Below are 219847 nucleotides of genomic sequence, written 5' to 3'. Positions count from 1 at the left end.
AAGCTGGCGTCGACCCCCAGCTGTGCCGATCTAACAGCCTTTCAGGTATCGCTGCACATCACCGTGTGTCTGATGAACCTCAACTCCTGTTTGGATCCTTTCATCTACTTCTTTGCCTGTAAAGGCTACAAGAGGAAACTGCGCAAGCTGCTGAAGCTCCAGGTGAGCATGTCCTTCTCCAGCGCGGCGAGGACATCACCTGAGGGCTCCTCTAAGGATGTTATTGACGGCAACAAGATCCAGCTCAACAGTTCTACTGCAGGTACAATCACTGAGAGACTCACAGACAGGAGATATTACCGGGATGAGTAAATGAGAAAACTGAGGCGCCAAGACTTACACCAAGATGAGAGGACCTTTGACATGTGGGCCTTTTTTAATGAACACCAGTCACACAGTGTCTCAAACAAATTGGTCTGGACATTAAAATGGACTCAACTGTATCATCAGGGATTCTAGAAGCTACTCACCATCTGGATCCATTGAAAAACAGCTATTTTGAATGCAAAGATTTGTTTACAGAAGTTTTTTAAAAGAACGAATGTTTGCGTATTTTCTTATTAGAGTTGGTGAATTTCTCAGGAAAGCAGAGAATACTGCAGCTAAGGAAAGAAAGGAGGATACTCTTTCCAGAAAGCCAGCTTGCCTCCTGTAGACTGAGCATTGATCAGAAAGAGCATGAAGCAGAGCATGTTCGAAGTGGACTGTTTCGTTAACATACCCACATTCAACTTTCTACAGACTGGAAAAAGTAGTGAAAGCTCAGCTCATGTACAGAATGTTAAGTGTGAAGAGTAAACTCACCTGAAGAAACTTTTTGAAAGCAGCAACATAATATCTGCAACTAGACAACGACCTCCAGTCCTCAGTTACTTGTAAGGCAGAAGTTTCATTCCAAAATGAAGTCAGACTCAGGTTTTCGCCTCAAGTGTCAGCTCAGCACACAGCTGTATTATCTCAGGAAACTGTCTACCAACGGAATTAACCTTAATTGGTTGGAAGAGAACCACATTTGTTTGTTTCAACATTGATTTCCTCATGTTAAAAGTGGGTGTGGCCCATGATGTCATTTAATTTAAAGGGGCCATGTTGAGTTTTTTTTTATAAACATACAGCAGTTGTGTTTACATTCAGTGTTATTCATTGTAATGCAATCTGGATATTTTTGAGGTCTTATAAATGGGATAAGTGCATTTCATTCCTCATTAAACATTTGCAAAGCCAGTTCTAATTACTTTGGATTCAGCATTATTTACATCCATGTCTGCCAGCTCACAGACATCGTCTTCCTTGCCTTTGCTGGTGCGATGCTGCATATATTGGCGTCTTATCGCCTGTTGTTGACCGGTGGAATTGTGTGACATCATTTGTAGGACTGTGTGTGCACAAGATAAACAAGACAGAGACCCGCTCAGAGACCCAGAGGAAATAAGGAGCAACAGAATAAATCAGCAGGAGTTCTTTTGCTGCGATTCTCAGAGGTTTCTCAACTCTACGAACAGATATAATACAGACAAGAATTTGATCACTGAGACCTTTCGCGGTGGCATGATACATGAGCAGTCGCAATTATTGTGTAACAGCATCCAGCGGTGTCAGGGGGAAAAGCAGCCGGTCAACAACCCAAGTTAAGGGGGCAGACGTTCAAGTGGGGTGGGTGGGAGCGGTGGTGGATGGGTCCAACAACCAGCAACATTCACTCGTGACACTGGTGTTTGCTTCCTGTGTGATTGTAAAGCCAGACCCTGCTATATTTTACAAAACCCAAACATGTGCTTTTGTGCCTTAACCCAACCACGTGCTTGCGTTAGCTAAATGTGACTATGTACATTTGTTGTTGAAGGAAAAAAACGTCACTTTGCAGTGTTGCACCGACAAAGTGCTTTTATTTTGAAACAAACTGTAAATTTCCTGTGAAATCATAAGTGTATTTTGAAAACAGACAATGCATGTAAATGGACCTGCTGAGAACCACACATCCAAACAATTGGACACTACGCTTCCTTGGGAGTGTACGTGTCATTTGCTGAGAGCTAGCTATTTAGGACTACGCCATTTCCTGGAATAAAAGCCTTCATTACAAAACTTGTATCGCTGATGCTTGAAATGTTTCAGTTTGACCAGACTCAGAATTATGTCTGTCGAATTGCAGTTGCACTTGTATAGCGCCTTTCTAGCCACCCAACCACTCAAACCACTTTTTACACTACGAGTCCTATTCATTCATACGCTGGTGGCCGAGGCTACCATACAAGGTGCCACCTGCTACTCAGTTTTTAACATACTCACACATCAATGGAACAGCCATTAGGAGCAATTTGGGGTTCAGTATCTTGCTCAAGGATACTTCGACATGTAGGCTGAGGGAGCTGGGGATCGAACCGTTGATCTTTTGACTGGTGGACAACCCGCTCTAATTCTGAGCTATGCAACAGGCTGAGGTAAACATGGAATCCCAGATTGTCAACAACCAACTCACTTAGGGTACTTTGCACCTCATATCTGGACGTGAAAAGTCCATGACCAAACATCAAAATGTGACAAGGTCAGAGTGAAAATGTGTTGCTGAGAATTTCTGAAATTGTAAGGCATCAAGTTTTCTTTTGGCTCTTTCTCGTATCTCAAGAGCTGACTACTTTAGACAAATAAAGATTACTGCAATGAGATAGGCAATGAGAGAGGCAAAAGAGCACTTTAGGATCGGGCTGAGACAAGAGGAAGGCTATTTCTCAGGACCTGAATTTAACAGGTATAAGAAAATGGTCAAAATCTCATTTTGATGTCATACTGAGCTCAGTTATGACTAGGAGAAATAGGCTGGACAAAGAGCAGATTTTTTTTTTGAATTTTCCCTTCCTCTGGGGAGATTTAGCAATATTTTCACTTCACCTTAAAAAGCTCCTGCTGCACTTTGTTTAAAGGTTACTCAATTGTCAAATGTCATCATTGTTCAATCCGATGCATCTTCTTGGAATGTTACTTGTATGGGAGACATTTTATTTAAACACCATCCATGCTCAAACCTGCTTGCAGTGATCATTTACTGTCTCAACCATTTCTACAATTCTCTGAGACGGTCATGTAATGAGATCAGGTGGGTCAATCCTGGTTTAGTCACATAGGGAGTTCCACAGGGATTTATACTGGGGCCCGTGCTGCTCTTCATTATCATTTTATCTCAGTTCTACTGTCATCAATGTAGGCAGCACCAAAAAAGTATAAAAATGACTTTTTTGTAACATGACAACTGTGGTTAAAATGCAATAGGTTATAAATGATATTTATATCCTAAATAAATATACAATATTGATCCAAAGATAACATACAAAAGCTATGAAAATGCAGTGCAGACAAAACCCTAATCTGAGATGTTTCTGCCAACATTTTACAAAATAAATTGCTTATTTCTCTCTCCAATGTTTGTATAACGATGCAGCTACAGTATGGTTAAGGTGTGGTTAAAGTTAAGGGCTAGATTATGGTTATGGCAAGCAACTATGGTAGAAGTCAGGCAAATACTGCAGGCAATTTGGGGTAAGCAAAAGCATGTGGTTATGGTTTTTAAAAACACAACTGCTTGGTCTTGAGCAGAATGAAAACTGATCCTAAACTGGTGTTTCCACCACCTCCGCAACACTACTTTACTCTTAGGTACATAGAGGCCACAGCCTCTGCACGTTCCCTGAACTTTGGTGGCAGATGTAAATCATGCACTGCAGAAGCATCCAATAAATATGAATATGAACAGAATTCTTGGGGAAAACCAGGCTGGTATGGCACAATGTGCTGTCAAATGCAATAACCGGTAAAGTCAGTAACTCATAGACCTACACAGAGCAGGTGTGAGTGTGTGTACCTACAATCTGCAGTCTGATTGGCTATAGAAAGAAACTTTTTTTCATTTTATTGTCTGTTTTTCAATGTGGGTGGTGCATATGGTATTTCCATAAGATAAACCTTTATTCATGCCTTGAATGGAATTTGGTAAGTGTGCAGTTAATGCTCTTTTTGATGTTAAATTAGTACTTTAGAGTAGGTTGGCTCTCAGTTCTGTATTTTGAGGAAGTCATTTATAGACATTAAGCAGCCTTTTCTTTTAGGCTCCTTGGTTTATTTATCGTTTGTCTCTGAGGTTGCTGAGCACAGCTACTCACCACTACATTCATTATGGTGAGGTTGGTTGGTGTGTCTAAGACACAAAATAACAACAGGGCAGTTATTTAATGTTGTTATTTACAAACCAAGCTGTTACTTGGTTACATCTTTACCGCATTATGGAAAGAACAAAACTGAGCAAAACTGAAACAATATGCATCTCAACCTTTCTTTATGTGTGATCACACTCGTACATCTGGAAGGTCTCAGCAACAGATGGCACGGAAACAAGACACAGGTGAAGATAGAGCCAAGTAACAAAAACCACCGGAGAAAAGTTCATCAGAGTTCAGTTCATCATGTTGATGGCAAAGCTCATCAACCAGCTTAACCACTACCAAGGCTACAACGAAACCGCAGAGTTTGCACTGCACAGAATAAAGCTGAGTACACCCTGCTTGTAACAGTATAAATACTAGTACAGGTGTAACAGGGTAGTGTTAAGTATCATAATTACACAAAATCTGGTTCAGTTGTTATTACCTGACACTCTTAGGCCCCATAGTCAATATGTGGAACGTTTGATAACTAGTTTTTGTATCCCTACGTCCACCTTTGGGGGCACCCCACCTCTAAAAGGATGTCTCCCGCCTTGCCTCTCCCCTTTTGCTGTTGTGCTCCATGGGAGAGGTAAGCGACATTGCTCTTGTGTTTGCATGGTTGTGTTTGATGGAGGATTTTGTTTTTGCCACTTGCTGTCGGGAATAGATAGAAGATACCAACGGTCTGGGCCTCCTCATATCAACACAACGCAGACAGCACTAAAGTCTACCGGTCACATAGGAACAAGAACTGGAACTGGAACTGGAACTGGAGTCGGTTACAGTTTTTCTCAATTGTACAGTTTTTCTCAATTGTTCGGACACATTTGTCCATTCAGAAGTTTTCGAAACAGTTCACACACACAGGCCTAAACTGAAAATCTCTGGCCATAATGACACTCACTCTCACACTCACAAAATATTTCCATCACGTAACACATCTTGTGGTTACATGAATATGTTCTTTCAATCAATCATGACACAATGAAAGACAAACTACAAAATAAAATTATGAATATGAGCCAGTCCTGTCCAACCTTATTTTCTGCAATATGCCTCTGCCATTTGTTGACTCGTTGCATGGTTACAGCATGTGTCGCAAAAAGCAAGCGAACATATACACAGCATTGTCTTCTCCAAAGATGATTTTAGCAAGAGATAATAAACCCTGCTGCAGTCTGCGCCCACACTTTTCACACGTTCCGACATTCCCTGTTGAAATACTGTAAAAAGACATTTTATAACAAAGTTTTCATTGTTTATGTCATTCTTGTGTGCAGTTTTTTTGTGACCTTCAAGATGTAACGCGTACAGTAAGCACTTAGAGTATGACCTGTATTGCACTAGAAGATGGTGCAGCTTTTGTGCTGCAATCTTTATTTACAAAAGAACCAGTAAAGAATGCAACCTAAACTCAGAAATATATATATATTTTTGTTGTGCTCAATCAGATTTTTCCATGTCAATATTTTTGGCTGGAGCACTACAGCCATATAGGTTTTGAACCAATCTTATTCCAAACTCAGAAATGCTAAATAATGGCCTCTTCCTCTCCTTACATGCATTTTCCCTCTTTGATTCATGCTTGCAAACAGCAACAGAGAGGTGACATCTTTCATAGACGGATACACACTGATTGCTGATTGAAGAATTGTGCAAAGTTTCTCACAGGCGCATCACAGATTCATAATTCTGCACGTAATTTCTATAAGCTGTAAACAGATGTTTCCTTTAGTTTGACACAGTAAGCCAAGAGTTTAAAATCTTTCTATGAGATCTGTGATATCTGTTTTGTAAAAGGGTGTGCAAATGTGTGAAACCAATGAAAAGGTGTCAACACATTTGTAAGAGAAGACATCTGCTGCGCTGAGGACGTGATGATGGTGATCAGGTGGATCCCTGTTTCATAAAGTGTGTTTTAGCAATTGTAAAAAACTTTATGATTTGATAGGAACTGTCTTGATAATCAATCAAGTGAAGTTATTTATGGAAACAATACCAAATATAGCTCCCAATTATGAGCATTTGCTGCTTTTCGTTCTCTTATGGGATAGAAAATTTAAATATCTTCGGGTTTTGCTCTGTTGGACAAAATAAGACATGTCAAAACCTCTTTGGTAATTAGTTATGGTGATCAATTTTTGGTATTTTATGATATTTTAAAAAACAAACTGTTCAGTGATGATCAAAAACATAATCAGCAGATTAAACGACACTGAGGTTATTCGTTAGTTGAAGCACTTACAGAAAAGTCACAGTGATTTCTCTGGAACACCAAGAGGTGCTAAAGTACTATTTTTCTGTACTGTAGGTCTGGTCCATTACATCAGAAATATTTCCACATACATGCACACACACACACACACACACACACACACACACACACACACACTTTTAAACCTTTGAACCCTTTCTGTTTCTCTTTCAAATTAACGCAGTAAACACTACAGAGTATTAATAGATTTTTATTTGCATCTCGACGCCTTCGTATGATTTATTCAACCTTTTTTTTATTTTATTGTATTAAAATCGTTCCCTTGCTGATAGTCTAGCCACTTGTATTGCAACGAACACTGTATTTCACACATATAATTGCCATCTGCTTCATCGCTCCCCTTTCTTCTATCACCTGATTTCTTTTGGGGATTAAAGGGAAGTAATTGTTTTAAAGGGACGAGCTGGAGGCATCTGAGAATTTAACACAACCTATCTATTTATCTGAAACATGGCTATAAAATGAGTTCATATTTCTGCAGTTTAGATTGGGGTAACTTTTTCTGCATTTCTTTTTACTTAAAGTCCCTCACCATTAAAACAAGGTGTTTTGCTCATTGTGACTTCAGTCTGACCTTCACTGTGCAGAATGATGAATGTGCAGAGTTTGACACTCAAGGGCTGTTTATGCATTCAGGAGATGAAGTTTCTCCGCTGACTTTAAAACTGAGTTTAAGATGCATACGTGCAAGCGGTTTTGTGACATCACAACTAGAAGTCCAACTTTTTCAAATTAACAATATTTTATAGATTCCAGATTTTTCAACAAGGGAGAAGGACCCAGCCAACATGTGTATGTGGGGCCCATTTGGGTTGTAAATGGGCGTTAAAATGAGCCATATACAGGATTGTCCACAGGTTCCATATTTGCCACACGCCAATTGCCCACACAGGTGGGTTTACCCAGATAAGATGCTCATTTTTGGTCTATACCCACTTGGTACCTAGGTAGTCCTACCATAACCTATGTGGGGCCCACTTGGGTAAACCCACCCATGTGGGCAACTGGAATGTGGCCACTATGGAACCTGTGGGCAATCACATATAGGGCCCATTTTCAAGCCCATGAACAACCCACATGGGCCCCACTTACAAATGTTGTGTGGGGAGTGGATGTAAATCTAATTTTCAACACTTTAACTGAACCATTTTTGGTGGAAAAAGTCATAGCACACAGGTGCTGAAAAGGGGACGCAAACAGAACAACCCATTAAAATATCACTGTGATACAATTCTATGCTTTTTTGTTGTATCTGAAAACACTTCAATTCACTTTCTGCTTTTATTGCTACTGTTAAAATATAACCTAATACATCATAGCCTACTCTAAATTGCACAAATGCTAATTATGTTACAGACTTATCGAGGTCAGCAAAAATGATCGAGGTCATGACCATATATTGTATGATATTGGCCTTGTGTTTACTTGCCTGTTTGTTTATATTACCATCAACATTTTAACCAACATGATGGCGCAATAAACAGCAGGGTTTGGCTGTATATTACCTGTTAAGGAATTACTCTCTACACCCATGTGCCAAATATTTAATAAGTATTTAAGTGCAATTTTTAACAGAGGCTGAGAGTCCATTTTATTTATTATTTTGTTTGTGTGGCTTTGTTTAATTCCTTCAATATTTTAATTATTAATTTTTTTATTTTTATTTTTTATCTTTATTTTGAACATAAATAAAATAGAACAAAATGTAGGTGATCAATAAGGTAATCAGTCATACAAAAAAAACAAAACAAACAATCATAGTAACAGAGGTAAATATTTAGCGTTTGAAAAGGAGTAGGTAGAAGTTATCACTTATCTTGACCTACCCCTTATTTCAAGTAATGTTGCTACAATTAAATATAGATTCGGAGATGCACATTAGCATGCATACATACATAATCAAAGAAATACAATCACAAATGCAAGTTGGAATACTTCTGGTTCTGACTATATGTAAGTGTTAAAAGTTAATTGCTCTTTGAGAGGGTGTTTTTACGTTATTATGCTATTATATTATAATTCTATCAGTGGCATAAAATGGTCTTAAATTGACAATAACATCCTTTATTGCCATTATTTCTGAGACAATATAATGTCCATTAACAGTAGTTATCAAAACAGACCTAACTTGCACAAATAAGAATTTCTATTTCAAGACAAATCAATTATTAGACACTGTCTGCTTCCCAAACCTCTGACAATTTTGTAGTGATGATTTCTGGCCTCTAGAGGACAGTGTGAAACAGGGGAAAGAGGTGATGGTAAGGGAAGTTAAATGAGCTTCTCACAGGCACAGAGTAACAGATCTAAATATTAACAGACACAACAAGAGTATCAATTCATCTTTCTTTGTTTGATGTTAAACACAAGTGGCAGAAAATTAAATTAAGTGATTAACAAGTGTACAAAAAGACAGAAGATAAATATATGTGTGAGCATAAATGCACTTATGTGGTTATGTATTTACATATTATGCAGGTAAATAATAAAAGACCAAGGGTTTATTGTGGAGTGGAGGACTTGCGGAGGCACGACAAGTATCAAAGAGAGAAAAACATCACACAGACTGTTGTCATAACAACATATTGCAATGAACACAAAGTACCATATGGTATGAGATTTTTAAGACACATCGAGAGGACAAGCCGATAGATAATTATATCCCGGGAATAAGAATTAGACTGAATGTGCAGCTCCCATATAAACACTGTGATAAAAATAAGCCAAAGAAGTTCAGCATCATCAAAACAATACACAAGACAAATATATAACCTTTTATGGAGGGCGAATACAGCAGCAGACGAAACGCTGTAGATCGTGGGAATGTGCAATTTACTCTATTTCATAAGATCTATAATGGGAATGGAAAGTACCAGTTAGAAGATTAGGGGAAGAAGTTTTGATTGCACAATGTTCTTTGAGCTAAATGTCCTAATTCATAGTTGTTACCAGCTCACACACACATTAATCACACGCATTAATCTGTATTCAATCCGGGTCCAGACTGACCTTGAGCTTTTCACCTGAGGTATGCGCTTTGCATCCATTAAGTCGACGTGGTGTAAAACCATCTCACAGCATCAGCGTGAAGTGTCTATTACCACCGTCTTATTTCCTGTTTATATGGCAACTGCCTCAACATCCTGTTTTTAATTACTTCTCTCCAGCAGCAGATGCTTCTCACAGCAACCTGCTGTGGATTACTCCCCTGAGAACTAATGTGCTGTGACAGACCCCACTTTTCCAATCAATAACTCGCCCTAAATCTGCCATCTCTCTGCCTGCCAAACACACTCCCACTTCTAATGGCACATCATTTTCTTTAAGGGGGTGTAATTGCAGACTGTGGAAAGCTGTAGCCCTTTGTGTTTCCAACTACGCAGATACTGTAAAGGAATCTAAAGTACAGAAACTACAGCTCACGGCCGAGACAGGAAGCCATGGGGGCTTTACACCGAGCGCAGTCTCGCCACCATTTCCATCACATTACCCTTTGAGAAAGCATTCACTTCCCTGTTTTGGCTGAGTGCTCAGATAAATCGCTGTGCCGCTTCATAAACCTGTTGGCGCGAGCTTGTCAAGATGTTTGTCTGATTTTTTTGTGGTAAGTGCAGTCTTTTATTGTTCAGGCAAAGCTACCTGAACTGTTTGACCTTTAAGATGGATGGGGGAAAGTAAATTTGGCAGACATGTGCTATAGTCACTTGCTGTGTGTGTGTGTGTTGGTGCTAAGCTCTGGGACAAACTTAACCAATCTGTTTTATTGTGCAGCTTTAAATGAAGGCTTTCTGATTATAAATGATCACCCACATTTGAATACACACAATAGAAAGTGCAGTGTAGTACTGCATAATGGAAAAAAAAAATAATACGTACATGTGAAAACAGAAGTCACATGATTTCTTATCAAGACAGCATCAGTCTCTCAGGGATAAAATTTCCCTTCACAGCCTTCACCACAGGTTACACTTCTCTCTACAGTGTAATGTCAACACATATTTACTTGCTTTTGACTTGCTCGGTTATGTCCGTCTTATTTAATGACACATCTCGACAGAAGTGGCCTGTTTGTCTTCCTCTGTCTTTCACAATGCAGCTGCACAGCTTTTAAAAATAAACATTCAAATTATCAAGCAGCAGCTTCTGCAAACTGTAAAACACAGATATGTATAGAAGCAGCCTCTGGCTTATTCACCCCCAGTGGGTCGTCTATAAACCTTAACGCTTTACACATTTTATTTCCTGGCAACAACTGAACTTTTCACTGTGCTTTGGCTGAAAGGAAAATCACACTTTGAGGAATGTTCATCATGTTTTTGTTTTGTTTAATTGTTTCTTAGATGTCAAACTCTGTGGACTAATGAGGGCTAGCGTCTACATAATGTTCAAAAGTAAGTAGAATTACCTGGTCTTCCTCAGAACATTTGAAAGCTAACATTATTCTAGTCAAAACTGCATCAGTAAACTTATATGTGCCTTTTCTGTGCTATTTATGTAGCTGATAGTAAATTACAGAACTATTGATTTTGAATTAAAGGAGCTGTATGCTACATTCAGAGGATTAAAGGTCCAGTGTGTAGGATGTATGCTGCGTTCACATGCAATCAGGAAGATGGTAGACAGCAAAACGGATATTATTTTAGTGGATGAGAGCTGCTCAGTAAAATTAGGTGAGGCTGGTGGATGATACCGGCAATGGTAGATGGTGACGCTGTTCAAAATTTAAACATTTTAACGGAAATTACAACCAGATGTGATGTAGCTCCCTTATACAAAAAAAATACATAAAACAACAAACACAAAATAATTTTATTGAATATATTTTATTCCATTCTTTATAAACAACACGGCATCAACATCACAACATATCGTCATGTGTGTTTCATGTTACCATTTTTTCCTCTGCCATTCAGACAATGTTTTCCATCTGCCTGATTCCATTTGAACGTAGCATTAGTGGCAAATAACAACCTGGTCTCACTCCGAAGTTGTCAAAATCCGACGCCTGGGCAGTGACTTGTTGCGTCAGACACCGACGAAAAAGCCGTCCTTTAATGTAGGCTTGATATGGACTGGTTGCCGTTATAGTTTAATGGTGCTCAGTGGTGTCAGGGGAAACGTGGCAGGACAAGAATGAAAGTTAAGGTGGCAAAAGTCCAAGTAGGGCGAGCAGGACGGATGTTGGATGGGTCAAACAAACACGGACTTTCACCTGGGAGAGTGGTGTTTGTGTCCCGTAAGATTCTAAAGCCAAACCCTGTTCTTTTTTCCTAAACCCAGACATGTAAGTTTGTTGTTGGAGGAAAAAAATATTACTTCGCATTGTTGCACTGACTTAGTTTATTTTGAAAGATAACGTATCTAAGCGGTAAATTTCCTGTGAAAACTGAAGAGTATTTTGAAAGAAGACAATGCATGCAACAGGCAGAACTTGACATGGCGTCCAAGGACGTCCCAGAACGGTCAACAGCCAACGCACCCAGGGTACCTTTCATGTTGTATCTGGACGTGGAAAGTCCGTGACCAAATGTGTGACAAGTGAGAATATGTTGCATCTAGCGGTGAGGTTGAAACACTAAAACAAACAACCCTATCTGGAGCCAGTGTTTGATTTGTCTGCTCTGGGCTACTGTAGAAACAACAGGGCAGATTTTGTGGAAGAGTAACCGCTCCATATGTTGATACAAATAGCTCATTCTAAGGTAATGAAAACACAAAAGTTCCTACTTCCTGGCTATTATAAGCTAATGAAAATATAGTTAAGAATATTTCACACCATTTCTGCCACACACTGGACCTTTAATAGCAGCAAACGACTATTTACTATGTAAAGATATAAAGGAGTGATGGTGTCCTGACAGGAGAATGAACTCCAGGCTCAGTTGGTCAGCGCTTGCATGTCAGTGCATGTGACCCCCTGTGTGTGTATCCCACTGGCGGCTAATCGCCACCAGTCTGCACTGCACTCATAGAGTGGTTACCACTGTTAATGGCGTCATGACCCATGACGAAGCATAATGCCCACCCTCTGGTTCCCCCTGAGGTTAACACTTTTAGTTCTCTCAACATTGTAGCTGTTGTTGCTCCAAGTTAGCACCGTTAGTTGCTAGCTACTGGTTCAGCCAGGGTCCTGAGCTACACAGATAGTCGTGTAGCAGGTGTCATACATTCAGGCAAAAGTGAAGCTCATAATAATTACAAACATCGCCCACGTCAACCAACACCTGACTGCCTCCACAGTGAGGGGTAACCAACAGGAAACAATGGTGGTTATCATGTGCAGACAATCTCTGACTCATAGATATGCTTTGGATATCATACGCAGCTCCTTTAATCAAATTCATACCACATATGGCCAAAATATTTCTTTTTTCTCATCAAGTTCTTGGTAGCAGCACATGACCTTTCAACATAAATGAATTAACAGGACTTCACCTCCAATCATGAAAACAAATGGGCTATAAAGAGTAAAAAAATGATGATAAAGGAATTGTTTAATGGAAATAAACACTGATATCTTGCTGTATTGTGTAAGTTTCAGAATGGAGCTGGATCTAAACTCTTCCAACATGTCTGTGGAGTCCTTAAAACCCGAGCAGGGGCCTGTGGAGTACCGCATTTCAGGCCTGATCTTTTACTGCTTCATCTTTGTCATAGGAGTGATAGTCAATCTCACTGCCTTATGGGTGTTTTCTCTCACCACCAAGAAGAGGAACTCCGTCACCGTCTACATGATAAACGTGGCGGTGGTGGACCTCACCTTCATCCTGCTGCTCCCCTTCAGAATGGTCTACCACCACCAGGACTATTGGCCCTTTGGGGACATTTTCTGCCGAATCAGCGCAGCTCTCACCATCTTCTACCCCTGCATGGCCCTGTGGCTTTTCGCTCTGATCAGCGCCGACCGCTACATGGCCATCGTCCAGCCAAAGCACGCCAAAGAGCTGAGGAATGTCCCAAAGGCTGTGGTGGCCAGTTTGGGGGTGTGGCTCATGACTCTGGGCAGCACTGTGCCGCTGCTCTTCTCCGAGGACGACCCCGATCGCATCTCCAACTTCACCACCTGCATTAAGATGCAAGACATCATCCACATGCGGCACGACAACCTCGTCAACTTTGTGCGCCTCATCTTCTTCTTCCTGGTTCCCATTTGTATAATGATAGGCTGCTATGTCGTCATTGTGGATAATCTGATACACGGGCGCACCTCGAAACTCAAACCTAAAGTGAAGCAGAAGTCCATCCGGATTATAATCACGCTGATTATCCAAGTGTTAGTGTGTTTCGTGCCTTTCCATGTGTGTTTGGTGCTTCGTCTGGTGGGGACAGGCAGAGACGGGGGGTTCAGCACATGGGCTGTCTTCACCACGTTTTTGATGAACCTGAGCACAGTGCTAGACATCATTCTGTACTACATCGTCTCCAAGCAGTTCCAGGACAGGGTGATCAGCGTGATTCTGTACAGGAACTATCTGCGAAGTGTGAGACGGAAGAGCAGGCACACGCACACCGGTAGCATCCGATCAATGAGCAACCTGACCAGCGCGATGATATGAAACAACCGTCAAACTTTCACGTCAAAAAACGGCAGACTCGTATGTAGAGTGCACACTTCGGCACAATGTAACACTGAATGCTTCAGTGTGTACATGGTTCATTATCAAAAGGATCAAAACTTGCAATTAATTTCCAAGGTGTAATTTACACTCACAGTATGGGAGTGCTGCTGTTGTGGCAAAAACATCTGTGTTCAGAGCTGATTGACTCACCCATGAGACTTGAGATGTTTTCTGTGCATCTTTGCTCTGGCAGACAAAGCACGACTATCTGTGGCTCAGGTGTAATACAGTCAGGCGAAAATAAAGCTCGTGATCATTAAAAACATAGCCCACAGTATTGCAGAGTCTGCTTTGTTATTATGCATAAACACTGAAACTCTTCTCAGCAATGTCAACCAATTTCTATAAAGGAGCCGACTGCCTCCACGACGGGGGGAAACCAACAGGAAACTATGGTGGGTTCTTAAAGGTTGCTGCTTTTGTTTGGTTGCATCTTAGTGGAACTTCGCCTCTGCAGCACCTCAGTCCAGCATCATGGGCTTAAAAATAACCATCAATGCTGTGTGATGTCATGCATGCAAATAAATTAGGTTTGCTTAACTGGTGTCAGTTCAGAGTGTCATTTTTGTGGTGTTTAAACTCAACCACTTGATACAAGACGTTATTTTAACACACACCACAGTGAAAGTTGCTGTTAACTTATTGACCAGGTGATGGCAGCATGGCACAGCTAGACCTCACCTACCTGCCAGATCCAGACAAACAGTGCTTTCTTGACTTTTAAAGTAGATAATGCAACATTTGTTATTCTCTGCTGTACAATTCTGTGTACTTATATCTTTTGTCTCTGCTCATTATCACGTTTAAACTGTCTTTACAAAAACAAACATTTCAGCTTTTATCCTGTGAAACAACTGCTCCACCTCATCACAGAGGAGCTGTTAACTACAGCTTCCTCAACCAGGAGTCAGACTGAAAGTGTGTTTATGGTGCAATGCGAATCATATTGATTAGATGTTAAATGATTCAGCCACTTGAAGTGCATTTACAGTAACATCCTCAAGAGATGTCAGCGAGGCTATTTACTAGATTTAAAGCAACCTTAACCTTAAAAGAGAAAATCTTTTCTGCACAGGGAGACTTTAATGTCAGGACTCAAAGTACAAGCACAACGATGAAAGATCTTGTAATTTATCCACAATTTATTCCTTGCAAAAAAGCCAGACAGGTGATGAGTTAGAAGGTACTGAATGTGTGACAGCTCTATCTCTATGAAGAGACTGTTTAATTTAAATGAAGGGAAAAAACTAAGGTTTGAATGTGACGCTTTTGATAGGTGTCCCACACAAACGTCACCCCAGCTAAGAATTGATTTGGTGTTGCCAATTGTTGAAATAATTGAGTTAGGATGTCTGTCGCACCTACACACTGGTCTTAACTGGATTAGACAGTGAGTCAGTGTGGCTGAGTAACTATGTAGTGTCTCATACAATTAGACAGTCAAGGCGCCCTGTGGTGTAACCACATGGACCCTGGTAATTTGTGGAGTGCTTATTGTATGGATGATCAATTGCAGACAGAACTACATATATTGCAATGCTTTGCAATTCTTTAATTCGGGTTGTATTAATGTTTTCTCACATTTTCACACTGAGATAAGACACAGTAATGTGGTGGTACAAGGATAAACTGCACTGCGAGGCTATTTGGTTCTTGGTTGGTTTGTACAGGGCTGGGTCAAGGGGTGTCCAGACTGTGAGATATAGATGGTCTAGATTTACACTGTGTTTAATAAGAGGAGGCAGACTACAAGATTTCCATCTCACATGGAATTCTGGGAACTGCAGTTCATCACATGATGATAGGTTTATTGGCTGCTGGACTACAAGTGGATTTATAACCAAGAGGTCAAAGGTCAAATGAAACATCAGAGGGTCGTCTATCTGTCCCACCTGTTAGACATCAAAGAAAAACCAGCCACGCTGCTCACAGCAACTGGCATTTAAAACAATTAAGTTTCCTGTCAAGTCCCTGTGATGAATTATCCGGAAGCTTTACCCGCTGTAATTCTAAATCTTCCCAACAAGTGCCTTTGTTGTAGAGAAATTAATGAAAACAAGATTGTCTTTCATAGGAGCTGATCTAACAGCGCGACAGCCAGCTGCTCTTCTTTGGGAATAAAAACAGTCAGCATTAAACACAGCTCGCACAAAATACTTTTTTTTTTTCTACCACTCGTGTGGAAAACAAATCAGGCGGCGAGCGCAGTGGCCATCTGTTTTGTTATTTGATATGTGTGAATACATGTTGTAATGACTTTGTTTGTGAATCACTCTGCGCGGCAGAACACACGAGAGCTCTCGAAGTGCTGGAGTGTTCAAAGCTAATCATATAATTGGACACAATAGTCGATGACAAATGGAGACGCTTGGAGCCAGCCAGCTGGGGAAGTGAATATGTAATCATTGTAAAATCATATCATTTTTGCATATTTGAAGACAGCTTAATAGAGTTTGCGTGTCAGCACACTATCAAATGATGATCAGAGACAGTGTTGCTGTATTTGTTTTTCTAAATACTGCTTTGTTGGACTAGTAATCTTTATCGTGATTAAAAGTGTTTCTCAAGAGTTTTTGTCTTACATGTTTATTTTACATGCTGTTTTGAATGTTGGAACAGATTTGGGAAGAATGACCCCTCTGAACTAGAAAAAAAGCCTACAGCAACCATAGCCAACCAGGGACACTTGTACCCCAGGGTATTCTGCAGTTGCCAGGAGCTATATATAAATAAAGATTATTAATTGCTCCATTATTTTGAAAAAATAGAAACTACAGTTGAAAACAATTACATGTTGCCACTGACAGACACCTGGTAATGGCTGAATTGTATATAAAGTGTTAAATAAATTGTTAAATACATACCTAAAAGTAATGGAAAAAGGGTTGAAAAGGTTAGATAAAAGTAGGACAGATAAATGGTGAAATTAGCTAAAAGTAATGTACTGAGTCAGCTGTAACACCTGAACAGTAAGCTACATGCCATTGACAGTAACTAAAAAACTAGTTAGCAGGCATGCAGATTCTAAACAGCTAGCCAAAATAAATACATTGTTGAAATAGATAGCTAAAAGTAACGAATAAATGTAGATAAGTAGATAAGCAGTGGAAATAGGCAAGTTGGATAAGTGGCTAAATGGTGAAAAGGCTAATAGTTAGCTAAATCCAATAGATTAGCTAGCTAAAGGTAGTGGATAAACAGTGGAAATCGATAAAAGTCATGAATAAATGGGTTAAATAGCTAGCTAAAAGTAGTACAGTGGAAATAAGCAAGTTGAATAAAATAAATGGTAAAAAGGCTAATACTTAGCTAAAACTAATGGATTAGCTAGCAGAAGGTAGTGGATAAACAGGGGAAATAGATAAAAAATATTTCATAAATGATGAAAAGGCTAATGGTTAGCTAAAAGTAATGAATAAATAGTTTAAATAGTTAGCTACAAGTAGATTTTGGAAATCGGCAAGTTAGTATTTTCAGCTAAATGGTGAAAAGGCTAATGCACGAGATATGAGTTGTTGCAGGAAGTTACTGCCAGAGTGACCTTACAGTTGGTTAAAATAAGGTAAAAATTCAGCCATGACTACTTCAAACAGAGTAACTCCTTGCGTTTGTAAGATCACTCCAGCGGCAACTCCCTGCAACAACTCAAATCTCGCGAGAGGTGAGATTTCAGAGGCAGACTTTCACTCTCTGAGTAAGTGCTTTGACTTGCCACAACAAACATGTCCGAATTTTTACCCGATTTTGACCAACTAAATCTGGATGAGCCATTTGAATTTGATGACCGCCCGTATTTATTTGAACATGGATGTACACGGACGCAGAGCTCATTGAAACTGAAGAGCGGACAAGGAGAGAGAGGGAGCAGCAACAGGCAGAGAAACATGTCTGAATCCAGCTAAAGGTAAACACAGACCTTCATTTCTCCTTTCCGTTATTATTGGAAATATACTCCTTGAACTGTGTGTTAACACGTGATGTGGTAGCTGGGCATTCATCCACAGTGGGACTCTGATTAAGGAGTTAACACGAAGGCAGAGAGCGGTTTGTTAACTTTATGCAGGCACTTCAGAGAATGGTACATGGACATATGCGTATGTGTGGTCTCTGAAAATACAAACAGAAATACATATATATAAAACCATGTATGGTTTCATAAATGCCTGTAATTTACTCAACTTAACTAAATAATAACTTAATGTACTCCACAGGCACATTAATCATACATTCATCACATTTTTTCCCATTTAGACACAGCACTACCGTATTAATGTGTAACAGTCACATAAGTTAGCTGCATTTCACTTCTGACAACACTTCAAGGCAGTAGGTTAGCTTAACAGGCCCTAACAAGCAGAAACGTTAGCTTACTAAACACAAAGAAATTATCTCCAGCCATGTCAATATTCCTAACATAAAACAACAAGAAGGACACGTAAACACGTAAAGCATAAACTGAAAGGAAATAACTTATAAGAGGTGCTTACATCCGTCACGAACGCACACCATATGTCCTCAGGTCCTCACTCCTTCCTCTGCCTGCAGCAACTGGTGAAAACCGAACAGAGCATGTGGCACTGAGCTAACTATGCAGGCAACAGCTCCTCCTACTGGCCACACAGAGGGCAGCAACTAACACTCCTGAGGGATTCTGCACAGTTATGTCGTCGGATAATTATACTTACAGTCCGAGCCTATCTGTGTGAGAGATATTTTGATGTTGTTTGACGCTGTCTGAGTGCCCTATTGTGTAATATAGCGCGTGCTCAGCCAGAGGTTCGTACTGGAGAAATGTCAAATATTTAACGTCCTATCACTCATTTAGACAAAAGTAGCTCGGAAAATAGGGCCCAGGTTGAAAAAAACATTAGTTACCCTTTAAACTGTTAGCCGAAAGTAGAGGATACAGTGGAAATAGTTACATAAATGTATTAGACAAATGGTGAGAAGGGTAATGGTTAGCTAAGAGTGATGAATAAATGGTTAAAAGAGTTAGCTAAAGTAGCCGATAAACAGTAGAAACAGGCAAGTTGGATAAAAGTATCGGCTAAATGGTGAAAAGGCTAATACGTAGCTAACACTAATGGATTAGCTAGCTGAAGGTAATGGACAGACAGTGGAAATAGTTAGATAAAATTATTAGATAAATGAAGACTGGTTAGCTAAGAGTAATGAATAAATGGTTGTAATAGTCAGCTAAAAGTAGATAAACAGTGGAAATAGGCAAGTTGGATAAAACTATCGGCTAAATGGTAAAAAGGCTAATAGTTTGCTAAAACTAAAGGATTAGTTAGCTGAAGATAATGACTAAATGACTCAAATTGGCAAAAGGAACAGTTAAACTGTGGAAAGGGATAGCTGAAAGTAATGGATAATGGATAAAATAGTTAGCCAAAAGTAGTGGATACAAAGTGGAAATAGATAAAAGTACTCAATAAATGGAGAAAAGGGTACTGGTTAGCTAAGAGTGATGAATAAATGGTTAAAAGAGTTAGCTAAAAGTAGCAGATAAACAGTAACAGGCAAGTTGGATAAAAGTATCGGCTAAATGGTGAAAAGGCTAATATGTAGCTAACACTAATGGATTAGTTAGCTAAAGATAATGACTAAATGGCTTAAATAGGCAAAAGGAAAGGATAAACTGTTGAAGCAGATATCTCAAAGTAATACATTAAGGTTAGCTGAAAGTAGTAAGTGGAAATAGTTAGATAAAAGAATTAGATAAATGGCAAAATTGGTCATGGTTAGCTAACAGTAATAAATAAATGATTCAAATAGGCAAAATGAAAGGATAGCCTGTTGAAATACAAAGCTTAAAGTAATGGATAAATACACATTGGAAATAGAAAAAATATTTAATAAATGATGGAAATGCTAATGATTAGCTGGTTAGCTAAAAGTAGACAGTGGAAATGTCCAGTTTATGCCACTCCTTTACCCTTTTCCCACCACAATTTGGATGTGCGAGCAGTTTGTTTAAATGCAGAAACCCCCCCTAAAAATAGGCCATAGACTGTTTTCCCATAGCCAGTAAATCAGAGTCACTTTGAGTTGAGGCCTGTGGGGGCACATCAGTCAAAGAAGGCTGGGAATCTATAAAAATTTCAATGGTGGTTAAAGCTGTTGTAATATTTTTATGTAACATAAGAAGTTGTTTTTTTTTACCACTTAAATGTGTTGTTCTTTTTGAAACAACAGCAGAAACAGAATATCTATGTCGCAGTTTTGGTTTTGAAGCGCTGCTCCGTACACTTTTACTATACCATTAGTCTTCATATTGTTCCCATTAGAGAGCATGAGGACATGAAAGAGAGCCCATAATGTTATATAGATACTGTACACATCCAGCCTCGCCTGGGCCTCCTCGTCTACTGTACGGCATTAGCAACGAGCAGCTGCCTGCATTTACATCATTTAGCATTTCTCTCAGGGCACTTTAATACACTGAACCTCTCCCCTGGTAAACTTTACAATAGGATGTTGAAGGATACTTCTGGACTGCCATAGGAAATGAGAGGCACATGTGCGTGGATGTAGCGGTGCAACAGTGGGTTCCCCCCTGTGATGTCGAGCTTAAGGGCTGCACAATAAGACTAATGGATTCCTTTTGCGGACAAAACTGGGTTAAGCACATGAGCTATTGTTCTTATCGGTGTACAATGATATCTTATGTGCAGTAGGAACTGTGTGAGGTATTTCTTTTGTACACAGGATAGCTTTGCAGGGGTAATCTTTTCCTTTGGCAATTGCAATCTACTCCTGCATTGTCTTTAGTCTCCATTAAAAGGAGATAATCTACTGCAAGAGTTTCAAATGCTGCTAAACTGACTCCAATTGACCCCGCAGTTAGCAGAGAAAAGGAGAAGAAGATGAAATGTATGGCCTTGATTACAGCTGTGTGTCTATTTTAGCAGATTGTTCTGTTGCTGATTCACACACACAGACAGCCACCATTAGCATGTATAAATAATGTAAGGCCCTCATCTCTCACTGTGTTTTTTTTTTCCCCCTTTCCAACTCTCTACTCAGCTAAGTGCCTGCATGGAAACCTTGGCCTCTTCCTTGTCAGGTTCTCCATAGATTAGTATAAGATTTATTTTAAGTCTGTAAAGCAGCATGTTCTTGACAAGTGTTCCGCTCAATGCATGTGGGAATGTTTTTAATTGTATCATGTGAAGTGGAATAGGAGCTCCAGTGGGGACTGTGTCAGGTTGTGTTAATATTTAATCCGGTCTCACTTCAGTTTCCACATGATCCACGGTATCGCAAGAGCAGAATGAGAAAGCAACATTACAAGACGGATAAAGAGACATGAGTAAAGACATTGTAGCTCCAGGACGCTGTCTCGCTCAGGATGTGAAAAGCTTGTGAAGACACTGTTACGAGACTCCACTCGTGTCTCTCCTCTCAGCCGAGGCCTGGGCCATTGTGCACGGTGCCCTGAACAGTGAGTGATATTATGGCAGCTAATGCTAATGCACTCATTTCAGCTGATGTGCATCTAAAGAGAGCTGACTGACAAATTTAATGTAAAAGCAGGTAGAGAGGAAGAGTTGTGTGTGTATGCATGGAGGGGGGTGGAGGAGGACACAGCGTTAGCCTGTGATGTGTGTTTGTCTGTGAGGGGAAGGAGGGAGAGAAGGAGGGATGGAGGGGAGAGCCGGAGAGGCCTTTCACTTCCTCTGTGTGCACATCACGTCTCCTCTCCCTGAGCTCAATTACAGGATTGATACTCAGAGAGGAAACTTCATCATGTCATACAGATGTCTTCACTGGGAGAAAGAGGGAGACGGTGCATGTTGTCATTTAACGTGACATGGTCTGCGCTCATTCAAAACAAACAAAATGAGAAACAGTTGGACTATAGATTTCATTATGGGGCTAATAATAAATACGGAGCACCAGTAAAGAGTGGGAACTCACGGGAGGAGGCACGGCAAATACTTACTGACGGAAGAGTGAACCGAAGGCGGCCATGCCTGTTGGAAGGAGAATTTAACAATTGTGCTGAGTGAATTAATCTAAAACAATAACTTGTAAACAATAATACTCTTTCAGCGAGCCATTCAGCTCCATCATAGTAAACATCTTTTATAACCCAGACAGCTCTATAAAGTGCTTTAGGCATCATTGGGCACAACCGTCATTAGTCAGTGCCTGTGTGTAAATCTGAATAAAACCACTGTGTTGGTGATGCTGCGCAGACACGAGCCCATATCTATTTTACAGTGTTTCATTTCAAACGTGACACAAGCGGAGAACACACTCCACAACAATGGCCGTGTTTTGCTTTAATTTGATTAGGTTTTGTCTCAGCAAATGCCAAGTCCTGTTTTGCCTCAAGAACATATCTCTTAATCACGTTCCATCCAGGCTGTGTCTTTCATCTAAATCTCACAGCCGTGGCTCACACCCAACTTTATTTCGCTGAAAGGTAGAAAAAAAAAAGCACACACACACGCACACACACACACATCCAACAAGGGGGAATACAATGACAAAAGCCTAGCTCTCATCTCTGTCACATAAAGTGATGTTTTGTGTTTAGCTGTGTGCGACTGAGGTGTGCGTGAGTGTGTGTGCGTGTGTGTCTGTCTGCAGGGCTCAGATCCATGTTGTTTGGTTTGTTTCTCCATTAAGAGAGCTGTAAAGGAGAGGGAACAGATGGCTGCTGGCCCGCTCTGTCCTGCATCCTCTCACAACTGCCACACTTCCTGTGCGTCCATTAATCTTCTCTCACTACTCCTGCAGCACAACTTTATTAAAACAACTCAGGAGAGAGCGAACAACAAGCCCGCGCAGCTGTCAGGAGCAAAAGACAGAACCATTCGTCCACAGAAGAACGGCCTCGGATTTCTAGACGCATCTGTAAAGCAGCTCGAGTAGAATCTGGTTGGCTTTGAAGCGGGCTCTGCAAAGCGCTCGCTGTAGTAGAGAGACACAATAAATGCTCATTAGAACGCAGCTGGAGCTGCTGTTGTTGCCGAGTTCATAGGCATAGTTTGTCAAACTTAAACATGTGAGGCCTTCGCTCCCTGACTTGGACTGAGTACAGTTTTCCTCCTGTTCTGAGAGGCATGTGGGAAATGCTGTGTAACAGTAACGTTTGGACTGAGTGATGAACAGAACAGGACTTAGCACATCCAGAGCCCGAGGCAGCCTGACCTGACTGTATGTATAACAAACAGGAATAAGAGCTCTTCAGATATCAACACAAAGAAACAATTAGCCAACAAATAATAATAAATAACAAACAATTAAATAATATTGAATGTGCAAATTTGCAAATTTCGTTTATTTCTTTTTCCTTTTTCCACCTTATCCATCAGTGCTCCTGCACGTTATGACTGTAATAATCACTCACTGATGAACACATTAAGGGGAACTGCATTGCCAGGACAAGAGGTGGCCTACTGTACACTAGAGGTCAACCCAGGGGATTTTTAAAGGCTGATATAATAAAGACAGTTTGTAAAAATTAAAAGCCAACAGCCAATAATCAGTCAATATCAATATCAGTGTCAGAAATGAACTAAGCATCTAAGTCAAAGTAGTAACTGACTAAATAAATCTGGAACTGAACATTAAAATAACTGTAAAATCATCCAGATGGGACTGATTTTATTTGTCAACCTGAGATTCTCAGGTACACAATGACATTACCTTAACTTTATATTGTGCCTCCATGCAAAATGATGATCAGACACAGGCAATATTTTTGTCACTTGTATTTAAAATACAGTATGCAAACCAATTACTTTAGAGTATTTTGTAAATAGCAAGAAAATTAAAGTATTTTTAGTATTTTTTTTTTTTTATAATTCTGCAATGATTCCTAAAACATTAAAAACAAGATTAGGTCAAAACCTAGTCGGCCTATATGGCTGGACTGTGTGTGAAACACTAGAGGGCTTTTATTTTGAAATAAGGGCTTTTAATTTACAACAAGAAATGGCGGCCTTTTGATCCAGCGCCAATAGCCGTACATCCTAGGACTTGCTGTGGCTCTCCAGGCAAAAACTTCAGGTAGATACATGTTAAAATGAAGAACAATGCGCTGCATTTTCTGGAGCTGTACTCACTGATGAATCTCCTTTTTGCTTCATTGAACACATCCCTCTCCTCCTCAGCTCTGGTCTGTGGCTATGGCTACATGCACACCAATATTCCTCTATTATTCTAAATATGACAATATTCTGAATTTGATGTGGGTCATGTAAACAGGGTATGCGGTTTAAATATTCCAAATTAGGCCTTTTTCTAATATAGCATTTTCCAATAAGACATGTGGGATATGCTGGTATCAGCTGGGTTTTAATAGCATTATCTGGACATTTTACAGCCAATTCAGAACATGCGCCTCAACTGAGCTTTTTACCGCAATTCAGTTCAGTTCAGTTCAGTTCATTTCGATTCAAGCTTTATTGGCATGACATTTCTTATCTATTGCCAAAGCACAATTACATCAGTTACGCAGTTTACAACAAACGGTTACTTGCCTCTTTACAACTGTCTCTATGTGTTGTCATGGATACATTGTACACAAACCAACTAACTAGCAGTTTGCAGAGCTGGTGTAGAAATGCAGAAAAGCCCACATTTCTGGTCGTAAGAAGAAACAAACCAGCTTTTAATCATTAAAAAAAGACCTGGATATCAGCAGGTTTTTGGATATGCGCAAATATCGGAACACCAGCCTGTTCAAGAGGGTTGGTGAAGGAATGAAAGCACAGTCTGACAAATCCGTCACCAGTTGGAAACCGCAAAGAAACAAAATGAGAAGAAGCTCCAGCTGTTCCACTTTTCTATATTTTGACCTGATAAACGAGCTGTTACAAGATGGCTGCATGTGAACGTGAATATTAGTGGAGTATTCATTTTCATTAGCCATGTAAACAGCTTAGTTGGAATATTGTCTTTTCCAGAATAAGGGCAAAAACCGGACTATTTTGTGTATGTAAATGTACTCAGTGATGTAAGTTCAATCCCGGCATTACTGGTGGAAGCTGTGCAGCCACTGGCCACTATCAGCGGCAAGCTCTGCCTATAATGATTTGGAAAACATCCAATTGGCGCTGACGAATCGGCCAAACCGTCCCCTACCGCACACTACTACAGACCGACCGTTAGCATTAGATCTGTGGAGCATTTTTTGAAGATCCACCAATGAAAACCCCATACACAAAATCTACAAGCAGTGTGACAGATAAGGAAACTCCTAATATTAAGACTCTGAACTTCATAATAAATGTTTGTTTCCAAATATTAATAAAATAATCATCTTAGGGTAGGCTGAGTCCTGAGCAGCAGCCTGAGTTCGTTTCTGATCCGTGGCCCTTTGCTGCAGGTTGTCCCCCCTCTGTCTTCAATCTACAGCTATATATATATATATGTTACCCTGGCCAATTAGTGCTGACCTATAAGAGGGAAATCAGAATAAGTTTTCCACCCAATAGTCTACCACATAATGTGAGAGATAAATACCTGATGCTATAATCACACAAGACCTAAATGTGTTGTCCTGTCTGATTGTTCTCACAGGAGGAAATATATTGCTATTTAGGCAGCCTGTGCAAATTTACATGTAGCGTGCTGTCATGACAAACATTCTGGGAACGTAGCTCTATTTGGCCCCGCGCTCTGTGTCCGTAGCAGTCAGCGGGTAAATTGAAAAATCAATTCCAATTTAAATTATTGGAATAAAGAACTCCAGGAGCTGGAGATAAAAAAAAAGAAGACTGAAAAAAAACCTCTTCTTCTAGATCCCCTTTAATTGGAAAGTCATTTCTTCAGGGTATTCTAATGGTTCTGAGGGAAGATTGCAAAATAAAGTTGATGAGCTGGGGGGGAGGTTAATAGCGCTCGCTTGTGTTTGTGTGTGTTCGACTGACCCTGTGTGTTTTCTTTGCTCTGCCACACAGTGTTCAGTCTTCCCCTCCCTTATGACAGAGGCACCAAATGAAGACTAATCCAGTGGGCTCACACACACTCAGACACACACTCCCTCACGCCTGTGGTCACTCGTCTCATCCATCTGCTATCTGGGGGAGTGTCGGGGGCTCTTGGGTCAAACTAAATTAACCATCCCTCGCTCACAATTGTAAAAATGTAATTGACTTAATATAACCAACCCTGGTGATTTGGATACTCCTGTGCTGTGAGTAATTCTGTGAAAGCTTACAGACGCCACTTCAGATTTGAAGTCTAATATTGTATTGATGTATTTGGACATAAAGTGGCTTGGTGGTTGCAGCTAATTTAAAAAATGACAGCAAGACTGCTGTAAGAGCAACATGAATTATTGATATTGTAATAGTTATTTTTGTTTGGGATTTATTTATGAATGAATTCCCTTTATTGATGTGATGACTTACACGATTCAAATGGTAATTTTACACATTGAATGGTTTGAAATCATTTTACTTCTGTTTCTTAAGTAGCTATAATCACTTCCTCAGTTGTACTGCTTTGTAGCATCTTTCCGCTGTTAAATGTCGCACAACTGTACTGTTTTAGTTCATTCTCCACTCTTATTAGTGTTAATTTTGGCAACAACTGGCAGCTTTTCAGCAAAAAAAGGTTGAAAAACCAACTGAACACGACCTACCCAGCACCAAACAACAGTTGAAGTCGGCAACTAGCTGGTAAATGCTATGTTTAGCAGCTAGTTGCTAAACAGCTAGCTGCTAAACGTAGCATTAGCTAAACAGCCAGATGTTTCAGTAGTTGACTAAAAACAGAGCTATAAGAGGATGATTGTTGGATTTTTAATTCATCAGGTGGCCAGAAACACATATTCAATTTCATACTAACGTTTTTTTTGTTGGGCTGCCCCCTAATAGTCAACCAAACGTTAGTCAACCAGAAATGTCATTAGTCGACAAGATTTCATTGGTCGCTTAGTCGCAGAAAAAAACAAACAAACGTGAAACTCTATTAGGAGCTGTGCCTTGTCAAAATAAATCAAAACCTATATGACTGGACCATGTGGGAATTTAATTTGAAAGGACAGACACAGGAAGTGTCCACGCTCAGCAATCAGACAGGGGTCAGGTTAATTTCCAGGGCTGGTACCTGCGGTTATTCCACAGGCTAGTTAATAACATGTCGGGCAGGAAATCCAAAGTGTGGGATCATTTTGAGAAGGTGAAGGACGAACCCAAGGTGATATGTAAACTCATCTTCATTGGTCGACTACAAACATGACGTATCATCTGAAACATGGAAGTAGCTACATGCCCATTAGCCCACAGCGTCATTAACAGACGGCTCGCTCAGTGTGTGACGTGCACTTGTAGATAAAATATAGGCCTATATTAATGAAGGTTCATTAGTACGGTTTTGTATTTCTCTGTAATGTAGCACAGTGTTAACAATGTTACTGATACTATTCTTTCTCACACCTTCAACTCAAACCACCAAAATATATCATTTAATATTTAAATTAATATCATAAACATGCAGGCAACTAGTCGACTAATGGCCCTAAATGACGACTACTGGTTGACTTGGGAAATTCTTAGTCGAGGGAGCCCTAATTTCTTGTGTCTGTTGGGTGTGTAGTAATCAACTGCTTGCATACCATATGTCAGCTTGTATTAGTTGTTAGGTTTGCATCCAAATGTAGCACAAATTTAAAATCAAATTATCTGAAAATTTGCAAAAGAAAACGCGTTTTTATGCACTTTTCCATCCATTATCATTATGCTATTGGAAGTTGGTTCATTGAGACATGTAAATCAGGTGCCTTTATACAACTGCAGAAGAGAGCAAGGAGATGATGGAATCAAAAGAGCACCAGTCAACCTTCAAGAAGAAAAACAATGTTAACGGCGAGCACAGTGGACAAAGTGAATAGAGCTTTTTGAACTCTCTATTTTTTCTCCTTTTTTGTCTTGGAAAAGTTCTGATAACAGCCGTGTGTGCAGACATAAGCATGTTAAAAGCCTTCCTGAGACATGAGAGTGAGTGATAGTACGTCATGTTGGTACATTATCATTTATCCGCTGAATCTGCTTCCGTTGCACTTAGTCCCAATTATGTTCTATGCACACACTAACTTTTCCACCTCCCCCAAGCATTATTTTTTTCCCAGGTTTTTTTTTTTTTTTTTCAAATTTTTGGTGTTTTCAGGGTTTTTAAATTGAAAATGTGCATCAAAGGTGGACGAGGTGGATGGAAACCTGCACACTATGCCTGTAGCTGTGAGTGACTGACCAGCATGGAGGAGCAACACGTCTCAAAAAAGGCAGAAGTAATGTATTTGTCTTAAAGTCTCTGGCAGTCATTAAACAAGCTGGACCGGAGTAGCTGCTCCTGTGCTTTAGTTTACCCACAAACTGATAATAGCTGGACTGAACAAGCTAGCTAGCCAGGGTTACAATACTTAGCATAATTAAATTAAATCATTACAAAATAATCCATAAATTCTCCGATGCTAAACATCTTTGGGCAAAGACCCAAATCACCTCCATCACTCCTGCTGTTAAACCATCATCACGTCAGTATATCACAAGCGTAAGCCTTTAAATTGGCACGTCACAAGCCAACATCTTGTCTCATATCAATGGGGCATTATACCTCATCGCATCTTGTCTAAATCAATCTACCTTTCTTTGGGCCCCTCTCATGCCAACCTGGTCCAAGACCTTTCGGGGCCGCCTTGTTGACATTAAAGAAGCACCGTGCGGAGACATTTCCATTCAAGAAACTTGTTGACATAGTTATCAGACATCAAAGAGCCTTGTGTCATTTTGAAAAGGCCTTATGAGAGTAATGGAGATGTTAAAGGGCGTGTTGGCCCCACACATCACAAAAGGATGAGAGGATATGAACACGCTTTGACTGAAAGACTGAAAGGAGAGAGAGAGAGAGAGCATGATGATAAAAAAAAACCTGAAATACATTCTCCAGAGAGAGAGAGGGAAGCGCTCGGCTCCATTTCCGCCTAAGAAGCGCGGAGTTAAAAGGTGGACCCTGTACAAATGAAACTCAATTTCACGCCACATTATCCCTCCCTGTTCTCTTTCCTGGCTTTCATTTTCATTAAGACCAGAGACAATCATAAATTAATAATTACTGCCGAATGTCTAAGCGCAGGACGCAGTCCTAGCCCTCCCCTCGCCTCTGTGGTCTTCCATGTTCACGCTTGCAAAATGTTAATTTAGGTAATGTGGCCTGGCCCTTGTCAGATAAAACTGTTTTGTAGTTTCACTAATACATAATGGTCTATCTGATTAGGTGACATTAGTCCTATCTTTCAGACGATCAGCCTGCACCTTCCTAATGTCTCTCCACAGACTCAGGGCACCACTCAGTTATCGAGAGACATGCAATATTACTGCTTTCACTAAATGGCCATCTCCTGGTCCTGATGATGAGCAAGGAATTAGCTCAGTCGAGGTTAACAACGCAGTTGACACTATGCTGAAGTATAAATAGAACTTCATTTCTCTCTTGTGAAACTTCTTCTTCAAAAAAAAAATCTGTCAGCGGTGTCAGGATGAACACGTTTCCTCAGCTGGTCAAGCAAGCACAAAACAACAATGTGCAATGTGGTGTTAGGCAAACCAACAGTGAAATAAGAGGCAGGATCATGCGGAATAATCACGTCTGGATGATGTCTTCATGAGCACATCTCCGCGTCAAGCCAAGTAAATAAAGCACACGGCTTTGAATGTACAATCAGCGCTGTGCTTTCCACACTACAGTGAAGTTAAATGCAACAACACAGCTATAATGCACATTTGGTATTTAAAGTCTTCGTGCCTCATGGTCATATTTGTACTGAATTGAATTTATTACAAAATGTGCAGTGATATGAAACATGTAGCTGCAGGGCCTCTTCTCTCAGATGCCGGTGCAAGAAAAAAAAGGCATCAGATAGAGAAATAAACAGAATATCTGAGTAATAGCTGCGAACAGCCCACGTCTCACGAGCTCATTGGAGGCGAATGGAGTGAATCTCTCACTGCGGCAAAAAGGAAGGAACGATTGAGTCATTAAGTGGATAAAGTGGACGCAATGTCAGAGTTTCTTTCACTCCAGAGTGAGCTAAAGTTCGGAGAGGAGCTGCGACAGCCAGCGTGAGGCCAAACTCAACGAGGAAGCACGGCTCCGTGATTGATTGCCCATTGTGTGTCATGTTGTTCTTTCAAGGTTGATTGAAACTTTAACCTCATTTTTAATAAAAAAAAAGAAGAAAAGCTTGAAATATTTCAGGCCTTGAATTTTTACAATGCAGCATTGAATTATGCAGCAATCAGTCAATTATTCATCTCTGTGGCTGTGTTACGGCCATGCTTTAAAAAGCATGCAAAATGGGAATGGGCCGAGCATGCTGTGTCAACACATTTCACTCAGAATTGCTTACTAGAGAAATTTCTCTCAATGTCGATTTGGTATTTTTTCTTATGCCTTTTAAGAGCCGTACCTGTTACAGTTGTTCTGAAATGATCCCTGTGGATAACTATTGTGTCTCCAGAGCAAAACAAATAATGTCACTCAACAACAGTCGACACAGATTATAATTAAAAAACACAACACAAAGAGAAAAAAAAGGCATGAAGTGCCAGAAAAAACGACAATGTCACGTTTAAAAAAAACAGAATAATCTGACAAATGCGTTAACAGAACAGCTTCATAATTTCTTAACTACTCCCTTGAAGCTTATTTAAAGTGAATATGATGATGCATGACCCTACAGCGTGTACGACTGCTCAAAGGAGCGCCGTTTGTTTGATGGTGATATACTGTGAATCAGTGTCATACACTTCAAAGTACATATGAAATAATTTATTTACAGGGAGCGTGGTCACACCCTCATTTACATAGTTTATCTGGGATTAGCCTACGCATTTTCTTTTTGCTTTTAAAAACACTCACACATGCAGGTCATAGGGCACACACACACACACACACACACACACTCAGGTTACACAAGATACTCTCATACTGGGATTACTCATACATTATTTTCTCTCCTATACAAAGTGAAAAACAATATGCTGATTTATTTTGCTACAGTTTTGAGGCCATACGTAACACATAAAAATGAGTTATATGAATGAGGGCTGATTGAATAATATTTATAAGTACACTATTTGCTACAGGGGTTTCTACAGGTATCAGACACTTAAATTTAAAGCCTTTTTTAAGACCTTTTTGGATCGTTTTTGACCAAATTTAACACAAATTTTTGTACTCATAATCTTTTATCTTATTCAAGCATTGCAGGTGAGTATAAATGTAGGTAGTTTATACGCCTTGCTGAACAGAGGTAGGTTTTTATGTAGGAATATGACTATTAGAGTGAGTTAATTCACATTTTGCCAACAGGTAAGTGCAAATCTAGGTGCAAATGTAAAGTAAAGCGGTAGATTTAAAGATCTGTAACACCAGAAATGTGGACGTTCACATAGAAGAGATAGAAGATAGATAGAAGAGGAAATTAAAAGGTGGATAAATTAAATTATATAACACATTTGTGGCAATAAAGGTGATACTTTGCCAATTTTCAGCCAGCTATCATGAAATCAGGGGCTGTTGCTTTAACCACAGATTCTACTAACACATTTTTGTCAAGGAAACTTTAAATATCATTATCAAGTTGAAGTCTGGTTACATAAATGTAGCCTACAGTAACCATGGAACCAAAAGGGGCTTTGAGAGGCAGCTGTCCAACAGAGCCAGATCAGTTTGGAGACCAATAACAAAAAAAACAAAAGTGTACATTTCGATGAAAAACATCAGTCAGCATCACATGCGTACGTTCATGTTTTTTCTTTTTATGGAAGCATTTTCAGTCAAAGTGAAACAAATCTGTGGTGTGTTTTTGTTGCATAACAGGAACCTGCTGGAAAACAGTTTCTAATTGAGTCAGGCCAGTTTTAACTTACACACAATGTTACTTTTAATTCCTTTCCTGTATAAATGCAATGAAATTTAAATGATATAAACATAGATATGATGAATACTGGTGGGACTTGCCATGATCGCCCTGTTAACCTCTACAGAAGTGGCACTAAAGTCTGACTCCAATGCAAAATTTGAAGGCTGTCGCTGACGTAATGACTCTTTCTTTTATAGTTTCCTTGATTTTTGTGTACCCGCCATCACGGACACAAAGGAAACCGTAAGAGAGACCAACTCCTCTCTTTTTTCCTCAAACTCAGATTTAACTGTAAAATTAGGTGGTGCTGATCAAATATAAACCAGTATTCTGTCACTGTATTGGTTTTTTGCTTTGATTTCAGTGCACAGTTTGGCTGTAATATGAGAATTTGTGAAGACAAAGTGGGCGCCATACTGTTTCCTGTGTTGTAAAATGGAGGGTGACAATACTGAGAACAACAATAAAATTAAGTGCTGATAAAAGTGAACCAGGATTATGTTGCTGTGTTGCCTAGACTGCGTTTAAAAAGTTTAAGAAACATATTTTACTTAGCTTGCAAGGTCCTTTGTTACCAGCAGGACACCATATTGTTTCCCATCACCCACCAGTACGGTACAGTGCATTCTGGTAGTTGTAGGTTTTCTACCTCTTGAGCAAAAGCAAATCCCACAGCCCTTTTTCCTGTTTTCTCTGGTTATGTTGCGCCAACCTCAAAAGTATTTGTCTATCTACTGCATAGACAGCCAAGTTTTATGAATTGACCATCTTTCCAGCAGTGAAATACACCTTTAAATTCAAGGTTAAGACACTTTAATGACTTTTAAGGCCTAATATTTACAAAATTAAAGACATTTTCTAAGATTTTTTCTGGACCTGCAGACACCTTGTTGTATCAGATCATGTTGAAGCTGTTGTGTTCGCCTGTGTGTGACAGAGGTGTGTGTTCGGGCAACACAGTTTACTCACATGGTTTATCATCAACATGTTAACTTTATTTGAATTTGAAGTACAATGAAGAGATGATTCGAGAAGCTATATAAGTTATCAGTGACAACAGACCTAGACACTCCATTGAGAACAAAAAGAACAACACATTGTGAACATGGGACACTCTTCTTCCTCCTCCTCCTCTGCCTCCATCTCCTGATTGTAACACATAAGGTCTAAACTGTTTTGCAGTTAAAGGACTGACATCAGCTTATGTCTAGAGAATATACACAGGTGTTTCAGCACCGAAATTCAAAAGTCTTTAGGGAAAGAAACAGGAAAATTATAACTTATGTTTTTTTTGTTTTTTTTTTTTACTCATCAGGATATCATGAAACACTCTAAAAAAGGAAAGAAAAGTGTGTTCGTGTACGTTCAACAGGGGTTTGAGCGACGTGTTTAAATGGCATTCAGTCTGGAAAAAGTCGCGCCGTGAGCGTTTTCTCAAGCTGACACATGATCTCGGATAATCTTCTTTTTTTTTAAAAAAGCATTGAGAGGTGCTGATTTTTCGAGTGTGTCTCATGACAAAAAAATGTACAGTAAATTCCAAGAAATATTACCTCTGTTACAAAGATTACAGTACTATTGACAGCAAAAGTCTTCATTTTTGAAAGTGAAATGTTTGATAATTATGTTTTCAAAATCATCCGGGCTTGAGTGAGTCAACCCTAGTATTTGTTCAGCACAATATAGGATTTATTAAATATCATAATTCCAGGACAAACATTTACATGCCTGCATGCTTTCTCACCAAAATGGCAGCTATAGGAAAGAATGATGGCTCAGAAATAGAACAAAACAAAACTGTAGGTTTATATAAATGGTGGTATTGTTTGCCTAATAGCTCTACTGCATACACAATACCTCTTAACGTTATATACACATACCTTATCAATCCACTCGGGCTCGATAGAGTTGAGTTTGCCTATCAGTATCATCAGATCTCGTATGTACAACAATGGTAAAAAGGAAACTTGATTGTATTGTCATCTAATTTAGAAAACATGAAAATCAAACATCAGTCGTCTCTTTTGATGAACACATGGATCGATTCACATTTGTTTGTTTTTTCCCATTTTTTGTATTCATCTCCACGTGTCGTTTTTAGCTTCTCAAAATTTTTGAAATACAAAACAAAACTTCAGTCGAATTTCTTTTTCGAAGCTTTCTCGCTGGCTGAGATACAGTATAAAAATCTTCAGTGCTGTGAATTTACGAGTTATTACCAACAGTGTACCACGGGTACATTTTTACTGTGCTCAATATATATGTTTATCCTTCACATCAGCCGACCCCCGCTACGTCAAAAAAACCTGCCCTACCGCACTAGTTAACGTCGGCCTCAGTGAGAAAAAGGTCTTCTTATTCTACATTCAGACACAACCTCCTCCAGCATTTGGGTGAACACAGCATTTCCATTGAACTCCTACAAGCAGCTTGACTTCTTTCCTAAATCAGCCTGGATAAGGGCTCTTGAGAATCTTCATGGGTTTTCTTTTCTCTCTCGCTCGCTCTCATTTTTTTTTTTCTCTTTTTTTCTGAAATTTTTATTTCCTCCAGCTCCTCACGGCCTTATCAGTACATCACTGTGGTTTTCAGGAACAGTCTTCCATCTGCAACAGAGGACACACAGGAGCCAAGGATTAGCCAACAGCTAACATCCTGCTGACGCAAATGCACTATTCAGGATGTGATTGTTGATGAAACATTACTTCAAAATGTTGCCCTCTGGTCGTTCGGTTTCAGCAGTGTTAGTATGGATTCAGAAACCGATTCAGGGATGAGATTAAGTTAGCAGGCGTGACCAATAAGATTAAATATCATGTATAGTCATTTGCTTGCTATAAATTTAAGGAATTAGAATGTGTGGTGGTGTCAGGGAAAACAAAATAAGGATTAACAGAAACAGCTTTACCTTTGTGTTAAAGATCATATAGTGAGGAATATAATGACACTCTTACATGCATATTTTATTATCAACAAAGCAGCCACTGTAAAAGCAGCTATGATAACCACACTCCAGGCATCAGGATTGTGCCACATGTGTTTAAGACATCTCTACTGATACGCTTGTTTGAACATAATACTGCACTCATGATGTAAAGCGCTCTCTAAGTGACATTTCCTGCATGGAAATAGTGTTTATTGAAAACGGCAGACATTCCTCCGCCGCGTTATCTCAAGACACCTCCAACCTAACGAGCTTTGTCCATTTCTCCCAGCGAAACACACACTCCTGTCTGAGTGTTCGCCTGAGCGAGCAGTGCTGCTCCGACGCTGAGCTGGTAAAAGCATCTGTTAGGCGCAGCTCAGGAGCATGTTTGACGTTTATTACCTTCACATTTCCTCCGCCGGAGAAACGCTACAGTAATGCCTTTTAAGAAGCACACCTCTCTATGGCAGCGCGCCTAAATAATTCAATGTTAAAGAGAGACGCGCACAAAGACATTTAGCGGCGCGAGTTGTTGGACATGACACAAGCCGTGCAGGACATCAGAGACAACGCTTGACTCCTAGTCTACTGAGATGGGGAGAACACAGTTGGTTGCAGTGTCTGAAAGCAGCAGGTTAATTTCTATAATTCAGAAGATACTTTTTTTAATCTTATTTTACCTTTAACGGTTTAAATCTGTACTCAATATTTTATCAATTAGTCCTTTTCTCCCTATTAGCCTGTGTTTTATGTATTGTCGTGCATGGAGGAGGGGAGACAACAAAGGCTTGTTGTGTGTGTGTGTACAGTATGTGTGTGTTGGGGAGGAGGGTGGGTGGGGGGGGTGTACAAACACACAGGCTAATTACCCAGCACTGCCGTAGGTCTCAGAGGCATTGCACTATGGCTGCCTCTATTCAAGCAACAACCACCGAGTCCTGTGTAAAAGTCATTACAGCATGAATGCAGCGCTACGAAGAACAGACAGCCGAGGAGGGGGCCGGAGAGTGCCAGGAGTGTGGGCCGGGATACACAACTTGGTACACACACACACACACACACACATGTGCACGCATTTTTTTTGCAACGAGAGCAGATGAGAGATCACACACTCACCTCGCAGTCTGTCTACCTGTCTGCCCAGTTTGGAGCAGTTTGTAGGGGGTGTTAATGAAAACGATTTGATTATTTGACGGATGATTTAAGGTGCCGTCGAGAGGAGGGCTGGATGCTCCCGCGTTTTACTTCTAATAGATCAAATTATCATAAAAGACAGGGAATGGGTGAGGACGTCTGATAAGCAAATCTCACCGATTCAAATCCATTTTCAAATCATTAGTGCAAATGTTGAAACATCTGCTTTACACACACGCGCGAGCAGGAGAACCCGGTGACGTCTTGACACGTTGTTTTATGAACGACCGCCTCATTAAAATATGTTAAAACTTTAGTATTTTTATATTCAAATCAAGATGAAAAGTTCATTAAAGAGAATAAATATTTCATTAGATGCTAAATAAAACAAAGGGAATTTTTGGCTTCTCTCAGCATAAAATTCCTTTGAAAGATTAATTAATACATGTAAATTATGCAAATTATGCCCATGCAAATATTTTATGAAGACAATTAAGGGATCCATTAATTACAGTCTTTTTTGCTTCAGTGACATTCATTCATTTAATTTTAATTTCACTTTAACTGTTTTGATGTTTAATCTTGCAACAAAGAACTTTATCTCGGCGCACAGGGTCGTGTAAACTTGCCGAACACATTGAGTGGGAAGCGGCAGGGAACCGGAGGAGATACTGGGGGAAGATATTCGCATGTGCACCGTTGCCAGGCAGTACTGGGCGAGGTACAGTCCCAGTAGCTCGGGAGCCTGTGAAAAGAGCCACGTTCCCTCTTGGACCCGATTCAAAACACTGTAAAAGCAATTAATAAACACAGACTGTGTTAATATCGCAGAATTAGAGAAGTGTGACAAAAGACAAATAGAAATAATTAGTTCTCTAAAATTATGCCCTCATTATTTTTTTTTCTCCTCCCCTCTCTCTCCCTCTCTCTTTCTCTCTCCTTCCCTCTCACCATTCGCCTCCCTGAGTTTGGAGTTGAGAATATACCCACACACATTTCTCTCGGCTTTCATGCGAGTGATAGGCTTGTTTTTTCCCCCTTCTGCTTGTGTAATTTATCAACATCATTTTTTGCCATTTGAGGTTAATTATACAGCGAGGCTCGCAGAGTGGAGCAGAGGAGACATGGGTGGCAGACAAATGCTTCTCTAATTGAACAAAAAACACGAAATGCAGCCTGTTATTCAGTTTCCTCCTTCATCCCACTCTTCAAGGCGATGATCAGAGTGATTGAGAGACGGCAGGAGTGATACGGCGACATGTTCCTGATGGGGATTTTAAAAAAACCAACTATACATTTAAACAGGACAATGGCTGCTGTCAGTGTAAACGTGAAGCTTGAACACATTTAATTTGGTACAATTACACTACAAAAGGGCCAGCTCTTCATGTAAGAGTAAAGAAATTAAAGTGGCTAAATATACTAATTTGGTATGAAATAGGGGGCTATAATTACACCCTATCTGGAAGTTATCTTTGTATTTAAGTGATGACATATGGATTTCCTTTTTTGGGACATCAAACTGCTTCAGATCCCTGCAGTGACTGAATGACATTTAATTACGAAGGAGTCATCATTTCTTTTTTTTTTGCCCTTTCACAAAAATATCAAGTGGACTAAATCAAACATTAAAGAGTTAAAGGGGGCGCCAACTTATTCTCCCGTACAGAGATGAATATTTTCCACTTTTCGCAGCAAATTACATGGAGCATTTTTTCCCGGATAAATTGGGACCTCTCCCACTGATAAGGGCGGGTTGTGAGTAGACGCAGCTGAGGCGCATTAAAGGAAGACGTTTCGAGTAATAATGAGGATATTCAACCTCTGCAAGGTGTCTTGTATCTGGGTAAACACAGATAGCAGACAGTCTACAGAGGTTATCGCTGGAGCGCCCTTCCCCAAACACATACTGCACCCCCAAGGCTAACAAACAAACAAACCATTAAAAATGTACAAGGCTTATTCATAAAATGGATTGATTTGCCTCGTTTATTACTATCAAAGGGGGGATTCCACTGCTTTTTGTGGTTTTATGACTCATTAATGCTTCCTGAGCTGTAAACAAACCACTTCTTTCTCTGCGACATTCCGGCTTTCGCTATTTTATCTACTGTTTTGTGCGTCGTTCCAGCGAAAGATCTGTTTCGGGGAAAAAAGCAGCAAAGCCACTAAAAGTCAAGTAAAAGAACAATATTATTTCAACGGAAAACCAATGATCTTGACCTAGTGCTGTGGCCCAGATGGTGAGCTGTATGCCTGAACAGCAGGCACAGAAACACTAATGTTCATAAACTGAAGCAGTGTGTGTGTGTGCATGTGTGTGAGGCAGAGAGGAAGCGAGGGGGGGAGGTAGATGGTGGGGGCAGAGAGAAAGAGAGCAAGAGTGAGAGCCAGAGAAAGAGAGAGAGATTTATTGTCTCATCTGAGCCCCTGTACCTTGTATTGTCCTTTCAGCATCTGTTCTTCCACTGCTGCGGTCACTCTCCATCTCAGGGGTCAGAGAGTCTGAGAGAAGAGAGGGATCACCGCCGTTAAACATCCCTGACATCCACCTATCACAATGCCAGCTCCACAGCATCGTTCATTCAAAAACAAGAGGCTAAGCCTTCAAGCTATATCTCCGCCCGCATGGAGATGAATGTGTGTGTAGTATGAATTGTGCTCTCTGTGTGATCATTATTACAAGTGGAGGAAAAAGATACTCCAATCCTTGATTTAACACTTTAGAATAATTATCCATTAAAACTGTGACCCTGCATTCAAACGTTTGCAGATATAAAAGCACAGATGTGTTGGTAGTAAAACGTGCACAAGTGTCAAAGGTAAAATTCTTCTCATGCTTAATATTAATTGTCATATTTTGGTTTTGTATCTGCTCCAATAACCTGGCACTGTGTACTGCTGGTGGCCAACGGACTGGTGATGAAACAATCGCTACAAACGACTCACTGACGTATTAAAATGAGATTTTCTGACACACTGGCTGGTTTAAACTCTGACAGTTAATCATGTTTTATGAGCTCACCGTGTTGTGCATGCAGAACCTAAACTCTGCAAACACACTCTTAACTTTTGTCAGATAAAAGGATGAACGATAACTGTAGTTAAGTTAGTGCTTGAGCATGTGTGGTTAGTTACTCTACACCTCTACCAATCATTTAAATGTCCTGTAAATATGCATGACATGACACAGCTTAATTTGATAATCGATTTTTCAAGCAAACATTCCAATCACTCCTGTATTATATCACTGTAAACTGAGCATTTTTGGTGGTTGGACAGTCAACGCATGTGTCACTTTTGGCTTTAAGGAACTGTAATGAACATTATTTTACATTATTAGATACGTATGTCACAAACTCAACAAATAATCAACAACATCATCAACTGATTAATACACAATAAAAATAATCTTTAGTTGCAGCCCTAGAGCTCCAGGTTTAAAACTTCATAGGACGCATAGACGTACATTTGGGGGGGACGCAGGGGACACGTCTCTCTCATTATTTAGAACGTGCATTTGTCCACCAAAACAAAAACATACAAGAAGCAGCAGACTTATTTTGACGAAACTAAAGATATTTACACCTACACTATACTTAAGTCATGATGCAATATTATTGCGATTTTAAATGGTTTTATTTATGAAAAATTTCGCTATTTATTACCATTTTTTAACTGCGAATTATGTCTCGAAAGGAAAAAATCAACATCTGTTTTTATTTAAATTTTCAGTCTTTTATCTCACTTAAATCTTTTTATTCTAATGGACAGAATAACCAAGTGATATTATTATTCTAGTAGGCTACCAAACATTTAATTTGTATTTGCTATACAGTCCCTCCAGAAAATCGCAATCTTGTAATCGCAATAATTGACGCATATTCAATGGAAGTCTGCAATATTGGCGGGGGTTTGCAATTTTTCAAAAGTCTCGCGATTTTTCTGTGTTTTTCCGCATTTCCTGGCTGATCGGAAGTCGCCGCGCATGCAATGTCATTTGAGACGTCATCAGACGGGTCATCAAATGTGCTAATGCCATAGCAGTATGGAATTTGCACTGTTTAAATGCATACAATATGTGTTGAATGTATTAAAATGTTTTGTTTACAGAAGATGTAGCTTGCATGTTGTTTTACAGTCACATTGTCTGGTTTGAGAGCTACAATATTCACTCAGGATTTTTTTGCAACATTATTGGAGTCCATGTTTTGAAACTAATTCAATAAAACTAAAGAAGAGAACTATAAAAAACATCTGTAGCTATTTTTGTAATATTCAGTATGATTATTATAGCAAGTGATTACAAGACTTATTTTTTTGGAGGTAGTAGTTAAAAAAAAAACAAAAAAAAAAAACACATTTTTTTTTCTCATTTTGTCATTTGCCGCGCTTTTTGTCACTTGCTGCAATTTCCCGTAAAAATCAAATAAAAAAGCCGCAATTTTTAACAAAATTGTCCGCAAATTCAAGGTTTACAGATACAATGAAGATACAATGTTCATATTTTGAGCAAAACAGCATTAATCCATTTAATTGTTGCTATAATAGGATAATCGTTTATTTTATTGGTATTGTCATAAAATAATTTAAGGATCAAGTTGTCTTAGAAGTCTCAGTATTTGATTCATTTAACTTTTATCTCCAGAAAATCACACTTTGAATCAACACATTTACCCCACTGTAAACCACATCACATGTCTGAAAGTGTTGGAAGTGAAATGCGTCTCACTGTGGAGCGTCTGACCGTTGAGTGAACGCATGCTGTCAGAGGGCGAGGGCTGCTTCAGAGTCTGCTCAGCCTGCTCTCTCCTCTTGGATTCGTACTCCAGAGCTTCCTGGAGTTTCCTCTTGGCCTTCTTCTCCTTCTTCAGACGCTTCTGAATGATTGCTGAGATAGGGAAAAGACCACAGCGACAATAAATGAGCTATGGGGCAAATTAGCCGAGCCTTATTTTAGACGGAAATCTGATTATTGTAGCTGCTGCATTCTAGCAGGAGAAGATAATAACCTCATTTTTAAAATCTAGCACACTATAATAGAAAAAGGGGAAATCAATTAAACCTAAATATTTTATAATATATAAAGATCTTCCTTAATAAAAGACAATACTGACTGCGGCTTAACAAACTGCTGGAGGGAATTAAAGCAAATTGAAAAATTTATTGGGATATTTTTCATGAATTTCTCTCATTAAACATAAACGACACAGTTAGCATATGAAGCTGATGCATTTAACATGAGACTGGGAGTGAATTTCTCTAAGTTAATGTGTATTGCCAATTATGTCAACTGACTAAGAGCGGGGAGAACCGGCGCTAAGCAGATCACTGTGTGTATAACCCAAGAAACGCAGCCGCGCATGTCAGTGTTGGAATAAGAAACATTAAACATACATGCGGAGCTGTGTATGTGCGTTCAGGAGCTATCACGTCCACAGGAGCACGGGCCTGTGAAGTTTGAACTGCTGTTAAAATACACAGGTTTACGCATGCCCACACACACACACTCGCACACACGCGGCTGACAGCGAGGATTCAGTGCCAGGTAGTCGTCAGGCAGTACCTCTGTTCTTCTGCTCCATTGCGAGCTGCTTCTCCAGGGTCTCCCTTAGCTCCCTCTCTCTGAACAGCTCCATCTTCAACTCCGTCTTCTCCAGCTGCACCTGCTTCTCCTGAGCCCGCGCGTTGTCAATAGCCACTTTGAGCAGGCCCTGCGCACACACACACACACACACACACACACACACACACACACACCCGTATATATATATATATATTTATATACACAGAGAGATATAGAGGAAAAGAGGCAGAGTGGGGAGCAGGCAAAGAGAGAGTGATGTGGGCTATTTAAGAGCTTCAAGATGAAGTGACAGCAAACCACACTGAAAGTGTGTCACAGCACTTCTTTGTACTGCCCACAGTAGTGAAGCAGAACACGGGGCCAGAAGCTGACTGCTGCTACATGATTCCTTTCAGGCGTCTCACCACCTTTGCTGCTCCTTTTATCTGTGGAGATGTCATTATCTTTTAGCTGCTCCACAGCTCCCACAAGATCGAGGAACATGGACGTGGATCCAGCAGAGTTTTTTTTAATAACCAGTTTTTAAAAAAAATAATGAATGATGATAGCTGATGTGAGAGAGCTTGGTGCGTCTGACCCCTTTTGGTCAAAGCTGTGAAATACAAGTGACACTACACTTGAGAGCTATCTGAGCCGAAACCTGAGAGAAGAGCACTTGATTGAGAGAGCTGAAGGAGAAAATAAAGAAAGTTAAAGTTAACGCAGGTCAGAATTGTCATGCTAAAGGTTAAAGGGACACACATTTCATATTTTTCCACCTGTCTGTAGTGCTTTTTTTTTAAATCAATACAGATAGTTTTGGTGTGAGTTGCCAAGTGTTGGCGTTATCAACCATAGAGATGTCAGCCTCCTCTTGAATATAATTGAACTAGATGGCACTCAGCTTGTAGGGTTCAAAGCGCCAAAAAAAAAAAAAAACACAAAACAAACAAACAAACAAAATGTCTCTTTCTAGAAATCATGACGTGGTTATTCACGATAATCCATAAACGTTGTTGTGAGCAGTTTCATGTAGGAACTATTTTCTCTCTACCAAACTACACCTGCCATACGTATCACTGCGCAGAAGGAAGTGTGCATCTACTCATGGATGAGAAGCTTGCAAAAGAGCAAGATGAAAACATTAATGGCGTTCTCCCTGGCTGAGCTATAATGGCTCTGGCACACAAACGGAAGTGAGGTAAGTAAACAAACAACTAAAGTCAAGAGAGCGTGAGAGTGAAATGACCTTGTTATATTAGGTAAGATTATGTTTTTAGTCATTAAGATTTTTTAGCAGAAACGATTTGTGATTGTTTGTGTTATTGTTCGTTAGCACACCATAAATAACATTTGTTCTTTTAACGTCAGGTTGTGTGGTTAATGTGCTACATGCAAATTAACGTCTTTTGATTCCGTCCTGCTGGTCTTCCAGTTTCCCCACTGACTGACAAACACAGACTACCGCCACCTGCTGGTATAGAGAGCTTTTTCCTCTATGGCAGATTTAAGTTGGCTGTTGGCTGTCGTCGTTCAGGTGTGTTGAGGTGCAACACACAGTGCATTTTGACCGAGACACAGTCAACATGATGTCTGCCTTTTGTTGTGGCTCGTTCTTTGATATCAGTTAGGTATGTCTGGGCTTTACGCCTCGTTTCCACTTGAGTGTGTGACTGGCGTCCATAGGTCTGTAAATACACGGCTTGTGCCTCTAGTATCTGACGCAAGGAAGTGTATTTCTTTACAGATGGATACAAACCTGAGGGAAACTACCTAGCTGCAGGGGAGAGGCTAATTTTTTAGCCTCCAGTAGTTTGGAATATATCTGCTTGGAACATTACCTAGACAAAAACAGGACCTGCCAGGTATGTGGCATGTTTCGTGAAATATTTAATTAAAAAGACGTATGAATGGCTGAACGAGTCATAATTACAGTCTGACCATATATAATATATAACTATATTTTAACAGAATAACATTACTCAGATTCACAGTGTGTTTAAAATAGATAAACAAGTTCTTTTTAATCAGACAAACTCACCTGACAATCAACACAGACAACGGAATTGAAGGAAACAGCCTGTTAGCTAGTTAGCAACCTGTTAGCTAAGCTAGCACACTGTCATACGGTCTCTCTGGAATCTACCACAAAAGCTCAATTTTTTAATGTACTGGCAGCAAATTCCGGACCAAATTATTTGGGCGATCAGGGAAATTCCCACAGGAATCAATGGACTTCAAGTTGCCTGGTACACATACACAAGTGGAAACAAGGTGTTATCGTTAGCTAGCTCAGTGGTGCTAGGTGAGTTAGCAGTAGATGCACGCTTCCTTCTGAGCTGTGATACGGCTAGCGGGTGTTGTTCGGAAAAAAAATAGCTCCTACATGAAACTGCTCACAAAAAGGTCTGTGGATTATCTTGAGTAACCGGGTCATGATTTCTGGAAAGAGACATCGCTGTTGAGTTTTTCAAATGTTTTTTCTGGCGCTTTAAGCATTACACCCGATATCTCCAACACTCACCAGAATAATCTAGACTGATAAACAGCACTACAGGTAAGAGGAAAATATGTACTTGCCCTTTAAAATAGAGCTCAGCTCCTGGTCAGCGCTTCAGTCTGCTAAGTACGGCGTCAAATGTTTATAGGCAGGGTCAGCATCTTCACTCTACAGACTGACTCTTTATTATTTTATGCTTCTTTTGATACTTCTCTTCCCATCTAACTACACGGCTGACAATCATAACTGGATTAGAATTGATAAACAGAATTAGTCTCTGTAGCAGACTTCCAAGCTCCTCACACAGCACAGCAGGAATGAATAATATGAATGACAAGTATCTCATCATGTATCAATTACATCACTGCCATTCCAAATATACTCCTGACAGTCCTGAATTGAAAGATACTGCGTTCTCGCGTGGAGGCTGTACACAACCGTGGCCATTTTCATCACAATTATTCCCCATCCACATGCAATTATATCAAATGCACTGGGCTATATCTTACTAATTGTTGATTCTTCTGACCCCAATTTATTCTAAGTTGCTTTATCTTAATTTTCTGCTTGGTTTCATTTTGTTGATTTGTATATAAATATTCAAGGCGAAGATCATTATCAAAGATGACTTAGTATAGTGTTGGGAGCTCGTGACGGGTTTACTTGTGGCTTTCTAATTACCACACGGAGCCAAAGGAGAAGCAGGACTCTGATGCCAACAGTACAAGTGCAATGAGAAGGGCAGCAGTGTACACACATCATTACACTCAGACAGAAGGCAAATACATTCATCTTTCTGACTGAGGGTGTTTGAGCTGTAGCCTAAATGGCACTCTGAGTAGACGCTATTGTTAAGGTATGCAGATTTACAGTTGAGTGTATGCGTAGTCCTGACGTTCAGGTTAAGTATATTCGAAGGAGGATGTGGATGACGTCCACTTTTTGACTAAAAATGAGCTCTTGTAGACAGTCGCCATTATGACAATGACTTTTACCACATAATTTCACACAGAAAACCTTAAATTGTTAAAAGTTATAGTGGTGTTAAATTTAATTGCCAAACTGAGTCATTAAGCTAAAAGAGATCTGGCAAAAAAACATTAAATATTGGCTGTTAAAACACCTTAATTTTCTACAGCAGTGGTTCCCAACTGTTGGGTCTCGGGTCCATTCTGAATGAACCGCAAGTGACTTGCAAACATGTCAAATTTGTAAAAAACTCTATATTCTTAAGTACAGTGATTTTCCGCCACAGAGCGCTTATTTTAAATGGCCGTTTCCTGCTATTGAGTGAGTGACTAACGGACAGCTAATTGACAGAGACGGCAAACTAACTCGACGACATGGCCAAACACAAGTGTGGCGTTGAATCTATTAATCTGTGTGGACCTTGAACTAATGACTGAGGAGAAATCTGGACCCTGTGGCTGGACCAGTTGGGAACCACTGCTCTATACCTGACCAAATCAAATAAACGCTGCCTTGCTGGCTTTTTCTGGAACTTCCAAATCTCATGGTCTTTTCCAGTTGATTGAGTTTGACCTCAAGTTAAATTATCCAAGGTAAAGAATGGGTAATGTTTTGGGAAAGATTGCGGCAATAGTTGCATTAATGGAAAGTTTGCCATTGTGGTAAAAAAAAAAAAGCAATGTTGCCTCTTGGAAAGAGATGGGAGAAGTTAAATAAGCGCAAATATGCTACCTGACCTCAATATTCTCACTTAACGTTACAAGAAAGTCATATTACTTCCTGCCAATTGTAAACGTGTTTTAAGCAGTTGAAAACAAAAATCCAAAGCTGTCATTTGTCTTTCACTTGAGTGTATCAGTGATATATTCTTAAAGCAAGTACATATAGAATTTAATAATGTTCCAAATGTGCGCCCTCAAGTGGTAGTTTAAATCAAGACACTGTGGCAGACACACAGTGCTGGGATTGTGTTCTTGTTCTGTACATAGACTGAATAAAAATAATAAATGTAGCCGTTGCGGTGACGTCATCCATTGGTTTGTGGATTCCCATTTTGAAGCCTTGAGTTTGGCATTTTGGAGTTTTAGAGACAGAAGTGACCATATTTGGTATAATATTTAATATGAGGTGAAATATTTATATTGTGATACTTGCGATATTTCGACTTGTTGCCAATCCATGGCAACAACAAACATGGCTGAAAGCGAAATTATTAGCAACTCTGTAGTGGTTCCAAAAAGATTAGCAGCTTGGGTAGTGTAAGACAAACTGTGGCGTCATTGGGCCTGTGCGTCCTGAATGTTTTATGTACAGTCCTGTACTTCTCAGAGTATTATTTTTACTAATATATCTATATCTATATATCTATATATATATCGTCAAGAATATTGTTACTACAAAAATACTCTTAAACATTGTAGTATTGTTTTAGGGCCATATTGCCCATCCCTAGGTAGAGCAGAGGAGGAGTAAGCGGTGGATCTGACTCAAAAATTGTGGTGACTTCACAGACAGCCTGTCACTCAAAGCAGCCCCACCCTTTATTATGCATAAATTTGAACCTAAATAAAATGTAAACGGTGAGTTTTATAAAAATACAACCCTCACACAGTTGTGATGAAGGGGAAAATTAGCTATAGAGACCAAAAACGTTTTTTGAACTATGCTGTAAACATGTTTCTGCTGTGCTTGTGTATTTCAACATGGGTGTCTTTTGTAGCCAGCCTCAAGTGGCCATTAGAGGAACTGCAGTTTTTGGCACTTCTGTGTTGGCTTCATTTTCAACCCCAGAGGTTTGCCGCTTGGTCCAACAGCAAACACTTGGCATCTGAATAATTTAAAATATTCTAAAACACATAAACATTTCACACAGCTTCAAACAACCAGAGTTTGTAAATTTTTCCAGGCTTCCTTGAGACTGACAAGACGTAGACCTGGATAAATGAGGTTAAAGGTGCAGTGAAGAGATCCTTTACTGCTCCTGAAAGTGTGTTTTAAACAAGTTGTATCTAACTCTTGTGTTGTTATGAGGGCACAACTCTGTCAGTGGACAATACCTGTATGTTGGTGAGGAGAGTCTCTATTGACGACAACCCATCTGGGAAGAGGAATGGTGAGGGGAAGCCAGGAGGCAGGGCCTGTCCAGCCAATGACAACCTCTCATAGCTGTCTCTTGCTGTTGGGGTGCACATGGAGTTGTCCTCTGCAAAGAAAAATAATAACATTGAACAGTGATTAATCATTCATAGAATACTATTTATGAAACCTGAAAACTAAGTATGTGAGTAGTTTTTGCCGATGCTGACACATATTGACCCTGATTTAATTTGACCAGTAGCAACGACTGGGTGTGTATTGATCCTAAGCAGCTAATCCCAGCTCTCCCCTCCCCTCAGAAATATAGTGGACTCACTGGTCCCTTGGAGATTCCTTTGTATTGCTTCTTCTCAAGGCCTGAGTGCGGGGTTAAACAATATCTACCAGGACATAAATCCAGCTTCCCCCATTTAAGAGATGTCATGTGGACTCCAAAATCAGAAGCAGGCCCATGGTTCGACCCCAGAGGCTCGGGCTTCCTTTGTGTATGCACGCACGGGTGCCTGTCAAACCTAAGATGACATCATCCTCCATTCATCACCGGCAGAGGGGTAGGGCCCTGCCATCTGCTGTCCAGCCTCTCCACCAGGCCTCAGAGGAGGGAAGAGGAGCAGAGGAGGGAGGGAGAGAAAGCAGGAGGCAAAGCGGCGGACACAGATACAGCCTGGTCAAACTAAAACAGTATGTCTGACACTGCCGTTTGTTGCCCCATCAGATCTGACACATGTTTTTGTCCGGCGAGCTTTTATCAAGCCAACAATTTGTACGTGCTACTGTCTTGCAGGGACCCAGTTTATTAAACACATCCAGCCTAAAAAAGGTCTCCGCAGGAAGTCTACACCATCAGCTGTTTAATTGTTAATTTAATGAAAAAGTTTTATTTGTAATGTGGAACCCTGGCTGTGTTGTGCACAGCACCTCTCTGCTCTCATCCAGTATTCATATCTGTTTATGTGGCAGGCTGAATCTTGTACAAACAGCGAGTGGAGCTGAACAGCCCTGCCTCTCCCTCCCATCAATATTCACCAACGCTAGCCAAGTGCTGGGAACAGCTGGTCTTACATTAATTAGTTTAAAGTATTTATTTCACCCATCCTCAGAGCAGATTGAGCAAAAACATTGGAGATTATTTCAAGCATCTGCAAATGCCCTGGAAACATCTCTGCGCCAAAAGTCGAGTGTTAGGATTCACAGTTTAGGTTTGTAATTTGAGGAACGTTTTTTTTTTTTTTTTTTTTTGAGAGGGGAAGACGGTGAAATATGCACCGCTGGTCCGTGGAGAGAGTAAACAACCTTTCTCCTTTTTCAGATGGAGTTCACTCCTGTTGATTAATTAGAATGGATGGTTGCCTAATGGATTAAAATTTGTTTATAATTTGACTTCATAAAAATAATGAATTGCCTACTTTTAAGAAGCCACTCCTGTGGTAATTTGTTTTGTTTGGTGCAGTCCTGTCTGCATTTTGAGGTGGGCGTCTGGGTGGAAATATAAAATGCACTCTCCTTATACAGTGGCACAACATGAAAGTCCCATTTTATCTCAATAAAATAGCTAATCAAAGATCAAAAGCATTACAGTTGGCTCCAGCTCAGGTTGATATAGATGTATTGCATGCATTATATGCATGCATCACCCACCTCCAATAAAATCACCATAACAACTAGAGACGTTAGTAGACCTCGGGGAAAGGTCTGCTGTTGTAGCTTTGTAATTGATTTGTACTGTAGGCACTTTGTCCCTTATTTAGTGTTGGCATTAATCATAAATCATTGCTTTAACAAACTCCGGCTTCCCACTCAGCAGGCCTCCCCTCCAACACAATGTTGGATCACACAGAATATTTGATGGCTTTGTTGCAGGGGAAACAACCTGTCATGCTCTGGGAAAAGCAAACAGCGTGTTTTGTTCGACAGACTCCAACTACAGTACAGCACCCCTTGTCAGATAACATTTCCACTAGGAGCTATGCATAAATACGGGCATTAAAAAAAAAAGGAAATGGGAAGCTAATAAGTGGCTAATTTAATCAATATAATCAAAACTAGCTTAATGAAACTCAAATGTAAATTCCAGTGGAACACGATCTAGATCTGTGGCTTCTGAGCTTCTAATGTTATTGCCCCCAAACCCCCCCTCTCCCTCTTTTTCTCTGTGCCTGGCTGCAAATGCTGGCATGTGTTTGCATGTTTATTTCTCACCATTGCTCCAGAATCATTGACTTCAACTTAATTACAGCGACAGGCGTTGGAGTGATGGGGGCCGGTGGAATGGAGTACTCTGTTTCCAGGTGATATTTCTCCACTAGCAAGGCTGCCAACAGCAGCTGTGACAGCCTCTTGTGCTTACCGTACGGTAAAGGTACAGTTAAGGCCCCCCGACTATGAAATACTGTGTGGAAAAACACTCGCAGGTCACCCCTGTCACAAATAACATTTCATGCACAACTGTTTCGGCGGATAATAGGAGCCACAAATAAAAATGGGACGCTGTAAATACAATGCATTCTGAATGAAATGCCATAATTTAAAACAACGCCCCCCCCCCCCCCCCCCCCTCCGTCCTCCTCCTCCTCCACCCTGCTCTCAATAGCTGCAGAGGGAGTCCTTGACAGTGTGCTAGCAATGATGAATCACCTATCCAGTTAATTTTCTCACTCCTCATGTGTTGTGCTGCTAAAACAGGGGCCCAGGAATTGACTTGACAAACTATGAATGTAAAAAATATCACTTGGAGGGATCTGGGCTTATCTCCAATTTACATGTTATTAGATTTGTGTTGCAAGCGGCACTTGGACCTAGCAAAGCTGAGGCAAAAAAGATGGGGCACATGATAACCAGAGATAAAACATGTCTAAAACCCACTTGAAAGCCTTTGAAATATTTGATGGAAAGTCACAGGGAGTGGAGAGAAGCAGAGGAAACTGGCCTGATTTAAAATGTGACAGACACACATTGCAATCTGTGGTAAATCTAGAAGAAACCTTGGGAAATTTAGCTGCAATCTCTGGATAAATAGCTGTAATTGACCTTGGGAGTTGAAAATGTGCCATATGTTTCTGGTTCCTGTGTTTGAAACTGGGTCCCTCAGGACATTTCAGCTGAGTCCTCACACGAAGGCAGTGCGAGCTGGAGAGGGGAGGAAGATACAGAAAGACACACAAAGAGAGGGAGAGAAAGAGGACGAGAGGGATGCCAGGAAGGAGAGATAGATGGCTGAAGACAGAAGATGGATGGATGGATAGATAGGTGAGGCAGAGTCTGAGGAAGAGGAGGCTGGAATAGAATGGGTGTGCAGAGAATGAGAGACTGACAGAGAGGAAGAGAGATAGGGGAGAGAAGGGGGGAAAGAGAGAGGGAGAGCAGAGGTACATTTGGCCGGCCAGTCAGTGTGATATATTGACAGGTGAAGCCTTTGTCCTTGCAAACCTGTGTTCCTCCCAGCAGGAGAACTGAATGCTAAACCTGGAGGTTGTCAGCGCAGCCAACACAAAGCAAGCCACTGCTTTTCACTGCACAATTACATTTGATTTGACCTGCCAGGGCTGCGGAGAAACCAGCCTCCTTCAAATGGAGTAGTTATGACCTCTCGGACAGCCATTAGCAGCTAACACAGCATTATTCCACCTGCACTTAAAGCGCTGGATTTGGAAAATCTTGTCAAGGGAAATATCTGTCTTCTGGTACAAATGCAGTGATGCAGAGCTGAGCAAAAAAAAAAAAAAAAAGTAGTTGCATGCAATTTGAGCACTTTAAAAAAACATGAGCCCAGCTTATCTTGCAAATGATGTCGGCACTCTGGAGGGTCTTTCAGGCAAAATAAATTCAGCTTTAACTGTGTGATAGTTTTAAACAAGAGCTCTCAGAGTATGTCACAGGCTTATTTTGATAAATGTAGATATTATTTTGCGTCTCTTGTTTGTAAATTGCAACATCTGCACACTTGTGAAAGCAGGTTTCCAAGTGTTAACAAAGGTTGACAATGTTCTCAGTGGGGAAGGGCATTTGAAGTAATTTTCGTATTTGCATTAAATTATTATCAATTACTTACAACCCTCCCCACAAAAAAATAGAACAAGCGAAAATGCAGGTAGGGGTTAGCTCTCTGCGCTGCACAGACTGTAGAAATAAGCCATGCAGGTTTAAAGGTATACCATGCAGGATTTTTGGTTACTGTTTTCTAGCCAAAGTGAAAGTAAAAGCCAACCTCAGATTCCCTCTTGCTTGGCATTTCGCCTCGCTATATTTGTGTCTTTTTCTGCACTGTGTCTCCAGGATGACTGCTGTTTATGGTCTGGCACCTGGTAGCTACAGTTTTATAAAGTCCCAACCTCACCTGAGCGCTGTGGCGTAACACACCCATAAACATCCTGAGCACAGAAAATAAGAAGAGAATAAGGAAATACAGGCAGAGGGAAGAGCCTCTGCAGAAAAATAAACTGCCACAAACTTCTAGTGGGTCATAAGTAATGATTTAGAGGGATTACTTGTGTTTGAGCCTGTCTTGTATTTTAGGAAAATCTTGCATTGTATTCCTTTAATGTTGTATAGTTTTAGTGCGTTCCTATCCCCAAGACGTCAAATACTGCTGCTTTGTCATGCCCCTCAGTGTGATATTGATGCTGAAGGTGCCCTTTAGCTTCTTTATGAGACGCAAAAAGCTGTCACCTAACGCTAATGTGGCAATGGTTAACGCTGAGAGCAACTATCGTTGTCCACGTAGGGTGGGTGGTCAAACAAAACCGGACTTTCACTCAGGAGACCACAGTTCGTGACCAGTGTGAAACCAAATGTCAATGTTGTTTTAACGTAACATTAAAAACACGATCTTTTTAAAAACACCCAACCAAGTAGTTTTGTTGTCTAATCAAAAAGACACATCACGTTAACGCATTAACCACGTGGTACAGTTTGTTTCAGCTCTGTGGCCTTCGCATCATTATAAGACGCTGAGGGGGCGTGACAATTCATCTGTATTTGATGGCTAGGAATGAGAGCGTGTTGATAGCTTGTGCTGCACATTCACTTTGTTTATTTTGTCAAAATACTTCCAACTGTCACTCTTGTGCCTGGTCACCATTCTGCCTGTAACATTAGATTGACTGATGTCAGACTGGAAAAGCTTAATGTTATCTGCAAGGTATTCTAAGATTGCAGCTAAATCACTTAACCATGTCCAAAAAATGTAATCTTTTAATAAAGATAAAAAAGTCATTTTATATATATATATATATATATATATATTATACATATATGTTTTCCCATTACAAAGCCAGGAAAGAAATGTGGTTACACTGGACGCTGAACGAATACTGAAGTCCAAATCTAGGGCTGCAATTAGTGATTATTTTCATTATCAATTAATCTGATGATTAATTTCATGAGTAGTTGATTAATCGTTTGGTCTATAAAAATGTGTTTCCTAGTGCCCAAAGCAACATCTTCAACAGTCCAAAACCAAAAGACTCTTCAATTACTGTAATAAGTGACAGAAAAAGCAGCTAATCTCTCATTTAAGAAGCTAGAACCAGCAATTCTTGGACATTTTTGCTTAAAAAATAACTGAAACGATTAATCGATTATCAAAATAGTTGGCCATTAACATTCTTTAAAACAACGAACTGATTAATTGACTAATCATCGCAGCCCATCTCTAGTATTCACAGCATCTGTATAGAAAAACCATACATGACAGCATATACTCTACTGGAGTGTAGGCACACTTACAGGACACACTGTGAGAGTGTGTGTGTGTGTGTGATGAATCCATACAATACAAATTCCTTTAGAATGACTATCACCTGCATATGTTCTGCATGTGTGTGTAATGTCCTGTGTACACTGCGAAGAAAGAGAAAACACACGTACGCAGATGTATGCAAACAAAAACTCCTCAAACACGCACACACACACACGCTTTCATTACACACATGCACAGCACACACACTAATGTGCCCTCATCACATTTAAGCTAATTTCCTTTTCATCACGGAGAGAGGAAAATGAGTGTTTGCCCCATCCCTGCTGGGGGACAAAGTCAAGAGCCCCGGTCGGTTTGGGCTAGATTAACAGGTAACATTTGGCTCCCACTCTCTTATCACAGCATGAAAATCAAACCGCGTGTTTTCCTCTATCGCTCTCTCTTTCTCCCCTCCCTAATGTTCCCTTCACTTAGAGATGAAATCGCTTGCTGCACAAACCCATTTGGAGAGAGGAGAGAAGGTGAGCGGGATAATCAGGCTGGCCACTGGGCCGTGTTTCCTAAATGCTCTCCAAAACATTACTGTGCACAGGCATAAAATTAGCGCCGGGACCTTAAAATGTTGACATTTAGCATGACTTTTTGGAGAGTGACACCCTCATATTTTCTTGTAGGATATCATTAAATTTCAACTGCCCTATGGCTGTGCCTTTCCATTAATAACCAATTCAGTGTGTCACTTCTCCCTCTCTCCCACTCCCTCTCTTGCCACCTTTTTAAAGTAATGAGTCCATTGCTTTGCCTTAATAAATTGAATCGTATTCTCAAGGCCACATGAAGATAGAGCCACAGATGGACAGGCTGCACGGAGGAAATAACCATAAATCCTTTACTGTCAGAGAGGCGGTCTGAGGTGACAAAAGAAGACAATCGCAATGCTCAATTGGGATCACATCGAGATCACAAAAGACACAGTTAAAGGTTGATTCTCTCTGTTAAAACCGCCTTTTCCTGGTGTGGATAAAGAGAGTTTTTTCTATCGCTTTCACTGCTGAGAAAACAGCAGCTAATGATTAAATGTACCAATCCAATCATGCACGATTAGAAACTGACAGATGACTGTCTTTAATACTCTGCAATGTACGTTACATATAACACAAGCACAGCAGAGAAAATTATGAACTACAAATTGTGTTTTTGGAGCATAGATTAGAATATTACGGCGCAAACAATTAACATCGATTTCATCATTTGTTTAACTGTTAGCTGGAAAAAAAGAGGGAGGGAGAAAGAGAGAGAAGGGGAAAGGAATGGAAACAGAGAGCAAGAGGCAAGGGAGCAGAATCCGTGTTGACTTCCATTCAGGAGGAAGATATCTTGTCTTTTTATGCGGCCCATGTCATATTTATTGCATAAAGGTCAGAGTGTTCATTTGTTCAAAGTCAGCGTTTTCCCTCTCTCCTCTCCTCCATGTAATAAATGCAGGGGCTATGTCATTATCGGACCTCTGAGGATTACAGGCTTGGCTGACTGTGATGACTGCATAAAAGCATACAGGACTTTTGTTTCTGCCAGCGCACACCTTCAAATGAGCTCTTAAAGCGAACAGTAGTGGAGACAAAATGGCATTTTGTAGAGAGACGATCACAGTTAGAATGGTCGAAACCGAACGGGGTGAGGTGATTAAAGGTGAGAGATCGCGCCGCTAAATCCGTGACCTTAGTTTTTTAAGTCGAGCTGGGAGGGGTGAGGAAAAAATAAACTTGGGGGCTCAGAAAAGAAAATGACAGCCGGGCAGACTTGAATAGATTTCTGTAATTCACCTATTGACTATGAGCCCGAACTGTCAAGAAGATAATACTGGCAGAAGGACATTACAGTGAGGCACTTTGAAGGTGTTTGGATTGTCTTTGCATATTGACCTCCGTTGACCGGGTCCGTTTATTGACAGAAGAATCCCAGAGATTAAATTGGCCTCAACTATTGATTGGGTATTTTGCCTGAATCATTCCCATTTCAGAGGGGGATAATTTGTACTGTACACCCCACTAATCTCTCTGACCCACTAATCATCAAGCCATTTATTTCACACTCTTTGTTTAGTTCTCCTTTGTTTAGCATTTATTAATTCATTAGAGCAACTTCTCATGCAGCTTAACTTAGACAGTGACTGGGGAGTCCTGTTTCTACCCGATAGCAATGTGCATTCCAGTAAAAATATGCCACCGAATATGCACCCAACATCACAATACACATGCCAATTACATATTGATAATTAAGCATTCAAACAAACAAACAGAGAGGAAATCCCCCGTAATCACCAGGTTTTAATGGAACAAGTATTAGCTTGGTGTGGTTGGCCAGATAGCCTGCTGCTAGATCAGAGTGTCGCTGGGTTTGGGAGAGGAGGAGGGGGGGGTAAAGGGAGACACATTGGTGTCATTGCCTGGCATTGCAATCCTACAGGGAGAGGCTATGCCATTCTGTTGCTGCTGAACGAGCGTCGACGAAAGGCTGGCGCTAATCCAGACTGGATATACTGAGCTGCTTTTAAATGAAGATGAAAGAACAAAAGAGGAAATGGGAAATGTAAACTTTAAAAGGCCTGGCTTAGGAGCACTTGCTCTATGGCTGCCTGGTGGAGAAGCTCAAAAATGGATGCAAATCCATTAGTAGTCCCGGTTTCACAGTTATAAAAATACTTAAGGGGTTTTAATAGGAGCGACGTGTTAAACGTGTGGAAATCTGTTTTGATAACATTATTCATAACACTGGCTTTGCGCTGTGTGAATTAATAACACTTCATTTACAGACGGAAGAAAGCTGGCATGGTATTTCCAGTTAAAGAGATTAATTTTTAAACACCTAATTGACAGGCTGGGGTTAGGCAGGATAAGCAACAGACTATAAGGCTGCAGCTGCAAAGTCAAGGTGACTGGAATACTCAGAGAAAGGCTTTCAAAAAGCAGAATAGAGAGCAGAGAGGGAGGGAGTGAAGAGAATTAGTCCTCAAGCACTTTTCCCTCCGCCCCCTATTCTTCCTCTCTTTATTAGGAATGATTTACTTTCTCAGTGAAAGGATATAAAAGCTCAAGTATAGCGGCGTAATTATCGCAGAGTGAAAATTTAAAGGTTTGACTCACAATGTCCTCAAGTCAGCGAGCAGACTGCCAGACGATAAGAGTGACTGTGTTCAACACTCGGCATCCAATTGGTTGTGTTTTATGGGCTTTGCCAAGGAAGAGCACACAAACAGCACTCGGCTCTGCAAGTCTGTAAACATGATGGACTGTGGCAAACTACTAGGGCTGGTGTTTACCTTGGCAGAGCCTGGCCCTGGCATGTCGGCAGCATCACTTAATTACTGTTTACATGTAAATATTAAATTATACAAACAACCCCACAGAATGTCTCCAAAAGTACAGAAATACATATTCAGGGTCAACCTTATCTGTCTGCAACAGTTGCCACTGCTAAGATACGAATTGTTTTGAATCGCAAATTTTTTCCGGCATTGTACATAATCTTCATAATTGTTTAATGCTGTTGTCCAAGGGCATTCGGGTAAATATGTTCCCATAATCTGCATAATAGCAGATGCTCAGATATGTAAAACGCACCTTGTGTTCTCAGAGGGGGGAAAAAAGAAGGTTATTGTTCAAAACAGTTTTATCAGGAGTAAGGACTGTGATCATTAATGTCTCCAGTCAAGACCGAGAGATGATTGCTTTGATTGCAGACCTGTTTTCCTGACAGTCCGGAGCGGCATATATAGTAGAGCACTGGTGCCTACTGTGCATCTCTGGTATGGCTGAGTAAAGCACTTGTTCATTTGCAGTGAAGGGTAACATGAAACAGGCCTCAGCCTTCTGATGGACAGGGAGATTTCACCTTCGCCAGTGAATGATAATGCATTATTAAATTTGCCTCTCTGCTCACTAGATACACTTAGCTGACCACAGCATATTTATCTCCCCATCCGAGGCTCACGTCTTGGCAGGAGAAAGCATTCTGTCACTTTTGAGGCATTTCAAAGATTAAAAAGAACCTCTCTCTTTTCAACGTCCCTAAAAGCATCCCCCCTTTTCAGTGAAATGTGATTAGCAGGAGATGGTGTCACGCAATGGAACATTCATGAGGGGGAGAACAAATATCCAAATGAACTCCCATGTCCTCGAGGAATAGCCCCTCTCTGCACCATCAGCAATCTCTCTCACATGGGCTGGGGAAATTTGATTGATCCTCTATTGAATTATTTTTTTGCACTCTTTCATTTCAACGGGACGCACTGACAAGTTGTTTGATCATAAAGCATTATTGTCTGCCAAGTCACATTTCAGGGTTGTGATGGCTAATGATCTTGCCTCCTGACTTAGGGAAAGTCAGGTAGTCAGCATGTGTTTGAAGCTCGCAACGCCAAGGACATCGGGAGGACTGAACAAAACACTATGCATTAAAGTCAGAAAGATGAAGAGAAGGAGCTTACACTGAACATATCGAACTTTTAATGATACTGTACGGAGATACCATCAATGTCAGTGAAATATTTACGCCGCAGAAAGAGCGCGCAGCTGATGCCGAAAACTTTTGCCTGACCCAAAGTCCCCTAACTTCCTCTTTATCATTGCAAATGCTTATGCAAAGGAGGAGCAGAACAAAGACTACAAAGGCTGGAAATCACTTTTTTGCCTTTTTCATCTTTTTCAAAATATATCCCCTTCTCTGCATGAGCCCATCAGTGTCCACAGGTCCTTGCCCAAAGCAGCTGAATGTAATAGACTGTGACACTGGTACCTGCTCCGCTTCATCATTCAAACTGTAAACTGGGACTGCAGACGGTGCACAGTGCACCAGCCACTGGACATCAAGGCAGCATCCTGACAAAGGAAAGGCGTGGCAAGTCAGCTTTGTCCACTGTGGTCACAGCGGTGCCTAAGGCATGATTGCTCAGTTCTCTAGTAGTAGGACTTCTACATGTAATGTGATGTGACATATACCCATTTTACTAACTTCACATCTGCTTACTTCCTGTCATACAGTAACGTTACCTTTGCCTCTGATCTTAGTGATTAAAGTGCTAATTTAGTTATTTCACTTTTCACAGTTAGTGTTGTACATATTATTGATAGAGTTAACTGTTCCTTTTTTATATGGTGTTTATTAACACTTTAATTGCGAGGTTAGCCTGACAGCTAGCCTAGCTCGCTACAAATTTATAAGGGCAGTCAGCTCTACAGAGCTTTACTGCTCGCTTTTGCAAGAGGGTGTTTGTCAGCCACTTTAATATTTTTGGAAGCTCTTCAAAGAAGAGTCATAACGATGTTATGTTAGCTAAGCTCTGTAAATCAGGCTGATGTTGGTGCTACACTGAGTGACTTGTTAACGCCACTAGCGAATGGTTATCTAAGACACTGAGGTGATTATGAATCTGATCAAAAACACTATATACAAAAATGAAAGGTAAATACTAACAAAACAATATGTACAGAGCTGACTGTTAAAAGTTAAGTAAAATTAAGTTAGTCGTAGTAACAGCCTACTGTAGAGTTGACAGAAAGCAAAGAGACAAAACGTTTCACAGTTAGCTTTATAACTAACACACTGTTAATAGCTTTTACTAGGGATGCACCGATTTATCAGCTGCACACTGGTATTGGTTGATATTCGCTTTGGTGACTGCCATCAGCCTATCGTCAAACAAGATGACATTCACCAATTGAGGTGGCTGATCTGTGGCTTTTCTGTTGTGTCACATCAAATTTGCACAGGCTAAAAAGCAGAGCTCAAGACTAATGGAGTTCTGGGGCGTCGGTAGAGTAGTGGATAGTGCCGGCGCCCCATGTACAGAGGCACTGCCTCATTGCAGCGGCCACGGGTTCGATTCCAGCCTGCGGCCCTTTGCTGCATGTCACTCCCCACTCTCTCTCTCTCTCTTCCCATTTCAAACTCTGTCCTTTACATTAAAGGCAAAAAAGCCCATAAAAATAATCTTCTAAATCTAAAAAAAAAAAAAAGAAAGACTAATGGGAGTTCTGTTGTCCTGGGGAGAAAATCACGTCACGAAAGGACGCAGTAAAGTCACCATCCATGCATCAAGGAATGCACTCTATTGTTTGCCTTGATAATGCTACATTATAAACAACAAATCAGTGTTAATGTCGGCAGTAGGAGAGCTACTAACGTTAGCTGTTAGCAGCCAGTGGCCTTAACTAACTACTGAAGGAGGTTGGATTGCAGTAAATTATGATATGTTCAAACTCTATTCAGTAAAAAATACAATTGGGCAAAGGTAAACTATAACAATCTCATGATGTGTTTAAATGTAATCTTGTAAAATGTAGATTTTGGTGAGAAACTTGAATAAATTCATTGTTTTTGAAGAAGAAATTTGTTAATGTTTTTACAGTAATATAAAATGGGTATTGGAGAGGGGATTATGATTTGTTATATATGCAGTAAAAATGCTTTTGAATCAGTTATTTTTACTATTTTCAAAGATTTTTTTCATGCTACAGTTCATACGAAAGGTTGTTTCATAAATTTGTATGACTGAATTTGTGCTTTTTCAACCGTAGTTAATGAAGGACTGATTGACTTTAAAACAGCAACAACAACAACAAACCTATCTGCATCTCTATTGGCTATTGGCCATATTGTTATTATAAACATGGGTATCAGTATCTGTGTTGTCCCAGAATTTTACAATCTGTGCATCCCCCGTATTTACCATTTGTTTTGTTACATAGTGTTTTTGATCATTCTCACAATCACCTCAGTGTCTTAGAGGACAACCATTGGCTAACTTAAGTCATGAAGTGTAGCACCAATGTGTAGCACCTGATTTTTGGAGCTTAGCTATAGGTAAGGTCGCTACGGCTCTTTGTTACAATTGATGCTTGGAAGAGCTGCCAAAAAATTAAAGTAACTGACATACATCGTCTTGCAAAAGTGAGTCATAAACATAAAGATGCTTTTCTTCATTGTAGCAGCCAGATAGGCCACTTAAAGACTGAGGTGATGACCAAAATGATCAAAAACACTATATACAAACACAAACAGCAAATACTGTCAACAATATGTACAAAGCAAACTGTGAAAGATGAAGAAGTGTTAACTAACATAAGGAGGAAAAAGCATTTTGATCACTAAGTTGGAGGTGGAGTGCTGACAGCAAGATGTGAAGTCAGTAAAACATCACACTACATTGTGCAGAGTTGAGAGCAGGTACAAAAGGATGCACCACTAGGTGAGATAACACACCACAAGCATCCATTTGTGCTTGGGAGGACATTATGAGTGCATCTCCTGTTGTGTCAACAAGGATATATAACGTTTACCAGGGAAGCGCCAATATCATATTACCAGTGAATCACCCGCTTTTAAAATATGGTTTACAGAATCAGTTTACACACTGTAGCTGCCTCCGACTCTGCTGTCAGGCGTTTTAGCTCTGCGTAAAAGAGATGTGGCATGTTTAACTGCAGTGGGAGGGCTGAGGTAAAGTGGTGAAATTTGTTGTTGGCAAAATGCTTAAACTGCCACATGGTATTTACAGAAAACTCTTATACTTTCGACGTACATACATATGGCTTGTGTTTCAAACACCTTCTCCCCGAGGAAATAAAATGATGTCAAGTGTTTGATGTCCAAAGTGAGTTTACAGCCAAAGGCTTCCGTACCTTTCAAATTTCCCCTTGTTTGTCAGCTACCTGCTGTTTCACGAGACAGAGGCTTGTCGGAAGCTATCGCCACAGACTTTCTGTTTGAAGCAATTCAATTAGTCACATGTGAGATAACACTTAGCTTTCTACTCGCCTTTTTTCCTCACACAACATCTAATCTGCTCTTTTTTTTTTCTCGGGCAAAATTTGGACAAAAAATAATCAAGTTCAAACAACAGCCACCCAAAAAAAACTACCATCTGGTTGCTCTGCACTGGGTGACACAACTTTGGAAATGGTCTTTTTTAGACAACAACAAACAGCCTTTGTCCTTCATCAGCAGAGATGACATGAAAAAGATGAGACATGTTCATAGGATATGAGTGATGTGACATTATAGTGGCTGTCTCTGAGGTGTCTGGCTATTTAAATAGCTTCCATATGAGCCGGGGCACTGCATCCTTCCTCTGCGCCCACTGTGCTCTCTTCTAAGAGTGCATTGCAAGAGATTAATTTAATGCTCTGCCAGGATCATAAAGATCAAACAAGTGGAGAGATATCATTAAACCATTGGAATGTTATCTCATTTATCTAAACAAACTGATGCGATGAACAAGCCTAATTAAAAAGCTCACTATAAACAAAGCTTCGGATGGCGAGGCCTCACCCCTCTTTAACAATGGAACACATTTATTTTATTAATCTAATGCATCATGTATCATATCATTACAGTTCAATATATCTATCATTAATTTTATTCCCTTCACTTAAAGCTTTTATTGGAATTACTTTGGTTATTAGTTGGTTCTAATGTATTGGTTACCTCTGAATCTGGCTGCTACAATCTCTCTTATCTCGCTGCATAAACCTGTGCATGTTATTCAAATTGCCTCATTTATTATGATAGCTTCCTCATGTAAATTGTGCTGACTGCTCGCCCTTGCACAGTCCTCATTAGACTAATGAAAACCTTCAAACGAAAAAACTAAACAACCTGCCAAATAAAGGTCTGGGGTTATTATGAAAATTACAACTGTGGGAGCCGGGAGAAGCTCTCTTCATTAATTCATGCTCAGCAAATTGGTAACTAATTTAGTTGCACTCCTCTGCATTAATGGGTTATTTTATAAAAATGTTTTCCACAGCCCGAGACCTCTGGTGCACACACTGGAGAGCTCAGAATCCTAATCAAGTCCAGTGACATATTAGGAATTGACAATCTCAAAGATAATGCAGCGCGTGTTTGCGACTAGATGTGTGTGGGTCAACTAGCTAGAATTGGTGTGGATTGCCGGGTCATTTGCTTTCTCCTCTAATATTGCGGAGAAATTACAGTCCATTTGTGTTGATTATCTGAGTATGGAGGAGGCACTTCAGTTAAGAAGTAAGATTTCTGCTACTGAGGAAACATTCCGTTGATTTAGTGTGTGGATACTTGGTTAAATCGCCTTCTATCTCTGTTTGCGTTGCTCTGTTTGCCTGCCTCTCTTTTCTCGTCACACACACACACACACACACACACACACATGCAGACAGTTAGACAGTTTGTGACCCATAAATTCAGCTCATGATCCTGCTAATTATTACTATTCACTGCTTCACACCCTGTGAGTGAAGGTCTAACACTGATCTTCACGTCAGCCCAGCCAACAGGGAACATACAGCCCAATGATTTCCATAGTGGTTTTAATATCATTATCAGCCTCACCCCACCCTGTCTCACCCAGTACAGCACAGCACACCACACCACACCCCGCCTCTGCTCCGCTCAAAACCAACAGAGAATACTAAAATCTATTATTTGCTTCATTTTGTATTTAATCCGCCACGCTCAGTAGATTTCTATCTTTTTTCTTTGCTTTTCCTTTTTTTTTTGTCTTTACAAGTGCAGCGAAATTGTAACGTAATAATACCAGCAATTAATAATAAAAACATTTACTCTGCACAAAGTGACTGAGGGTCAGAATTTTGAATATTTTTCCCAGAGTTCACAGCTAATGGGGATGATAGGAAAAGCACATGTCAGCAAGTCTTCTGCTTTATAAAAATGGCTCATTATATATATGTATATATAGATATATGTATGTATATATACACACACACAATATTATTTTTTACCACATATCTCGACATCGTTATTGCGACAACACTGTAGGGTTGACTTTAAGTGCTCTCACAAAATATTTACACATTGATATTTTTGATAAATATTCATCAGTAATGGGGATTAAGTGGGTAAAGGTGATTAATAAAGCAGCTAGAGAAGTCTGGTGAGTTCAGAAAATTACATCACTTTATTGCAATGTCGCCTTTAAAACCAGGAAAAGACAACACATACATACATCAGGGTGTCCACAGATATGACCAAGTTAAATTTAAGACTATGGACATATCTCCATGACTGGATATTCACAGAACCAAACATGAAAACAGCAGGAGTAACAACCTTACTATCACAACTAATTAAAATAAATAAATAAACTGCTGCGTGTTATTAATCGAGTGTAACCAAGTCCAGTTCAGAGGGGTCCACTGTGTCCAAGACAGGCTGCCATAGTTTGATAAATCCCTCCATATTGTCATGAAGGGTGTAAGTTCTTCAAATTTAAGACTTTTAAAGAGCTTTAATACCACCTTATATGAAATTTAAGACCAAACCTTTACACATATATATATATGTGTGTCTGTGTGTGTGTAAAAGCACTGATGTCAGTTCAAAATGAGCAGCAAAGAAAAATGACAACAGTTGGGTGAGTTTAAGTTTAACGTGTTTGATGTAAAAAGAAAACAAAATCTCATCACTGTCATAGATGATATTTTTATAGCAATTTTAGGTCTGTCCAATAATTGTAGACAGTAATTGGCTCTGTCAGGCTGGAGAAATTTTCGCGGTGATGTGACCGAAAATATTTGTCGAAACTGAATTTAAAACATTGTAAGAGTTTTTAAAGGCTTATATTAAGAAAACTTAATTTAAGACACGCTAAGGAGCTGTAGCTGTAGACACAGCTGATTTAAAAAATCAGAAAATCATCACAATGCAAAATCTGTGAAAATCTAATTATACGAAACCTATTTCATTAGTTGCATTGTTTCACATCTTTCTAATTATTAGTTTTTTTCTGTTAAAAGAATAATATTCTGGGCTAATCTCAACTCCACTGTAACTGAACAGTGTCCTACTACAGTGAAGGAAAAAAATCAGAGCAAGAAATGGCTTAAAAAATTATCCGAGCCTTTTAAAACATGCAGGTATTATTGCAGAATATTACTAAAAACAATCCACTTCATCTACAGGTTATATCTAAAAGAGATTGCTCTTAAACATAATCACAGCATGTGTCATACGAGGGCTGACATGTGCTGTAAATGTAAAGCATCTGCAGCGACATCCAACCAGGAACAGTGATTCAAAATATGTGCAGCATTTCATCCAAACATTCACACAAATCCACTCATATTCACACTTGTACAGGTTACCTCTTCTTAAGTGCATATTTGATTTGTAGTCTCAGTCTTAAAGGGTTTGACTGGCTACATCAGGGGTTATTGTCACAGTGACACCATCTATAACTGAGATAAACTGAAAGCAGGAAGAATAAAAAGGTCGACTACAAATCCTGCCAAAGGCTCAAAACATTTCTCAAATTGTATTATCAATATTTACAGCCTTCGAAGATCTCCAAGTTCTATAAATGTCAAGTGTTTTCAATGAAAATACACACACAAGGTTTTCTTTTAGATTATATTTTCAGTTAAAAAATGAGTGTTATCTTCCACTCCAATTGCTGCACAAAAGTTGATTACACTTGAAGGCACCCTGACCAACACTAGTGTCACAAAGCTGCTCTGCCTTTGGTGACACATTAACCAAATGTCTCCACTGTTAGCTCAGTGGGTCCTCCTGCCTCCACTGATTCTGTGTTATTAACTTTTCTGCAGATTTACAAAACCTGCTCCGCTCTACTTAAAACGTCAAGCCTTTGTGTTTGTTACCAGACGTGATTCTCAGGATTACAACTTATATTATCGGCTGCTAGAGCAGAGCCGGTCCAGTAGAGCACAAATGTAGTATTCAGTCAGTTGTTGCTCATAACATCTGTCATTTTCATACATTGTGAACATTGAATGGAAGGAAAAGCTAATTATATGCCCTTAACTTAAATGTGTAGAGTGTGTTTTAAGAAGAAATAAAATCACAGTTTTGCAGCGTGCATAGTGGAGATCCTTCACAGCATTTGGTGTATCATGAAACCGTACTCACCTTTGTCAGTGTGCATCCTCTTTACTTCATGGCTCATGTCGTGGGCCAGGTCTCCCTCTTTAGGCCCAGGCGGGATGTTGGGGGACAGACCTAGCAGAGCGTGGTTCATGGACAGGCCATTGTGGTGTATCGCTGGAGAGAGGATGAGAAAACATGAGTGGCGTTAGGGACATTACCGGGAAGACGTATTCCTACTCCGTCTTTGTGAAATTTAGACAACACAGCGACAATCTGCACGGCACATTCGCATGTTTTCTTCACCATTTCTCTGTGTGACAAACGTACGTATCCTGTCTGAGGAGCTTTCTGTGTGGGCTGGGGAGCTGGACACACTGCTGCTGCGGTGGGACGATGGGTGACTGCCCGGCCTCCTGTGGTCTTCTAAGGAAGGAGCAGGGGAGGGACTGTCCGGCACACGTTCCTGAAACCCCAGCAGCGCCAGAAACACACAAACCAAAAATAAATATCCTATGCAGACTGAAACATTGCAGCACAGGAAGGAGGAAGTTGCTGTGTTATAACATCACTGCTTTCTGTTTTAAAATTTACCTTTATAACAGAGGTGACCATTCTGGAGGGCAGGCTCTGGCCCTGTGCTGCGGCGGCCATGTTTGCAATGGTGCTGAGGTGGTTCATCTGGCTCATCGCCATGGTGACAGAGGCTGGGGGCAGGCTGACTGGGATCAGGGGGTGTGGCATCATCATGAAGGGGAGTTCCAGGCCTGAGACACATGAAGAGGTCGTTGGTTACCCAATGATGCGTATTATGAGTGGGATATTCACAGGGGAAACTTCTGAGGCTCTGGCCCGAAAACTCAAAACCTGCTGCTGTTAATTCACCAATCAGTAATTCCCACCACTGAGATACCCTTTGAAAATGGTGTCCAATAACACTAAAGCTTTACACCGCCGTCCATTAGGACAAAAAAAACTGGAATGATTCAAATTAATCGCTTCTCGGGTATCTTTCCATGTTAACATAATACACATAAATGTTTTACAACATACGTTAATAATAGATACTACTGCAATAATAATAAAGAAAACGGCGATGATAACTATATACACAGTCATTCAAAGACCAAAGTTTACACAGCAATAAATATGCATCAATTATTCTATGATGAATAAAAAGGGCACATTATGTAAATTGTCTCAATATTTACATATAAAAAAATATCTCTGTAAAAACAAAGGCAATCTTGAAAGCCATTACCCAAATGACTAGTTAAATGTGCTAATGACAAACAAGTACCGTCAGACCACAGTATGGCAATGACTTTAGGCTAATTATAGCAGCCTATATTCCAGACCGGAGAGAAGAAGAAGAGCAGAGCGAGACTATAATACAATAATGGGATTCTCCATTTCTTTCTTTTTTATATGCACACAAATTATTCCATTACAACATCAGAGATGTCTTACAAATGTTTTAAATTATTCAATTGCTGTCTGGCAATGGACGCCTAATTGGGAAAATTGAAGACATTAGCAGTCCGAAAATGTAAAGAACATCTTATAAAGATACCATAGGGGGTTAGTAGTTAGTCAAACTGTGGCCCTGCACTGTGCTTCTGAATGGCTTAATGAAAACAAGCCAACTTTCAAAGGACATGAGCGCAGACAGAAGGTCAAAGCTAGGTGTCTGTACCCCCCCCCCCCCTCAACCACGGCTACCCCCTCCTTCCTCCCCCTCTGCTCTATGGGGACTTTGAACTGGCAGGATCAAAAGTGACTGGGAACAGTTTGGTCTCATTCCTCCACCACTCAGATGCTTTTCCTCAAATGCTTTAAAGAAAACCTCATAGACACTATTGGATCTGATTGAGCCTCTCTGTTGATTTTTCACTCCTTTTTTTCTCTTTTTCTTGGCAGCCCTGTTCAAGGTAAAAAAAAAAAAGAAACGCTGTGTGAAAGAAAGAGAGAGGAGAGAAAAAAAAGATACTGCGCTACAGAAAGCTGATCCACAAAACAACTTCACTCTTCTTTTTCTGACAAAACATCAGTAGCCAAAGGGCAAGGAGATCTGCATGGCGACGCCTCTAAAGAGAAGGACACTGGTTGAAAAATGAAAGGACATGAGAAGTACTCCTCTCTGTCATTCCCCTCCTTCTAAAAGAAGCATTGATTTCCATAAGAAAGATGGCATGCAGTTTCTCAGTGGCGAGTATTCCCAAACAATATAAAGCAGCGGAGATTAAAGAAAGGCGGAAGCCAAGCAGCACCTTGTATCAGCGCCTCTGCTGTAGCTCAGACTGAATCAATTACCACTCAGCAGGCTAAGCTCAATTAAAAAACACCACAGAGGGCCTGATTGCGGGGGTACTTACTGTAGGACAACATGGGGAGGTTTAGGCTACCTATCAGCCTTTCAAGGCCACTCAAGGGCCAGAGTGAAGAGACTTATTCTGCCTTTGAGGTGGATACATTACACCCATTCAATCAAACGCAGCTATGCATAAAGGTGCATGGACTTGAGTGGCCAAATTTCCACAATCATCAAAAATGTTGGATTTTTACTTCAGTTATATCTCGTATTTGATGGTGTATGAACTTCGGTGATGTCTCCCCACCTGACAGACAGCCTGGTGGGGAAACACTGGACCTCTGTTCGCTCTAAGTGGTATTAGTCTCGCTTTCAGTGCCTGTCCAGCCCCTTTCATGTCACCCCGTCCCAAAGCGGTGTTTCTCCCATAAAGGCCCATTCAGGCTACTGTAGGGGAATGTGCCACAGACCAACAAGGGTTCACCAAATCCCTTTATTTGCCGCTGAAAGGAGCCAGGTGAGGAGGATATTGGTTTATTCAAGGAATCTGGCATTTTTGCAAGACAGTTAAGTGTTTTTTGGTTTCATTCATATGCAATCCCGTCCCATTTGCTCTGTTTACTCTCGCTGAATAACGGCAGCACACATGCCTGACTAATTCTTAACTTGGTGATGATAATGCACAAGGATTTTTTTTATGTGTTTCTTTCCCAAAAACAGAATCAACAAACATTAGTCAGACTCATTAATCACCAAGATATTGTGTAGATATTCCAGTGGGCAAAGCGTTAGAAACATATTTGTCAGTTTGTGTTTATCTCTGATACAGAAGTTCAGACCTGATGAGAGGTGAATTCCCACAAGCGCCCCCCCCTCTCCCTCCTGAAGGGCATAAACAATGCATTTGGAGTAATTTACCTGAAGTAAGCCTGAGGGACCCGCAAAGGTGAACTCCTATTTACCATCATTAAAACTACAAATCACTTAATACCAATATAAACAGCTCAGCTATTATGTCGTGCAGTGCTCGGGAGTTCACGCATGGATAAGCAAAGATCTGAATCGCGGAGGATGAATTGAATGAATTAAAACAGCCCTCGGTAACAGCATGATTAAAAAGCTGTTACATCAGAACCAAACCGCACGGCTGACGGTAAGGTCCGACACTTAAAAGCATCGCGCAGAGGAAAAAAAAAAAGAAAAGATTGAATGTTGAATGCTTTAAAATGATTAAAAAGAGAGCAGTAATTTATTTTGATGACAGAAATGATAACCTGCGGTGATTTGTGCAGCAGTTAATCTTCATCTAAACAGGACTTCAGCCTTTCTGGACATCTAACCCTACGGAGGAAAATAAGAAAAAAGGGAACTAAGCCATTGTCATTGAAAATGGTACGGAGGTAGCAGCCAGCCCCTTACCCTTAACTCTGTTGTGGACAGATTTCCCCTGACAAAAATTAAACTAGCTCCTACTTGGCACTTTATTATCTCTTCAACTGAATGATTTATTGTTTGTGGAGCGAAAGAACGAAAGAGAGGGGGAAGATTACATTTCCAGCCAAAGCTCAGGCCTGATCTCGTTTTTTACTCCCTCTGTCCAGGAAAAAAGCTCCCGACAAACAATAATGTCAGCTGTAATTGATCGGAGGTCGCCGGCTGGGCCTGCAGTAAAAGCGCACTATTTAAGCGACAATCGGCCCCGCGCTCTTCAGACGCTGGCTAATGAAGCTGTCTGTCTGGGCTATTTACCTTCTCTTAAATGGAAGGGGAGAGATGTACTGTAAGAGACAGGGCTGGAGAGGATCTGCCTCTCGCTCCCGTGAAATAGGACCTGCACATGCCTCAGGAATGTATAATTGGTTGGCGCAGCCAAAGCTGGGGATCCGGTGCTAATTAAATGACTTGTTTAAAGCCTATCTGTCTTTGTTTGGGAGGCTCTGGGCTTCAGAACAATGCATTGTAAATGCTGTTGTCAAACAAACATTCCTGGTTATCCTTTGATTTGAATTGAACAAGACAAAGGGCTGATTTGCTCAGCGCTAAGCCTTTGGTTTTCATGGCGTTGAGATATTTTTTCCCTCTTCTGATCTGTCAAACTGAACAGGACCATTCCAGTCAAGCAACTAAATGAACTGACTGACTGCACAATGCATATGCAGTCCGCCCGCTGCAAAACAATCTCAGTTTTCCTCCTAATTGCGCTTGTAAAATGCCCCCATGTCGTGTATGTATTTCTCCAACAAAGGTGAGACGGCGGTGCACACACATGGAGGGTCTTTGTTGTGGTCGTATCAAGGATTTGCACACCAGTCCCAAAAGGAAATGAATGGCTCATGAAAAAGTGTCTGTCATGCGGCAAGACATTTAGAGGTCTCTCCATAGCACTAATCAGCTATTCATCTTTACTATAACTATTAATCTCCTCCAAAATCAGAAAGCCCTGCCACGTGAGATGGAGGGAGCCTTATAGCCATTAGATCAAACATAAGACACAGCCTCCATAAATATGTTGTCTGGCATCGCGGTGCCACTTTACACAACGCGAGCGCATACATATGCACAGGAACTGCTCCCACATTCACACACACAGGCGCACACACACATGCAAACAAGAAAAAAACAGACACACACAGATGGCAGGTTCAGTCAAGGCTGGTGAGTCCTGTTTCTCATTAAAATGGGGGGAGAGAGGAAGGTATTGAGCTTTGATGTAGCCACCCACAGCCCCTTGGTGTCATTGAATGAAACTTTGAAGCCTTTTGTGTTTACGCAGTTAATGTTGATAATAAAGCAAACATCTTGCCTTTGTTAAATACCTGCTGTACACTCACGTATGCGAACACACACACGCACACACACAAATGGACACATAAAAAGAATAAATCTCGCGGTAACAAGGAGGTAAACATGAAAACATACAGACAACTATGTATAGGTACGTGGAGCCAGCCAAACATTAAAACACATGCAAACAATATCCTTTACATTCCAAGAGCCATGATGATTGGACACATTTCAAGCTAATTCACATCAACAAACAAAATGTGTTTCGCATGCCAGGATAAAGAGATACACTTTCCAATGATTCAGGTGGGCGAAGATTTCCTGCCAAGATGCCTAATGTAATGTAATGTAAGAGAAACCATGATAAGAAAACATTTCTGGTTTGATGAGGTAACATAATTGCTTTCCTACCCAAACCACCCGAGTATAACATGTGGTAGAAATTATCAAGGAGACAGACAGAGGTGTTTGTCCTTTAAGTGTATAAAATCTAAAGCAGGCAACTTTTATAGGATAATTCAAATCCTCGCCTCTAATGGCACGCATTCCTTATGAAAATTGAAAAATCAATCATCTCTGTGACAGATCTGTTGTAAAAAAAAAAAAAAAAAAAGTTCTTCCCATCTTTGAGGAGAAATGCTGCACACGTCTCGCCGCCGCCCCCACCCTCACTCGCCCCTGTTTTAGCTGTCTATTTGTCTCTTTGCTGAAAATGTTAACGAACAGGGCAATAATCAAGCCATATGCTTGCATGTGGCAAATCTCATTACAGTAAATGACCTTTACCAACCAATGCCAACATCCTTGTGCTTGATAACACAGAGCGTATAAAGTGGGGGAGACAATGGTGGGTTTAGTTAACACAATCATGCACATGGCTGGGGGTGGCCAGGACGGCCAGGCCTTCAGGACACATTAGCAAACACTGTTCGCTTCTCTAATTTGGGTCGGAACCAAGCTCACTTTACATTTGTCACACATCACTCTTGATAAATACGCAACATCGGCACGAGAGCACCCAACATCTGATCGCTGACAATAAGCCGTGGCACAGAAAGTGCTGCGAGCAGGAGAGGAGAGCAGAAGGAGAGGAGAGCAGAAGGAGAGGAGAGATATTACTAGCAGCTGTTACTACTGCGGGTGCAATATATTCAAGCCCAATCAATAAAGCTCCTACAGACAGTGACACCCAAGCAGACAGAGGAATCATTTTCATCTGATACTTAGCAAAGGCTCCCCTTTTAAAAAGATTGCTTTCAGTCAATGACAACCAGTTGTCATTTGACTAAGGCTCCTGAAATGAAATATATTGACGAGTGTTATCAATCACGGCCCACTCTGCCGTCATATCACTTTGGGGTGGACGGGGAAGGGGGGGGATCAGTTTGCATGTGGTCATCAGATCATCCGTTTTAATTACAAAATTAGCATCACTACCTCCTGCGCTCTCACTTCCTCCATTACAATCACCTCCTGAGAGAAAATCAGTAATGCAGTGTATAGTTTACAGTAGTGCTAATGAGTTCAAGGTGAACTGACTGTAACGTGAATTTAATATGACTGCTGTAGGCATGCTGCAAAGCAAAAGAGATTTAGTAGTCGATACCAATACCAGTGAAATGCCATGATTCTTGATTCCCAATTCAGTATGAAAAAACAACAACAATATAACCTATGTGTTTTACATATACATATAAACTGAATTAAAGTAAAATTTAGTTAGAATTTATGATGATCCATCTCAAACCTTAAAGTGGTAGTACTATGTGGGCTCATGGTTTTGATATATTAATATATCGCCTGTGGTGTGATAACATTTGCCATTTGCTCCGCCCCTCCTCCGATGTGATTGATCAGCTAAAAGAGTGCAATCGGCTGTAAAAGTGACAGTGACAGTGGCAAGGGCAGCGTTTTACCCAAAGTTGAACATTTTTCAAATCTCAGTGACAAATAAATAAAAAATAAATAAATAAAAGAACGTGCCAAATGTGCAGCGCTCAGCACAGAATAGACGTTCAGCGCCTTGTCATGCAACTGGCATTCGTAATATAAAGTAAACATGCAGTGCTGCCACGGCAAAGCATTTAAAAATTTGCAGATCCCACAAGAAAAAACAAAACAACAAAACCAAAATGCTTTTCTTTTCAACGAGTTAAGGTGGAGTTGCGCTGGAAATGTACTTGTTGTTCCTCTTCTTACTTGGACATTTAAAGGTTCAGGGGATATGCTGGCGTGGAATATAATATAATACGTATGTTTTCTTTCATGTGTAATTGCCTGAAAATAAAAATTGTTGTTGTCATTATCATGGAATGAGCCGCTTATATCTACATATGGAGCGGGTCCCTGTTCATGGAGATCACCATGTCGCACCACCATGCTTCTACAGTAACCCAGAATGGACAAACCAAACACTGACTCTAGATAGAGCCATTTGCATTTCCGTGTCTGACACTGTAGCTAACAGCCCTCAGCGACGAAAGCCTTGGAAAAACTGGTCCGTTCATTTTAAAGACCATTCAGCTCCTGGTAAAAATCCCCCGAACATCTGGATTTTTAGTTATCAGAGAAAAACGATGAGCACACAATAGCAGAGATTGGGCTAGCTAACAATGTTGGAAAAACACTGAATTGTAATGTGAAACTGTTTTATTCAGCATTTTTAGAGGTTTTAATCACCTGGTCCGTTTGTTTGGGAGAGGAGGAGACCTCTGTGGATAATTGGACTCCCAGGAAAAACCTCCTGAACGTCTGAATCAGAAATAAAGTGAGCACATGTCAAGTTATCAGAGAAAATAGATGAGTACACACACAGTAGCAGGTGCTGGGCTAGCGGCCTGTCTACGACATGCCAAACAACATTGGAGAAACACTGATTTGTAACGTGAAGGTGCTTTGTTCAGTGTTTTTACTGGTTTTAATCACTGAGTCTGTTTGTTTTTGAGAGAAGGAGACCTCTGTGGATAATTCGGCTCCCGATAAAAACATCCTAAACATCTAAATTATAAGTTATCAGAGGGAAAAGGTGAGCACACATTAGCAGGTGCTGGGCTAGCAGCCTATCTGCCAAACAGCATTGGACAAACACTAATTTGTAACATGAAACTGCTTTATCCAGTGTTTTCACTGGTTTAAATCACCGAGTCAGTTTGTTTTGGAGAGGAAGAGACCTCTGCGGAATATTCGGCTCCCGATAAAAACATCCTAAACATCTAAATCTTAAGTTATCAGAGGGAAAAGGTGAGCACACATTAGCAGGTGCTGGGCTTGCGACATGCCAAACAGCATTGACGAAACACAGATTTGTAACGTGAAACTGCTTTGTTCAACGTTTCTACTGGTTTTAATCACCTGGTTGGTTTGTTCTGGAGAGGAAGAGACCTCTGTGGATGATTCGGCTCCTGGTAAAAACCTCCTGAACAATGACCACTGAAGGAATTTCAACCAAGAGAACTTCTAGCTTGCTGCAATCTGCAATCCTCACTGCTAGACACCACTGAATCCCCCTAAATCTTACACACTGTTCCTTTAACACTTGTAGGCTCATATGCTGCCCCATCAGGTCTAGAATAATTGCTCTAAAAAAATGTAGCTACGTAGTTTGGATTTAATCACATTTGAGTAAAGAGATTAAACAAAAATAACATCATGTTATTCTAATTATTTAGCTGGAATGAGTATTTTTTTATTTTCTAACTTAGGGATTCTCAACATAGTCTATGAAGAAATACCTCGCTCTGTTTGTTCACACTGTGAAGGACATGCTGAGATTGTGAAATTCCTTAACATTGTTTGAACTTGCTCTACTCTCTCCCTTTTTATCTCGGTCCCAGGGGAGAGGCTGTGTGATGGTGAAGATGTCTGGCCTCAGTATGGCTGATAGCTCTATTTGGATGAGGGTTCCCATATCATAATTGAGAAGAAACACCTTTCGGTTCAGGCAAACCGACAGAGTGCTTTCGTGGAACAGAACCAACTATTTCTATCACACAAATGCTCTTTGATTCTCCCCCTGATTGCAGCGTAGCCAGGCAATGGAACATTTTTACAGGGTGATCACAGTAAAAGAGTCATTTTGTTGTTGTCATCACTGTATTGTCATTACTGTTATTGTGTACACAGTAATATTATTACTCTATGCTAATGTTACCTCCTAGACATAATCATAGTGAAATGAGAGCAAATGACATCCAGGCTCTAATGCCGCACCGTCTTAGCTGTGTTTGTAAAAACCGCTCCACATTCTATGCAATTACACGCAGCGCGCATATTTCACATTACTCCAACCTGCGAAAGCTCATCATCACTGAAAGGTTGAATGTCATTTATTACACGTATCACATTTACACCAAGTGACATTGTCTTTTCAAATTGTGTTGATCTCTTCACTTTCAAAGGTCAGCCCCTTCCCTGGCTAAATTCAACCTGACAGAGAATAGTGAGGAGGGGACAGCCGAACGCATGCATCACCCCCGCATCAAAGCGCTCCAAATTAATCTATCCAATTAATGAAGAATGAGGCCTAATGTTGATGAGGGATGACAACTCGACTGGTCAGTTGTTTTTTATAGCTCTGCTCCTGCTATTGTGAACTAACCGCAAGAGACAATCAAACAAATATTTCCATGACACGAGGTCTGTCTGGCGCGTTGTCTCTCCTTGTGCTGATTCCTCTCTATAAAGCTGCAACTCCGCTGCCACTCAAAGATGATAGAACTTGATATGGATCATTACGGAAATAATGTTTAATCAATCCCCCCTGTTATTGTAATCTATTTCTGCAGTTGTCTGCGTTTGTGTATTTTGCAGCAACATCAGCGCGCCTCACAATTTCCCAATCATGCATATTCAAGTATTACGCTGATGCTTAACAGGCGACGCAACTGGAATTAGAACGAGGACATTAGACTTCATTAAAAAGAGAAATGATTATCAGGTTTATCTTTTGAAATGTCTATTAAAATGTGTGTGTCGTTCTTCACTTATCTGTCACCTGGCTCCCATGAGCCTGGCAGACTAATAGAGAGATGGTGAGGGCCAAAGCCCAAGAGAGAGACAGAGACCCATCAAGCTCTTTACTCAGGCTGGAAGGCTGTCTGTCTGCTCTGCCACTCTCTGTCTAGCTCAGTGTGTCTGATTCAGTTAATACCACTACTCCCCCCTTCTTTCGTTTTCTTTCTTTTTTTTTTTTTTTACCCCTCCAACACCTGCAGCCTAAACAGACCCTTTTTTGTCCGGTGCAGCCTTGATATCAGAATAAAGAAAATCAAAACAAACCACACTGTAATTGCATGATTCTGACAAGACAATAATCTGTCGCGGTGAGAGAGGTGTTATGATATGTTCGTGAAATGAATTCTATTCAGCCTATGGCTACAATCTAGTCTCTCTCAAGAGCTTCGGCTGACAAAGGCTCCCACAAGAGAGCTAGAGAGGAAGATGGATGAAGTTGCCCCTAGACACTCATATCAGGTCAGTATGTGCTTTATCCCCTAATGGTTAAGGTTAGGATTGAGTAGGGGGTGATACTAGATCTGAGCCTGAGGGCCATTGTTCTGTCTAGAGGAGCAGGAAGTAGCCACCATCCTCCATCGTGGCCCACATTTAGCTGCACCGGGCCACCAGCTCTAACGCAAGCTAGCAGGTTGGAGCGCGCAGCTAGCTAGTCGGATGTGTCCTTCCACCCAGAGAGCTTTATTATTAGAAAGGACATAAACAGACTAATTAAATCGCAGCAGTGGAGCTGGGCTGACAGCTGGCGCAGAGAGTGTGACCAAACAGATCCCTATCAAAGTGCAGGAGCAGCGTCTCTATATGTGTCCTGCTTTTGTGTGCATGACTGTCTGTGTCTGCTGACACGCATGCCTGTATGTTCTGTAAGTATACATACGTGTGCCGCTGCTGATTTGACCCATTTTGGGGCTTATTTTATAATTGATGACTATCATTTTTTCCACTGTAATTTCATTCATACACACTGTCATCTTAATGCCTTATTTATCTGCCTAGCGCAGAGCACATTGACTCACTGATATGATCCAAAATGGTACAAATGCTATCCAGCAGAGCAGTAAACACTCCAGTAATTAGTGCATGGTCTCCAGGCTGACTCCACTCAGCTCTGCAGCATGGCCAAGCACGGACCCCATATAGAGAGGAGCCTAGTTATGCATTGATCTTAGAAAATTAAGGCTAACTGCCCCAGATTGCAGCGTCTTGATGTACCTTCTGGATGAGCAATGTACTATACTTGTATTGTTTGTAGAGTAAACAGGATGATTTGGACTCGCTGTGCTTTAAAATGAATACATCTTGAATAATTAATGATGCCCCCTTAAAGCGTTGTTATCTGTGTGACCGCAAACGCAAAACCACTGATGATGAGAAAATATGGTTTTAACAAGTCAATAATGTTGAGTGCAACAAGAACAGCCTAATCAATGAGGCTGCAACGTTTGCAAACAAGGACTTGAATTATAACGCCAATAATTGATCCCTTCCATTTTTTCCTCTCTCCTTCGCGTGATGTCATTGTTTATTGATTGCTTCCTGCCAGTGAGGGATGATGGGAAGTTTCAGAATTTGTTTTTGCTATGACTTTTGCCCCCCTCCCCTTCCCCTCCACCTTTCCCTCCTCCCCAACACTCCCCCCCCCCCCCCCCCCCCCCTCCATTTGAAATTTGCAAGCTGTAGCACCAGCTTAACCAAAAAGGATTAAGTCCCATACCCAACTGAGAACACAGATAATGCTCAGTAATTGGTAAAAAATGAAGATGAATGGGACAGCTAGATAAGGACCAATTAGCTGCTGGGAGTGTACAGCTGTGGTCTCCTCACAGAGCGCTCTCAGGGGCCAAGGCCCCCTCTTTCTCTCTCACGCGAGCATGCACACATGCACACACACCAGCACACATACACACACACACACACACGCAAACATACAAGCGCGAGGGTGGGGCTTGCGGAAATTAGCCTGATGACCCTGGGAAGAGAGAATGATGCTTCCTCATCATCTCACCCAGAACCTCTTCTCTCAACTCTCAGTCAGGCAACACTCCAGGTACCTGTCACCAGCCGTCCAGCTTCAGCCTAGCATGTGGCTCTCCGCTCCCCGTTGGGCGCAGACAGCCTGGACTGAAGCCACAGATGTGAGACAAAGGGCTTTCAGGTTTTGAAGTAGGATGTAACTGCTTATATACGGCTCAGTTGTGGCGTCACAGATTTATTTCAGACTGTACAGTGAAATCTGGAAGTTCGCAGTGGGGTGTTGTGTCTCCTCCTTCCATGTCGGCGCTGTCTGTTATTTGGTCGGCATGTCGTGGCATCATCTGGCTGATGACAATGGAATTCCCATATCTAATTACAAACAGGATTTCAGCTCCATTAGAGTTGTGTGGTGAGGAGTCAGATGAGTGGCAGGGCAGCACCCAGTGGCCAAAGAGAGACAGAGGGCGAATGACGGGGAAGTCGGCGAGACGGAGTACAAAAAAAAAAAAAAAAAAAACAACAACAGAGAAAAGAAGACAAGGGTGAATGCTGCCTTATCTTTTCTCCCCACTCCTTTTCTGCAGGTCTGAGAAACACTTTATTTTTTCTTCCTCTGCTGAAAAAAGCAATTCCTTCTCTTGAAATTGGCAGGTGTTTGTTAGTGGGCAGCTGACAATATTTTCTCTCCCAGTAATGAAGGTTGTGGCTGGGGTCAATGCACTGGGAGGGAATGGCGGGCTGTTTATCCCCCTAAAGGCCCAGCGCCACACGTGTTTTGCTTGGTCTGTGATCTGTAATTGTGGCATTTCCTGAGAGGCGCAGGAACAATCCACATTGTGCTTTGAGAGGGCTCCCCCTGCCCAACTAAAGAGTGTGAGGGAGAATCAAAGACACACACACACACACACACACACACACACACACCTCTCATTCTATCTCTTTACATTTCTATGCCTCTCCATCTCCATGTCTCACTATCATTTTTTTTATCTGTCTCTCAAACGTATCTGTTTCTTCCTCCCCTCCTCTCGCCCAGGATGTTTGGTTATTTTGGCTCAGAGTTGAACTGGCTGTATTTTTTCCTTATAATTAATAACACTGATGCAAACAGGAAGGTCTAATTGTGATGAATATTTAATGCGAGGGAGAAACATTAGCCTGTTCAATTTACATCAACACAAAGACAGCGACGGGCAATCCAACTCTACAAACAGAACAGAGTGTCCTTCACTGGCTGGCTCTGTTGTGCTTTGCTTTAAGCGCTTCACAAAGATCTGCTTCAGACAAACACCGAGATGAGGCACCTGTATTTTAGCCCTGAGGACGGTGGGTTTATGTAGGAGCTCTTTCTGATTAAATGGATCCGTGTCCTTAGTGGTATTATCAGAAGCATGCTCATTATCATATCAATTCCTATCGTGGTTGGTAACATAATTTGTGTAAGTAAACACATCCGTTTGTGTGCGTCTTAGTTTAAGCTGGATGATTATAAAAACTCTGGTCCATTTCCTCAGAGCAGCTGTGGTCTGAGCAGAGAGAAAAAAAAAAAAACAGCATGAAGTCATACCCTAGTCAGCACTGTGAACAACAGTCAGTCCCAACAAAGCTACAGCCAAATACAGTTCCCTTTCTGCCCACTCCGTGCTATATCAGTCAAGTGATTTATATGTTTGGATTGCTATTGGATAAATGGGCCTGTGAGCTGGACATATTAGGCATTCACACTCCAAAATAGTTTGCCAACACAGGCCAGAGCGAGACGTTTTTGGAATGCTAAATAACCCTGTAATCTTGTAAGTCAGCTCTTAACTTGTGAAATTACAAAATGCTTTTATCAAAAATAAACATGTGAGTGGAAGCCTGGGGCTAGATGAAGAAGACAGCATGCTGCTAGCTGTGTTTCATGGCCCCGCGGTGCCGAGCAGGGCCATATTTCTCCGGCGTATTATCAGGATGACTCCTGCTGGCCACCCTGTCACAGGAGAGTGCTTGATATAAACAAGAGATTGCTGCGACACCCAGTAATCAATATTAGGATGGTTTCAGTACCAAACATCATTTGTCTCTGCGACCATTCCTTTGACCAAACGAAGCATTAATTCAAATCATAAATCTGAGCTGATTTAAATCCGAGGAGAGTGAGGGAGAGAGAGAGGCCCCTGTCTGACTGCCTGCCCCTAATGATTTATTTTCTACATTTCTGCGAGCGAGAGATTTGTCCATACTCACTGACAGGTCACCTTCAAACGCCAGTGGCAGACTGTTCATCACCATGCAGACGAGCATCTCATCGCTGCGAGTAAATATTAAAGGAAAAGAATCCAATTGATTGTGGATGGGGCCGAGAGGCGTCACTGCCATATATTTCACTCAGAGAGCTAATGCTGTGGCCCATGCACCCACACCTAGAGCTGCTCCCCCTTGCCAGAATTATGATTCTACCGGGAGCCTGTGTGGCTGGCTGTGGGCTCAAGGTTACAATTTAAATTGTAAAAAGATAAAACAGTTTCTTATTAGCTCCATTGCCATAGCCTTGCTGTTGGTACTCACATTTATCTTTATTTCCGTGACCTCGTAGGCTCGTATTCTTTTTTTTCCCCCTGCACACTCCATTCTCTTGGAGTGATGACCTCACACTTTATGCATTTTGCATTGTTAAATCTGCTTAGAAACACATCCTGTTTTCATCTGGCACACCATAAGCTCCGCGGTGTCAAGTATTACTGATGAAATGTATTCGGGAGTCGAGCCATTTATTACAGTAAGTGAATCAAAACCTCCATTTAGCAACCAAAGCTACAGGGATTACATTTGGTTTATAATTTGGAACGGGCTCATGAATCCGCACTAACATACATTATCATTCTCTTTAATACACTAAGTGGTTCTGTGTGATATTAGGAAAATCCTTCCGCATTTTAGGGCTAATAATTAATTGAAATGGCACATTGTGAAAAACCAGTGCTCTCACAGCAATTCAATTAGACCTTGTTAAAAGCTGATAGCTTTGGGAAACTGTGTTCACACTTTCACTTAGCTATTAGCAATGTTTTTCTTAAATATATCTTTCAACACAAACGTGTAAAACTTCAAGAGAAAACAAGACTTACCTCACCACGGTGGATATTTACAGTGCATACAAACTGAACAAAACAATACTTCACATTTTATTAAGAAAACAGTAGCATGGTGGAGACAGTGATGTAAGTCTGTGGTTTGTATGGGATTATTTATTACCTCTGGCAAAGAGGTTTTTGTTTCTGGTCCTCTATATTAATGTGGATGTTATTAAGTGCAATATCAAAAGCTACTTAATAGATTTCAATTCAGTTTGGTTGAATATCAAGCAGGCCTGCACAGCATTGGAAAAAACTGACATTGCAACATTTATTTTCCTATAATATATGTAAAATACAGGGATTTCCATCAGAATACTGAAGCTCTGTTTGAATAAAAAAATAAAGCTAAAATTCTTGATGTGATTTTGTAGGGGAGTACATCTGCATCAAAAATAAAAATAATCATAATAAAAGTTGAAAATGACTTTCCCTTCTGTTACCTGCTCAATTTCAGGTTGTGGTCGACTACTAGGGGGTTGTGTTTGGTTGTTTATCAGACTTCTTTTGTCGATTAACGTTAGCGTTAACATTACCCTTCCAGCCTCTGGTTTCTTTAGGCTAACTCAGATAGCATTAGCCTCACTCAAAGCTGGTAACTAGCTTTCACAGTCCAACAACCTGGCAGTCAAGAATGATTGAGAGGGGCTGTGTTAATGTTGCATTATACAAGTGGGGCGGCTGTGGCTCAGAAGTTAGAGCGGGTTGTCCGCTAATCGGAAATTCGGCAGTTCTATCCCCCGACCCTCCGATTCACATGTCAAAGTATCCTTCAGGAAGATACTGAACCCCAAAATGCCCCTGATGGCTGTTCCATCGCTGTGTAAGTGTGTTAAAAACTGAGTAGCTGGTAGCCTCGGCCACCAGTGTATGAATGTGTTTGTGAATGGGTGAATGTGACTCGTAGTGTGAAAAGTACATTGAGTGGTCGGAAGAGTAGACAAGTGTTATGCAAGTGCTTATTTATTCAGTACAGCGAACACAAAACGTTGCCCTTTTAACAGTCATTTTACTGGAACATGAACTTATCTAGTCACTTCCTGCACCTTTTTGGAAAATCATGAGTTTCACTGCGTCTGTCGCACTTGCCTGTGCAGTTATGGTATTTTTCTACACACACACACAGGAGAGTCTTACTCTCCATAACAAATGCGGCCAGACTACGTCACATGCACATGTAACCTATCATAAAGAGAAGGCTTAGACGGTTACATTAGTCATGAAAAATTAGACCCATGCAAGATTGTTTTTAGAACAAGCAGCGAAATAGTTGTAGCATGAGGTGTTTTAGTTAATTTGCCTTAACTGACTTTGCATAATATGTAATGCGACCATGGCACATGCACACATTGCAATGTCAATGCTGAAATGATACATCGGGCAGCCCCAATATAAAGAAACATGTGATAAGCTTTTGTTTGCAATCTGGAGAAACAGGGCAATCGACTGCCAATTTATAAAACACTGCCTCATAATTGTTAAACTATGAAATGTAGAAGATTTTTTCTTTCTTCTAGATATAGGCCGCACCCATTTTAGCCTGCATTAATTGCCCCCTTTTTCCCATATTCCCAAAATATGTTTCACCACCCTAACCCCACCAGAGTTGGAACATGAGACATTAGATTGAGCCATGAAAAAAAGTTGTTTATTAGTTGTATGACCCACCCTCCCATTTTCCAATAATTGGTTGCCAATTCCTTGCAAGTGGCCTAATTAACAAAAACTGCCTCATTACCTGGACTACAACTGCAACCAAATTCAGTTGACAGGCACACACATTTACTCCGAGCAATCCTGCAAAATTTTATGGTATCCTGCCCATAGGTGGTGCTTACAAAACTTTGATTGATTTGAATGGTCATAACTTTGAAGTCATGAGTCTGACTGACTTGAAATTCAACTACAAGCTGTTTATTTTCTGACAGGATTTAAGATTTCCCAGCAGTCACTCTGAGTTACTTTAAGTCAATATGTGTATTTTGATGCAGATGCAGATTATTAATATCTAAATATGTTCTATGTATGACGGAAATTGCATACGAATGATTTGCAGTCTTTGAATTCTCTGAGCATATGTCAAAATGGCGATAAGTATGCAAGCCCTAATGTGTGTGTTTGTGTCTGTACAGTCACATAAAATAGTCAGCAGCAAGCACTTGTGTTCCGGTTATATGAGCGCAAATGTGTCTGTGACAGTGTGTGTGAAGGGCATCCTCACCAACGCTGGAGCTGAGGTCTCCATTCTCTCCGTCGGCCCCATGGTGGTTGGCGTTGCCGTGGTAGCCGCTCATCGCCTCCAGCTTGATCTTCTTGACCTTCATGGCCTCTGCGATGGCTGCGTTGGCAGCTGCTGCCGCCGCTGCTGTCAGGCCTGGAGAGAGGAGGCAGAGGAGACAGAGCGCTTACAGACCGCTACATGTCTGCTGGGGCTGAGCCACTGCACCTGCAAAACCTTTCAGAAACCTGCCCTGGTGAATAAAGAAAAAAACAATGAAAGAGGACTTTTGAAATAATAAAACAATGAATAATTTTATACACTATGGGGAATAAGCGCCTATGAGATCACAGCTTGGTTTTTCATCTTCTGACAGGGGATATCTTCACAGCAGGTTATCATGCTGATGGGATGGATCCTCGTGTGTGTGGCAGCATATGATTTTTATGAATGTTTCGGAGGCTCCACTATATTGATGTATTTGTACCTTGATGGGAACAGATGCAGTCAAGATAATAGTGCATGATGCAAGCAGTTTGTGTGTACAACTTGTAATACGCCACGTATGTGTATGTATGATAGAGGAACGGTGATACAGTGTGACATGGGAGAGACAAAGTGAGAACGCAGAGACTTAAGGATCTTCTTATCAGGGGTGTTTCAATGATACCTTCTAATGTATTCAACAGATCTAATCGCGCTGAATAATGCTCAACATCGGTATTCAAATTCTTCACAGCAATATACAGTACTGTCTCATAATAATACGGCTATTCTGAGAGTCAAGGCCAGTCATCAAGCAGAGTGCAAATCTATAAACAATGCACCAAGGATTCAAGTTTTTTTTATTTATTCTAATGCTTGTAAATCGCGTTGAGTCAATTCAATACATGCAGGGCCATGTGTGAAAACTGAGTAAAGGATATGCGCCATAAAACATGTGAAGGTATACAATTCAGTATCACCTCTCACACATTCTCAAAAAAAAAAAAAAAATACTAATGAGGCAACAGACAGAAAGACCCTATTGGGCACCAAAAAATTCCAATGAGAAAAGGAGGATAGATCAGTTTGCTTTGTTCTGAAGTCAATAAAAGAGTATTTTTTAACTGCCCATAAAGTGTGAACAACTGTTTTCAATTTCCAGGAGGAAACTATACACATATAAGAAGTTAATTTCTCTACCCTGACAGTCTCGCCTCTGCAGTCTGTAATACAAGCTGCACAAATGATCATAATGCTTTTGGTAGCCTTAATTTGGGCTTAGCAATATATCGACATTATACCAGCATCGCGATATGAGGCTAGACATCATCTAAGATATAGTATATCATAATATTGTAAGTAGAGGTCAACCGATTTAGCTGTAAAGTTGGAGCCGATAGAATGTTTCACAAAGTAGCGTCATCGGCATAACTTGCCACCGATAGTGGCCGATGGTGCACAATGCCCACCAGTCCCAAGCTCATGAGGGTAGGGATTTGTTTAATGGAGTAAAAAGGAGCTGACCTGTGGGTACAGCTCCACAGAAAGCAGGTCTGCCTGCTGTGTGAGTGTCAAAGTGTACTGTTGTTCAGTTTAACATGGATTTACATAGGTTTTTAAATCAGCCACGACGGCGGGTCCAGCGCTGTAGCTGTTAGTGCCAGTAGCGTCCAAGGCTTCGGCGCTGAGTGTTTTATAAATAGCCTTTGATCTAAATAGGCTGTATATATATTTCAAAAAATAAGAGTAGGCCTAATAATTTAAAAAGGCTATGGATCTAACATGCATCATTTCGTTAATGCATCAAAGCCCTCAAAATTAATGTAATATCACTGATCAAAAACATAAGTTTTGGGTCCAGAGTTTCATTCAAGCAGCGCAGTTTGTGTGTGGGAAGAGCGCAACAGTCACTTTAATGTTGCAGCTGGTAAAGGTGGAGCTCATTTTAAATGCTTTATATACTGCTGGGAATTATACAACATCATTTATTAATTGATTATATTTTGTGTTATTAATCTAAGTCTTCAAAATAACTAAAGCAGATGAATAAATGTACAGTAAAAGTACAGTATTGCCCTCTAAGTGGAGGAGTGGAACAGTAACATAAACACAAAATGGAAATACTTGAGTACAAATACCTCAAAATTCTCTAAATTTTAATGATAGCAGCTAACAACTAATAATATTTTAGCATCACAATTCATTATTTATCAGGAAATTTTAATTTAAACAACAGTTTGTATGGGTTAATTAGGTGCCAGAGTGCATTAAAAAAAAAAAAATCAAAATAGAAAACAAAAATTCCTGGGGTATTCCCCCAGACACCCCACAGAGGTCTGGGCTGGGCCCCCAAATGTTCTCAAATCCTACAAACGCCTCTGGTTAGTGCTGTAACAAAAGTCTGTGAATCTGTGACTGTGTGAATGTAGCTACTTCCTGTTTGATATTAAAAGCCCTGGTTTTAAAATACAGCCCTTTTGTGTTCCATGCACAGTCCAGCCATAATATGGGACATGTTGCCTATGGGACATGTCAAATACTACCTGGCACCAGAGATCGATGAAGAGGCTTCCTAAGTTGTTTAAGTTTTTAAAAGTCTTGGTTTTTTATGTTTTATGTATCACTGACAAAGTATTTTGAGTATCACTCTGAAGTCTCTTGTTTAACATTACAATTGAATTTTTTTTAGCAAATACAAAATGTTCAAAAGTAACTTTGAGTGTATTTCAAACATAAGTAACAGAGATACCAGTCATCTCGGCTCCATACACAAAGTCAAGATAAGGCACTGTGTATCTGAGAATCTCAGATTGAGGTTGAGGGGTTGACAGGTTGAGGAAAAGTAATAGCTCAAAACATGACACAGACTTTTACCAGTTCCAGATATATTCATTAATTACTTGGAGTTATTACTTTTGAGTTTCATGTATAATTTTCTGCAGGGGGATGGTGGGGGTGAAGGATATCGACCGGTTTATTGGCTTTCAACTTTTTCCTGTTACAAACAATCATTATATCGGCCTTTAAAAATCCATTATCAGTCAACCCTTAATCGTAAGTGTTGTCTTCTCCTGGTTTTAAAGGCTGCATTACAGTAAAGTGACGTGATTTTCTGAACCTACCAGACTTCTAGGTGCTCTATTATTTAGTCTTTTATTTATTAAAAATCTCACTGTGTAAATATTTTTGGGAAAGAACCAAAAGTCAACCCTACAATACTGTCACAATATTTCTATGGAATAATATTGTGATATTTGATTTTCTCCTAATTGCCCAGCCCTAGCTTTAATCTCATATACAACAATTACACTACTCTCTTTAGTATGCATATCACTGGAAAAATTCTGACAACATGCCAAATATCTTTGAGAATCCTACATGGATTCTCCTCAGGCCTGAGGCTGCTGTGTCTATGAGCACACTAAATGACTATTGACATCACATTTTAAATTATCATTTCCACTGCCATCTCTAAATATGTACAGGAATAGCAGTATTTGACGTGGTGGACGTCTGCCTCGATCAAAACCGACTTGATATGATTGATATAGTAAGTCAGAGATTATAGACATACATATGCTGAGCACACTGCAGAGATCATAAAGCATTGGTTTGTCATTGTGGTATTTCCAGGGTTCTGGTGTATTGAACGTGACTGAAATCTTTATTCATGAGGCCGGTCTCAAACAGCAGGGACAGATAGTGCTAAAGCTCCTCTAGGCCTGGCGCGTCTCAGGAGAGTCCCGCAACTCCTCTCGCCAGCCCCAGCAACAAAGTCAAAGATGCATGGCGAGAAAAAGATATGTAGCTATTAGTGGAATCACTCATATCCACAATACGGTATATCACCTGCCCTTTTACAGAGCCTGCTTACACTGGATATGCAGGTTTGCCTTATGTTTGACGCAGAACAAGGCAACGTCCGCGTTTATCATCACTAAGCTGTCACGTCTCCGTGATGGGACTCAAGAGCAGCTATTAGCCATGCATCTGAGGGGAGACACAAGTACAAGGAGAGGTAGAAATCGAACATGTGGCTCTAATAGATACATGAGAGCATGCGCACACACAGACACAAACACACACTGACAAACGCACGCACAAGAACATACCGGCCTGGGCACCCTCTCCTCTCATCCCCCAGCTGATAGGCAGATGGCGAGAGTCACTCTGAGCCACTGACATGGAGGTGCATATAATTTAAAGCCTTGTTTGCATCTTAAAATACATCAGTACCATATTGACGTACAGTATACATCATGTCAGCAAGGGCCCTCTCGTTTGCAGTGGGCCCTGGCTGCTGTTCAATATGCATGGGCAGAGCAGAGGAGGAAAAAAAAAAGCCATTGCCTCATAAGAAGGTGATACTTCTCCACATAATGAATGTGGCCTCTGCCCAGTCTGAAGGTCAGCCTTCATTTGTGTATAATGGGCAAGAGTCAACTGTTTTCCAAATGAGACGTATGCAGAACAGACTGCCGAGTAAATATTGAAATCACCTCTGGGCTGTTTGTGTGATAAATTCCCCCCACAAATCAGGTGCCGCTCAAAGGAGTGCCGCAGTGGTGCTTTCTGATGCTCTCTAACTTTTGCTGTGAGAACGCTCGCTGTGGTTTACTGCACTGCAGCCGGCGTGTCCCAGCTATTTCTTTTTTTAAAGTGGACTATATTGTAACAAACAACAAAACAAAAGAGGGAAAAAGAGGGAAATTAATCCATGAAGAAGAAGGTGACAGGTTTTGATCAAATGTGTATTGAGTAAATAAATGCTAAGAAATTGATTTGTACTATCACGAAACAGATGGAGTGATCACTTTCCCGTTTTTCATTTATCATTTCACTTCGACCTCCACCCAGTCTTTGACTAAGTGACACACTCCATGAATTGAAATGTTTGTTCTGATAATTGTTTCATTTCACCGGATCAATTGTCACATCCGCATAACACACACCTCGCACACAGTGGGTGTAATAAGGAAGCCAGGGAGATGTTGGTGCCCAGCAACAAGTCTATTAAGCCACTAGAAGTCTAAACGTCAACAAGACCAATCCCACTCAGTGCTAATCTGCATTCATTACTATGCAAACAAAACAATCCTGCCTCATATATTCTTTCAAAGTCACCTTTAGATTCAGACACTTTTCCTCATATACTGTAGACGCGCGGGCAAGTCAGAATCCTCCTGAGCACAAAACAAACAGCGCATCACGGCCGCATGTAGAGAGCCACACCAGTCAGAGAGGAGAAAAGCGAACATTTCGACAAATAGAGAATAGCATGGCACTGTCACATGGGGAGCACAAAACAGCAAATAACAGAGACAAGGTCTGATGGTAGCCCTTGGAGCAGCTGTCATATTAAATAATAATGAAGGATCTATTAATATGCAAAGGAAGCAGCAGCCGACTGGCTTAACGCTGTCATGCCTCTGCATATTGTCAGGATCTTCATCATTAATTAACATGCTAGCTGCCCCATACCTGCGCCAATGTCAGAACATTCTTACAACAAACACCCCAATGCCTGTGCCCTCCGCAACTAACTCGTATAATTAAATTAAAATCAGATTAACTTCACATCAGTACACAAAAGACTGACTTTTACGACTTTCTCTAGCAGTGATTAAAAAAAGAAAATAACCAGAGCTTATCTGTTGTGTTCCTGTTCTGTCTCTGTTAGGGACTGCACCATGGGCAACAATGAAAACACACTTTATTTATCGGGCAAGCTGGATAAGTAGGGAAGAGACACTCCATGTCAATGAGCATGGCCACCTAATTTTATGCATGGACTGGTGGCAGCGCAGCAATGACAAACTGGGGTTGGGAACAACGCGACTCTTAGGTACACTGCACCACTTGAACTGTGCTATCCACATCATGACAAATTTAGTATCAATTACACAGCGCGCTAACCTTATGACAAGCAGCGGACTGAAAGAGGAGGGGTAGAGACACAAAGAACTGACACTAAATTACCTGGTGCATACTGGATCTATTTTAAAGCAGCTTGAAGTGGCACTGGATTAGATGATCCACTCTAGGAGCTGACGTGCTAATTGTACATCAAAAGAACATAAATATTACAATACGTCTCCACCTACAGTGCTTGTGAGAACAACCGGCTCCCCGAGACACTGAGATCCACACACATACCTGTACAGTGAGCCAGACAGCATTAGGAAATATTGTTTTATCAGTAAAGTACAGGATGCACCCTGGTTAGATGTAGGTGACATTCATTTCTCTAATGGTAAATGCAGTACTCTTGCGTTATTCAAAAGGTTGAAGCCATATCCTGGACATAAATGAATTATATTGAAGCTGCTGCTTAAGTAGTGGCCAGAGTGTGAGTGGAGGCCCTCTCCACTTTAAAGGAGATGTCATCTCAGTGTGGTGTCAGTCCACAGCAAATAATCCGATTTGGGGGCCAATCTGCCTGTAATGCATCAGCAACTGGAAAGGCTCCAGCACAACCACCCCTGGGGGCATGAACGCAGGCATGCACGCATTCAGACACTTGCACATACACACGTGTGCTCTCACACACGTATATGAGGGTATTTCCTTAAATGGAAACCTAAGCATATTAAGATGTCCTTTTCTAAATGGAACTGGTGTCAAGGGCAAAGATACATATGTTAACAATGTGTTTCACATAGGCCTTTCTGGTCCTGTTAGAGTGCAAAGAAGACGTCTTTCCACTGTGTTGAATATGTTCATTGATTTTAATCTAACATGATTTCAGTCTGTGCCTAAAGTCAATGTCTAATATGCTAAAAGAAAATCACTGATTTGCATAAAGAAATCACAGCAAACACAATTCCTGAGACAATATAAAATTGAGAGAAGAGTGCCATATTGGTTCTGTCATGGCATGTTGCCTTCTCAGGCTATGGGCTCTGCCTTACACATGGTGCAAAGCAGCACACAGCGCACTGCAACTGTCATTGCTAGTTTTAGACCAACACAACCTATGTCGTCGAGGTAGCAAATATACTCGTGTACCCATGGAGGGAGTAGGTCTTAAAAAGAGTTGTGTCGGAGCATTGCTTTTCTGAGGCAGCAGAACGCCATTGTGCCGCTGACCAAAAAATCCCGACCTAAAGTCAATAGCGTAGTATTTTCCTGCTATTTAAAGAGTGCATTATTCAGACAGTAAGATGTGCCCACAATGTACAAAATATAGCAATTACTCTCTCTTTTTTTAATGTCTTTATGTGAAGATTCAGGGTGTACGATTTAGGGTAATTTAGTGGGAACTGGCAGTTAGGATTGCAGGATTGTAACCAGCTGAAACGTCTCCTGGTTAGAATTCCTTCAGTGTTTATCGGTCAGGAGGTTTTAATCAGGAGCTGAATTATCCACAGAGGTCTCATCCTCTCCAAAACAAACTGACCAGGTGATTAAAATCAGGAAAAAAATACTTGATAAAGCAGTTTAACTTAACTATAGTGGTCGATGCGAAAATGTGAATGGCCCTATCTAGAATTAGCGTTTGGTTTGTCCATTCTGGGCCTCTGTAGCTCATTCTAGGGTAATGAAAACATAATAATTCTAATTTTGAGGTAGTTAAACACCGAAGAAAATGTACTTATAATGTTATATTACATTTCTGACAATATATCCCTCTACATACACACTGGAGCTTAAAAAAATGCATTCTGTAAAATGTGAACGTAGCAGAGACCAGAGAAGAGCTGCCAACTGCTGTCCAACGACTCCCTACTAACTTAAGAGAGACGCTGTATGCATTTACACATGAGGAACATCATAACTTCATTGATTATTTCAGAAGCTTATAGTTAAGTTCTGTTTCCTCGGTCTAGTTTATAACGACAGTTTTTTGTTTTGCTGTATAAATGTTCATGACATCACAGCTCTTACTGCGTAACTGCTCGCTTCCCATGTTTGCAGAATCCACCATGTAAATAGCAGTGTGCCAGGTTCAGGTGCACCTGGCCTTTAAGGGAAATGGGAGATGACACTGATTGGTTGAATTGTTTTTACGGCCAGAAAACACTTATGATTAATTAAAGGACTAAATACAACCCATTTGTGCCTTGCGCCTTACTTTGCACCCAAGTTTTGTGCTATTAAATAGAAGAAGTGGAGTTGGACTTGCACCATGCGCCTTAGATCATACACTATAGATGGTTTAAAGATGAGATTAAATATTTTAAGCTTCCTGTATCTATCATAATGTGAGACCTCGTGATAGATACAGGAGCTACAGTCAGCCACTCCTCAGTGATAAAGAGATGAGGAGGAAGCAGCAGCACATTTGCAAACATAACACCATGAGAGAAATGACAGGCTACTGTGAGCTAAACATTTCATGGAGGGTTTCGCTCTTCCTCTGCAGCCAAAATTAAACGGTGCAGTGGCTTCCTTCGTGGAGGCTTGGGGTATTGGTGTAGCCTCGGGAAAAGCCGTCGGCCCACATTCTGTCTGTGTGTGCAGGCGCCAACTCATCTGAAAAATGAACTAATATGGCATGACATGATAGTGTAACTATTTAAGACAGTTTCTCAATGTCGTTTTTTTATCATCAATCAGTACATTTGGACATGACAGGGCGATCAATTAGTCGCCTACTTAGACGCTAACTTACGTGTGGTCAATTATACTTCATTACGAATCTGTCAAAATCTGTAACTTCCTTGACGTTTAATGCTTAATACTACAATCTAAACAATAAACGGTTTAATTATAACACAGAAGCTGATGGAAAAGTTCGGCCTTGCCACAGTTGAGAAGCTTAAGGCAGTTACAAGAAGACCGAAAAACCTCAATTATTTTATCTCTGCCCCCTGAATACCCTGACTAAATGTCAAGATCATAGAGTCCCTCTGGGCTTAAAGGGGATGATATCAAAAGGCTTTTCTGTTGCTTTATGTTCCACTAAATAACATGGGTCTTTCTCATCATTGTCCCTCTCTGTGTTCACTTCGGCCTTTAAGTTCGCCTTCTATACCACGCCGCGGATAGCCAGTGACCTCACCCTATTCCCAGAGTTCAAAGCACTAGCCTGTGAGCCTCCATTGTACTGAATCACAAGGATGGCCCGATCTGTGTTTAATATTGAATTTCAAACCCCTCGCAGACGCTGCTTTGCTGCCTCTCGGAAAAAACACTTCCAGACTGTTTTTACAGAGCTGGAAAAAACGTGTTCGGTAGGATAATTACAAGTCTGTGAAATTGTTATACACCGATGATTACCATGGAAAACCAGCTGCTTCTCTGCAAAGTACTATAGTTAATAGCTGGTTAAATGCAGTGTGTACTGTACACTGTGTGAGCATTCAAAGAGCTCCGTTCGACAGTACAATATCATTAAAGACATATCAAGAAGGAGAGCAAAATATGCAAATCAGAGCACTTACAGCCACCAACATCAAAGCAGTCACAATGAAGCCAGCCACAAATAGAACAAAAGCATTGGTTGCAATAAGACTTGGCCCAGGGGTAAGTTAGGGCACAAACGGTTGTTGTTGATTCTTGTGGCGATAAGCTTGCTTTAGCATCATCACTGCCTATGTACATATACCAGTGGAGTGGATTTAATCGCACTAATTAGAATGCACTCAAGGCGAAATGCAACATCTACTGGAATAATCTGAGAGAAAAGATCTCCACTCCAATTTATTCTCCCCCCCTCTTGGTTTCCGGGGGTTGAGCAGAGGATCTGTTTTTGGTAAACGAGTGAGCGGCTGGTGTCTGGTGGTTGGGTGCATGTGTCACTTTGGACTGGTTGCCATTTCGAGGACAAGCTGCGGGGAGGCCACTGGTGGGGAGGTTGTGTGTATGTGTGTGTGACAGAAAGGAGGAGAGAGATAGAAGAGGGACCCAGACGGAGTGAATTAGAGCCTTAGCAACAATGACAGAGCGCCACAGAGTAAACTGTACCTGTGGGTGGGATCATGCCAGGGGACATGAGGCCAGGGACAGAGTGGGGCATGATGTGGGGGTTCTCTGGTGATGTCACACTCTGGGTCCTCTTCGGAGGCCGGCCGGGTCTGGAGCTGAAACACAGGAGGAGGAGGAGGAGGAGGAGAACGCGGGTTAGAGACGAGGAGGAGACTGGTAGGGAGAGGAGGGGGTTGTGTGGGTGGTGCTGGCGGTGGCGGTGGCGGGGGGGGGTGTTAACATTTGGAGCACTCCAGAATGCAATTCCATTCCAAAGAGCTAACATGTACTGTAAATAAATTTCTTTTCAAGGACAGTTGCTTTCTGCAGCTCAACATAATAGACTTCCATAACTAATTAGATTACACGGTGAATTCATTTCCTTTATTGAAGATCAACCACTTTTTGATGCATAATTCATAACCCGTACCTCGTTACCTGTTCCTCCGTATTAATATCCCCACACTATTTGAATTGCCTCGTTTGCATATGCTAAAATCCAGTGCGCGGCCCTCGGCCTGGAAATTACATGTTAACTTGTTATAATTATTGCAGTCAGGCCACTATTGATTTATGAGACTTTTAAAAACCAAATATGTGTAGTTCTGGTAATGAATGATATTTTAAGGTTCTTCAGGAAATTAAAAGGCAATGGCTGCCTTAGGAAATGTTCTGCTTGCTTGATTTAATGCGTGCCTTAGCTGGAAGGTGGTGTGACAGAGTGATTCAGACCTGTTGGACGGTTCTGATGGGGGAGTTTTATTACACCAAACGAGGGGCACAGATCCAGCCGTGATAAATGACTGTGCCACCTTACTGTGCAGGAGAAAAGGCCTTCAAAGCAGATACACCCCTGACTTTCCACACATCTTACTCATTCGCTTATTAATACAGCTTCGAGTTGCAATCAATACCTACTTTGCTGGCTTATAGTTACAAAGAAAAGCCTACGGGGTGAACAAAAAAAAAAAAAAAAAAAAAAAAAAATGCAATGAGCATATAATGAGGGGGCCAAGATCCTATAGAGGTATATTCTTTATGAACAAGGAGCTGGATGTCTCAGCTGAAGATGAATTATGGTGACTTGACACAGGTGACATATTGGCTTCATACATTATTTCACATACAATAGTCCATTTTCAAGCTTTAACGGGATACTAAGTTCTCCCTAATGTGAACTGAGTTTAATCCATCTTTAAAACACCAAAGGGCTTCCGTAGCGTGATGTAACTGCGAGAGGAAATCTGGATAAACAGGATAAATTTGAAAAATAATTACTTTATAAAGAAAGGACAGGACTGAAAGCTCAGACCTGGGATGTGTTGGCTCATTCAAGTTCATTTTTATTTTGTTAAGAGCATTTTAAGTAAGCCTGGGCGATATGGAGAAAGTCATATACCGTGATATTTTTGACAGATACCTCAATATTGATGTCAGAGTGATATTATAGGGTTGACTATTAGTGCTTTCACAGAATATTTACAAAATGGGATTTTTGACAAATGATCATCAGTATTGTGGATATTATGACTAAGTGGGTAAAGGCAAATAACAGAACAGCTAACACAGCCTGGTAAGTTCAGAAAATTGAATAAATGCAGCCTCTAAAACCAGAAAAAGACAATATGAAATCCAAAATCTAGGACAATCTATCTAATCTCATATCACGAGATCTATATTATATCAATATATTGCCCAGCCCCAGTTTGAAGGGGTGTCAAGTTGTTTGTAATGTGTAATTTCTTTAGTCTTAGCTTGAGCAAACTCTCTCTTGAAATATATTTTACGGCTCCGATTAGACAGACTGTACCGAGTTATACCACTAGGGCTGCCACTAACGATTATTTTCATTGTCGACTAATCTGTTGATTATTTCTTCAATTAGTCGACTAATCATTTCATCGAAAAATGTGTTAAAATGTTGAAAAATGTCGGTCCGTCTTGCCCAAACCCCAAAATTACGTCATCTAATGTCTTGTTTCATACTCATGCCGAAGGGTTTTAGTTCACTGTCACGGGAGAGTGTGTAAAGCTGCCAATATCTGAACGTAAGAAGCTGCAGTAAGACTATTTTGGGGTACTTTTATAGTACTTTTCTATGAAAAATGACTGCAATAAGACTTGATAATGACCGATTAGTCGACTACTAAAATAGTCACCGATTATTTTAATAGTCGATTAGTCGACTAATCGTGGCAGCCCTATATACCACACAGCCATTTTTATTGAAGCCCATCCTGAGTAGACAGAGCTTTCTGAAGCTTGCTGAATCTTTTTTTCTTTTTAACTGTTGCCATGCAATCTTCACCTGTCCTTAGCTCAACTGCTATTTTGCTTTGAAGGAAACCCACAGATCTGTATCTTAAATCGGTGGTTCCTAACTGGTGGGTCCTGGTCCAAACGTGGGGTCCATTCTGAATGGACCGCAAGTGACTCGTATCAAGTTTGTAAGAAAAAAAAAAAAAAAAAAAAAACACTATAGTTTGTTTAGAGTGAGTAACCATTGGACAGCTACTGGACAGAGACAGCAAACTAGCTTGACAACATGTCCAAACGCAAGTATGACCCTAATGTAATAAACTCTATGGATCTTAAACTAATGACTGCGGAGGAATCTGGACCCAAACCTGGACCAGTTGGGAACCACTGCCTTAAATTATGCATAAAAAGCGGACAGGTGGGGAGCATTTTAGGACAAATGGAAATCTGTGTGGGTACACGAGACCCTAAGAAAGACGGGAAATGACATGAAGCACCACCAGCTGGTCCAGGAGCTTCACCTGGATGATGGTGGGCAATGATGTTGGGTGCTTTTTCGTTCTAAGTTCTTTAAACTTTAGGCATTCAAGGCGCTGCTGCAAAAACGCTAGACACTCAGCAACGCAAATGCAGTTAGCATGACTTCACTCTTATTGGAAAGCATTGTGCTCTGGGCCTTATAGGTACAAAGTCTATTGATGACATGATACATTACTGGTCACAAGACTTATAAAACTGTATTTCATTACATTATTTGGTCATTTATTACTGTTTTTTTTAACTTTGTCATGATTTGAATCTTTGTCAAATGATTTTCAGATGATTACTTTTTCTTCTAATAACTGAAAATTAAATTAATCAATGTAAGGAACTGATGAGCTGCTGCTATTTTTTTTTAACAACGATGGCTCATTCTGGACTTTATCAGCCGGTACAGTACATAAAGTTGTTTGTGTTACAGTACATTTCACTACATTTCCCAAAGGCGGTATCTACAGAGTGATGCAGTGTTTTAGTTCAGATACCACACAGCCTTAGTAGTTGAATTTATTCAGCCGTGTCTTGTGAGGTTTATTTACCTCAGTCCTGCTAATAGAGTGCACTCGCTCTATCTGTCTGAATGTGCTGACTCTCAAATATACCGGCTCTGGAGGTTTTAAGACTAAAAGCAGACCTTCACCCAACTGTGTCCCTTTGGAAGGAAAACACAAAAGTGATAGGAAGAAGTAGCGAGAGGGAGAGGGAATGACAGAGAAGTGAGAGGAGGGCAGCAAGGAGGAGGAGAGAGGGAGAGAAAGAGAAACGAGAGCCCGCTCAACCTAGGAACGTCTGGAAATGTAATTCCTATTTCTATAGAAGCACCTCTTTGATCTTATGAGAGGGAGAGATCGCACACAGTTTTGCTGTCATCACTTTCACTTGTACTCTGGCTGAATTATTTATGAAAGACCTCAATAGAGGGTATGTGATGGGTAAAAGGCTTTTTACCAACAATACTAAAAGCAAAAAGGCCCCTCAGATGGACAAAAAAATGTCACATCAACCTTAGATCATGTCAAAGGATGTGAACCCGGGTACAAAGACCCAGTTAAGTAAAGGTAATGTTTAGATAGGCGGCGAGAGAATGTGTCTGTGTGTTTAAAGGGATAGCATTTCAGCTACTCTCTCTACACAAATAACACTGGCCGGCCATGAAAGCAATACACCAACTGAAAAGACGCTTTGAACTGAGGAACCTCCGAGCAACAGGAAAGCCTCTCAGAAATTAAGGTTATCGCCTCCTTTTCATAAGTCTGTCTAAATTTACAGAAAAAGGCAAGAACAGAGGAGGTGCAGTGACTTTTCTCCTCCTTTATTCAACGTTATCACTTGTGTTTGGGGTAATGCTCCTTAACAATATGTAATTTAGCTGCTTGAAACACCACGGCTGAGGCATGCATGCTAGCACCGGTGCAGCTCTGCAATGGTCAGAGCCATCCAGGCTAATAAGCCGAGTCCAGAGAGGAACTCAACCTGGCCTAAAACAAAAGAGCCAGGCTATTTATCAAGCAGCAGATGCTGATTCCCTAAATAGCCTGGCACAGAAACTGCTCCAAACTAGGCCATTATTGCAACAAAAAAAAAAGGATAGCACAACTGGATTTATGATTGGAATTCTGGTTCTTCTCATGCATTATCTGCTGCTGTCTTTCCTAATCTTTCATTTTCTCTTTAAATGTTTCAGAAAAATAAAAACCTCCGGGTTTTAAAATGGACTTATTTGGACAATATTATTTCTGCATCGGAGGTCAGTCATGAAAGAATCTTATTCCCTGCTTTATTTATATTTACACTGAAGATATTCGGAGCTCTCGTATCTCTGGCTTCAATTAAGGAAACAAAATAGGCCCCACCAGCTTTTGGGCTGGGGGCCACAAATATGTTACACATCTATTCTCTCTTTTTTGTTTCGCTACCATGGTGAAAAGAAAATAGTGGTGAACTTTCCCTGAACCAGACTTCCTTTAATGGCCCGGCCGTGTGTTGACCCAGCAGAGTCGGCTGGAACCTGATACTATCCAACACACTACGCTGTGCAGGCAATCAGATTACACGGGGCCCAACAATACACTCCGCACGAGTCCAATTTCAGCGCTACAATGCAATAAAAGCACAATAATTAAATTCACGTTCTCACCCCGTTTACAGGAAGCCAACACGAGGTGATAGGTATAATAAGAGCTATAATATCGGATGAGATATCAGGACGGGTTTTTGATCTCATGGCAAAATTCTGACATCTCACTATCAGACTCTTTTCTGTCGACGGAAGCAGTGACTGAGATCTTATTACCCAGAACGCCGTTAATGCAGTGATTATGATCTGTTATAAATCAATTGAGACCACAAATGTAATGTTTAGCCCAAGTGAGCACACTCCCTCAGTGGATTTAGTTACACACAAAAACTCATCTGCTCCTCCCATCTTCGGATATCTTTAGGAATTCAACCTGATTATGTCAATAGTGACTCGGGTTTGCAGAGAAAGAGCATAATATTATTTCCTGCTGGTTATGATTGAGCCATTAACCTTTTATCTCGCTCTTTTGTTTGACGTTTCTAAAAGGTAAGGATGAAGATATTTATTCCATTTCCGCCCAGTCGGCCAAAACAAGCGAGTGAATCATTCCGTCTGGGGCTTGTGTAAACAAAAGGCCTCTCCAGGTCTCTGCCAATCAGGCCTTATAAAATATTAACCCAATGTCATTGCCCTTTTAAAATCTCTCACCTAGAATTCCCTAATTGTTCCTTTTCTTTATCTCTCCAGTGCAGAGAGTAAATAAATTAACAAAATAGCTTTTATCGCCCTGAGTAACCTTTTAACTGAAGGATTATCTGGGGTTTATTTTTCATTTCTCTCACAGCGATAGCAGAGCATGCCCCATTGATTGGTTCGCTGGGGTGGTGACCAGCCATGAAAACAAGGTCTTATTGATAAAACAAAGCAGCTCCTTACCTTTTAAGTGCCAGGTCAGGCAGAAATTCAGAGGCCTCAGACCAGCAGGGGCCTGAATATGCTGAGTGCATACTTTTTTTTTTATTTGGTTCAATCAAACTGTTTAACAATGTGCACGCAACTCCCCCGAGAGGTTAACTATGTTTGTTGAAAGACAGGGATAACATGGCTGCGGTGTATTACTACCAATTTAAAATCCCCACAGATAAGATAACAAGGTTGGCTGAGGCAAAAGAGATGAAATGTTTGACTTTAATTCTAGAAATTAGTTATTTTGGACACAAGCTCTGCTGTTTGAGAAGTTGTCTTAAGGCAATAAAAAGGAAGATTGACATGTATTAGTCTATAAATTCAACTTACAGCGTAGAGTCAAACACTAAACACTGATTTCCACTGTGGGTTGCTGGTGATAACGTATATGTCTAATTAATTATCGTCTGATTTGAATGTGATCTCAGTTTTCCACCTTGATGAGCCGCTTTTAGCCCTGCTATGGAGCGCACAGTGATGTCAGCAAACACTGATAACATCCCTGCCAATGCAAACTAACAGATGAGGAACCGAGAAGTGTTTTTATTAATAATCTACATCAGTGATGCTCAACCTGCAACCCGTAAGCCGAATCTGGCCCGCGGTAGGGTTTCTAATTCATAATGTAAATATACTGACTCACCCTGGGTGTTTTATTTTGAAATTTGGATGTAAATAAGGTGTCAAAGTGCATAAAAAGGCATCAAAATAGATCTTGCAGTGCCAGGGGAGGATCTCTCTAATCATAACCCCTCCAACAGAGGTCAGAGAGGAGCCCCGAATGTCCCCAAATCCTAGTAACACCCCTGCATACACCAACTGCAACTGGAGTGAGGACTGCAAATATTTAAAGGTTCAAAACAGGCATTTCTTTTTATTATATATACTCATAATTATTATTATTTGTTTAAAGACTGGCCCCTAACTTCCTGTTACTTCCTGTTGCAAAAGTTGCCCCTGGGCAAAGCTAGTAGGCCTGATGTATATGGAGGATTTCTTTCTTTAAACTTGTTACAGTATTAAATACTAGGGGTGTAAATCACCAGCTTCATCATGATACGATATTATATTGATCTGTTTGGATGACGATACGATGTTTGCCGATATCACAAAGTCTGTCACGATACGATTTCAATTCGATTCGATTCAGGAGCCTGCGATCGATATGACGCAATATCATATGCCCATCAAACACAATCATTTACATCAACTCACAAAAACAACTAGAATATGATTTGACCATTTTATTTCTGAGCTCTTCCAGGTATCAGGCATTTAAATGAAAAACGGTATTCTTCTGTAACAAAAAATAATAAAAATAGACCTGTTCACTAAAATGGTGACACAGACGTGCTATGTGAATTTCAAAATAAAGGTGTATCTTTAAGATGACGATATGGATCGATGTTTTCATTTTGCATCGATGTAATTGGATCGTTAATCAATGAATCGATGTATCGATGTGGATCGATGTATCGTTACACCCCTATTAAATACTATTAAATATTATTATCGACAACTATTCTATGGTTTATTGATCATTTCTGAGTCATTGCAGAGGAGTCAGACGCACTATTTGAGTCATTTCTCAAGCAAAAATGTCAATTGCCTCTGATGTTGGCATCCTAAATGTCTGAATTTGAAGCTTTTCTTTGTTTTTATATGCATGTAAAATAAAAATCTTTGGGTTTCAGTGTGGATGGACACAACAAGCAATTTAAAGATGGGCTTTATGATGTAAAATTAATAAAATAACAGGCATTTTTCACACATTTCTGACCTTTTATAGACCAGAAAATTGATAAATTATTTTAAAAAAGACTCAGATAAATTGATAATCTCAGTTAAAATCCTAGATAATAGTGTTATATTGAAGAATATCAGCTTTTGACATCACACAGATAATTTAAAGTCCCACAGGCTCGACTGAACAGGTTGAGGAACTCTCTTGTTGCTCAGTCTATCAACCCATTAAATCAGAGTATGGCGTCAAAGTAGCCTCAGTGTACCTGGTTTGAACACTGACTGCAACAGGAATGATTCATTTGTTGCACTGCATCCACTTGTCGTACACTCTTATGTGATTTGAGGCATTTGTTGTATGTTTTTTTGTTTGGTTAAATGTTGTTGACGGTGACGTCCTAGGACGCAAGACAAACATTAGATCTTTTTCCTGATAACAAAGTCAAATCTTCATCTTCGTCATAAAAAAATAATCCTAATCATAACAATCTGACAAACCCAAACCACGGAAAATGACAGGAATACATGTTGCCTTCAACAAAACGGGAGGAGAAAAAAAAAGATGATTTATATTTCCTGCTGACCTTGGCAGTCTATTGGTTGTGATGATCATAATCTCAGAGTCACAGCATGATACATGGGAATGCATTCACCCATCCATCTTTTTCATGCATCCATCTATCCTCACCCTCATCTTGTATCTGTATTTGCATTGAGCCTATTCTTGGATTATCTCAATCAGCTTCCCCTTGCACCTGTCAAACACCGCCTCGCACAGGTAGCCACATTGCGCTTATCTGATCTAGATAGCTGGATTACAGCGAGTTTGTGAGTACGAGGAGAGGAAGAAAAAAAACACACACACTTTTATTTATTAGGGGTAGGAACAGCTGCATCCGCCTGCAAACTGTGAACCTTTGTTACGGAACAATATATCACAGATCAAATGGTGTGAAATCAAAGGCGGGAGAGAGTTAGCATCAATCCCACTAAAACCCCTTTTAAAGTGCTGTCTGTGCTCTGATCCCTGTGTGCACTAATGTGCAGGGTTGAGATCAGTAGTAGTTGGGAGAGTGGGTGCCTTCCTGGTGCCTTTGTCTGGGCTCAGGCCTGATTAGAACCACGCTGGGTGAGACCATCACAGAGTCTGATGCTACGGAGGAACTCGGAGTCGGTCACGCTCCTTCCTCCAGCCTGTGTCATGAAGCCACAGCCAGGCTCGGGGGGGGGGGGCAGTTGGGGAGCACACCCCAGTGTTACAGTAGCTACAAAGAGCTTACTCTTGTAATCACGTTCTATTAGAGCTGTTTGAAGCCTCTCAGCTGTGAAATAGAATCTAAAAAAGATCTGAAAACACGATAAATTGCTGATTATTCCCATGCATCATTAATGTTAAAAGCTGATTTCATAATTGTGCGTCCCATAACTACAGAGTCCAAGATTGTTTAGTATCACATCAACAGACTCTGATAATGAGTAAGCAGACTTCCTACATCACGGGAACTGATGAGGAAAGCCTAATTGGTTGACTTTTCCATGCCTAATGGATGATTCTCTTAATTAAAAAGATACTGTACCAAATGTTAGAAATCAGATAGTGCTTAAAGTAAATGCAGTTAATCAAATGTATGAGAATGAGCAGTTCCAGGAAAGCCTAAATGAGATTGGTAGATATGATTTTGCTCCAATATTTATTAATTGCAAGTGCCTTTGGTTAGCAAAACAGAACAGGTCTTATCTTCAAACTGCGAGGGAAATTTCATCTAACCACTCTCACTGATCTCTCTTTTTCATGAACTGCGATGCATATGAAACAAGTCTTCAAAACAAGGCTTTAAAAACTTACCCAGTCAGGGTGCCTTTGAGGATATTTAATTAAAATCTAATCCTGCATTCATTAAGGCTCACATAAATTAAGCTGTCATTCATAAGATTTATGGATTCTCATTTGCATATTGCATACAATTCATCAATTACTCAAGTATGAAAGGAGCGCATTTCCCTTGGAGCTGCCTGCTAGCCTGCCAACATTTGAAATGAGAGAAAGAGCACGACTGTCAGGCATTCACTGCAAACTTTTCCCCACAATGTCTGTGCACTGATTAATCTCATTTTCTAGGCATCCCTTACAAGATTGTACACAGTCCAGCTGCACTTTTCAATTATTTCTCCTGTCCTCTCAACTAACTTTGAAAGCAGGACGGGCTAAATGTGGACTGGGGGCTACTTTAGTCTTTATGTATATAACATGTCTTTTTGCCAGGGTAATCATAAATTAGAGAGAGGGGTTTTAGAGATCCTAATGGAAAGGAAATGTAGTAATTTTATTGCAAATCCCATCAGGCAAATATTCTGCATGCTATAATAGCATATTTCCTGTCACATTTAGAGAGGAATACATCCAGCAGGCATTCTGACAGAGGGAGAAAGAGCGAGAGAACAGATAGAGGGGGAGGGTGGACGGATGAGAGCGAGAGAGTTGCAGAGAGAAAACAAAAGAGAGGGGGAGAATCTTAGTGCTAAACACATAAAAACTCCCCTTTTGGACGTGAGGCTATGGGAAACACAGTATGGAGTAAGTGCTTAAACCAAGCCGAGCGTGAACGCATCTAAGATAAAAGGTCAGGCAAAAACAAACAGACCACTCGCGAGGACGAATGGAATTAATTGACTCATTAATATGCATGGCTAATAAAGCTCAAAATCCTAAAACAAAAATCATTGTCAACCATTCCCTTTTAATGGCTCTTATTTTCAGCTTGAGAAGAGCTAGTCTACAGGGTGTATCAATCTTAGGAGGGGTGGAGTTCCTCCACCAAACAGGCTTGGGGTAACCTCGGTGTTGTATGCTCATGTCCTCCCCAGCAGACAAAGGCAGAGTTGTTCTGGTGGAGGGATTAATTGAGAATTAATCCCAGTTTCTGGCAGTGGAACAGACCGGCAGTTAGAAGTGAAAGTCATCCTGAAGGGTAGTTAATTGGTTCCCCATAGCAAAAGCTTTGGAGAACAGAAATCAAGCTGCATTTTCATTAATCCTCCCCATTGTTTTGTGAAATTGTTGTGGAGAGTGACTTCAGATAGAGTCAATAGTTAAGGCTTTTAATTTGCTTTTAATTCTGCCAGTGGGGTGACAATTAACAAACCCCAAAGAACAATAGCTGTGAAAATTATGCGTTCGATTGACTCTAAATGACTCTGAAATCAAAAACCGATAAGCAATTAATATACTGTACTCTACAAATGGTAAGTACCTCCAACATGCTTGATGCGCTCCATCTTGCTCTGTCTCTCCCTCCACCGCTCTCTGTATATCACTCTCTCACCACTAAAGCTTTTGAACTTTGGGAATAGCACCACCAGATTGTCGGATGTGATTAATTTCAGGTCTAAATGGACACAACAGACAGAGAGGGTGATGTAATCATAACACGAGGAGACGGGGTGACTAACAGCAGAGATGGAGGAGGAAGAAAAATGCAGAGGGAGAAAGAGAGAGGGAGTTTTAAGGAGAAGAGACGTGGACAGAGAGACAGCAAGCGGTTCAAGCTAAACAGGAAGACCGTGGTGATTAGCATTAATTGCACTGAGGATTGGAATCCTGTGTGAAACATTAAACAAAAATTATCTACTGTTTATTCACTTTTTTTTTTCCTCTTGATTTTCTTTTTTTCAATAATTAATGAAAAGTAAATACTTGGAGGAGTCCAAAAATGATCTGGGGAGGAAAAGAAATGTTTACATAATCAGGAAAAATGTTCCTGTCTCCTCTCCCTCTGCCTCTTTCTGTGTGTATACATGGAAAGGTTAGGGCTCGAGCCTGTTTCTCACTGCTTCTCACTGTTCCCCCATCAGAAGTAACAGTGTCTGTTCCCCTGAGTGTGGACTGCTGTGAGAGTGTTTGCATATTTAGATACAAGCAGCCCTGTTTATGCAGCCCCACTCTCTGCTGCTCAAGTTCACTCCAACGCAAGCCCTGATCAATTTGGCCAGCTGTGCTTTAAATGCTGTTTACAACAATAACATCGTGGCTAACAGAGCACAGCCTAGCGTGCAAGCGCACACACTTCCCAGGGAGAGACGGGGAGAGGAAGAGAGAGAGAGAGGCAGAGAGAACTTCAGAGGGAGCCCCCAGCCTGCACATTCCCAGACGAGCATTTGTACTGAGTTAAAGACGAATCAAAGTCTGACTCCTCTGCAAGACACGGAAGAATTGGATTCCGTCTGTGTACGTCTCTGTGATCCTCCCGGAAGAATCTCTGACTGCGAGCAAAGAGAGGAAATAACAGGAACTCAGACTAGAGTCCCACCCTGAAGTGGGCCAAATTGAAGGTGGCACGTACCAGTTACAGGCTTTATTCCTGATGAGTGACTGGCACTGAGCGCAAAACATAATGTCAGGCTCGCTGAAATCCCCGCATACATAACAATTGCCTCTGACAAGCTGCCGTTGCGTTTCACAAATAACTCTGTTTGGGTGAGATACTATGCTCCTCCAGACTTCAGATTTCTCTTAAAAGCTTCATAAGAGATAGAAAAAAAAAAACTCCATTTAAGCCTGGCAGGAGAGCAAATAGGCCTGCTCAGCAGATAGCAGTGAAGCTGCTGGTGTCCTCTTGCTTGATGATATAATTCTTAATGTACAGCCTGACTAGACATAAATCTTACCCAAGCATCACCTCACCTGAATTCTTTTCTCTCTCCCTCTTTCTCTCTCTCCCTCATGATGAATTGTTTGCTACATCTCGGAGACTAAAACCCTTCAACCTCTTCAAACCCGGGTTTCTAATAACGCGTAGGTGTTGGGGAGAGGTGACAGCATGATGAATATCACAACAGACAGCTCCAATATGGGACAATTTTACCAGATCGATATCTCACTGCAATATCAGAGAAAAGGAGCTGATATTAGTCTACACAGTGTATTACAGATGGGGTACATTTCTTCTCTCTGCACTCCCAGTGAACCTGGGCTATATTTCATCCATGTCAGCGATGGTTTACACACTCACAAACGCTCTGGAAACTAATCATAGCATGGTAGCCACGCCAGATGCATCTGCTTAAAATTATCCATATGTGTGACGCACCCATAACCCCTTGTTCGACGCGGCGACGGACTTGCAAATAAACTGTGAATCACATTAGAGGATGTTACAGACCGTAATTTCTAGTGAGAACAAATGTTTTGTCACGTTCTAATAGAGAGATCACGGGTCTCGTGAGGGAGATGATGCAGCTTTTGGAAGCTAAGCTGCGGCGAAAAGGGCTTCTCACATTGGGAAAAAAAAAATATGACAAGTACATACTGTAGTCGGGCCACAAAGAGAAAGAGTGTCTTTGAGTAAGAAGCTGAAATAAAGGAGAAAATACAGAATATTTGCAGTAGATTTCCCATTGAGTACAATATCAATGTACATTTAAACAACAAATTTACAGCCCTTTAAAATTTTCTTGGACAAAATTCAACACTAATTAGTTCCAAAATTATTAAAGTCATACACACAGGGTGTCTGTAGGTATCAAACACTTAAATTTAATGCTTTTTACGATGATTTTAATCAAATTAAAGGCTTTTTTTTTGATAAATCATTTTTTTCTTGTTCAAACATTGCAGACAAGTGTTAAGGTAAGTTGTATAAATATATATGGTCCTGTGCAGAGGTAGATTTGAGGTAGGAATATGGTTATTAAAGCGAGGTAGGCTAATCTATATTTTGCAAACAGGTACTACAACTTTAAGGTAAAAAGACAGCATGCGCTTCAGAGGTAGGTTTAAAGATTTGTAACATCAGAAATGTGGACTTTCATGTTCAGGTGCTTGACTTATTTTGACAAGAACAAAAAAAAAGGATGAATGAAATTAGATAAAATGTTTGTGGCAATTACGACATCACAAATTCAAATTTAAGACTATTTAATGCTGAATATTTAGAAAATTAAGACATTTAAGGCTTTTTAAGGACCCTGTGTACAAAAAAAAAAAAGTTGGGTTGAAAAAAAATTGTCTATAATTGTCTCACAACATATCTACAATATTTCTTATTTCTGGTTTTTGGTGTGAGTAATAATAATATTAATTCATTTTATTTATAGAGCGCTTTTCAAGGCACTCAAAGACACTTTACATTGGTTAAAAAATCACACAATCATTCACACATTAAAAGCTGTTTTGAAAAGATGTTTTTTGAGTAGAGATCTGAATCAGGAAAGGTCAGTGCAGATTTTGTGCTTCATAACTCTTGGAAATGTTCAAATAAGTCCAAATAAACTGTGTTTTTAATCAGCGGGCACATACAGCACATATCTGCGTGTCATTAGAGGCCTGGGTTTAATTTGCAGTAAATTATGGTTCAGGGGATTCATCACAGTACAAACATTTGTTGAGCCCTAGATGAATAAATCAATCACAAACACTCTCTGACAAATTAACTGACACAGCTCTCTTTGTCAAGCTCCGTGCTAAACGCCGTGGTCAAGTAACGTGTGGCTGAAGAAATAGAATGAGACACCTTTTACTTCCAAGGGAGACAGATGCATATAGGGAGAGAGGGAGAGAGAGGGGAGAGAGGGAAGGAATGACAGAGAGACTGAAGGAGAGAGTGCAGACGTTGCTAACGCTTAATATCTTCCCTCTCCAGGGGGCCGGGGCTGAGGGCCCCTCTGCTGTCAGCTGCAATAGGACCAGCCTTTTTGTGAGTGCCCAAGGTTCCTTAAGGGCAATTAATGGAACACAGTATCCCTTGTGTGGGGAACTTGTCAGTGTTTCATTAGAGACTGATAAACATATAATACACAAGTGTCAAGCAGTGTTTGTGCAGTGTGACGCAGCGGCGGAACAGGATTTTGGGATTGCGATGTAACAGTCATTCTCATGCATACAGTGACAACATTAATGATTCCATATAAAAAAAGGAGGAGTACGGGGGGGACATGTGAAGACCTGTGGAGCACGCTGCTGGCATCACAGAGAGGACGTCTATCACTGGGGGTGCAGCTTGGCAAACACTGAGCTGTATTACATCCTTGAACGGTGATCTAAGTAAAGAAAAGTATTCTTGGGTCGATATCTCGCCAAGCTGGCATATCTCTGTTGTTCTCTCCTAGCAGCCTGGACCCAAAAGTACAAGTAAAAGAAATACATCATATTCAATTAAAGTTCTTTTTTCACCACTACTGAACAAATCAGCCCACAGCTGGGACTCTGGGTCTAGTTCACAAAGTCCTTTTGATCATTTTGTGGCAGTAAGAGAGTTTGGAGTCCCATGGAGTATGGGACCAAGCTGATCTTATTATGATAATTGGGATACATCAACTTCAGATGGCACTAATGGAGTGAGATTTCAGTGATCAAGAGCGCACATTCGACTGTGGAAGCAAGTTCACTTTTTTAGAAGGAGTTATTATGCAATGCACTGGTTGTGTTCCCAGTAGGCAGCTACTAAGACCGCCAGCACAACCAAGAGTATGCTTTTAGCTTCGGGAGCGACGCTACACTCGGTGACGTTTAGGCGCTGAATGAGAAGTGGTGAAGTTACATCTATTTCCCCGTGAGTGAGTAATTGGTTACCATGACCATTAATCAGTTAATCTTCTCTTTTTACCCCCCTCTTCAATGGAGAAATATCAGAGGTTCAATAATTAAAAACGTGTCAGGTGAAAGTCCAACGCGCTTCCTCACACTGTATGTTCTCACATTCCCTGCTTTGTTCATCTTATTAACCTCCTCTCCGCTCGCCGCGCCTTTAAATGAAATCTTTAGCCCCTTACATGTGAAATTAAAACTGCCCTCCCTTGAGCGCTTTTAATTATTCTTCTTCAGGAGAAACTTCCACTTCCACTTTTGTCAGGGCGGCCTTCTTTCTTCCCAGTCGCCCTTTCCTCACTCCCACTCACTGCCCAGGTCTGTCATGCTTCACTCCTCCCTCCAGCCCGTTGCTCCCCCCCGTTTTTTTTTTCTTCTTTTTCTCTTCTTCTGTGGGTCTGTTTAATTCTCACCTTGCTCTGCCCTTGTCATCAAGCCGTTGAAGCACAAAGCCAGGAGCAAGGGAGTGTTTACTCATTTCCCCACTACATTACCCCTCCTATTAATCACTGCATGGAAACTTCTGGACACTGAAACATCTCTGCAGTCGCTGCCCCAGCTGCCCCCTGTGCTAACAGGGCCAACTTTAAATAACTGGCAATCGGAAAATTATCTGGTATTATTTTAAAGTTAGTATCGCGCGCACAGGGTCCACTAAGTTCTGAACAACTTGTTTATCCAAGTAAACTCCCTCAAGCCAAGACTGTCATTGTGTTGAAGGGTTCAACATGTCAGATATTTGAAAATCTTGCTTTTTTAAAATGCCTTAAATTATGTGGAAACCAAACATAATGATGGCTCTTGATAAACAGAAAGTTGGTTGACATTGAAATGCATGATACATTATGTGCACACAGGACGGGCAGAGGTTAGTGTCTCTAATTAATCAAATTTAATTGCATGTAAATTGTATTTTAAATGCAGATGAGGAAAAAATAAAAAGCTGTTCTCGTTTTTTCTGTGAGGAGGAGGAGAACGCACCCTCTTGTTAGTCTCCACTTGTTCTATTTGCTGAGATCAGAGAGGAGAGAAATTAACAGTTTGTAAAGGTAAGCTATGTCTCTGCATGGCTGCTGTCTAATATCAAGGTTTCTATAGAGAAATACTTGATCTATTAGGCGAGGAAATAAAACAAGGCGAGGAAATAAATTAATAAACAGTGAATTCAGAGCCCTTACGTGTCCACGCTGCCCTGTGAACAAGGCAAAGCTGCTGCAAAGGATTCTTATGAAATTCAATTAACACACCAACAGCTTTCCTTTTCTCTCCTGCCCTAATTCCCACATTCCCACTGAAATGACTGCATTCCCAGCGATTATGCTAACCGCTTGGAGTGCACCATAAATTCACAGGTCTGGGAAAGGCTGTAACGAGAGCTCCTTAAATATGGGAAGGAGACGTTTGAGAAGATGGATCGCCGTGGGCTAGCGGTCGACCGGCAGTGGGCAGGGGGGAACTTGTTTGTGAAACACATGCTACTAGCTGCTATACTAGCCCCCTAATGAGGCTATGGACATAAGCAACATTATCATTAATGATTGAACCCCTCCTTTTCCGGCTTTTTCTTTTTCTGCCACAGCCCCCTGTCCTTTCGCAATTACTGTTTTACTGGATAGCCCAAGGCGGCCGGCTGCATGTGTGTCAGCTATATATGGGAGAGAGAAAGAACCCAAAATATTTGAAATTCAAATAAATGGGTAATGTAAATAGTTTTGAGAGAGTTTACCCAGTGAACAATGGCCCCTTATGAGACACAAGTGCAACAGAGGGAGAGAGAACAGGACTGCTGGTGTGGGGATCGCAGCGGTGGGGGTTGGAGGGATGATCCAACACAATGTGGCCCTTCTCCTAAAGCAACTTGTTATCAGGCGCTACGCAGAGCCCCCCATTCAATCTGCATTTAAATACATTTCAGTCCACTCACTCATTTGCATTCATTTCTCCCATTATATTTGAAAATGGCCAAATGTCTAGCCAGCACAATGTGGGAGCCTATCACCGGCCAGGGGAAGCCCACACCTGATGCCAATTTAGCCTGCTTGGATCTATTCATTGCCATGGTCTGATCTGACAACTCCAGCTCTTCCCCATCCAGGAGACTTTTCAATTGGATCTGCTTGTGGTGACAAAATTGTTTTGCTCATTGAGTTTTTTTTTCTTCCTTCTTCTTCTGTCCCCCCCCCCTTCCTCCTCCTCCTCCTTTCCGTCTCGCTCTCCCTCTCTCATCGTCACTCCCTCCGTCTGTGAGTCTGGGTGTCTATTTGGGAGCCATGGGAAAAGGAGAGGCAAATGATTCTCAGTGGCTTCTGATTTCCACTATTTGTTCAGCATTAGGCCCACTTATCTCTGAAAGAAAAAGCAACATGTGGAGAGAAAGTGACAGGCAGAAACTCAGCCTCACTAACAGGCCTATTGTGTGCTGAAGATCTGCATTCAAACATGAGGGGCCCTCTAACTCTTTCTCTCGCTCCCTCGCTCCCTCTCGCGCGCTATAAAACGCACACATACTTGTGCATAGACCTCTGTCGCAGTCAATTACTGCTGCTAATCTGTACTGCAATGGAGAGTAAATATTTCATTACTTTTTCAAATAAACAGTTGGTCTGAGCCCATGAAGTGTCATCTATCCTGTGAAAGGAGCGGTGACGTTCACATTCAATTACACCATAAAACCGCAGAGCTTCTGAAGTGGAGTTTTTTGTGCTGAGAGCACACTACTTAAATCATTAGATTTGGTAGCAACATCTTGAGATGAAAAGCTGAGTGGAGAGCTCACCATTTACACTACAGCACCTTTTCTTTGGCCCAAAAAAATTCTGTGGGCACTGCCCCCCGTTTCCTTGCTTCCCTCAATAACGCTCTCTTTCCTCCCTTTATGCCTTTGCAGAAAAAAGTTCATCAGAGTTCCACGCCGCTCGGCGCAGACACACAACGCTGTTTTCTCCGCGACATACTAACTAAGTAGTGTTGTGTGAGATTAGCAGATGAAATAATGCAAGGAGCGGGGAGGGCAGGAGGGGAGAGGGGTGGGGGGATGGCGGGGGGTTGACAGAGAGATCCCAGAGTCTACTGCTCATTAATCACTGCAGCGTCTTTGACCTTTCATTTGCCAAGGGCGCAAAGAGAGGAGGAGGAGGGTGGCCGCCGCTGCTAACGCTGCCCAGGAAAGAAGGAGGCTACAGAAAAAGGCTGGAGAAGAAGCGAAGAGATGACCAAGAGACAGAGCAGCGGCGGCGGTGGTGGTATTGGAGAGATATGCCGAAGTCCAGAGAAGACGCCACAACACATTCTTAATGAAGAGTGAAATTAATCAGCTTCACGGGCTGTTAGATGAATCAGGCATTTCCCAGCCCCTAGGTGGTATCAGCTGCTCTGCTCCGCTCGCCAGGCCTGATAAAGACCGATAGGCCCCTTGCCCATTTACACATGTTATTAAAAGAATTACAAAGATGTCTGCTCGGCTCCCTCCCTTCACACCAGCCTGGGCTTTGGGAACCGGGTGCTGGAAATGGCAGGGGGGTGTGACATTAGCGTCAGGCATATTTTTAGCGTCTGGATGCTCAGCTCTTCGTTACCAGGTGGGTTGGGATCACTGAAGGCAGCCAGGCAGGAGTGGTGGTGAGAAAAGCTTGACATGCTGCAGCGATCGACGAGAAGTGAGAGTGTATTTTTATGCGGGCGTGTGACAGGGAGCGAAAGAGACGAGAGTTAAGTGACGGCAGGAGAAGTTGTGCAGCTGTAAAAGCTGGAATGTGACCCTGCTTTGCAGACTCGTGTTGATTAATATGTAGAACGATGCCTGTTATACATCATTACATCTCTATTGTCTATTGTAACTTGGAAACACACTCCTGTAATTAGATAATGAAGTCTCAATGTTTCACAATGAGAGCGCTATAAAAAAAATACTCTGGTCTAAATAATTAAGCCGCAAATAAGCACGAGAGAAAATAAACGATAATGTGGGCTAATCAAGTGAAAATAATGACACTTATGGAATCAATACAGGGGAAATGAGCGATACAAGTGTAGTATAGTTTAACATGGAATATGGTGGGCAGTTATTAAAATACATTTAAGCTTATTTTTAACCCTAATTGATGTTCAAGGTTAATCTAATCAGACCAATTGTACCTCTGAAGAGCCTGCTCCAATTTAATTGGCTATTTTTATTGCCTCAGCGAGATTTTAATTGAAACCAAAGGGGATCTAACAACAACTGTGACATGTTGATGTCTGGGGGATAGTTATAAATATGTGACAAAATATGTGCATTATTAATGTGATTTCTTAATGCATTATTGTAATGTGTCCCCAGAAACACAGAGATATTACTTTACGCAACAAGGAGGAGGAATGGGGGGGGGGGGCAGAAATATCATTTCATCCTGAATATGTCAACAAAATAATACAGAGACATTTTCCTCTGACTTCAGGCAAATTTGGAGATTCAAATCATTAACAATGCAAAGAAAAATTTGAATTTGTCAAAAGGAAAGAGCCACAAACACTGTCTACACTACAGTGTACATAAGGGTTGGACAGAGGGCAGCGATGTTATTTATACATCACAAAATTTCAGCTCAGATAAGTTAAAATCACAAACAAACTAAAAAAGGCTAGAAAAATGTTCAACTTTTCCCATGTCCTGCTCCTCTCAGGTAGACGCTACAGAGTCCCACTAGATACAAAAGGAGGCATCGAACAGGTATACAAACTCTTTCATCCCTCTATCAGTGAATCTCCTACACTCAGGATAAAAGGAAGATGTAAAATGAGGGTCAGTGTTCCACTATTTGAATGCACTTGTCTGCACTCTACACACTGTGTATGTATTTTCATGTGGCAGCCTTTATGTCCAAGACAAATTTCCCTAGAGACAAATAATCTTGAATCTTGAGACTGTTGAGAAACGTGGTCTTCCTCGAGTTTGTACAACTGGCCGGCTGATCAAAGTGTTAACTCAGCTTAGGGCTCTGAGATATGGAGAAAATTAAATATCATAATATTTTTGATTAAATACCTTGATATCAATTTTGCAAGGTTGACTACTGGTGCAACACAATGAGATTTTTGATAAATAAGCTTCAGTGATGTAGATGTAATGACTAAGTGGGTAAAGGCAAATGATATAACAGCTAGAACAGTCTGGTGAGTTCAGAAAGTTGCATCACTTTACTGTAATGCAGCCTCTTAAAACAAGAAAAAGACAACGCTTATGTATCCCAAATCATACCCTGATTAAGGCTGCAACTAACGATTTTCATTGTCAACTAATCTGTCGATTATTTCTTCGATTAGTCGACGAATCATTTTATCGAAAAATGTGTTAAAATGTTGAAAAATGTCGCTCTGTCTCTCCAAAACCCCAAAATTATGTCATCTAACGTCTTGTTTCGTACTCACGCCAAAGGGTTTTAGTTCACCGTCATGGGAGAGTGTGTAAAGCTGCCAATATTTGAACGTAAGAAACTGCAATAAGAGTATTTTGGGGTACTTTTCTATGAAAAATGACTCAAACCGATTAGTCGACTACTAAAATAGTCACCGATTATTTTAATAGTCTATTAGTCATCGATTAGTCAACTAATAGTCGCAGCCCTAATCATCATATTGATATAAAAGAACTGGGCAAAACAACATGGCAATAATCATCTTGATAAAACTTTCTACGATAAAAACACAACAAATGTTCGATAAAATCAAACCAGCCATACCCCGGTAGAGAGGGGTGCTAGTGCACCTTAAACACTAGTTGCTGCAGAAGAAGAAGACGATGTGACCAGACACAAAGCACACACTATATAGTTACTAATAAAGTTATTTCTAGTATAACTGATTTGAGCGTGGATAACAGAGAAGCACTACCACACGACAGAATTCGCCACATGACGTTAGCTACAGTAGCTGTATCGTCAACTCATCAAATGCTAATGGTCGTTAGCAAGTTAATGTGACTGATTTGTGGCTATTTCATTAGAATAAAATAACATATCATGAATAAACGCAACTAAACGTAATGTGAATAACACGTAAATAGATTTCCTCCGTGAACACGATCTTTGCCTGAGTCTCCTCAGATACACTTTCATCGGCAACAAATGATCCACGCTACTTCACGCTGTACTCCAAGTCGGTCATTTGTTATTATTTTGCTTTGAGAAATGGCAGAAATTACACATGGAAGAAGTTTTCCTGAGGGGCTTTCTGGCAGAAATCTATTAATTTTAACCCCAATCACGACTTTTCGTTGCTAAACTTAACCAAGAAATCCCTTTGTGAAGGAAAGTCCTCTTGGCAAACTACTCCCAACAGCGCAGAAATTACATACTGTGTGTTTAAAACTTGAGAAGTCAGTTAAAACACTTATAAAATGTTTTAAACAAGTGGTTCCCAACTGGTCCAGCCACGGAGTCCAGATTTCTCTTACATCATTAGTCCAAGGTCCACACAGTTTAACACATTATATACAGCATCATACTTGTGTTTGGCCATGTCTCAAGCTAGTTTGGTGTCTCTGCTAAGTAGCTGTCCATTAGTCACTCACACTACAGCAAGAAACTGCACTTTAAAGTAAAAGCTCTGTGCCGGAAATTCACTGTACTTAAAAATAAAGTGTGTTTTTTACAAAGTCGATATGTTTGTAGGTCACTTGCGGTTCAGAATGGACCCATGACCCACTTTTGGACTGTGACCCAGCAGTTGGGAACCATTGTTTTAAACTGTCTGTTCAAAGGGTTTGTCTATTTTTGATTATAATTGTTTTAATCTACCTCAGATTTGTAAAATGCTCTGCTGTTTGCAAGTGTCTGTCATGTTCTGATAATAAAGAGTTTAAAACACAATTAACCGTATAGTTGTAGCAATAATCTGCCTTTAAACTTGAAAGAAATAATGCTTTGAAATGTGTCATGATAATTATCGATACTGACTGCTATGAACATTTTTACCGGGATAACATTTTTGGCCCCACTGCCCGGCCCTACAGTACAATATCAATACACTGCCCAGCTCTAACTCAGCTGTCAGCACACTCAAAGCTTTTTCAAGGGCTTCAAATTATGTGATTCAAGAATAGTGTTACCATCTACTCTGGAAAAGCGATGAGACCATAAAAAAACTGTCATTGATTCAAAAGAAGAGATTACATTGTGTCTGACACAGGCGTGAACATTAGCATGAGACTCCTGGATCAAATTCTGCACGGCAGCAGTAGCCATTGATGATATCGATCAGAATCACGGCTACTACGACTGAGCTCGGGCCATCAGTTGGCACTTTAGAAACCCCTCTTCACAGGGATTTGTGGAAATTTTTCTCTTATATCTGCATGAGTGTCCCTTCATTTTTTTCCCCCATTTGGCAGAACTGTGATATTAGAGGTAAAAGGCTTATTAATTGCATGCCTGCTTCCTGCTGACAGATCCACTGAGAATTTAGAGGCACGCAGGATTCAGCGCTGGTGGAGTGTTGTTATTTGTCCTCTAAGGGATGACAGTTACTCTTTACTCGTGCTTTAAATATCAGACCTATTTCCAGACCTGAAATGACAGAGGTTAAGATAAGGGGAGATAAAGGGAGAGGCAAATAAGGGAGTGGGAAATGGTGAAAACTTAGCATTGCTCGGTCCTCTGCGGATAAAAAGGGCAGTACAACAGGGCCCATAGTCCAACAGAAAGAGTGGAAAACACCACCTACTCAAGCCTGACATCTGTATAAAAACAAAAATAATCTGCTGTCAGCAGAATGTTCAATGACTCCTATCACCCGGGCGCTGATAAAGACTCTGGCCGCTGTAAGGATTGGGCTGTTATGTGAGGGGCTCAGTGGATCGGAATGCATGCTAATTGCCATCAGAAATATGTGGTGAGCCTTACAATTTCTGGCATTGCTCCGCACCTTGGCGAAGGACATGCCAGAAGGGTTCTAGCAAAACAAAGATTAATGAACAGTGTTGAATCGCTGTAATGCCATGTCAACAGTACCATACATTTCATTACAGAGGTCACCGGTGCTTCTGTGTTAATGCCATGCGAAAAAATTTCCACAGCACCAAGTCTTAGTCCCTCCAACAAGCTGAGAACAGGAGATAAACATTTTACTTGTTGGATGATATTATACTGTTGATGTGATTATACGGAGCCTTTTACAGTGGCCAAATGCACATTCACTCAGCCAAAGGTATTAAAAAAAAAACAAAAAAAAACAGGGGTGTTGAAAATGGAAAAGTTCACAACATCACCGCACTGACAGCAGAAAAATATATTCAACGTGTCAGTGTAATCTAGTGTGTCAGTAAAACCTGATGCTCTAAACAGGAGCAAACTCCCCTTTTAAATAATTGATATTTTCTGATTAAATGTGGCAGTTTGGAGATAATGAATTCTTTATAGTGTGCCTTGAGCAACTCAACAGCTTTGCCCCGCGTGACAGCTTTATGGGGCGTCTTTTTGCCCAAATTTTGAAAGTTTAACCTATGTAGATCAATGTGCTTCCTTAAAAGAGTTTAATAAATTAAAGTGCAGGGGGCTTTTTTTCCTCAGCGAGCAGAAAAAGCTGATGAGACAGGTTTAGTTTAATCTCAGGCAATAGAAGTCATTAACCATTCTCCCAGGAATTAAAATATAGCTTGCCCTTTTCTTCTCTCACTTATCATTAGCATCACTTTAATCTCCCCGCGTTTCACACTGCTATTTTAATCATTACTTACTGCCTTTTGACAACTGAAGAACATGGCTTCTCCCCGCTCAGGCAATATCCTGATTTTAGCTGACAAAATGTAGGACATCATTTAAAAATATCTAAATTTCCTCTTCCTTTTTTATTCTTCTAACTTCCACTCTTCAGACCCCTGAATGTCTGTCTATTTATATCAAAAGAAAGCACAAAAGACGAGGGGAGATTGAGTGGACGACATTGAAAATGTAATTTGACTTAGCTGCAAGGGTAACCAAATGTATAATACAGTTTATTTGTGCCTATCATGTTATTTTAATGGATGGTGAATTGCACATATTGCTCTATGTGGGTCATGTAGGGTGTTGGGGGTATATTTGTCTGCCCTTGAATCAATGAACATTTACAACAGAAAGCACATATCTGCAGAGCGGAATATAAATAAAGTATTATGGCCAGTCTTTCAGTGACAATGACAGATGTAGGGCAAGCAATTTCTTCAACTTTTGTTTCTTTATTGTTGCTGGTAACAGTAGAATTGAACAATGGCAGTGGATCTGGAGCATGATTAATTTGGAAATTATATTAAAAAAAAGAAAAAAAAAGATACAATAGCCTACAGCTGATTGTATTATATTTGAAAATTTGGTATTGTGTGAAATTTGCAGTTTGGGTATTTCATGATCCACATTCAGCACACTAAACAGAATAATACATCAGCGTACTGTTTAAAGGCATTACATGTGACACGGTGCAGACAGCCCACATAATTCCCACGATTCAGTTTGTGCTGTTAATGTGCAAACAGAAAGTTGACACAGCTGCGTGTTTATGCAAATAGATACATTTTTTGCGTCATAACATTTCAATTCACTGATTCAATAATCCATCTAAGCTAGTGTAGTTCTCCCCTAAAATACATGATATTGAACTAATCTGCTTTTCCCTCAGTGACTCAGAACTTCACTGCCTTTTATAAAACTGTGCCAAGATTAAAGGCATTACCAAAGAACAGAAACCTCAAGTCAGTTAGCTTAGTGTTCAATTACTTAATCCTTTAATAGAATTTGAGTTTTGTCCAAAACAACAAAGTACCTCAAATGCACATTATTACCGCTGTCAAAAGCAACAAGCAGATTAAGTATAACTGCTACAGGAAGGTTTAACTCCTACGATTCTGCGCACGTACGTGCCTTTTACAAGTGGGAAAACTAATGTAACGATCATTTAGTGCAACATATGGATGGCATATTGTCCTAATGAGCCACACAAGCAAACGTGGAGCTGGAGACTTTGGAGTAACTTGAAGACTGTATCTAAGAACTCCCCACAACTGAGGAGGAATAAAAGCCGTTGTTTTCTTTTCCTTGTCATTGGGTGCACGTGAACATGAAACCAGCGTTCACCCGCCTTTCCTCTCTTCTAAACCCCCCCCCCCACCCCCCCACCCCCACCCCCGCGTGCCGCCCTCCCCCTCTTTCTCCTGCCTCGATTTAAAAATCAACACTGAACTTGTTCTCTAAACGGTTGGAAGCGGTTTATGAACATTTCAACAATAAAATCCCCTCCTCTTACATCAAAAAGAAGCTCGATTCATTTCTGATCTCTATCCAAGTTCAAAGGCTAAGTTAAAGTGATACTTCAAAGAAGCATGTAATCAAAGACATGCAGCTGTTAAAACAATCTTTTGTTAGTTCATTGTCTTCAAACCAGACTCTTCACAAAATCCCCAAATGAAGGGAAGCAGAATCAAATAAGTTACATTCAATCATTCTGAGTGGGAGGCTTTGGTGTCATGCTAGAATAAATGCAACACTAAAGATTTACTACTATTTACAGCAGCTGAAGCAGTACAATAAGGCTGGTATCCTGCCGCAGGAAAAACTACTATGGTCCTCTTAAATATGCCAAGGGCTCGAGGCACTGTAAAATATGCCCTAGACAAAAGTGAGGCATTTTGACAAATTAAGCACCTAGTTACGAAGGCTACATTGTTATATTTGATGTTGTATCCTTGCCTCTCGACTGCGAGGCTCTGTGTAAGCAGTGTTATGTCCTATCATTCTTCCCTCTGTGGCCTGCTGCACTGTGTCATTTGATTTCCTCCACAAGGGCAAGTTGCGGCTGTATTAACAAGTCCCTATCACTACTTGATGCCATTGAAATTTTAATGTTAGACCATCCAAAAGGAGGTTCATGGAACAGTGGGGAAAAAAAGGGGGAGAAAAAATGAGCTTTGCCAGTCCACTGGCTTGGCTTAATTTTTTAATATGCGTTAGCACCTTGCCTTAATCCGACTCTAATGTACATCGTCAGGGGTTACTGTTGAGATAGAGAAAGGGGCTGTCAATCAAGGCTTGGTCAAATTATACCCAGACTCCATTAGGTTTAAAATAGAGCGATGAGGTCTACCGTGAGTCAATCAAATCATTTAAGGATGGCTGTTACGGTTATTACGTTCTACTTGTTATGGAACCTGCTCTTACCTTTATTGCCATCACTGGCGAGTGAAAGTGAACGATCGCTGAATTGCACCTGTTGTTTTCATGCTAAAACGTTATTTTGAATTTTCCTGGAACCTGGCTCTATATTGGCTCTCATGCAGAGAAACTGAAAGTGAACTTGCAAACCATCTGTCTCTCTTGCAAACATTGAAAGGATATAATGCAAGTATTGTATTACACAATGTGTGCGTCTGTGTGTGTGTTTCATTATAGCTTGCTCAGTTAGTGGCTTATGAAAAAGTAAAAACCAGGTAAAATGAAGTCAGTTGAAAAATTGATAGACGGATGATATGGAAAATCTCTCCATTGATAGGTTTAAAAAATAAGAAGATAAATAATAATAACTAGTTATGTACCAATTTATCGGCAAAACATTGGTATCAACTGATATTATCATTGTTGACTGCCACTGGCCTATCAGCAAACAAGATGATCTATGTTTTTCTGTTGCGTCACATCAGCTTTACGTAGGCAAAAAAGCAGGGCTCAAGAGTAATGGTGCCTCGTTGATGATTGAGAACATGTTTGGGTTGAACAGAGATCTTCTGGAACACCTTCGGGACGAAAGGCCGCAGTAAACCCACTATTCCGGGGGAAGGCCTATCTTTTCCCTGACAATGCTACACTGTAACAACAAATCCGTGTTGAAATGGGCAGGAGGAGAGCAAGTTAATGTTTGCTGTTAGCAGTCAGTGGCTGGAGTTAACAGCTAACGGCTAACAGCTAATAGAGGTTGCATTGAGTTACATTATAATGCCGTAAACAACAGTAAGAAAGACGCCCACATCTTAGTGTCCAGTGGAGTGGGTGCTGGACCAAAGAAACATCTGGCAACGTGGAAAACAAATAGATCTGCACACCAAGCAGCTCCCGTTGGAAGGACATTAATGCAGTGAAATGTTTCGAACCTTTGGCTCTTCCTCAGACTTCTGATAAACAACACAAGTTGCCATCTTAAATACCCATGGCGCCTGGCACTGGCACAAGCGCCATGGGTATTTAAGATGGCAACTTTCTGTTGTTTATCAGAAGTCTGAGGAAGAACTGAGGGGTCAGAACATTACACAGGATTAAAATCCTTCTAACAGGAGCTACTTGGTGTGCAGATATGTTTTCTACTTTATATTATAATGCCCTGATACTCTATTGAGAAAGAAGGAGTATTGGGCGAAGGTAAATTTTGACGTTATCATGATGTGCTCAAACATAAATGTTGTTATTGGCGACAACCTTAGATAAATACAGGTGTTTAAAGGAAGCATTTTTAAGATGTTTTCATCTGAAATAATGTTTTATTTAAGGTGGTATTTAAGGTGTAATAAAGGACTGAATGATATTTTTTATATTGACGATATCTTTGTTTCCCTGGCAAAAATGGGGAATAATTAACAACAAAAACAACACAACAATGAAACATACCGGTGTCAGCTTTTAGCCAAATTGTTCATTTAAACTTCAGTAGTGTCCCAGAATTTCAAAATCTGTGCATCCCTATTGATTACTTTAAAAAATACAAAATAATAAGATATTAGAGGATTGGTTGTAGGTGTGCTTTAAATACTGATAGTATAAAGACTACTAACCTGTACATCAGAGGATCCAAACAGGGACACAGCAGGACGCCACATGGAAAAGAGAAAAAGAGAAACAAGGAGGAGGGAAAAAAAAGTCAGTATAACGATGAAAGAAACCCATTTTTTTCGGTGACTATAACTTATTAACTGTATTTACTAAGTGAAGGAGAGGAACCATAATGTGTTTCATCTCTAGAATAAAGACTTTCACATTGTGCTTTGCTTTTTGGGCAGAACTCCTCAGATGAGTGTAATTGCCAAATAAGACAAAGCAGATGCATCTGTTCTGCGAGGCGTCCACAATTTTTTTTTTTTTTTGGAAGGAAAATCTGTAAGTGAATAACAAGCAGACCAACTGACAATATGCGTAAAATGAGAATACTGTTGTGAAACATTTTCATTGGGACTGTTTGTAAACATGTCATGAGCTGTACAACTGCCAGGCAGCTCTTAACAGCCACATTTCCAACTAACAGAAAAGTAGGGGAAAGACAAATTGCCAAAAATGACATTATCATTTCCGTATATGTCACAAGGCAAGTAGATCTATGTCAACCATTGAAGAGCGAGTGTGTGAACCTGCCTGTGAGTTTGTGTGTGTGTGTGTGTGAGTGCGTGTGTGTGTGTGTATCATTGTGTGTCTGACCTGCTCCATCTGGAGGATTCGAGCACTCGGGGGCTGTCACACAATAGGGAGACGAAAGCCCGCTGAAGGATAACAAATGACTTCATGGCAAAACAGCCATTGAAATTCTTTCAGTATGTGGCATTAAAAACAACTGAACAAATAGAGATAAGAAGGTGGGTAGGATTTGAAATGAGATTTTTTTTCACTCTCCCCTCTCCCTTCCTCTCTCCCTCAGCTTAAAAGCTAAACAAAACAAATGGAGCTTATTACTGCAGATTACCTTACACTGGACAGATTCACCGCATGAGGCCTAGTGTAAACAATGTCTTTCTCTCCGTGTACTAACTATGTGCCATTTATAACAGTGAGCAATCATATCCACAGTGCCCATAGATAAAGCAAAATATATCCTGGCCAGCAGTTTAAAAATATAATTGTTTAAGGGGCTGTTTCCATGTGGGTTACCATAGCAAACACTGATAAACCAATTAGAGTCTGTTATATTACTGCTTATATTACCTCTGCATAAACAGCGGCTGTCACAGGAGACTGACTGGGTGTCATGAGCCAAGGGAAAAGCTGAACCCTCCGTCCCTCTCACAGTGTCGCTCAGGAGGTGTCGGGACATGTTGTTAACATAGACAAGACCCAAACAGTCCTCTCTGTTTCCATTTACAAATTCATTTTATAAAAACATTAACAGTAAATGCACTGTATTGTCCTTCTGACGAGTTCAATCACAACTTTTCTGGCGTCTAACGCCAAGTTTTTATCCAATTTGAGCTTTTAAAGAATTGTCAAGCGTCACACACGTTTTCATTCACTACTGTTACATGAATATTATGAGTTAGATGCATGATAGCATAGCTAGTGGCGCTAATTCTCCAGTCAGGTGCCATTAAGCCATTGCAGAAGAAGAGGGCGGGATGAGATGACGTAATTAAGAGCGCCAGTCAAAATACAACTGGGGCTGGACAGGCTGCTCTCATGCACTCTTCATACATTTTCCTATGAAAAGTAACGCACAAATATTCGTATATAACTCACACAATCACGAGCCATGTATGACCCATGTAAATCGGGATGGTTGTGATCACATGACCAATGCACTGATGATAGTAAATAAGAAAGTAAGCCATGTAAGAAGGTAGGTTGGCGTAGTGGATCAAAAAACACAGGACTTTCACCCTGGAACCGTGTGAAACCAAGTCATTTTAAGGTACATCACCACCATTCTCACCTGAGCCCATCTAACCCTAACGACACAAGAGATAGCCTGGTGGGTCAACGACTCACACGTGACCTCAACAACTCTGTTAGGGTTCACACCCGTACAGAGTTTAAAGCCTGCGGCTCCACACCAGTCTGTTAGAACTGAAGAAACCTCTTGGATAAGAGGTGAAACGTCTTAAAAGAACTCAAGCAAGTCCAGTTGCCTACAATATAGCACTTACGATTACCATGACCTGGATGACTAAGAATCTTCCTCAACATGTTTCTTTTCCTCAAACTAACCTTATGTGATATTGTACGAACAGTTGTTTGTAGATATTTGTAAGATATCATACAGACCATTGTATGCAGAGACATTGGGTAAGGCAATATGGAGAAAATCAAATATCACGATATTTATGACCAAACACTGCAACACCAGTATTGCAATAATTTGGTTGGGTTGACTTTTGATGCCCTTACACAATATTTACACAATGAGACTGTTGATAAATAACCTTCAGTTGTGTGGATATAATGACTTAGTGGGCAAAGGCAAATAACAGAACAACTAGAACAGTTTGGTAAGTTCAGAAAATTACTTCGCTTTACTGTAATGCAGCTTTTAAAACCAGGAAAAGACAGCACTTATGATATTACAATACCCAAAATCTAAGGGTGCTTTCAGACCTAGAGTTGTCTTGCTTTGGTCTGAATCAGGGACTAATTTTGTTACAAAGCTGTATAATTGCCTAGAGTTGGTTCGTGTTCTTACGGCAGCATTTACAAGCGGACCAGATCAAATGCCTTGTGTGAGAAAGCTGCTCGTGTCATGTGACTGCAGTTGGTTCGGACTGAGGTCAGATCAAACCGCACCAGAGTTCGTTTGTAACCGTACTGAGACCACCTCTTTTTTTTTTTTGGGGAGTTTTTCCTTATCTTATCTTTCCTTATCCGCTGTGAGGGTCTTAAGGACAGAGGGATGTCGTATGCTGTAAAGCCCTGTGAGGCAAATTGTGATTTGTGATATTGGGCTTTATAAATAAAATTGAAAAAATTGAACCTCTTCAAGAAGGTCTCGGTCCGGTTGTTTTGGTGCAACTGCTGTGTTCACACCTGCCCAAACGAACCGCACTTAGGGGGCAAACAAACTTGAGTTCAACTGAACTGAACCAAACAGGGCGGGTGTGAAAACACCCTAAGCACTCCATATATTGCTCAGCCCTTCCTCAAATGGACCAAAGCATTTTTTTCATGTATTAATTTGAGGAAGGTTACAGCTCTTCAACATAGATCTGATATTTTTGTCTGACGCAATCTTCTATGTCTACAGTGGAGCGGAAGCCTCAGTAGACATTTAAGTGAAACGTTTCATGTTTGTCATGATTACTTGACTAAGTGTGTTTCCACTGCACATTATCGCATTTTGTTTTTATCAATACACCAACTTCTTCCAATGTTTCCACTTCGTTTTTTTGTTGTTGTTTTTTTTGCAAAAATGTGCATGAGAACAAGCGGATAGAAACATACTTCATGACACATGTAAAGCACCATCATCTTTTCTGGAAATGGACATATCGTTTATTTTACATTTCCCCTATAAAAAAGCTGTTTTCCACAGTGCGTGTAAATGGGCAAAGGAGTGGAGTTTAAAGGCAGCATGATTCACGTGAGGTACAGGGGGCAACAAACACACAGCCATTGCACTGAAACAACCTGCTCAAAATTTATCACGCGACCTAGTCGGCCTAACAATCAGGCGTTAAAGAGAACAAAAGCCCATTCCAAATAAATTCCCACTGTATTTGTGCTGGGATTTGATTTACTGGCCTGTGGGGAGGCACCATTTGGTAGCACAAGAAGAGGCGGGGAGAGGTAGGTGGTGTCTGAGAGGAGAGTGTGTTTGTGTGTGCGCGTTTGTGTGTATGTGTGTGAGGGGGCTGGGCACCAGGGGATGGTGGGTAGGGGGGTGCTCATGTGCCAGAAGTGTTTATTGTGTCATGGTGATTTATTGAGTGAGCTTCATTTCACTGAATGTTCTCAGATATTTATTTCCCTAAAGGCCCCACAAAGATATGAACAGGCCTGCATCCACATATGTCATCATTGCCCATTTTACAGCGTCAGGAGATTTCTCTCAAACTAAGAGGGGGAAGAAAAAGAGAGAGGGAGAGAAACAGCTAGTGGCGATCAGGGCACCTCTCCATCAAAGCCCTGTAAACAATGGTACCTCAGCAACACGGAAATGGCATTTTGGAATATGGCTGATGACTTTTCAGCGTTCATCCCTCCCTCCTCTCCCCACTCTCTCCTGCCAAATACATACTTACAGAGCATACATAATTTAAATCAAGACTTTGAAGGTCCACTCAGCAAGACTGGTTCAATGTTAAAGAACTCCTTTAAGCTTTAAGTTTTCATTGCGTTACAGTTTCTTGCTCCTTAAGCATAACTTTCACTTAAAGACTTGGACGGCTTTAATATCTGCGAAGGATCAAGGACGACACCATCACTTAAGAGAGCTAAACATCTACAGTCCTGTAATTCTTGGACATCATAGATAGAGAAGTCAGAGGCCACAATTTACAGATAGCAATTCCTTAAAGTCTGTGCATTTGGCAAGTGTTACCAAATTTTATTAATAGTGTTGTCGGAAATACTGACTTATCAATTCTGAATATCTGAAACGGTTTCAACACTAATTTTCCGCAGTATGGTGATCAGCTGTGCGTTCTTGCTCTATTATTGTTAATGCTTACTACAGTCACTAACCAAGAAAAGAAAAACTGTCATGTCACCTTTTAATAAAAAATTCAAATTGTATGCCCTCGATGTGAATTTTTTCGGTGGTATGTTAAGTATCGTATGGAAGTTAAAACACAAAAACAGGTCCGCACACCAGAAACTGCTCCGTTTAGAAATTTTGACTGAATCTCTACGAGGGATGCGCACAATTAGACATCTCAACGATTAAACGTCCGCCCATTCACTAGTCAGCACCAGAAATATTAGTCGGTAAAACAAATTAGTGTTTTCTTCCTGTACAAGGCTAACTGTCATGTGGCCATCTGCCACTAGCGGGTGCTATAGACAGCAGTCCCCCTCTCCACAGTAATGCTCGAGTAGACTGGAGTTTTCAAACAGCACAGTGGGAAATCGGAGAGATGTCGTCTCACAAAACCAGCGCGGTTTGGCAGTACTTTGATCTAGAAAATGAATTCAGCAGCAATTTTTCTTTTTTGAGATGTTATTATAGGTTGTTTTGTTAACTTTAAAGTGAATTGGTATCATTTCTGTCGGATAATCTGCAAGGTTCAATGTGCCCCACATTTCAGAGGCGATTTATTTATTTTAGATGTTATTTTAGTGGTTAACTTTTGACTGACAGGCTTCAAAGGGCTCTTAATGCACACAATATTTTTTAGGACAATGTGCTAAATTTTGACTTGTTTCTGAGTGTTTTCCTTTTTTAAGATTAGTCAACTAGTCTTAATTAAAATGTTTGTTTAGTCGACAGGGAAATTAGTCGCCAGGAACATCCCTAATCACCCCATGTGACGTTTCGGGCACAAGCCCTTCATCAGACATGAACAAGATAAGGAGACACAACTGTGTATTTCTGTATTCCTTCTTCTGTCAAGCACCCAGTATTTATCGTTTTTGGATTTCTTGCGTATGGAAGTAGGAAATTTTAGATATTCAATATAAAATGTTACATTTTTAATCAATAGAAACAATTAATATGTTGTTACTCTTAACTATAAAGCATGACGATAGACGTAAAAAAGTTTTTTCCCGAACTTTTCTATGCATAATTCAAATATATACTGCGGATCTAAAAAATAAACGTGTTTTCCAAGCAGATGTGAGATTGATTGAAAGACAAAGATGGAATTAGTAAGTCTCAGGTTTGGCAGTAGGACGCACATATGTTCATTTAAAAGTCTGATGTTAACATGTGATGGCTTGACGAATGAGGGTCAATTCCATCCTCCCATTGGTGTACACACACAGCCGGTTTTCTTTTACCCCATGTTTATAAATGTTGACAGCCGTTTTTTCTTTTTTGTTTTTTTTACTTGAACGCAGTTTTACCTGACTTTTTTTCCTTCCAAGAGGCCAAGGAGTGTTATGGCAAAGTACTATCTGGTTGATTCTTATTCTGTGGGGGTAGAGAGTGGGTGAGGCAGCCAGATGGTAGGAGTCTTTGATTCTCCAGATGGCTGTTCTGTGTGGTGCTCAGTGACACTGGGCAGGCTCATTGACATGCTGCCTCCCTCCCCTCCATCTCTTCGCCTCCTCTTCCTTCACCTCCTCCTCCAACATAGTCACTGTTACGAAGATGGATACCAGCCCCCTGGCCTCTAGCTGCAGATCTTGAGAGGATGGGATGGGACTTTCCACTTAGTCCACCAAAGAAAATGTCAATGTTTGGGATCATATTGATGACACCCATTTGCCACTGTCAAATCTACCTAAATTGTCCATGGGAGGTGACTGCTATTGAAGCCAGAGTGCTTTGAGGGATGAGCGAGCGCTGATCTTGGGTCAGCTGTAGCATGTCTACAAGGTAAGTTTTGTATTAGGGTATAAAGTACAGCTGCCAGATCTGGAAATCTTCAATCTGACATCCTGTCAGAGAACATATGTTCAGTCTCTGTTTATTAAATTCGGAGAGATCTGTTTGGTGTTTATGTGATTATTAATTCAGTTTGTAACAGTGCATAATAAACTGGTTTTATATGAGAATACGACACAGTCTATCACATCATTATTATTAGGTCATTCTGTCAGTGAATATAAATTATTATATCAGCCATTGCTGACATAGAGAAAATTGTCATCTTGACCCTCACCATTACTTTTATGGAAGGAGAAAACACACCTTCGCCATCCCCACAGCTGGAAATGAATCCACATTCATGCACATCTAAATTAGCCCGTTAAGAAAATCTTGGCCTAATTTGAATTGGAACAGTTAAGACCGTGTTTCTGCAGATCAGCCAAGCTCTGGCATTAAACGCTCCCTGCTTTTATTCCCTGACCCCTGGTGCACCTCTCCTTTTGGGGTCATATCATCATTACCATAGTGCAAGCTCAGAGGCTGTGTTTCTGTGTGCCTTAATTAATGTGTGTTTATAGGGGGCCACAGGAGTGAGTGCACTTAATGAAACATTGCTACGGTAGCCTCCGGGGTCCAGAAGAGACAGCTTCTCTATTGTGCTGCTGATTCTTACAGGCTGTAAACACTTAATTGATCTGAGGAGCATATTTCACTGCACATTCTAGGGAAATCCTTTTTGAATTGGGACCATTCATGATTACTTTTTAACGTCTCTTTAAGGGGGTTGGGAGAAAAAAAAAAAATCACTGTCTGGTGTCTGTGTGTTTGTGCAAAGCAAGGGTTAATTACTGATAACTGTGCAAGAAGTGAAAGCAACAAGAAAGGGAAACAGTAAATAAAGATGCAGAAAGAAATCCAGAGAAAGAATGTGCGTGTGTGTGTGTGTGTGTGTGTGTGTGTTTGTGTGGTTATGATAATACCACTGAAAATGATCTCTGATTGTTGTGATGTCACGTCTGGGAGTCTGGATGGAGGGAGGGGGGGGGGGGGGGGCGATGGTGCTATAAAAAGGCCTGGAGGTCCCTCTCCTGTGGTGGATTGCTTTCTTCTAGTAAAGAGTGATCCAGTGTGCGTGTGTGTGTGTGCGCACGTGTGTCTGTGTGTGCACTGGGGCCGATGACAGGGGCCATGGCCTCCACACCCGGGGGACCGCCAATGAGAAAGAAGCATTTCCTCTAACATTCCATGGGTCACAAAAACAATTTGCCCAGAGAAAAGTGGCTAAACAGCCGCAATGCTACTCAGTGGAGCTGTGGGAGAGAGGCTAAAAACTAACTGCCGGGTTTTTCTTTCACTCCTCGGCTTTAATGGGAAGAAACCTGTGTACGTTACCTTACAATTAAGCAGACAAAACATGACAGCATTTAAAAATATTATTCTGCTAGCTCAACACCGCTGTATAATTAATAAGTTTGCCGTGTGTGTTCGGAGACTGTTCTGCATTGGAAGAAACAAATTCATTTTTCACGCTTCAATTGCTTTGTGATTACTGTTAATCGAGAACACAGAATGATTCCCTACTTCATTACCCTGTACACATACCATGTCTGCTGCAAAAATGTAACAACGTGACTAACCCCTCTTAAGTGTCCCCGTCCCAGCAGTTCCTATTCTAAATATGTCCACTTCAGTTGGGCATATCATCTAAATATAAACGGAAGAAGATCAGCAACACACAAACACACACACACACGATCTGCTGTCCTTTAATCACCCCCCCCCCCCGAAGAACTTTCATGATGACATAACATCAGGTCCGAGTAAAACCCGGAGTAGATATGTCAGGCTAAGCCTACCACAAATAAGCTGGTGGAGGCACACAGCCGAAGCACACAGACCACTTTCTCTTTCTTTCTCACACACACATACACACACACACACACACACCCCCACATGGGCTGACTTCTGGGACAGGTACAGAGAACAGAGCGGACATTCCTCAAAATACCCCCGATCTAGGACAAGTGAAAAACAGACAATGACAAGTGGCTGCTGCAGTGTTGCTAAGACAGTAATCTGAGGACAGGCAAAAAAAGAAATAAATAAATAACCTTTGTCAAATGACCGCGAGGCTTGGCCATGATAAACTGCCGTGTTGTGGGACAGCGTGCGTTTAGGGGGGAAAACAGCACAGCTTGGCTTATCCTTTTCACTCATCCAGATAAAAGTTGGCGAGGAGCATGAAGTGCGGTTCTCTCGCCGGCTAAGTATGAAAATGTGTTTAGCGGCAGTCTTAAGAGGAGTTGATTGGGGGTGGAGGATTCTCCCTGAACACAGTGCTATCCCTGGGAGAGTGAGGCCAGGTAGTTAATAGGGGTCAGAGCCAGGGCTGAAGTGTAAATTGGCAGGGGTGCATCAATTAGAGGGTGGCAGAGGCTAGGATAAGGAGAGGAGAGAAGAGCTAGATGGAGCAGGAGACAAGCATATAATCTTTATCACAACTGTGAGATGCTGCAGGAGGTCTGTCCAAAGGAGGAAAAAAAAAAAAAAGAGAGAGAGAAATATTGCACAAATTAATGAGACAAAGCGCTGGCTTTATAATCGTGTCCAGAATGAGATTTGAGGAAGAGTAGCTTGTCAAGTTTAGCATGTCAAAGTGGGTATATTGTGCTTATTGTGTCATTTATCTTCCTCTGAAGGAATACAAATAACGCTTTTTCCACTTCTCAAGTGTCTGTCACTATTTGCATGAAAGGGAGAGAAGCAATCACCCAGCGCACCTGGATACAGAAGAAGTACTTCAACATATGTAGAATAACACAGGCACGCGGGAGAAAATAACTCAAGTGGGCTCTTTTTCTCTTATACAAAGCAAGTGAATGGAACTGTTTGTGTGCATATATATCTGCAAGTGTGTGCCAGGGTGCCCTCTTGTCTGCTAACATGGGTGTCCTTGTGTGCATGTGCAGGAGTTATTCAAAAGGAGCGATATTTGATTATATTGTGTTCACCTATCCAAGTGATCCAAATGATTTGAACATTGAGCATTGGAGCAGACGGGCACTACGGAGCTTACATTTGCAATCTTATACCGTTTAAGTGTATATTGGAAAAAAGACAATCTCGCTTATTGAACACATTCACCCTGGAGGGCAAACTGCTACGGTAATGAACACCACACTCTCAGAGAATTACAGTGTCCTTTATCCTGCTGTAGTGGAGGATGAAAAAGGATCTGGCCGACACGTACACGCAGAGGCGCGCGCGCACATACACACAGGAGCGAGGGAGAGGGAAGAGAAGAAAAGTAGAGGAGAGGGGAAAGAGAGCAAACACGCATTTCAAGACCCCATAAACCTGTAAACAAAATCTGTGGAGCAGATAAATTATAAACGCCACAATGCAATTAAAGCCAAATTCAATTTGAGCACACACTGTCCATCTGTCACGGTGAAACAAAAGCCGAGAACCTCCATTATTACCAAATCCCTGCTCCCGTTAATTTGCTTGCTGGGAGATTTTTAGTTTCTAGGAGCGGGCCGTACTTAAATGCCAGGGTTGCTCACTCAGGGTTATGTCCTCTGAAAACAGCCTCCAGATGCTCCCAATCAGCCTTCATCAAACTGCCACCTCTTTTTCTCCAAAAAGAATATTTTCTTTTTTCCCTCTGATCTTAATGAGGTTTTTTGTTTGACAACAATACAGCAAAACAAGGATACCTCAGGAGAGCGGCGCCATAATCTACATCCCCCTGCATTTGCTAATGGCGCAACAGAAATTAGCGATAAATAAAAAGAAACACAGGAAGAAAATCGAACATCTGAATTTGTATTGGAGCGTGCTTTTTTAAAAAGAAATGCTCTTTTGATCACATCAGCATGTCTTACAGGGGATGACTAAAAGCCCCTCTAACAGGTGAGAAAATAACAGCTGATACAGTCACAGTGTGCATCTAAGATCTTTAGTCAAGCTCTGGTGAATCATTGTGTACGCTTCCGTGGTCCTGGTGAAATAGAAGCGCTCCTCTTCCTAATCCTGTTTGGCCACTTTAGAATGGGAGATAGAGATCTGTGCCCCAGAATCTGAGAGTGGGGTTCAAGGGACTGAGCTTTCGCTGCTTTAAGCCAGCGGGGAGAGAAGGGAAGAAAAAAAAAAAACTATCATCTTCAAAGGTGGAAGAGTGTGTCATATTAAAATCAGAAATGTATCTGGCATCTTTATGCTTCTTAAACTACAATACATCTCGGCTGATTAAAGCACATCAAAGACGGCTCATTCATTCCTCAGAGCAATGAGGGGAGATTTTAATTGCAAAATGTTAAACCTCACAATTAAAGGCTTTGTGCTGCGCAGAACTAACCCAAACACAACCATTAAGGACAGCATACAAATTAGCCTCAACGCGGATGAGACTCAGGGACGAGGATGGCGCTAACAAGTTTGCTGCGCAAATGCTAATCTTCCATCAGAACCATCTCAAGGCACCGTCCACGCTATTAGAGACAGCCAGAGATGGGCTTTTCATGATCTCTCCTTTATGTGTGACACTTTCTGTTGCACACTGAAGGGCGAGCCTTTGCTAACAAGGGCAGAAAATCCGTTTTCTTAGCCAAACAGATCTTGACAGTGTGGACGTAAATATATCCACAAACCAAAAAAACATATATAAGCATCAAAATAATTTGCAGACGTAGATGTACACGTGCAAACACACGCAAAGACACACACACACACCATTGAGGTGTCAGTGTGTCAGAAAGGGCTGTGCCTGCCATGATAAGAGGCTGACAATGATACTGTACAGCTATTAGGCTGGAAATAGCCTGCCAATACAAACAGTTGTCGGGCCAGCCCATTGTCAGGCTCTGGATTTACAGTGAAGCCCAAAGAATTTAGTCAATTGCACTTTTGTAGGTGGTTTCCTGAAACCTATTCACGATATTGTTTTCCTTCAAAATACTGGGCCATTAATAAAGAAAAATAAACACATTGGAAAGGTGTGACAGTAAGTGAACAGATAAAGCGCGCCGTTACCTTGCGCACACACACAATACACACACACACACACACACACACACACACACATGCCTCCTTGTAACAAGCACAGAGCCCCCTTTTACAACCCCTCAGAGTAACAACCGTGTCTAATTAAAATTCACATTTCAACCAAAAAGGGAAAACAAGCCATCTTTGAACAATCCCGTCCGTCCTCGCCCTGGTCATGAATTTCAGATAAACATTGTGATACACCGAGAGTAGTGCCACATTAATTAAAAGCCTTGATAGACGCGGCTTCCATCTAACAGACCTATCAGGAATTAAATTTGTATCAGCGGCAGAAAGAGCAGTTGAGGGGTCCCTCAGGGGGATTAATGAAACAGACTTTCATAGAGGAGTCATCAGAGCCCTGGGCTGAGGGGAGGAGGCAGGGAAGAAAGGGCCAGCAGCAGGATGTCATGTGTGGGACCGTCGCGTCACTGACCTCTCATTTCATACTTTAATAAAGTCGCACCCAGGTGTCCTTGATGCCTTCCAGTCGCCTGGGGCTCTGGGAAAAGCTAAACAGGAGGCAGCCATAACATAATTCTGAATGCTCACCCCTCCCGTTCTGTGTTCCCTCTGTGGTGTTATGTTATACATCCATGGGCATGCACACACAAGCACTCCTGGAAGCGCACACAAACATACAGACTCTTTATATGCTAGATGTTCAGATTTCAGGCCTCTTATCGAGATGAAACTGTGCTTTGGTTGAGAAACACACGGCTATTTCCTCATTGAGCTATTTAACCCCGAGTATTCAACTTGTGAAATACAAAGTAACAGTGTTACATCAATTTCTGCAGAACAAGCCGCAAATTCTGTGGAGCTGCTAGCAGCGGCGTTTGCCATGTCACTTCGGCTTCATGATTTACTATCATGTGCAGTTGGTTACAGGAAATTGGAACGGCGCTGACTTGCTTTTGAATTGTGGTCGAGACAGTTTTCTGTTGAAAACAGAAGCAGATTATCTCGATGAGAAGGCAGCAGATTTAGAGATGTACAGTATGCAATATGTTATCACAACACAGTCAGCCCAGACAGCTGCTATCTGTCATAAACTCTGGCTATTGTTGGCCGCACTACACAGCAACATGTGACCTAATCTAGATGAGCAGCCACTGAGCAAATACAGAGTGGAATGGTGTCATTTTTAATAAAGCTGTTTTATGGACTCCAGTCAACAGAGCCAGAGGAACAGGCTGAAACTTCCTTGTGCAAATGATATGGCAGTAGGAGTTTCATAACTTCCTCTGCTCAGACAAGCCTGTGGCAAGTCTCCTAACAGAGCACAGTGCAGCAGCCGGAGAGAGAGAGAGAGAGAGAGAGAGAGAGAAAAGAAAAAAAATAACCTCAGCCTTATCAAGATTTTACAGAGACATTTCTTTAATTAGTTTTAATATTTCTTGTTTAGATAATGTCAGCCAATTGACAATTGGGTCCCAAACGGAACAGGGGGGGAACTCTGCACTTCTCTGATACAGGGGAAAATGGCTGATTAAAAAGATTGCTTTCTCCATTTGATTTAAATGCATATGCATATTTTGGACAGGAGTCAAATACCCTCGCATGCACAAACTTTTCAGCGCTGATCTTATCGCCCGTGTCTGAATGCTATCACGCAATAGTATTTGTTAAATTCACAAGTAAATTGTCGTGGAGAGAAAGCTATCTCCGAAAACATTAATTGTGCAAACACGCTCGCAACAGCTTTGTGCTTTCCTGGTGTTACGTGCTCTATTTGCTGCCTGGGAGGCGATGTGGACGTGAAGAGTTCTCACTGGTGACGGCGCGGTGATGGAAAAATAATTAGCGTTGCTGAGGAAAAGTTTCCTCTCTCTCGGAGATGGCAGACAAACACGCCGGGCCTCAACCCCAAAACAATGTTGATCAAAGCACGTAAACATCTGGAGCAATGAGACTCTCTGCCTTTGGAACAAAGATATCTATCTATATTTTTCCAAGATCACCGCTAAAGATAACCAGACTGTGCTCGCATGAGGGAGCACTTAGAATACCAAAGGTTTAGAGTGTGATACTGTAGCCTACCTGCATATCCCCACACCTGTCTCACCTCTAATCTTTGTATTTTCACAATCCTCACTCCCACATTAACACATTCTTAGGCTTTTGTACTCATGTCGCCTCTCCCTAACCACCTATCTCTGTTTCCCCCCCTCTCCCTTCTCTCCTGCACACACCTTTTCTCCTCACCGGGCAGCAGGTGTTGAGTGGTTGTGTTTACTCCCCCCGCCTCCTTCCTACCCTTCCCTCTCACTCTCTTTCCCTTTCTCTCTCTGTCTTTCTATGTGTGTGTCTCTCCCTCTCTCTCTGGCAGCTGGTAGGAGGAGGGAGGACGCTATAACAGCTGCACATGAGGGCGGGTGGAAAAAAAAAAAAAAAAAAAGCGCACAAGGCAAACAGCTCCAATCCCCTCAGGGTTGTCAACTCCAATCCCCCCAACCTCTGGCGTTTTTTAACCAGGCAAACAGAGGGAAAACTGTTGCAGTCGGAAGACATCAGGGTCCCCGTTCCATTAGCCCTACCTGGCGATCCCAGCCACCGTGAGCAGAGTTTACGCTCCCACAGGGTCTCTGTGCGGAGCGGTCTAGTAGCCTGCATGAGAAGTGTCCACTTAAATCCACTTACTACCATTTAATAATTTCGAGTTTGAAAAACATGTCACTTCCAAATGGAAATTTTGCTGGAGGTACTTACATCTGTTGGAGGAAAAACACAAAACAACGGACACCATCAGGGTGCTTTTTTTTTTCTCTCCATGCCTCCCTTTTCTTTTTTTCAGCCCTCTCAAAGTCTGAGCCGTGTGTGTGTCGTTTTCACAAACAGCATCAAAATACATGAGATCAGCTCACGGGCTTTGTTTGGCCCTGGCAAGGTTAGGCCAGCCTCATTCCAAATTTCCTGAGGGGGAACAGAGAGAAAAACGATTCCATGCAGATAAATCACTCGCACAGATCAAAAGACAAATCAGTGGCAAAGACAAAAGATGCTGACTTGCAGAGAACAATGGAGACAGGGAGACGTAGGTATCAGAGGAGCCGGCCCTAAGATCCCCGGCTCCGCTCAATCAAACCTGCTAACCAGGGTTTGCATACTAGGTCAAACAAACTCTGCTTCTGCAGGAGAGAAAGTGTATTTAAACTGATGTTGTGCAGCTATTTTTGGGGAGGGACTGCTGCTGCTGAGCTCCCACTGTTTAGGTTTGTAGAAGTACATGTAGGATTGAGTTTCCAGCTTTGCAAACTCATCTTCTAGGTTTGATTTAACAGCCACCCTGAGAGTGGGATATGCCCTGGTTTGAAAAGAAAAATGGGGGGAGAAAGAAAGAGAGGGGGTAAACTATTTGATATAGAGCATGGGCGTCTGTGTGGGTAGCTGTGCACACGCACGTCTGTGTGGTTTGATGTATGCCTTCAGCCTGGCTTTCTATAGTTCTGCATCTAAGACGAGAAGTCCTGTCCCATGCAGCCCTTCACGCATCACAGCCCACAGTCTTCTATTAACTTCTTCAATACGAGCAATAAATAAATATATGGAATCCACAACTCTTTATCATCCACTCATCACTTTAGAGGATCGAGGTGTCAGGGAGAAAAGAGCCCTTTGGGAAGTAACGTGTAGGAGACAAGAACCGGCAGCGCCCCTCACCAATATTACCTTTTGATCAAAATGCTTCACAGATATCAGAGGAAGCAACACATCACTTTTACAGCTCTGTTCTCTGTTTAAAAAACAATTCTCACAAAGAGAAGGGGTCACCGCAAAAGCACCTTGTGATTTGGCTTTTAAAGAATTGTAGAGGACCAAATTATGTTCAAAAACACAGTTCACCATGCACCACTGACAGCCATTATTTGATCCCCCTCCTCTGAGATCCATGTATGATAACACATCAATTTAGATTAAGGTGATATGAAAGAGAAATGTAAAGTAGGTTTCAAGGGGGAGGAGCTGGTGCATTTGAGATGAATAAAATGATATTAAAATTAACATGTTGAGCTTCGGCGCAGTCACAATTGACCTGTGAAGTGTGCTTAACAAGAAAATATTTCAAATTGAAACGCCGGGTCCAGATAGGCTATAATAGCTGCCCATAAAATCTGCTGAACTCCTCAAAAAATGTCGCACATGTCTTGACATCAGGCTTTATTCAAATATCGCGGGGGGATAAGGAGGCCGATAAGGTCAAAGGATTTACCTAATAGATTTGGATGGAGGGTTAGAACCCCATTCAGGTGTCATGAGGGAGTAGAGGGGGGGAGCGTTAAAATATGAGTGCTAAGCTGGGTCGAGCCCTCGATGAAACTAACCCACGTTCCACACTCCACTCGCTATCTCCAGTCCAAACAAGTGAGATTTGATACCGCTGTTCTGGCCTGGAACAGAGGGAAAAAACAAGCCCACTGCCACAACAAAGACAGGAAATTCAGCATAGATTCCTACTTCTCTCTTTTCTCCTGCCTCTCTATACCTAACAATACTGGTAATGGAGAGAGAACAGTGCCCGGGGCTGGCAGAGACACCTGCGACATATTTTCTCCCCCGCGCCACCCCCCCCCCCCCATACCGCCAACACCCCCCTCCCGTCCACCCTCCCGCTCTTCCCACCCCCTCGACATTAAAGTCCTTCACAGAAATCAGAATTTAATAAATCACCCCAGAGCCTGACAGAGTTTATCTCCGGGGGTCGCCTCCACTGTGCAGAGACTCACAGACAGACAAAGCCCGGCCCGATAAGATGTGAAATTAAATACAGTTAGCAGTTTGAGACAAAGGAGGGAGAGTGTCACACCGAGCTTTGTACGGCGTAAACGGCTGGCTGCTAGTCGGGGCACATACGCACACACGTGCACGCACACACACACACACAAGACAGCGGGGTGATTCATTTCAGGTTTCCTCTCACATTTAGCCTCATTTGCATCATCCACTGTCAACATATCGCCTCTCCCAGATATGTTCAAGAGCTTTCATTAGACGTCCAGGGGATGACATCCTTTTTACCCAGATGCACCATTATTAATCACTAGCTCTACTCCTATGTGGACTCATCTCCATCACGGATCAAACGCTATCTGCCTGTGTTTCCTTTCATTCAGCAGACATCCCTGACATCAGCCATCACTACAGCTAAAGGAGACTTATGGGAGTGTGTTGGGGCTCAGACGACCTTATGAATGCGGTACATAAGCATTTAGTACTGAGAGGATATAAATGTGAGGATTTGTTCGACACTGGTAGGATCTGTCAGAGCAAACCTCCGGCAGCCGAGCGCACACACTGTGCAGCACACCAACTTGAGGGCTCTGTAAAACAATTAGGTGCTTAAAAAAAAAAAAAAAAAAAAGAAATATGCAACATGAAATTGCTGCCTGGTGTTATAAAGATGCATGATTGCAATGCTTTCATATGAGTATACAGTTATATTATTTTCAATTAGTTGGGTCTCCAATTCACATCAGGATATGGCCGACCTCAGCTGTTCAAAGCTGATTTTTCCCCTGCTCGGTAGTTAAGAGAAAGCACAGTCAGGTTTCCAGGACGAAGCTGTGCGGGTTGTTTAATAGGCTTAGCCTGGTCGTTGGACCTGACCTTTCCCTTTAACAATACTGAGGCCGACGGGCTCGGGCCTGCTCTGGGAACACAATGACCCATGGGTGAAGCCTAATCTTCTCCAACTCCATTCTCTCCGCTGACCAGACGGCCTTCATCCACAGCCTCTCTGTTGCTCCAAGTGATGTCTTCCTGCTGAGACAACAGTGCCAAGGAACTGTCAACAGGCCTGGCCCAGCAGGGCCCTGACTGGGCCTCTTTTACACCGAGCCCTTCAGGGTCCACAGGCAACGACACTCCATGCTCAGAGTGCGAGTGCCGCTCAGCAGAATGCTGAGAATGACAGGAATGCTGGGTGCCATCATGCATCCTGATAACAGTCTACATCTAAGAGCATGATAGACAGTCTCTGCAGTCAGCCTGTCTATAGATGTGATTGAAGAAATGGGCTGCTGGGTATAGAGAGGCAAGTCCATCCTATGCTGTGGCCCCCATGGGACCTTTATTTTGGAAAAATATGTACAGCAGTTAGTGGCAAAAAACTTTTTGATTCCATTTGAACTGTGTCATGAATTACTCATTTAATGTTCATGAATTTAAAAGACAAATTTGCAGCTCAAGAAAGTCTCAATTTGTCGTAGTACCATTTAGTTTAGTGTGAAACCACTCAGTGAACTACATCACCAACACCAGCTAGCTAACTTTGCTATGTTCCGCGCACAAATGCAACGTTATTTCACCTGATGTGTTTTATCCAACGACTTCTGGTCTTTTTTATCAGCTGGCAAGCTAAAGAACAAGACCTGCTGCTTGTTTGATTTTATCCAGGTACAAAACACAAAGGCATTGTAGCTTCAACGAGAGGATAAGTTACGACGTCACTTATGCGGCTTGTGTTGTCGGTCCAATTACTAATTTCTGCTGTGCCATGCTATTCATCAACCATTGTTTATTCAGGGAAAACTGACTGAGCATTAAATTACATTCAATGGGCTAGAAGGATACTAATATATAATTGCAATAAAGTAATGAAAAAACGTCCATAAAAACAAATAAGTTGCAGCAATGTCTATCAAGAATTATAAACAGCAACAATAAAACAGTAAAAAGATGGAAAAGTTAAATAACTAAAATGGAGTCTGCCATAAAGGACAGATACAAAACAACAACAATAAAACAATAATATGTAGAAAATCATGTCAGCCAATTAACCAACGCAGGAACACTGTAAAACAACCATATCATCTAGCATAGAAATGCTCTAACGACGCATACCTCTCTAATTGTTCCGACAGCCCATAATTCCGAAGCTTCGATAGTCCGAAATAGTCCCAGTGGACCAAAAGCCCATTTGTACACCAGCTCAGTCTCCCAAAAACAAACACCCACTGCTCCAAAGTGACATTTTACCAAAAACACGCTCTTAAAAATAAAAGTATATGGCTAATTAATATACAGAATGATGTCATCTTACCCTCCTACTATGCCAACACCATGACCTGCCCTAGTCTGCCTCTAATTAACTTACTCAGATGTTCTTAACCCAACCTTAGCCAATCTCACTCCACTTGCCTAAACCTAACTAACCCTACCAACACATGTGACGAGCACTAGCCAGTCAGCGGCAGAGGACAGCGGGTCATGCTTTCGCTATCATAAGAAGTTCCAGTAGCTTCTTTCTGCATAACAATTAGCCATGTGCGCGAGTGTCAGAGAAATGGCCCTCTGGGAAAATGGGTATGTGTTTTCAGGACAAGTGGGCTTCCTGTCCAATGGGAATACTGGGCCTACGTTGGAGCAATGAGTAGTCCCCATTTTCACAGTCTTATACTTCAACAATTTTATGACAAACTACGACTTTCTTGACTAGCAAAATATATTTTTTGAATTGACAAACATCATATATGTAATTCATGGCACAATTCAAACAGGATCAAAACTCTCGCCATTGACTACAGTACTTTTTTTTTTTTTCTGAAATAAGGTCTAATAGTGGTACACAGGAAGGGGAGGGACTCTGCCTCGCTTTTGTAAGGCCTGTCATTACAAGGCAGCTTGTTGTTTCAGATGACCTGATCCTGAACCTCACACGTTACATCACACATATAACAAACAAATCTAAAACGTGTCACAGTAGCCATATTGATGAAAAATGTATGTGTAAGCTGAGGCAGTAAGAATCCAGAGTACAGTAAGTACAGCTCAGAAACAGAAGAAATGAGTGATGTTATAGGAAGTGCACTGGACTTGAGATCTCACAGCCTCACATCCATTTCATCTAAAGCTTTACCTTTCTTAGGTTTGTTTTTTTCTCATCATTTGAAGTGAAGAGCTTTCTGGTGGACAGCATCGATTAAAATAAAACCCAGCCTATTCAGCATGCAACAGCAGGAAAAGCAAATGGCACAGCTGTGTGAAAAGTTTCTATTATATGTCAGATAAGGTTAAGTGCAAAACAACTAGTACTGTAAACACACAGACACATTCAAGACCCAAGTCCCAGATGACTATGACTGCCCTCATACAAGGCCCAGTGCTGGGGCAGGAGACTATCAGATAAAGGAAGAAATAACAAAATGCCTCTGAACCCAAATGTATCCGTTGCTGCTTTACTTAAACTTTTTGTTTGATCTGTGCCACTGCTGACAAGGCAGTTCATGCTTTTCTGAATACTTTTTAGTTTTATTTTTCCTATGTTTCGAATGATGAGCTGTGAAAGGTTGTTCTTTCTTCTCCGTGCGAATAAACTATACAAAGAGGTGTTTGATCTCTGAAATCCGATCTGTATTTCTAGCATTGTCTCCAGTTCCTACTGTGGCATCTTAAAGGTCAGGAGTGAAAGGCCATTTGATAACTACAGAAAGACCTTTTGGCTTTATTACACTGCCTTTCATCTCCTTTCCTGCGGAGGTTAAAACAAAGCATTGCATCCTTTGAAAAAGAACGGATAAAATGGATCGCTTTGGAGCCTCAAGCCCCTTTTTTTTGTCACTGTGAGAAGTCTGGCATCCAGTGTACAGGGGAAACTCTTGTGGGATGTGTTTCTGAGAGGCGAGTCTTCTTAGGCGCAATTAGCATATGTCCTCTCAACCTTCTACCAAACCTCTCAATGAGACCCTGAAATCCTATTGAGATATTATTACCACTCAAACAGGGCATTACACAAAACATCTAAAGCACGCACGCACACGCTCGTACAGGTGCACACGCGCAAACACACACAATCACAGTTCAATGACACCCACTTCCCACTGAATATTCCTTTCTTTTTAATGGTAACCTTGGGAGACGGGCTGCACCGGCGCAACACTTAACAGCCACTAGTCTGAGAAAAATGTTTTTGATATGCTTGTGTCATTTAATCATCTACATTCTGCCGAGGCTGTGCAGGACAATTTTGCAGGATATTAACTCCCAACTAAACCCTGGCTTGTATCATTTGTGGGGCCAGTCAAGCAGGAGTCCCAGGAGGAGCAGAGACTTCCTCCTCACAGTCGTAGTAATCTAAGCTTGACTGGGCTGCACACACTCACACACACATGCCCGCGCACGCACAGAAAACACACAGCTAATAGACAGGTAGAATGAACCATAAAGGAATAAAGGAATTGGGAAATGTAAGGCCCTTTACTGACAGTCACAACAGTAAAAGGATGAGTGTATTTGTGATTTGGGCGATCAGGTAACAACAATAATACAGCCAGTAATACAGTACAGTGAGTAGTGGTAGGGAAAGTGTCTGCTGAAGATATATATATATTCACAGACAGCGAAATGACTTCCTTTTCCTTTTATTTCCACACCAAAGTTAGAGATTGAAGAGCATTCGTAAAAACGTCACTTTAACGTGATCCATTTGGACAGCTCACATTGCTTAATGGGGTAGGAAATTCATTTTTTCTGCTGTGGAACAGACATAGTGGATGATGTGATTCTATGCAAAATATATGAAGCCATTACTAGAAAAATGCATGAGTTTCAATAGTTGGAGGGGGGAAAGAAGTATCTCATTGCACGGAGGCCATCCCTATTCTTTACCAAGGAGCGTCACATACACACACACACAATGCAAAAGACAGCAAAGGCAACTGATGAAAACCATTTTTGTTCCATCACAAAGAACTAGGTCACCCTCTCATAATTGTCAATCATGCAATAAATCTCTCTGTGGCACAAATGAATACGGCATTGGAAATGAGACAAAGCTTATTGGCATGCTATGTCAGCTTGACTCAATTCATCCTCCTTTTCACACAAGACCATTCATATGTGAAGTTGCGCGAGGGTGTCTCTCTCTCTTTCACACTCTCCCTCTCTCTCGCACGCTCACACACACACATACTCTCGCTCACTCAACTCGCGCAACTCGCGCACGAGCAAACACACTCACACGCTCCTAATGTGGAAGTTACACAGGGTTAATGTATGTGGACAAACCATTTCAGCCAAGGGCCGCATTATTATCATAACCATGTTTATTTCCATAGAGAACACGTCTCACTGTATTTTCTGCATTACTGTGGAATTACTGGGAACATATACAAGCAGCTGTGAGTGCACATCGCTTATAAGGTATTAGCACATCCATGAACAGAGTTTGACGAATTAGGATCACAGTTAAAGTGATTTCCTCTGCACAAACTTGATTTTTCTGTTTTATTTAACATCTGAGAGCCTATGATTTAGATTTTTTTTTATCTTAAAAGATATGTCTATAAACAACTAGACAAGTATTATATACTTTTTGAGTTGTGACCATAACATTTTTCCAAATGTTTCGAACTATATTCAAACACATTCCATGTCATTTGGTCAGCAATGCCTGTCAGTGAGGTCGTATCCTGTTATGGTTGTCTGCCAAAAGCTGTTTTTATCCAGTTTTAAGCAACATTTTAACAAAACACTTCTTCAATCTTGGTCATTTTTAACTATAGCTATATGAATAATCTTTGTCATCATACGTCTGGATCTTAAGATATCAGAGAAATAAGCTGAGCAAACGTTAGCTGCTCCAGCCACTGCTGTGCCGAACAGTGACTGGAAAACACTGATTTTTAATGTGAAACTGCTTTATTCACTGTTTATACTTGTTTAAATCACCAGGTTCATTTATTTTGGAGAGGAGGAGACTTCTGCGGATAATTCAGCTCCGGGTAAAAACCTCCTGAATGTCCGGATCTTAAGTTATCAGAGAAACAAGCTGAGCAAACTTTAGCAGCAGCTCTGCTCCGGCCACTGCTGTGCCAAACAGAGCCTGGGAAACACTGATTTTTAACATGAAACTGCTTTATCCACTGATTTTACCAGTTTAAATCACAGAGTTTGTTTGTTTTGGAGAGGAGACCTCTGCGGATAATTCGGCTCAATCTAAAACCACCTGAATATCTCAAATCTTAAATTATCAGAGAAACAAGCTGAGCAAATGTTAGAAGCAGCTCTGCTTCAGCCCCTGCCATGCTGAACAGCACCAGAGAATAACCAAATTTTACGTGAAACGGCTTTATTCAGTGGTTTAAATTACTGGGTCTGTTTGTTTTGGAGAGGAAGAGACCTCTGTGGATAATTCGGCTCTCAGTAAAAACCTCCATCTACAAGCTGAGCATATATTAGCAAGTGCTGGGCTAGCAGCTCATCCACGACCAGCCAAACCGCATCAGAAAAACACTGATTTTCAATGTGAACTGCTCTATTCAGTGTTTTCACCAGTTTGATTCACCTGGTCTGTTTGTTTGAGAGATGGAGGCACCTCTGCGGATAATTCGGCTCTGGACAATGAACTCTTAAGGAATCCTAACTGGGAGAAACTGGCTGCAATGATGGCACTGCTCTGTCTTTTTTTATTGTTTTGATCAGAAAAATACATACTGTACATTTAAATTGAGGCAAGCAGAAGTCATGCTGCTGATGTATGAAACTGAACTGACTCCTCACTTTTCTGCTAACCTCCTAGCAAACCAGGTGTACAGTAGTCTGTGTCGTGCTATCTGATTGGCCGGGAGCACTGGCTTGACACAGCACTACAGCTCCATCCACAGAGGTTTGTGTCACGTCTCCGAGGACCCGACTGTCACTCTTTAAGAGGAGGGTAATAATAGCCGGGCGCCACAGCAAGTGGTGGCACAGGCGATTTTAAAGAAACATCAGGGAGACGGTGACATTTGAGTCTACGAGGAGAGAAACCCAAGCGCTGCAACCAATAAAGACTCCCACCAATATTCTCACTAGGCTTAGAGGGAGAGAGACAGAAGCAGAGAGAGGGGGTGAAAGGCAAAGGGAGATGTCAGTGTTAGATGAAAATGTGTTGACCCGGTGATATTGATACCCCGCTCATAACCTCTACAGGTGTGCAATGCCGTCAGGAAGCAGCTCTGGGTGTGGCTTTCTCCATGGATAACAGCCAAATTGCAGACCTTATCGTTTTACAGTACAGAGGAGGAGCTGCCTCGTTCACTTTGAACTGCTGACAGCTCAAATGATTCTGTATTGAAAATAGGGATACAAATAATACATCCATACACAACTGATATAGCCCTCAATATTTAGAACATATGAATCCGGCCCCCCAATGAAAACATAAAAGTAGCAGAGGTCTCTTTCATTTTGACAAAATTAAACACATTTACACAATAAACTGATGCAGAAAAGGCACAAATTGGTGCATAAATATCTACCAGATGCAAAATATTAGGTGTTTGATGCTCAAAATTTCCTGGCAGGGGACTCCCAAAAACCCGCCATTTCATGTGTCCCCTCAAATATTGAAAAAGGCTGTAATTAATATAAAAAAGCTAGATTTGTTTGACATTGGGAACATTACAACTTGTTACTTTTTCCTTGATTTCTTAATTTACGTAATGACAATGACCCTAAGATTAATGAGTGCGTTTTGATGGAGCAGATTTAGCAAGGTTATTGTGGTTTTTTTCATCATTTGAAAGACAGATCTGGAGCAATCTGCTGATCAGTGTCCAACGCCGTTGCCATAGTAGAATCATTTCTTTAGATATGACCTTTAAATGTATTAAGAGAATAGTCTAAATCTGTAATGAGGCGTTTGCGGCACTGTGACATTACAGCACTGATCATACAAATACTTGTAAAAGTGGAAAGAGGCATGTTGCTGGGAAAAGATTAAATATGAATCACTTTGACATCAAAATTACTTATGATGGTTTAGCTTAACTCCAATTTGAATCGTTTATTTACTTTTAAAATTCTTTTTTATAGATGCTTTCAGACCTGAATTGATCAGAGTCTCTGAAGCTCCAAAACCAGACACAAGAGAGCGGTTTAGTGTCTAGCCTGCTGGCTCAACAGCAACTCATTTTATGCACATTGTTAGTTATAATTCAATGCAACAAATTGACTGCATAAAGTGTTTCTGGTGTCTAAGTGAATTCAGACTTCACGTAAATAGCTGTGGGGCCGTTTTTCTTAGTTTTTCATCAGAAGGTATTGACTGAGCAGATGCTTTGAACCGCCATAGAATGTGCTGCTAGTCTCAAGTGTCATTAGCTTCGGGGCTTTTCCAGCTAGCGCCAGGTAAAGATTAGATAACAATCAGCCCTTTAATAGATACTGTTGGAGGCACTGGAGCCGTTCCTGTGCTGTGCTGTTCATCTGAAGCTAACAACAGAAGAAGAGAGAGTGGAAGCCGATGTCATTTCCTCCCTGATTTCTTCTCTGTGATGTACCGCTGAGCCCAGCGAGGAACACGGCTGTTGTTGAATTACATGTAACTGTTCGCTCAAACTAGTGTCAATGTAAGTCTGTTTGTCTGTCTGTCTGTTTGGGCAGGTCTGACTAGATTTTGAAATGTCACATTTTTAGGCAAGTTCAAAAACAAGGCCCTTGAGGGTTAGGGTTAGGGGTTACATAAGGCCGCAAGGTATTTATAAAAGATAAAGAAACACAAGGCTACATCGCAACACACACATAAATATGATTTTAAGAGTAAAACAACATACAAATAAGTTAAAATACAATAAGATGAATCACACTGTAGAATAAAAAATCACGGTGATTGATAGAAATAACTAGTCCCAAGTTTATCTCAATAAAAAGCAGTGAGAAACATCTACATTTTAAGCCATGATTTAACAGAACAACGTGGGAAAAGATCACAAGTTTTCTTCAGACATGTGGCGCATAAAAACTGAACACTGTTCTCTCTGTTTAGTTTTGACTCTGAGAACAGTGAGCCGTCCTGTCCCTGACCATCTGAGAGAGAGGAGCATATCAGAAATTTATTTTGGTACTAAACCATTCAGTGCTTTATAAACCAACAGTAATATTTTAAAATCAACTCTTTGAAAAACAGGGAGTCACTGTAAAGATCTGAGAATTAGACTCATGTGGTTTGTCCTGGTCTAAGTGAGGATTCTGAATCAGCTGCAGCTGTCTGATTGAGTATGTAGAGAGACCTGTAGAGACTGTGTTGGTCAGTGGTCAGGCCTACTGAAGATAAACGCATGGACAACTTTTTTTTAAATACCGCTAAGATACATAAGTCCTTAAATTCTTTATACATTCCTATTAAGGAGAGGTATTTTAAGTAACTTCCTATGTAAGTACTTGCAATAAATCATTATAGAGTACTCAATTACTTGCAAAAAAACCCCACAAAACATAAGAATAGGAAAATAAACTGGCTAACACATGGGGGAAAAAAGTGTGATTTGAAATTTATTTATGGAGCAACCAGGTTTCAGTCATTGTTTACGTAAGAAAAATTATCAAACTTTCTACTCCTATTACATTGGTAAGACACCGCACTTCAGGACTGTCTCCAGAGTGCGGAGCTGCTCTCGTCCCGGTCATTTCAACATCTACCAGGTTAGCACAAGCTAACACAGCAACAGCGGCTAACATCCAACAAACACTGAGCAGTTTAACAGTCCCAGCAAACTCACACTGACACCAAAACGGCTTGACCCTGTCGTTAAACCTGTTACTAACCTTTAGGTAACATTAGCCACATGAAGGGGCCGACTCTCACCAACTGTTTCCCAATGAGGAGCTCACACTCCCACAGCAGTAGTCTCATGATAAACAGACAAAGAGAAGCAGCGAGGCAAGGAGATGATACGCAAAGCAATACACTGCACACAGTTCCACACTAATTTTTTTTCTATTTTAAATGGTAAAACAGTATATGCAAGTCTTGTCCACATGTGGCAAGTTGGTTGACAATTACTCTACTACGTTGAACGTCCAAATCAAATACTCAAGTACTCATGCCAATCCCTAAGTCTTATTAATTATTGATTTGTTGAATGCACTTACTCAGTGCTTGTATCGGACCATAATCACCTGGGGTCTCAGTTACAAAACAATGCATATGATCCATACTAAAAATGTGCTTACGGACAAACGCCAAAAATGACGCGTGCCAAAAAATATTCAACAATTTCTACAATCAGACTTCAGACCACCTCACCATCTGTGTCGCCAATTTCCCATCTACAAAATGTTCGTAAGCATTGGTGAAAGTTTCTCTCATCCAGTCTGTTTTTATAGATCACAACTTTTACGTGGGAAGTGGCGTACGTCCCCTTCAGGTCTCATTTTGTGCGTACGCAATGCTTATACGTAAATGAGACACCTGATGATAATGTCATATAAATCTGTGTATCGTCTGCATAACTATGGTAAGATAGTTTGTTGTTCTACAATCTTCACTAGTGGAAACATGTAGATGTATGGGCTTTATTAAAAAGGAAAATACTCAATCAATTTTATATAATTTCTTGTTTTAATAATAGGACTAGGCAATACATTGATATTATATCGATATCCTGATATGAGAACAGATATCATCTTAGATTTTGGATATCATAATATTAAGTGTTGTCTTTTCTTGGTTTTAAAGGCTGCATTACAGATAATTTTCCAATCTTACCAGACTGATCTGGCTGTTTTATTATTTACCTTTACCCACTTAGTCTTTCCTTATAGTCAACCCTACAATCTTGTCGGAATATTGACATCAAGGTATTTGGTCAAAAACATCCTTACATTTGATTTTCTCCATATCCCCCAGCCCTATTTGGTATTAAAAGGTTTTAATTTTAAGAAGAAAAAGGAGCCTTTGCATGCATCTACTCTGCATTAACCTGCGTTAAAAACGTAATAGCTAACTCCTAACATGGTCATATTAAACTTAACACAAGATGTCATTTTAGTTGAATGATACTGGACAAATATTCTCTTCATATACAAGAAGGAGCATCTGCGCAGGGTGTTCCCTAACTTTCAGTAAAATTAGGAAAAAAGGGTTCTGCTATCATAATATGATGTGCATTACTTCACTGAAATTCCAAAAGTACAAAGGGCTTTTTGTTGGATGACATTCCTTTCTTAATATACTTCAATTATTAGGAGGAGTCCTTTGTATTGAGTAGAGAGCTCCAAAAACATTGACACTGGAGGAATAACATCTGCATGTTTACTCAGGAGAAGATTCATCCCTGATAGCCTCCACGAAAATGAAGGGGGGGAGAAAAAACAAGTGGAGGAAATTTGTGGAATCCCATCTGAGATTGCTTCCCTGATGGATTCCTTTTCCTGTCAGCTCAGACGAGAAATGAAGCCGGGGAAAATTAACTCCTGATACAGCCACGCTGAATTAGACAGAGAGGGGAGAGAAAAAAACCTACACACTTTTTAAGGATTCCAGCCTTGTCATTTTCAATTTTCTGCTCTTTGGACATGCTTGTATTCAGATTCCCCAACATCTATTCGCCATATCAATCCTAATTAGACAATCTGGGCCCACGAAGGATGGTAGCAGAGTTATTTGCATAATTTAATCATAAATACTCAGTGATACATATTTCCAAATGCATTTGTACAATTATCTTTTCATCCTTGGGGCAAAAGTATTAATATGATTAGGCAATAATTCTTTAAAAAAGGGGGAAAATAGGAAACCAGCAAGTGTGCACTCTTTTTTAAACTCCAGCTTTGGGCTATATGAAAAATTAATTAATTTCTGAGGAAAATCAATTTCTCTATGTGACCATATTAGACAGAGCCAGGCAAGGGCCTGCATTCCTTCTCCAATCAGAAAATCTCATCTGCTCCCTCTAACTTCTGTCAGTAGCATTTAACATCCTGGTACGAGCGCCAGTGACTTCCGCCATGCTCCCTAAATGTGCTGTAATGTGAAGGAGCCCGTGAGTAAAGACAAGCAAGGGAGCCCTGGCTGGGGAGAGAGGGGGGAACGGAAATCAGAGTGACCCAAAATCTATTGCTGGCCTGTCAGGCAATCAGTCTCAAGTGTAAAATCATCAGGTAGAATCACTGTTAACAAATCTAGTTTAATATGCTAGATAAGTCATATTGACAGATAGATTTTAAACAGCTTAAGTCTGTTGTCTATAAAAATCAAAGCTAATACCCCTTTATGGTCGGTGAGCATAGTAAAAATAGGTCGTTTTAATATGCTGATTAACGTGGACAGACCTGATGTCGATGTGTGATTTTAAACCATTTCATTCGGTGGAGGAATTAATTGGTAATTCAATTGCTGTTGCCGATCCAGTAAAGGCATGCAAATAAGATAGGAGCTTGGACAACTAATGCATCCAACAGGCAAATTAACAATACAGGCCTCTTTGCCATGCAAATAGCCTCTAAATCCACAAATGACATTAGACAGTGTCAAACAAAGCCTCTTTAACAAGTGAAATCTGTGCTTTCGACAGTCTTGGCTGAGCTTCATTGCAAGCTGTAAAAAAAAAAAAAAAAACAATGTTGAAAAAATAAAATAAAAAATGAAGAAAATTATGTTACTTTTGTTAACTGAACTAGTCTGTGGGTTTTTTCCTTAAAAAAATGTTTTAATTTGCACTTGTTCCAGCTGAATGAATGTCAAGTCAATAAAGCAATTCTGATTTTCAAGGAGACTATTTGTTTGCAAAAAAAAAAAAAAAACACCTTGCCGCCATCTGCCAACTGCACAGTTGACTTGAGCACATGTACTGTACCTAATCAAATTTAGCAGAGCCCCACTGAAGGATTAAAAATGCAAAAAAAAAGGGAGAGAGAGAGAGAACTTAAAATGCTTGTTTTTCCTTCAATAAAGAAACAACACACAAAATGAGGACCAATTTGACTTTCAAGAAAGTACTTGAATAGATTTGGATTTTAAACAGCTTTGTATAACATTCCCTCTTTCTCTCTCCCCTCTCTTTCTCTCCCTCTCTCTAATCAGGCATCTGTCACTCTGTTTTTGAAGTTATTATCGCCCAAGCTCCCTCTTGGATGTGGTTGCTGGGTGACGGGTATCTTAGCACCCACTCTGACTGGGAATGATTTGAATGGAATCCAGAAATCTCCCCTGAGTACCTGTAAACACATCCGTGCCTTGTAGAAAACAAATATATTATAAGAGAGCTCAGCAGAGGAGAGGAGGGAGAGAGACAAGCTGGCACCCTCGGTGGCAGCTCACACTGAGCGCTAAACAAAACAATTACCGTCATTTGCAAATATGTGTGTTTAGGCATAAACACTCTTGAAATAGGAACAAGAGAGGTGATAGCTCTTGTAACGCTCTCTGTCATATCAGTATCAATTAAATATATCTGTTAAAGAAGAAGTCGCTCCGCTGTGACCTGTCACTCGGAACATTTCAGAGTAAGATCTGTTTGACTGAAACGAGCCGGGGAAAATCTATTTAAGAAGGGCATGTAAGTGAAAAGCCGTCCCATTCCCAGCGGTGGGACATTGTCTGGGGCGTGTGGTTAACCTTCAAGGGTAGACAATGATTGTCAATTAACTGCTGCATTTCTGCGCCCCAGCATCGGATAGCCTGCCCCCACAAAGCAGACCAATGAGAGATATGCGATATCTCCGCGCCGCCCCCCCACCCCGTGTTATAATAACCTTTCAGAGAGTTCAAGTGTCACACAGCAATAAGAACCTTTTCCATCCCACCACGGGGAAAATGAAAAGGAAAACAAGTAGCTGGAACAGAGGGCTCCTGGAGGGCTCCTGGAGGGCCAGAGTCATAATGTAGGGGAGATTACTGAACCTGGATCAGTCTGGGAGGGAGAGTGAACACTGCTAATCTGGCACGAGAGTCCTTAAGAAAATGAAGGGGTCAAGAATGAATATATCCCTCATATCTTTAAAGATGGACAATAATTACTAAAATACCCTGTCGCCTTTAAGACAGAGTGCACGTCATTATAAAAGTATTTTTTTCATTATAAATTCTCATCACTGTAATGAATAAAAAAAAATCCTACTGGGCATTTCTGAGCACTGTTTTTCATTTAATATGTTTAGAAACTGTTATGCTAAAGTAAGCATAGTGGGGAACAATTTGGTTGGAGCTTGTTTGTGTCCACATCAAAACTAAAGCAGCGGGATGCAGCGGAGCTCTGTGATGCTATTCACATTCACACTGTGTGCAAAATGAGAGTAGTGTTGTTTTAACACAATAGACCGTGGGAGGGAAAAAAACAGCATGTGAAATAGTAAGACCCATTGTACAGGAGTATTATTCACTTCATTGTTACCACTCTGCCACTGTATAATAAGAGTAGTGACATTGTGGTAATAGGGCGAGATGAAAAGCTAAACTATCTCACGCAGCAGGCTGTTGTTGTGTAACCTGAGCGGGTTAACCGGTGAACTCGGATACTTTTTTTTTTATCTGACAGTAAGTCAGTGCAAAACGGAACGCCGACTTCGGAGGGGGAACTTGTTCTCACCTACAGGGCAACCTGTGTCCTGTTTACTCAGACTGATCTTTTTTGTCAGCAGCAATTCAATGACAGACGGTGTAAAGCACACATCCCTGCAAATAAAATCAACTCTTTCTAAGTAACAGAAGCCTTTTATCCAGCGGATGCCTCACTGTTCCATGATGTAATTCTCCAAATGGGGCAGGCAGGCGGGCAGGCCGGGTCTGAGTGATTGATTTCAGCCCAGCACCGGGAGTACCTGGCTGCTTTCAGAGACAATTACAGTCCTGTCCATGTGCCCGTAATAGCCCACCACTTTAGCGTCATTAAAGCGACGCGAGGCACTGCATTATCCTTTAACCCCATCGCTGGCCATCCCCCCATTGACAACCCGGAGAGTTCAACCACATACTTTGTCACCTGAAGCCCCACGCCAGGCTTGAGGAGAGGATCACCGCACGGTATGTTTTTCTCTATAGAGAGAGACAGAGGGAGAGGTGGTGGTGGTGGTGGTGGTGGTGGGGGGTTCAGCTCTCTTGATGCTTTATGTAAATGATGCTTAAGCACCAAAGTGCACAGGTGAGTTGTTGAGACAATTGCAACAGGGATGGAAATATGGAGCTGAAGCACATTTATAAGCCACAAATATTGTGTGTAGATGTGTGAGGCTGTTTTGAAGCATGCATGAAAAGAAAGATAAAAATGTAGGCTACAAAAAATTAAAGTAAATAGAATTAAAAATGTTTCGCTGTAATAATACCCCCTCTCTCTACCTTTAAATGTTATGAGAGTTACTTGATTTTGCATTTTCTGACCAGGCCTTATAGTGCACTTTGCAGACACAGCACTACTTTAAGAGTCAAAAACCTCTTCATACATATGGATCTTAATGGTACATAAAAATGATCAGTTTGCTTGTGATACTAAGCATGCATCCTAAACTCAGAATTAAGTTTAATCTCGCACTATAATATTCCAAAAAGGCTGCTTGCTCTTACACTGAGACACCCAAGTGACTCTAAGTGTTTATTGCTATTCCCCACTGATGTGAGCCTTTCCATCATATTTGCATTTCCAGCTCATTTCTGGGTAGGAGATCAATATGAAATCAATCATAGTGACAGGTAAGATGGTAAATTTGACCAGGCTGAACCATCCTGTGAGACTGAGCGATACATCAAAGCTAGGAGCAACAGGACAGTAAAAATGGCTTTTAATCAAATATTGATCCTCGCTTAAATCACTCCATATTAAAACATTTAAAGCTCAAAATAATTGGAATGGTAACGTGGGTTGCTGCGTTAATTTTGTGTGTCTGTTTATGTCACTTAGTGTGTGTTAATTTCCTCAAAGCACGTTTCATTAAGGTGCATTATCATGTGTGTGTGTGTGTGTGTGACAATTATTCCTGGCAATTACAGTGTGGAAAAAATGTCTTTATACACTCACACATGAGGCTTGAGTGTACTGTAACCTTGTGAAGAAATGTGCAGGGTGTCACACTAGGAAAACAATTAATAATAAAAAAAATACTCCATGTTATAATTATGATAATCTGGGTTTTACTTATTTACTTTCTGGAAATCAATGTTATCATAATTGAAATTGTGCAGCCCCTGTGGCAAGGGCATAAAATTAGGCACAACCTAGTTTTCCTCCAGAGTCATTTAAAATAAAGTTGAGCTCAAAGTTTCCTTAAATTAAGAGACACTGCCTCGTAAAAGATCACTGTGGTGTTGTTTCTGGAATTGTCTTTGCAGTGGCAGCTCCACACCTGAAGTTTATTCAGCAGCGTTGCTAAACTCAGCCGTTGTGTAGTCTACATTATCGATTCATTTGTTCTGAGGCAGACAGGCTATCCATCATGGCACAGCTTTGCCTTGCACGTGTTAAAAACTTTCACTGAACTTTTTCACTGATGTTGCGCGCTGGCCTCTTCCCGTCCAACACACCAACCACGAGCACATTGCTTGGAAGTTTGAAACCCTATTCACACACTTACACACACTGTAACAGCAGATTTTTTAAACATGTGGTGATAAATTAATCACATCACTTGAGCCGCTTGTTTTAAAAAGGGAAAAATGTCTCCCCCTTCCTTGCTCCCGCGCCTTTACGCACGGCTGTCCGTGAAGACATTTAAACCCCAAAAATGCCGCACACAGCTCGCCACTAACCTCGCGTTGGTGCAGTCGTTGTACAGAGTCTCGAAGTCTTTTCTGGAGATGAGTTTGCAGCGGTTCACCCCGGGTTGGATGGCGCCGAGCCCTCTGAGGATGCGGACCTGCTCCACATTGCACACCACCGGCGTGATCTCCAGCCGCTTCAGCTTGGTGTAGACCGTGTGCAGTCCGCCGACCAGGTGCTTCAGGAACAGGTCGAAAGCCTGAGGAAGGCAGATGAGCTCGCAGCCGTCCACGGTGAAAGAGGCCACTTTGGCACCGCGCAACTCGACCATCTTGCACTCATTGTTTTGCGGTATGTTTTCAACAGGCGACGGGGTCGAGTACACGGGTTTGCCGGGGGGTAGCGCCGCGGTCGGGATGCCCGGGCTGCCGGTGGCGAGGAGCTCTGATCTGAACAGGTTCTGTCCGGGTCCGGATGGGGGGGCCAGGGATGGAGATGGTGATGAAGTTGTCGACGGCGGGGACGTCGTCGCGGAGGGAGTCGAGATCGGAGGCGGTGGGACCAGAGGAGTTGGTGGGATCAGAGCAGCCGGTACGGCCATGGTCACCTACAGGAGGGGAAGAGAGTAGCCGAAGTTCAAAGTATAAAACCCAGCCTGCCGAGACACCCCCAAATGAAAGAATCCACGAGAGTTTAGCTCCTCAGATAAGTTAGGAAGTAAAAAGAGCTGCCGAAAAAAGGCGTGCTGAGTGAGGGTTTTGGGGGGGCTGAGCGGCGGGACAATGATCAAAGATAGGAGGAGGAATGACAGGAGGAAAATGAGCTGAAAAGTGCAGCTCCGCTCTGTGGATGAGTTGTTGTTGTCACACGGTACAGAGAGGGAGGAGCTAGGGGACAGTGGAAGCCTTTGAAGAACAGATAACTGGGCTCGGGCTGCACTCAAATGTCTGCTAAATTGTTTATTCCACATTAGAGAGATCCGCTTGTGTCGGATCAGCGTCGTGCAGCTTTGCACGTTTGTTTCCCCTGTAATCAAAGAAACACGCACTCGCAGGGTATGTCTGAAATGTCAGTTAACACTTACTAATGGCTCTGACAACACATTAGCAGCCACACAGGTTACACCTGCTGTCCAACAGCATGCAAAACCACTGGGCGTATTGACTGCTGATCTCTTTACGCATCTAAATGTTTGGGGAAACTTTTGCACTTTGTTTGTTTGCATCCTGCAACTGTCTGCAAACCTTAATTTTCCATCCAGGCATTAATACTGCAAAAATACTGATGTCATAATTTCTGAGTCACCCTATCTGCAAGACAGGAAAATATGTCTCATTTAATTATTAGTCCTGTATGATTATTGTATTAGCACAGTCAAACTGCAGCACAACATGATGCAACGGTTGTTTTTGACAAACACTATATAGATTACACTGTATTGTACATATATATATATAAAAATACAGCTACTAATTAAAGTTAAGACAGTTAAAACAAGGACAAAAAGGTTAAAAAACAGCTTTTATCTGAAAACTAAGCGAATGTACTGAGGCTTGACTGTGGAAATATGCTTGGATGCAATACAAAGTTGATTTGCGCCATGTGTTTTACAGTGTTTTTTAAATGCAATATTTATTACTGTTTCACTTTTACTTCTTACTTTATAGTTTGTTTTTGTTTTTATAAGCTCTGTCTTACTTATATATGCACTGAGGAGGTTGCATTCAATTTCATTACATGTACAATAACAATAAAGATATTATATTCTATTGGCTGTAATCACTTATCTCCAACAAAATGCATTGTAAAACCTATATTTTTCCATGTACAGTGCTCAGTGTTGGGGAGTAATTACTTAAATATAACTAGTAGCGTGTAATTACAAAATTAAATGTAACCAGATACAGTTACTGAGCAAAATATGTAATTAAATAACAGTTACTGATCAAAATGTTGGTGATAACAAAGGGGTTATATATGCTTTTTGGTAAAAAGTTTAAATATAGAATATGACTTTCATTCTTCTGCTAGTTTGCATCTTGTCACTGTGCAGGAACAGCCTCTTTAAGCGGACATTTGTCAGCTCAAAACATGTCACAAAAGTAATCAAATGTATTAGTTGCATTACTTTAATGATGTAAGAAAATAGTTACATTACTTATTAGACTTTTAACTGGCTATCTGGTCATCTGTAACCTATTACATGTCAAAAATAACCTTTCCAACACTGACAGTGCTTCATGTCTGCACTTGTTTTCCACTTGCAACAGTTAAAATTGTTAATGAACTCCAATTATCTGCACACAGACACACTACTGTACATGACAGACACCAGAACCTTCATACAGTCAGAGCCAATTCCATGTAACAATCTGCAGTAGTGTGAGAACAAAAAAACATTTAAACACAGACCATAAAAATGGTAACGTGTTTACTTTCTGGGTGTCTTGCACATGCACAATTATGTCAACTTTAGCCACTGTACACACACACACACACACACACACACATGCTGCACAACATCCGGACGGAACGCCAGCGCGTTCAGGGGGTTGCTGAACCGAGCTTAACCCAGCCAGAACATGAACTCTGAAACTTTCTCTCAATCTCAGACAGCACAGGAAACAAGGATAAAGGCAGAGAGGGAGGAAGTGCAGCACTGTATCACGGGGGTAAGGTCAAGCCCATGTACAATAAGGGCTCATATATAGTTTATTCAACCACCGTGGCACATCATGAATTACAATACCTTTCTTCCTGCCTTTCTTAGCAGATCATACTGCAGTTAACTATGTAAACATGCAGCAGGATTATCCTAACTTGGATGATTCATTACTAGATTACACTCTGTGATAAAAGCAGGACTTAAATATGTTGGATGGGGCCAGTAAAAATACTTTGTGTTTTTAAGGTGCTGCAGAAAACAATTAAAGTAGACTTATGGAAGTTTAGTTTGCAGGAAGCTTGTTGCAGAAATTAAAGTGTGGGGAATTTTACCTTGCATTCCCCAAGATTACATCACATTTCCAAATAACCACTGTGTCCTGAGACACAAACATGAAAGTGAAAGTCACACTTTTACTTCTACGTGCCTATTTGCTGTTAGGTGTATTTTTATCAGCTGGATTTTGGAGGGTACATCAGCACTCACTGTGCATTCTCATTAGCCGGAATGAGCGTGGTGCGCATCAAGAAGGGTGTTGCTTATCACATTTTGCCTTAATATTCTGTGTATTCCTGTTGTCCTGTTGAAGCCAGATCAGCTTTAAGATAAGCTGTGTGCCATTTCAAAATTATCATTCAGGGAAAGAGGTAGCTTGTAGTGTAAAATCAATAGCTGCTTAAAATTCATTGCCAGGCAATCCATTTGCCCTTTATGTTGCTAACCTTTCACTTAAATATGCACCATATTAAGATTTCATTATATACAATGAATGTCACAACAGTTTGCCCACTATTTCTCTTGTTTGCATGGGTTAACTGCAAATCATTGTGCTTGTAATGTCTGAAAAATGACTTTCATTAACATTATGCAGGAAAAAATATATGAGCCTGAGGAGCCTAATAGGTATTAAAAGGCACCACAGGATATGTGTGATGTTTTAGATACAAATGCCTTTCAACAGACTGGGTGGGCTGCATGTGTCTGACCCCGGTTATGAAAACACAGCGCAACACAGAAATAAAGTAAACTGCAGTACTTTGTTGATGTAATTTAGCACAAATGCAAAATCATTACATGTGAAAATCATGCATGGAAACCTATCTTTGATTGTGACAAAAACATGTTGTGTATTTCTTCAAGCACAGTTTGGATATAGTAAATAGTGGCAGTGTCAAATTGTCCTTGCGAAAATACTTTAAAATAAGTACCCTGAATTAAGTTTCCAGCGTGACTGAACACTTAGTCGACCAAGCAGCACAAACAGTTAACAGAGTTTTCCTTAAAGTACACAAAAGTACAGTACACATGGATGAGATTGCAGTAAACAAATGACTATGTCAAAATGTAATCACCCAGCATGATGTATGGCATCAGGAAAGTGATTCAAAATGTATGGATGTGGGACAAGACTTGTGTATGATCAATGACACAGTATATTGTTTGATGTAATAATTTATTCACCCCATAAAGCTTTGATAAAACAATGTTGAAAAGCAATTTAAATTGAATTCATTTAAATGTCAATTCTCATGGTTAGGATTTTTCTATAATTGGCTATTTAATTAAAATAATTTTCATAGTCATTAATACAGCCGGCAACTTGTAGCGCACTGACGTGTTTTAATTACATGGTATTAACAAAATTGATATGCTTTAGAAAGCATGGTGAATAAGAAATAATTAGACCAATCATACATCATCCTCTTATGGACATTAAGTGTATCACAATATAATTGATGAACTTAAAAAACAAGAGAGATAAATAACTTTAATTGAACAGAGTTGGTGTACAGAGCTTGGAACAAAGAATCATACTCACGATGTATTATATTTCAGAGGCAATTCATTATCTGTAACATCACTTAGCTCTCTGTGCCCAGCACTCTCCCCTAACCTATGATTACATGACATTTGAAAGCAGTGATACTGTGTAGTCTTTTAAAATGTCCTTTTACCTAGTCTGCATAAATCTTCAAACTGCTTTTCCGCATGGGCAAATAGGGGAGGGGGGGGTTGGCGGAGAGGCAGCTTCAGACATAAGAATCATTTAGATGCTTGGAATAAAGCACTTATTGATCATGAATATTTGTTTCTCCAAGGTTACACTGCCTTGACCCCATCTATCCTTAGACGCCGTCCAACACAAACATGCCACTTGGGGTGAAGGGGAGATGTCAGAGAGCACACTGATGGTGCAGGGTGTCTGATAATATTCCACACCGGCTACATTAATTTATCTCTAATTACAAATAACAGTATGGGACGAATCTCCTCATGTTATCTCATTGAGTGTTTTGAGTTTGTGTTTTTTTGATCAGCGCATGTTAACTTTTTAGTCACGGTCTAAGATGTAAGTTTATTTTAGAGCTTAAATCACCTGAAATCAATCAGCAACGACAGTATTTTGACAATAGATTAATCACTGAAGTCATTTTTTATTCTCTGATCAGCTTCTCAGATCAGAGAATTTGTCTTTTTAATTTAATGTAAGTTGAATCTTTTTGGACTCTTGGTCGGACAACACAAGCTATTTGAAAACACCACCCTGGACTCTGGAAATTTTTCTGGCTTTTATAAACCAAACAATTAATCAAGAATATAATATATGGATAAACTGACAATAAAAATAATCATTAGTTGCAGCCCTTATCTAAATAATACTGCATTTCTGTGTCACAGTTGTTGCTTGTCGGCTTGAATAATTTGTCTTTACTTTATTACCAGTTTTATCTACAAAGTTAAAGAGACAGTCCACCCCAAAATCAAAAATACATATTTTCCTCTTACCTCTAGTGCCATTTAAAAAATCTGAATCGTTTTCGTTTGAGTTGCCAAGTGTTGGACAGCTCGGCTGTGGAGATATCTGCCTTGTCCCTAATAAAGTGGTTCCCAACTGGTCCAGTAGAGTCCAGACTTCTCCTCAGTCAGTAGTCCAAAGTCCACGCAGATTGATATATTCAGCGTCATTAAAAAAAAAAAACACATTTGCGAGTCACTTGCGGTCCATTTAGAATGAGCCTGCGACCCACTTTTGGACTGCGACCCACCAGTTGGGAACCACTGTTCTAATGGAATGGCCCGGTTACTCAAGATAATCCACAGACCTTGTTGTGAGCAGTTTTATGTAGGAACTAGGGTTGTCATGAGAACCGATACTTCAGTACCAAGTCGATGCCAACACGCAAAAAATGCGTCGGTACCTGTTTTTTTTTTTCTGCACCGTAAGTATTGGATACAACTTACAGCGGGCCGTGTCAATTTCTGTCGGAACTGACAGGGCAATATATGCACACCAGTCTGTGCCGAGGATGAGCGCAGAAGAAGAACACCTCTTCTCCATCGTCTTTGCTAGAAACAATGGCTTCTACAAGCGCTAGAGCTTAGATCGGGCCCAAAAAATCCAGCTCGACCCCACCCGAGCCCGTGCATGTTTTGTCCGAGCCTGTCCCGGCCCGTCCCTTTAACTGTAATTATAAGCCCGAGCCCGATTTAAACCCGACTTTTTTTTTAAGGATACGAACGTGGACATTGAAGGCTGACTCTCGTCTTTCTTTCCATGGCAAGCCTTCGTCATGTGCCTCTTAAATGTCGAGGTCCCCGTCTTTTTGCCGTCATATACCAGCATCGCGCTGCACTTCGTACATTCGATGCGCCGACACACACGCTGTCACCGTCTTTCACTCACATGTGCGTGGCCAGTGGCGCCCCCCCCCCCCCCCCCAACGGCTTGTTTAAAGAATTCAAGGTGAGTGAGTTTCAATTTTTGTTTTTTTGATTTTTATCGTGGTATCAAATGTGTATTGAGAATCGTGGAAATTCACTGGTATTGGTATTGACTACTGAAATTCTGGTATCCTGACAAGCCTAGTAGGAACTATTGTCTTTCTACCAAACTGCACCCACCAGCGATATCAATACACAGAAGGAAGTGTGCATCTACTCATATTTGAGAGGCTAGTGCTTGTGACAGCGCAGGATGTAAACATTAATGGCGTCCTCCTTGGCTGAGCTGTAACGTTAGCTTGCGCAGTAGTGCTAGGTGAGCTAGCAGCGGTTGCAGAGAGATATGGTTGGCGGTGGACAGAAATTAGTTCCTACATTTAACTGCTCACAACAAGGTCTGTGGATTATCTTGAGTAACCGGGTCAGAAACTCTGGAAAGAGACATTGCTGTTGAGTTTTTCAAATGTTTCTTTTCTTTTGGTGCTTTGACCACCACAAGCCAAGTGTCATCTTGTTCCATTATATTGGAGAGAAGGCACACATCTCTATGGCTGATATCTCCAGCACTTGGGAACTCACACCAAAACAATCTCGACTGATAAATAGCACTACAGGTAAAAAGAAAACACACTTTGATGGACGTGACCAAAGAGAAGCATACAACAGAGAAAACAGAAAAGAAAGTTAGAAAAGAAGGACAGAATCTCATCTAGCGAGATAAAAGAAGTCTACCTCGGCTGCATCCTTGAGGTTCTCAACTTACAATTCCTTCGAGATCATGACATTACAGCAAAAGATAATTTAGTACCAGTATCTGGAATTAACCTGGACAGACGTGCACTGTAAATATAGCTGATGTACATACACAGTCTACCACCTCCTGATACAACTGTCACAGGCAGGACTTGGATTCAGCTGAGCTAATAGAATGCTCCTTCACACAAAGTATGTAAAATAACAGCTTTCTGGTAATGTGACTGCTCAAAAGAGGAGCAAATGGAGTTCACTTCATTTTCAAAGAGCCAGCCTCACCCACAATTAGAGCAGTCACGGCCCACATCCTACAGTACTTCATTTGATGCCACGCGGCTTCCAATATAACTGGGGTGCAAGAAACAGAGAGATTTGTGGATATCTAAATTGCTAAAGCAGAAACCTGTATAAACAGCGGTAATTACCGGGCCATTGACAGTCTCTCAGTGTTGTGCTCATTCTGCCACAGCCGCAGTGATTAAAATGAATCCTCATCGACTTCTCCATTAAAGCGCTGGCAGGAGCGATCCCGTGACCTTTCCCCATTGATTGAACATAACAATCACAATTCAATTGTAATGCAAAGAGAACATTTGTTATAATGTACACGAGATGCATGAGCCATTTCCTGGGAGCGGGGAAGGGTAATCAATGGAGTGACTCTTGGCGTGATGCAAGGAGAATGAGGCTGTGTTTGCAGGCCCTAATTCATACAGCCTGCAGTGTATGAAGGAAGGCAATGATATGCACGTAAACACTCTGATTTCTCTCTGCTCATCGTTCAATAGGATAACAACAAATCCTGATTTCTATATCCATACATACTAACAGCCCGGCGCTGCTGTGATTGGCACTGTTGCACATGTACACACAGCCTGATACACTTAGGGTTCAATCTGAGATCAAAGTTTGATTCATGTATCGTGTCACGTGGTGATATCTCTTCTAAATTATCTCCCGGAGAACGGCACCTGCCATCTTTCAAGAGGAGTGACTTAAACATGACTTCAGAGACAACAGGCTGTTGCCATGACACTCATAGAATTACCAGCAGACGACTGAGTGTCCACATCAACCTATATACTATAGCAACAAACTAAAATGCAGCTATGTTCCAGTGATAGTAGAGCAAGGACAAGCTTGTAAAAGCGTAATTACTAATGATTAGCTAAACTCAAGCGAGTGAAAGCACAACTTGTACAATCCATGTGCCACAGAAAAGAAAAAGCATGATAGGCATAACAACCCATCGCCGTTCAATCCCTCTTTAAAAGCCGCACTCGATCGTGTCTTTCAAAAACTGTCTTATGAAGAGTGTATGCGAATGATGTCCTTAAGGGATTTCTTTTTAGAATCAGGAGATTATAGTTTACACGGACATTAAACAGATTAAACCAGCCAGCTCTCTAAAGGCAGTTTATCTAATGGAGAAAATGTGGTATGCTAATTGAGAAATTCCGATGGTAAAATTATATTTAAACCCCTCTCTCTCTCCTTCCCTCTCTCTCTCTCTCTCTCTCTCTCTCTCTCTCTCTCTCTGTGTCTCTGCTGGAGGATTTTAGTTTGGCTTGATGAAATCAAATGGCTAATCACAGCCATAAGCTGTGAGACGTTAGCTGAGTGAAACAGTGTTTGCCATGCTAAAAGGTAATTGTCTCAGAAAACTTCATCGATGACAGATTCAATTCCATTTAGTAAATGTTTAATAAATGCTGTACAAACAGGCAGCCCTATCTCGCTGTGCTTAGAAAACAAAGGGAAACTTTAATTGCTTTAATCATCCCTAGCTTTGACGTTGTTATTGGCCTTAAAAATAGCAGTTAACAGAAACTGTCCTGCTGAGGAAATTGAACCACATTTGGAAAATGATCCGTAATTAAGATAGGGGCATCCCGAGCAGCTCGGTCCGGGCAAACTGTTGTGACTAGGAAAAACATTCCAAGTCATACAAAGCTATTCAATTAACAGAAGGACCCAAGGAAAACAACCTCCCTATTATGTATCACTTACTTTAATCAGATTGAAAGCGATTGTATCCGTTTTTGAAAATCCCTTAACACAAACATGTTAATTAACAGATAGGAGGTTGGAAAGATGTATTTTTCATTAGTGGGTGAAATAATGTTCCCCTTTAACATCAAGGAAAATCAACTGCTTACTGCAGTTAAACCAGTCAGCGTTGTAAATTCCCTGCCAGCATTTTTATTTAAAACCTCATTAATGTGTTTCAACCCAGCATAGCTGTACCTTTAATCTGCACTAAAAGGAAATAATGCGTTTCCTGCTTTATTTACCAGCCTTACTTAACAAGTGTTCCTGTACAATTAGAATTGTTAATAGATCTGGAAACAAAAGGACTTTGAAGGTGGGAAAGTGCTGACATTATTTCACAGGGGAAAAACACTCTTGAGAAAAAAGATCTGCTGTAAATGTAGTTTCCTGGAACACAGGCGCACTGCAATGTTGGTCTCTCTCATTAGAAATGCCATGCACAGGACATAAATCAAGGCCCGTAAAACATTTCATTGCCACACAACACTAAATTACACACTTGCTGGTTTGCCACACTGATTGTGTTTAAACATTGTAATTTTACTTTATTCCCATTAAATCTATGCAGAGTTTTACAATCCATAAACAGAGTATCTGTAATAAAAGTTAATAAATGTCAGAATTTGCATTTGGAAAAAAAAAAAAAACACACCCTGCTACATTTTTTGCAAATATCAATCTATGAACCTCTCAACATTTCGTCAAACAAAATGCTAATTGTACCTTTAGGACTTTAGGAGACAAGTGACAAGAAATGAGATGCAATGTCCTTTGGAATCAGGAAATCAGCAAAGCTGGAATACATTAAGCGTGAGGCCAAAGCAAAGGGGAGCAGGACGGTTTTTATAGGGAACAACAGACAGTGACATGATATATATATATTAATGTATCACGTCATGATCCTTTTCTATATGTTCGGTGTAATTTATTTGCACTTACATAGTGTAGACAATGGTTTTGCCATTTGATCCTTATCTATTAGCCCACTCTGTTAGCTACTGTTTCTTCTCCTCCCCCCAATCCTCGTATTATCAATGTTGTATTGTACTGATTAAAGGAATTCTTCATGGTAACACTACAGATGTATTAGAGATATATTAAAAAAATACTGTATTATAGTCATGAATGACAATAGTAATCACTAGTGTCAAGTTGACATTTTGTTTACTGCATTTTCAGACTGTAATTTGTCATCTCAGTTCTCACTGAATGAGTGCATATCAGGGTGTATTAATTAGTGAGAGCAACCTTGTGTTAGTTATGAGCTAAGGAACTACAATTTCTGCTTTTAATCTCCCATACTGATTCTGACTAAGGTATTTACCCTGATCTATGAATGTCGCAAGAACTGATACTCTGGTACCAAGTCAATGCCACAATTCTAAAAACATGACAGTTGTTGTTTTTCTCTCATATTGTCTGTCGTTAAATGCCAAAAGAAGAACGTCTACCCACAACAACAACACGTAGTAGACAGTGACACATACAGCTGCAGCGACAGCGCCACCTGGACTTGTCAAAAAATAAAGCCTTATTTCCTGAGGGCAGCATGTTTTGTTAATTTTTTTGCAATCTGAGTGCAGCGTATTTAGCCTACACTATGCTGCGCTAAATGCTGCACGTTTGGAGTTTTTCAACTTCAAAATTGTTCAGCTAAGGTAAAATGCTGCACTTATCACTGATACTTCTTACCCAAGCAGCAATCTTTGGGGCTGAAAAATGAAGCCAACGCGGCCAAGTGCCAAAAACTGCAGTTCCCTGAATGGCCACTTGAGGCTGGCTCCAGAAGCAAGTCAATTCCCACTCATGGTTAAGTGCCCAACGTTACAGCAGAAATGAACCTGTTTACAGCCTAATATAAAAAGCGGTTTTAGTCTCTATAGCTAATTTCAACATTCATGACAACTGTATCAGTGTGAAGTTTTATATAAGTCACCCATTTACATTTTATTAAGGTTTAAAATTACACGTATTTAAGGGTGGGGCTACCTCTGTGAGGTGTCACTACAGTCTAAGGGTCAGATCAATCCCTCGCTTCTCCAAAGCTCCACCTTCTGGTTTAAATATGTTCACCTCTGGTGCCAAAAACCAAGATAGCAACAGCAGAAATGCCGAACTTAAGGCTTTAAAACGGGAGTCCACAAACCAGTGGGTGACATCATGGCAGCTACAGCCATTATCTCTATGTTTTTACCCAGCAATTTAATCACAGTGGAGGAGGGGCAGGTTAAATAGCTCACCACAAAGACTAGCCGTTACATCTTACATGTACAAGTACTGAACAATAACAACAATGGAGGAGAAATATGTTAACACACTGTAGACTGTTTCCTTGCCTACAAAATGTCACGAACCAACACAGACATAAACCATTGTTTTTCGTAAGAGAGTGTATGTTTAAGTACAGGGGAATTATTGTTTTGTTTTTACCATGGTATAAATTGGGTATCGAGAATGGTGAAATTGTACTCGTATTGGTATCGACTACTAAATTCCTGGTATGGTGACAATGCTACCACAATCCATTTCCAACATTTTGTCTTAATTCTATGTTCGCAGATAAACTCCTGCACACTGTCTAACTTGCTAAAATAACGATTTTAATACGCCAATGTTTCGCTGACTAGACCTTCATCAGGCAAATCCTGTATTTGTGTTCTACTCATCCCTCTCCCAAGCACCTGTTTGGAAATAGATAATCAAAGTATTCCTTTGTTCTTAATTTTAGGTTCAAAATAGATATTTCTAACTGAGTGGAACTATTTGATTGGGAACATTCTTCTGCATGTAAGTTAACACTGAACTGTAACTACACGTCCTTTCTCAGATAATGCAGGAGATTAAGTCTCTGTGATTTTTAAGAATATTGTTTTAAAAGATTAACAAAAACTAAACTGACCAAAAATCAGTATTTAATGTGGATCATTCATGTATGGACAATACCCAGTTAGTTAAGGTCAGTATCAGCACTGATACCAAACCAGTATATCAGATCATTGTGTCATTAACATCAACACCAAAAGTAAAATGTCATATTACTCAAGCTAAAGAGAAGGTGCTCTCCAGCCCAACAGCATCAACAGGCTGTGGTGTGTAACCATTATCAGTGTGTCACATTGTCCATGTTTATATTTAGTTATCATGATCACCGTATGATATGATATTATGGTGCATGATATGATACTAAAATTCTATGAGTTAGTGCAAGAAGTCAACCTTCATTTTAGTATCCACACTGTAATACATCAAAGAGTCTGCGCAGGGCACCAGCATGTGCTATAATATCTCTTAGTTTGCAGTAGGTTACTATGCTCCGCTGACTTAGTAAACTATGCATCCAACAACAATGATTATTCATGTCATTCTTCAAAGGTCCTTGAGAGGATCTCGATGCAGCAGCGATTCAACCTTTCGTATTAATTCAAGCTTGGCTAAGATTGTACCATCTGGGCCCTTGTACTTCATGATTAATGCCAAAGAGTTGATTCATATGTGCAATTGGAGTTTAATAAACAAGGATTTCAGAGTTAAATGGCACATACAAATGCCTGGGATGAACTCATTCATACTATCTAATTTGTGTTCTTGGTAATAAAGCTCACTCATAATTGCTCACTACAATCATCTCCCAGATACACAAATATGGGGATTTTGTGATTAACACAATGTGTTTTCTTCCAGAGAGGAATTAATCCGACAATTCTAAGATGCCTTCAGACATATGTACATAAGATTTTTTATTTGGTCCAAATTAACTTACCACTGGTACAGCATGATTAACACTGGCACAGGAATAATTACTGTTCAGCATTGTACAGATTAAGCACCAACAAACTTTTCCCTTTTAAAACGTTGTTTGTATTAGACATTATGGCTTTGCAAACAAAATTAACTTTGTAATTCTTCTCTTCTGGTCTATTTCAATGTCACAGGACGTGCTGCAGACTTCATAAAGGGAGGCATTAGGGCTGCCGATAGTATCCCAATCTGACACGGAGGCACCACACAACAGTGACCTCTACAGGAACACAGAACACATCAGCTGCATTGATGCTTAATGTAACACTGTGACATGCCCATGCCTGTTTTCAGGTCATGGATGCATTAAGCCTTTAATTTACCAGGCTTTGTTCTACAAAAGAAAGGCCTCTGTTGCTCCTATAGTATCATAGTTAAATATATTTATCATGTTATCACACAGCTCAAGTGTGAAAGTCAGTCTTGAAGATGTGTTGACTGTATACTGTATATAATTATATAATTATGAAATGAAATTATTCTTCATTTGCCTTGGGATTCCTTTGGATCTGGCTCAACAAGGACCAACTGGGACCCAGGGACCGCTCTTTGAGAAACACTGACACATTTCCCAACAGTTACATAATTTGAAAAGAGACCAAAACAGATTTTGCGTCGAAGAACTTTTCATATTATCTAACTTTACCACAAGATTTTACTTTCAGAAACTGTATTGTCAGTGTCCTAGTTGGACCTCGATGCTGCATAAAGCAGCAGATCAAGATGCTGAGAGACATTGTGGCAAGGTGTAATGCAAACAGGTGAGGCTGCTGCATATCAACAAGTAATGCTCTCTCACACACCCCAACCCCTCTCTGCTTTTAGCCCAAGACAAAGAACAGTGCAGAGCAGTGTCTTTAGTGGGGTAGAGGAGGGATGGGAGGGTGCCAAGCCACGCAGACCACAGCCAAGTGCAGGATCACGGATGAGGAATGAATGATGCTTAGATAAGGGACAAAGTAAAGAGGGCAGACCAAACAGGAAAACTAAGAAGGGGAGAATGTGTGGGGCGTTGCCTGCCTGAGCAGGAAAAATGTGCTGATACGAATATGTTGCTTTCTTTTTTTGTTTGTGTGTTTCTGTGTTGTGTAATGTTGCATCAGAAAACAACCCAGTTCAGTTTACATGCACGGGCAGGGCATAAACTGGACCGTGCAAACCTCTTTTAACTCCTCCTCTAAATATCACTCAATTTGTGTAATGATTTTGTGCCATAAACAAGGTTTGAGATCAGGTCTTTTAGTCACACAGCAAACATAAGACAGTCTTGTATCGGGAAATCCTGGATTCAGAGGAATCTAATCCTTTGCTTTCTGGCACAAGGCCCATCTGTCCACCGAATTTTGCGCTCATCTGTTGAGGTTTTGCGATAACTGGCTGACAGAGAGGCAGAGAAATTAACTAACTAGGCGGAAAGAGTGGAAGCAATAAATCTGTTACTGCAATGTATCTGTAACAGATTACTGACGTGGTAATGGATACTTTCATTACAAATAGATTAACTACCATTGAGGAGCCATACGTTTGACGCTTGGAAGTGCGATGTGTGGAGGTAAAATATGCAATTCTCCAGCTAATGTACTCATGGCACAATTGCAGACCTTAAAATGCAAAATTAGTCATTGAGAATAAGGCCAGAATGGAGGAAAAAAAAACAGGATAATCTGCCTCTTTTCCCACACAAGGGACCAGGAGAACACAGGCTATGTTGTACCCCCCTTTCCTTTTTACCCGAGTTCTCCTTTATGTATTCAAATTCACTTCAGCAGCATAAAATTCTCCCAAGAGACAGCATTGTCCTCCTGCTTGTCCCTTGGGCTTCCCATCTCCCAGTAACATCTCTTCACTCCACACAATTTAGCCCTACACCTAGCAGACAGAATTTTTTTTCTCCACACTACCCTCTTTTTTTAAATAATTCAATGCAATTTAATGAAAATTAATTAAAATGCTTTAAAAGCCACGACTGAATGCATAGAATCTTTAAAGCCTTTGTGCAAATTACTCCAGTTTTCAGTTTTTTAGCATGGCAGTCTGAAACAAACGCACTGAATAGCCTTTCACTGGTTCTACCCCCTGAATAACAATCTCTGTTGTGTTATTATGTGTGAAAATAAAGGGTACACACATTTGTTCCCCCCCCCTCTCTCTCTCTCTCTCTCTCTCTCTCTCTCTCTCTGTCTCGTTGCATTCAGGAAACTTAGAATGGCAAATTTTACACTGATGGCTGAGTTGCAATTGCAGTTACAAATGTACGAACACTATACTTTCATAATAACGCGGTCCAAATGCTTCAAAAGGCGCGTAGGTTTGCTCTAGTGAACTTGAATGTGTGGTCCTTGGTGCATAAAGTAAGCATAAGGCCAACTCTATAGCAATGAGGCTTTACTGAATGAAATGAAAAGCCTAAGGCATCAGAGTTAATACATTAACACAGGGGAGGACTCACAGACAAAAATACTAAGGAGTGGAGTAGAACAAATGATAAAGAACGGCAGTGAAATAATAATTATTCTGGCTTGTATTTTGACAAGTCTTTCACACTGAAGTGCTGATCTTAAGTTGTAGTCTAAAGGTGCAGATCTATGATGTTTTAGGTATAAATAAATGAATATAAAGCGCCTTAGCTCTCTGATATCATGAGGGGTTCTGCCAGAGGCTCTCACCACATAAAAATCATCACATAAACCACTTTTGTGGGAGTGATTCCAAAGTATTACAATATTATCATATCTATTCACTGCTAGCATGATGCAAATAGGCTCAATGGCATGCTTGCCTCTACAAAACTCTCCCACAGGGTTCTAATAAAACAGTACAATTTCCCACTCTCCATTCTCCCTCAGAAACGTACCAGTCTGCGGCCCTGTGATCTGCTACAGACAAAATGAGACGCAGCAGCTACAACAGAACTGAGACACAGTCACAGTATTCCCTGCGCTCCTTGAATAGATAATGCTTTTCCTTCACATTCCTTTATTCTTTCAAAAAGAATGCATCAGAGGCCAAATATTAATTCTTCTCGTCATATGGAGGAGCTACGCAAGTGGCATACTAGGATGGGCTTTTGAATGATTAAGGGAACACATAAAGGGTTTCTTGTGGCGCTTTGAACTTTCTGCAGAGTTCTGAGAACTCTCCACTTATTCCCCACTCTGCAGGAGACTTGATGTTAAAAGACAACATTAATGAAAGCTCTGTAACAGGTAGAGACAGAGGGATTAATGCAGTCTAAACACAGCAAGCCTCTCAGAACTGGCTCCGGCTAGCAGGTGAACGGGGAACCACTTTTCCTCACTTTTCCTGTGTCCTCCCACCATGAATCTCCTTTAAAGAAATGCCAATAGATCCGATCACCTAATTCTCTATTCCCTCCCTCCCTTCCTCCCCACGGCCCGCGAAGATGCACGTGTGGGGGGAATCACTTCAAGGAATGACATTGACTGGGGATGTGCTGACTTGCACCACTGTTTGTCTTTTGATGTGAGAGATCAAATCAATGTACACGGCGTTCTACCGAGCAATGTGCAGGCAGATTAGTATTAGCCCAAAGGTGCCTGCTTGCCCTCAATCATTAGCATTTGTGTCCGACTCTCCAAATAATCAGGATTTACTCGGCGCAATGATAGGTGCAAAAACAGCATAACATTCGAGATGGAGGGTAATTTAAAGCTGTCATAATGAGACTAACACCTACGTGAGCCATACACTCTGCCTGACACTGGCATTTGTTATTGGTGTGAGCGGCGTTATTTGTCACTGGTCTGGTGTGCATTGGTGCCTTCACATGGAAAATACCACGATGAGATCTCCTGAGTGCTTAAGTCAGATGGATTGAATGCTCTTGAACACTGATAAAGGTTGATTTCGGGTTGTGCCAACATTATTGTGGGCAAACTAATGCAGAGTAATTGTCATATTTTGTCCCGTCAAAACCCACAACAATGATATATTTAACTCTCTAAAGTTTACCTTTGCATCCCGGGCCAGAAATTGGCACCTTGTTTCAATATTTGAGTGTATTTTCACACACTTTCTGCGCTCCCTTACCGTCCTGTCAGTGTTAAAGCAGAAGTACTCAAACAATAATTGTGTAAAGAAACCATTAAGGGGTGCAACTTTGAGATTAAAAAGGCATAAGGATCTTGGCAGTGCATTTCTGCCACATTTGAATTCATACTGTTTGCCTGTAACTTCATGCTAATGATCAAAGTTGAGGGGGGGATTCTCCTGAGTGCAAGTTATGAAGATGAGATGAGGAGAGAGAGAGGGGAGAGAGAAACTGCTTTGCTGCCCTGCTTTGAACACTTTTACACTTTCCAACAAGCTTTGTTTTTTAATTGGCTGAAATTAATCTTAGGGATGTAGATGCCTGATTTGCATTCATTAAAACCCAACCAAAAGAAGTCATGCTTAATTCCAATCAAATTTGCTTAATTATGCATGGCGAGATATTCCCAAATGAGCTGTGGATTTTTGTTAGACCCTTTTTTTTTGTTTCCTATAGCAAATAAAATGTAATGAAGCTGTCTTTTTGTGTTTTACTGAATGTTGAGGAGCATATGAGGAGCACCTTGAGCCTGGGCTGAAAACAATATTACTGCTAAAGTAATTATAAGAATCTGCATTTTTCATTGTTAATTGTGGATGTCAGCATCATTAATTTTAATTTACGGCAGGCAATAAAATTAAGAATACTTTGTGCTGATGTTTTAAATCATGCCTGTGAAGGGGACACATAATGCAACTTAAATCTCAAGTAGATATTGATTGGGGTGGATGGTCTTTTCTATGAATCTTAAATAGGCAGACGCTGGGAATCTGCTTGAGACTTCACTTTTACGAGTTAACTCCGGCACCAGATAGCACAAGTGCAATACAATTAAAGAAGTGTCAGTTTATGCACACACGCATATGCGCGCGTGCAACACACATACTTAATCAGCAAACTGCATAACAACAGAATGATGTTGAACCAGATAACAGTCATAAAAGAGCGAATGAAAAGCAATATAATCAAACCATGACGGACTTCTTCATGAGGAGTTTAGAATAATAACACAACTACATATTGAAATAAAATAATGTGCATCATGGTAACTTTTCTCGGCAGTTTTCAACAGTCCTTGTTTTCATATTTTGACAGTCACATTAATTAGATTGTCTGACATTGTGCGGCTGTTTGTACAGACAGAGAGAGAAAGCAGAATGGAGGAGTTTGAGGTGCGGTGCTGTACAGTACGTGGTCTATGGGGGATGACATTATGTGTTTCTGCTCCAACACTTGATTTATAGCTTCATTTGGACCGTGCTTGTACGAAACACATCCTGCTGCTGCAGGAGCTTTAGTGCATTGTAGTCTGAAAACAAAGGAAGAATAAAATTGATCTTTCTGGACACACACAAAATCAATGAATGGCTATTTCCTGTTCCATGGCATGTTAGTCCAACTGACTTGCTCAATCCTTGAACTTTCCTTGTGTCCTCCTTGCTGGAGAGGAAAGGTCTTTGGAGTTCAGTGGAAACTTAAGATGATGTCATTTCGGATCGGAGAATTTTTTGTTTTCACTCTCTGTCTTGACCCCTAAAAAGCAAATATTGAAAGGGCCTTGGGTTCATATCTATGCTGTCATTTGCTTTTTTTCTCACCATAACTGAGCAGCTTATTCCATGCTTTTTTTTTTTAAAATGTGTGTTCTGTTGACTTTTGTGGTGGCCTACAGTGCTGAGCAAACACTACCTCAATTTGCTGGTCTTTAGGTAAGATAAGGTAAGGTAAACTTTAATGTCCCTGAGGGGTAATTTGAGATACAGACAGTAGTCATGGAGTACAACAAAACAGACAGTACAATACATGACACACAGTATCCAGTATCACACTGCCAGGGGTAAATCATGGATAATTAGTGGTCACTGCTGGTTAGCTACCTAAAACAAGGCCCAACTAAAAGAATGAATATAACTATAAGTGTATGCTATATTTAGAATATTTTCAGCACTACCTTGCCTTCAAATAGCTATTTCTGATGGGAGCTTAAGCCAGGCATGTCAAATGTCCAGCGTGGTGGCCAATCATGGCCCATGGACAGATTTTAAATGGCCCGCAGCTTGTCTTTCAAAATATACTATATGTGGCTCGCCACACAATACTGGTTAATCAAATAAATTCACCATTTTTTACGTTCACCTCACAATCGCACTATCATATAGTTTGAGATATGCACCAAGTAGAAACTAGGCTGGAGAAACAAAGAAGCTTAAAGCAAGGACCTCCGCTTTCAGGAGTGACATAGAATTGAATATTTTTTAATCAAAGATGAAACAGCTGCATTTGTTTAAATTGTATGGGATTTTTTTAAATAACAAATATAATGCAAGAAGCAGCTGGCCCCCAGGTATTTTTACATGATCTAATCTGGCCCCCATTCAAAAAGGTTTGGACACCCCTGGCTTAAGACATTATCTCAAAGCCACCAGACTCCATTGACTAAAACAGTAATTTCACTTTGCAGAACATGGGAGTTACTGGTCTACGGCTGCCTCCGTCAGTGTGTAAGGTAAAGCGGTGAAAATATTACAAATATAGTGTACACTTAAACTTAGTGATTTTTTTCATTTTTTTATTTTTTTGGTGGGGCTTTTTTAGACGGGCTAAAACACATTTTCCTGCAACCCCGTCAATAGCAGTACATTGATTAGCTTCTGTGCCAGTAAATTTAGTTTATCAAAGATTCTAGCAAAGCAACACCGTATATAAAATAAGCACAGCGGAAATATCAAATAAGTCAGACCATCATGTTTGACTACATATCTTTAACTTTATAGTTACGGCTGAACATTAGAGGTGGGGGAAAAATCCACACAGCATAGTATCGCAATATTTTTGTGGCAATAGCGTATCGTCACACGGTCAATCACACAATCAACTGCTTTTTCAATCCACTAGATACATTTTGCTGCAATTAAAAAATGGCTGAAGTCAGATGAAAGGAATTAAAACTTATTATATAAAACAGATGTTGCCAAAGTTTTCCTTTGGGGACATCATTTACATTTGAAAAAAGGTAATACATCGCAACATATCAGAATACATTTTATCGCTATCCTCAGCATATCACGAAATATATAAAATCACAATATTATTGTATGGTGACTTAAGTATCTTAATATTTGTGGATCCTCTGGTGATTCCCACCTCTGCTGAATGTAACAACAGAAATAAACAATGTCGCCGTTTCACATATCTCTGCAATTTAAATCACTTGCCAGTTGTGCCAGAAGCGAATGTTGTTGATAGTGCGACGTCACTGTGAATTGGTCTACAGAGGTCACAATTACAGCGAAAGGGAAACACAAAACAAAACCTTCCTCCCAAATGTATGTCTTGAAATATGTGGACTGATTGGATGAAATGGCACATGCTTGACTATTATTCCAGAGGATGTGTCTGTACCTGTTGTACAATGCATTCTGTTCTCTAACAAGGTGATTGTGTTTCCAACACAAAAAGACTCTACAGTGATGTTCAATTGTTCTCTTTCAGGCTGGCTGTTAGCCAGCGGCTCCTTCATGACACATGGAGCTGGTACACTATCAGCTCCCCTCTCCTCTTCCTGTCTGCTTTCCTGGCGGTGACTGAAGCAAGTCACTCTAATGCAACAATGATGGTGATTTCATTCTGCCTATCGAAGCGAGTAAGTACTTAAGCAGCTGCTTGTACTTTGATCCAATTTACTTCCTGCATGTGTGCTTCCTCATGCACAGTAAACAGGCCTGCCTAAGTTGTCATTAGTTCAAAGCCAAGGCAAATAGTTCACGATTATTGTTTGCTCTTTTTTTTTGTTCTTCTTTGTACAGTAGCTCTGTTAACAGAAGTGAGTTAACTTCACTGACAGGCTCTCTCAATATGGGGCGTATTTCAGGTATCAATTTGTACGTTATGGCAATGGCTGTAATTCAATATTGCCAGCGGAGCCCTGGAGGTTGAATAGAAAAGCCATAAGTTGAATACCGCAACCTTTAACATCATTGTGTGCTTGAGTCATCCCCAAGGACAGGACAGATAAAAGATGATCAGTAAGAAAATTGATAGCACTGATTTAATAAACATCCTCAAAATGATCTCTGTGACCTGCAGGTAGCGCGGCAGTCACTCGTACTTCGCCTGGGTTAAAGAATCAAGTGAGATGATTCATTTGAGTGACTGAGGTAGTTGAGTTTGATGGATCATTCCTAAAAGCATCATTGCTAATCTTCAGCTCCTCTTTTTTAGGTTATTCACAGATCAGTGAGTTTTCCGGCTAATCCTGGACCTGACGCTGCTCTTGTCTGTGTACATGGTATTCATCATACTCTGACAGGGAGAGTCCTTCAGACGACAAATAACCTTCAGAGAGGGGAGGCAGGCAAGCAGTAGGTGTGCAGTTATTTTGGATACATTTCACAGTGGAGTAGGAAAGCTGCATGGGGAGATGTATGGTGTCCTTGTTGGGTGCGGAGAGATGGACCCCTCTCCGTTTCCTAGCATAATCATTCTGAGCCTCAGCCATGCCTTCGACAACTCAATCAGACAGCCCTCTACCTGTAAAGTGGCTGGGTTGATTTGATTGCCATTTTTATTGGATCCCGGTCACATAAATCAAACCAATGGGGACGGCTGTACAGACGTGACCACTCGTCATTCGCTAGTAGCCTTGGAAACATTGTTTCGGGGGCCGCGTGGCTGTCATCGGAGGTAAATCAGGGGTCTGAAGTTTCTTTCCTCCAACACAGGAGCATGGAGTTAAATCATCTTGAAAATTGATGTCACTGTGCCCAAGTGTTTTCACCTATCCCTTGGATAGAGTCCCATCAACTGGTGACAATGTCAGCACTTTTACCCTTCGCTCAAAAAAAGGATGTTTCCTGTCCTGAGGCCTGTAGAGGCCTGTTGTAGCTGATAAGAGCTGTTAAAGTTTCCACCTTTTTTCTTCACTGACTTTTGTCTGCTTGTTTAAAACGCAATAAAATCTTTCGCTGCTAATCCAAACAACTAGAAAACTTTAAAGCTTAACTGGCAAATATGCAATAAACTTTTGGTCATAAATTTGTTGCTGACATCTGATTTATATCTCGCCTCTGCTGCAGTCAGAACTAAGGCCCTGTCTACATGTACACAGATTTTTTTTTTTTTTTTTAAATGTTTCATCTTTGGAGATTTTTGAAAACGCCTTCTAGGGTGCAGATGTTTCAAAACTCCAATTACTTTGTATACGCATGGGCATGTAAAACATAGCATTTGGTGATTGAGGAAATCATCTCCTAAATTTGCGCATACTCATTTTTGCTTTGTGTAATGACCATGCGGTAACGGTAACGGTAACACCCACGGTTTGTCTGCATTTTATTAGTGCTGTTTAGAATAATGACTATATATAAAAATGGACAAGATGATAGCTTCCCAAAAAGTGAAGCAAACACATTTTGATTGCCCCCTGGTGGCTGGCTGCAGCATAGGTAGTTCTTATCATGCTGATGTATGTTCAGGTGTTCGTTTCTCTGATAAGCTTGGTTTTAAATTGCTATAAAAAGGGGGTTTGACGTCACGATTGACAACTGTGTGTGCCAATCGCTGTGCTCACAATCAATGGTGCAGCTTGCGATTGGTCAGATGGGCGTAGGGGTGGGAACTCAACACCATGGAGATCGTAACTAAACAGACTCTGGTTCCAACTGACATCAGTGCAAGACGGCAGCAGTCGAATCGGGATATTTTGGCTTCATTTTGTACAGTGGGAGGAAGTGGAGACACATCCAGCTTTTACATTCTCCAGCTTGGACTAATGACTACTTTATATTTAAACTTAGCCAAGTCCTCATTGAGGGCGTGTTTCAAGCCCTTCGTAGACAGGAGGTTCGAGATGTAAAAGCGGATTCATATTTAAACTTAGCATTGCTCCACAACTCCACTGACAAGCTGAGGCATCTGCTGCCCCCAATTTCTTTTTTGGTCCAACTCAGCGTACATTGTTTAAAGTCTGCCAGGAAAGACAGTTTTCGGTTTTTGATCAGACCTGGTTGAACCACTAGATGATGGGACAATTTAGAGAATTGGATGGATATTAATGAGGAGTGGAAGGAAAACTTTCACATATCCAGATTATCAATCGCATTTTTGATATATATATATATATATATATATATATATATATATATATATATATATATATATATATATATATATATATGTGTGTGTGTGTGTAGACAGGGCCAAAATAAGACAGGTCTATTTGGATTGTGAGACTAATGCATCCTGTAAAATAAAGTAGGCCTCCATTCTTGGTGGTAAACTCAGAGACCTTGTCTTTGAAACTTAATACATTGTTCATCGCTAAGCACTGTCTGGTGAGCTTTTTGATTCAGTGTGAACTGATTAAGTCTATCATGTCCACCAGCGCTTACAGTGGGAACATATTAGATTAAATACAGGTAGCTAATTTCCTCCTCTGCATGGGTGAGTGGGAGTATGAATGAAAGTGATGTAAAATTAATTTAGACCTCTAAAATTTTGATCACGCTGAGGCTATTTTGGTTCTCATGATGACAAGTAATAGGAGGTTGTTGCTTTCTAACCTCACAATATTACCACGTTTGCCTATAGGGCTTTCAGGATCAATTTCATTCAGCATAAATATCACTTGATCTGTAAAACAAATTAGAAATAATAAAAGCAATAAAAATGCACCCAAGCTCTATTGAGATGTCCCTCCTAGCCATGTGTCAAGACTGAAGACATTAATGATACACGGAGGAGAGAAAATTACCATCTAGGATACGTCCGAACCAGTAAACTGGTAAACAAGCTGGCCGTTAGGAGTGGGGATGATTTGAATCAACAAGGGTGAACAGATATGGATACTCGGCGCATTAGTGTTAATAGGAATAGATTATGGAGGGATTTCGTGGAGTGACCTTCAGTGCACTAATTGAAATAGTATTCCGAGTCAGCAGTGGAGTAATCAACTTAAACACAGAATCATAAATCATCATGAATAGCGCTGTCACAACCAAGCCATTAGCCTCGTGTTTTTTCCCCAGCAACCTCATGAAAATATCTGCCACACCGATCCGTAGGTTAATAGGAACAGAAATGGCATTTAGAGTCTATTTGGATCAAATGTACTGTGAGCTTGAAAGTAGAACTTTGCTAATTTGCAGGTAATGTGAATTGATGTAGTAAGGGTTGAAGATAGTTCAGGCAACGAGTCAACACGGTAACTCAGTGGAAGAAAAAAAAAAAACCCACAGGAGCTTGATAAAGCTTCGATCATAACGCTGCTTTGTGACAAGTCCTCTCTCTGCTGTGTGTCCAAGGGGCCCAGCAGTGGCTAGATATGTTATCAGGCAGGGGTTAGGTAATCATGTTTGCTTGCTGTGACCTTTGCCTTTTGTTATTAATTACGGCTGACAAAAACGCAATAAATTGTGGGACCTTAGAGCTACACTTGCTCACTGTAGGAATGTGCAGGAGCAACTTGTGTGATCACTGCACAGTTCATAACAGCACTGTGTTTGTGTGATTTTCCAGGTTGTTAGTGACTCCACTCTTTATTAGGTCGACTCCACATATTGCAGTTGGTTTTTTTTTACTTATTATCACTTAATGCCATGTTTAATTCAAGTATCAATACAGAGTGCTTTGTCAAAGTTTACAACATCTATATTAATATCAACAAGTGCCCTCGCAGTAAATAGCTTTTTAATTGCAACTAAAGTGAACGAATTAGATACTAAACAGTCGGTTAGCGTCAGTAAAATGTCTTTCACACAACAATACCCAGCAAACTTGTCAGAAATGCTGATAAGAGGGCCGATCCTGAGCGCTTACACGGCATTAATCAAATAGCAGGTCTAATTAAAAGCGCTTTAAACAAAGCTTTTTTTCTAAATGTTGCTCAGGTATGGCAATAATTTTTGATCAGCCAAGCCTGGAAGACAAATAATTAGAACTGCCACAGCGGCCTGATGAGTGATGTCAGCATCTCCGAGTGACCTTCCCCTGCTAATTAATTTTCATTCCAGGGAAAAAAGACCCCGTTGTTGCACATTATTAATTGAGTTCATGAAAAGATGCACCTGATTAATTTTTGTTGATAATACTTGTCATTCTGGCCGCCGTTCGTAATCATTTTATGGGTTTTCATCTTAGTGTTTTTCAAAGTTGATCTAAGTCATCTTTACTGGAGATTAATTTGTCCAAAGTAGAGCTGCCCTGTCCTAACAGACAGCAGGGCCTCAGTCTGTCTTACTTAGATGCCTGCTGAACACATGGTTTCACTTTATCAGCATTTGTTTATTCTTATTTTCCCTAACACATTTATAGTGGGCACATACTGTGAGTAAGTGAGAATAATTAACCTTACCAGTTAATAATTAACTTTTATTACCAAATCATGTTATGAATGTAAAAATGCCATTACAACACTAAATGCAAGTGAAGCTGCTGTATAATAAAGTCATGGCATGAAAATTCTTTAAAGGTGCTGTATGTGACATTCACAGCTTTAATATAGCATCAAACCACTATTTGACATATAAAGATATAATGAAGTAATAGCACCCTGAGAGGAGAATAAAGTCACGCTACCTCTGTGATTGTTGTAATCCGAGCTTCTCTGTTCTTTGTTGTGGCAGCTAGTCCGGCCGTATGTGCAAATTATTGCATGTGAGTCCCACTGGCTAGCTAATCTAGACTGCGCAAATACGATGTTTCCTGCTGGCAGCGCTGTCCTAACACTCGGTGGCAGGATGCCGTTGTTGTGGAAGCGTAAAGCCCACCATCCAGTTCCCTTTGCACACCAAGTCCGTGTTTTTCATATGCATTTTTTTTAAATCCATCAGACGATAAAAATTGTTACGCGCAGCTGGCATTTTGAGTCCGATGCGTTTTATCGTTCTAAAAATTCAACATACGAAATGGAACAACACATTTCTTTCCTCACTTCTTTCCACTGGATGTAGGTAGCCGCATCTTGGCGCCGTAGCTACCTAAAGGGACTGAGCTGTCCTTCCTCTCTGTCTCTCTCTGTATGTCTGTGTGCAGTCCTCATCCTCTACAGCCTCCTCTTCGTCATCATCCTCCACCTGAATACTACTATCTGAGTAGGCTATCTAATGAAATGATACCGTGCACCCTGTTCCGCTCTCCTGTGCAGATGTATGTGTCCCGCAGATTACGCCACATTTTCTTCATTACTTCTTGGTCAAACAACTCCTTGAGGCTTTTTTTTCTTTGTCCAAAACTTTCGCCCATCATTATAATTTTTGGAACAGGTTCAATTTTCTGTATTTTTTGCATCCGTCAGAGCCCTTATAGACATTTGACCAATAATCAGTGAAGAAAATGTGGCGGTGGGACACGGCCGCAACAAGACAGAGGAATTATTTAATAACTCAGATAGCTCTCTTTCAACAGGTCAGACAGTAATATTCAGGTGGATGATGATGAAGAGGAGGAGGATGTGGACCACACACAGAATGTGTAGGGCAGCTCCGCTCCTTTGTGCAACCGCGGTACCAAATGAAAGACAGGGAGGGAGTGGTGATAGCCAGATAGGTAACTCCAGTGGAGAGAAGCAAAGGAGGAAATGTGTCTGTTAATTTTGTCACGTATTGTGAATTTTCACAACAAATAGGACAATAAAATGCATCTGAATCAGTGTGCAAGGTTTCTGTGCGTATCAATGACGGATTCAAAAAATGCATATAAAGAAACCTGACTAAGTATGAAAAGGCCTTTAGGCTTTCAACAGACTATATGGAAAAACGCAGAAAGTTGAACTGTTCCGTAAACTTGAATGACGTACAAAAGTTTCAGAGTCGCAACCACAACTGACACAATGTGAGGTGACGTCATACGTATTTATTTTTAATATGCGAAAATTGCGGATGAAAATCCCAGACTCGGTGTGCAAAGGCCTCGACACCGTTAGCTCTGTCTGCACTGTTGCCGTTGTTAGCAGCGTTCGCATTTATAGCACCGATAGCTGCTAGCCGCCGGCTCAGCCATCTCCATGTTGAGAGCTGTGTGCAGACAATCCAGCCCAGAATCAGAGATATGCTCTGAATGGCCTGGACATTCACATCTCATATATTTAAGCCAATGAAAGTATGCACCACAGCAGAAAATAGCCAGAAGAACTATCAAGAATGACTGAATTCAAAAGGCTTTTTAAATTACTGTATTTTCACTGACACAATATGTTGTGAGGGTTGAGGGTAGCAGACGCCAACACGCTCAATAAACTGATTCACAAACCCAGTAACATAGCGGGGGTGGAGCTGGACTCTCTGGTGGCAGTGTCAGAGAGTAGGATGTTGTCTAATATTCCTGTCATCTTGGACAATACATCCCACCCACTCCACCGTGTGCTGGTCAAACACAGGAGCACGTTCAGTGACAGACTCATTCCCCCAAGATGCACCGCACCACAGAGCACCACAGGAAGTCATTCCTGCCTGTGGCCATAAACCTGCACAACTCCTCCCTCAAAGTGTCAGCCACTCTGAGTCAGCAGAGTGGCATCTGGACTTTATTCACCTTCTGTATTTATAATTCATAAATATCTATTGGGGGCAATTACTCAGCTGCCATAATATGTTTTAGTATAGGAATTTTTTATGCATATAACTGCACATATTTCTTATATTTACTTATTCTATTCATGTTTAGTCTATTGATGTACATATTGTAGTCAAATTTCAAACTTACAGCCTCAGCACAGTGACAATACATATTTTATTTTTAATATTTTTATATCTTAAGTACTAGTGTTAAACACTGTTGCGTGACGAACGTTCTATTTTTTTATTTTTCTATTTAATGTACAGTTTTATTCCCATTTTATTGCTTTATATTTACATACCTCTATTTCTCAGAGCGACTGTAACAAATCACAATTTCCTCTCGGGGATTATTAAAGTATTTTTGATTCTGATTCTAATATCATTAGAGGTGATGTGAACAGCAATATTTGATGCAGTTCCCCCAGACTAATGGAAAAGTTGCAGAGTAATCACTATGCTCATTATTGGTCAATTTGTCTCTCAAGCCCTGTGTATCATATAAGATTATTATGCAGACAAATTTCCACAATTCTGATAAATTGCGACACCAAACACATCCAACATTCACAAATAACACAAGATCCAGGATATCTGCTCAAAACGGTACATAAATTGTTTTTTAATAACTAATATAAAATGGCAAATCATGGACAAATAACAAAATGTATGTGAAATGTAATGTATCAGATTTGCCGGGCATCCAGACTTTAAACACCACTGATTTAAAGAAAATGCAAATGGAAGGGAAATACAATCCAGGAGGAGCGATTCGAGAAATAGATGGAGGAGTTTAAAGGCTTATCAAACAGCAGAACACTGCACAGTGGTTAATAATACTACAGGACTGTATTTTACAACTCCATCATGAGATAAACTTTAGATTTATCCCATTCAAGTTCCATTGCCGGATAATGTTGCATTGTGTTGTGGCAAGAGCTGGGCCAGGTTCACTGGTAAGACGACCTCGCATTTTCTCTGCTGTGCCAACATGTTGGCCTCATTCTGGCTGGTAATATGATGGAGTTCAGGAGGAAGCCAGCACCGTGTGAAACTGATGTGCTGGTGCGGCCCACTATTTTTTCCCCAAAGCTGGCAGCAGCCTCTGCTTCTACTGTCATGAGCTGCACTATTTGTCACACAGGCAGCAAAGATTGTTCTTAAGGAAACATTAAATGTGTCAGCTGGGTTGGGATTTGATAGCCGTACAGTATCAAATCTGCTATACTGGCTGTTGTTACTTTCTCAAGTTAATAACTATGAACTTATTTTATCTGTTAACGAGTATTACCTTGACCTGAGGTCCACTTGTCACATCATTTTGGGGATCGGAGCAGCTTGCCAACACTCTGGAGCCAGGAGGAGTGGATGGACTGCACTGACGAAGCGCAGCAGCAGCAGCTTTGTTTCAGAAATCCCACTGCAAATTTAAAGCATGTTGTCACATTAGGATGTTAATGCTACTCAATTCACACACAAAACTGTGACGCACATACACTTGGCATCAGCTGCATTTTAATTCACTTTGCATAAGTCCGGAGAATGTGAACGGAGCTACAACACTCTTCTGATCTTAACAATCACTCAATCTAGGATCAACCACATAAAGCACTTTGTAACTTTGTTTTGAAAAGTGCTTTTTAAATATTTTTCATTATTATTTGTATTATTACATACAGATATTTTCATTAACAGATATTTTCCACTACGTTTGGCCCCTTGTCTACATGCAGACTGTGTTTTGGGCCTTCTAGGGTGCATATTTCTCAAATCTCTGGTTACTGTTTATCTGTATGGATCATAGACTGTATGTAAAGATGGACAACATAACAGCTCCCCAAAAGTGAAGCCAAAACATCTCACTCGCCCCCTGGTGGCTGGCTGCAGTATAGCGCCTGCATTCTCCATGCTAGTAGAAGGGACACGGGCCAAACTCAAATAAATTTTTCCCAAAGATGGTTTCTAACATTTAAGGTATTTTTTTTATCCTGCTACTCTGTGTTTAAGTGTTTGTTTTAATTAGTTATTTAATTATATAAAATGGGAATTTTACAACATGATTGACAACTGTATGAGCCAATTGCTGGGCTCAAATTCAGGACGCTTCTTCCGATTGGTTGGACAAATGTATGGGTGGGAAACTTGATACCCCGGACATCACTAATGTGCATACTCTGGCTTCGAATGACATCACCAAAGCAACATGACAGTGGCCGTATCCAGGATATTTTAGCTTCACTTCTGTACAGTGAGGGTGTTCAGTCTGTGGAATGGATGTGTATGGAGCATTTAGGAAATGATCACATAATCTCCCCGATTCACACATGATGAAGGCTGAGTGGGCTTTTTTTTTTTTAAAACGGAGGAGAAAAATATTCATTTTAAAAAAATATCTTCATATATGTGACTTTATATCAATAGGGTAACGTTCCAACAATTAATGATTGTTCTTTAAGCTCCTAGCAGACATGGGTAGATGATAAATATTAGCATCACGTGGAAGCTCAAGGTCATGTGGTGAGTGTGTTTGGGCCAGTTTGAAGTCATCTGATACAGTGTTAAATGTATGACTTGATAAAGCCTTTTGAAAATGTTGCTGTAATTTCTAGTTAATTGTAAAATGTGGCACTGTGGTGAAAATGTCATGGTGATTTGATACTATTGAGGGTACAGTACAATAGTACATTTTGAAAGTAAAACTGCATGTACCATCTTGGGTGTGCCATTGCCATACCACTATATTTCTTTCATTCAACAATATATCACTTCACCATTAATGACTAAATTAATATTAACAGGACTCCAAATAGGCTTCCTGTAGACAAACCTTCACTAGACCCTGAAATCTATTACTTTCCTCTAAGCAAAGGAGCATCTGTGATGCTGCGAAGGAGCTGATGCTGACGTCGTGTCACTTCATGCAGTGAAAATATAATCACCCAATAAAGTATCGTGAGCCATAAAGGTGAATCAACACCTCTCTGTCACAGTCTCAAGAAAAGTCTCATATTTTAAGTTTCACCAACTTGGGATTTATGGCCGTGCTCTTGTGCTGGATGGCATTAAATTGTACAGGAGTTATATTTCCTGGTCACTGCCTGTAAAATATTTGGACTGTAAAATGTAAGCATTTGAATATGGTCGGTGTTCCAGCACATCATGTTTGCATCTTATCATCCTGACCAAACTCTCAGCAAACCAGTAGATCATATTATGTAACAAGAATGAGCTGTCCTGTGTCCTAATGTTAGTCTCATGCTGTCTTTTCTGGTCTGTAATGAAGCAGTATAAAATGTGCTATAACAAGACAACTGACTTAACTTGACATATACTGTATATCATCTGCTGTACAAACCAGAAGTCTTCAAAATGGTGGCATGGCAGGTCCTCCACACACATTTTGCAGTGTGCTTCTTGCTTCAGTGGGTCTGTGGTCATCAGAGTCCACTTATTTCTACCACACAATGAGTGGGAAACTTTGTGGAAGTCAAATAGGACATAGGCCATCACCTGCAAAAAAAGAGAAGCCATTTTAGGTTTACAATATTCAACACCTTTCATTTATCAAGTCTGACAACTTAATGAACTTACTTACATTCAGTATTAGCTTTTCACGACAGATTAAGTTAGCTTTATCCAATCGAGAACATCTGCAACTGAGTAATTACACTTTATCTGTAGATTAGCTGGGGTTAACTTTAAATTAAAGACCAAATTTAAAGTAACATTTCAACTGTATTAGTGTAAAGTTTACGAGTTAATTCATATTTTTTTAATATAATCTACTAAAAATACATTTATAGTGTTTGTACAGGTTACTATTCACATATTTATATTCACAGTTATTATTTATATATTAGCAATATTATTAAAACAGTTAAATTATTTGCTGGATCTGCCTCAGTGATTCTCACACATTTACCTCAGGCTGAGTCCTTCTAGCTTCTCATTGGTTGATTAAGAGACACGTGACCTGTAACAAGGAAGTGTTACCTGGAAACAGTTTTTTTTTTCCTTAATCCTTTATTAATAGACTTGACATTGCATTACATTAAGTGCAATTCCTGGAAACGTAGTTGTTGTGAGGCTGCTGAAGTGAGGAGCAAAGTAAAGTGCTGTCAAACCCTCACCTTACATTAGCTTAACATTAAGCTAATATTAGCTTAGCTAACATTAGCAACATGAAGAACAGCCCCTCCATATTGTGGTAGCTGCTGTAGTGGTAAAGTTTTAATGTCTGGTAAATATTTTTTAAGCTAAAATTCGAGCTGAGGTTTTTAAACTAAAGTTTTATAGCTATCAATAAGGTATAGGCGGTCCGTTACACTAATTAAGCTTTTCTTACCACGCGCATCCTCTGACGCACTTCCGTTTCGTGTTCCGGAAGTTCACCGCGGCTCCTACAGGCGCTTGTTTGAGTGGTCTGGTGGTTAGCAGCAGCAACTCAGCTGACAGAGCTCAAAATAAAGGTTAGCAAACACACACTTACAAGTGTTTTTGTTTTTCTTTAGGCATGAAAACAAAATATAAAGTTCATTTTTTTAAACATGGATTTTTTTAAGGAGTTTTTCACATGTCTACTCTGGCAGACAGCATTAAACAAAACAAAAAAAAAATAAAACAAAAAATGATAGTATAATAATACTAATCTTTATAAAGGGCTTTTCAAAACAGAATTACGAAAGGCTTTACATGTCAATAGTTAAAACATGAAGACAACTTTTAAAAGAACTGATAAAAACCCTTAAGCGTATAAAAACAGGGGAAATGAAAGACAGTTTAAATGAACGTAAAACTCAAGTGTGACTATATGGAGAAGTTGTGAAAATTCATTGGTGAAAATATGTTAGAACATTGAGTATAAGGAGCCCCATGGCCTCTCCTACATAGGAGCGAGACACACAGTGTGGTGGTTTTGTGTGTCTTTCTAGTCATAATGAATCTTTTTGTGGTTTTGTGACTCTTTGTAGTCATTTTGTGTGTCCTTGTGGTTGTTTTGTGCTCTCTGAAGTGTTTCTTTCAGATAATTTTCTGGGTTTTTTTTGTCATCTTGTGTCACTTTGTAGTCATTTAGTCTCTCTTTGTAGCCATTTTGTGTCACTTTGTAGTCGTTTTGTGTTTCTTTGTAGTCATTTAGTCTCTCTTTGTAGTCATTTTGTGTCACTTTGTAGTCGTTTTGTGTTTCTTTGTAATCATCTCGTGTCTCTTTGTAGTCATTTGTCTCTTTGTAGTCATTTTGTGTCACTTTGTAGTCGTTTTGTGTTTCTTTGTAGTCATCTCGTGTCTCTTTGTAGTCATTTGTCTCTTTGTAGTCATTTTGTGTCACTTTGTAGTCGTTTTGTGTTTCTTTGTCGTCATTTTGTGTTTCTTTGTAGTCATTTTGTGTCACTTTGTAGTCATTTTGTGTTGCTTTGTAGTCATTTAGTCTCTTTGTAGTCATTTTGTGTCGCTTTGTAGTCATTTTGTGTTTCTTTGTAGTCATTTTGTGTCACTTTGTTGACATTTTGTGTTTCTTTGTAGTCATTTAGTCTCTCTTTGTAGTCATTTTGCGTCACTTTGTAGTCGTTTTGTGTTTCTTTGTAGTCGTTTTGTGTTTCTTTTGTGTTTCTTTGTAGTCATTTTGTATCACTTTGTAGTCGTTTTGTGTCACTTTGTTGTCATTTTGTGTTTCTTTGTAGTCATTTTGTGTCACTTTGTAGTCATTTTGTGTTGCTTTGTAGTCATTTAGTCTCTCTTTGTAGTCATTTTGTGTCACTTTGTAGTCGTTTTGTGTTTCTTTGTAGTCATCTCGTGTCTCTTTGTAGTCATTTGTCTCTTTGCAGTCATTTTGTGTCTCTTTGTTGTCATTTGTCTCTTTGTAGTTATTTTGTGTCTCTTTGTAGTCATTAAGTCTCTCTGTAGTCATTTAGTCTCTTGTTATCGTCATTTAGTCTCTCTTTGTAGTCATTTTGTGTGTCTTTGTAGTCGTTTAGTCTGACTTTGTAGTCATTTTGTGTTGCTTTGTAGTCATTTAGTCTCTCTTTGTAGTCATTTTGTGTCACTTTGTAGTCGTTTTGTGTTTCTTTGTAGTCATCTCGTGTCTCTTTGTAGTCATTTGTCTCTTTGCAGTCATTTTGTGTCTCTTTGTTGTCATTTGTCTCTTTGTAGTTATTTTGTGTCTCTTTGTAGTCGTTAAGTCTCTCTGTAGTCATTTAGTCTCTTGTTATCATCATTTAGTCTCTCTTTGTAGTCATTTTGTGTGTCTTTGTAGTCGTTTAGTCTGACTTTGTAGTCATTTTGTGTTTCTTTGTAGTCATTTTGTGTCACTTTGTTGTCATTTTGTGTTGCTTTGTAGTCATTTAGTCTCTCTTTGTAGTCATTTTGTGTCACTTTGTAGTCGTTTTGTGTTTCTTTGTAATCATCTCGTGTCTCTTTGTAGTCATTTGTCTCTTTGTAGTCATTTTGTGTCACTTTGTAGTCGTTTTGTGTTTCTTTGTAGTCATCTCGTGTCTCTTTGTAGTCATTTGTCTCTTTGTAGTCATTTTGTGTCACTTTGTAGTCGTTTTGTGTTTCTTTGTCGTCATTTTGTGTTTCTTTGTAGTCATTTTGTGTCACTTTGTAGTCATTTTGTGTTGCTTTGTAGTCATTTAGTCTCTTTGTAGTCATTTTGTGTCGCTTTGTAGTCATTTTGTGTTTCTTTGTAGTCATTTTGTGTCACTTTGTTGACATTTTGTGTTTCTTTGTAGTCATTTAGTCTCTCTTTGTAGTCATTTTGCGTCACTTTGTAGTCGTTTTGTGTTTCTTTGTAGTCGTTTTGTGTTTCTTTTGTGTTTCTTTGTAGTCATTTTGTATCACTTTGTAGTCGTTTTGTGTCACTTTGTTGTCATTTTGTGTTTCTTTGTAGTCATTTTGTGTCACTTTGTAGTCATTTTGTGTTGCTTTGTAGTCATTTAGTCTCTCTTTGTAGTCATTTTGTGTCACTTTGTAGTCGTTTTGTGTTTCTTTGTAGTCATCTCGTGTCTCTTTGTAGTCATTTGTCTCTTTGCAGTCATTTTGTGTCTCTTTGTTGTCATTTGTCTCTTTGTAGTTATTTTGTGTCTCTTTGTAGTCATTAAGTCTCTCTGTAGTCATTTAGTCTCTTGTTATCGTCATTTAGTCTCTCTTTGTAGTCATTTTGTGTGTCTTTGTAGTCGTTTAGTCTGACTTTGTAGTCATTTTGTGTTGCTTTGTAGTCATTTAGTCTCTCTTTGTAGTCATTTTGTGTCACTTTGTAGTCGTTTTGTGTTTCTTTGTAGTCATCTCGTGTCTCTTTGTAGTCATTTGTCTCTTTGCAGTCATTTTGTGTCTCTTTGTTGTCATTTGTCTCTTTGTAGTTATTTTGTGTCTCTTTGTAGTCGTTAAGTCTCTCTGTAGTCATTTAGTCTCTTGTTATCATCATTTAGTCTCTCTTTGTAGTCATTTTGTGTGTCTTTGTAGTCGTTTAGTCTGACTTTGTAGTCATTTTGTGTTTCTTTGTAGTCATTTTGTGTCACTTTGTAGTCATTTTGTGTTGCTTTGTAGTCATTTAGTCCCTCTTTGTAGTCATTTTGTGTCACTTTGTAGTCATTTTGTGTTTCTTTGTAGTCATTTTGTGTCACTTTGTAGTCATTTTGTGTCACTTTGTTGTCATTTTGTGTTTGTTTGTAGTCGTTTTGTGTCACTTTGTAGTCATTTTGTGTTGCTTTGTAGTCATTCTGTGTTTCTTTGTAATCATTTGTGTCACTTTGTAGTAATTTTGTGTTTCTTTGTAGTCATTTAGTCTCTCTTTGTAGTAATTTTGTGTTTCTTTGTAGTCATTTAGTCTCTCTTTGTAGTCTTTTTCTTTCTTTGTAGTCATTAAGTCTCTCTTTGTAGTCATTTTGTGTTTCTTTGTAGTCATTTAGTCTCTTTGTAGTCTTTTTCTTTCTTTGTAGTCATTAAGTCTCTCTTTGTAGTCATTTTGTGTTTCTTTGTAGTCATTTAGTCTCTTTGTAGTCTTTTTCTTTCTTTGTAGTCATTAAGTCTCTCTTTGTAGTCATTTTGTGTTTCTTTGTAGTGTATTAGGCTATGAAAACGGGCAAAATAAAACACAAAGAGACAAATCTCTTTGTGTTTATTTTGCCCTTATCGTAGATATTTTATGTCTCTTTGCAGATCTTTGTGATCTACTTGTGTCGCTTTGTGGTCATTTTGAGTCTCTTCTCTTTTAGTAAGTGGTAATTTGAATGGCAGTTTTTAGGAAAAGGCCAGGGGATGCCACTGACACTTTTAGGCCCTTGGACCTATGCTTGTGAGACCCATTCAGTAATCCACACAGTCGACTATTTGTACCATGGATTTTATGTTGTAGTATTATTGAAGCACAACCCACCATACACTGACAAATACAGCAAAATTGTACAGCATATGGACACATTGTAGGCCTGCTATGAAGACATTACTGTACCATGGCACTGTTTGCACCTTGGCTGTTACTAAAACAGTATTTATTGCACACCATGACCAGTACTATGATATTACCTGAACTGTGACTGAGCCTACCTGCTGCCTGGCAAAAGAAAATGCCATCCAGCACTCACAGTCTGATGATACTTGTTTGTAAGGGAGATTTGGCAACATGGAATTTATACAAAAATGTTGTAAATTAGTGAAAGGTCAGCTTGATATTTGCAAAACGGTGATGGAAGATTTGCACAAAAATGTATAACTGGACCTTTACAGCTGATAGAGTGCAGGCAAAAAAAGTTGTGTTAGTAGACTAAGCCTAATCGCTGCTGACATATAACATTTATTAAATCTGTATTTCTTAACCTTTGTACAATCATGCTCACATAGTTTAGTGTACAAACTGTAATTGTTTGCAGATCTACCACAGATAACCTGAATGCACGTTTGGTTTTTGTCATCATCTTTTATTCTCATTTTATGGCTCAGGGATGTCTGAGGAGGACAAGAGTCTCCAGGTTTATATGTCCTGAGCTTTGCTGAATGTTAACTTGTGTGTTTCTAGTCAGGAATTAGCATTTTCATTTGTCATTGTGTTGTATCCCTTTTTCAGACCCCTGAAACAGAAACCCCAACAATGCATCGCAGTTTTTTTTTTCTTTTCATTTTCTTGTTCTTAATTGAAAATACCTTTACAGCCACAAAAGCCTGCTATTGTATGATAAGCTACAAATGTAGAGAGGTGTCTGAAAATCCATTTAGAATTAATAATACCCAAACCATTCTGGTTAATGAAAAAGTGTAATTTATCTGAAGAGGCTCAGAGTCATCTTTGAAATGCAAGATGTCACTGAGCTGGTATAAATGCAGGCTTTAATGGATACGTTGACAGTGCTGCGGTATTGTTCTTGACTGTAGAAAATGATGTGAATAGCTTTGCTTGTCATTGTTGTGAAACTATTAATAGATCTGTAATTATGGTGGGCAAATTGTTGATTTTTTTTTTCCTCTGTGGTATTTGATATGCTCAGCACAATGAGGAGATGAATTAGGACTAATAAACAGGTCTCATGATTCTGTCTCTAATTGGAGGATCATTATATCTCTTCCAGAGAGATGCCCACAGCTAAAGCCTTTAACAGCATTATTTCAAACAGGACACAAAGGCCTTAATGAATACTCCTGTGACTTCGCACCATCTCCCACAAAGGGAAGCACATATTCTGTTTTTATCTTACACATAGTTTCCTGTAATTGTTGGATTGAGGTGCAAGATCAACCCAGCTTCCCTTGGAAATCACAATAATTATACCGAGGTTGTATTTAGGTTAAAGAGCTAACGGATCATTTGAAGATGTGTTTGCAACTTAAGATGGTGGTGGCGTCATACTGTATTAACTTAAAAGTAAACTTAGTGTGTGTGTATGGGGGGGGGGTGTCAGTGAACATGGCAGTGTGAAGGATTGAGGGGGATTTATTGGCAGAAATGGAATAGAATATAATAAGTATGCTTTCTTTGGTGTAGAAGCACCTGATAATAAGAGTTGTTGGGTTTTCGTTACCTTTGCCGTTAATATCTAAATAGGGAGCGGGTCCTTGTCTACAGAGATTACCATGTTGCACCACCATGTTTCTACGATACCCCAAAATGGAAAAACCAAACATCAAACAATGTAGTTAGCAGCTCCTCTGCGATGAGCACCGCTGGAAAAAAACTTATTTTTTAACATGAAACTGCTTTATTCATTATTTGTACCGGTATAAATCTGTGTCTGTTTGTGTTGAAGAAGAAAAGAGTTTGGCAGAGGTTGCAACCTCCTGATCATCTAGACACATGACATCTATTGCACGTCTGTCCACCCTGGAAGAGGGATCCCTCCTCACTTACTCTTTCCGAGGTTTCTACCATTTTTTCTCCCATTAAAGGGTTTTTTGGGGAGCTTTTCCTTATCTGCTGTGAGGATCCAAGGATAGAGGGATATTGTGTGCTGTAAAGCCCTCTGAGGCAAATTGTGATTTGTGATATTGGGCTTTATGAATAAATAGATCTTAAGTTATGAAAGAAACAAAGGTAAGCGCACAACAGCAGGTGCTGGGCTAGTGGACTTTCTCCATTGAGCCAAAGTGTCAAAGAAACAGAGATTTTTTAAAAACAATTTAAATGTAAAACTGTTTTAGTTAGTGTTTTTACTAAATCACCTGATCCGTTTGTTGAAGAGAGGTAGAGACCTCTGCGGATAATTTGGCTCCCTGTAACAACCTCCTTAACATCTGGATCTTAAGTTTACATTTTAGCGAGTGCTGGGCTAGCGGTTAGTCTGCGTATTTGTAATATGAAACTGCTTTATTCAGTAATTTTACTGGTATTAATCCCTCTGTCTGTTAGTTTTGAAAAGAAGAAGACCTCTGCGCATAATTTGGCTCATGGTAAAAAATCTCCTGATCATCTGAATCTCAAGTTATTAGAAAAAAAATATTATCAAAGAAAAAAGGTGAGCACACAATAGCAGGTGCTTGGCTAGCGGACTGTCTCTGACGAGACGTGTGTGTTGAAGAAACACCTTTTTTTTTATGTGAAACTCCTCTATTCAGTGTCTTTATGAAATCACCTGGTCCATTTGTTTCGGAGAGGAAGAGATTTCTGTGGATAACCTCCTAAACTTCGGGATCCTAAGTTATCACTGGGATCTCATTTATAAACATTGCGTACACACAAAACGAGGCCTGAAAGAAGTGTGTGCCACTTCACACGCAAAAGTTGTGATCTATAAAAATAGACTTGATGGGAGAAACTTTGACCCATCCTAACGAACATTTTAGAGACGAGAAACTGGTGACGCAGAGGTTGAGGTAAAAGCCTGATTATAGAAAATGTTGAATATCTTTTGGCATGCCATTTTTGGCTTTTTTCCATATGTACATTTTTAATATGGATCCTTTGCATTGTTTTATACATGAGACCCCTGGTCCATTTGTTTCAAAGTGGAAGAGACCTCTGCGAACAATTTGGTTCCCAGTAACAACGTCCGGAACATCTGGATCATAAGTTATCAGAGGAAAAAGAGGTGAGCACACTTAAGCAGGTGCTTGACTAGCAGCTTGTCTACGACATGTTAAAAATGAAACTGCTTTTTCAGTGTTTTCACTGGTTTACCAGTGCATGGTTTGTTTTGGAGAGGAGGAGATCTTAGTCTATAATTCGGTTTGTGGTAAAATAAATAAAACTCCTGATCATCTTGATCTTAAGTTACCAGAGAAGAAAAGGTGAGCACATCATAGCAGGTGCAGGGCCGTTGCATTGGACTGTCTCCAATGATCTGATGTGTTGGAGAAACATCTTTTTTTTTTTTTTTTGATTTAATGTGAAGCTGTTTTATCCAGTGTTTTTTTCTAAATCACCTGGTCTGTTTGTTTAGGAGAGGAAGAGACCTCTGCGGATAATTTGGCTCCACAACCTCCTTAACATCTGGATCTTACATTATCAGAGGAGAAAGAGGTGAGCACACTTTAGCAGGTGCTGGGCTAGCGGCTCGTCTGTGAGGTGTTGAAACACCGATTTGTAACATGAACCTGCTCTATTCAGTGTTTTCACCAGTTTTAATCACATGGTCCATTTGTTTTTTGGAGAAGAAAAGACCTGTGAATAATTTGGCTCCTGGTAAGAACCTCCTGACCAATGAACACTGAAGGAATCCAAACCAGGAGAAGTTTCAGCTGGTTTCAGTCCGCAGTCCTCACCGCTAGATGCCCCTTAGATCCCCCTAAATCTTACACACTGTTCCTTTAAAAATCAAAATCTGATATTGCTCTGGTGTATTTTCAACTGTTTAACATCGCCCTTACATGCATACTTATGTATTACCGTTCCAACACCATAACGAAAATAAGGAGAGCAAATGTAATGCATGCTCAGGGAATGTGCTGAAATCTCTGGGTGCCATTTGCTCCCATCAGTGTAGCTGATAGAGTCATTAGAGAGCTGCCGCGGCTCGGCTCTGGGGTCTCTCTCCTGTAAATGGCCCTGTTGGATGGGTGAACAACCTTCACATGGTTCTGTGGCCTCAGAGCACTTCACTAAAGCTAATAGGTCATAGCTGCAGAGATGGGTGACAAAAGCACGAGTGTTAACAATGGATAATGTGAGAATGGATCGCAGTTATCTGCCGCTTTCTCTGTCTCTCGATTCAAAGTGTTTGACATTGCATCAAGTGAATTTCAAGTGTAAATCACGTTGTTTTTTTTCTCTGACTGCAGTGACAGCAAGGTGTGGGATTTTTTTTTTTCTACATTTCACATATGACCTCCATGCTAATAGAGGAGCTTCCTTTTTATCTATTAGTGACTAACGTGATCACCCTTGGACAGCTGGAAAAGCAAAAGTGCTGAAATCGTCTAAATGATGAGCTGAAGGATCTGTGGGTTTTTGCATATCACACCTCCTCCCTGGCTTTAAGAAAAAGGGTGAAAGAGGTCAGCTCAATATGCATATAATTTGGGGTTACATTGGAAGTTTGGGTTTTAAGCTTCTTGATGAAAGACAGCTATGAATAAATGTAATCTTTTCCCTCACATTTGGTCATTTGCTGAGGGCTAGGAAAAAAGTCTTTGTATGCGCTTTATTAATATTCCTTATTACTGTTCCTTGAGGTTCATTGTCCCTCAGAAACTCCCCAAATGATCGAGCAATCTCACCAGTTTCCAGTATTTACTTACAGAAGCAACGACATCTAACATAGGATATTGTTCCTGCTGTGTTTATGCCCTCAGTTTGTCATGGATGAATGAATGGGAAAAGTTTAGGCCACACTGGAGAGGAACTTATTTGTTGAGCAAGGGAAAATACGACGAGACGAGGGCAGACTGTCAAAGGACTGAACGCCATTCATCTGCTAACCTGTTCAAGGTGTGCCTGGTTGATGTCCTCCTCCTTTGGTGGGGAACATATGTCCACAGCAGCTGTGCCACCGTGAATAGGCAGTGATTGTGTGCTAGCTAACTGCATTCCTGGGAGCCAGGCCAAGTCTGAGTGGAGTGAGCTGTCCCATTTTTGATATGAGCGTCTCCCACATTCCACCTGATTTACATGTCTCTTTTACCACACACAACTAGTGGCCGTTCACTCTGGCCAAAATAGCACCTGAGTTAGAAGATCTCATTTGTTTTATTTTCCAGAAAGATGCTGAAGAGGTGATCCTGAGACATTTTTCAGATGTGGCTTGAGCAGGTGTGTTAGTGTATCTTCCCAGTGACACAGTTTGCACGAGCTGCAGTTCATGTGACTCTTCCTCCTGTAATGATGTATGATGGAAGTTTGATACACGCTAGATTGTCCAGTCAGGGAAGGCTATTTTTGTTCGGCATACATGAGAGCAGAAGATAGAAACGGCTGTATTTTTATTATATCCGGAAGGCTTGAGCCTGGAGGGCATCAACGTTTGGTTACATGTGTGCATGAGTGTGTGTGTGCAGTGTGTTTCCATCTGTCTGCAGCTAATTTAACAAACTACTGGACCAATCAGCCTCATATTTTTTGTGCACATGTATGACTGAATGCTGAAGGACCTCTAGTGGTTGCGGTGAAACACAATTGTTGAAAAACCTGTTTTATTCACTGCTTTATACCGTCACTGACTTCTGACTCCTTACTCCCAATACATTCTCACTCCAACCTCGTCACATATTGACGTTTTGGTCATGGACTTTCCACGTCCAGATATGACGTGCAAAGTACCCTGGGTGTGTTGGTTGTTGATGTTCTGGGACACCGTGTAAAGTTCTCCTCTTTCAAGATATACTTCGGTTTTCACAGGAAATTTAACGTTTACATACAGTCTCTTTCAAAATAAACTCACTTCATTGGTACAACACCACGAATCGATGTTTTTTTCCACGTGGTTAGGTTTAGGAAAAAAAGAACAGGGTTTGGCTTGAGAATCTTACAGGATGCAAACACCACTCTCTCGGGTGAAAGTCAATGTTTGTTGGACCCATCCATCATCCCTCCCACCAGCCCCACATGGACTTTCGGCACCTTAACTTTCGTCCTTGTCCCGCCTTGTTTCCCGACGGGCACAGTTAAAGTATATTGGCAACCACCCACATATCATGCCAACATGAAATGACGCCTATTTTGTTGGTTTCTTACGGCACAAGACACTGCCCAAGCATTGGATTTCGACGACTTCGGAGTGACACTGGGCTCTTATTCCTCTTAACTGACCGGTAGGGGTCGCAAGGTTTCCAGAAATTGGCTGGGTTAAAAATAACAAGCCTACCATGAGTTGCAGGACCCATTTTGGCCTTCGATGCGATTTAAACCTGCCATCCATAGAAAGGTTTGGTCTCATTTTGAACCGGAGCATCTTTGGAAGAATTTCATACCTTAAATGTTCTGATCCACTAAAGTAAGGCACATTACAAGTACCTTATTGTTTCAGTAGTGGAGCGTTTTTGCCTGCCAGATTTTGTAGACTTGCAGATTTTGTTGATTTGGTCATTTTTCCCTCGATATTTGTGTCTCTATCATAAGGAAGTTAGGAGGCTATGAAGTGAAATGTTGTTTTTTTTTTTGTCTATTTCCTACTTTGTTCTGCTGTAGCCTACAGACAGTTAATATGATTCAACATCTAGTTATGTATGACATGGATCAAAGATTCGTTGCTATGTTTTTGTCATTAAAAATACATTCATGCTCATAATTAGATTGTATCTATATTTTACATCCAGTGTCTGTTAGCAGGAGGAATCAATCTGCTCTGTGTGACATGCTGTGTCTCTGTCAAAAATAGCATAGTGTTAGTATTTTATTAGTTTCTGGGCCCCTTTGAAACATGCTACAGCACGTCCGCTGGAATTACATGAATTGTGTTGAGTGGTCACGGCCGCCTGCTTGATATCTGCCCCCTCTGAGTGCACTTTTCTAGTTAGTATTAATATTTTTGTTAATTTTCTACAAAGTTTGTGCAGGTAATCACGACATAATAGGTGACAGGGATAGTACCTTGCTGTATTTATAACACTTACGTGACTTAATGACCTCAAATAATTGCATAAAAATAATCAGAGCCCGGCAGTCGAGTACTTCGTCCTTGGATGCAGTCATTATTTTATAAATACGGCATTCATCCTCTCTATAATAAACTCAAACACCTGTAATTGTTATCAGACACTTGCGCAGGAAACCAGGGGCCTGTAAAGGCAATCTTAATGTAAACATTAAAGGCAGTTGCGAAATGGAAATCTCATTTCTGCGTGGGCTGATGTCTGATCACAAACAAACAATAGACATCTGCAGTATTTCTCTGTCCTGTCACACCTCCATCCCATGAGGAACAAGGTCAACAGAAGAGCCCTGAACGGGATGGCGATCCCAAAATAACAATCCCAAGCACCAACAACCCCCCCTCCTTCTCTCTTAAACAACACAATCACGCAATCAAAGCCCGACTGCCTTTCCCTCATTGTTTAATTTCTGCCGGCTATCTTAGATATCTCTGCGGCTGTTCTTATCTTTGACCTTCAGCTTGTTGCTTTGTCGTCGCCCCCCCCCTCGCCACCCACCCTACCTGCTCCCACCCCCCACGCCAGTGTGCTGCGACCTTCAGAGGGGTGTCATTACTCCCTGACCCATTTGACGATCCCCTCATGTGGAATGTGCATATGCCGAATCGCTGCAGATCTGCACAGTATGGGGTGAGGTGAAGTACTTACAGAAATATGACTTGACACGCTTTATCAAATGGGGAAAGATGAAGACGAAACAGCTGCTGGTGCTGTCGTAAGCAATCTGGCCGTGATTGAATAAAAGTGTCAGGAAAAGGGCCGCTTGATGGTCTTTTGTTCTCCCCCATCCAGCTTGATGTTAGTTTGAGCTGTCAGGAGGGAATCACAGCTGGGTGATTTATCAATACTTGGAGTGACCTTGCAGCCACACTGCTGTGTGTATGTGTATGTGTGTGTGAGGGAGTGTGTGCGTGTGTTTGTGCACAGGCTCGTATCTGTGTGTGGCTCTCGTGGATTAAAAAGACACAAAGTGGAATATTTTCAAAATAGTTGGCACACATAGACAAAGACTTGGCTTGACTTGGAACAAAATTCTCTCTTCTCTTAGACACAGTAAGTGGATTGTTCTGCCAACACGATAAGGGTATTTTTCTCAACATCAGAGCACTCAAAGTACCACCAGCAAATGTTTGGGAAAAGTGTGTCTCTTTTAACTAACACTGCTTTTGAACAGGTTTTTTTTTCCTCTCCCCTAAATCTCTTTACTATTTTTTCCTTACCTGTCCACGCCGGCTCTTCACCTCGGTACTTTCTTTGAGATGTACTTGGACAGCCTGTTTTCACAGCAGCCATTGACTGTCTCTGTTGTGATTAAGCAGATGTTTTATTGCAGACTGGAACAGTCATTACTGCCATAAACCCATCTGTGGAATTGCTTTTTATGCAAATTTACAAAGCATCTGCATAAATAAAGTTCTAATTAATACCTTTCTGCAAACCTCTGCGCTCTTTGATTCCTAAGTGTTCTTAATTGTGTACAAGCAGGTAGAAAGTACAAATCAATGCTCACAACATGAGAGGGTTTTGTTCTCCATGTACGCCATTTGAGCCTTTTTTTACAGCTCTTTTAGCAGAACTGTGAACATACAACAAATTAATGTCGTTTGGCGATATTTTAGCACATTTATAGATTTTTGAAAGCACACCACTCGGTTTTCATTTAAAGATATACATTTTATTTACACGTAATTACATTCTGACAGCCTGACATGGTTAATTATCGACACATCTTTGATTAAGAAAGAGCTTAAAGCGATTCCAATCAAGGATAACATTTATGTAAAGTTGCAGTGAGTTGCATTTTTAGCTCCTGTTGTAGGTTACAAGGGAAATAAAACAAAATCTGCTGCTACCGGTTGATTGGGAACTACTGAAGAGTAAAGTTTCCCTGAGAACATTAAGGCTGCTTTATAGATCCCTTTGTTGTGAGGGTGCCAATGGAAGCTCATTAATTTCCCCAGGTTTTTAATGGGGAGTGTTGAACATGTGGCAAGAGTTGTCTTGGTGGGACCCTTATGAGTTGCACCTCCGCTGCTGAAGGGATGCCATGTTTTTAATTGTGAAGATGTCCCTTTGCTGTGTGTTGAAGCGCTTTTTACTGTTTGGAAAAGTGTACAAGATTATTTATTTAAATGATTGTGTGATTTATTCCTTTTTTTTATTCTTATTTTGTGTCTTTTAATATTACGAAAGAGGATTAGAGCTACATTACAGAAAATTAAGTCAAGTAAGGAGTTAAGTCATCATTTTTAGAAAAATGCCATAATATTACAAGAATTAAGTCCTAATTTAATGAGAATAAAGTCATACTATTTCAAGAAAAAGAAGCTGTGATATTATGAGAATTAAGTCCTAATTTTATGAGAAAAAAGTCATAATATTACAAGAATAAAATCCTTATTAAATGAGAATAAAGTCATACTATTCCAAGAAAAGGAAGTCATAATATTACGAGGATATGGTTGTAATTTAATGAGGAAAAGTCATAATATTACATGATTAAACTCGTAAATTTATGAGAGAAAAACATGAATTTCTGGCATAAAGTCTTTTCTTGTAAAATTACAAGTTTAATCACATAATATAATGACTTTTTTCCCTTGATGTAGGAAGACTTTATTCTCATTAAATTACAACTTTATTCTCATTATATTACGACTTTTTTCCCACAAAATCACAACGCTATTCTTGTAATATGACTATATTCTTGAAGTCTTGTAGGTTATGTTCCAACTTTTGGGGAGACATAAGGAAAAGGGGGGTATGAGGGTTCTCAGCTTGAAAATTTTGAGCATCAAACACTCAATTTGCTGCATTCTGGTTAATTTTTATGCATCAATTAATACCTTTCCTACATCAATTCATAGTATAAATGTGTTTACTTTTGTCAAAATAAAGGTCCTCTGCTGCTTTGATGTTTTTATAGGTGGGGGGGGGGGGGGGGGGGACAAATGCACATGTTGTAAATATTAAGGAAGACATGTCCCCAGTGTCCCCGCTGAAATCTACACCTGTGTTTGTAGCTGTAAAATAAAGGTATAAATGGTTTATTTTCCGCCTGCATTCCCTCATGCTTATGATCTCTGCAAACTACATCATTATAATGAACCCAGCCTGGTGTAGCTTTGGAGTGGGTGTTCTTGTGTAGCATACAGCAAACGTAAAAGCTAAAAGGCATTTAGAGCGAACTTGAACTTCCATTACCTCTGAAAATCAGAAGAAGAAAAGGTATTTTGTGAAGAAAGAAAGACTTTGTTTAATGATTAAAGGAGGCATCTGAGCCGTGAGTGAGGAGGAGGGGCTGCAGTCAGTGAGGTCAGGGGAAAATGAAGAATGGCTTCAAAAAGTGTGTTGGGATGAAGGCAGGATTTTTCTGCATTTAACTTTTATTTTGTAGGGATTAAAAAAATGGCAGCGCTTCCAAAGCAAATGGATATCCTGGTTGACTTTCCAGAACAAAACAACAAATCATCTTAGGTTGGCTCACTAGGTGGCAGTGTCACTTTTTAAACAAACGCACTTGAGAAGAAACTGTGTTAAACAGTATGTAATTAGCTGGGCCCAGTTGTTGAAAAGTAATCTGATCAGATTTAGGTTATTGGATTAGATAGAATCTTGGAAATGGGATGTTCACATTTGATCACATAATCCAGTTTTGGTTTTGATCTGGATCAAACCTTCAGTATGTTGAAAACCTTTAGTAGAATTGGGGTACCTTTGATCCAAATATCAGGATTATTCTGATTCCAGCTGGATTGAGGATGGAATTCAGGAACAAAATGGTCATATACATTATTTATATTTTGCACTTTATTTCTTTAACCATTGCAGTGATAAAGTAGATAAAGTAGACATTAGACTGCCTTTTTAAGTCTTTCAATACAGCAAAGAAAAACTATAAATATAAAAGATTTATTCCCCATAAAATAATCCCTCAAATACCTGTCAATATCAAACAAAAGATACTTAATTTTAACTTTTATTCACCACTTTACATTGGTTACAATGACAACGATAGGTAGTTTCTATCAACTGCATCCCCCGTGCTGTTGTCTGTCTCAAATAAACACTTAAAGTGATGCCCTGCTGGCTGTTTCTACCTGCTACCTTTCTACCTGTGAAGTCGGATAATTTGGGACACTTCCTGGTAGATTACCAACAAAAATCTCACCTAAAATTCTGAACACTACCTTGAGTGTTACTTTCAGAGCTTGTGATGGTTCTCTGCTATATTTCCATGAAGCAAATGTGTTGCCAAGGAAAATACTTGAGAAACTTTGGATTTCCAAACATATAAAGAACCCCTGAGTCACTCAGATGACATGTTCAGGTAAAATGGGACAATCAATTAAATCTATTACACAAAGACAGTTAAATCCAGTTAACAGTTCAGTCATTAATTCATTCATGTAACCTAATTATTCATTATAAGAGATTGCCCAACTTTTCTTCCTCTGCTGCCTGTTTCCCAGGGCGTCTACAGGTCCTTAAAAAGTCTTCAAAGGTCTTAAATTCCTGTTACAACAGGCCATAAGAGCCATTAAATAGTTTTAAATTTGAATTTCTGAGGTCTTAACTACTACAGTCATTTTATCCAATTTCATTTATCCATTTTTTAAATTTCTTTGTCAAAATGAGTGAATCCTTTCTATGTAAAAGTTTCTCTTTAAAAAACTAAATTATTGTCATTGTACTTCATACTTGCACTTACCTGTTGGCGAAATGTAGACTGACTTAACTCACTCTAATAACCATATTCCTACAGTACATAACACTTACCTCTGCACATGACTACATATATACTACTTGCCTGCGATGCTTAAATAAATTAAACATGATTTGTCCAACAATCTGTCCCTAAATTTGGTTAAAAGGTGTCTTGAACAGGTCTTAACAAACATTTAACTGTCTCATACATGTACCTGTAGACACCCTGTTTCCTTGGTGCGTTATTGTCTACAATGAACATGCTTGTGTGTAACAGTGATGGCTAATTCTGCAGCATTGTGGCTGACATGGACTCACTGCATCATCTTTAATCTTTTTTAAGTGACAGAAATATTAGATATCTGTAATATTACAGGCTGGCACACAATAGCAAACTCTGAAAAATGGTTCATGGGGTTAGTGGATTATGTATGAAATGAAGAAGTTTCTTACCATGAAAAAAAAATTACGTTTTTAGTCAATCGACAACTTATTTTAAGAAGTTGGTCAAATTCAAAACATTTCTGACATTTTCGAGTTGGATGGAATTAATTTAAATAACTTAAATTATCTTAAATGAAATAATTTGGCCACTAATCATCACTACAACTTTTGTATGAATATTAAGTTGGCTTTTGGAGGTCAAAGAAAATCATGTTGGTTGTACAAAACTAAGCTTGACAGATTATAAAAGACTCATAGGATTGACTCAATATACCAGAGCTGGAACTACTTAAAAAGATGCACGCAAATTGTTACCTTATTTTCTTTAAGTTGAGCCAGTGAATCATTTTTAGAGTGCATAAATCATGATTTTATGGCAGCTAGTAGCCTAAAACAAGCTGGTTTTACCTCAGAAAATGACCCAGTTTATCTGAATGTATTAAGTACTCACTCAAAACAATTTTTCCCATAAAAAGTCAAGTGTACAGTTAATGAAATCCAACAGCCATTTTTGTTGTAAAAGCATTCTTTGTTAGCTGCAGCAGGCTTCTTACTGAAAAGAAAAAATCAACATCCTTGAAAGTTCTGAAACCAGTGATAATTTTCATTATTCGCTCTGCCTATCCTCGTTATCTCAGACCAATTTAAATTGTTTCAAGTACACGAATTTGTATGTTAGCAGAATGTTAGCTGACTGGCTGCTAATATTTTAAGAGCCCAAGATGCAAAACCATATTTGTCCCACATTACCTGACTTCACCATATGTTGTCCCATTTAGATCGCTGGATATTTGGATTTTGTAATCCTGAAAAGTTTGTATCTGGATCAGGTGCTTTGTAAAAAAGGCACAACAGTAAAATGGATTAGCTGACCCTGGATAGCAAAACATGGGGCTTCCAAATCCGGATAATCCAGGTTACCTTTTTTTTAACAAATGGGCCCTGCTGTATGTGACTAAACACTGGATCACTATATTTCTTTGGAGACAAAGACAAACACAGAATATCAAATAAAACAAATAAAACCACATTATGAGTACAGCTATATGTAGAAGTCAGTACCGTTAGCTTAACTTGGTGAAAGCTCTCTGGTAAAAGGCTCAACCCCTCTGATAGAGCAGAGTCTGCTGTCATCAACGTTGCAGTGCAGAGCCAGGACTTCTTATACAGCACAAAATACAAACAGGTTATGCTGCTCCGTCTCTCTTCTCATCAGCTTGTGAGATCTCGCAACTTTTAGCATAATGAATTTAGCAGGGATGCCTTCTCTACACAGTCCATCAGGCCTGCCATCTAGGAGATTAAATTATGTCTGTAAGCATTAAAGCTTTGATGCTGTATTTGGGCGGCATGCATGCATCCATTTGCAAAATTCTATATAACAAAATTAAAAACATGGACACCTATGGAAAATGGCTTGGCACTAGCACTTAAACCCAACCACTCCAAACAGTCTGCTGACTAATGCATTTCTAATCATTTCTGTGATCAATGTTAGCTGCTGTGCAATAAGATTAATCAGCCATATGCAAAGCCAGGATCACCTTGAACAAGAGAAGAAGAAAGGGAAAAAAGGGGAGATAAAAGGACTGAAAGAAAGTGTCTGAGCTATTATGTATGATAAGCACACTATACAGAAATAAAGCGCACCTGCATTATTCACGTTTTCTTTTTTTCATGCCGTCGGTTTTGTGTGTGTTTGAGCAGCATTACACCGTTGTGCTCCCCTCAGCTGTGCTTTGGCATCTGTGCGTGGCCATCTCACTGCTGAATAGCTGCCTGATTATTCCAAATCTAAGGGAATATTCAAACAAGGCCGATAATGCATTCTTCCATATGATTCTCCAGAGCTGGGACAGCTGTTCAGCAGCTTTCAATGCCATGTTCAGAAAGGGACAGATTTCTCTGCTCAATTAATAGGGCCCATTAAAAACCAGGGGGAAGTTTGACAAATGAAGCAGAGATTCAGTTTGTCTTAGACAGAAGGCTTCAAAATAACCATCTCGTATAGCTGACAAATAGCGACAATTTAACTCAAATGATTGGGAAATGAATGTTTAACTTTGTAATCAATGGCTGCACAGGATTTCAATGGCTGTGTAGGCAAACGTGGGGTTGGAATAAGCACACAGAGGCAGCTCTGTAGGAGACGAGGAGTGTCGTTTACATGTCTGGACAATAACTGTCAGTAACTTTGTCACACATGCAGTTGTTCAAATTGAGCAGATTACAGCTGGGTCGATTTTACAAACCTGTCCAGCAGAATGATAAAACAAGAATTTGTCAGCTGTAGCAGACAGGAGGAATTACTGCAGACCACTGTGTCTTTGTTCGCTTCACTTCGGCCACACAGTGATTTGAGAATGCAGAGTGGCGCTGCGATGCCGGTGCCTTGTGAAGTTTCAACTGGCAGATGAATTCCTCCAGTCTGGCTCTCCCCGTCTCTCTCCCTCCAGAACAACGAGGAGGTTGTCTGTCCAAGGGCACACCTGTAAGGTGCAGGCCCTCGACAGGCTTACCTCAGTGGCCTCTCCTGCTGTACTCAAAAAGGCAATTATTCCTCCCAGAAGATAGAGCACTGTCAACTTCAAACAGAGGACATTCTTTAGGCAGATTAGACTAAAATTATGTTTTATTATTTGGCCCTGAAGAATGAATTGGACTCTATTTGGTCGCCTTTGTGGTGAAATCCAAGACAGTTTAAATGGCAGAGGTATGTTTGGAGTCGGGGTAATACTCTGGTGTCTTTATGAAAGGGCAGTAGAGAGGATCAGATTAGAAGCCGAACAGCGAGAGTCTTTCAGTGCGGCTGTGCTATCATCTCTGTCTTCTTGTCCGTGCCTGTAGAGAGGTTAAATTAAATGGCTGTAATAAATGTTTTGGTCTTGCTGATGTGGTATGGCCGGCTATCAAACGAAAACACTGCGGAGAAACGGCATGGTGGAAGATCAGAGAGAGGAACAAATGGAGGGTGGGAGAACTATGTCAGCACATTACCAACATTAGAAACGGACTTGTTTTCACTTAAACCTCAATTATAATGGTGGCTCCAGAAACAATTATATTGATGAATGCTTTCTAAGTTACTGTAATTAAATTATTCCATTTAATTAACGAATTATATTGAATTTCTCCCCAGAGGACGCCATTAGCCTCATCTGCTGTTTTACAAACAGGAGTACTCTAATGTTGTGTGCTATGGAAATGATTACTAATGCCTAATGAAACTGTGTCAGATCAGATAAATGCTGTACAGAGTCAACAAGCCCGGCTTGTAACACAGCCAAACTTGAGACGAAATAATAAAGCCAAAGAAGAAATTATTGATTGTGTTTTTTCAAGGGCGGGCTTTGTACAGCTGACATCAAATAAATTATAATTCTGAGTGCCTATGCGCGGTTTTAAAGAGAATATAGGAAGTCAAAGATAATATATACCAAGCAAGCTTTTTAAAACAATCACTCCTGCCTAAATACACATGTCAAGATTTTAATTTAGAATAAAAATAACCACTGTTTTTTTTTTTAATGATCTTGTATGTCATCAAAAACATCCTCAATCTCTTTAAGAAAACCTTAAAGGCACTAAATGAAAGTGTCAAATGGTTGCATAAAAAAAGCATCCCATTGCTGTTTCCACTTGCTGGCTATAGGAGGTAATTATACACAATATAAAACTGGAATGCATTAACTGTGTTAATTTGATGGTTCAGCAGTACAAAGCTACAGAATGTAACCGCACAAGTGGAGTTCCACTGCAGCTGACCATTGCCCTCTGGTGGGAGTGCCAAGCACCTGCTCGAAGACAGACTAAATATAGAGCATAAGATTTTGTTTGTATTTCTTGTGTTACACTAACATTTAAGATTAATCACAGACGGACAGAGATAAGAGCTTCAAATTCATGTACACACTTTGGGTCGTATCAGTTTCACAAACCAAACACTTTCATACACTCACTGGGAGTTATTTTCCCCTTTTAAAAACACAAAAATTCAAATATCACCCTGTGCTTACAGTAGTAACGTCCCGCATGTGTTTATTGTCCCATCCCCTCTTGGCTTGGCCATATTAGTCCATGCGAGAGGAGAGAGGAGTTGTGATGCTGTAAGCACATACCGTGCATTCTCTCTCCTCCGCCGTGCAGTTGTTGGGCATATTGTGAGGTTTTAATACGGGGGGATATGGAGGAGGGCTCAGCTCACATTCGCTGCGCAGGAAGAGCCACGGCCAAGAATGACAGTTGCTCCTCTTGGAGCTGAGACATCCACGGATTTAAATTGCACTCTGAAAGGTCAGCACATGACAAGCAATCAATCAGCTCCTAATTGGATGATCAGCAGTCGTGTGAATATGTTTCAGATTTTTTTTTTTTTTTTTTGGTAGCTGAATAATGAGAAATAGGAATATGTAAGCATTTTCTGATAATGCTTGAAGATTTTCAATTGTGTGGCATCCTTATTAATAATATCACAATTAAGATAAACAAAACTGAATTTTTATATTATATTTACAACATTTTTTTTTCAAAAGCAACATTACAAAGTGCTTTACAGCGAAATAAAGATTACACAATAATAAAGTATGAAAAAATAAGTGGAATTAAAGTGACAGGAAGTAAAATAACACTACAATTAAAACAAATATAAGAGGATAAAGAGTGTCACAGCTAAAGGCCTTAACCTGCCACTTTTAATCCCCCCAAAACCACTGGGTGAATCAGATTTTTTAGTATATGAATACTTCAATTTCATACATCACACTCTGAACAGTATTAAAAATATGTTAAGGTTTGAAGATGACCTGATGAAGAGCTGACACGCTCGAATCATTGTCTAATTAGTAAAGATTTCTGGAGCATAATGAGAGTGCAGGCTTTCCCTTTGTTCTGACGAGTATATGAAAAGTACAATTTCATTTCATACATTACACTCTGAACAGAATATGTTAAGGTTTCACATGTGACCCTACCCAACCTAAGAGACACTCACATTTAAAAACAAGTTCAGTCAAGCCTTCAGTGTGTGCAACATTTTAATAAGAGCACAAAAACTGCCTGAAGACAAACATGGAATGGGAGTGGCAGTAAATGTCACATTAAAAAAAAAAAAAAAACCCTTTCATACACTCGTTTTTTTCTCCTCTTGTAATGAAATGCTGCTCAGCCTCGTCCACATCCGTGCCAACGTCGTAGCATACCAGTGTTTCCAGTTCCAGCTTGTTGCACTGGCACTATATCATCAACATACTACCATACACCTGTGTGGGAAAAAAAAAACCAAACCCTGACAAGTCAGTTCTGTTTTGTTAAGCTGAGGCATAAAGCTGCTGTCACTGTGATCTCGACAGGGCTGGCGGTTGGATTACCGACTCTTTTTTACTGCTGAGCCACATATCTACAGTACATCCAAGGATGTAAAGAACAACAAAAGGGGCAGATAAACACGTCAGAGTTCCTACAAGGTCACGACAAAAGGTACGTAAATGTAAAATTTAGTACCTGAATGCAGCATTTGCAGTTAAGGTGAAAGTTCAGCTGCATGCAGGTTGAGCACAGATCACCGTGGCTGCATTTGAATGTGACACACAATGTATTTGAGTGAAATGCTGAGCTATTTTGATGGAAACATCCCCCTGCCAGTGTATGTGTGCAGGCTTCACTGCTGGCCCAGGAATGTTGGCATCAAGTATGCAGTCCTGACAGACAGCTGCACTGCAGTGGCGTTTTTAACATGCCAGACCAGGACCCAAGCGTGCTGGAGGCTCTAAGGAAAATCAAAAAAAGTGCATTAAAAAGAAATGATAAGGGCGGTTGTGCTAACTTGATTCACTCCAGGTGAGATGTGTGTGAATTTATAGTTTGGACTTTTTAGAGAAGTTAAAAAGTCAAATACTGGTGATTTAACCTGAAAAAACTGCATGTAATTAAACTTTTTTACTTTCCTAACCTTACTTGGCTTCAACCTTTGAGTCATATGAGAGTTGCAGAAGCCACTCAGCCTGTTTAACATGATCCCCAGGAACACTGCTCCCTTTAAAGCAATTATTTACTGCCTGACTTTGTTCTGAATGAGCTGCTCTCTGATGGACACAAACACAGACACCTCCTCAGCTGCCCTCTTCACCCCCCTCCACCCCACGTGTTTGGCGTTATTTCTACCTTCAGCCATTTCACCTCATACTACAACCTCAGGATTCATTACACTACGTCTTGCCCCGATCTCCTGCTTGTCCTGTTTATTTTGTACATGTCGAGCCCCGCCCTGCAGACGCGCTGCTATCACGCAGTTGCGTAATTTGACAAGCCAGCGCAAAATAGGCAGAATGAACGTTTGACAGCTGGCTCCCTGCTCGTACAGATTGTTTCGAAACCAAAAAGAACATATGCTTAATTTATTGGTGAAAGATTTCGGATAGTCTCACAGTACCTCCTGCTTTTATGGCCGCTGCCGTGAGGAATAATGTTTGGGTTGCTCCGGGGCAGGACGCGCAGTTTCTCCATAAAACCCCCGCGCCACTGACAGCCGACGGGCTGAGAGGTGAAGATCATGGACAAGTGCTGTGCACCGCGAGGGATGCCATCCCGGGAACTTCCTCTTTCCATGATTATAATTTGGTATGGGATTGCATTTTGTGTTTTTATTCTGCATCTGAGCGCCACTGTGTTTACTGATGCCCGCTGACCTAGAGATTCTGCACGTTGCTGATCAAAGCAAAACAGGCTGTTTTTATGTAAAGATGTAAAGCCTCCTAATATTGGACTCCGGCCTGTAGGATATTTGCTTGTGTTCTAATATTCCCAGCTAGTGTCCCCAGCACGTGACCGCTTTGAATGTCTTGTATTGATGCTGACAGTCAGTGGATCACAGGCAGGGCATGGCTGGGATGTGAAACGTTGCACCCGCTCCCCCGAAACTTGTGAGGAAAGAGATGCATGGCGCTGCAGAGCAACTGCATGTTCTAATTTCAGACATGTATTTCCAAACAGCTCAGGCTGTTTCAGAAGGGCGGCTGCTGCTTGTAAAGGGAGGGGGTGGAGGGTGGAGGGGGGTGTCTTTGATGTGGCAGGGTGTACACAAGTGCAGGCCCCAAATGCATCCCCAAATTTATTCACAGCAGTCAGTTTTTCTTTTAATTTTAAAAGTCTTGTGGTGCTTCAGCATCAGTGGAGAATAATCCGTAGTTTTTGCATTAAATAACTGGTCTTTTTGGGGCATTTTAATCATGATTAGAATAACAGTAGTGATAACTGATGAGGCGTTCACGTTCCATAATATATTCCATCTTCTTTGCGTTATGAAGTGGCACGACCACCCATAAGAGGGGTTAAATGGGAAAGCTTTCGGGGCCCAGCTGCTGAGGGTGCCCATGGAGTCCAGCAATACTTACTGTAAGTTCATCCTAAATAAAAGCCGTGTCAGCCATGTTGTATTTAAAACCAAAATATTCACCATTACTTGTCAAAAATGTAAATGTAAAAATATAATATCAAGTTTTATTGTATTGCATTATGTATTTTTAAAGATATATAATATATATTTCATAACTCCCTCTCCTGAAAATGCAGTAGTATGATTTTTAAATTTATTTTTTATTTATTTTGTTGTGCACTGCTGTTGCCAAAAAATTGAGGGCAACATGCCACATGACCTGAGAAATTTACTCATTGAAACAAGGAGGGAGTGTGAGACAGCAGACGCATGTGTTGACATAAGTAAAGCAGATTTGAGGGGGGTCCCATTCACTATACCTTTTCAGGGGCCCGGCCATTTCTGTGGACAGGCCTGTGATGTGATAAAGGAGAATATCTTTACATCAATAACTCATGTGAGAGCCCAAACTTATTAGCTGACGCCACTGCATTTGGAGTAACACTATGTTACCATGGCTGACCTAATTATTCCAAGGACGCAGGTTTCATTTTAACATGGGGGGAGGGGGATTTGGGGGTCCTTGGTGAGAAAGTTTTCAGCATCAAACACTTTTTTTGAGCATCACTTTCCTGCATTCTGGTGAATTTTTATGCTCCAGTTTTTGTCTTTTCGGCATCAGTTTATAGTGTAAATGCAGGGGCGGATTATTAGACAGTGGGCCCCTGGGCACAGATATGAAAAGGCCACCCCTCCCCCCTCCGCACCTTTCCTACATAGGAGCACACGCTTTTTAATGCTTTTAGCTAATTTTGTTTCATTGTTTTGCATCTCTTTGTCGTCACATTGCATCTTAGTAGTTATTTTGTGTCTCTTCGTGTTTCCTTTGCATCTCTTTGTGGCCATTTTGATTGTTTTCCTGGTCAGTATGTGTAAATTTGAGTGACATTTTGCGGTTAAGGGTCCCACTTACACTTTGGGCCCCTGGGTCTATGCACAGCAGGCATGCTCAGTAATCCTTCCACGTGTAAACATCTTTAATTTTGTCAAAATAAAAGTTTTATGTTTTGTTGAGGGGGACAAATGCACATGTGCGTCCCCCCCGAAATCTACACTTATGAATGATTCCCTCTCTTTTGTTTTCTAGGGTAAATCAGAGATGGACAGCTACTTGTCTCCGCACCAACAGGACATTGTGAATCCCAAAATGCTGTGCAGGGACGGCGCTCTGATGCTAGAGCCGCCTTTCACCGAGGACTTCGCCCCTCCATACAGTGTCAACATGAGCCTGCTCCTTCCTGACGTCACATACCTGCACCCCGGCCTCTGCAGGACTGTGAGACAGATCAAAACAGAGCCGTCACACTCTCTGATGCACCCCACCTGTCAGGGCAACAACGCCGTGCCACCAACACTCCCAGAATACCCGGGTTCTTTTAGCACAGCCGATGCGGCCAGCGGTAAATTCTTCATCAAACAGGAAGTGCCAGATTTCCAGGACGTCCCGCTGTTTCAGCTTTTGAACTCTGACTTGGAGCAGCTTGTTCACGGGTCGCAGCTGAACTCCATCCCCATGGCGCCGTTGAGTCTTCCCATGGGGAATGTCCACGTAGGCCCAGCGCAGAATTCTGCCAAACCCACGGGCGGTCCTCAGAACGAATGTTTCCCATTTAATCGGCACTTAGGCCATCAGCAGAGACCCACCTATTTGCCGCCCTCTCCGCCAAACTCCGATCCCCCGAGTCCAGACAGGGGGAAGGAGCTCCTCCACAATCTCTCTCCGCCTCCCTCCTACGAAGCCAGCATCGCCTCTAAGATAACTTTTCAGACCCACAATCCCATCGATCCAGGACAGACTTCTAGTGTAGCTCCAATCCAGAGCCCAGATCAGAATTCTAACGTTGGATTAGTCCAAAGCCCAGGTCCTGCGCCAGTCCAGCGTTTAAGCCTGACACCAGTTCAGACAACGGCAGGTGTTGGCCCGCTGTCCCCGGTGTTAGCTCAGTCCGCCCCTGTTAAGTACAACAGACGGAATAATCCTGATCTGGAGAGACGGCGGATTCACCACTGTGATGTTCCAGGTCAGACCTCTGTCTAGTCTGCACCACCATAAAGTTTTTGAACACTAAGGGCTCTAGTTTCCCGGCGCAGCGCAGGGTGGCGAACCCCGCGCAGAGCTAGTTTCGAGCAGTGCAACCCGAGGTGCGCTGAGATGGGTGTGGCGGCGCAGCAGGGGGAGGTGTCGACAGATCCAGCTTGGCACAGTGACAGTTTCGTGCCAAAAGGCTTCGCCGAAGGTGCGCTAAAAGCTCGCCATCTGAAACCAGGTCTACTGTCAGCGCAGGGGGAGCGCAGCCGGTGTAAGCCGAAGTTTGGCTGACCGGCGGACAGTGCGCACACGTCACCAAAACCTCACAGGCAGGTTTCCAGGATATCAGGCACATTAACGATGCAATAAATAGACACAAAACCACTATTCAATGCAACTATCTGCAATCAGCACATAAATGTATCTTTGTATCGACTGTCCCGTCACATCTGATGTCAGATCAAAGGGGATTGGCATCGTTTGGCACGTTTGGCACACGTAATGGAAACCCAACCTGATTTGATTAACAGCCTAATGAGTTCACATCCTTCTCAGCCAACCACAAACAGCCACAGCATCAGATAGGGAGTATATATTCAGCATCTGTCATCTTAGAAAAGTCAAAAGAAACAGAGTGAGACTGCGAGAGAGAAAGAGAGAGCGCGCACGAGAGAAATGCAACATTGATTTACAATTGTGGTGACCTCCTCCCAGGCTACCTTTGCATCATCAGCCTGTGGAGGTCTGCTCGCAGTTCCGTATAGTCGGACACTGCGAGCTTGGACCTCCCGGTCCAAAACATCAGTTTCCTCCTGGGAGAAGTTTGGCTGTCTGATGCTGCTGCTCTCTTCTGCCACGGTGAATTGAGTAAACTCTCATTACGCCTTCGTGCGGCACATTTAAGGGCGAGGAGAAGGGCTCATTTGATTGGTGTGATGTGTGTAAAACCCACTCCACGCCTTATCTCCTCCCTCTTTCCGACTTGCGCCGGTAGGAGGGACGGAGGTGGGAAAGAGGAGTAGCTGCGCCAGGCGCACGGTGTGCCAAACTTACAAAATCCGCCTGGCCACACCCAGTTGGCGAAGCGCAGGTGCGCTGCGCCCGGTCTGCGAAACTAGAGCCCTAAATCTCAAACTTAAGCACGGTAAACTGATCTTAATAAACTTTTTTTCCCTTCAGGGTGCAGGAAAGTATACACCAAGTCCTCTCATCTAAAAGCCCATCTTCGGACCCACACAGGTAAAATGTTTTGAGTTCTTATTTTGGGGTGAAAGTGGTGGTGTTGCCAGGCAGAAAAATGTACTTGGCATGCAGATGCATTCTGTGTGCTGACAGACCTGGCCCACATCTCACTGCTGTCAAATCACATAAAGCCTGCAGCTCTCATAAAGGGGGCAGGGGAGAAAGACAGGACACACTGTGATTTATGGCTCACAGTTGAGGCACGTGTATGAAAAAGTATCAGCTTTGTTATTATCGAATCTCATCTCAAATGTGTAGAAATACTCCACACTTTTAAAGTAGTGTTATTTCTTGAGGGAACTATGTTGTCCGTCTACCTTGGCTTCATTTTGCCTCTTTTTTTTTTTTTTTTTTTTTTGCATCTGCTGAAGGAGAGAAGCCGTACCACTGCTCCTGGGAGGGATGTGAGTGGCGCTTCGCCCGCTCTGATGAGCTGACTCGCCATTTCAGGAAACATACCGGGGTGAAGCCTTTCCAGTGTGCCGTGTGTAACCGCTGTTTCTCCCGCTCCGATCACCTGGCCCTGCACATGAAGAGACACCAGAGCTAGAAGCCCCCTCTCTTGCAAATTTAATTTTCCAGCAAACGTGGACAAAAACCTGACACTTACATATCAGCAACAAATTATAAAACTGTGGATTATTTCACACTCTCCCCAGTGGAGACATTCTTAGCAGTGCTGGCCCACAAGTAATTGTTTGTGTTAGTGTAAAAAGATCAAATATTACTGTTGCCTTATTTTATTTCAGGCCCTAATATTGGGGAACATTTGCAAAGATGTCAGTCAGAAATCATTAGCCAAATGTAATAATAAAATTAATACTCAGCCTTTAGTTTCATTACATTTTGTTGCACTTAAAAGTACACAAACAACTTCAAATACCAATTATTTTCAAATTTTTCCATTGTACAGTTAATATCAGCAATGTGTCAAAGGTGTCACTTATTTAATTAACTTAAATATCAAACTGCCATACTGTAAGAGCAGATATAGTGTTGCTCCCAACTGGAGTCTCAAAGGAAGTGTTGTTTAAACCAGCAGGTCGTAGGATTGATGGCACATGCATGTGTAATATAGGAAGTAACAGCAGTTTGTTAAAGTTGTGGATTTAGGGAAAGACACAGTAGGAGAAATAAATCACGGGATGAGCGCCGTTCGCCGCGCTTACAGGGTGACTTTAACACTGCCAGATTTATGGGTTAATTTGCCACAGAGGATAACTCAAAACAAAATCTATATTTACTCATAATAATGAAATGAAAGGACGATAATGTGTATGAGCTATTAATCATATTCATTTGGACAGCGTTATGAATGTTCTGTATCCATGCCCCCCCTGTATTGCAACATAGATATCTTAATTTCAGGAAATGTTAAATGTCTCTAGGCAGGTGCAGAGATTAATCCAAACGTTGCATTTTTTTAGATCATTATTATTATTATTTCAGAACGTCAATGGACACTGCATCATTTTATTCAACTATTGAAAAGTATTAAAGGGTAACTTTGGTATTTTTCAACCCTGGTATCTCTTGCTTTGTGTCCAAGTGACTAATGGAGCAACCACTTTTGAAACTGGTCCAGTATTGAGCAAGAGGGCTGCAGCTGCCAGCAGTGAAACAAGCTGCAGTGTAACATTAGGGCAATTGGGCACTGTCAATTTCCGTCAATTTCCAGATTGTTATTATAAGTGTCTGACAGCATTGTGAGAAGGATCCCTACAGATTTAGGTGTGTTTGGTAAGGAGTAAGATCCTTTTTGTTTGACTAGAAACAGCCCTCAAATCGCTATCGCCAAACCCACCAGACTCCATTTAAAAAAACACTAATTTTATTACAGTAAGACACACTTCTTTCAGAGTCGACAGAAACAAAAGAAAACTCAAAAGCCATCTTGGTTCTTTTCTTCACTGCTCCAACAATCACCAACTCTGGTTTGGCTGAAATAAACACATTTCATGTGGTTAGATGTGAAAATATGCTGACTCTACACATGCTTAAATTACTGTTTTTTTTAAATGGAGTCTGGTTGGTTTGCCAGTAGCGATTTCTGGGCTATTTCTTATTTCCAAAAATATGGATTTTACTTTTTAACAAGAAGGTCTTTCTCTATAGGGATCTTTTCTGTAAATTGTCGGACACTTATAGTAACAATCTGAGCCCATCAGTGGCAAAAACAAGCACTTTTAGTGGACATCAATTGACAGTGCTCAGTTGCCCTTAGTGGTTATATTACAGCTTGTTTAGCGGCTGCGATTTTCTCACTCCATACTGGACCAGTTTCAAAAATTGTTATCCCTGTTAGTTAGTTAGACACAAAAACATGGGAATAAAGGGTCCAGGTTGAAAAATACAAAAATTGCCCTTTAACTTGTTTTGACCAGCTTGTTTTGCCCGATGTTAACTTTAGCGGCGCAGCAATATCTAATTTTACACAAAGTATGGTTAAAGACAAGTGCTCAAATAAAATTTACAGCAGCTTTGAGCACATGACATTTCAGCAGCAGGTCAGAGTTATTTTCTTCCTGGCAAGTTTTTACAACGACAAATTCAGACGCTTTTGTTTTGGTTGCCAATCACGGGTCATAACTTTATAACAGGATTATCATATTACTGATGATTTGTCTTCATAAGTGGTTTCAAAGTGTTTTGGTTTTTTTTTTGGACTCAGACTTGGCACCTGCCAGTCTGAACATCTGTGTAAGCTTTTGGTTTCTTTGACTGCTATCCATGTTTTCAAACACCTTTTGAAAGTGCCTTTAACTGCTCTTTTTTGGACGAATGAAAAGCAAAGCTGCCCCATTGGGACAATGTTCTTTTATCAGGTACTCTACTCTACTTAAATGATTCTGTATGTTGGCTGCCCTTCCTCATTTCCTCACTATAGCAATCTCTATTTATGACCAACTTTCTTTCTAATTTGAGTCGGGTTGAACAAATTCTCTATAATTTGTTAAGATGTATATATTTTGTATCTTCTGTTTAAGGATACAATCCATTGATTGTTTTAAGGGTGTATAAAGATTTTAAACCTTTTTTTTTATTTGCAAATTGATTTTTGGGCAAAGTCTAAGAAGGATCAAATTATATACTGGATACTGTCACGGTCTACACTGTCATCACTCTCTGCAGCCACGACGACAGCAGCTCAGCAGAGTTTGTGCCAGTGAATTATTGCAATACTTTTAAACTAGATATATACACACGGATATTTTGACATGAAAGGCATAATGATATTTTGTGTCATAGCTTCATAACGTGAAGATGTAGCCACAAATTGATTTTAAGAAATGTGTTATGAAGCCATGTGACCCCCACAGTGCAAATAAAAGGTTTGTGTTGAATATTAGATTTCGGAATTACGTTTTTTTTAGTATATATTTTAAAATACATACATTTTAGGAGATTTTCTCTGCATTATTCATGTGTGTTTCCATTAAATTGTACTTTAAATCAAATTTACAAATTATTACATTAAGCTTTTATATGCTGATGACTGTAATAATGTTAATATTGGTCTGACTTTATTTTATCGATCTATACGCTGTAGCTCATTGTTAAAAGGTCAAAGTAAAGGTGAATTACAGTTACAGACGTTTTACATTTTGTATTGAGATAGCAGGGATGTTTAAAATCCGCAAAAATGTAGACAAAGGTTTCAACGTTATACATATTTTTAAAGTTAAAAATGTCTGATGTTCTGATTTGTGATGAAGGAGGAGAAAAAAAAAACGAGATATTTATGTGGAATATTTTCAGAATTTGACAGATGTAGTTTCTGACATTTCAAATTCATAAACTGGTCCAAACTGGTTTTATTCTCTCTTCACATCTGACTTTGATCGTCTTCGCTACTCGAGTCCTTTGCTGCAACACGTGATTTGGCGTCAGTGTTCAGTGGTTGCTCGGGACCACACCCTTCATGCACTTGATGTGATTAACAATTCCGTGTAATCCAAACAAAAACAAGACGACTCCTTCTTTTGTTTTGTAATTGTTGGAAAGTGTCCTTGACATGAGTCACATCAGAGGTGTTGACCGAAGTCAGCCAAGACAGGCTGAACTCACCGGAGAAGTTGTCTGAGCTTGTCCTGAGAGCACAGAAAGTTCCCTGCGGAGACTGTTACAGTATCACTCTTATTTGCTTACGTACTTTGCCTGTGCAGTATAGCCTACACACTATGGGCCCCTGTGAGTGATAAATCATGTGTGTGATATACTGCACACCCAAATGCTATGCGGAGTGGGAATAGAAACCTTGTTATTGTAATCATCTGAATCCTTTGCTGGCTGACAGAAACATTCATCCAGATCCAGTTATAATGGAGTGCCGTACAGGATGTACTGGGCATTTTCTTTTAAGTGCAACCTGTTCTCAGAAACTGTATACATGCTGTGTTAAACATACCGGGTCTTAAAATACCGCTCTCTGTTGGTGCTGGATGATAACAAAGCAATCTGATATTACACAGAGGTACAGAATGTTTTGGATGTTTAAATATATAAGTGAGGATTTTCATTGATATATATATATATATATATATATATATATATACACATATATATACACACACATGTGGGGCCACATGTCATTTGAACAACAGAGTAATATATTACATTTTCAAAACATCATAAATGCTTTTTAAGATTTATAATTATTTGTAATTATTAGTATTATTTTGCTGAGCTGACCTTGCACTTGCATTGCATATAGCACTATTAAGCAGTACCACAACAGAATGAATTTTGTATGTCTCCGTCCTGACTTGTCAGTGCCGAACCTAGCCCATTCGGTGCCCTAGGTAAGCCCCCCAAATTGATTATTTATTTATTTATTTATTTATTTATTTATTTATTTATTTATTTTTTATTATTATTATTATTATTATTATTTATTTTATTTTTTTATTCTAAATTATTATCATCTTTTAAATTTAAAGTTACAATGTGTAATTTACATGGTTGTTTATTAGCAAATATCAACTATTGCTTTCATAAATATATATTTACTAAAGTGTAATGCTATTCACATACAAATGGAAGCTTTCTCATAGGCTTAGAATGATTTCTTCATATATACACACAGGCAGGGCGCGGTCTGCTGGAGGCTGCCCTCTTGCATCGCCATATTTGTGTCCGAAAGACATACACGCACTTCGCCTTTCGCGTTTACCTAGAACTTGTCGTCACTGGAGACAGAAAAGGTGAAGCTCAATCCGGGGCGCTTCTGCGTGAACCTGCTGTGTACTTTATGATTCTGTCGCACTTTAAATGGAGGACCACACATATGTTTTGCCCCGTAAGAGGGAAACCACGCCACCAAATAAAAGAAAAAGATCAGATAAGCGAGGACGGGACAAAACGCGAGTGAATATCGGCGTTGCTTATTCCAGGTGGAAAGAACTCCTGTGGAAGAACACTCTGGAGATGCATATATTATAATCGTACCAACCTATATTTGCCGCACTGTGCCGTGAATATCACATAAAACGTGTTATTTTAGCATTACTGTGCTAATGTTTGCTCATGTTACCAAAACAATTAGAGATAAAACACTCCTAACATAACGTTATATCTCACAGATAACCTATATGTCACTGGTAAGCTGTAACATATTGTAGCGTCCACCAGGATGTGCGGAAAGGATGACGCAGTTATTCGGCAAACCACCGTTTATTACTGAACAGTACAGGTTACTGTTGGCCGTAACTACGCCAAAACAACCAACAAACAAGAACTTAGCTTTAACTCCAACTGTGCACTCCTGCTCTCTCCTCCAGCTCGCTCATACACACACCAGCACGCGCACTCACACAGCTCTCATCCCCGTCACACTCGCCCCCCTACCTATACTCATTCAATCCCAAACATGCCATTAACTCACAGAACATTTACTGCAGGGTCGCTACAACATCGTATCATGGTTTAGATTCCTAAATCAATATTCACCTCGTTGCTAGATAGGCCTACTCCTGAAAAACTTGAAAAACTCGTGGATGATGCCGTCTCTGTCTGCGCAAGGCTTTTTGTCCTACGAGGCCACCGTCACTTACCCAACGGGAGGGGTGAGTGAGTGAGCGCGAGTGAGCCCTGCAATCTAGAATTTGTCCGCTGATGTCACTGTTACTCACCATTTATACACACTGAGGCTTTAATAAATTTATTGTGATCATAAACAAGAGCCAATGAGAAATCAACACAAATAAACAACTTAGCTAACAAACAATAATAAAATAAGTAATAAAAGAATAGAAGTATGTGCAAATTTGCAAACTTTGTCTTCTTTTTTTTGTTGCCTTTTAATTTTCTCTCACTATATTACTCTCCACATACATACACTCCACTTCTCCATTCCATTAAGTTTGATTTGTTTTTTTCCAGTGTCAAAATCTGTTTATTTAGGGGCACCCGCTAACTCACCTGGTACAGCAGGCACCCCATGTGCAAAGGCCATGTCCTTGCCGCAGCAGTTGAGGGCGTGATCCTAACCCATGGCCCTTTGCTGCATCCCATCCCCTCTCACTAGCCATGTTTCCATCAGCCTGTTTAGATGTGCATCTAGAAGTATCGCATCGGAAAACTATGATGGAAACGCCAAAATTCGAATTAAAATCCCTGATTCGCACAAACTAAAATACGCTCGCTTTAGCCGGGTTTTGGTTGATTCGAAAAAATGACGATTCCCAAAATGGGGGATGGAAACAGTTATGTTCGAATTAAGTCTGACATAGCGCACCTCTCTCCATGGTGATATCCACACTCTGGGTTGGGAAGGCGGTAATGTATTTACAAGCTGGTTGCCAACTGCCAGAAAACGTAGAAGAAGAAGAATGCGAGACTTGTTTTGTTCCCGGTTCTGCGGAAAACTCGCGCGAGTTCGTAATTTTCACCAAAGTCCGTACATTTAATGGAAACACAGGATTTGTATTTCTTTTAATGCGCATTTCCCAATGATTTGAATCACTTTTGGATGGAAACATAGCTTCTGTCTCCCCTTTTCACACTTAATACTGTCCTATCAATTAAAGGTAAAAAGCCCTGCAAAAGTAAATTAGAAAATTTGTTTATTCTTTTGTTTTTTCTTTGGGGGTGGGGCTCTTTTAGGTGCCACCAGATAGGGGAGCCCCACCTTTGTCACCTGTAGGAAGATGTGCCACTGCTTTTATTTAACTCATCTCATATTTTAAAAATGTCTATAACTTTCTCTTCTTAAATTGGCTTGGGGGAAGGTGTCAAATATTTTAAAGTCAGAGGGGTTACCATAAAACTTCAGTTAATAGCCTGGGCTATTATTTGCTTAAATCACTGAACTCAACAGGCCTATATTTGGGACAGGCCTTTAATTCCTTTCTCACCAAACTGTTGCTCAGCAAAGATGGGGAATGCAATCAAATTGTTTATTTAAACCAGTATGACTATCACTTGTTCAAAAATTATGCTTCAGATAACATATCAATTATGAATCATTCATTTGATTTAGCTCCGAAAGACGATTTATATTCATGAGAAACCCTTTATTTTCTGATCTATGGACTCTTACAGACTAAAGGAATATGAATAACCTACAGGGTAATCAAGGAATGGACACATAATTTTAAGTCGCTAACAACTTGGTTTTATATATCCGAAGAACGTCTATAAAAAAAAATTAACTGCCTGGCAACCACACCAGGCTTCTAATTGAGACAGGTGTTTATTTGTCAAAATGTGCAGCTGCACCAGGCTTTTAAAAGAGACTGAGCTTTTAATTGAAGTTTTACGGTAAATCCAAGTGAAGTCATGAGTCACTTTTGTTTAAGATCAAGTCAAGTTTTAAGTCTTTTTTGGATTTTGTCGAGTCTAAAGTCATCAAATTTGAGTTAACTCATGTGACTCCACACCTCTGATACATGTACAGTAAATTTAAAGAAGTAGGTGAACTAATGGTTGTGTAGTTTCCCCCCTCTTCTTGTATCGATCAGATGTACTCTGTGTACAAGCTACTGTACTATATAACACCTCCAATTTAAAATGTCTTCCCTAATACCAAGATTAGGTTTCTGAATGCCTGAGAATGTGAGTACAGTGCTCAGATGACTAAGTGACATGGACACCACATACCAGCCGTCTCAGTCATAGATAGCAACCAGCTCCATAC

General features: G+C 40.6%; 4 protein-coding genes across 16 annotated transcripts in view; 3 read left to right on the top strand and 1 right to left on the bottom strand.

Moving 5' to 3' along the window:
- Positions 1-1224, top strand: part of gpr183a (G protein-coupled receptor 183a) — a 5674-nt gene extending 4450 nt beyond the window's left edge. The window contains exon 2 of the mRNA XM_033616969.2: positions 1-1224. This exon is cut by the window's left edge and continues 848 nt beyond it. Within this exon, the coding sequence (XP_033472860.1) occupies positions 1-312 (312 nt within the window). The 3' untranslated portion in view covers positions 313-1224.
- An 8571-nt stretch (positions 1225-9795) lies between these two features.
- On the top strand, positions 9796-14367 carry gpr18 (G protein-coupled receptor 18). The gene is made up of 3 exons (XM_033618098.2): positions 9796-10075; positions 10812-10862; positions 13007-14367. The coding sequence occupies exon 3, from the start codon at positions 13014-13016 to the stop codon at positions 14025-14027; it is 1014 nt and encodes a 337-aa protein (XP_033473989.1). The 5' UTR covers positions 9796-10075; positions 10812-10862; positions 13007-13013; the 3' UTR covers positions 14028-14367.
- An 18586-nt stretch (positions 14368-32953) lies between these two features.
- Positions 32954-153502, bottom strand: dachd (dachshund d). 12 transcript variants are annotated; one of them, XM_078174630.1, is made up of 12 exons: positions 152814-153502; positions 92061-92176; positions 82170-82322; positions 72525-72596; positions 65345-65517; positions 65081-65216; positions 64796-64927; positions 47133-47278; positions 41607-41754; positions 40788-40931; positions 38477-38545; positions 32954-34586 (listed from the first exon to the last, which is right to left on the bottom strand). In XM_078174630.1, exons 1-12 carry the CDS (start codon positions 153362-153364, stop codon positions 34549-34551), a joined length of 1878 nt encoding a protein of 625 aa, XP_078030756.1. In that variant the 5' UTR covers positions 153365-153502; the 3' UTR covers positions 32954-34548. The 12 variants fall into 12 exon arrangements, with proteins under 12 accessions (XP_078030756.1, XP_078030753.1, XP_078030755.1 ...); XM_078174627.1 differs by having other exon boundaries at positions 65057-65226; positions 65346-65517; XM_078174629.1 differs by having other exon boundaries at positions 65081-65226; positions 65346-65517.
- A 52682-nt stretch (positions 153503-206184) lies between these two features.
- klf5b (Kruppel like factor 5b) lies at positions 206185-215059 on the top strand. Of its 2 annotated transcripts, none has more exons than XM_033613334.2 (4): positions 206185-206485; positions 209527-210460; positions 211648-211707; positions 212082-215059. In XM_033613334.2, exons 2-4 carry the CDS (start codon positions 209539-209541, stop codon positions 212258-212260), a joined length of 1161 nt encoding a protein of 386 aa, XP_033469225.1. In that variant the 5' UTR covers positions 206185-206485; positions 209527-209538; the 3' UTR covers positions 212261-215059. The 2 variants fall into 2 exon arrangements, with proteins under 2 accessions (XP_033469225.1, XP_033469215.1); XM_033613324.2 differs by lacking the exon at positions 206185-206485 and adding an exon at positions 207305-207625.
- Positions 215060-219847: the final 4788 nt, after the last annotated feature.

The sequence above is a fragment of the Epinephelus lanceolatus genome, chromosome 14 (assembly GCF_041903045.1).
Source record: "Epinephelus lanceolatus isolate andai-2023 chromosome 14, ASM4190304v1, whole genome shotgun sequence".
NCBI classification, from domain to species: Eukaryota; Metazoa; Chordata; class Actinopteri; order Perciformes; family Serranidae; genus Epinephelus; species Epinephelus lanceolatus.
The sequence above is the reverse complement of the archived record's forward strand: the minus strand, read 5'-3'. Positions and strand labels throughout refer to the sequence as shown.

Bases quoted from the DNA above. Each gene is read 5' to 3' on its own strand.
- dachd (XM_078174625.1), bottom strand. From the start codon at position 153,364: ATGGCCGTACCGGCTGCTCTGATCCCACCAACTCCTCTGGTCCCACCG. The intron at 40,932-41,606 runs GTACTGCCTGAC...TCCCTATCTCAG, and splicing joins AATGGAGCAGAAGAACAGAG to CAATCATTCAGAAGCGTCTG. The intron at 34,587-38,476 runs GTACAGGGGCTC...CCTCTGTTGCAG, and splicing joins TGCTGAAAGGACAATACAAG to ATGGAAGACTGTTCCTGAAA.
- gpr18 (XM_033618098.2), top strand. From the start codon at position 13,014: ATGGAGCTGGATCTAAACTCTTCCAACATGTCTGTGGAGTCCTTAAAA.
- klf5b (XM_033613324.2), top strand. From the start codon at position 207,449: ATGGCCGCTGCCGTGAGGAATAATGTTTGGGTTGCTCCGGGGCAGGAC. The intron at 210,461-211,647 runs GTCAGACCTCTG...TTTTCCCTTCAG, and splicing joins TCACCACTGTGATGTTCCAG to GGTGCAGGAAAGTATACACC. The intron at 211,708-212,081 runs GTAAAATGTTTT...CATCTGCTGAAG, and splicing joins CCATCTTCGGACCCACACAG to GAGAGAAGCCGTACCACTGC.